The 288358-nt window shown below is 36.7% G+C and overlaps 2 protein-coding genes across 3 annotated transcripts; one reads left to right on the forward strand and one right to left on the reverse strand.

Annotated features, from left to right (window-relative positions):
* Window positions 1-25976: 25976 nt before the first annotated feature.
* POU3F2 (POU class 3 homeobox 2) lies at window positions 25977-28230 on the forward strand. Its single transcript, XM_072642902.1, has one exon. The coding sequence runs from the start codon at window positions 26076-26078 to the stop codon at window positions 27414-27416; it is 1341 nt and encodes a 446-aa protein (XP_072499003.1). The 5' UTR covers window positions 25977-26075; the 3' UTR covers window positions 27417-28230.
* Window positions 28231-66517: 38287 nt separating this feature from the next.
* FBXL4 (F-box and leucine rich repeat protein 4) lies at window positions 66518-205882 on the reverse strand. Of its 2 annotated transcripts, none has more exons than XM_072642903.1 (9): window positions 205574-205882; window positions 174310-174439; window positions 173058-173638; window positions 157483-157828; window positions 153850-154094; window positions 138587-138800; window positions 81071-81142; window positions 72023-72335; window positions 66518-67081 (listed from the first exon to the last, which is right to left on the reverse strand). In XM_072642903.1, exons 3-9 carry the CDS (start codon window positions 173567-173569, stop codon window positions 66918-66920), a joined length of 1866 nt encoding a protein of 621 aa, XP_072499004.1. In that variant the 5' UTR covers window positions 173570-173638; window positions 174310-174439; window positions 205574-205882; the 3' UTR covers window positions 66518-66917. The 2 variants fall into 2 exon arrangements, with proteins under 2 accessions (XP_072499004.1, XP_072499005.1); XM_072642904.1 differs by lacking the exon at window positions 205574-205882 and adding an exon at window positions 205124-205275.
* Between the last annotated feature and the right edge of the window lie 82476 nt (window positions 205883-288358).

The raw sequence follows: 288358 nt of genomic DNA on the forward strand, positions 1-288358 counted from the left end.
TATTAGGAAAACTGGAAAAGAGTCTGGAAGAAAATATATTGACTAACAGCCATATAGTACAAAAAACTGACCTTAATGTAAAATGTCAGATCATTAACAAATTAAAATGGATGAGGGAAGAGTTCTCGGATGAGGGATTTAGAGGATCATGTGCGATAAATCTTAAAATGTTGTTACATAGCATCAACATTATATAATATCAAAAAACTTCAAGGCAATTAAAATTAGTAGTTAGTCAATTGGAGAAAAAGAATTGTAGCTAATTTCTCTGATAAAGTATATACCTAGGACACAAAGGCAATTACTTAAAATATGTAAGAGCAAGAACCGTTTGCCAATAAATTAATAGTCAAAAAATATGATAGGAAGAAACTCAAACTGTCAACAAGCATATTTTAAAAAATACTCCTTATCACATTTTAAAATACTTCCATAATGAAATAATGATAAGAAAAATGTTTGTTAATGTTAATTTTAACATTAACAATTAACATTAAAAATGTTAATAAAAGAGCAAGAAATAGGAGAAGGAGAAGGAAAAGGGAGAGGAGGAGGAGAGAGAGAAAAGGAGGAAAAGGAAGAGAAAAATATGAACAAGAAGAAAAAAATGAAGAAGAAAGAATTGACAGCTTGATATAAAAGAGGCACAAAATTTTACAGAAGAAAATAACTACATCATAATGAGAAAAGGCCATATTGAAGCAAGTGACTTCATGAGACATCAAAAAGTAATAAAAACAAATCTAAAAACAGGAAGAAACAGGAAAAAAATGTAAAATATCTCATAGGAAAAATAACCAAACTATAAAATAGTTTGAGAGATAATTTAAGAATCATTGAACTGCCCAAAGGTCATAAAGAAAAAAAACTTAGACATCATATTTTAATGGCCTGTCAGAGGCCAGAACCAGAAGGCAAAGTAGAAATTGAAAGAATCCACCAGTTATATTCTGAAAGATCTTCCAAAAGGAAAATTCCCAGAAATATTATAGCCAAAATCCATAGCTCCCAGGTCAAGGAAAAAAATACAGTAAGGAGCCAAAAGAAAAAATTCAAATACTTCAGAAATTCAGTCAGAATCATACAGTATTTAGCATCCACCATTATAAAGGAATGGAGAGTTTAGAATATGATATTCCAGAAGGCAAAGGCTTAAAATAGAGAAAAATGAATCCAGTAAAACTGAATATAATCCTGTAGGGGGAAAAGATGTATCTTTAATAAAATATAAGACAGCATTCTTGATGAAAAGATCAGAATTGAATAGACACAGGACTCAAAAAGAAGCATAAAAATGATTGAGAAATCCTAAGGGACTAAATGAGGTTAAATTGCTTACATTCTTATGTGGGGAGATGAACTTTTCAATCATCAGAGATCTTAGAGTGAGTCTTATTAGACAGAGGATCTGCATCTAATTCTTTTGTGTTGAGAAGATCGCAAAAGAAGAATGTAAAGATGGAGAAGAGGAATGCACTGGGGCAGGAGCGGGAGGAAGAAGAAGAATAGGGAAAATTATCTCACATAAATGGATCATACAAGGAAGAGTTTGTGGAACCCAGGCATAGAAGGAGGAAACATGTGAAACTCAAACCTCCCTCTAATCTGTCTTGGTTAAAGGAAGAAAGGAAATATGTACACACACAGAAATTAAACTTACCTAACAAGGAAATTAAGGTAGCTTGGTAGCACAGTAGAGAGAGGACCCATTCTGGAGTCAAGAAGACCTGAGTTCAAATTCAAACCTCAGACACTCACTAGCTGTGTGACCCTGGTCAAGTCATTTAATCCTGTTTGCTTCAGTTCCTCATCTGTAAATAGAGATAAAGAAGGAAATGGCAAACCACTCCAGTATCTTTGTCAAAAAAAAGTCACAAAAAGCCAGAAATGATGAAAATGACTGAACAACAACAAACAGGGAAGTAAGAGGTGAAGAGATTGGGGAGGCCTGAACATAAAAAGAGGGGTAGATTAAGGGTGTCAGTCATCAGGAGCAAAACTGTCTTTTGAAGAGAGGAAAAGAAAAGGATGGGAATACACAATCAAAACTGTGAATGAGAATGGGATGAACTCATCTTTTTTTATTCGAATTTATTTATTTTTAGTTTTCAACATCCATTTCCACAAGATTTTAAGTTCCAAATTTTCTCCTCATCTTTCTCCTCCACCCCAAGATAGCATGCATTCTGATTACTTCTTCCCCCAATCTACCCTCCCTTCTATCACATCCCTCCCTTCTCTTATCCCCATTCCCTCTATTTTCTTGGAGGACAAGATAGATTTCTATACCCCGTTGCCTGTATATCTTATTTCTCAGTTGCATGTAAAAACAATTTTGAACATTCATTTTTAAAACTTTGAGTTCCAACTTCTCTCCCTTCCTCCCTCCCCACCCATCCCTACTGAGAAGGAGAGGAATTTGATATATGTTATACATGTGTAGTTATGCAAAAGATTTCTATAAAAGTCATGTTGTGGAAGACTAACCATATTTCCCTCCATCGTATCATGCCCTCCATTTAGGGGTGAACTCATCTCTAAAATGGGAGAGGTTAGCAGAATAAATTAGAAACCAGAATCTACTAATGGTATTTACAAGAAACACATTTGAAACAGAAAGATACACATAGCGTTAAAATAAGGGGTTGGAACAGAATCTATTGCACTTCAGTTGAAATTTAAAAAAAAAAAAAAGCCAGTGGTAGCAATTGTGATCTCAAAGCAAAGCAAAAACAGGCCCAATTCAATGAGATAAATAGGGTCAATACATTTTGCCAAAAGGTGCAATAGACAATGAACTAATATCAATACTGAATATGTATGCACCAAATTGTATCTAAACTCTTAAAGGAAAAATCAAATGAGTTATTGCAGGGGATGGACAGTCAAATGATAAACTAGAGGAGGACCTCAATTTACCCCTCTCAGACCTAGATAAATCTACCATAAAATAAACAAGAAAGAAGCTAAGGAAATGAATAGAATTTTAGAAAAGTTTGATAAAAATAGACATCTGGAGGATATTTAATGGGAATAGAATAGAGTATATCTATATTTTGGTTTTGCATGACACCTTCTAAAAATTGACCATGTATTTGGGTATAAAAACTCACAAATACAGAAAATCAAAAATATTAGATGCTTTTTCCCAGTTACAGTGCAATAAAAAATTGCATTCAATAAAGGACCTTTGAAGCAAAGATTAAAAACTAATTGGAAAGCAAATAAATCCTAAGAATAGGCAGGACAGCAAGATGGCGGAGTAGAAAGATGCAAATACACATAGCTCTGAACCCACAACCCATAGAACATCTGTTTAAAGTAACTCACGCCAAATTCTGGAGCAGTGAGGCCACAGAACAGTGGAGCGAAGGAAATTTCTGTTCCAGAGGGACCTCCAGACCTCTCACAAAAGGTCCATCATGCTGCAGACGCGGACCCCAGCCCAGACCTGCCGCGGCCGTGGCACCAAGAGGGACAGACCCGAGCAGGCTTCGGGGACGGGATCTCCAGCGGCCACACAAGTCCCTCCACCCACAGGTGACAGGGGTCGGTGAGAGGGTCTCTTTGGCGGGTTGAGAGGGGAGTGGGGTGCCCCCATAGCTCGGGCCCCCTCGGGAGGCAGAAGCTGAGAGGCGGCAGCAGACCAGGGCTCCCCAAGCAGGCAGGAGCCTGGATCCATTGTTGAAGGTCTGTGCATAAACAACCTAAGGGAACTGAGCCTGAGAGGTGGCCCTGCCCCCACCTGAGCACCTGAACTTAATCTCACACTGAATAGCAGCCCCACCCCCTCCAAAAGCCCTGAGGCTGGAAGCAGCATTTGAATCTCAGACCCCAAACACTGGCTGGGAGGATCAGGAGGCGAGGTGGTGTGAGGAGAATATTCAGAGGTCAAGTCACTGGCTGGGAAAATGCCCAGAAAAGGAAAAAGAAATAAGACTATAGAAGGTTACTTTCTTGGTGAACAGGCATTTCCTCCCTTCCTTTCTGATGAGGAAGAACAATGCTTACCATCAGGCAAAGACACAGAAGTCAAGGCTTCTGTGTCCCAGCCCACCTAATGGGCTCAGGCCATGGAAGAGCTCAAAAAGAATTTTGAAAATCAAGTTAGAGAGGTGGAGGAAAAGCTGGGAAGAGAAATGAGAGACATGAAGTCAAAGCATGAACAGCAGGTCAGTACCCTGCTAAAGGAGACCCAAAAAAATGTTGAAGAAAATAACACCTTGAAAAATAGGCTAACTCAATTGGCAAAAGAGGTTCAAAAAGCCAATGAGGAGAAGAATGCTTTCAAAAGCAGAATTAGCCAAATGGAAAAGGAGATTCAAAAGCTCACTGAAGAAAATAGTTCTTTCAAAATTAGAATGGCACAGATGGAGGCTAATGACTTTATGAGAAAGCAAGAAATCACAAAACAAAACCAAAAGAATGGAAAAATGGAAGATAATGTGAAATATCTCACGGGAAAAACAACTGACCTGGAAAATAGATCCAGGAGGGACAATTTAAAAATTATGGGACTACCTGAAAGCCATGATAAAAAAAAGAGCTTAGACATCATCTTTCATGAAATTATCAAGGAAAACTGCCCTGAGATTCTAGAACCAGAGGGCAAAATAAATATTGGAAGAATCCACTGATCACCACCTGAAAGAGATCCAAAAAGAGAAACTCCTAGGAACATTGTGGCCAATTTCCAGAGTTCCCAGGTCAAGGAGAAAATATTGCAAGCAGCTAGAAAGAAACAATTCAAGTATTGTGGAAATACAATCAGGATAACACAAGATCTAGCAGCCTCTACATTAAGGGATCGAAGGGCATGGAATAGGATATTCCAGAAGTCAAAGGAACTAGGACTAAAACCAAGAATCACCTACCCAGCAAAACTGAGTATAATACTTCAGGGGAAAAATTGGTCTTTCAATGAAATAGAGGATTTTCAAGCATTCTTGAGGAAAAGACCAGAGCTGAAAAGAAAATTTGACTTTCAAACACAAGAATGAAGAGAACCAGGAAAAGGTGAACAGCAAAGAGAAGTCATAAGGGACTTACTAAAGTTGAACTGTTTACATTCCTACATGGAAAGACAATATTTCTAACTCTTGAAACTTTTCAGTATCTGGGTACTGGGTGGGATTACACACACACACATGCACATGCACACACACACACACATAGAGACAGAGTGCACAGAGTGAATTGAAGAGGATGGGATCATATCTTAAAAAAAATGAAATCAAGCAGTGAGAGAGAAATATATTGGGAGGAGAAAGGGAGAAATGGAATGGGGCAAATTATCTCTCATAAAAGAGGCAAGCAAAAGACTCATTAGTGGAGGGATAAAGAGGGGAGGTGAGAGAAAAACATGAAGTCTACTCTCATCACATTCCACTAAAGGAAAGAATAAAATGCACACTCATTTTGGTATGAAAACCTATCTCACATACAGGAAAGTGGGGGATAAGGGGATAAGGGTGGGGGGGATGATAGAAGGGAGGGCATGGGGAGGAGAGTGCAATTTGAGGTCGACACTCATGGGGAGGGATAGGATCAAAAGAGAATAGAAGTAATGGGGGACAGGATAGGATGGAGGGAAATATAGTTAGTCCTATACAACACAACTATTATGGAAGTCATTTGCAAAACTACACAGATTTGGCCTATATTGAATTGCTTGCCTTCCAAAGGGAAGGGGTGGAGAGGGAGGGAGGTAAAGAAGTTGGAACTCAAAGTGTTAGGATCAACTGTCGAGTAATGTTCTTGCCACTAGGAAATAAGAAATACAGGTAAAGGGGTATAGAAAGCTATCTGGCCCTACAGGACAAAAGAGAAGACGGAGACAAGGGCAGAGAGGGATGATAGAAGAGAGAGCAGATTGGTCATAGGGGCAATTAGAATGCTTGGTGTTGGGGGGGGGACAAAAGGGGAGAAAATTTGGAACCCAAAATTTTGTCAAAATGAATGTTAAAAGTTAAATAAATAAATTTAAATAGAAAAAAAAAGAATAGGCAGGACAAAGAACAAATAACAAACAAACAATTTCATTAAGGATAATGACAATAATGTGACCACATACCAATATTTGTGGGATTCAGTTCAAGCATTACTGAGGGGAAATTTTCTATTTCTAAATGCTTACATCAATAAAAGAGAAGGAGAACAGGGTATACAATTTAAAAAACTAGAAAACCAACAAATAAGCAACTGGATGATACAGTAGATAAACTGCATTTAGGGTTAGGGTTAGCGTTAGGGTTGAGTTCAAATCTAACCTCTGACACTTATTAACTATGTGACAATGGGCAAGTCCCTTAAACTCAGCCTCAGTTTCATAATCTGTAAAATGGGTATAATAATAATATAAACCTTTCTGGGTTGTTGTGAGGATCAAATGAGATAATAATTACAAAGTGCTTAGCATAGTGCCTGGCACATAATAAGCTCTGTACAAATGTTTGTTTAAAAAAAAATTAGCTCCCCCCCAATTAAATATCAAAATAAATATCCCCAAAAGTCATAAAAGGGAGTAACAAAATTAAAACCTGACAAAAAACCATTGAACTAATGAATAAAATTAGTTGATGTGGGGAGAACAGCATTAAAATAGATGTACTTTCAATTTTTAAAAGAAGAAAACCAATTAAATGTATCAAAAAAGAAAATTGTGAATTCACAACCAATTAAGAAGAAATAAAAACAATTAAGCATTATTTTGATTCAATATGCCATTAAAATTAAAAATCTAAATGAAAGATGAAAACAAGAAATATAAACGGCTCACATTAAAGAACAAGAATTAGAATACTTTAATAATCCTGTCTTAGAAAAAAATGAACAAGCCATAAATGAACTTCCTCCCCTCTCCCCCCACTCACAAAACCAAAATCAGGTGGCTTTATAAATGAATTCTACCAAATATTTTAGTAACAATAATACCAACTTTTATATGGGGCAGGTAGGTGGCACAGTGATGCTGGGCCTATAGTCAGGAAGGCTCCTCTTCCTGAGTTCAAATCTGGCCTTAGACACTTACTAGCTGAGCAAGTCACTTTACCTTGTTTGCCTCTGCTTCATCCTCTCCAATACCTCTGCCAAGAAAACATCAAATGGTGTCCGGAAGAGTCAGACATGACTAAAAAACTACTGAACAACAAACATCTATAGCACTGTGCCAAACATTTTACAATTACTATGTCATTTGATCCTCACAACAACTCTAGGAGGTAGGTTCCATTTTTACAGATGAAGAAACTGCGGTAAAAGAAGGTAAGTGATCTGCCCAGGGTCATATAGCTAGTGTCTGAGGCCAGATTAGAACTTAGTTCTTCCTGACTTCAGGCCCAGAGTGTTACCTAGCTTAATTAATTGTTAAACAACAACTAATTATAATGCCACACGAACTATTTAAAAAAAAAAAAACAGGTAAAGAAGAAATTCTACCAAATTTCTTCTATGACATGAATATACCTTGATATCTAAATTAGATGGTGCCAGAACTGAGAAAGAAATCTGTGGACTAATTTCCTTAATGAATATTGATAGAAAAAAATTTAAATAAAATAGTAGCAAAGTTACTGCAGCAAAATATAACAAGAGATCATACACTATGACCAAATTGGATTGATGTCAGGAATACAGGGCTACTCCAATATTAGGAAAACACTAGGAATAATTGACCATATTAACTAAAGCAACAAAAATCATATGATTATTTCAATAGACACAGAAAAAGCTTTTTGACAAAATACAACACCAATTTCTGATAAAAAAAAAGTGGAAATAAATAGAACCTTCCTTATAAGGGGTTTAAGGTAGAAGTCTATCCAATAAAATCAGAGGAAAAGCAATGATGTCCATTATCATCATAACAATTCAGTATTATACCAGAAATGTGAACTATAGAAACAAGATAAGAAAAATAAATTAAAGGAATAAGCATAGGTAAAGAGGAAACAAAACTGTCACTTTTTTGCAGATGATGTAAGGGTTTGCTTAGTGAAACCCTGAGAGTCAATTTAAAAAATAATCAAAACAATTAACAACTGTAGCAAAGTTGCAGGATATAAAATTATCCTGTACAAATCATCAGCATTTCTATATTTTAGCAACAAAATCTGCCACGAAGGGATAAAAAGGAAAGGTCCATTCAGAATTATTACAGACAGTATAAAATGCTTGGGAATCTACCTCCCAAAACATACATAGGAATTCTGTGAACATAATTACAAATCATTCTTCTCACAAAGAAGTACTGAGCTAAATAATTGTGAAAATGTGAAATATTCATGCGTAGGTCAAGCAAATACATTAAAAATGATGATACAACCTCAAATAATTTACTTATTCAGTGTCATACCAATGAAACTACCCATGAATTACTTTATAAAGCTAGAAAAAATAACAAAATTCATCTGGAGAAAAAAAGTCAAGAATACCAACGGAATGCATTTTTAAAAAAGCTAGAAGGAAGAGATTCTAGTAGTATCGGATTTCACGGTATACTGCAAAGCTTTAATCATCAAAACAATTTGGTACTCAGTAAGGAAAGAGGAGCTTGATCAGTGGAACAGAACAAGTGCACAACATACAGATGCTAATAAGCGTAGTAACTTAGTGTTTCATAAATTCAATGTCCCAACTACTGGGGTTAAGAACTCACCACTGAAAAAAATTGTTGGGAAAATTATAAAGCCATGTGACAGATACCAGGTATAGATCACTACCTTAATATACCAAGATAAGCTCAAAATAAGTACATGATTTAAAGGTTAGAAGAGATAAAATAAGCAAATTAATAGAGTATGAAAAAAGTGGCATGTCAAATCTATGGTTAGGAGAAGAGTTCATTAACAAACAAGAGATAAAGTAGTTTGCAGGAGATAAAACTGATCATTTTCATTACATTAATAAAAAGTTTCTGCACAAATGAAATCAGTGCAGCTCAAATTTGAAGAAAAACAGGAAAGTGTGGGGGAATTTTTTTTATCAAGTTTCTCTGATAAAGGTCTCATTTCTAAAATGTTTAGGGAACTGAATCAAATTTATAAGAAAAAGAGCCATTCCCCAATTGACAAATGATCAAAGGATATGAATAGAAAGTTTTCAAAGGGAAGAATCCAAGTTATCTAAAGTTATATGAAAAAATTCTCTAAATCATTAATAATTAGAGAAAAGCACGTTAAAACAAAACTGAATCATACCAGTTAGATTAGCTAAGATGACAGAAACAAAAAACAATGCCAAAATGCTGGAAGAATGTGGGGAAATACGTATAATAATGCACTATTGTTGAAATTATGAACCAGTCCAAGTGTTTTGGAAAGCAATTTGGAACTTTTTCCCAAAAAGCTCTCAAACTGTGTATACCCTTTGCTCAGTAATAGTGCTACTAGGTCTATGCCCCAAAGAGATCACAGGAAGAAGAAAAGGACCTATATGTATAAAAATATTTAGAGCAACTCTTTTTTTGTGGTAGCAAAGAATTGGGAATTGAAGATATGCCTACTAATTGAGGAATGTCTAAACAAGTTATAGTATATTAATATAATGGAATATTATTTTGCTGTAAGAAATCGTGAAGAGGATGATTTGGGGAAAAACATGGGAACTGGTAGAAAGTGAAGTGAGCAGAACCAGGAGAATTATGCATACAGTAATAGCAATATTATAAAGATATATACTAGGGCTGTATCCCAAAGAGATCATTAAAACGGGAAAAGGAGCCACATGCACAAAAAAAATTTACAACAGCTTTTTTGGTGGTGGCCAAAAACTGGAAATTGAGGGGCTTCCCATCAACTGGGAAATGGCTTAATAAGTTGTAGTACATGAATGCAATAGAATACTGTTGTTCTATAAGAAATGAGAAACAGGGGGACTTCAGAAAAACCTGGACTTACATGAACTGATGCTGAATGAAGTGAGCAGAGGAGAACATTATACATAATAACAGCCACAGTGTGAAAGGACTGTTTTTGATAGACTTAGCCCTTCACAGCAACACAAGGACCTAAAATATTTCCAAAGGATTCATGATGCAAAATGCCATCCGCATGCAGAGAAAGAACTATGGAGTCAGAACACAGAATGACTCACACTATTTTCTTCTTTGTTATGTTTTGTTTTGTTTTTCTCATGGTTTCTCCTATTCATTTTAATTCTTCTATGCAACATGACTAATGTAAATATGTGTTTAATAAGAATGTATATGTAGAACCCATATAAGATCACATGCCATCTCAGGGAGGGAGAAGAGAAGGAAGGGGAGAAAATCTAAGACTTATGGAAGTGATTGTAGAAAACTGAAAACAAATTAATAAGAAAAAAAGAAAATGTATTTAAATAGAAATGTATGCATAGAGTTCATACAACATTACATGCCATCTTGGGGAGGAAGGGGAGAAAATTTGGAACTTATGAAAGTGATTGTTGAAAACCAAAACCAAATTAATAAATTTTGGGGGGAAAATCCTGATCCTCACAGACAAAAAGAATGAGCTGAACTTAATTAAGATAAATTTTAATATGAAGAAACATATAAAGTCTTATACTTGGTTTCCAAAACAAACAGACATACACAAAACCAAAAACCCAAAAGAAGATATATAAAGACATACAGATATAAAGATATACAGTAACAGCAATACTATAAGATAACTTTGAAAATATTAGTTGGTCATCAATGAAATGACCAACCACAATTCTAAAGGATTCGTAAAGATATATGCCACCCACCTCAGACAGACAGCTGATGGACTTGGAGTACAGACTGAAGTGTATTTTCTTCTCTTTTTCTTTCTTTTTCTGTACATGGCTAATTCATGAATTTGCTTTTCATAACTGAACATATTTGTAATGTGTTTTCTTTTTCTTGCCTTTTCGTTGGGTGGAGGAGAAAGAGAAAGGAGAGAATTCAGAACTGAAAAAAATAAAATTGAATTTTAAACAAAATTTTTTAAAGTTTAATAAGAATAGGTATAAAGTATTACACTTAGATTCAAAAGATTAGCTTCACAAATACAAGACTGGGAGGTATGACTAGACAAACAGTTGTTTGTCTGGAAAAAAAATTGTAGACTTCAAGCTCAGTGTAAGTCAACAGTATGTAATATGGCATTCAAGCAGGTTGAGACAATCTTAGACTATATCAAGATAATATCCTATGGGATACCTTATACTCCCTCCTCTCTTTTTTTTGAGAAGTGGGGAGTAAGGTGGGCAGGAGGTGAAAGTCAAAATGTGCTTTGGGACAAGTAGGACCAATCATATTTGTCATCCATGGAAATTCTACCAAGTACCTGGGCCTATTCTATTTAAATTCTATTTAAATTTTCACATTCCATCTATACAACTTACCATTATGAAAAACACCATTTACTCAGTCCCTACTTGTACACAGTATTATTTTTAAAGAATTTAATTTTCTTGGTTCCTTCCCTCTGGGATATTAATATCTAAAGCAGATGATACCAACCTAAATGCACTTGCAAAAAGAAATATCCTTGCACTGGTAACCATTCCAATACTTAAACTTATCTGTAAATAAATTAAAAGAAATTTGAAGTTGCCAATGTGTATTTTATTGAGTGATGGACCAGGTTAGCTTTGAGGAAGCAGGTTGCATTGGCAAATCCCCTGGATTAGAATCAGAGGATATGGGTTCAAATCCCAGATTCTGACACATAAGACCTAAGTAAAATTACTTAGTAAAATCACTAGACCTCCTCAGTTTCCTCATAAAATGAGGTTCATGAACAAGTTTACCTCTAAGGTTATTTCCAAATTTTTACCCATGATTCTAGCAAATTTAAAAGTATATAAAAAATCAGAACAAGACCAGTCACATAAGCCAAAAGAGATTTTATGTATTAAACAAGAAACACAGTCAGATTGCTCTGAGCACTGTTCCCATTCTAAATGGTGCATAGGTTTGGGGCAGGGGGTTGTTAGGCAATAGTGGGAACATCTCAAGGTTCTTAAAATATTCCAAAATTTTTGTGTTTACATTATTTAGCAAATGTTTCAGAAACGTAGTGGTTTTGTAAGAACTCACTTGCCATAGCAAGCAGTTCTTTATTTTAAAGACTCTTCACTGCCCCAAAATGAGATTGGTCTTGTTCTCCCTCTTCAGAGCCACATTTTGTCCAGGATAAGAAAATCACTTATAATTTGGACAAGGACTGCTGGTTCACTGCATCTGAAGGGTCATTTGGTAGTTTAGAACATAAGGATGCTGCAGCTGGAGGCATATGTTCCTGAGGGTAACTGCACCGCCCCAAAAAGGGGAAAGTATTTAAAAGTTTCTTTGAAATGATTAAAGCAGTAAGTCTCCTACTTGGAAAAGATACAATCCATCCTGAGAATGTAAAAAATTATTACAACAGATTAAAAATCTTCACAGTCTAGTCCTTTCTTACCTTTATAGTCATCCTACACTTTTCTCCCCTCTGCTGTCTACAATTCAACCGCACTAGTTCAGTTTCTTGCACACCCATACTCCATTTTCAGATTCTATGCCTTTTTTACTGGTTGTTTCCCCATATCTCTAATGTTCTCCCTTTCTTTCTCTGCCTCCTGATTACCTTCTACATATAATTGATAACCAAGCCTCCTACTTCCTTGAGAATTCCTAGGTTGTTTAATTTGAACTTTTTTTAGCTCCTCTGCTTCATTTGCCTTACCTCCTCTCCTGTTGTCTCTGCGTTCCCCTTGGTCATAGGACTTTTCAATAAATTGACTCTCTCTTTAACTTCTTTTGAACACCTTGCCTTCCATTTCCCTTGTCTGATACCACCATACTCTTTATTTCAGGTGCCATCACTCAATAGTTTTTGGTGAACACATATTAGTGAACAAAATTGAGGAGTACTAAAAAACTCTCATGTCCAAAACCACTTCCCCTGTCACCTCATATACTGACTTAAATTTCACTGTTAGATATTCATTCTTTTGACTCTAAAACTGTAGCCGTCCATATATTCATTAAGCTATCACCAACTATTAATCTCCATACCTTAGGATGAATCACTTGATTGGATTCTCATTTCAGGAAAGTAATTTGCTCCACCTTTCTAGCCATTGATAGAGTAAGGCATTACATATTGAGATCCATAAAAATAAACTGTATATAGCAGAAGCTGTACTTTCATTATAATATAAGAAGTCATTAACTCCCACGTATTACAGGTAGGGTAGTGAAGGAGAATAGAATAAGAAGAATGAAAAAGTGGGTCTGAATTTTACTGACTGTGTTTTTCCCTTTATGGGAATGAAGAAATTTCTTGGCAGTCTAAAATTTGGTGTGAGACTCAGTTATAACCTAGAGAAATTCTGACACAGAAGGAAGAATTTATTCCACCGGCTTAGCTATAGTTTAAATTAAATTTAAGGGGGGAAAGTTCTGCAAGTTTAAACCAAAATGAATAAAAATGAATAATGTTCAATATCTCTTGCTTACATCTTTTGACTAAGAATTCTCTAAAGCTCTTTTCTAAGATTCTTTAAGATACAAGCCCCGCTTGCAACTGTTATGAATATCTTTTCTTTGGTAATAAATGGCTTTTTGAAAAGTGTGAGTTAGAGCTTTTAGGTTAACAGAGCGACTCAGGTAGTACTTCTCAAACTAGAATTTGGAAATAGATGCACCTACGCTACAAATTCGATCAGAAAACTGACAAAAATTGATCTAAAAAGTGGAGGCGAGGGGGAAGCAGGAAAGACGAAAACTTCAGCAGTATGCATCTGGCCAATTACACTATTCGACGTAAATTAAAGAACAATACAGCATAAAGAGATCTACCTTGGGACTCGTAACTGCAGTATAAGCAAAAAAAAAAAATAGTAAAAGTCAGATTCAAAGGGATTTTTCCTCGTCTTTGAATCAACTTAAATTTCTAGTTACAATGGGCATCTGACTAGCTAACAATGAGGTAGTGGCTACCTTAACCCCAGAAAGATGCAGATTCCCCAACCCTGTGCATTCTGTCTCCAGCCTTCCACCCCCACTCCCGCAGCCGCCCATTAATGAATGAACGTATCATTCCAAAGAAGGGGTTAAACTGGTATTGATTCATTGGTTTCAAAGAGGCGCTGCTGTAGCCAGTGAAAGGAAAACTATCAGTTGAAAAGTGAGAGCGTGGGAGGAAGGGAGGAAAAGGAGCCAGTGCCGGTTTCCTTTGTGCTAACGGGGATGAAAAGTTCCCTCCTGAACAGCTGTGGCATACAGAGGACAGAAGCAGCGGGTTGAGTTTGAGAGGTGCTGGATCCTCGGCTGGCTAAAACAGATTTACTGAACTACGAGTTCTCTGGACTTGGCTCTGATTTCGTGGAAACCACTTTCCTTCACCCTTCGTTCCGCCTCTCCCCCTATTTCATCCTTTACCCCCACCTTACCCTCCTGCCAGTTCTCTTCCTCTCAAAACAAAGCAAAGCAAAACTCCCCAGTGCACCCGATCCTAAACTCTGAGCTCCAAAAGGACCTCTGAGTTCCTCTATTGCTTAAATCACAGCATACTTTACAAGTCTTCCCTGCCTCACCCTCATTTCCCCATTCACTGTCAGAGATTACACTGTTCCCCGGATCTGCTTGGTTTTCTTATGCTACATGCCTCTATCTCTTGGGACTGAAGCCTCGGGGTCTCTGAGTTCATCAAGTCACTCAACTTGGTGAGCATCAGCTCGGAAGAACCAAGTGATGCGCCCCCTCCCAGCAGCCTGAGGAAAGAGGAGAATTGTAATTCAGAACTGCGCCTCTGAGCTGTTCTCTCCTCTTTTTCGTCTCCCGTCCTCTCTGGACCCCGGGTCCTCACCCCCAACCCTTCTCTTCTGTCTCTTATTTACATCTCCCTGATGCAGTTCCCGCTTCGATTTTCCCTTCTTTCACCACCTGTCATATCTTTTTGACTCTCACTGTTCAAACCTTTATGCCTTTACCCCCTCTTATTAATGATCAATGACTCCTAGTCGTTAGCAAATTCTTCATTGAGCTTGATCTCCTGAAATTATCATGTTCCTTCCTCATGTCAGGAAATATATGTGTCCCCAAAAGTAACTAGTTAGATAGATAAAGGTGCGCAACCAGGTTCACAAGGTTTTTTTTTAAAAAAAAAAAAAAACTAGAAATAAGAACACGGATGAATGGAAACGCTGACACGTAAAAATTCTATTCTAAGTGATTAAAAACCGGAAGCTTCGAAGTTTTAATCTTGTCTCATTCCTTCTGGCCAAAACATTAAGCAGTGCTCCTAAAGATTCTTGTGCTCCTTGGATTATTTCTTTAAGAAAATCTTGAGGAGTGGGGAAAGAGGGAATTTGGGAATCATAAAAAGAGAGGTGATATTATCTAATCTACAAGTCTAGTTTTTGTTCCCAAAACGTTGCTCTACGAAGTAAAGTGTGTTTTTCCCCCTCAAACTTCACGTCCCAGTTTATTACTGACGCTGAAATGTCAGAAGTGCATCATCATAAAGACTTCTTGTAATCTACGACCGTCTGTCTGTAGGAGGACCAAGAAGCGGTAGCGCGCTTTGCTCAGGGGGCTGCTACCCACCCCCAGGGCCCGCCAACGGCTTTATAAACCGCCTTCCACAAACCTGGTGAAAGTTGTGTGCCTTCCAAATAGCAATTGCTGTGATTTGCAAGTTAACCCTTAATCGACTTTCAGTTTTATAAGAACACAAAAAGTGTTCAGCTGTGGGAATTCTTCAGCTTGGTGATTCGAATCCCTGTGCCCATTACTCTTTTAATGTAGAAAAGCCTAGTATGGAATGCTGAGAAGATGCTCATGGTCAATGCACCTCTGATTAAGGTGGGAGAGAGCTGCTTTTTAAAGAGGAAAAAAAACTGCTTTCATTACTTCCAATCTCACTTAGAACGTCTCATTTGTTACTGCAGATTTTAACTTCGGAGGTAAAAGCCATGAACTGTTAGTTGATAATCAGTTTTGTGCCCTTCTCTCTTTCTGGAACCCTGAACCCTGTTTTCCTTCCCTCAAGTTCTGAAATATTTCAAACTTTGACCTCACAAAGTAATTTCCCAAGTACTTGTGATATCCTGGTTAATTCAGCTTCTCTCCATCTGCCTACTGCTTTGCTCATCAGGCTCCCCTGTTCTCTTTACAAGCAGCTTCACTGGCATCACTTAAGGTCATTCAGATAGGAAAATCCACTTCCCTGCTTGAATTTCTGGTTTTCAAAGAGGTAGCCAGAGCTAAACTAAGGAGCAAAAGCAGAAGGCTGCCTTCACTTCTGGGTCATGAACATAAGACTTTGGCTCCAGATGAAGGGAAAGAAAAAACAACCCACCGCTGGTTATTCCCATACTGCATTTTAATCCTGAAATCTGGAAATGAAAATTGAAATTGTTTGATGTATGAGGAGACGTTATCTAATTAGGGCGTAAGAAATTTAATCTTTCCAGCAGGCAGGTCATATAATTAATGTTAATTTAACGCTCAAATTCTCAGTCATTAATTTTTATTCTCTTAAATGTAGTTTGGCAGGGGCCCCTGGTCCATGGCAATGGAACTGACTAGATGTAAGAGCACACTTGGTCTTCGGAGTAAATGACTGCAGGCCCCCCTGTCCCTATAACAAGCTCACATCATGTATGCATTATTAAGCTGTGTAATTGAATGGTCCATAGTTTGCATATCAGACTATTAAAATAATGTGTTTTGCTTTTCTTTGAACACGTAATGTTGAAGCCTTTGCGAATATTTGGTGATTCTGATAATTATCGCCAGATTACTGCAAATGTTCTCTTCATTAACGTGATTTCTTTCAAGCATTTTTTAAAATGTGCCTACCATTATGAATTAAGTGAGATCTTACAAAGTTGTTTAAACTTATAACAACAAAAAAAGAAAGTCACCTCTGCTACTGGAAAGAAGGGGATAGATTTCATCTCAGGGTGAAGAAAGGAAGCTGCTTCTCATGATTGCTCTTCAAATGGGTGGTTTCTCCAAGCACCAAATTTGGGTTTGTCAGAAGCAGGAGCATAGCATCTGAAGACAGGAGGCTATAGAAAGGGTACAAAAATAATTTAGAATTGGAGGTGTTACCTTAGCACTGTACAGGACAGCAAAGAGGATGAATAAGAAAGCATAGCTTCTCATTCTGGTGCACTTATCTTGTCCCAAGGGGAAAAAAATAAGACCTTAAATTTCTATTATTCAAGTGTCAACTTATGGTACCTTTCATTTCTGGACTCCATTCTCCCATTCACAGACCTCCAGCCCACCCCAGGCCACTATCAAAATCTAATAGGTCACAGTCAAAGTATTTCATCTTCTTGCAATAGTGAGCTAGACAACTAACAAAATCTTAAATATCCTTCATTAGAACCTTCCTTCACCATTACATTTCCAAACTTTTCTATCTAACCAGTAAAATAAAACAAATCACTACTGCAAAATGTGTCTATTTAAATTTAAGATATTTGCATTTGCACTACTTAAAAATAAAGTTTTCCTTTGAATTATTCTTTTGTAAAGCTCTCTTCTTTTCTCAAGCAACTACACTGCTGTGGATTTGTTCTGGGAGAGTCTGCTGTCATCAGCTACACAGAACAGATATCAGGTGCATTTTATAATTCTGAAAAGTCTATCTTTATTAAACAGAATGCTTCCTCTGTGCCCAGGCACGCACTGATTCCATCCACTACCTAAGCACTCCAAGTTTCTGAGATTTGTTTGGTCTTTCTTGAGGATAAGAAAGAGAGGGAGAGGGAGAGGAAAACAGAGAGAAGGAGGAGGAGGAGGGGAGAGGGAGGGAGGAGAGAGAGAGAGAGAGAGAGAGAGAGAGAGAGAGAGAGAGAGAGAGAGAGAGAATCATGTAGCTAATTTTGTAGACGCTATACAGTAAAATTGCTTGACTTTGGTCCTTAAGTTATAGGACATTTTCCCTCATCGCTTCTTCCTTTCCCTTTTCCCCCTCTCCTTGAGCCCCTAACCAGCTCTCAGGGAGGCTGCTGGCAGGCCCTGGGTTGCACTTTTATTTTGGTTGGGAGTGGTGAACGCTGCTCCCAGGGGCTGAGAGAAAGCTGAGGGAGGCGAACTGAGCCCTTCTGTTTGGTTTTTCCTCCTCACTATAGCAACCAAAGGCATCTTGACAAAAATGCACCCTCCCTGGACAATGGCCCAGCCTCCTTGTTTGCTGCACTCTTCTTCTTCCTCCAAATCACAGCCAAGATGGACCACTGGTGCTTTGAAAACATTTAACCATCTCCACCTTCTCCCCTTTCCCAAAGGGGAACCCCAAGGAGCTCATTCTACTCTCTGAAAATAATTTTACACTACAGCGGTCCTTCTCTGGGTACTGCAGTGGAGATCAGGTCAGATCATGAAGGAAACACACACACACACACACACACACACACACACACACACACACACACACTGTAAGGCAAAGCAATAGAAGCTTCCTGCCTGCACTCCTTAAGCCAACACTAGTTAAGTCCTGTGATTGTATGGCTGTTGATGTATATTTGTGTGTATACCAAAAAGTCCTTCTGGTACCCTCCACTATCCTCCTTGGAGGGCAGAAGAACAAAAACAAAAACCAAAATGTAAAGCAAGAGGCAGAGTCTGTTTTCTTTCCCTGAAATAATAATGAGCCCCTAAACCGTGGTTGTGTGATCTCTTATTTTATTTTCTTTTTTCATCCTCACAAGGTTAATTAAGTTCCCTTCAGGAACTGAGCACAGCGGCTATTCATTATACTCTCACTCTGACCTAGGGCATTAATACGATCAGGCCTGTGACTTGGCCGTGTCATGTTTTCATATTTTGCATTTAATGCTCCCTCTGCCTGCCCAAGATTATCATCTAAAACTCCCTGGGAAGTGATGAGAGAGAATGCTCTGTCTCAACCTTCAGAAATCTCTCCTTTACTCATCTCCTTCAGTTTCCCATTCCTTAGTTAAGTCCATTTTTAAAGACATTGTATGTACACTTGTAATACCTATATGCATGTGTACTATTTTTACACATTTGTCTTTGTTAATATTCAACCCTAACTTTCTAATGGCCAAAATCCTTTATCATCGCAAAACATCTGGAAGTGTCTAGAGGTTATGAGGGCTAGGAGGGCACCCAAGGTGTTCCAGGTCTATAGCTAATATTTTGTTTCTCATTCTTTGAGTCCTCAAAGGAAGGCACAGTATTGCTTCGAAGTCTTTTCTCCTGGCTACTCTTCAGGTGTTCCTGGAACATTCTCCACAGAAACATTAAGTACAATCATTTGTTTTTAGAAAGGGGAGGGAGAACTCGGATTAAGGTGTCTTGTATTTTCCTAAGAGAATAGAAAGACATCAAAACTCTGATCTGATCAGGGAGGAAGAATTCTCCTCTACTGCTAGGGAAGCAGAATTAAATACAAAACTTTGGATTTTGTGAGTGGTGTTGACAAGAGAGACGACAGTGGATTTGATGTATATAGAGGAACATAAATGTGAGTATAGAGATACATTATGTAAAACTGATATTAATGGAGGGTTTTCTCATAGAAAACTACTGAATAGTAGCAGAAGATTGAGGATGGGGGGATAGAGGGGGGATTCTGTGGAGGGATGGGATTTAACTCACTACATCTCCAAACATTTTAGTTCTAAGAAAGGTTTCAGTTGAAATCATTTTAATTTATCAAAGAGTTGTCATCCCCTCCTGTCTGCCAGCAATTCACCTGCTTTAAGTCAAGAAGAAACTCCCTTTAAGTTCCATTGTTAGGAGGTCATTTAACAGCAAGTCCTTTAAAAACAAAATTGCATGAAGGCTAAATCTGTACCACCAATCACATCTTGTTCTCTGAGACTTCAATATAAATAGGCTGTATTAACTCCAAGTAGAATTTATCTCACAGACTGATGGAATTTGTCCCTTATGCTCCCACCACCCTAGTCCTCATATTCACCACTCAAAATTTAGTAGTATTCCTTTGATAAATTACTCAAAGTAATCCCTGAAACAGCTAAGTCTGACTGGCTGACGTTGTGTTAGAAGTCTTCAGAGCGGTGTCTGTCTATAAAATATTCACTTGTGGACTACAAAGGGTGGATCAGTTTTAATGACAAGATTCAGAACTAGGAGGATGAAGGGAAAAGATTAATACTCGTGAATTCAAATAATTTCATTTCAAATATGGAACTTAGAGCATTGTATCTCACTAGTTTCAACAGTGATGAAGATAAAATAGGATAGTCATCCTGTGAAAAGTGGACAGAAGAATAGAATTACAAGAAATGTGGAAGATAGGAAAATTACTAGTAACTTTTAGGAAACTTTCAACTAGATAGTGCAGGGTACACAATATGGATACACAGAGGCACTAGACTGTGTAGCATGATGTAGACATAGAAAATCCATATAAAATATCAGTCATCTCAGGAACTGATAAGCTACTGCACTACTATCCTTATTAATTTCCACTCATTTTGTTTATATTTCTCAGTTAAATGTTTTATTATATCATTGAGGAGCAGAAGCAACTTGCAAGTATTGTTTCTCAGTCATCTTATAAATGCATCCCTGAGGCTGCAGCTCTTGGAGCTTGAAGGCAGTTTTCATTAAAGCAACCAGCTGCCTCTTTGTGTAGACTGGGTATTTAAAGCAATCGCTTGTGAAGCCTGGGCCTCAGTTTTGTCCTTCTGTAGGCCCTTAGCATTTAAGTTCCATTCATGCAATGGAGCTCTCCTTCAAATCCAGGGTCGGTGAGTGAGAGCAGGAGAAATGGACAGAAAGGGCAAGACTGAATGGCTCACACAGAAAAAGTTAAAAAGGGAACTGAGATCAAAACAACCCCATTCCACAATGGTTACATTAAACGTGTCCTAACCGAAATCCTTGCATTTCATCTGGAAAGCAGTAGTCAGACTCTCTCCCTTAGGGCCAAACCACTTGTAAAAAAAAAAAAAATTTCTCCCCTTTGCCTTCCAGGAAAATGTTCAGTTTCCTGTTTCTTTTATCCTAAGACCAAGTAAATGTGAAAGAAGTTAGGAGCTGGAGTCAGAGGGTAACTATTTCACCTCAATGTTAGCAGTTGTCTGCTTACCCAGCTCAATATGTGCAAACCATTGACCTTGGTTCCTTTGCTAACCCCATTGTCCTTGCTTTATGTACATGTGTACATATATGTACACACACATATATCCACACAGTAATTATATTTTTACGTACAATGAGAGTGTTGTGCTAGGGCTTCTAGCTAGTTTATAATATATTACGTCATGTATATGTGTGGAGATTGAGTGTGGCTAAGTGTGAACTGACTGTAAAACATTAATCAGCAAGGACTTTCAGACAAACTGCAGCAGAATGAATTGTGGGTGCTGCTCACAATAGAAACGTGTGTGTATGGGTGTTTGTGTTGAATGTGGATGTCTTCTTGGCATAAGTGGGATTTGCCCGATTATTTTCACGTCAATACAGTCCAGAATTGTAGGAATAGGTTCAACCCAACCTCCTTTTAGTTCAGAAAATCAACAGAGTTAAATCCACTAAGCAGAACCAAAGAAAGAGAACTGCAGTCGACAGAGAGCAAGCATAGCCGGAGTCTCTTCCATGCCATTTTCCGTGGACTCAGTCTCTTGACCTCGCCACCCTCGAAGGCAAGTCTGCAACTCCAGGATGTGCTGTCAACCCACCTCCCACCTGGGAGAGAAAGCTGCGTTTAAGACCCGCCTGGATGTATTTTTATATATATAAAAAAAGTTCTTGGATAGCTGTACTGGAATGAAGGAGATATCAAGGAGCCTTGTCAGTTCAAAGCATTTTAGGGTTGTTTGAAAATCCTCTCCACGTCAAAATAAGCAGCCCTAGTATTTGAACAGCTGCTTTGAACAGAGAAAAGGGCTGAGTTGAATCAAAACACTGCAGTGTCTGCCCGAGACACCGCATCACCTTCAACCTGCTTTTATATGGGCAGAGAAAGGAAAGAAAGGCGAATGAAACCTCTAATCCAGTAGGGTCAGCCACCAAAGAAAGGGGACACATGACTGTCTCTTTCACATCCCGGGTTCCCTGGCACTATTAGATCACCCCCCATTTGGGGGCTAAAACTGCAATAAGTACAGGTTAGGAGAACCCCAGAGTGTAGCAACATCAAGAGCCTGACTGCCAGGGGTTCCCTCCGCCGGGGAGGGAGAGAACGAGCAGAATGAAGGATGCTTAAGAAATAGTATTAATGACAAGGCTAACCAGGATGATGATGATGGGGCCAGGAAGGCGGAGCCTGCATCTCTTCGGAATTCACAGTTCGCACGCCGCCCTCAGTGCTCTCAGCCGTACATGGGAACGTAGAGATCGTTAATTTAATTTGGGAGGCTGTGGGGTTTGCCCCGGTCTTTAGTTTGATGATTGCACGATTAATACTGCGGCCCAATATCCTGGTGATTTGTTAGGTGTATTAAAACTGGTAGGATGACTATGGTATTGTCCATTTTTTAACTACTCTTTTTTTTTCCTCCGGCTTGTAAAATGTGCTGCGGGGGGGGGGGGGGGGGGGGAGGAGGGAGGGAGGAGAACGAAAGGAGAGGGGAGAGGAGAGCGAAGGAGAAGCTTGTGAAGTTCCCTTTGCTGCGACTCTCACATCAATAATCGCTAGTTCAGGTTTCCTCATAGGCAAATCTAATTGTTGATATTCAGTCCCCGCCCACGCCCTAAGAGAAGCCCCCACCCCCACTCCCCAGCCTACTCCGAACTGGAAGAGAGGGGAGCGTCATCCGCACGGGTTCAGGCTTTTGGTTAGGAAAAGCCGGCGAACAGAGGACGGAGGGTGGGGAAGGGGGATGGGAGGAACGGACGCCCAGAGGACGAGGAGCCAAGTTGCCTCCTTGGAAGAGCCAACTTTCGCTCTTACTCCGCACCCTGGAGGCTGAGACTACTTAGCCATTTCTCTCGAGGGGATGCCCTAAGCTGCCTGTAAAAAGCTCTCCTTTTCCAAACATCACCCTGCATACTAAAAAAAAAAAAGGAGGGGGGAGTCTTTTTTCTTTCACCTTCTTGTAAAATATGTGAAGAAACGAGAAATTTAATCTAAAGTCAAGGCTGAGGAGGGGTGCTGGCTTGGCCTAGGTTAGGGTTGAAGGGGAGTGAGAGAAAACCTAGGACCTGCCTCTTTCTTACAGCTGTGGTCTTTGGCGCCACTGGACTATGGGTTCAGCCGTCGCGAATTCTTTTCTCGCGGCTGCTGGTGCTGGAGGCTGCAGCTGGACTATAATAGTAGCAGTGGCGGCAGCTGGCATCCTGGAGAGATGAGCGGGTTCAGAGCGTAGATCGAGCTGACTCTCACTGCTCTAAATCCAAGTGGATAGGCAAAAGAGAAGAGGGGTATGTGCAGTGTATGTATGGTGGTGTGGTTGGGTGGGACGGGGATAATCAAAGCAGTAGACAGAGAAGAAGGTAGGGAAGTCACTAACTCGATAGGAGTTGGCCTCCTCTCTTCCAACCTATTTCTTCCGGCTAGGATCAGAAGAGGGCACAAGTACTGGCTAGAGTTTCGCGGTTAAAAAATTATTACCGTTTATGTTAAAGGAAGTCTAGTTAACCAGTGTCTGATCTATTTTCTTGGCAAATCCTAACTTTGCTCGCCCAATTCGAACCCTGGGAAAGAGTTTACCCTGCACAGTCCTTTGTGCGTGAATGTGTTTGCCAGTTCGCGTGTATATGGTATGCCTGGCAGCTGGTCCCTCCCCCAACCCATTTCACACACAAACACACGTACACACACTCAAAAACATAGAACACGTGGAAAAATTTCAGCCACACTGCCTTGCCGGAGTGGTTAACGTAGTAATTTATAAACTCAACCATTCCCAGAAGAACGCTGCCTCTCGTTAGTAATGACAAATTCTCCAGTCCACTCCATTGGGGTACTTCCAAGATGCTTGGAGGCAGAGAACCACTCCCCTGGAGCAGTTTATTGGGCTCCTAACTCAGGGACAAGAGCCACTTCCGGCGCCTTCGCTACTTGTGCGCTGGGGACTAAGATCAGTTTCCTCCTAGGTCTTTATCTCTCCCTTTGGTTTGCAACTTTTATACATGTCTGCCTTCTTTCTCCTTGCCTCCCTGCCTCCCGCCCCCACCCCAGTTGTTCCGAGAACTATGTCCTCTTGGCTCTTAAGTCTCCAGCCATTCTGATGTATAACGGATATTCCTGAGTCTCTCCAGGATGGGAGACTGTAGCAACATTAAATCTAGCTAGATAACTTTCAGGATCGTCAAAATCCCTGCCCACTGTACATTTCCGGACTAGGCTGGCACCTGCTACTGAGTTAAGTCAGGAAATTAACTGTAAGATGCTCTCATTCCCCCTCATCCCCCCCCCAACTCTCCCTCCCTCCCCCCCCCCCCGCCCCCCGCAGGAGCAACAGTGGTTAGGGCAGTACAATGCCTTGCTGTTTGCTCTTTGAATTGGCTGGAGACGGAGCGGGGTTTGGTCAGATATTGACCCGAGTGTTAAACTATGAAACCCAACAAAAGTTTTCAGACAGATTACTTCCTATCTATTCCTTATCCCACACATACACATCTTCCTCTTCAGTTCTATTTCTAAAATATCCAACGAAGTTACAAGGAAAAGCTCCGGAGACGGAAATGATTGGTTAATGTTAAGAATGTGTGGAAATGTCCAGAGCAAAGGGGTTTCTTCCGAGCGATACACATTACCTTTAGAAGAAGACGAAGAATGGTACTTTCTGCCTTTGCCTACCCACTCTTGCAGTTCCACCACCTCCAAGGGAAGGAGTTTTCCCACCCAGTAACTAAAGTTTTCAAACCAGAGGTTGTGCGTGCACTCCAGTGAGTTTCGTGCATGTATATGAATCTGACAGCGTGGGACATTCATTCCAAGTGATACTAACACCAGAACCTCACTGTCTGGCAAAATCTAAGCCCAGGCAGCAATACCATCGGGACTGCTCCACAGTCTTCTGTTTAGCCAGACAGGACTCTCACTCTCTCTTGGTTACTGGCAGTTCCCAGGAGCAGGTGGGAATGAGTGAAAGGCGCGGAAATAAAACTAGATCTGTAACCTTGAAAAGGCATAGTCCATGCGGGAGGGTAGTGTTCGGGGTGCCGGGGTGAGGGGGGTGGGGAGAGAGATACTTTTCTGGAGCAAAGGAATCCATAGGCTCTGGTGCTAGAACCCTCACTGCGCATCCAAATGATGCAATGAGAGTATGCTTCTCGGCCCTTGACCCTGCACTGAGATTATTCCAACAGGAGTCAGACTCCACTTGGTTTTAGGTTTGAAAGTCTAACGGTGTTTGAATGAGATGGGGTGGGGGGGGGGGGTGTCTGCACGCGCGCGCGTGTCCCCTGCAGGAATAAGAATTGGGCTTCCTCCGGTTCAGTACAACCCAGTCTTCGTCCTGTCTCCCCTCCTACCTCACATATTCTACTGGGAAGAAGGCGTGAACCCCATCCTCCCAATTCTTCCATGTGGCCGCAGTTGACTAGAGCGCAGGGTCTGCCCTCCCGCCCCGCTTCTCGGCGCTTTGGAAACAGATGGGGGGCGGGGCCCACCAAAGAGGAGGTAGAGGGGGCGGATGGGGGGGGGGGACAATCAGAATAAGGAGGAGAGAGGGAGAGAGAGAAGACAGGAGGAGGAGAGGCGGGGAAATGGGGGAGGGGGGAAAGCAGGCTGTCCAATCAGCTCCGCCGTCCCGGGCGGTTGCTAACGGTATCCACGTAAATCAAAAGGTGCAGAGCCAATGGAAGGGGGTGATGGGGGAGGGGCCCGGGCGCGTGCCGCTGCGAGCCGGAGCTGCCAAGAGAGCGGGAGAGGGAGAGAGAGAAAGCTAGAGAGAGAGAGGGTAGAGAGCGGAGCGAGCAAGGGAGAGAGAGGGAGGGAGGGAGAGGAGGAGAAAGAGAGAGGGAGGGAGGGAGAAAGGGAGGGAGGGAGGAAAGGAGAGAAGCTGGAGCAGCGGCAGCAGTAGCAGTAGCAGCCCCAGCAGGCGTCGGAGCAGGCGTCGGAGCATCAGGCGGGGGGAGAGAAAAGAGAGAGGGAGAGGGAGCCCGAGGCGAAAAAGTAACTGTCAAATGCGCGGCTCCTTTAACCGGCGCGATCAGTCCGGCTCCGAGAGTCATGGCGACCGCAGCGTCTAACCACTACAGCCTGCTCACCTCCAGCGCCTCCATCGTGCACGCCGAGCCGCCGGGCGGCATGCAGCAAGGCACTGGAGGCTACCGAGAGGCGCAGAGCCTGGTGCAGGGCGACTACGCCGCGCTGCAGAGCAACGGACACCCGCTCAGCCACGCTCACCAGTGGATCACCGCGCTGTCCCACGGCGGCGGCGGCGGGGGCGGCGGGGGCGGAGGCGGCGGCGGGGGCGGGGGTGGCGGCGGGGGCGGCGGAGACGGCTCCCCGTGGTCTACTAGCCCCCTGGGCCAGCCGGACATCAAGCCCTCGGTGGTGGTACAGCAGCCCGGGCGTGGAGATGAGCTTCACGGGCCGGGGTCCCTGCAGCAGCAGCAGCAGCACCAGCAGCAGCAACAGCAGCAGCAGCAGCAACAGCAGCAGCAGCAGCAGCAGCAGCAGCGGCCACCGCATCTGGTCCACCACGCCGCCAATCACCACCCGGGGCCCGGGGCATGGAGGAGCGCGGCTGCAGCGGCTCACCTCCCTCCCAGCATGGGAGCGTCCAACGGGGGCTTGCTCTACTCGCAGCCCAGCTTCACCGTGAACGGCATGTTGGGCGCTGGGGGCCAGCCCACGGGGCTCCACCACCACGGCCTGCGGGACGCCCACGACGAGCAGCACCACGGGGATCACCACCCGCACCCGCACTCCCACCCGCACCAGCAGCCCCCGCCGCCGCCGCCGCCGCCACAGGGCCCGCCAGGTCACCCGGGGCCCCACCACGATCCACACTCGGACGAGGACACGCCGACCTCGGATGACCTGGAGCAGTTCGCCAAGCAGTTCAAGCAGCGGCGGATCAAACTAGGATTTACCCAAGCGGACGTGGGACTGGCGCTGGGCACCTTGTACGGAAACGTGTTTTCGCAGACCACCATCTGTAGGTTCGAGGCCCTGCAGCTGAGCTTCAAGAACATGTGCAAGCTGAAGCCTTTGTTGAACAAGTGGTTGGAGGAGGCGGACTCGTCCTCGGGCAGTCCCACCAGCATAGACAAGATCGCAGCCCAGGGGCGCAAGCGGAAAAAGAGGACCTCCATCGAGGTGAGCGTCAAGGGGGCTCTGGAAAGCCATTTCCTCAAATGTCCCAAGCCCTCGGCCCAGGAGATCACCTCCCTGGCGGACAGCTTACAATTGGAGAAGGAGGTGGTGAGAGTTTGGTTTTGTAACAGGAGACAGAAAGAGAAAAGGATGACTCCTCCGGGAGGGACTCTGCCGGGAGCCGAGGATGTATACGGGGGGAGTAGGGACACGCCACCACACCACGGGGTGCAGACTCCAGTCCAGTGAACTCTTTTGGGGGGAGGGGAAGTACGAAGGGATTGCTCCCCCCCCTTCGCTCCCTCTTCCCCTCCTTTCTTACCCACTCCCCAGTCCCATTGTTCCCGCTTTAACTTCTGATTGTTTTTTTAACACCCCCCCCCAAGGGGAAAAAAAGGCAACGAAATCACTGGACTATCCTTTAAAGGGTAGCAGGTGTAACGATGTGTTTTGACCTTTACAGGCGAGTACCCAGGCAATGGAGTGGAGTGAGTATCTCACACACACAGAGGGGAAAGGGAGAGGGGGGAGGATGAGAGGGGGGGAAGAGGGAGAGATGACAGGCACCGAGATAAATACCTGGCAAAACTAAATTAATTACCAAAAAATATCTGCCAAACCATGATAAACACAATTGCAGTTTCCATCCTGGAATGAAGCTCATAGTTCGCACATGCTGCCGGTGTTTATTTAATGTGGATTCCCAACGGGAGAGAGGACAAAACAATATACAGATTCTTTGATGTCAACAGTATTTAACCGTAGAAATTTGCACTGCAAGAAAATTGAAGTTTACATGAACCAATTCATGAAAATATCCCCTACCCACCCTATTTCCCCCCCCACCCCACAGGTTCACTTTGAAATTGCCTTGTATTTTTTATTCAGCAACGAGAGTTGGCCAGTTTTTGGCAACTCTTCTGAGTATGTTGACCCTTGTTCTCTTTGCTTGTATGTGAATTTTGGTTACCTTCAGCTCCCCTTACATCGGTGTAACGTTTATTTTCTCCTTTTACCAAAGCAAAATGATTGGCTTCATACAAAATAAACAGTTTCCGATTTCAAGAAACGTGCATCGTCTCCCCAATTTATCCGAGCCAAGTTCCGAACCTAGGACAGAAAGTTGAGTCCTCCTTAGGTTGCTACCAACAAAGTAAACTTCATTTTCAGGCAGTGTTGGGGGGGGGTGGGGGAGAGGGAGGAAGGAAGAAAAAGAAAAATCGATACTGAGTGACTGATTGCTTCATTTTAGCAGGCGGGTCCATTGTGAAAGAGCTCCGAGGAAATGTGGAGGTTAAATACATTTCCAGAGTTGTCCAACAGAAAGAGAGTGGCACTTTGAAGAGAACTAGGGAAATATTTGCCCTCAGACACCCCACAGAAAGTTCTCTGCCTTCAGTTTTCATAACGTCATCTCAAGGAAATATTTGTGCTGACGACAGCAATTAAACTTGGGAACTCTAAAAGAGTGTTTTCACTTAAAAGAAAACAATCCGAGAATGTAATGGTGTATGCATTTATTACCATAAAATACATTTGTGCATACATAGGAGTTCTCTCCGATTTGTGCACTGATTTTATCTTGACTAGCTCAGGTTTTATTTTTCAACTCAAAATGTATCATCCCACGCCTTCTCCTTTCATCATTTGTGGCACGAAAGGCCAGTCAGACTTGGGCAGTTTTTTTCTCTCTCACTAAGGGAGCCAAATTAAAGGGGGGCGGGGGGAGAGAATTGCTATCTTCAATCCATCCTTTTCTCCCCTTTGTTAATAGATTTAAGTGCTTTTCTTGACCTTCTCTTCATGGAAAATGGTTAACTTTTCCAAAAGCAAAAGACTACAGGGAAGTCTTAGAGAAAACTTGAAACTATTGAGAAATTAACACCATTAAACTGTGATAAGTTACATTTTAAAAACGTAGTTGGCAAAAGTGGTCACTAAATGGAAAAGACGTTTTTATTGTTTTTAATCTAAAAAGGTTTTTGTTGTCCAGTGTTAGCTTTTTTTTTTTTTTTTACAATGAAACTCACTACCACAAATTCAGGGTTTAGCTTCATACTGCAATTCAGTACTACAATACTGCCAGGTTTGAGTTTTGGTTTGTTTTTATTTTTAAGAGAATATGCTTTTTATTTTATTTTCAGACTCCCGTGACCATCTGAGTTTCAAAGTTTTGCCAGATAAATAGAAATTTATAACAGGCATGTTTATTTGCCTTTATTGCATTTCCCCAACGATGATCACAGTGATAGGGCACAGAACTGCTTTGGGGTGCATCAAGCTACTTATTCTTTCAGTGTTAGGGACTGGCCCTTAGTGAAGTAATTTAGGGCAGGGCAGATATCCAATGGTAAAGGGAGGAAATGAACTTTCAGAGACTTGTTAATTCTTGGGTAAGGTCAGAAGACAGAGTTCAGAGGATATGTCTGTAGATCCTCTAACTCTTAACAGGTTTTCCTAAAAACAAAAGTTACCACTGAACCTTACCACAATGTACATATGTTTAATATTTGTCTTTTGAAATGCAGAAATAGTTTAAATGTTTCTTTGTCTATTTTACTTTTTTTAAAATGCTACCCAGGGAAATATTTTCATATCATTTTTAAGTGGCCTGCCTCAATGTATATTTATTTCTTTTGAAGCAAAAAGGTTCTGGAAACTGATTTTTTTTTCTGTAGCTTTAAATGACTAGGTGAACAAAATCTATATGGGATGTAATTTTTTTTTATTCAGTCTTTAAAAAAATACTTTGTTTTGGTATATTTGGTTGTGCTTGTGGGGAAAAATAAAAACGCAGAGATCCTTATATATTTATGTTAAAGTAATATTTTATTATCTACATAAAACAAATGCACAATACCTTCATAGTTTGTCCTAATTATTGAAAAATCTTTATTTTATTTTTAAAGATAATGCCAATTTGCATAGTTCTTAAATTTTAAAGGGGCAAAAATCTAGTCTTTTTGCTGAGTTATGTGTAAAACACCTCACTTCCTTTTAACTTTATGAAGTTTTGGAATAAATTTTATGCATATACTGGCAGATTTCATGTTTATAACTTCCATAGTCTTTTGGTAGAGCACAAGTTGTGATTTCATTTCCCTTCCAAAATATCAACCCAGCACCTGCCAATCAATTTGTTATTAATATTTCTTCCAAATGGTCAGAGAGTTTGAGCTTTCATTTCCTCACTGTTGATGGTCTTACAGATGGATCTTGTGCTGTATAAATAGATACATACATACATACATACATACATACATACATACATACATATATATGTATACACACACACACACACACACACATATCCTCTTTCCAGGTTAGCATTACCCTGTCAGGCTGAGTACACTCTTCTTTGAAAGCATCTGTGGAACTTGAAGGATGTTAAACTCTGCCCATATCTCTTTATATAATATAAGATCTTTCTTTAAGAAAAGTGGAGCTTATTTAAAAGAGTTATTTATTTTCATTTTTTAAGAGATCAAATATGTTGCAAGGGTATTCCTGAAATCCATGCAATATCATTGTGTTCGCCAAGTGTTTATAGTCGTGTCAAGTGTATTCTCGCGTTAGTTTTACAAAACGAGATGGATTTAGCAATGGTTTACAAGGCAGTGTTTATTTCTCTTCAGGCAATAAGAAGCCATAAAATAGAAAGAAAGAACATAGGAAAGAAGCATCTTGGGGAAGGTCTGAGTACACAATGCCCAGAACAGATATTATTATTATCTTCATCATCATCACTATTATCAACATCAGTTATGTAATTCATGGAGATTCCAAATGAATAGGGAAATATTCTTTAAAGAAATCAGTTTTTAGGCTAGTTAGAAGTCCAAACTGCTATGTGTTATTTAATAGATATGCTGTTTGCTAAATCCCCTTTGCCTTTTGGTTGAATAAGTACAATATCTCTTTTGATGCTAGTTTTGGGGCTTATTAGATCTGATCATCTTTTCTAACTCCTAGTCAATATTACACAGGTCCCCAACAGATACAGCTAAATGATCTTATCAATAGTCTGGCAGAGAAGTGACAGAAAGAAGAAGTGTTTGGTGACTGCAGACACGCTGATAGGTAAAATGTTTAAGCTTAGTATAGATTTGAGTCCTTGGTCAATATTTCACTGAATTTTATACAGAAAACAAGCAACATCTGCCCTCTGCAGGACATTTTAGTGGACTTTGAGAGGAATCATTTTGTTCCAAACGAGGGGCATGCCAACTGGAAAACATCACGTGTCAACTGGACAAGGTTTTTTATTGTTGTTGTTTTTCCTTTCTGATGGGCACCTGCCTTTTTAGACCTGAAAAGGCCACAGCTATTGGACAAACCTTGATCCCAATTTGAGAATCCCTACCAAAATCCAGGCAATGATGCCTACTAACTTGGGTCATGGCTCCTGATTTAAGTATCAGAGTTGTGTTCTCAGAGACCTTGGTATAGCTACAGTAAATAAGCTTTCTTTCCCCTTTCCCCCTCAAGATTCCCAACAGAGGCTGGAAAGATTTTTGAAGAACACTTTATGTTTTCCTAACAAGGGAGTGCCTTTTTTTTTTTTTTTTAAGAAAGGAGAGACAGAAAAGGTGATTATGTGAAAGAGTCCCGGGAAGGTAGGATGGACAGCCAGGCCACATGGAATCCAATCCTTGTGGAATGTCACTTCTGAACAGTCAGCTCTCATAAAGTGACCCTCATTTATATTTCAGATCTCAGCAACAAAAAGCACACCTCTCTTCTCTTCCTTCTCCTCCTACTCATACCAATGGAGGCCAAAGCCTGCTGGGCAGAAGGAGTTTGCTGGTGAAATGGCCAGGATAAAGTCATTTATGTCTTGCTCCTCCTTCCTTCAAGAGTAGCAAATGAAGGAGGTGCTGAAGAAACAATGAAAGGGAGAAAATTATTTTCGAGTACATATATTAGTGCATATGTATGTGTAAGCTGAATTATAATTTGCGAGAGTAGCAAGGCAGCAAGCCTTTTTGCTATGGGACTTGGAGCAAAAGCAGTTGTCATTTTCTTATGACTCGACTTTATGATTTGTCTTTATTGTTTCTTAATCAAACTCCTAATACTGTCCTCTCCCTTTTGCATTCTTAGAAAAGGGATGGAGAGGAAAGACTATTTATACAGAAGGACAATGGGCTGGGAAATTTGAGGAGGGGGAGGCTAGAGAGGGAGGGAAATTTTTTGTATATTTCATGAGCAAGTGTACCTTTCAATAAGCTGAAGAAGACAGAGGAAAGCAATGGATAAGAAAGAAACATTTTGAAGTTTCTGCTTGGCAGTAGACATAAAGGTGTCATATTCATCCAGGTTTTACATATTTTCTCAACTCGGGAGCTTTACTTTAAAAAAATAAAGCAAGAATCAGTGAGATGATGAAATCCCAGAATTATATCTCCCCACCCTGGAATCCCCACCCCTCTCCCCCTTCAAACAATGCAGAAGTAGCTTAGGACCGGCAACTTAAATAGGAAAACATCAGATGTATTGCTTCATGTTTCCTGAATCTATATTATTTTCCTGCCCTCTTATCAAAGGAGAGGTTACGGCATTTCTAGTAAATGTCTTTTTAGATGGGATTGGTTTTTGTTTGTTGTTGTGTGCTTTTGTTTGGTTCTAGGGATAAGCAAATGTTCATTCAGAGAGTATCTTAAGATCATTCATGTGTTTGGTAAAGAGCCAGAATATTTATTCCCCCTCTATTTCTTAAGGCTACTTTTTTTTCCCTATTAGTTGGATCAACTTGATCTTGTACTAATTTCACTTTGTCCGAATAAACAACTCTGCTTGTTGTAACTGCTAAATTCCATCAAAACAGCCCCAGATTCTTTTTTTATTGTTCCTACAATTCTGGTTATTGATAAAATTAAAACATATTATTTGCTTAAGAGATGTCTGAGGGGCTATTTCATACCATTACAAGAATGAACATCTTTCTTAAAGTTTATTCCACCCACGTATTTCAGAGCTTTTATAGCTCTTTGTCTGGGGTTTAAGAAAACCTTATATATTCCATTCTCCTAAGCCTAAGACTATACTCGACAGTGGCTATGGCTGGTGGTAAACAGCTCCAAGTCCTCAGAATGGATAACTGTCATTAAGAAAAGGAAACAAAATACACGCCTCACAAAAGCATACTTTGCCACAGATTTTAAAAGGAAAGGGGAAGCATTAGGTCCCCATCTGAGCAATACGAACGGGCCTTTGATTGTTATAAATTGTGTATGATTAACTCTCTATGTGCCACAGGACTGCGATAAATACATCGGTAGGTTAAACTTGAACTCAGCGTCCTTTTGGATAGGGATCGCATTCTTTCCTCCCACAAGATATTTTTTTCATTTCTTGCTACTGTTGTTTTGTAAAAATAAAAATACAGTAAAATAAATTCAGTTATTTGAGTATAAGTGAGAAAGAAAAGTGGCTTTTAGGTTTCCAACACCAGTTACCAATTGTAAGGCACTCAGCTTTCATTCAAAGAAAAATATGATTTTTCAGCATCATGAGGCTTTTTCCCCTCCCCAATTGGACATTTCGTTCCATCAGAAGAAATTTTGTGTGATCTTTTATGTTCCGTGGCACATGATTCTGAAGGGAATTCTTTACCCTCAGTAACTTATTTTTCTGTTCCTTTAACAAAATATTTCATCACGGTAGTAGTAAAGCCTTTGAATTGGGCAGGCTGGTGAATTTGCTGTAGGGGCACGAATTAGAGATACCGGATCTTCTTATACAGAGAAGCAAATGAGACTCATCTGCATCACACCGCACATTTCACCCTTGCACTAAGCTAACTAGCTAGAGTATGCACGTTGAAAGGAAAGCTTAGAGCTTTGCAGTCTCAAGGCCTAAGAGAAAAATAAGGAGACCTTGATCGAAAGGCTGGTTATTTCCTGTATTTTCACTTCTCCATTTTTTTTTGACATTCTTTAAGTCAGTTTCAATAGTTTTGGACAGATGAATGTTAAAGCTTTGCTACTTGCTTTTCTGTACTCTGGATTCAGAGCCCTTGGGGGAGGTCTGGATTAAGGGGAAGTGAGTGGGACTGTGTGTGTATGTGTGTTAGACCACAAAGTAGACTGCTTTTTGAATAGGCAATTTTTTTTTTTTATTCTGGGCTTAAGTTTAGAGAAATCTGATTTGGTCTGGAGTCTTGGTCCCAATGTTCAACCAAGGTTTAGGGGATGAGATGAAGTGCAAAGGGGTCAGGGAAGAAGGCAGGTAGCCTTGAATTATTTGTCCCACTTCTTGGAAAGTATCTCAGATCTAGGGACTTTGCAAGGATGGGCATTTTTAAGGAAGAATACTTGTTGGACACAGTAACAGTTACAGGTGGGGCTTGCTTACTTACACGACTTGAAGAAGACAAAAAGTAGGTCTGTACAAAAAGCCTTTTTTCCTCTGGATCCGGGTGTATCACCTCTACTACATCCTGCTATGGCACTTTGCTGTTGAATATAAAGAAGGAATCAACTGGCACAGATCGACAAAAGGAAGGGTGTCAGAAAGGCAAAACCCTGGACTGAAGTAATAGAGATATAGAAGGGAAATGATTTCCTTTGAAATGGAACTTAGGGGCCAGGAGAAAGGGCATCACTGTAAAGAGATTTACCATAATTTTGAAAGATGGTAGTATTCTTTCTTAGATGCTAGACAAGTTTTAGAATGAGTTTTTCTAAGCAAAGCAAGTTTTCTGCAAGTATCCGTTTTCTCAGGCTCTTCTGCAAAAAAGTCCAGAGGGACCAAACTAGATGTTGAAAAACAGAGAAAGACCCTAGAAAATCAGCAAGTTTTGACTCCCTGTGAAATTGTTCTTATTCTTAAGCAGGTGAAAAATCACTGTTGTGGGAGGAAGTAAAATTAGCTGAATTCCTCCCTGTCTGACATTCGAAGGACCAGAGTAACATACTACCCAAAAGGTGAAAGGGGGTTAAGTTTGTTGCATAAGTTAACTTGGCTATGGCAAAGAAATATCCTGGGACTCAGAAGAGGATGGTAGGTGCCTTTGAAGCTACTTTTTGGTTTGAACATCTCACTAACTCCTATAGATTAACCAGAGGGCATTGGCTGGTTGAAGAAAATCACACTACTTAGAAAGAACCTGGATCTAGAGAATTCATTAGAGAGATTTGTGTGGACAGTCCCCAAGAACAGAATGGTATTGTCTAAAGAGGCTAAGTTCCTAACTTATTCCTAGGCCCACAAAGTTTATTAAATAAAGCTCAGGCAAGTGTAAGTTTCTAATAGATGTTCACATTTAGGGGTATCAAGTGGTTCAGGAAGCTAGGTTGAATGTCGTCAGCAAGGCAGCCTCTCCCTATACTCCTGGGCAGGTTTGTTTAGTATAAACCTCTTATTTTAAAAGTTTAGGCCGTTTTGGTTTTCCTGCTTCATTCATTAATTCTTTCCTTTCCTTCACTCCTTGATTCATTCATTCACATCTACAGTCATTCATTGCCCAGTGGATGGAGGCGACAGCAGTTCCCTGGTCAGTAGGGGAGACATACACACAAACAAGGATGGTTCTATTTACTCGCCTCTGCCTGTGGATTTCTAAGACATGCAGCAGGCACAATCATTAAACTAATTTGTATTTGATTGTTTGGGCGGACGGAGGTTAGTTTTATTGCACTAAGCATTCAAGCACGCACGCATCACTGATTACCAGTATACATTAAATAAAGTTGTTTGTACACATTGTCTTACCACATATAGGCAGAGGCTTATTATTCTAATTACTCTAATTAGTGCATTGAAATGTTTTCTACTTGATTTGAGGAGACAGTGATTAGTTCTATTACTTCTTTTAACTCGTATTTCATGGAAAACTGTTGATGCATGCTCAAATTACTGTATTTTCCCTGCGAATATAAGGCTGACCAAAATGCGATGAGCGGCATACCGCCCTGGTTGGGCAGCAACTTTGATTCCGGCCCATGCTGGGGAGAATCCCTTCCATGGCTCGTTTATTTTCCTTAGCAAGGTTTTTCTGATGTTGGTAGTGCAGCTTCTTCCAACAGAATAAGTCTACTGCCCTTTTGTCCACCCCGCCCTTCTCTCTTCCTCTAAGTAGAATTTGGTCTTGGTTAGGTGTGCGGGCAATAGCATCCGAATAGGTTCTTGTGCACGGACTCGTTTTTCTGGAGTCCCACAAGGTCTCCCGCAACATTCGCTTTTAAAGATCCTTCCCCTCCCACCACCCCCCCAGCATATTTTCCCTCGAATCTGTTTCATAAGCTTTAATGTTACTATTAATTGATAAGATCAGCTAATCAAACATGTTACTTCGATAGGGAATTGTAATTAAAACCTTAATCCTGTTGGAGACTTTTTTCCTCTAAACTCCTTTTGCTCATAGAAGGGGTTCAAAGTTCACTATAAAAAGTATTATAACAGGGAGATTAATTCATTATCTAAATAACAATCTTGGTTATTGATCCAACGTACTTTTTTTTTCACCTTTTGTGTTGGTCGGCGAGACACTTAAAAAGGAGAATATTGCAAAGCGTGCAATTTGGACCCAGGCTCGTAGCCGCCCATTACTGGAGAAACATGGGGAGCTACTGCGGTCTAAAACAGACGGAAAGGGGGAAAAGGGGAATGGGAGAATAAATATAATCGAGAAAGCTGCTTTTTATCCTTTTTGTCCCTCTGTATCTTTCCAAGGGAAAAAAATGCAAAACCGGCGAAGTCCTTGCAGCCAGTGCGTTCTCACAGCACTTTTCCACCCTTGCAGAGCGAAATATCTGTGTAGTCTCTGGGTAAATATTCGTCCGGTTCTGATTTTACTTTTAATATTTAGACTAGGATTATCCCATTTCTAAGTCTGGTTTCCTAACCTTTTGCGATGGCCTGAACATAATAATAATAAAACAACAACAAGCCCGCGAGGTGCATCTGCGAAAAGTCTCTAAGAGTATTTCACTCGTGACTCCGCTGTTGTGGAAGTCTGGTCCACACTTCCCTAGTTCCAGCCTTCTCCCCCCTTTTAACCCCTTCCCCACTCTGTCCCGACGCGCAGCGCCCTGCAGAGCGCTCTCCGCCTCCGACTCTAGCATCTAAAGATGGGAGGCTCGAATGAAATCAGCCCTACTTGGCAGCTGACGGTTGAGCATCCAGGGCGCTCCCAAGGCTCAGGGAGGTTGCATTCAGCCAAACTCCCTCCCTTTGTAAGGAAAGGATTGAGGAGTCCTCAGGGGTTGTAAATGGGGTCGGGCTAAGCCTGCGGGGGCCTCAAAAGGGAAAAGAAAATTTTAGTTTCCAACAGGAACTGGTCCTCCCGGGTGGGAGGAGAAGGAAACTGGGCTCGGAGTGGGCAGTGTGCAAATGGAAAGCCCCAGGGCGCTTGGCCTCTATATATGGGGAAGAGTGAGCACCTTGGACTCTCTAGGACCCGATTAGGGAGAAGCGCTAATCTGTGTTTCCCCCCTTTAAGATAGATTTTTGGCAACAATTAGGCAGGGAGAGAGTAGAAAACGACCCGGGATTTCCGAAGCAAGAAGCTTAGACTTTCTCCAGGGTCAACCGTGGGACCTTGGTTGAATTTGTGTGTGTACATGTGTGTCCTGAAGTATTTCTCCCCTCCCTCGCTTCTCCTCTAACAAAGTCTCCTTACCCCACGCACAGATATGTTATGTAACAAAGTCTCCCTGGCGAATTTAAGTTAAGAATAAAAGCCCTCCCTACCCCCACCCCCCCAACACACACACTCGCTTACCTCTCTTGTTTCTCTCCATTCCCCCTCCCCTCCCTCCCAAGTGCATCTGTTCTCCCGGATTCCTTTCCCCGAACCCGCTTCGCCAACCAGGTCTGGCCTAGTAGAGCTTTGGCGCCCCACAGTGGCCTCCGTCCAGAACTACGTGTGGCTCTTCGCAGGCTCTGCAAGACGCCTTTTTTTTTTTTTAATACCCAGAACTACTCCGCCCCCTACCCCGCTCCTTTAGCCCGTCTTTACAATCTTAGTTCTTGTCGTTTGCTCCTTCCCCGATACTGATAAAATGGGACTCTGTAAATTAATTCCTTGCTTGAGTTTCTTAAGTCTATCCCCAGTGTGTTGTTGGAATGAGGGAATTCAAAAGTTCCAGTCCAAGAAGACGACTGAGTGTGTACAAGGGAATTCCCTGAACAAAGGTAGTGAATCTTTCCTCCCACCCCGCCCCAAGATCAGCTTCCGCCCTCTTGTTGCCTTTCCTCAGTTTCCCGTTCTCAAGCCTTCACTCTCCCACTTTTAAAGCAATCGACACGACTTTGAATAATCCTCCTCTCACTAAATTCCGCAGACTGAGTATTCGGTGGGTCCAGAGCACCCCGTTTTCATTGGGGTAAAGAGTTGTCATTTGGATCTGGGTAAGACCTCCTTTCTGTGACATCAAGTTTGTTAGGCGATCATCTCCCACATCAGGTTTCTTTAGGCCCTGTCGGGGTCCTAGATTCCAGGTAAACTCAGGTTTATTTCCTTGAGAAAAGGGATCCAGATCCTCCCAGCATTCAGCATACACAGCCCTGCCTCTTTCTTATGTCCAGCGTTACTTGGGGTAACCAGTAAAGCACCCAACCAGCGACTAACGTCCAAGTAGACCGGAAAACCCAAGAAAGAGAAAGCTGTCCCCTGAGTACCAGGCAGAGGCTTCCTCCAAGGTTGCCCTGCACTGATTGACTTTCTCCTTAGGCCCAATTAGACACTCACTGGGCCTTCAAACAAACAGTCAAGGGTGGAAGAGAGCAGCTAGCGACACCTCTTTCCTCCAGGGGTGTGGCCCAATTACTGATTTTCATGATATTTCAATCACTGTTGAAAAGATATTTCTGCTTTTGAAGGACTTTCCTCAGTCCCAGGATCCTAGGCCGGATCTTGGTCTGTATTCGGCTTTCCACTTCATCCTGCCAGTTAATTTGATTCGGGTAAAGTGACTCCCTTCAGTTTCTGCACCCTATCCCAACCCCCGTGTGTTCCCATAGAGCTTCGCGCTCCCACAGGCCTTTCGAGTTCACAGTGATTGTCAACGTTGCTGAGTGGCCACGGGGCTACCACACTTTCAATTCCACCAGTTATACCAACTCAAACTGAAGTGCCCCTCTGTGAAGAAAAGCCAGAACTCATCTGCTGGAGTGTGTAGACTAGGCAGTGTGTACATGTAGGGAATCTGGAGTGGGAAGCTTGGGAGGATGGAATGGTGGTCTCAGCTTTTCCCAGTTTTAGCCCTTGGAGATGGAAAGCACCTAGGTGTTTCCACACATCGCTTGTCTATCCGCTCTCTAGTCACCGGCTGAACCTTCACTTATCCTGGGGCGTACCCGGCAATGCAAAGAAAGGCGAGTTCCCACCGTTCCCCCCACCCCACACACACACCTTTTTCCCCTGGTTATCAGATTTTCTGTACAAGATGTATCTCTCTTTCCCCTAGGGGCCAAGAGGACCCACCTTTTGAGTTTCACTTTTTTCCCTCTTCAGTCTTTGTCTGTGCTACCAAATTCACCTATCAGTCTTTCAAATATTAAAATTTCTAAGCGAGGCGAGATAGGATGCTGAGTTTTTCCACAAGCAGTCCAATTGGCGAATTTTGTGGGCACTAAGTCTCAGACCGGGAAGTCAAGCCATTAAAAAGTGGGGACTCGTAAGAAGGGCAGAGAGGGGGTGCTAGGAGTTACCCCGCACCCGGGCAACAGAAGTTCAGGAGAAATTTTTACTTGTAACCTAGCCCCTCTTTCTCCATCTCCTCCTCCACCTTCACTTCCCATTTCTCCATGCCTCTGCCCCAAACCTAGGCCTTGGTCTCTTCTGCCTTTTCCTTGCATTCTTTTCTTAAAAGCAACTTGGAGCTGACAAATCTGTAAAGTAGAAACGTTTATGGGTAGGATTTTTGCTGGAATTAAGCTCAGATAAAGTAGGTCTGGGGCTAGGGCCAGGGCTGGGGCCGGCCTTGAAATTGGAAGAAAAGATGATGGGAACTCCTAGCCAAGGGCTAGCCTATTTCTATCCTTTCCAGTGATCTCTTCTCAGTCTTCTGACCTCCCTCTCCAGCTTGGCTACAGACGCCACCTCTTACCTCCTCCCCCAAGCCCCAGGGGAGGCACTGATCCCTGGAGTCCAACTGAACTTCTTTCCTTCCTGGTCCCTCTAGAGCAACAGTAACACAGTCTGGGAAAGGGGGAAAAAAAGGGCAAAAAAATAACTTACTCATATGGATGTGCAGTTACATCCCTGATTATACTCCTCCAGACACTGGAAAGAACATTTTTGTTGCTGCTTTTTGAAAAAAGTCACAGATCAATTTAATTTCCTACAGGTGAGGTCCCAGGTGGTGTGCTGTGAAAGCTGCGTGTTCACTAGTAACCACCGTTATGTAGGCAAGGTGGAGCAGGAGCAAACCCCTAGAAGATGCAGGCAACAAACACACAGGGTCCTTCAAGTGTCACCCAAATGGTATTTGCTGGTCTTCTATTTTAGACACAATGGTTCTGCCTTGAGAAAGGAGGTTAGGGATGAACCAACAGAGTACTGTTTCTCAGGCATGACTAACAATTCCAATTCATCCATACCATCATTAAAGGGGGCTGATCAATAAGTGACATTATCCCTGCAAAGAGGAATAATCAGTGAGAAAGTACACAACAAACACTAAATGTCTCCTAAAGAAGCTTAACCCCCGAAGAGACTTACCCTTTGTCTAGGGAAGTTGGGGCAAGCCAGTCATTAGGTTAGAACTCAAAATACACCAAAACTAGCCTCATGAGGGCCCTAGTCCTATGACTCAAGGTGCCTTCCTGCTACATGAGACAAGTTTTCACTCCTTTGTAAAAAAGGTCAACTATTAGCCCAGTCAGCAATACAACATAGTATCACCTCTGTCTGCATTGTAACAGGGTCTGCTTGTCATTCTTTGCCCCATGCCCTGAAGGAGTCTAGATCATTAGCCCAGGAGTAGCTATTTCCCCATGGAATAAAGCCTACAAATATAATCAGAATTATTTGGAAATGGATAGAGAGGTAACCAGACCCAGGAATGTCTCATGGGAATGCTTCATGAAGATGATTGTGCAGCATTTGGAAGGACAGTAGCCCTGAAGTTCTGAGAGAAGTAAGGAAGGCAATGTGGAATTCAGGGTAATGGTACAACAGAGACTGGAAGCAGGAATCTGAAATTCACAAGCAGGTTTTTATGGGTGTAGTAGAGTATATGATGAAATACAATGGAGCAAAGGAATAGAGAAAAGTAAGGGAAGATGGATGAATGTAGAATTAATTGGTGAAGGACCCTTAATGACTCTTAATAGGACTTGAAGGCAACTGAGATCCACAGTAAAGGAGTTAAATCAAAATAATGCTTGAAGAAGATATTTACTGTGTATCAATGAAGAGATAGGATAGAGAGAAGTCTGAGATCAGAAATAGGTAAAGTGGTTAAGGAATACTTGGAGTAATCCTGGCTCAAGATGGTCAAGAATAGGATACTGCCAGCACTAAAGCTGATCTGGGACATGTTAAGGAAAAAGAATTGGCAGGTGTCAGGGGCCAGATATAGTTATGAACCAAAAGAATGAATAAAAATGTAAAAGACTAAGGTTTCATTTGGACAAAGGTGGGAATTTGGAAAAAGGTGAAAAAATTTTGTGGTCATAAGACCATAAAAATAAATTTAGATTTGAAGGGATCCTAGAAGTCCTGTAGTCATTTACAGATGAGAAACTAAAGCCTAGAGAGATTTCATAAGAGCAAAAGTTCCCAATATAGTGATGGAGGGAAGATTTGAACTCAGTTCTTCTAACTATAAAGCCAGTGAGTGATCTATTATAATACACTCATTTTTAGATATTCTTAGTGTTAAGTCTTTATGAGTGGGTAGTATCTGAAGGGTGTTTTGTAGAAGAAAATAAAAAGGCAAATGAAGAAACAAATTACACCACCTGGGGGGGAATGAACCTAAAGGGAGGTTAGAGTGATTATGACAACCTTTCCATGAACTGAGTTAATGAGAGGTGGAGAGAAGCCGGTCAAATCACAGAACTGGCCTTTGAGTTGTAAAAACCATCTATGGAAAATTATATAGTTTAATGGGGCTTCTCCTGCTTCCTTTCTGCATCACCTCATCTCTAGCCACTCTCCTGTTACCCATCCCCCCTCTATCGAAGTTCTATTACAATGTCCCACCAGGCCTTGCCCTTCCTAAGGAATGACTTTTCTCCACAGGTCTTTCTCTCCTCTTTCCACCCTACTCAAATATAAGGACAATTACCTCGTTTTTCTTAGACCCAACTAATCTGTTAATCTAACTTGCACTATTGTTAATAGACTTTATAATATCTTAAGATTTATCTTCACCAGGTAACACGCATGATATTTCCAAAGTCAGTACAGTTTTAAGCCACTAAAGCTTAAAACTGTACTAAGACCTTGGGAGTACCCTGGATTTCTAGAGAAACAGTGCTTCAACTCAAATGAATGCTGAGGAATTATAGGGATTGTAAAAGCCTAGAAAGGGAGGCTTTTTGAAATTCCACAAGGAATTCCAGATTCCATGGGTTACTGTCTTCTCTGCCTATTGGTAGGGCTGACCTTAAGTAGAACCAAAGGAACATGGTATCTCTGAAGCACAAATTAAAGAATATATAAATGAACACCAAAAACTGGAGAAGACTAAAACAAAACTATTGTTTCCAAATGGATTTCCAAATAATTTCAGATAAGGTAGGCAGAATTTTATCTATATCCCTTCTTTTGCTTTTTCATTTTTTTTCCTTTGCAGTTCATAATGCTGACCTTTACTTTCCTTTGGGGAAAGGAGAGAAAAATAGCACATCCCTGAGAAATTTTAGATATTAAGCTCTTTTTAAAACTTATCAAGGTAGCTAAAAATAGGAAGGGTGAAATTTTTAAAAAGGATTCATCTATTTAAGTTTAAAACTAAAATCACTTTTTCATATAATGTACAAAAACTGCCCTTGAAGATTTCCTAATGTTCAAGAGGTAGGAGATGCTATAAAAAATGCCTTAAGGTTGGGTATATTGAAGGAAATTAATGTATTGAACAGTGTAAGTCAGTGGAATAGGTACTTTAGCATACACTTGAATATAATAGGTAATTAGGATTGCCTGTTTAAAGAAAAAAGGATGAAGTTTTGCTTCTAAAAAATAAGAGCAAAGAATTAGAAATCCTGATAATATTGACATGTTTCTATAGAGAATTCAATCTTCACAAAGCTCCATATAGTTCACCTCACTTGGCTTTACTATCCTAGACATATTCTCTGTCCTACAGATGCTTGATAGGTTGATTTTATGTGAATGTACTATATAGAGAAACTTTCATCTTTCATTTCATTTTTAAAATCAATGTATCCATAATTCCTCTATTTCTAAGAATCTTTCCAAATGTTACCCTGAAATATTTTCAACATAAAAAAGTTAGGCCTTTGCTAAAAGCACATTAATATCTATGGCATCAGGAAAAACATCAGTTGTAAGACCTTTCTTATTACACTTGTCTGATGAAAAACAGATTTTGAAAGATGACTAAGATCCAGTCATTTGTTAAAGGAACTAATTTTTTTTAATACACCTAACAATCCCAACCCCCATCCATGTCCACTATAAAATGTACTTTTCTGCATTGGTTCCAATATGCATCTTGCAAATCAAAATTGTATTTTTATAGAAAATATTTACAGGATCATAGAGCAAGAACTTGAATAAAATGGGAGGGACACTGAGCATATTTTCATGAAGCAGTGAAAATATTGAAGAGGTGATGCTAAGCTTTGGCAGAATCTAGATTCTGTTTTCTTTTATTCATACGTACCCTTCCTTGATTTGGGGAAGAGAAAAGGAGCGGTGTAAAGAGATAGTATATATCTGCCTAAGTATGGGAGCTCTATTTTATCCATATAGTCAGACAACTTTGGAAACTAGAGAATGTTTATCCCTGAAAGAATCTTAGATATCATTAAATCAAATGTTATGCTTGTCAGATGATACAATATGAAGCACCTTCCCAGAACAGTAAATCCTCTCACTTTGGACCAAACCATGCTCTTTTTAGGAAAGAATCTGTCATCTTGAATGCAGAAGACAGGCAGATCTGATCAAGAGGTCTGCACTTTTCACAGCCTGGCAGAATGCTACTTAATCAATATCTCAGCTCAAAGGCTATAAAATCCCACCAAACCATAAATGATTCCAAAAAATTCAGAACCCTGCACAACCAAGCTGAAGGCAGAATTGGGCAGTAATTGTAACATTCACCTACTGCCTTTCAAAGCCTCTATAGAGCACACAAACTTGCAGCCTAGTTTTGTATTTAGACCTTAGAAAATAGACTAGCATGTGTGCATATTTATGCATAGCTAGGTCTTTTAGCAGTTGCCACTTTGACTTATTCATTTTGATCCATTTTATGAGCTGCAAAAAACTAGCTCAGGAAAAATGTTCTACCCCTTGCCATTAAGGGAATCTGAAGATGAAGGGGTACAATTCTCTCATAGTCTCCCAATTACAATTAGAAAGAAGACCTACAGGATAATGGGTACAGAACTTCCAGCTAAGGCAAATATAACAGACTAAGACCATTAAAGGAAGACTGACAAGTTCTGGATTATGATAGAATTTAAGAGTTTTAGCAAATATGATATCACATCTTCACTCAATATTTATTTTGAGGATAAGTTTGGGGTGATACTATATGTTTTAAAAATTTTTAAGCTTAAAAAATGCTTTATTCAAAAATGAGTTTGTTGGGTTTTTAACATGCTTTTTGCTTATATTTTAGGCACATCTATTCTAATTAAAGGGCTTAGCAGTGAAGGTCTATTGTGAATTTTTGTAGGCTTTACTATCTTAACACAGCAACTTAAAGACAGGAGTTTAGCAGTATAGAAGTCAAATATATGTGTGTATGTGTGCATAGACATATACATATAACACACACACACATACACACATATATATTCCTCACTCAAGTGAGGAATATAGCTGTTACAACGCTATTTTCTCTATGAAACAACAGGTCTAAGGCCTTTCCCTAAATGGAAAAAAAGATTTCCTCTAAAAATGCAGTTATTTAAAATTCTACAACATTCTTAACCAAAAAATATTATCTGCATAATTACATTAAATGTCTTCTGGAATACATTACACTAATGATGCTAATACAGTTAGTCCAGATGCAAACTATAAAAACATCCATTATCTTTTGTCCTTGAAAGAACTTCAAAAAATTACTTTTTTACTTGTAGAAGGCCTGTTAACGTTGCACTTTAATTCTATTCTTCTCTTTTGTAAACTGTTATAAGGAAAATGGGACTATTTATCTTTCCAGGAACTTCAGTATCTGACTAATGTTACCAAAATAAATAGTAAAAATGTGCCCAAATCCACTGACCAAAACCATGCCTATGTCCCTGCATTTCATCCTTTTTCAGGTGGTCCAATTTCATTTGTGATAAATTTAATGAGTACATTAGATTGGATACTTCTCTGGGAATATTATTTTTATTTTATTTACATTCAGCCAAGGCTCAGGATCATTAGAACAAACAATGAAATCAATCCTACCAAATATGTTAAACACTGAGGGTGAAACAAATAACTTTCCTTGAATATTAGTTCATAAAGATACTTTAAAAAGTGAAAACAATCATTACTAAGGCAGAATAGATAAAAATAAAAAAAGACATTGGTATATCAGATAATATTAATATTAAGTGTCAGTAGTATGGACAGTGTAAGTTAAGAGAATTGAAAAGAAGCCAATACTAAGCAGGATAAAGTGACACAGCATTTGAAAAGCACTTAGCAAAGTGCCTGGCATGTAGGAGACACTTAGTAAATACTTATCTCCTTCCATCAGTTCTTTTTAAACAATTCCTTTTAAGTTAAAAAAAATTCTCATGAACTTTACAGATATGAACATTTTCATATACAAATAACAGAAAAGAAGACTGTGCTAGTTCCAGTGCTATCCTGGGGTTCACTTCTTTGGAGAACAATGACAATAGCAAACTCCCATCTCAAAATACAGGTAAAACAAACAAATTTGATCCAGGAAAAGCATACGAGCAAAAAATAAAGTAGCAACTAGAATAGAACGAGAGAATGGAAATGGAAAATGTCAAATAATAATAAATGGTCAGCCAAATCTTGTCAGGTGAGTAAACCTAAATTTCAAATACACGTTAATGCATGGATATTCTTTGGGTGCCTACAAGGATCATTTGCATTAATACACGAGGAAGATTCAGGATGCAGGTGATTCAGTAGATACTTTGCCATTCTTGTGGGTTGCTAGATTTTTTTGGAGGGGTGGTGATAGTTAACAATCAATAATATCTCTGTTTCTCTGCACAGAGCAGAAGCTTCATAAATGTTTGTAGAACTTAAAGTGAACAAAACTGACAGCTTAAATGCTACAAATCACAGGATCGTATATTTGTAGCTGGGAGGGAGCACAGAAGCCATTTAATCTAACCTTTTCATTTCTTTATTTTTTTTCACAGCAAGATTTTTTTATTTATGCCATTTGTTTTACTGTATATTCATTTTTCAATATGCCCTTCCCTCCCTCCAATGGATAAGACTTCTCTTGTAGCAAAGAAGAGAAAAAAAATCCACAAAGTTTCAGCTAAAGCAATTAACACATGAAAATCAACTGATGAAGACATACACATTATTCCCCAATCCCAAACCCTTCATATAAACACAATTGAAGAAGATATGGGTCTAGATTCCTACTCAGATACTTAATAGGACTGTGACCTTTGGCAAGTCTCTTAACCTCTTCATGACTCAGTTTCCTCATGTGCAAAATGAGACCAACTTTCTCATTTTATTGAAAACTGAGCTTCCAGTCATTTCAGTGACTTGTCTATTTCAGGCTCCCTGTTCTGAATCCCAGTCATGCCCAATCTTCCTTCCCTTTTGCCCAGCTTCTAGCTTCCAAAGGACAGAATGTATAACCTGGGTGGTTGCCCAAAGCCAGCTCAGTCTATGGTATGTAAATCCCATTCTTGATTCAGATGCTGATCACTGCCTAGTTAAATCTGGTGAAGAGAAGACAGCACAGAGAAGAGCTTCTGGAGAGAAAAGTTGAATAAAAGCAATGAGATTAGCAGTTCACTTTGTAAATTTTGATAACTCCAAAGGAGACCTATGTGTGTGATGATTATGTGTACACAAACTGACAGGTCTGAAAGACTGCTCTAACCTCTCAGACTAGCCAAACCACATAATGCAGAATACCTAGAGGAGTTCTGAGTTATGGGAAAAAATTATCCTATCGCAAAAAAGGAAGCTTTAGTCCATGGTATAGATTTAGTCTTCAAATATCTGAATGATCTGAAATTAATACAGTTTCTAGGAGAATTCAGTAGTAATGCTATAAATTGATGAAAAATTATATATTGCAACCTATAAAATTGAATCATTAAATGTATTTATAAAGTTTACCTTAACACACAAATTCCCTAAGTCATAAAAAGCATATTTATAGACACAATGCATATTTTACAATCTTTTCAGAGAATTTTTATAGGGGGTGTGGGTGTGGGTTGGAATGTGAACCAATTCAATTCAATTAACATTTATTAAGCACCTACTTTATGCCAGGCACTGTGCTAGGACATGAGACTCTAGCTTATACAAAGCAAGCAAATTATTACAGTGTTTACTCTTTAGGTATTTAAAATTAATTGTGTCCAGGCAATCCATTACCTATAACCAGATTTGTGCTTCCAAAGTTCACTTGTGGGGCAGCTATTTAGAACTCTGAACACATTTTTCCCCCATAAAAACCACGCCACTGGATTTTCACAATAGTCAATTCATCTAGAATGTCCTTAGACTTTAATTCTAAGTCATGACTACAGGGCAATGATAACATAAACAAACACACATTTGCAGGGCAAATGGACATTTTGTGAGATAGGGACTGGGCCTCTGATTTCATTGGCATAGGGAACTCCTTTGTGAGAAAACACCTACCAATGTAATGACACTTTCTCTCTTTTTTAAACTTAATTTTATTTTTTCCAATTACATGTAAAGCTCAACATTCACTTCATAAAATTTTGTTCCAGATTTTTTCTCCCTCCTCTTCCCTCCCCCTTCCCTAAGATGGAATGAAATCTGATATAGGCTATCCATGTACAATCCTATTAGACATATTTTCACATTAGTCATGTTATGAAGAAAGAATCAGAACAAATGGGAAAAACCATGAAAAAAAGAAAAAAAAACGAGAAAATAGTATGCTTTGATCTGCATTCAGATTTCATGGTTCTTTCTCTGAATGTGGATAGCATTTTCCATCATGAATATCCTCCAAGTTTGCTTTTTACCAGGATACAGTATAGGAGGACTATTACCTTCTTCCTTCTTGATAGGTCACCTTTCAAGATATTGTCTAGGATGATGTTAGCTTTTTGTTCTGTCATTGTCATGCTTTTGACTCATGTTGAGCTTATACTCCATTAAAAGCTTCAAATCTATTTACATCTAGTCATATCTGCCATGTCCTGTGCTTGTGAGGTTGGTTTTTTTGAACCCTAGAGCAGCATTTTACATTTATTACTATTCATTTTTATTTGATGGCTTAGAATGAGTGTAAATAGCAATGGTTTTCTATTCTGGCCAGAAACTCTGAGGGTCTTCTCCTCCCAGACTGATATTTTGTGATGGTAAACTAGGTTATCTTTTGTATCACTTCTTACCTATCCTTTAGTCTCATCACCTCAGACAAACTGAGACACTGGAAAGACCAAGATCACCCACTGCATCCATAGTCAGCCATCTTGACTTTTGTCTTGCCACTGGACTTTGATGACTCTGGAGCAGAGAGTGAGGCTGACAACTTTGCAGCTCTGCCTCACTTAAATCCAATTCACACCTAAGTCAAGACATCTATCTTCTTCCAGAACAAAGTATGAACAACCACAATCTTATTTTGTTAAATCTAACCTGTGGAGGACTTTTTGCATTATGATTCTGTCATCCAATGTGTTAACAATCCCTCCCATCTTCACATCATCTGAAAACTTGACAAACCTTGCTATACGGTGTTAAGGTACATGCAATCCTCTGCCAGAGATTTCACTTATTCATTATTTTGAGGCTCCCTGATTTAAATGGGGTATTTCCTCTACTGAGTCTGCTTTCAAGGAAGGAAATAAGCATTCATTAAGAACCTACTATATGCCAGGCACAGAGTAAGCACTTTACAAATATTATTTCATTTGTTCCTCACAACAACCCTGGGAAGCATTGTTATAATTCTCTCAATTTGACAGGTGAGGAAAGAGAAATAGAAGTTAAGTGATTTGCCCAGGGTCACACAGCTAGTAAGTTTCTTAGGTCAGACTGGATGACAAATCTTCCTGACTCAAGTCTCAGTGGTCTATTCAACTGTGCCACCTAGCTGCTTTTATTCACTATTGTGTTTGTATCTCATGAGCTAAAGGACAAAAAACAAACATAAATTAAAAACAACAACAAAAAACCAAACTTCTTTGGGTAACCAGTCTTATGATAATGGGTTTCTACAAATTTATGTAGTTTTGTCCTAAGGCAACAGTTGTATATATAGCCTGTTGCTTCACAAACTAGTAATTTCACTACTTGATTTTTTTTAGATGTCATGGGTTCAAGAAGGCTAAAGAACAAATTATTTCATTAATTCTGGGAATCAGAGATTTTTCTAGTCACAAGCCAGAAGCCCTGAATATAACTGCCCAATCTCTGAACCATCCTGTGAAGAGATGACTTCAGTTTTATGAGAATGTAAATCTGGCACCTTTCACCAACACTGAATTCAGAGTTGGAGTTTCATATTTCAATTAAGTAATTAAAGCTAGTTGAGTATGAAACACCAAATTTAAATCACTGTAATTCAAAATAAGATGTAGTTCATAATTGAAAAACAAAGTAGAAAAGGAGGGAAAAGATAGACTATGAAAGAGAAGATGATTCAGTAAGTAATAAATTAAAATAGCTTTCATTCTAGCCAACATTTTAAAAGGAAATGAACTTTTGTGAAACATTATCTAGTTTATAAATCCTTGGTTTGAAGAAGCTAGCATTATACTGAAGACAGCCCAAACTATAGATTTCTGACACTTTCCCTTACATAGAGTAGTTTTACATTACACAAAGTATTGCTGAACACTGGCAGTTCTCATCTTAGCTATGTATACTCCTTAAAGTGAAGAATAATCAATCTATCCTACATGCTGTTGTTGTTCTGTCATTTTCCAGTGATATTCAACTCTTTGTGACCTCATCTAGGGTTTTCTTGACAAAGATACTGAAGTGGTTTGGCATTTCCTTCTCCAGCTCATTTTACAGATGAAGAAATGGAGGCAAACAGGGTAAAGTAACTTGCCAGTCTCACACAGCTAGTAAGTATGTGAAGCCAGATTTAAATTCAAGAAGATAAGTCTTCATGACTACAGTCCTGGGACTCTATCCACTGAGCTGTCTAGCCACCCCTAGCCATCGAAATGCCCCTTCATTTTGCAAATGAAGAAACTGAGGCCTAGAGAGATTAAATTCATGCAGTTCAGATGCAAACCACAAAAGCAGCCATTATCTTTGGTCAGTGTCAAAGGTGAGATTTGAGCTAAAGGCCTTGATTCCAGAGCTAATGGTCTTCCTGCTGTACCAGCTAGAATATTATCTAGCTAATGTTGAAATTGATGGTATAACAAATGATATTATGAAGAATTTCCAGAGTGGTATTATCTTCTGCATTGTCTCTTTATACAGAATCGAAATACTTCAGTATTCAACTTACTTAGCTTCTTTGTACCTCTGTTCCCCACATGCAAAAATGATGGAATTGGACTCCATGACCTCTGGGGTAACTCTCTGGGCTCTTTTTCTTGTAGATACTAATAAAAGTTTCTTAGGGGTAGAGCCCTTCTCCTTTGAATTGCATTGTGCTTTTAGCACAATAGATCTAATTAACTGGGGTGGGGAGAAGAGTTGTTTGGCTAAAGAAAACTAACTATACTGTGTCTGGCTTCCACCCTCATATAGGTAGAGTACATCCCAAACATGTCCTATATGATTTCATTTCCTTAGCAGCCTTAGTTCCATGTCTGGATAGTGGAGAATGGATTTCTGTAGGTCTAACTGGGAGAGATAATAGGGGAGGGGAGTTGTCTGAGAGTACTGCTTCAGAACATCTTTGTCCTGTTATATTTACCAAGCCTCCTACCATTAGAATGCCACTGCTGACTCATCTTGTGTTCAGGGGAACTCAGGACAGTCCAGATTCATTTAATCTTTTCTCTGCTTTGGGAAAACTATAATAAAATGTACTAACAAAAATCTCTTTGATTCATCTCAGTCCCCCAACTGGGGAAAAAATCAATGCAAAAAAAAAAATCTCTTTTTGTGTCTCTAAATGACTATAGGCTCCTATTCTGTGACTTCTAACCCCGCCAAGGAGACACACACACACACACACTGAACAAAATCTTAGTGAAACTGGTTTGGTTTCAGAATGCATGACCAACATAAAAAGCAAACAAACTTTTTTTTTTAAAAAGAAATAAAAAATGGAATCTAGCATCTGCATAAGAGCTAGAGCAGAAAAAGGGGTGGTCCTTTGTCATTCATAGTATTTTCCCTGGAACTGACCTTGACGTTGAAGTTATTTGAACATGAAGAATATGACATTGTAGTTGAAGCTTCTTAGCCATAGGAACTGTGAGGGGCTAGAGGCCGATTCCTGCCTACATTCACATCATCAAGGTTGTGATCATCCTTCTCCTTGCAGGGACTCTGAGCTCTCATAACTGAGCACCACTCAGTGAACTTGCATTTTCTGTGACATCATCCCTTCATGGGAGGTGGGGCTCAAAGCTCAGCCTCAGTCTCACTGTTCCCTGAGTCAAAAGTAGATAAGCATTGATAAGGTCACAGTTAATAAATTGTTAAATGAAGGAAGGAAGGAAACTATAATAGGGAAGGTTTTTTTTAAAGAAATCACTTCTCATTTTATTTTTGCAATGTTTTGGTAAGATAGGTAAGAATTTCAATGACATTTGCATACCACTTGGAAACATGTAAAAATTACTTCAGTGTGTGGGAAAATCACAAGCTACTGTGTCACTATATTTTTTCAGTCATGATAAGATGAACGACTTCAAGAAATTAGCTTTCTCATAAATGTTGGTAGTAAAGCTATTCATATGTAACAATTAAGATAAGACTAGCTTGGTTGGATCCCTTTGACAGGATTACATGTATCACACAATTAAGATCGCAACAAATGGTTTACCACGGAGGCCTGAGCATCTTGAGAGCATTGAAGAATGGGCCCTGATACTCTGGAAACAATGTTGCTACTCTCACTTTCTGGTTCCTGTTTCTCTTGCAACGGGGAGTAATGTAGTAGTTCAATTTAGCAAAAGAACATAAAAGTATATGAAGGGCCTAGATATTTTAAAAACAAATTGTGAGAGGGAGAGGATCTATCAATATTAAAGAACAGTCCTCTTGTCTAGATAGATCTGTGCTTTATATGCACTGAAATTCTGGCAATTTAGCATATTTCTGCCCTTGATGGTTTAAGCTGACAATTTATTTTAGGTATTAGTCTATTTTCAAGACTTTTAGACAAGCCAAGGAAAACAAGAAAATTTGATATAAGCCATGTGTAGCATCTCTTGTGGGGCACCTCCTCAACTCAGCACTCACAGGTTTGCAGGTTGCTTCCCAAGGTTACTCTCACAGGTTACAGTGCTCCTTATACCTCCAATTTATGAAACCACCAGTGATTTGTAAGTTACAGCAGTCACCTATTGTTGAGTCATTTTCAGTCTTGTCCAATTCTTTGTGACTCCTTTTGGAGTTTTCTTGGCAAAGATACTGGAGTGGTTTGCTGTTTCCTTCTCCAGCTCATTTTATAGAAGAGGAACTGAGGCAAATATGGTTAAGTGACTTGTCCAGGGTCACACAGCTAATAAATGTCTGAGACCAGAATTGAACTCATGAAGATGAATTTTTCTGATTCCAAACCACCTAACTGCCATTGAAGTCATTGAGTAGAAATAATTAAGTCAAAGCAAAGGCATTTATTAAGATGGTAAAAACAGTAGCTACCAAATATCCCCCTAAAAACCAGAAGTTCACTCCACATATAGACACAGTATCTATGTGAAGAAGACTTAGAAAGCATTGGTAATGAGGTGCACATGTGGGAAATGTGTATGGCTAAGGCAATTGGTGCTGAGGTTTTTTTTCTTCTCATGGTGTCCTCACAATGCCACCCCTTTAATTCAGTGTGTCTTTTGGGCACATCACTCAGCTGGGTTCTACATCTTTCTGAAGCTCAACTCCACTGATATGGCTAGTTGTCACTTGAATCTACTGTTAGACATCTTCTTTGAAGTCAAAATTCATGATCCTCGAAGTGTGTGGTGTCTTCTACCAGACAAGAAGCTCTGCTGCAAGAAGTCATGCTGATAAAGGAAGGAGAGATCTTTCCTCCTATTGCCTTCTGGTAGAGGCTCAGACTATATGTACCACAAAGCTGCTCTTAGCTCAAATGTCCCTAGACTACATCCAGGGTTGGTAGGCTTAGACTTTTAAAGGCCCTATATGAATTGCTAATCTGTTGCCAGTCAATGGATATCTCTCTACTATTTCTATCAGGGATAACTCCTTCACACTTCATAAAGCGGAAACAAAAGCACATCTTTACTTAGTTTAAACATATTAACCCCTCATTATCCCCATTAGCGGCTCTTTTTTTCTCATTCCATCAACTAGATATAGGACCTGGCCCATAGCAGGTGCTTACTAAATGTTCATTGAATTAATTAATTAATTAATATCCATATATGCCTATTAGCAGAGGTGAGATTGAATAGGGCAGAAGTTTAAAAAAAAAAGTCTGAGTTGGGAACCATAGTGTGTTGAGAGTTGTTCATATGGAAATGTCCTGGCTTCATCTGGTATATTTCTTACTTTGAAAATATTTTATTGTAGATATCTGTTTTTATATCAGTCATTTGGCCTTAACAACTCTTCTCTCATCCTATATGAGAATGGAGGTATGTGATTAAAATCAGTTCTCTAGGACTTATTTTTGATTTGAATTCATCAGAATTCACTGTTTTCTAGTGATATCTTTTTTATTTGTGATTCTTTTATTTACTTTTTTACTTTGCATCAGTTCATGGAAGTTCATATTCTTTACATTTATAATTTCTTAAAACACATAATTTCTATTATATTCCTTTACTACAATTTATCTAGCCACTCACCAGTTGGTGGGCACCAATTTTGGTCCAGTTTTTTGATACTACAAAGAGGTTACTGTGACAATGTTGTTGAATATAGGACCTTTCTTTCCCCATTGATTGATCTGTTTGGAGGCATATGCCTGACAGAGGGATTACTGGCTCTTTGGCTGGTTCATTTCAACATGAACACAAAATATGCATGTAGGAAAAACTGGGAGAGTCTATTTTTTTGTTTGAAAACAAAAGTCACCAAAACTAATTAAATCACTTCCATATAATTTACCTAAGAGACTTAGTTACTGATGTGTAAACAAAGAGAATATTTTCTATAAATCTGCACTATCTTTACATGAAAAATATTGGCTTTGAAATTAATTGCCTATTTATCTTTTAGAAAATTTCAGTGAGAGATGCTAGTACCCTCTGGGCAATATTACAACCTTATGCTTTAAGTCCTATATGAATTTAAGGCATTTTTTGTATTAAACATATTTATGGAAAGTAGGTGCTGGTTCAAAGTTCATAAAACTTTTTCTTTCTGTAGCTAACAGATGTTGTTGTGGATCTCAAGGATGGTTGGCTGAAAACTTCTCATTCATCAGGGAAAAAAGGAAGACAAAAATCCTCACAAACATTTCCTATACTTGCCTACTAAACACAGTTGGAAGCAGTGCTTTCTCTTTAATTCCTCCTACTTCTGTCTACCCTTGTCCTTCTCCTAGGTCAGTGAAGAAGAGGAGACTTATTGGTAGCACCAGGGCCCTAGCAGCCATCATCACAAGGTAACACACACCTTGACCATGAAGTGTAGGTTCATTTATATATCCAGAAACAGAAAAGGGGGAAAGGAGACAGAAAAGTCACAGATTCCACTTTACTTTCTGCTCTATGAGTTTATAAGATTATTTTAAAAATACAGAACAAATGGCTCATAAAACATCCTTAGGCAGCATCCTGTTACCAAGCCAGAAGGAGAAACTCCCAACTTATACACTCCATGGGATAAAGAAAACTGCTCAGGCCATTCCCCCTTGTATACTCTCTATGTTATATACACTATAAAATCACATCTAAGTTCAACCATATATTTTACGTGAAGAGAAACAATCAAGATAAAGGTACCTATAGAACATAATCAGAGAGTCAATTGTAAAAGTTTGCTTGGCAAAGAAAACAGGTGGTGAGGAGGGAAGGGAGGGAGTAGGTAAAATAAGTTTGTAGACATTCATTGCAATATCAGCAAATACAACCAGGGTTCATTGTCATGCCGTAGGAGTCCAAGGCCCACCTCAACCCCTACTCAGAGTCCAGAGGTCCATCTACCATCGCCATGTTATGGCTCTCTAGTCATCACTCTGGTCCTCAGCCCTGTCTTTCAGCTGCTACCACTGCTACTAACGCTCTTCCCCACTCCCTCCACCCCCACTTCATGCTGTCCTTCACCCCCTCACTCCATCTCCTGAGCTGACTATCTCTCAAAATGCTTTGCATCATTCATAACACTACCCTCCTAAGACTTTCAGCACTTCTCCCACCTGTAGGGTATTACATATTCAAGTATGATAGTGCTGTTCTGGTACCATGTTCTGGTAGAATTTCTACAACATTTCACGTAATATATCATTATTAATAACTAAAATGAGTTTTGACAAAACATACTATTCTAGAGCAATGAATTAAGAGGTGTGGTGACTCCATATAGAGTAAGAAACTAGTGCAGGAACTCTAGCAGAAACCTTTAGCAATTAAAGCTCATGAAACTAAAAATGAAATAAACTTCCATGCAAAGCAACTTTCCTATTTTATACATAAAATACTTGCATTTGGAAGAGCATCATTCTTGGAATGATACTATAGAAGTCTAGCAATTTGGCTTTTCAGTAAAACAAGGAATTAGAACTACTTTACTCTCAAGAATATTTTTCTTGAGGAAGACTCCAAAACTGTCCTAATGAGACAAATATTGTAGCATGTTTAATTTACGAATCATGAACATTTAGAGCTGAAAGGTAACTGGGAAATTATTTTATTCAAGTCTTTAATTTTATAGGCAGGAGTAGGTTTTATGCAAAAAGTGAAAGTTGACCCTTCATATTTCTAAGATCATTATACCCCTCTCCAATTATATGTGGTTTTAGATATATATTTTCAAGAAATTTTGCATTAGATTGTACAGAATTCTGAAATCAACTACAGTAAGAGCTTCCTGAAATTTGACTTAGTAATTTCAAGTCCTGAGATACATTTTTAACAACACAAATAATACGAAATTGTAGGCTACTTAGATTATGCAAAGCATAATACAAAATAGCTAGAGGTCAATTATCTATTTGTATCATACATATCATGATTATCAGATTTTTAAAAATCTATAAAATGAAAGGATCATCCACAAATAACCAATTTTGTTTATTAGACTAGTTTTCTGGACATTGCTTCACAATTTTTTCCCCTAAATCTCTGTAGCAATAAAATATTACAGATTTGATAAATATATACATATTATTTCAAGAGTAATCGCTATTACCATACTCCATGCACTGATAAAATCATGTCCCCTGAAAATTGGTTTTAATGTAGTTCTACTTTTTCCTAATAAGTAAATATATTGCTTGTGGTTTTTTCACAAAATAAAAGTGAAAATTTATACTTAGAGCCAAAATTACCAAAGAAAGTTTTCTGCTTACTCCGACTTAAATTTAGTGTCAAGAACCAAGCCTTTAAACTGATGTTGTACACTTTCATGAGCTCTGATTAAAAGTATCTTTTTAAAAATTTGTGGTTATTTCTTGCCAACCATCACCTCATTTACTTAATGACATTATCTTGCGATAAGACTAGGCTGTCAGTACAAAGTGATAACTACTAGAGCTTTTTTGGGGGGAGTGGGCAATTACTAGTGTGTTAGTAAGGTCATTGGCGAGATTTTCATAACATTTCATAAATGGGAATATTTATGAAATATCAATAGCAAGTGAATGAAAAGGAAAAGTTATTGTGCAAATAAGTAAAATGTTTGTACTCTACTTTGAATCTGAACCAGTAGTGAGCATCTTTTTAAAATAAAAAAAAACCCAAACCATTCATGTTATTCATTACAGAAAGTGGCAACCAAACATGGTATTTGCTTCCCTGTCCTATTAGTAGTAGTGCACATTCATACATGAGAACTGTTGTCTAAATGTTTTGTCAATTTAGGTATACATGAGAAACAATGTAAAATAAAATTACCTTATAAAGTACTTTTTTTTCTTATTGTCTCCACTACAAAGAGACTCATTAGTTGATCAATCTACAGTCAGAGAGTAGATAGGTCCTCAAAAGGTTGTTTGTCCTTGAGATACAAGCACATTATATTACAAATTTTAGTACTAGAGCAGGTTGAACTCAGCAATCTATTGTTCCTTAATTCTTTTTCTAAACAGGGATCAAGGATTACCTTCTGAATGTTTCCACTCACCATGATTAGCCCCAGATGAAATTATTTCTTTTAGCTGCATGCTGAAATCAACAAACTGATGTCAATGAGGATAATGGACCAATAGGCCATTCTTTGGTGCCTCCTCATGTTTCTTTTCTTAGTAGAGTTTTTCAGGTATAGATGACACACAGAAGAACCACATATTCTAACATCAGAAAACTGTTTGGGATGATATGAAGCCCTTACTTTTAATCTTGATAACCACATAAATCAACATTTTTAAAAGGCTTGATCGCAGAATGAGTCTGTAGAATCAGGGCACAAATAAAATTAGAATTCCTTAGTATGGATGATAAAAAAATGAAACATAGTGTCTTGCACAAAGTAGGTACACGAAGTTTATTGAAATAAATTGAAATAAAAGAGAGAAGAAAATACGTTTGAAGTCTATAAAATCATGAACTACGAGGACAAGGTGAATACTGATTGAGCTGCAGAATGCTAAAATTCTGCAATATGAAGGCACCTCTTGATGATTTGAAGAATTTACTTTAGAACGAACACAAAATTCTACATCACATAGAAGGTAGCAAACTTATGGAACTTTACAACATCACAAAGTGGTGAAATATAAATATGAATATATTTCAAAAGAGATTAGATAAACTAATGAGTAGTAGAGAAATGAAAATGTTTGTGGGTGGCACCTCTAATGTTTGATAATGATATGAAGGATGACAATTATTTCTTTCTACAATATGTACCTTAAGTCTGTATCAGCCAGACAGAATATGAGGCTAGATGAACCTTGGGTCTAACCCACAAATGTAATTCTCATTTTTGTATGTGTTAGTTATCGGGATGATGCTAATTTGCTAATATGTTCCAAATCCTTTATACTACATTTAATAAAGTTAATACTGGATAATAATAATGGATAGATAATAAACATAAATATATATATACATATATGTTTGCTGATTTACATAAACCAGTTTGCAAACCTGACAAACATTTCCTGCTTAAAATGACCTTTTTTATTTTAAAAAAATTTAAAGTTTATTTTAAAATACCTTACAAATATTTATTATTTTCTCCTTCTACCGTTCCCCCCAATAGAACAACTTAAATTGCTAAACAAAACAAATCCTAACAATATACATAACCTAGCAAAACAAATTCCCTCACTGACCATGTCTAAATATGCATGTCTCATTCTGGATTTTAATTCCATCACCTCTCTGGCATGAAAGGGGTGGAGTGATTTATCTATAGTTCTTTTTGTAATTAATTTTAAAAATTCTAGACATTAAGGAATAAATTAACATTTGTATAGTACAAAGAGGAGATATATTTATGGATTGGACACAGCAGCATGATATTATTCCAGTGATAAATACTCCCAGCAAGGAAGTTCAGAAACACTGGGGAAAAACTAACACAAGATGAGTAAATAAAAGCAAGATGGAAGAAAAAATAAACACACATACCAGAGAGAGACAGAGAGACTGAGAGAGACAGAGAAGGGAGGAAAATGGACACAGACCAGGATTTTGCTTTGTAGTTGCATCTGATGTTTGCTGATTTTTTAAAAAAATGTAACCACGTGATGACACTTCTTTACCACTGACCTGACCCTATTCACAAAAAAAACAAAGCATTGTTTAATTCCATGCTCAACCTGGACAACATATATTTTGCTCAAAACTGTAGGGAATTTAGGGGAAGTACTTGGATCTCAATGATTCTTAGATAGCTGATGACTTTCTTATGCCCAGCTGCATATTTTCAGAAGGCTAGGCTTAAGTCTTTAGTCTTTAGTGGAAGGAGGGAAGTTAAGTTTCAGGAAAGACAGTTTTGTTTAGTCCCACCACTTGCTTCCTCTTTCCAGGAATGACTAAAGGAGTTCACACAATAAAACACCATTTACCAACTCATGTCCTCAAGGAGGGTCACATTCTAGGGAGTAAGAAGAGGAAATAGGTTCCTGATACCACTGGGCTTTTTTGGTTACAGAGCTATCACAGAACAGTAACCTCAGATCTTCCTTACAACTGCCTCTTGGCATGCTAATCATTATCTGAGTTATACAGGATTCTGATCAATTCTACCATGTTGCTCATGGCTAGTGTATCAATAGAGTTCAAGGACAATCCACACTTGGAATGACACTCTCTCTTCCCTGGTTACCATATTGCCTTGTGTCCTTCATCTCCTCAGTCTCTCTCCTCAAAGTCTGAGCACTCTTTGAGAACTGCCTCATTTCCAACCAAGTCATTTTTAAATTTTGTTGTCTCCTAGATGGAACCAATCCCAAAATATAGGGTCTCAATTGTTAGATGGGGCATAGATATCTACCTTCCTCTTCCTCCAATCAGAAAACTGCCTTCTCTGAGACTGAAGATGTTTGGAATCACCTGACAAAGCAATATCAGTCAACAGCATCATCACACAATTCCTCTGGTCCACATGATTTATCCTATATGGAAAGATCTGTATTTGCATAGACCATATGTGTCAACCTTGCTGCTGGCTAAATATTGAGAAATATTTGACAAATGAAAAAAAGTATATTAGGTAATGTTACTTTGTGGCTTTTAAGTCAATATGCAGTCCCCAGAAATCTGTTTCTATTTGACTTTAACACCACTGGTGTAGACTATAGGACTTTAAACAAAGGAACTTAGGTGGATTGATATAACATGCCACAAGTTCAAGGTGCCTTACTCTATCTGCTAGGTAGCCGGAATTTTCCAGAGTTGTATGTAAGCAGTACAGACTATCAGATCTTCCATGCAGAGAAAGATAAGGACAAGTGATAAGGTCTTCATCGGTCGAGTAATATTTTATCAGTTTAAGCACATGTCCCAAGGCATCTCTGCTCTCTCCCTAGCCATTGCTTTTCAGTGAATCAGAGGTGATTAGTGATATTTGGTTTAACAAACATCTATGATTTCCATTAACAATTTTTCTATTTTGTTATGTAACTGACAAACATCAAACATGAACTTTTATATACAAAGAAAAAGATGATTGCACATAAAATATGAATCTCTAGTATAGCTTTTAGAAAAAAGTATATTTTAAATTTAACATTATAGTACCAACCTGTTTGTCTATGTCCTCTTTTGAACTTGTGTTCTGTATTGTGTTTTTAAAAATGTATCGCTGATGCTCTTTTCTTTTTTGGATAACCATAACCAGCCCCCAAAACCTGCCTCAATCTTTTCCACCTAAATAAAAGCCCTCTTTTGTAACAAATAAGTATAGGCAAGCAAAATAAATGGGCATATTAATGCTGGAAAGTAACAGTTGTGGACCCTCCCAGGTGTGTCTCCTATTCGGTCAAGGATCTTGGAATCAAAACTGAGCAAGTTACTAGTATAGGTTCATCTTCTCATATAGTGCTGTGGTTTACTCATATTGCAGCTATAGATTGTGCTGAAAAATGTTTATTTTCTTGTCTATTGAAAGCTCATATGATAAGCTACCTACATTCCCCAAGTTTGGGAGGTTATAATTTGAGTAATAGATGCTGAGTGTCTATAGCTTGAGCCTTATACTCATTATATATCTTGGATTCCTCTTTAAGTGTCTCTTTATAGTGCTATGATGTTATAATAAATACCAGATGATTAAAAAAAATAGTGGAAAAAACTGGAGCTCTATTTAAAGAGAGAACTCTAAAAGCTTCTAGAATCCAGAATGTGGCAGTACATGGAAATATGTTGTGACTATTATGGAAATATTTTGTGCATGATTGAACATGTATAACATATCAATTTGTTATCATATTAGAGAAGGGGAAAGGAAGGGAAGAAGAGAATTTGGAACTCAAAATTTAAAAAAAATGTTCAAAATTTTTTTTATATATACTTGGGGGGAAATAATTTTTTAAAAAAGTGAATATATCTAACTCAATCAGATGATACAAGAAAACCACCACAGGACAGACATTTGTCTGTAAAATGGATGCATTAATTTAAACATTTTAAAAAATATTTTAAAGTTATTTCCAGAGAGCAAATGAGATCCATGTACCTAGCTGGAAAAGACATGGTGACACATGTATGTAAACAAGAAACATCTATGTACTCTTCTTTGTATTTGGACCTTACTGAAATCTTGTAAAAATGTTAGAGAAATAATATATATAATTTACTAACATGGCCATTTGTATTTCCATGAAATTTATTATAGCTAGTGATACTAGTATTATGGTTTGGAAGCACTGTTTTCAAATTTGGGGGTTTACAGGCTCATCACTACTTTTAGCCATTCTTTTAATATCAGAATGCCCCTTAATCATTAACTCTATACTCAAGGTCTCTATTCCCCCTCCAAGCTTTAAAATAACCCCTCATATTAAATTTTGGAGTGACAATGCCAACAAAAGGTTGTTGTGAGATATTTTTCCTGTATATAAAAAACTTAAGAGGTCAGCAGAAGATATCTGTGACACTGGACTGAAGACCTATCACATGCAAAGGCTGCAGTAGCAGTAGCAGCAACAGCAGCTTTGGGAGTTCTCAGCCCAGAAATGGTAAGGGGGTCAAGACAACTAGTTACAAAGATTTTAGGGGAACCTTTTCTGGCTCTGGGTACAGCTGGCACTGATACGCAAATCTATTCCCCATATGCAGTTCTGGGTCACAGTTCTAGGGCAGAGAGGAGCTCACAAGGGAGCAGGGGACCTGGTCACAATTCCATGGCAAAGAGAATGCTAGCACTAGTGTTTGCAGCTACAGAAGACCAGGAACCCTTTCTGGGTAAAGATCAGAGAACAGGCCAGGAGAGCAGTGACTTCACATCTCTCAGGATCACACTATCTTAGAAGTAAAACTTGCAGACCTTCAGAACTATCTCTGAAAATAGCAATGTGAAAAAGCCTGAAGCTTGGAACAGAGCCTCTCCACTCCTAGGTGAGCAGAGCCTAATTCTAATATATAGTTCAAAGTCAAGAAATATGCTGGAAAAAGGAGCAAACAACAACAATAAAAAATTTGAGCATAAAAAGCAATTAGAGTGGTTGGGAAAAACCAAGCCACAAACTCAGAAGAAGACAACAATGTGAAAACAGATACCAAAAAGCCGCAGAGAAAAATGCTCACTGGACCAAGGCCAGCAAGAATTCCTAGAAGAGTTAAAGAAAGAGATAAGAATGGTAGAGGAAAAAATGGGAAAAGAAATGAGAGAGATGCAAGAAAATTCTGAAAAGAGAATTAACAGCTTGGTAAAATATGCACAAAAAGTACTGAAGAAAATATCACCTTAAAAAACAGAATTAGGCTACTAACAAAAAAAAAATGGCACAAAAAAATATACTGAAGAAAAGAATTCCTTAAAAAGCAGAATTCACCAAATAGAAAAAAGAGATAAAATAGCTCACTAAATAGAATAATTCCTTAAAAATTAGAATTGTGTAACTGGAAGCTAATGACTCCATGAGACATCAAGAAACAATACAATCAAATCAAAAGAATGAAAAAAGATGAAAGAAAATGTAAGATATCTCACTGGAAAAACAACTGACCTAGAAAACAGATCAAGGAGAGATTATCTGAGAATAATTTAGGCTACCTGAAAACCATGATAAAAAAAAAGAGCCAAGACTTTGTATTTCAAGAAATTATCAAGGAAAGCTGATCTGATATAATAGATCCAGAGGGTAAAAGAGAAATTGAAAGAACCTACCAATCACCTCTTAAAAGAGCTGCCAAAATGAAAATTCCCACGAATATGATAGCCAAATTCCAGAGCTCCCAGGTCAAAGAGAAAATACTTCAAGCAGACAGAAACAATTTAAATATTTATACTTTATTAAATATTAACATTTAGCAGCTTCCCTATTAAAGAAGTAGAGGGCTTGAAAGTTGACATGCTAGAGGGCAAAGGAGCTAGGATCGCAACCATGAATACCCAGAACAACCGAGTATAAATCCTTCAGCAGGGACAAGGGTATTTACTGAAATGAAGACTCTCAAGTGTTCCTGATGAAAAGGCCAGAGCTGAATAGAAAATTTGACATTCAAGAAGAGACTCAATAATAAAGTCAAACTATTTACATTCATATTTGAGAAGATGATACTTGTAACTTCTAAGAGTTTTATCATTAATTGGCAGTTAAAAAGAACTTATGCAGACAAAGGGCATGGACTGAATTGATTATATTGTAATCATCTCAAAAATTGAAGGGGTAAAAAAGAGGGATGCACTGGGAGAAGAGGGAAAGGAGAGGTAGGATAGGGACAAATTTCTCACATAAAAAGGCACACAAGGAAGAGCTTTAACAATGGAGGGAAAAATAGGGGATGGGGTGGAGGGCAATGCTTGAACCACATTCTTGGCAGAATTTATTCAAAAAAGGAAGAATATACATACACGCGCACGTACACACACACACACACACACACACACACACACACACACACACTAAATTGGATATAGAAATGTAACTTATCCAACAGGGAAATAGGACTGAAAGGGGATAAGAGAAAGGCAAGGTGGTGGATAACTTAAAAAAGAGGGCAGTGGTTATCAGGAAAATAGACTTTTTAGGAAGGCCAGGATAAAAAGAGAGTGAAAAAGAAACAGAAGAAAATACGATGGAATAGACAGTAATCGTAACTGTGAATTTGAATAGGATGAGCTCACCTACAAAACAGAAGCAGATAGCAAGAGGGGTTAGAAACTAGGAGCAGACTTTAATGTGGTTCAGCTGAAGCAAAAAAGGTAGGAGTGGCAATAATGATTTCAGATAAAGCAAAAGTAAAAATAGATTTAATTAAAAGATAATCAAGAAAACTTCATTATTATTAAAAGTACTATAGACAATGAAACAATCCCAAAATAACAAATTTCTCTGAAAAAGGCCTCACTTATCAAATATACACTAATAATAGAAGAGACAAATTTATAAAAGAGCCATTCCCCAATTGATAGATGGTCAGAGAATATAAATATGCAATTTTCAGAAGAATCAAAGTTATTTAAAGTCACATAAAAATGCTCTAAATCACAATGGATCAGAGAAAGGCCAATTAAGACAACTCTGAGATACCACCCCATACCTATCAGAAATGACAAATGATAGAGGGGATGAGGGAAAAATAGGTACACTAAATGAACAGCTGGTAGAGTAGTGAACTGGTCCAATCATTGTAGAGAACAATTTAGAACTATGACCTCACGGCTATTTGACCCAACAATATTCCACTACCATGTATATATCTCATAGAGATAAAAACAAAGGTAAAGGACTTATATGTACAAAATATTTATAGCAGATCTTTTTGTGGTAGCAAAGAATTGGAAACAGAAGGGATATTCACCATTTGGGGGATGCCTAAACAAGTTGTGCCATGTATTGTGATGGATTATGCAATAAGAAATGAAGATGGGAGCAGTTTCAGAAAAACATGGCAGGTCTATATGGAACTGATGCAAAGTGAAGTGAGAGGTACTAGGAGATCACTTTGTACAGTAACAACAATGTTGTAATGACTATCAACTGTGAAAGACTTGGCTGTACTAATCAAAGGAAATGATCCAAAAAAATTCCAAAGGACTCATAATGAAAAAATGCTATCCACCTCAAGAGAGAGATTGGATGAAGTTTATTTTTCTTGCTTTTTTGGTGATATAGAAATGTTTTGCATGATTTCACATGTATAACTGATATCATATTGAGTCAGAGGGCATGGCAAGGATGGAGAAAATTTGGAACTCAAATGTAAAAAAGAAGAAAATGTTTAAAATAATCAATTAAAATGCTTTTTAAAAGTTTCATTCAAAGTATAGTTTCCCTCAATAATAAAATATAAATTCATCTACCTATTATTAACTTGGGGAATTCTCATATATCACTTTCAAGTTCTTATTCTATAAAATCATTAAGACTACTGGAAAAATAGCTGGAAAACGAAGTTTAAATTCCCTATTCCTGTTTTTGTTTGTTTACTCTCCTCATATTGTGATATTAGTGTTAACTGTAAACACTGAAATTGCCAAAATAAGGTAACAGAAGGAAAAAGTCCTGAACAGGTATCAAACTGGATACTCAAATTTATGAATGAGAGTTGGATGTGGTCTTGTGCTACACAAAATGAATGTTTTCTCTTTTTTATCAGTCAAGTACTCAATCTGAGGAAGAGTTGCTGATATATTATTGTGGATCATATATTTTTCAGTGTTTCATATGGTAGGCAGATGCAGCACAAGTCAACACAATATAAGGTGACAGGAATTTGAGAAGAAAATTGCTTTGGGGTTCTCTATACATTACCAGTTATGTGACAGTAAGTACTTGACACCAATATTATATATACAGTAGCTAGAATAGGTAATTTTCTTTCCTTTTTGTTTCTGCTACACATTCCCAGAGGGTTCTTTTGTACATGTACTATATCATTAAAGTGTGCTGTAAAATATCATTGTATGTCATCTTTTTAAAAGGGAATATATACCTCCTACCAAACATGTTATAGATTAAAATGGGTAGGTTCAAGTCTATTCTCACCTCACCCCCCCAAAAATTAAGAGGAAGTAAATTTCCTTCAAATTTTCTTTTTCTATGATAAAAGATTACATTCCAGGTCACAAAAGCTTCCTAGTAAAAGCTGATATTAATATTTCATAACTCAGTAAATAAAGGCACTTGATAAATATCATTGCTCTTTGCTAGGTGTGGAAAATTAACTTTATTTTTACATTAAATATCACAGTACTTTATTGCACAAAATGTTCCTTTACATTTGGATTAAAATTTTTACATTGGAAGTAAATTATTTTAGGTTGAATTTGAAACTATTGATTAAAACATGCATTACCAGTGATTAATAAGTAAAACAACAGGTAGATACAGAATAATAAGAATTATTACCAATTCCCCAGCATGTTCATATTGTATTCTTGTATAGGTGCTCCCTCTTTTATGAAAATATGATTTTCTTTTTCCTTGATTTGAGTCATTTCTTATTTTCCTTTTAAAAAGTGTATGTCCATTTCTATCCACCTCCAAAACAAACAAAACTAATCACATGATGTCAAGTTAATTCCATGGCAGGACACAGACTGGTGAGTCACTGAGTGAAACTTTTTTTAATGAACACATTAGGAAAACTGGCATTCAGTTCTAGAACAACCCTATTATCAATCTGTGAACAGAAGGACACATCAAGTAAAGAAAGATTTTTACAAGATTCCAGCAATTTTCTTAAAGATGCAGGGCTTACCATTCTTGTCCCTGTCAAGAAAAAAAAAAGGTTAAGTGAATTGTTTATTTAAAAATATGCTTTTAGGAATAACTTCATTAAGTATTATTATTCCACAGAAAATGAATTGCTCTTTTAAGACTTGATATAAATTTGCATACTTTCGATCACTGAAAATCTCTGAGAAAATTTAATGACTTCCATTTCTAAAAGTTTGGATTTCCTATCCTTTATGAGGTTGGACCCTGAATTTTGGCAACATTTTTTGTGTAATATGAAGAAAAATTCTGGCCATCTGCATTTCTATTTTCTCATTCTAAAATAAGTAATACAGTAATGGAAGTAATTTTGGCCCAACTAGGGCTCCTCAGCAAGTAATGGACTGTGATACATGAGGAAGATTTTTAAGGGACTATAAAGTCATAAGAAAAATCAACTTTGAGGAGTATGTTTAAGCTTCTTACAGATTACTATTTTCTATTAAAAAAACATTTTAAGAAACATGCCATTAGAATTTAGTTTGATTATTGTTAACTTTCATCTATGGCTCACTGGTGTAGTGGAAAAAGTACTGCTTCTGGAATTAGAAAACTTAGATTCAAGTTATCACTCTATTTTTAATTAGCTTATGACATTGCATTAGTTATTGCATATCTAGGTTTCAGTTTTCTCATCTGTGAAATGAGGAGGCTAGACAAGATAATCTTCAACATTCTACCTATTTTTAACATTCTGTAATAGTTGATCATTTTCTCATTAAAACTGCCCTTAACTCCCTTAGTTCTGTTTATTGGCCCTTTGTCATTTTTAACTTCTCACTCTCCACACTCCCAATTCCATCAGTTGCCAAGACTTAATAGATTCTACTTTCACAGTATTGATAATTAACACCATCCAGTCAATTGAGGTTCTTATTATGTCTCACCTGAATAGCAACAGAAATAACAAGTTCTTGTCTCATCTTTCCTCTCTAAAATTCTTCTTTTAAGAGGCAGCCAGGTGGCATAGTAGATGGAGTACTGGGCTTACAGTCAGAAAGAATTGAGTTCAAATTCAGCCTCAGACACTTTCTAGCTATGTATTCTGGGCAAGTCACTTAACCTTTGCTTGCCTCATTTTTCTTAAATGTAACATGGGGATGATATAACACCTACCTCACAAGAATGTTGTGAGGATCAAATGAGATAATATTTGTAAAGCACTTAGCATAGTGCCTGGTAAATAGTAGGCTCTTAATAAATGCTTGTTGCCTTCCCATTTCCATAAAATAATCTTTGTAATGAGTAATCCTGACTCGGTCACTACTGCCCTGTATAAAAAATTTCTGTGGTCCCCACTGACAGTAGGATAAAATGCAAACTATTCAACCTTTTATTCAAGACCAACCAATGTAATTTGGTTCTAAACTACCTTTCCAAATTTATTACATTCTACTCCCTTTTATATACTCTATATTTCAGCCAAACCAAACTTTAGAGCATTCATATGTAAAACTGAAACACTTTCCCCATACCACTGTTGGTTGAAATCTTTCTCTTTCTTTTTAAGATCAGCTCAGAAGTGACTATCTCTATAACATATTCACTGACTTCACAGAATCCCAGAGTTGAAAGAAAACTCAGAGACCATTTCATCCAACTGTATAAGGTATATATAGTTCCTTAAAAAGGGACTATACATGTATGGTTCCAAAATGTTTTCTAGAAAGGCTGGATCAATTCACAGTTCCACTGGCTGTATACAAGGACACTTGTTTTCCTGAAAGTCTGCCAAAAAAGGTCATTTTCAATTTTTGTCATCTTTGACAATCTGATGGGTGTGAGGTTTAACCTTAGAGATGTTTTAATTTGGATCTCTATTATGAATAGCAATCTGAAACATTTTTTATATGATCGTTACAATGGAGTTTGAATTTGATCCTTTAAACACTTCCTGTTCAGATCTTTTAACCATTTGTCTACTGGGAACAGCTCTTGTTCTTATATATTTGAATCATTTCCCTATGTATCTTGGATAGCAGTATTTATCTTATTCATGTCCATGACATGTTATGATTGTTAACTTTCCTCCATCATCTCCTTATAATGCTTTGTCTATTAGAACTTCTCCACCACTTTACAATAAAGTGATAAAAGTTAAAGAAAAAGGTTAACATTAGTGATTTATAACGGAAGCAATCTCCTTTCTGTTTGTCTTATTTAACTGCCTTATTGTTCCTTGAAGACATTAGGTTTTGAAATGACACTCATTTCTCCTCATCTTATTATAACATTAGAACAACCACATCATGCAGGCCCTTCTAACTGCTCAAATACATGTACCTAGGCTTCTCTTGGCTCTTGGATTTGCATTTCAAAGTCTCAACCCAGCATCATCAAGAATGCTTTAAAGCCCTCTATTCTATTAAAGATCCATTTTATTCCCTGAGTATCAAAGTCAATTTTTCAGGGTTAAATTATTCTGAGTTATAAGCCTGTATCTCTTGTCTTTTGGAATGCTGTAGCATGGTGGTGTAGTAGATAGAATGCTGTGCATGGAGTCAGAAAAATTCTAGTTCTTATCTTGCCTCAGACCCTTACTAGTTATGTGACTTTGAAAGTCATTTAATCTTTTATTGCTTCAGTTACTAATAACCCTAATAACACAGGGTTGTTGTGAGGATTAAATGAAATAACATTTATAAAGCACTTAGCAAAAAGTCTAGCATACAGTAGCCACTTAATAAATTTGTTATTAATTATTAGATTTCCTCTCATTTATGGCAGAAGTTGCCAGGTTTTGTGTGATCCTAATTTTGTTTCCTTGGTACTTGAACTCTTTCTTTCTGCTTGCAATATATATTTTTTAATCCGGAAGCTCTGGATTTTGACTATGACATTCCTGAGACATCTCCTTTGGGGTTTTTGGTTTAGTTTTTTTTTTTTTTCCAGAAAGTGACTGGTGAATTCTTTTTATTTTCACTTTATCTTTGGTTCTTATACACCTGTTTCCACTATTATACATAGCCGTTTCTACTTATTATTTCTTGAAATACAGTTTCTAGTCTTTTAAAGAAAGTATACCAAGACTCTTAAATTGTCTCTTTGAGCTGTTTACCTGGTCTGCTGTTTATGATAGCAGGCATTCTACATTCTCCCCCCACCTTTTCAGTCTTTTGGTTTTGTTCTATAATTTCTTACCATTCCATGGAGACACTGATTTCTGTTTTTTCATTATATTTTTCAGGAAATCTGTTACTTGAGTAAGGTGTAACATTTTCTATTCTTAGTTATTTATTCTCTGTCCACTTCTTTCAGAGCTTTTATTTCATTTTTATTTCTTACTTTTTTTCCTCCAGGTATTCATGTAATCCTTGTGGAAAAATCCATCTTTTCCCCTTTGAGTTTCTACTTGAATTTGTTGTAGAGATAATCTTTTTTAGGTTGAATTTCTAGATATCACTGAATATATATAAACATATGTATGTATGTGTGCATATATGTTAGCAGTCAGTATCTTCAGTTTGAGGCAGCTAGATGGCACAGTGGAAGAGTAGAAGACTCATCTTCCTGAGTTCCATCTGGCCTTAGACACTTACTAGCTGTGTGACCCTAGGCAAGTCACTTAACCCTGTTTGCCTCATTTTCCTCATCTGTAAAATGAATTAGAGAAGGAATGGCAAACCACTCTAGTATCTTGCCAAGAAAACTCCAGGGGGGGAGGGAGGTGTTCACAAAGAGTCGGACACAACTGAACAACAACAGCAATCTTCTGTTTACTCCCAACTACAGGTAGATATAATAGGACTCCTAACTACAGGTAGGTGGCACGGTAGTTAGAGTACTGGGCTTGGAGTCAGGAGGACTCATCTTACTCTCATCTGGCCTCAGAGACTCACTAGCTCTGGGTCCCTGTCTCATTTATCCCTGTTGGCCTAGTTCTTCATCTGTAAAATGAGTTGGTGCAGAAAATGGCAGACCATACAATTATCTTTGCCAAGAATACCCCAAATGGAGTCATAAAGATTTGGACATGACTGAAAATGATGAAAAAAAACATAATGAACTCCTAGGTATTTGTAAAGAATGTTTCATATGATGAATGTATGAATCCAAGAATGAGAGAGCAAGAAGGGATTTCAAAATATCTGTATTTAGGCAGGTCTTCAGTTGTTAGGTTTTTAAAGATGTCAACTCCATGATTTCCTGTGAGAACCAATTCACTGTTTAATTTATCTAAGATTGTTCAGATAGATAGATAAATAGATCCCTACCATAGCTTAAGTATACTTCCTAATATTTCTATGCTCACTGAGACTACCTAGCTACTCCTTCATTTATTGGAAAATCACTATCAATTAAATTCAGTTTTCTCACCAGATTAGTACTACAATACTTATAGTCTGATTTGTTTTTGTTCCTGCTGTTGTTTGTTTGCCTCTGGACGCCTGATTTCACTTCTGTAGGGAGATTCTATGAAGAAAGTTCTTCTACTAATACATATATGCAAATGTCTAGCAACTTATCCTGTTAGAGAGCTGTGCGGTTAACTAAGAACTTAAATGATTGCCTACAGCTGGTCAATAAATATTTGTCAGAGGTTAAACTTAAATTCAGGTCTTCCTCACTTGGTCTTATATTTGGTAGAGATGAGACTTGAACTCAGGCGTTCCTGATTTAATATTTTAATCCTTCTAATGAGTATGATCATTTAGTCCTGCAACTGTCTCCTATCTCCTTTTCCAATCATCTTCTAAGATCTCTCAAATGACCAACATTATAGTTATAATTGAGTTTTACAGTGAAGGCATTATTTTAAGGATATATTGAATCCTTTTAAAAAATTACTCTCTATATTCTTTTGCAATTTGTGTGGTACCCAACTCAAAATGCCAAATTTGTACTCAGTCAGGATTTCTTGTCCCCACTCCACAAAAGTTTTTTCCATATCAAAGAAATATGATTTTTAAGATAATTTACAGAACATGTCCTTACCTAATATATCTAGTTGCCGTAAACGAGAGCAGTTATTAGCCAGCTCTTCAATATCTGTGTCACACACAGACCTGTTGGCTGTAAGAAAGAGCTTTTGCAAGTTTGGTAGTTTCCGTGCAAGATTTGCAAAGCATCCAGTGCTGCTCTGTAGGGTAGGGCACCAACCAAGATCAAGTTCCTCCAAAAGTTGACATCCAGAAGCCAGTTCTGCTATACCATTTTCAGTAATATTCTTGCATCTCCAAAGATCCAGGGTACGTAGTTTTTTGCATTTGGCTCCTATCATACTGGCTATCACATCATAGTCTTCGATCTGTGAATATACAAAATCAGTATATTATGTGCTTTTATCCCCAGAAATGTAAACTTTAAAAAAACAGTATTATGGTCTTAATTATCCAATACAATTTGCATGAGTGTGTGTGTGTGTGTGTGTGTGTGTGCATGTATGACAGAGAAGAAGAGAGAGAGAGAGAGAGATTCCTGTTTTTTATCACCCCAAGGGAATACCTGAAGAGTTGCTATAGCCCCAAGGTTCTTAGATGTTGCAGATCTTGCATTGCCATGGCTTGGCATTTTCTTCCCCTTATTCTTCTCTTTCTCTCCTAACCTCCAACTGTTTGGGGCTGATGGTCCCTACCTAGTTCCCTAGGCAAGAGCAGAGTGAGGAAAATGTAAACCCCGAGACTTCTCTTTCATTGGAGCCAGTAGGTCAAACCTCAGGCCTAGTCTGGTCTGATAATGCAGCATATCCACTTCCAGCCCCCACCCAGTAGTTCTGTTCTGTACTCCATCCCATTTTTGTTACAACAAAAATTCTACTATTTTGCACCTATATGACTGTTTCTACAATGTCCAAAAAAAGAGGGAAAATGGGGGAGGGAAAATAGGATGAAGCTTTTAAATTATTGCCTATCCATGAATTAATGTGAACTATCTACTCTCTCCCTCCCCCACCTCTATTCCCAAGGAAAAAAAAGGAGACAAGTCAATACCTGAATATAAGGAAGAAAAGGGGATGGTAGGAACTAGTTGAGGACTTTCTCTAGGGGTTTATATTAAAGGGAGGCACTAACCCTATACTTCCCTGACCACCACCTTCTGGAACTTCCCTCTTGGTCTCTCGTTCAACCTTACTCCCTTTCATGCACCTAATCTCAGGGTCCTTTATTCTTGGTGCCACTTCTCTCAAGTCCCATCCTGTTAGAGACACCACCAGCAGCAGAAGTGCATTCATTTATGGCTATGGGTGGACTTGCCTGGTAAGTGAAGAAAGAGAGTATCTTGTTTCTACCACAAAAAAGTAGGATAAATGGCATCTCAAGTTGGGATTCTGCAAACATTTTCTCCATAGACACAATATTATATAATGATTAACTTCTATAGTAACTTACTTTTATGGATTGTAGGATGACATGGCTGTTTTGAGGAAAATATCTACCACTACTTGGAACATTGTTTCTATGGGAAAATGTTTCAAGTTTCCAACACCAAACCTACATCTGAACTTTTTAAACATGATGCTTTTACAAGCTGGTTATCTGTATATTCACATTCTTATTAATAAAGATCTGCCCACTAATATTTGATCAACCTTGAGCATACCATAAAATGATAAAATAATGTTCACTATTTAACAGAAATTATTTAATGAAATTCTATATATAATGAATTCATGAATTAAAGACAAATTCATTTTAAGGAACCGCATCACCAAGTTTTATAGAAGTGGGGCGTCCTAATACTGCATTTTCTACCTACAACAGGACTTTTGAACTTGAACTTACAGGAAGATTCTCCTACTAGATGTGTTACTGTAAACTTCATGCACCTGCTGTTTACCTAACAAGAATGTTTACTTAGTTAAATTCATTAAACACCATGTATGTATATTAACAGGCCTTAATGAAGAACAGTAGTAATACATTAAACAAACCGTTAGGCTTGGAATTTAATGGATACAACTGGAATAATCTACTACTGTAATCTGTTAGTATTAATAGGCTGATAGACCACTATAAGCCACAAGAACTGGAGTTTGGAAATCCCTAACGGAAGCCTAAACACTTTAGTCCTTAGCTTCTTGTGTGGCCATCCCACTGCTGATGGATACTGAATAAATGTTGCTCACTTGCCTAAAGAAGAAAAAACACAGTAAAGTGATAGAAAAAATATAAACTATGTGCAAAGTTGATCTGTATAAGATGTAATATAAAAGTATTAAAATATTTTGAGACTGGTGAAAAATTCAACAAAATTATTAAAGTTTTAAGTATTGCTATGTTCCTTATGGGAACACTATAAGAGCAACAGTAAAGTGAATGATATACTAAGAGTTTCCCAGACCATCTTATATTTTCACTTTCAGAATATCTATTTCATTATTTATTTTTGAGTATAGAGTACAGGATAGCTGTTAAAATTTAGTACAATAATATTTTGTCAAGTTATTTATTTTAAAATAGGTAATTTTAAAAGTTTTCCTATCTTTGTTATAACTATAGGACAAAATTCTTTCCAGCAGAATATTTCCTTTTTTACAATGGGAATCAAAGAACAAATGGAATCCAGAAAGCACAATGGGATGACATTTGTTCCTTTAAGTGAAGGAACATGCATGTAATAAGCTCTACATTTTACCATTATGCAGTTAAAAGTATTTTTGACATTAATGGAATAGTTTTGATAAGGCGGAACTTGTAATCATTGGATAAATAGCAGGTAGATTGCGTTGCTATCAGAACTATGGGCAGTACTGAATATAGAGGTTTCTATGACTGATGTGACAAGAATGAGACTAGGATTTAGCAACTTTATAGTCAATTGAGAATTTACCATTGATATCTTGCCTCACTTCAATAAAGGTAACCTGCAAGAAATGTTGACAGGATGCAAAACAGGTGTGATCTAAAGAAACTGAAGTCGAATAACAATCAGATCAAACACTTTTAAGTTGTGAAGATATGTGTATGTATTTATGTATGTATGCCCATATACACACATGTACCTCCATTACCAATATAGCACTTCTGAAGAAGTAGGGAAAAATTAGACAGCACCTTTTCTCCTAAAAGTTCAGATCTCTCATATTTATTATCACATTGATTTTCACATACTTATGACTTTCAAAAACAATTTTTATAGGGCCAGGTTTCATTAGTTTATTTTTCAGAAAGAAAAAACATAAAGTACAAAGAGGAAAGAACGTGACCATGGTCACACAATTAGTGGGCATCAAATACAAGAATATAAAGCTAAATCTTCCGATTGCCAGAGTGATAGGAAGTTTCCTTTCTGGTAAAGGGTGTTGCCTGCTCCACAGTAGCAAGAGCTTCTAAGATGGGCACTGATATTCTTCAGAGGCAAAAAAATGAGCTGAATACTACTGTTACTGACGAAATCTTACATAAGAACCAAGTAAAAGAATGGCTATAGACCATCTCTTGATAAATAAGGACTATATTTTTAGGGCTGTCAAAAAAGAGCATATGGCCATCTTTAGTTTATAAAGGGTCTTATTACTGAGTAGGCAATTAAAATTTTCCCTTTACTTTTTTTCTCCTTGTTTTGTCAATGGGCTATTTCACTGCTACTTAGCATATCTGCCAAACAGAAGGCTTTATAGAAACTACTACTGCTAAAAGATACATTAAAAGGTTTGATGGGGAAGAAGGCTAAAACTGGCCACAGTGAAGTGGTACTGCAGTAAAAAGAAAGGCCTAAACTGGGAGGACAGAGTAGGATTGTGGTCCTGGATAAACTAAGTACTATGTGTCCTTAGGTAAGTCAAACTCTAAAAGAATCTTGTAACTAAATTCTCTTTAAGGTTCCTTAAATCTTTAAGGTTCTTTTAAATCTTTTAATCTTTAACACAGAAGGTGTTTTCTGTTTCCCACAACTTTGGGATTTTAGTTATTAATACTGTGATTTTCTAATTACCACAAATAGTACAAAGTAATGTGTACAAAGCACACAGAAAAAGTCTTAAACTAGAAAGAGATGATAAGAATATAATGGAATTTTAGAGTTGGAAGGAAACTCAGAAGTTATTTAATCCAACTCATCACCAGCTTCTCATTAAGGCAGTCCATTTCATTTTTGTAAAACTGTTAGCAAGATTTTCCTTATATTGAATAAAAATGGGTAACCCTGTGACATCTCCCCATTGTCTGAGCTAAGCAGAGGAGTCTGTTCCTTCTTCCATCATTCTTTAATATCTGAAGATGACTATGATATCATGGATCACTGACTCTGGAAGAGGAAGTAACCTTAGAGATCATTTAACCCAACTCCTTTATTTTGAAGATAAGGTAAATGAAGCCCTAAGAGATCACATGACTTGCTCAGGGTTACAAAAGTAATAAACAATAGACCTAGAATTCACACACAGGTTCAAAATCTCCAAATCGAGTGGCTTTCCCCCCCCCACTATGCCATGTGACTTTTCTATGTCTTCTCTTCTCTACAATAACCATCTTCAATTCCTGAACTGCTTTCCCTAGGGCATGGTTTCATGATCCCATGCCATCCTGGTTACTCTACTCTGGAGGTGTTCCATCTTGTTAATGTTACTTCTAAAATGCAGTGCAGAACTAAAAACAATATTCTGCATGAGATTTGAAAAAGTCTGAGTGCAGCAGGACTATTATCTCCTCACTCTGGAAACTACATTTCTATTCATGCACCCTAAGATTGTATTATGCTCTTTTGGTTGCCAAATCACAGTTGATTTATATTGTTTGCAGTTTACTAAAATTTCCAGGCTTTTTTTTCACATGAACTACTTCTCCTCCATCCTGTACTTAGGATTTTTTAAAATCCAAGTGAAAGACTTTACAGTTGGTTTTTATTCCATTATTCCAATCTGTTGAAATTCCAATTCATTTACTCATTATGTAAGTTATCCTTTCCAGCTTTACATCATCTAAAATTTCACAAGTATGTCCTCTATATATTTTCCAAGTCATTGATTAGTGCTGAATGGAAATAGGCCAAGTACAGACACCTAGGGTACTGCAAAAGACAACTCCTTCCCGGCTAACATTGATTCAAGCACTCTTTGGGGTCAGAAAAATCTACAATCTTTTTCAACATATTAAGCACTGAGAATGTTCCAAAGAGTTTCAGTAATAATACAGTCACTGTAAAACAAAGGATTAAAAAAATGACACTGATTAGCTTGATCACTGGCGAAGGCGTGTTTAGAACTCACTTTCATTACAATATTGTCAACTCATCTTCTGGAAATAAAATTAATTTCAGAAAATATTCAAGAATGATATATTAACTATCACATCCACCTGCCCTCTAATCTTGTAGTTGTGATCCTAGATACAAAGAGTAATTTGAATATTTTATGAGGTAAACATTTTGATGGCTTTATTCACCATTCAGTATGGAGCTCATTAAAAGAATGAATTAGGCTGCTCTATACACAACTCAGCTTTCACGTTTCAGGAACCTATATAACAATAAACACCAGCTCTGAGTATATGCAGGTACGACTTTATACTTTGTCTCATGTCTCATGCCTTTGTCTCAGTCCTCATTTTAAAAGTAAAATAATTTTGCAAAGATTTAATCTACATAACATCTTTGAGACTGCAATTTAAGTTATCCTCTAAATACAAAATTCTGCTCCTTATCAGCTGCTCTTTAGAGCCAAGGTCCTAACTCTATCTCAACACTAAAATCTTCTGTGTGTCCAAAAAGGTTTAAGTTCTAACTTTAGACCAATATTCTATTATATAGTGGGTACAATTAAGATATTTAATAGAAGATATGAAAAAAATTTAATCCTTCATAGTTAATACAGTGTGTTAGTCTGAAAATTAACCTGGAGAGAGGTCAAGAACCAGTCTTTACTTGGTAAATGCTACACGTGGTTATAAACATCAGAAAAATAAAATTAACATGACAATACCTTAGTGCTATTTCAGTGCTATATTATGGTGTAAGGGTGACCCAAGGTTCTCAAAAGCAAAGCTAAAAGAGAGGAAGCTCTACTGGACTCTATCACACTGTAATATTATCTGAAAGGCTCATTCCAGATGGGTTATAACAATTCATTACATGGTTCATCTTATGTCATCTGAAGTATGTCAGAAATGAAGAATGCCAACATACCTTCTTGCAAATTAGTATAAAAGAAAGTAAGATTAATGTGGTACAAAGCTACTGGCAGCAAGTGTTCACTGCCTTAACATCTTGGTGAAATTTGGAGACTGTTATGAGACTTCTGGAAATTTTTCCTCAGAATCAGCTTTTAGGTTATACAATAAGACAAGGTCACCAAAAATGTGAATATAATGGGATCAAATAAAGTGGAATGTATATCTCTAGCTCCCTGCCCTGGTCAAACAGATTTAAATTTTGAAAACAAAGACATTTGTTTGGTAAATTGAGATTATAGTGACTGTGGCGAAGAACTGGAGTGTGGTAAGTAATAGCAGCACTTCAAAGACAAACACTCCTTGGAATACTGTCAGGAAACAATCACTTTATAGGTGGTGGTGAAAGTATAATTTTGGCAATTATTTACTGCTTATGTACTAGGAAACAAATCCCAGTAGTAGTAGTATCTAATTTGGGGATAAGCTAGTAGTTCAACCAATGAAAAAATACAAAAGAATCCTTCCAAAGGCAAGAAGATGGAATTGCCAAGATGAAATATAGCTGCTGCCAGATTACTGTCCATTTCAGTATTAGCTACACATAAATAAATACACTGCAGCTGGCCCTTGCAGTCTTACTCAGAAACTATGAAAATGACCACTGGATGTGACTCTTGTCCCTGAGTCTTAGGTAGCAGCAGCATTCACTCATTTGTTCGTATATTCATTTAAGTATCCACTAATGTTGATTAAGCATGTATTATATTCAATGTGCCAGCTGAGGGAGGAAGAGGAAGGATGGAGAGGATGCAAATATAAATAAGTCATGGTTCCTTTCCTTATATGTCAGATCAAGTAAGGACAGGCTAAGTAAGGAATCTAGACAGATACACAGAGTCAGGAAAAGGCCAGAAGTTTCAACATAGATACAAACAGGGCCATGTTATTTTAGGGCAGAAAAAAGTAAATCTCAAACTGTGAAAATAACCAGTTAGTCAATAACAATTTAATAAGTACCTACTATGCGTCAGGTACTGTGCTAAACACTGAGGATATAAGGAAAGGCAAAGACAGTCCGTGCTCTCAAGGAACTCACAGTCAACTGAAGAAAATGACAACTATGCTCAAGCAAGCCATTAACAGAATAAACTGGAGACAAACAATAGAGGGAAGAATTAAGAACTAGAAGGACTGGGAAAGGCTTCTTGTAGAAGTGGGATTTTAGTTGAGACTTGAAGGAAGCCAAGGGACACAGGTGAGGGAGCAAAGGATTTCATGTCGGAAGGAAAGCTAGTGAATATGCTGGGAATTAGGAGACAGGAGTGTCTTACTAGAGAATGAGCAAGGTCAAGGTCACTGAACCACAAGAGTATGTTGGGGTGGGGAAAGGAGAGTGTAAGGTACACAAAGACTGAACAGGTTTTGGGGAGGGACAAGGCAGGTTATGTATGGCTTTGAAAATGAAACAGATAAATTTTATATTTGATCCTGGAAGTGATAGAGAGCCACTGAAGTTTACTAAGTAGGTGGTGACATGCATTTTAGAAAGATCACTTTGATAGTGGAGCACAAGCAATTGTTAGCTAAAGTCTAAAACGAGACCAAAATTCAGGGTGTCAACCTAACCAGAAACAGAGAAGGCTGTTACTAAAGGTACAAAGTATGAACAAACTTTCTTGACACTAGCTGTCATTAGCATTATAGGATAGCAGTCTGGTATCAGATTCAAAGACCTAGACATCTGAAGACTGAGGTACAAGACACAAGACTGGTGCATAAGGTAAGAATTCTCTCCCCAGGGGTCTAGAATACAAGAGAGAAGACCCAGCCACAGAAGAGCTGAGATACCAAGTGGTTTCCAAGGACAGGATCACAGTCAGAACAACATCAAGACTGACTCGCTGCCACCCTCAGGAAGTTACCAGCATATGGGATCTTCATGTTCTTCCCTTCTATTACTAAAGCTGGCCAAAGAGTCTCAGACAGTACTGAACCTCTATATGGTAATTAAGTGTTTGAGGGATAAAGGGCAAGCAGCTTCTTTGTCCTCTATTTCCCACTATTTGGGAGCTCTGAATCTTCTAGAGGCCTTCTACGGATGCGGTTACTGAACAGAGCTGGACTAAATGATTCACAGATGCTACAAGTCACCTGTTCTTGGTCTATACAGATCATCTGGGGATCTCAAGTTTGTGGCACCACTCTGGCTATTGTGAACCTCTAAACTGCCCACTTAGGGGCCTCCTTTAAGAGTTTAAAAACCAAAAAGATCTTTTGAGCATGCCCAACCAATACCAAAATTGTTTGGGGGAGGGGAATCTTTTGATCTTATATTACAATGAAGGATGGGGTTGTCTCATGGTAAGCATGGAATTTTTTGCTATAAAAAAGGTCCTAGTGTACACAATAGAATTTCAATATCCTTTGGGAGGCAATGAATTGATTTCATATCATTTATTCTTCCCTCATAAAACCAGTATGAAAAAGATAGAAAGTCATTAATAGGTTCTTTCACTTAGAATCACAGAATTTTAGAGTTAGAAGAGACTTCAGCTATAATTGATTCCTATTCCCTAATTCTAGAGATGAGGAAACTGAGTCCCAGAGATGACTTGCCTAAAATCTCTGATCACTCGTGGCAGAGCTAAGGTAGACCCCGTTATCAGGCTGACTCTAAGTCCAATAGTCTTTCTAATTTCTATACCATTCTGTCAGTCAAGAAGCATTTATTGAGCACTTATTATGTGCCATCTTGCCTCCCTCTGATGATATCATCAACATTTCAATTTTATATAAACTTTAATTTAAAAGAAATATCTGAAAGAGGGTGAGAAGGAAAATGAAAGAAAATAATATACCATTAATGTGGAGCAGGCTTGGAGGTGGGTAGTACACACAAAAGGGAAAGAGAATGAGAACATTTTCAAATACTTACCATTACACAGCTTCCTAGACTGAGGTGCTGAAGCTCTGAACAGAAGTTCAAAATGCTGAGCAGCGCTGTTTGCTGCCATTGGGGACCACATCAGAGGCAAATATGGAAAGTGAAACAAAGAGAAGAGGTCAATTAGACATTAAAGACTGTCACCACTTTCCCTGAAATATAGCTCAAAACCTAGGTTCCAGAAACCACAAATGCCATTTAATGAGTCCCCAGGTGCTCCAACCATTGATTGGCTTAGAGTCAAGGTAATCATTACAAGCCTCAATGTAAGTCACTTTGGATATGGTTTTGCATGCCCTGAAGATACCCATATTCCCTATGACCTCTCAGCTCATTTCCCAAAGGGAAACTGTTTGAAAGTCTGGTAAGTTTGAACAACAAGTAAGGCTAAGCCAAAAAACACAGAGGGCTGGTGACATCCCTAAAGAACAGCAGCAGCTCTGACATTCACTGATCAGTTGCTGCCTGATGGAACTGCCAATAGAGTCACAATGAATCAGGATTGAGCTGGTGACTTTAATGTCAAAGGATTCTCCTTTGCTGACAAGGATACCAACAACCATTGAGCACCTGTCACTAGGAACATGCTGACTGAAACAAATATAATGTGTACTTTACAGTCATGTTTCCGTCACTTAAGTCCCATCTGTTTTATACACTGAAAAGTGTCTTACCACTAAGGAAACCAAAAGTTACATTACATTGCTTGGGTATAGAATTTTAAATTATCTTTAAATATTAAAAATATAAACTTTGGAACAATTCAAATCACGCTTCAGGTTTTAATCCCCTTTCCATAATATTAATAGTATTTTTAAAATTTATTTAAAGTATTCTGACAGTGTAAAAATTCTTAGCATTTCAAATAAATCAAAGAAAAAAACCACACCTTGCTAACACAGTTATGAAGATATTTTATAACCTTTGCCTAACCAATTCTAAGCCTTTTAGAACTGTGAAAAATAGTGCTTTTTAAAAAAAGAATGTCACTTGGAAAAGTATAGTATAAACACCTAGTCAAAGCCCAGTTAAGATTCTCACTGAAGAGAAATTAATGAGACACTTCAAACAAAATAAGCTTATTTAAAAAAAAAATACAAGCCTTTGAGGAATACTATCAAGATTTTTTTTTTAAATCTACTTTAACACTTTGCTGTTAGGAATTTCTTTGCAATTTTATCTGCTATAGTTATACTTGAGTTCCAACAAACCTTAGTACCAACACAGACTACACCATCAGCTACAGCCTGAAGCATCTGTAAGAATGTTAACGTTGAAGGGAATATATACACTGAAACTTTCCCTAGAGTTGTATTCAAAAGTCTCATCATGGTATGGAGGTAATCTGTGGTGGTCAAAAGCTACTTTACAATGGATACAAACTCACAGGTCCTTCTAAGTTGGAAAGCTTTGCACACATGCCAGATAACAGACTGAAAATGTTGTCCAAGGGCCAGTACAACTAAATTCAAAGAGCATCATTAGCAGGTTGTTCATAGGATAATTAATTTTTCAACCACAGCGACTCATGAAGATTGATTACAGAGGCAGAAAATGAATTGTGATCTGTGTTGACAGAAAGGTCCATATTAACAGTCACAGTCACACATTAGCTGGCACACTGAAGTATGAACACATTTTTTTTGGTGGATTCTAAGTAATCATTAGCCATTTTTCTTATACAAAATGTTTATGCCAGAATTCTTTTTAATGTTTTGTATTACTTCAATGTGAACTTGGAAAGAAAGGCATAAAATTCTGAAACTACCTAAGTTTCATATATTTTGAGACTGAAGAAAACTTTATTCAAAAATATCAATATCAATATACTTGTTTTGCTTGACTCTATGGAGGTAACAAAAGCATTTTCTTTCTTTTTTTTCCTCTTCCTCTTGAATTGTATGTGAGTATGAGTATTGGGGTTGGGAGAGGGAGGTCTGGAGGGAGAGGGAGACTAGAATAGAGCAACAGGAAAAAAAAGAAAGGCAGGTCACCAAAACATTTAAAATACCACAGAACAGAACAGAAAATCACAGACAAGCAGGACAGCTTTGAAAATTATATTAAATTTAAAAATAAAAGCAAACTGTATATAATAGAAACCTGCAGTTTCACACATGACCTTTTTTTGGTTTTTGGGAGGGAAGTTCGGTTGTTCTATGTGTATGAAAGTACCCATTTTATTTGGTGTTTACATTCAACATCTTTTTAAAAAAAAATGCCGCTTATAAATAGGAAAATGTGAGCTAAGGAAATGAACACTTCCTAAAATTAAATATTTAAGTTATATCTGGAAGTAGAGATCATAACCTTTTTTTTAAAAAAAGAAAAATAATATAACAGTAAACTGTACAATACTTATGGATTATACAATTATACTACTCACAAAGTCCTACTCTGATCTCTCATTGTGGCACGTTGTTGTTGTGTTCATCCTTCGTTGCCTAAGAAGACCCTGCCATCAGAGAAATGATGACATGACTTGTACTTGACTTTGTTTTGAGTGAGGGAGGGTTGTGCAGGTCACCAGCCTCATTTCTCCTCTGGAGCCATCTGGATCCAGTGATCTGATATTCATCAGAATGACTACAGATGACCCAGGATGCACTGGGAGCCTGGCCAAGGTTTATTGAGAAACTCACTTAGGGTGAAGTAACGCCTATTCAGTGAACAGGCCTCTTTAAGAAACAGTCAGGGGATGGACCCTTTAATGAGGCATGTTAAAAAAAAAAACCGAACAAAACAGGACATCAGGCTGGGAGGGAAATAGCAACAGTTACTATTGATAATCACTCTTAAGCCAAGAGGGTCCAGAACAGAGCCCTTAGGCAGGAGCCTGGTATCCTCTAATGTCTAATGTCTAGCTTTGGAGTGCAATAGATTTAAGGTTTTGAGAAAGGAAAGGAAGGGAAATGGCATGTGGAGGAGCTTAAGTGCCTACTACATGGCAGACCCTAAAAAGTGCTGAGGATACAAAGAAGGGTGAAAAAGCATTTTTCCTCTCAATGAGAGTCTAATGGACATTAACTACAATTATAATTTCATGCCAACAGCTTAATCAAAGTAAATTAACTGTCACAATATCATATCAATCCCATTTTTTCAGTCTTCTTACACTTTATTCCACTCTACTGGGGAATAAAATTCAATAAAATATCAATAAAAAACACTTTAAAGTTTATGTATAAATTTTAGTAAGCCAGCTCTATGACCCAGTGACATTGGCCTCCCTGCTACTCACTATACAAAAGAAAGTCCATCTCCCGACTGCATTTTCATTGACTATCTCTCATGCCTAGGATACTCCCACTTCTTTCTACCTTAGGGCTTCCCTGGCTGCCATTAAGTCTCAACTACAATCCTACCTTCTTCAAGAAGTCTTTCCTGGTACCCTTCTTTTTAAGAACTATTTTAACCTTTCTTTGTATCCAGTGCTTAGCAAAATGCTTGGCACATAGTAAGTATTTAATAAATGTTGACAAAGTGAAAAAAGCAGAAGCAAGAGAATATTGTATAGAATAACATCAATACAACTCAAAGAGTCACTGTGATTAACTAAGCTATTCTGAAAAATATGATCATTTGAATCAACTACAAAGGACTTGAGAAGGAAAATTCTATCTACCTCCAGAGAAAGAACTGATATATGCAAGTATGTATTGTGTAGTTCCACATATATCTTAGGAGAGAATGAGGGATACAACCCCAAACTCAGAATGTAACAACAATAACAACAAAAAAGAAAATGCTGTTGAATTGATTTGAGAAGGAAACCAAAAGAATCCATGAAGCAGTAAACATTCAACATTTGCCAAATGGAGAGATGGTTACCAAGGGCAATACTGTGCTATAATATAAACTCATCTTAAGATCTTACTTTAAAAAGTATAACGTATGATTGTGAGCACAGTTGTCTCATAAAATAGAGAAATAGTGTAGGGTAAAATCAATTTAAGAACACTTGGCAAGAAAGAACTAAGCAAAGCCATCTCAAGGGCATTCAAGGAAAGAAATGGAAGGATGATTACAAACAACAAAAATGTAAAAGATCTCCAAACAATTTTCTCCATTAAGAACAGTGAAAACATCTCATTTGGACCTTAAAAATCACAGTATTGGAAGTAGTAATGCTACTAAAGAAACCAGAGTTGGGAAAAATCAGCCAGAATGGACAAAGTATAAACAAAGAAGATATGTAGCATAGGTGATACAATTGTGAAGGGTTCCATTGGATGATATACAAGATAACTGAAGGAGGGAAGGTACCAAGGCATGTAAAAATCTCAAACTTTATTAATATAAAAAAGATGAACAAAGGAAAATCAGTAACTACAAATATATGCCTCCTCTACCATCTATACAGGACACCCTTGGTGACAGTGCTAGCAGCTAAAAAGTAGGCATCTTCTGATGATGTTGTATGATTATAATTTATTGAATAACATGATCTTTGAAGTAATAAAGTTACAGATCCTCCAAAGGGCAATGAAAAGGCACCTGGGAGGTATTAGTGGCCTGTAACACATTACCAATTAAATATTAAGAGACACATATGACTAATGTCAAGTGTGATTATATTCAATCATTTCTCAACACGTCAAGAATTTTAGAGATATAATAAATGAAGAAAAATTTACTAAGGCATATCTTTATAATAAAAAGATTTTTATTGACTTCTATTTTGGAAATTTATTAGTACTTAAATTTCTAAAGTGTTTATTCAATGGTTGGTAAGAACTAGGTTACATTGCTAAAGAAAGTTATAATATATTTTTTTCTAAAGTAGGAGTGTGTATGTGTGTGTGTGTGTGTGTGTGTGTGTGTTAAAAAACTATGTATCACCATAAATGACCATGTAGTTAATCTGAGTCTGTCCCTGCCAAAGTCTTCCCTAGGTTTCTATGTGAGTTCTATAGCTGATGGACAGAGAAGAGAATGAACTTTTTCTTTTAAATTTTTTATTGATATCTTTTGTTGTAACAAAAAGTTTTTAAAAACTTCAACAAACTCAACTATCACATTCAAAAAGATTGACCTAATACACAGTGTTCCGCATTTCAGACAACAATCAATAAAATTTTATTAAGCACCTACAATGTTCTGGGCACTGTGCTAAGTGTTAGGTATACAAATTATAAAAAGAAAGACAGTGCTTTTCCTCAAGGAGCTTACAGTCTAATGGGGGAAAACAACACACAAAAGGAAGCTGAAACTCAGTGAGGGACAGGGATATAGAAGAATAATGAAAATGTTCAAAGAAATTCAAAATCAGTGTGGCTGGTAGAAAACGGAAAGAAGACTATGCTGGACCCCTTCATCAAATGAAGCCTCTGGATCAACCCTCCAGTTAGAGGGTCCAATCAGATGGGCAAAAAGTACTGATGTGATATGAATATCCAAGCTGATTCAATCTTGCAGGATAATGAGGTTTTCCAAAGATGTGTTCCTTGGAGCAGTAAGGCACAATCAAGTCAAAAGAAGCCCAAAAGCAACGTAGCTAATGAGAAATGGAGAGACAACAAAGGGAACTCCACAAGACTGAAGGCCTGTTTTTTTTCCCATAATTCTGTTCCCCCTCTCCTCCATATTTCCTAGCCTGCCATAGTCAAAAAATCCATTACTTAGTGCCTTGCATCTCCCTGCTTAACAAGGTTGGTCCTTGGAAACTTGACAATTTGTCACTGGGATTGTATTTAAAACCTTTCCAGAATGGTAAAACCTATTAGAAACTATTATCTGATGGGATGGTCTTTGAGAATTCAAAGTCACCTCCCTCCCAGGGAGGCACTGAAATATCCATTAGGAAGAATGTGTTTTCATGGCACTGAATCTTCAGTTCACGTTAAAAAATTAGCCAGAGTTTAGGCATTCATATATAGCTGTTTTTGGTCAAAGATTTTGTTTCTGGGTTTCTTCTTAGATATTTTGACCTGTGAATTACTGACCCTTTCTGCTGGTAATGTTTTTTGTATTGTCTCCTCTGCTACTCTGTGGTAGCTGACTTGGCAGATATAAGTGGGTAGTTCTTTCTCTTTCTTTTCAAATTTGGTTTTAAAATATATTTTAATATTCCTTTTTAAATGTACTTTTCCATTATCACGAACCAGGATCTTTTAAATCATGCTCCAGAAATCCAAATCCTGTTATCTGATACCATCTTCTTAGGTAGCTATTTATTTCCCAGTTTTCCAAAGTCCTAAGAGGCTTTTTTGTGAAATCCTGCATATGTGTCCTGATAAGCTAGGATAGCTAATTATTGTTGACATCAAGTTGACTTTCTTCCTCAGTACACTTTACACAGTTTCCAGAAACTATTTCTTCTGCTCAAGGAGCAATGGCCCATTAGTGGCACCTCTGTTTGCAGTGCCAGCTAAGGGTTCATGTAATCATTTGTTGCAACCTCTTTCCTCCTCAGAAGATGAAAACTGTCACTTATGTGGGAAAGCCTCCTACTGGTTACAGAGTTATAAACGTTCAATGATCTTTGTTTTTGTTTTCCTTCTCTGTCACATTCTCTCAAATTCATGTATACAGATTAAAGAATCCCCTCATTCTCTTAGGATTAATATTTCTCCTTAATTTTCCTATGTTAGCACTTGTTCCATTCCTTTAAGGAAAACTGCATCCTCTCTGATGACTTGGGAGAACTGAAAGCCATTCCTCTAACACTATATACCTGCTGGAAGTGAGATCTTCACTTCTCTGTCATTCTTGCTGTTAGTTCTTGTGCCCAACTCTCATGTCAAACTACCTTTCTGCTCTGCCTAGCCACTATGCTGGAGGCTCAGTCTCTTGGGCTTATGCATGAGGATTATTTCTATTGCAGGTTTCTCCCTTCCACTCATGATGTAATACTAATTTGTTCAGCTACTTTTGAACCATATTTATCAGATTCCTGCCAAAATCTGAATGAAAAAAGGAGCTACTTTCTTCTGTTGTTGTTTGGAGGAATGGGGGAGGTCTTAAACAATGACTCAACTACTAGCCATTTATTACTTCACTTAACTTCTCTTTTCTGCTTTTACCATTGATCAGTCTTTAGACAACTCCTCTGCTTTCATTATGATGTCGCTATCTCTTACTAAGATTATTTTTTAAACACCTTTTCCCAGAATGGAATTCGAAAATACTTCCAATATATGAACTACATTGATGATAAATGCAGAATAAAATACTGATTCCGTTCTATCAAGGCTAAAAAAGTGCTTTGCAAAGAGTTCTTTATTACTACTTAATACGTCACAGGTCCAAAGCAAATCCAAATCTAATTTCCATGAACTGTTCTTTTTAAAAATTGCTCCCATGGATTTCACTCATTTTTTTTTAAACCACCACTGAAACATCCCTAGAAGAAGACATTCTCATTTATATCTCTTATTTTTTAGGCCACTTTCATATCTAAATAATATCCTTTTCCCTTTCTCTACCCAAATATCTATCCCTTTTAACAAGTAAAAAAAGGGAGGAACGTTGTTTCAAAAATATTAATAATATTTAATGCCATCTCAAATAAATTACCAATTTTTTACTGAATTAGAAAAAAATAACAAAGTTCATTTGGAAAAACCAAAAGTCAAGAATATCAAAGAAAATGAAAATAATTTTAAAAATTAAAAATATAAAAGAAGGAGGTTTAGCAGCACCAGACCTTAAATTATATTATAAAGATAGATTATATCAAAACCATCTGACACTGGTTAAGAAACAGAAAGATAGAACAATGAAATACAGTAGATATATAGTTTACAGCAGCAAATAAACATAATAAGCTTGTTTTTGAAAAGTTTATGATTTTGGGATAAAAATTCATTATTTAGTAAAAATTGTTGGGAAAACTGGAAAGTAGTGTGGTGGAAACTGGGCATAGACCACAGACATGAAGATTTTACAAGAAAATCAGAAGAATATATTACTTATTAGACTTATGGACAGGAGAACAATTTATAAATAAACAAGAGATAGACAGCAAAGTTGGGCATAAAAAGGATCATTTTGATTACATTATATTAAAAAGGTGTTATACAAATAAAACAAATGTAGTCAAGATCAGAAGGAAAGCAGAAAATTGGGGAAATAAATTATAGACAGTTTATCAGATAAAAGTCTTATATCTAAAAAACTCTGTCAAAAACGTAAGAATATGAGTCATTCCCCAACTGATAAATGGCCAAAGGATATGAACATTTCTGGTGAAGAAATCAAAATAATTTATAGACATATGAAAAAAATACCCTAAATCATTACTGCTTAGAGAAATGCAAATTAAAGTAACCTTGAGGTATCATTTTACACTAAATTGGCTAAAATGATTGGATAAAATGATAGAAGGGGGAAAATTTGGACACTAATTCATTGTTGGTAGAACCATGAACTGATCTAGTCATTTTGGAGAGCAATCTGGAATTATGCCCAAAGAGTTATTAAACTACTATCCAGGGGTGGGGAACTTGCAGCCTAGAGGCCACATGTGGCCCTCTAGGTCCTCAAATAAGGCCCATCCAAACTAGATTCAGTTAAAGGGCAGTGCTTGAGGACCTAGAGGGTCACGGATGGTTTTGAGGCCACAGGTGCCCCACCTCTGATATACCCTTTGACCCAGCAACACTACTACTTTGCCAATTTCCTAAGAAAATTAGTGAAAGAGGAAAAGAACGTATATATTCTAAATTGTTTATAGCAGCTCTCTTTGTGGTGGCAAACTACAGGGATATCCATCTATTGGGTAATGGCTGAACAAGTTGTGGCATATGATTGTGATTGATACTACTGCATTATACAAAAATGATGAGCTCAATGACTTTGGAAAAATATGGAAAGACTTACATGAAATAATGAAGAGCAATATGAGCAGAACCAAGAAAACACTGCATACAGTAACAGCAATGTTACTTTAAAAACAACTTTGAGAGGATATTATTTTGATTATTACAAATACCCAAATTAACTATAAAAGACATAAGGAAAAAGTCACTATCTGCATCGAGAGAAAGAAATGATAAACAGATGCAGAGAACAATTTTACATATACATACACACATATATTTACATATATGTATATATGTATACACATATATGCATACATACATATATATCCCTATTTGTGTCTAATGGGGGGGATGGGAAAGAAAAAAAGAAATCTACATGCTAATTTTGTTGTGTATTTGAAAGGAATAGCAAGTTGTGCATAGTAGGTTTACAGTTTCATGTGCAATCATCTTTTTTATTGTACTATGTTATGAAAATGTTAGTTTTATCCTATAAATTAAAAATAAAATAAAAAACAGTAAATAATATATTAACTTTGACATTGTATGTATATATATATATATATATAGTGCTGAATGCCTTATAGTCCCCCACCTCCATAAAGAGGGGAGGGAAACATATTTTCTCATCTCTTCTTTTGGGACAATTTTGATCAACATAAATACACAGCACTCAATTTTTGTGTGTTTTAAGAAAATTTTTCATTTACTCTTCAGTTATTATAATTAGATTTATTGTTCTAAGATGGATGGCTAGAAATATGGTAGGATGTTACTATAACTGGACCCCTTGGAGCATAAGCCTAGAAGTAGGACCTTTGTGTCAAAGACTAAGGGCATTTCATTCATTTTCTTAGCATAATTCCAAACTGCTTCCCACAATGGTTGGTTCACCAGTAGTATATTAATACATGCCTTACTTTCTGCAGCACCCTTCACTCTCCACCCAACACTGATTATACCCATCACTTGTCATCTTTGCCATTATTTTTGGCATAAAGTGAAACCTCAGAATCATTTCGGTTTTCATTTCTCTTGTTATCAGTGATTGGGAACAATCTTTCATTTTATTAATGGCTTGTGCTGTTCTCTCATTCACTACTTGAATTTTTTGACCATCTCTATTGCGGAAGAGTTGCTGGTTTTACATGTATTCATTTCTTACATATTTTGTATATCAGACTCTTATCAGAGACATGTGATACAAAAAAATTTCTCCCTAGTCAAGGGCTTACTTTCTTCTATTGACACTGATTTGGTTTGGGCAAAGGCTTTTCAATCTTATGTAACTGAAATTGTCTATTTTATTTTTTGTGATCTGCCTCTATGTATTGCTAGGTTAAGAAATCTTCTCAGCTACAGCTGAGAAAGGCACTTGATATGCTTTTCTTCTAATTTTTTTCATATTAAGGTCATGCATCTATTTTGAACTTATGATTATATAAGACATAAGATATTGGAACCCAATTTCTACTTAAATATTTGCCAGTTTTCTTAATATTTCTGTGAAACAGAATTCTTTCTCAAATTTGGTTCTTCAGTTTATCGAATACTAGATTATTGAGTCCTGCCCCCCTTTTTTCTTTTCCTTCTATAATATCTTAATGAGCTCACTAGCTCCCATGGGTTCAATTGCCATCTCTTTGTAGGTGACTTCCATATCTATATATCAACCCCTAGCCTTTTTTCTGGGCTTGATCAAGTTCTATATCACCAACTGCCTCTTGAACATTTTGGACAGGGTATCCTGTAAGACTTCTGAAACTCAATATGTCCAAAAAAGAACTCTTCAAATTTACTCCTTTTCTAAGATTCCCTATCGCTGTCAAGGGCGCTACCATCCTTTAAGTTTCCCAGGTTCAGATTCGAAGTGTTATTCTTAACTCTTCACTATCAGTCAAAATATAAAACAATTCTTGTCATTTCAAGTTTCATAATATCCCTAATGCCAAGATAAAGTCCTTGTGAAAATGACATATTGTTAGGACCTAGCTGACAAAAGTGACTCCATGTCTGACTATTCATTTACCCACCTATATATTGGGAAATTCCTATGTACCCAAGAACTAGCTTAGTCAGCTACATTTAGGATTAGCAAATTCAAGTTAGCCAAGGATCAGCCTAGTAAAAATCCATTTAATCTAGGTGTACAAGGTTATCAAACTACTGATAACAGAAGCCTTGTGGCTGATAAAGGAGGGAGGGGTCATAGTTCAGATGACCCCTCAATGATGACTTCTAAATTGCCTCTTCTACTCAATCTCTGTGAATCTTCCTAGCATTAACAATAAGATATAAGAGCAGATCCAGGAGATCTGGGCTCTTATTTGTAGTACACAGATTACTGTATGCCTGAGCCACTACTGTATGCCTGCAGGACTGGAAGGTAAAGGAGTCACACACACATACATATCTCTAAGTAATAAGGTGCTTGTCTCATGATTCTTTGAAAGCTTATATACCTATGAACTCACAGTTCTCTCAAAGTCCTCATTATTTTGGCCTTAAGATTATTACAATTGCCTCTTATTTAGTCTCCCTTTGCCTTGAGCCTCTCCCAACTTCAATCCATCTTCCACATAGGAACTGTCATACATATACAGTCAGCAAACTCTATTAGCCCTTTATTCCCCTTGACTCAAAACTTAAGTTACTGATTGACATTTAAAACTCTTTAAAACTTGTCCCCTTCCTAATTTTCTAGTTTTCTTACACACTACTCCTTTAGCACTTGCAATTCAACCACACTGGTTTACTCTACACACACAATACTCAATTTCCTATCTCTATATCTTTGTAATGAATGTCTCTCATGCTTAGAATGTACTCCCTCCTTTATTATGCCTCCTGGATTCTTGGGTTTCCTTTAAGACAGCTTACCTTCTACATCAGACAATTGCCTCACCCTGGCTGCTAGTTCACTCCCTCCCCAAACTGCCTTGAAGTAATTTTGCCCATATTATGTATGTACTTCTACATGTTCATCCTGTCTTATCTATTAGAATATGAGTTCCTTAGCTGCCTCCATTTTGGGGTGTGTGTGTGTGTGTGTGTGTGTGTGTGTGTGTGTGTGTGTGTGTGTGTGTGTGTGTGTGTAGTACTTAGCAAAGTGTCCAGCATACATTAAGTACTTAATAAATCTTGTTTAATAATTAATACTTTAATTGGTTAATAATTTATATTAATATATAATAAATTAAATAATTAATTGAGTTCAGGGGGTAGAGTCAAGGTGATGGAGTAGAAGCAGGGACATACTTGAGCTTTCCCCTCCAAACCCCCAAAATATCTGTGAAAAATGACTCTAAACAAATTTGAGAGCAGCAGAAGCCACAAAATGACAGAGTGAAACAGATTTCCACCCCAAGACAACCTGGAATGATGACAAGAGGGGTCTATTGCATTAGGCTCAGAGTGGAGGGCAGCCCAGAGGAGGTCATGCTGGCATAGACAGGACTGGAGCAGGCCTCAGTGTGCTGAATCACTAGCAAATGCAACCATTTCCAGATTTTCAACCCACAAACATCAAAGACAGCTTCAAAGGTCAGTGGAAAAGCTCTCTCACCTATGTGAGAGAGGAATGCGGTCCAGCTCTAGTCCCAGAGCCAGCATAGCAGCAGCCACTGCCACAGTGGTGGCAAGTTCTGGAGCTCTTGGCTTGTAGATGGTGGGGGAATTGAGTGGCTGATCCAGGTTGCAGTCCTAGGTGGTGGTCCTCGGATGAGGAGAAGTGCTGGTGGGGCAGAGCTGGTGGTGGCTGTGGAGAGGAAATCCTACTCATAGTTCCAGGGCAGAAAAAAGTGCTTGTGGTTGCTCACAGAGAAGAGAGCAGACCAGAAGAGGAGTAAACACCTCTCCTTTGATCATACCACTTTTGAGGAACTAAGAATTTACAGGTCCCTAGAGATATCTCTGCAAACAGCTGCACAAAACCTCTGAAACTCAGGGCAGTACACCCTCCACTTAACAAAGAGCTCAAAAGTCAAATAGTTGGCTGGGAAAATGAACAAAAAGGGGAAAAACAAGATTACAGAAGATTACTTTCTTGGTGAAAAGTGATTTTCTTGTGACAAAGCATACAACTGGAGGAAGACAGCAAGGCCAAGGCTTTTACATCCAAAGCCTCCAAGAAAAATATGAAATAGTCTCAGGCCATGGAAGAGCTCAAAAAGGATTTTGAAAATCAAGTAAGAGAAATAGAGGAAAAATTGGGAGGAGAAATGAGAGCGATGCAAGAAAATCAAGAAAAACAAGACAATAGCTTGCTAAAGGAGACTCAAAAAAATGCTGAAGAAAATAGCACATTTAAAAATAGACTAACCCAAATGGCAAAAGAGATCCAAAAAGCCAATGATGAGAAGAATACTTTAAAAAGCAGAATTGGTAAGATGGAAAAGGAGGTCCAAAAGCTCACTGAAGAAAATAATTCCTTAAAAACTAGAATGGAGCAAATGGAAATTAATGACTCTATGAGAAATCAAGAAATTATAAAACAAAACCAGAAGAATTAAAAAATAGCAGACAATGTGAAATATCTCATTGGAAAAACAATTGACCTGGAAAATAGATCCAGGAAAGGAAATTTAAAAATTATTGGTCAACCTGAAAACCATGATCAAAAAAACAGCCTAGACATCATCTTTAAAGAAATTATCATGGAAAACTACCCTGATATTCTAGAATCAGAAGGTAAAATATAAATGGAAAGAATCCATTGATCGCCTCCTGAAAGAAATCCCCAAAGGAAAACTCCTAGGAATATTGTAGCCAAAATCCAGAGTTATCAGAACAAGGAAAAAAATATTACAAGTAGCCAGATAGAAACAATTCAAGTACTGTAGAAACACAATCAGGATAACATGGAATTTAGCAGTGTAAGGTATCCAAGGGATCAGAATATGATATTCCAAAGGTTAAAGAAGCTAGGATTAAAACCAAGAATCACCTACCTAACAAAACTGAGTATAAAACTTCAGAGGAAAAAATGGAATTTCAATGAAATAGAGAACTTCCAAGAATTCCTGTTGAAAAGACCAGAGCTGAATAGAAAATCTGACCTTTAGATACAAGAATCAAGAGAAACATGAAAAGGTAAACAGGAAAGAGAAGCCATAAGGGTACTACTAAAGTTGAACTGTTTACATTCCTATATGGATAGATATTTGTAACTCATGAGACTTTTCTCAGTATTAGGATGGAGGGAATATGTACATGTATGTGTAAATATACATATATATGATGTAAATATATATTTATATGTATGTGCATATTGTATGTGTGTGTATATGTGTGTGTATGTGTGTGTGTGTATATATATATATATATATATATATATATATATATATATATATATATATATATATATATATATATATACACACACACACACATACACACACATATAGAGGGCACATGATCTGAATATGGAGGATACCTAAAAAATAAAATTAAGTGTTGAGAGGAATGTACTGGGAGAAACAGAAAGGGAGAAGTAGAATGTATGGAAATCATTTGACATAAAAGAAGCAAGAAAGAGCTTTTATAATGGAGGGGAAGATGGGGGAGCTGAGAAGAAATAAGTGATCCTTACTCCCATCAGATTTGGCTTAACGAGGGAATAACACACATTCAATTGGATATGAAGAATCTATCTTACCCTATAGGAAGGCAGGAGGGAAGGAGATAGGAGAGGGAGGATAATAGAAAGGACAGCAGATTAGGGGAGGGGGTAATGACAGGCAAATACTATTGTGAGGGGACAGGTCAAGGGAGAGAATGGAATAAATGGAGAGTAGGACAGGATAGAGGGAAATGTGGTTAGTTTTTTCTAACATGAGTATTATTGAAGTGTTTTCCATGGCTACACATGTATGACCTATATCGAATTTCTTGCTGTCTCAGTGAGGGAGGGGAGGGAAGGAGGAAGGGAGAGAATGTGGAATTCAAAGCTTTAAAAATGAATGTTAAAAATTGCTTTTGCATGCAACTGGGAAATAAGCTGTACAGGCAATGGGCTACAGAAATCTATCTTGCCCTACAGGAAAACAGAGGGAAGGGGGATGGGAGAAGAGGGGTGATAGAAGGGAGGGCAGAATGAGGAAAAGTGTGGTTGGGGTGCATGCTGTCCTGGGGTTTGGGGAGAGGAGAGATGGGGAGAAAATGTGGAATTCAAAATGTTGTGGAAGTGAATATTGAAAACTGAAAATAAATAAATTATATTTTTAAAATTCCAAAGAAAAAATTGAGTTCAGTGGTTGTAAAAATTCTTCCTTATCTAGTCATTTCTAATGATGTACTTTTGCATTATTTAACCAATGCCAGAAAATCTTGATGTTTACTATTTTATGATAGGATTTGAGGTCTAGAAGTACTACTTTTCTCTTATTTCCTACATATTTTTTTTTATTAATTGAGAATCTAAAACTTTTATTACTCCAAATGATTTTTGCTCTTATTTCACATAGGTCTGTAAAAAAACTCTTGATTGTTTAAATGATTTGTCATTTATTTGTAAATTAATTTATGTAGTACCATTTTTTATATTGGCAGGGACCAGCTATGAGCCTTAACATTTACAATTTGTCATTATTTCTTTAAAGAGTGCTCTATCTTTGTATCTGTTCAAATCTTGAGTATACTTTAGTAGTTTCCCAGATATTTTGCACATTTTGTAATTATTTTGAATGTGGGATTTTCTAATCACATTATGAGAACCATCATGATGTGAGCAAACAGGAACAATTTTATCTCCTCTTTGTCTATTTTTCTGCCTTTAATTTCTTTCTCTGTTTATTGCTAGTGCTAATATTTCTAGAACTATGTCCTTGCTTTACTCTTGTATTATTGGGAAATTCACTTGTTTTTCCACATTGAATACAATACTGGTTTTTTATTTTAGATGGATTATTCATTAAATAAAAAATGGCTTATGACTATACTTTATAAAGTTTTTTTTTTTTTTTTAAAAATGAATCAATGCTGCACTTTACTGAAGGATTTTACTATGTATACTTTTTAAATTATGTGGCTTGGAATTTTTAAGACATGATTATATTCATTATCTCATGTTGAACCATCATAGCATCTATGTTATAGATCTAGCTAAGTTAAAACAAACTTATTTTTGCTATTTCTCTGTAATTTTATTAGACTTTTATTTGAAATTTTTATATTAATATTCATCAGTGAGAGATACTGGTCTACAGCCCATTTATTTTAAGCTTTGATTTTTTTAGGTATTAGAACTACATTTGTTTCATAAAAGAAATTTGGTAGATTGTTTTATTTCTAAATTTTAATTTGGGTTATATAGGTATTAATGTTTTAAAAAATGGACAGAATTTACCTATAAACACACTTGAACCAAAAGCTTTTTCCATTGGTAGTTTATTTACAGTTAATTGAATTTTATTTTTCAAAACTGGTTTGTTTAAAATCTTTATTACATGCTGTTAATTTGGGAATTTTATATTTTTGAAGATAATTATCCATTTCTCTTAAGTTCTCAGTTGTGGTGAAATATAATTGGATATAGTAGATTCTGTTAATTCTTTTTTCTTCTATTTCTTGTGACTGACTTGTCCATTTTCATACTGCTAATTTCTTTTTCTTTCTCTTATTTTGGATCCAGTTAGATAAAAGTTAATTATGAAGGTAGCATTTTCAAAGGACATGCTTTTAATTTTATTTACAAGTTTATAGTATGTTTTTCATTTTATCTATTTCTCCTTTATTTTTCATTATTTCTTCATTTGTGCTTATTTTGTGTTGCTTAATTTTCTGAGGTTTTTAACTGCACAGTTGGATGACTAATCCTCAAGAAGATCAGAGACAGAATACTATGAATGATAAATAGCAAGAAGCCCATTTTGGCTGGACTACAGCAGAGGTGAAGGGAAATTTTTAAAAAAAAGTTTGAGAAGGCAGGTTGAAATGAGGTTGCGAAGGGCTTTAAGAGACAAAACAAATGAGTTTGTTTTTGATCCTAGTGGTAATAAGAACCAGTCAGGAGACTAAAAGGAATAGCACTTTAGTACTGGTATAGTACTATATATTGTACTATAGTATTGGAGAAGGAAGAGTCTTGAGGTAGGGAGACCAACTGGGAGATTATTGTAACAAACCTAGCAAGAGGTAATGAATTTAAACTAACATGATAGCTATTTGAGGGAGCAGAAGGTGATAGATGAGAGATGCCAAAGATTTTGAATTAACAAGAACTTGGCAATCAATTAGATGTGCAGGCTAAGCAATACTGTGGAGACAAATTTGTGAACCTTGGTTTTCACAAAGAGTGGAGCAGACAGGGAGTGGATGCAATGAGGGCAGATACCTTTTTCTAGGAGTTTGGCTGTTAAAAGGAATAATGGTATAAAACCTCAGCTTGAGAGGATGAAAGAGTCAAGTGACTTGGCTTTATTTGTACGCAGAAGGTAAGGAGGTAACTGTTTTTAAGGGAAAGATAAGACTATCAAAATTATCAAGGTCATCATTGTGATAACAATTTGTTGCTTTATAATGTCTATATGTTTTACTTTATAGGATATAATTTTGGTCACTTGAATTTATGTTCATTTTATAGGATCTGGATTAAAAGTTATCATCCGAATTACTTGAAAAATTTATAATTGCTACATCTCATAGAATATTTTGGTAGCATTTGGTTTTTTAATGCTGAGTCTTGCTCAGGAATGTGAATAGTGGTCCAAATGTGATTCACCTAGGGATGATCTGCACTATAATGCAGTTTCTTGTTGTCATTCCAACAAGAATCAAGAACTACTTATATGCATATGTGCAGCATCAACTTTTTAGGGTATGACATATTATAGCCACTCATAGCTCCATATATAAATCAGTCACTTAGGATAAGAATTAGAAGAAAATTAAGTTTTCATAGTCTGAATACTATATACAAGAATATTTTTACTGTACTGAAGGTATTGCATATATATCTTATATATAACATCCTATAAAAAGCACATTTTCCAAATGAAAATTTGAGAATCATATTTAAGTAAATATCAGAAGTATCATTGTAAAAATATCAGAAATACTCACAATCACTCAATTCCATTAATAGTATTTAATTGTCCACTTTATGCAAGGAGAGACAATGTGGTGTGGTGAATGAACAGCCTGCTGTGCAGTCAGAAAAACCTGAGTGCAAGTTCTACCTTCAGAATCATATAGCCTGTGCAACCCCTGGGTAAGTCACTTAGTCACTAAATATCCCAGGCAATTCTCTAAGACTATATTTGAAAAGGTGCTAATCTACATTGGTAGAGGAAGTTTCTCACTTAGAATGCCTTATCCTGAAGTAATCAGTAGATAGAGTAAAACAACCACACAAAACAAAATAAAAAAGAATTTATATAAAAAATTTAAAATTCAAGGGAGCATAAAACACCAACAACTAGGAGATCAGAAAAAAACTTTTTACAGGAGGTCTCTTTTTCTCTAAGGTATGCTAGTTACCTGCTATTTTTATCTCATACCTCCTTACCTCTTTGACCTGGCTTTAGCAAACATCTTTTCTCTTTTTCTTCTGCCTTTTCAATCTTCCCTTTTAATATACACAGGTCTCCCTAGTTCTCTCCACTGTCATAACAATTATGGTCCAAGTTAACAGAATTTAAAGCACACAAGCATAATATATATGTGTGTGTATGTATGTATGTGTGTATATATATATATATATATGAAATACAAGTGCCTTTTTATAGCTTTTATTTTTTTGAAAAAATCTGTGATTGTCAAAATAATAAAAAAATCAGAACCTTAAATGGTTCTCAAAGTACTCCAACTTTTCTAAGTGTTTAGAATTCATTTTACATGAAACTTAAAAAGAATTGAGGACTATATTGATTTTATTTTAAAATTTTTATAAGAATTCAATTACCTAAATACCTAATTAAATAGAAATTTGAACATTTTCCCATTTTTCTTTATTTTTGTTATTTTTATCACCCATACTTCTTAACGTATTCCTCTCCTTTCCACCTTCCAGAGAACAATCCTTTCAAAGAAAATACAAGAAAAGGTAAGAAACAATATTTGAGCACATTAACCAATGTATTGGAAAAAAAATTTGACATTATATGCCAGGTTCCATACCTACAGTTTCCTACCTCAGCAGGGGATAGGAGCATAGGGAAGAACACTTTCTTGTATGTCTTCTTTGGGGCCAGACTCCAAAGTCCCTGGAGTTCAATTGTGCAGTGTTCAATTTTGATTGCTTTATTGCTGTTCTTCCTCTTTCATTCACATTGTTGTAGTCATTTTGTGTGTTTTTGGCTGTTTCTATTCACTTAAATCTTTCCCTGCCTCTTTGTATCCATCACAGTCACTGTTTCTTACGGAACAATAATACACACGCAGGTATGTATGTGGCTGTACACACCCACACACACCCACACACACACCCACATACATATCAATACTATATCTTGTGTGGCCACACTTCAATGAAAGCACATCTACTTTGTTTCTAGCTCACTGTTACTTCAGAAAATGCTATTAGAAACATTTTGGTGTATGTGAAGTTTTTGTTGCTATTGTTGACCACTTTGGGGCACATGCTTAGCAGCAGAATCTCTGGGCCAAAGAGCAAGGACATTTTATTAACTTTCTTTAATTTTTAATTGCTTTCCGGAATGGCTGGATTAATTCATAGCTCCACTAATAATGCATTAGTGTGTTTTACTTTCCAAGCCACTCCCCCCCACCCCAGCATTGAATATTCTCATCTTTTGGTCATGTTTGTCAATTTGCTTAGTGGGAAGTGAAACCTCAGCATTGTTCTTGACTTTCATTTCTCTTATTATTAGTAACAGAGCAATCTTTCCTATGATTATTAACAGTTTCAAGTCTTCTTTGGGGAACTGTTTATTCAGGTCTTTTGACAACTTTAATTGGGGAATGGTATTTAGTTTTGTATATTTGGGCTAGTTCCCAATATATTTTGGATATTAGACCCTTGTAAGAGATATGTGACAAAAAAATTTCCTTCCTGATCAACTATTACACTTCTCATTCATGGAAAATCTCTTTTCAATTTCATCTAATTGAAACAATCTATTTTATCTCTTTATAATAGCTTCTATCTTTCATTTAGTTGGGTTCCTACCTGAAGTAACTAATATGGTTCTTTCCTAATTTTTTTATGCTATGATATTTAATATTAAGGTCTCATACCCATTTTGAGTTTATTGTAGCATATGGTATAATATGTTCATCTAAACCTAATTTCTGCCACACTGCTTTCAGTTTGCCTAGTAATTTAAGATTATGAGTTAAGCTTGTGGTTTTTTCTATTTCCTTAATGATTAAAAAAAAATTATCCTCTTTCTCTTTCCTCTCTTTAGTCAATACTTTGTATTACCAGACTCCCTTTTTTTCACCTCCCCTCACCTATACCCTGCCTACTCTCTTCCTCTATTTCTTTTTTTGATGGGGAGTGCTTACTGTATTGATTTTTTCTTCTTTTAATTATTTATTTCTTCTCTTATTTTTTCTTTTCTTTCTTTTCACAGGTAAGTGGTTAAATAAAAATCTGTCCTGGTCTCTTCTCTTTCAACTGGACCTTTCCACAAGAAGTACTTCTTTTAAAGTTTTATTCTCTAACTGATGAGATATAGATCTTCTTTTCAAAGAATCACAGGACTCTGTAATTCAATGTGTAAAAGAAGGAATGCTGGATAGAAGCAATTCCACACTGTAAAAAAGGGTCACGTATCACAAATAAAGTGGTCCAAACTTATCCCCCTGCCCTCCCTCTGATAGTTTTGCCTTTATCTCCCCTCTAAGATATCTTCTCATGCTCCTAGATGTCAGTTACCCATAGAACCTCACACATCTCTTCACTTTGGTCAGAATTTTGCCCATGGAAGCATAGCACTTTCTCCATGAAGGTGGCCTCCCAATATACTAAACCCCACAGGATTAAACCCACCAAGAAGGTTCTATACACCATCATAGGTATATTTCTTTGGGACTGTTCTTCAGTGCAACTCCATTCCTACTAGTGAATTGAGACCTCTTTTGCCCTTTGCTACCTCCCTTCAGCTGGGTGAGGCAGGTAGGAGGCTCAATGGATAGAGTGCCAGATTTGCAATCAAGAAGAGATGAGTAGACATCTGGCTATAGAAAATTACTTAGCTGTGTAATCTTGGGCAAGTCACTTTTTCACTCTATGGCTGTTTTCTCATTTGTAAAATGGGGATGATAGTAGAAAGACGCACATACACATAGCTCCGAACCCATAACCCATAGAACATCTGTAAAAAGGAACTCATGGCGAATTCTGGAGCAACAGAAGCCACAGAACAGTGGAGCGAAGGAGATTTCTGTTCCAGAGGGACCTGCAAACCTCTCGCAAAAGGTCCTTCGCGCCGCAGACTGGGTGCCGCGGACTGGGAGCCCAGCACAGCCCTGCCACGCCCACGGCACCGACAGCAGATCCGAGCAGGTTTCACAGACGGAATCTCCAGCGGCCGCACGGGTCCCTCCACCCACAGGTGACGGAGGTCGGTGAGAGTGTCTCTTTGGCGGGACGAAAGGGGAGTGGGGTGCCCCCATAACTCAGGCCCCCTCGGGAGGCAGCAGCTGAGGCGGGAGCAGACCAGGGCTCCCCAAGCAGGCAGGAGCCTGGATCCACTGTTGAAGGTCTCTGCATAAACTCCCTGAGGGAACTGAGCCCGTAAGGTGGCTCTGCCCCTACCTGAGCACCTGAACTTAATCTCACACTGAATAGCAGCCCTGCCCCAGCCCAAAGCCCTGAGGCTGGGAAGCAGCATTTGAATCTCAGACCCCAAGCGCTGGCTGGGAGGATCAGGAGGCGAGGTGGGTGTGAGGAGAATATTCAGAGGTCAAGTCACTGGCTGGAAAAATGCCCAGAAAAGGGAAAAGAAATAAGATTATAGAAGGTTACTTTCTTGGGGAACAGGCATTTCCTCCCTTCCTTTCTGATGAGGAAGAACAATGCTTACCATCAGGCAAAGACATAGAAGTCAAGGCTTCTGTATCCCAGCCCACCCAGTGGGCTCAGGCCATGGAAGAGCTCAAAAAGAATTTTGAAAATCAAGTTAGAGAGGTGGAGGAAAAGCTGGGAAGAGCACCCTGCTAAAGGAGACCCAAAAAAATGCTGAAGAAAATAACATCTTGAAAAATAGGCTAACTCAATTGGCAAAAGAGGTTCAAAAAGCCAGTGAGGAGAAGAATGCTTTCAAAAGCAGAATTAGCCAAATGGAAAAGGAGATTCAAAAGCTCACTGAAGAAAATAGTTCTTTCAAAATTAGAATGGAACAGATAGAGGCTAATGACTTTATGAGAAACCAAGAAATCACAAAACAAAACCAAAATAATGAAAAAATAGAAGATCATGTGAAATATCTCACTGGAAAAACAACTGACCTGGAAAATAGATCCAGGAGGGACAATTTAAAAATTATGGGACTACCTGAAAGCCATGATCAAAAAAAGAGCCTAAACATCATCTTTCATGAAATTATCAAGGAAAACTGCCCTGAGATTCTAGAACCAGAGGGCAAAATAAGTATTCAAGAAATCCACAGATCACCGCCTAAAAGAGATCCAAAAAGAGAAACTCCTAGGAACACTGTGGCCAAATTCCAGAGTTCCCTGGTCAAGGAGAAAATATTGCAAGCAGCTAGAAAGAAACAATTCAAGTATTGTGGAAATACAATCAGAATAACACAAGATCTAGCAGCTTCTACATTACGGGATCGAAGGGCATGGAATAGGATATTCCAGAAGTCAAAGGAACTAGGACTAAAACCAAGAATCACCTACCCAGCAAAACTGAGTATAATACTTCAGGGGAAAAATTGGTCTTTCAATGAAATAGAGGATTTTCAAGCATTCTTGATGAAAAGACCAGAGCTGAAAAGAAAATTTGACTTTCAAACACAAGAATGAAGAGAACCAGGAAAAGGTGAACAGCAAAGAGAAGTCATAAGGGACTTACTAAAGTTGAACTGTTTACATTCCTACATGGAAAGACAATATTTGTAACTCTTGAAACTATTCAGTATCTGGGTACTGGGTGGGATTACACACACACACATGCACATGCACACACATACACACACATAGAGACAGAGTGCACAGAGTGAATTGAAGAGGATGGGATCATATCTTAAAAAAATGAAATCAAGCAGTGACAAGAGAAATATATTGGGAGGAGAAAGGGAGAAATGGAATGGGGAAAATTATCTCTCATAAAAGAGGCAAGCAAAAGACTCTTTAGTGGAGGGAAAAAAGAGGGGAGGTGAGAGAAAAACATGAAGTTTACTCTCATCACATTCCACTAAAGGAAGGAATAAAATGCACACTCATTTTGGTATGAAAACCTATCTTACAATACAGGAAAGTGAGGGATAAGGGGATAAGCAGGGTGGGGGGGATGATGGAAGGGAGGGCATGGGGAGGAGGGAGCAATTTGAGGTCAATACTCATGGGGAGGGACAGGATCAAAAGAGAGAACAAAAGTAATGGGGGACAGGATAGGATGGAGGGAAATATAGTTAGTCTTACACAACACAACTATTATGGAAGTCATTTGCAAAACTACACAGATTTGGCCTATATTGAATTGCTTGCCTTCCAAAGGGAAGGGGTGGGGAGGGAGGGAGGAAAAGAAGTTGGAACTCAAAGTTTTAGGAACAACTGTCGAGTACTGTTCTTGCCACTAGGAAATAAGAAATACAGGTAAAGGGGTATAGAAAGTTATTTGGCCCTACAGGACAAAAGAGAAGATGGAGACAAGGGCAGAGAGGGATGATAGAAGAGAGAGTGGATTGGTAATAGGGTGATAGAATGCTCGGTGTTTTGGGGGGGAGGGGAGAAAAGGGGAGAAAATTTGGAACCCAAAATTTTGTGAAAATGAATGTTAAAAGTTAAATAAATTTTAAAAAAAGGTCATGGATAGCAATCATGATCTCACACAAAGCAAAAGTAAAAAGAGAGACAATCAAAGAAACCATGTGTTTCTAAAAGGTACCATAGAGAATGAAGTAATATCAATATCTGAATATAATGTGAATATACACACACATACATGTGAGTGTACACACACACACACACACACCAAATGGCATCTAAATTCTTTAAGAGAAAGTTAAATGAGTTATGGCAGGAAATAGCAAAACTATACTAGTGGGGGAATTTAATTTATCTCCTTTCAGATCTAGATAAATCTAGCCATAAATTAAACAAGAAAAAAAGTTAAGGGGATGAATAGAATTTTAGAAAAGTTAGATATGAAAGACCTCTGAAGAATACTGAATGAGAATAGAAAGGAGTAAATATTTCTCAATTGTACATGTCACCTTCACAAAAACCAAGCATATAATAGGGCATAAAAACCTCACAAACAAATGCAGAAAAGCAGAAATGTTAAATATACCTTTTCCAGATCATAACACAATAAAAATTATATTCAGTAAAGAGTCTTTGAATCACAGGATAAAACAATTAGTTAGAAACTAAATCTAATCCTTAAAAAAAGTAGGTCAAAGAACAAATCCCAGAAACAATAAATAATTTCATTAAAGATAATGACAAAAATGAGACAACATAGCAAAATTTGGGAGATGTACCCAAAGCAGTAACTTGAAGAAAATTTACATCTCAAAACACTTACACCAATTACAGAGAGAAATTGGAGGTAAAAAACTGGACATGCAACTTAAAAAAATAGCAAATTAAAAACCTCCAATTCAATACCAAAATAGAAATCCCAAAAATCATAGTAGACATTAATAACAATGAAAACAAAAAAAATTAGACTAGTAGATAAAATTAAAAGTTGATTTTATGAAAAAATTTTTTAAAATACTAATTTGATTTTTAAAGAGGAAAGAAGAAAATCAAATAACCAGTATCAAAAGTGAAAAGGGGTGAATGCACAATCAATGAAGATGAAATTAAAGCAATTATTAGGATCACCTATTTTTCCCAGTTATATGCCAATAAAATTGACAATCTACATGAAATAGATGAATATTTACAATAATATAAATTACCCATATTAACAAGACAGGATATATAGTACTTATATAATTCTACCTTAGGAAATGAAATGAAACAAGCCATAAATGACCTCCCTAAGGAAAAAATCCCCAGGACCAGATGGATTTACAAATGAATTTTACCAAACCTTTAAAAAACAATTAATTTCAAACACTACAGAAACTGCCTGGAGGAAATAAGTAAAGGAAGATTACTAAATTTCTTTTATGACACAAATATGGTATTAACACCTAAACCAGGGAGAGTAAAAACAGAGAAAGAAAATTACAGATCAATTTCACTAATAAATATTGATGCAGAAACTTTTAAATAAAAGATCAGCAAGAAGCTTATAGCAATATAGCACAAAGATCATACACTATGACCAGGTGGGATTTATACCAGAGATGCAAGGCAAATTCACTATTAGGAAAACTATAAGCATAAATCCCCTATAAGTAATAAAAAAAAATCCAAACCCAAATCATATGACTTTATCAAGAGATGCAGAAAAAGCTTTTCACAAAAGAAACTACCTATTCCTATTAAAAACACTAGAATGCACAGGAACAAAAGGGATTTTTCTTAAAATGATAAGTAATAACCATTTAAAATCAAAAGCAAGCATTATCTATAATGGAGACTAAACTTAAAAGCCTTTCCAATAAGATAAGGGGTGAAATAAGGATATTGATTATCACCATTATTATTCAATATTATTCTAAAAATGTTAACTATAGCAATAAGATGGAAAATAAATTGAAGGAAAAAAACAGGCATTGAGGAAACTCAATAGACAAAACTATCACTTTTTGCATATATTATGATGGCATACTTAGTCCTAGAAAATTAACTTTAAAAAACTAGTCAAAACAATTTAAAACTTCAGCAAAGTTACAGGATATAAAATAAACCCACACAAATCATCACCCGTTCTTTACATAACTAAGAAAGCACAGCAGCAAGACACAGAATGAGAAATCCCACTGAAAACAACTGCAGAAGGGTAGAGCCAAGATGGTGGAGAGAAGCCAGGAAGTTGCCTGAGCTCTCCCCCCAGTTTCTCTCACAAACAATGTTAGATCATGTTTCTACCACAGGATCCCAAAATAGGTGATACCATCCCTTGGGGTGCTGGTACAATCCAGGGTGTTTTACTAGCCTCAAAATTGGGGGGCATTGAATAAAAATAAGGGGGCAGTGGAAGCATAAGGAGAGAAGAAAAGGAAATTTTGAAAAACTGTTCCTACATATTTCATCTGTTGTAGAACAGAGTTAAAGTCTTAGTGATTACACTTTTTTTTCCCAAATAAATATACAAAATAAAAGTTATAATCAATCAGTGGTCAAGTCTGTGGACAGGTCTTATGAAGCAAGTGTTTTGGCAGGTGAGCCTGTCATACATTTGTTGGGAAGTCCAGCATGCATCAGCAGGAATATGTGTGTGTAATGACTTGTTTACAACATGATACTATACAGTTACATGACATAATACTGTATCATCAAAATTTCAATGCAGGAAAATACCCATAAGTTTATAATTATTAAATTTAAGATGTGTTATTTTTCAAAAATATAATTTCTATGAATATACGTTATATTTTTTTTGGAATCATGCAAATTTTAAAAACCATGAATGGGTTAAGGAAAGTATTTCCAGAGGGGCATTGAATATTTTTTTTTTAAAAGAGGGCAATAGGCCAAATAAGTTTGGGAACCTCTGCACTAAACAGATTTTGGAGTGATAGAACCCACAAAAATACAGTGAAACAATTTTCCAGTTTAAGAATAATTGAAAAGGACTGTAGGAAAGGTCTGTCTCACTTGGGAAAATAAATGGGGAATGCAGTCCATCACAGATGGCGTCCAGGCAAGCCAGTGGGAGACTCTTAGCAACCAAGACCCTGTGATTCTGGCTCAGCAGGCTAGTGGCAGAAATGGCCATCTATGAGGCCTCCAGTCTTCGCACAGAAGGCAAACTGCAAGCCCCAAAACCCCAGCACAACAGGTACAAGTACAGTGGACAACCCCAGCACAGTGGACAAATCACAAGCACCTGAAGCCCTGGTGTGGAAAGTCAGTGACCAGGCCCCTGGCCTCCCGCATAAGAAGTCTGGAGTAGTGGCCCCTGTGCTCCAGAAGCAGAGCTCAAATTTAAAAGTCACAAGATAAGCTAAAAATGACTAAGAAAACAGAAAAGACCCCTGACCATAGAAAGCTACTGTGGTGACAGGAAGATCAAAACACAAACTTAGAAGAAGACAATACTGTCAAAATACCCACAGGTAAAGCCTCAAAGGGAAATATGAACTGGTCTGAAGCTCCAAAAATTCTCCTGGAGGAGCTCAAAAAGGATTTTAGTAATCAAGTAAAAGAGATAGAAGAAAAACTTGGAAAAGAAATGAGAGTTATGCAGGAGAATTAGAAAAAAAAAATCAACAGTTTTTGTCAAGCACAAAAATTGACTGAAGAAAACAATTCCTTAAAAAATAGAATTGGTCAAAAGGAAAAAAAAAATCCAGAAGAAAACAACTTCTTTAAAACTAGAAATGGCTGAATGGAAAAGGAGATACAAAAGCCAATTGAAAAAAAATATCTTAAAAATTAGAACTGGGCAAATGGAAACTAAAGACTATGAGATATCAAGAATCAGTTGAACAAAATTAAAAGAATGAAAAGAAATTGAAGAAAATGTTAAAAAAGAAAAAGTGGAAAAACAACTGACCTGGAAAATAGAAGTAGGAGAGATAATTTAAGAATTACTATACTACTTGAAAGCCATGATCAAAAAAGGAGCATGGATAGCATTTTTTAAAGAAATTATGAAGGAAAACTGCCCTGATATCCTAGAACCAGAGGGTAAAATTCAAATTCATTGAAAGAATCCACTGATCGCTTCCTGAAAGAGATCTCAAAGTGAAATATCGTAGGAATATTGTAGCCAAATTCCAGAATTATCAGGTGAAGGAAAAATACTGCACGTAGCCAGAAAAAAACAATTCAAATGTCAAGGAGCCACAGTCAGGATTATACAGGACTTAGCAGCTTTTACACTAAAGGATTAGTGGGTTTGGAATATGATATTCTGGAAGGCAAAGGAGCTTGGATTACAACAGGAATCAATTATCCAGAAAATTCAAGCATAGTATTTCAGAAGAGATGGACATTCAGTGAAACAGGGAACTTTCAAACTTTCCTGATGAATACACCAGAGATGAACAGAAAATTTGATCTTCAAATACAAGATACAAAGAGAAGCTTATAAAGTAAACAGGAAAGGAAAAAAAAAAACATTTTATTCAATAAGACTGAATTGTTTACATTCCTACATGGAAAGATGATACTTGTAATTCTTGAGAACTGTATCTCTATTAAGATGGTGAACAGGAGTATACGTACACAGAGGGTGAAGATATAAGATGACTTTCATGTGATGATATGAAAAAACTTAAGAGGTGAAAAAAGAATTTTACTGGGAGAAGAGGAAAGGGGAAGCAGAATAAGGTAAATTATGTCACATGTAGAGATGCAAAAGACCTATTATAGTAGAAGAAAGAAGGGAGGGGGTGAGCACTGTTTGAACCTTACTCTTATTGTATTTGACTCAATGAAGGAGTGAAATATATACTCAGTTGGATATAGAAATTTATCTTACTCTATAGGAAAGTAGGAGGGGAAAGGAGAAAGAAAGTAGAAAGGGGAGGCTGACAGAAGTGAGAGCAGATTGAGAGCAGGTGGTGATCAGAAGTAAAACACTGGATGAATAGTTACAAAAATATAAATTGCTCAGATCAACACAAGATTAAGTAAAATGCTTAAGTAACCTCATTTTAGAAAAAGAAATTGAACAATCCATCAATGAATTCCCTAAGAAAAATCTCCAGGGCCAGATGGATTTACAAGTGAATTCTATCAAATCTTTAAAGAACATTTAATTACAATACTATATAAACTATTTGGAAAAACAAGCAAAGAAGTCCTACTAGATTCCTTTTATGACACAAATAAAGTGTTGATACCTAAATTAAGAGGAGTCAAGATAGAAAGGAAATTATAGACTGATTTCCCTAATGAACATTGATGCAAAATTTGAAGATAAAATATTACGAAAGATATTACAGCAATTTATTACCAGGATAATATACTATGACCAGCTGGGAATTATACCAGGAATGCAAAGCTGGTTCAATATTAGGAAAACTATCAGCATAACTAACCATATCAATAATAAAAACTAGCAGAAATTATATGATTATCGCCATAGATACAAAAAAAAATTTTTGACAAAATATAGCACCCATTTCTATCAAAAACACTAGAGAGCAAAGTCATACATGGAGTTTTCCTTAAAATGATAAGCAATTTCTATCTAAACCATCAGGAAGCATTATCTGTAATGAGGATAAGCTAGAAGCATCCCCAATAATTTCAGGAGTAAAACAAGGATGCCTATTATCACCATATTGTCCAATATTGTATTAGAAATGTAAGCTATAGCAATTAGAGAAGAAAAAGAAATTGAAGAAATTAAAACAGGCAATGAATAAAAAAACTATCACTCTTTGCAAATGATATGATGGTATACTTAGAGAATCCCAGAGAATCAAATAAAAATTTACTTGTAACAATGAACAACTTTAGCAAAATTACATATATAAAAAAAAATAAATAGATAAATAAATAGATATAAAATAAACCCACATAAGTCATCAGCATTTCTATATAGTACCAACAAAGACCAGCAGCAAGTGACAGAAAGAGAAATTTCATTTAAAATAACTACAGACAATATAAAATATTTGGGAGTCTACCCACGAAGGCAAACCCAGGAACCATACATATGAACACAATTACAAATACTTCACACAAATAAAGTCAGCTCTAAACAACTGGAAAAATATCAATTGCTCATGGGTAGGCAGAACTAATATAGTAAAAATGACAATTTTACCTAAATTAATTTACTTATTCAGTGTCATACAATCAAACTACCAAAAATATTTTATAGAGCTAGAAAAGATAATAACAAAATTCATCTGGAAGTACAAAAGGTCAAGAACATTAAGGGATTTAATGAAAAAAATTGTGAAGAAAGGTAGTGTAGCCATACCAGATCTAAAACTATATTATGAAGAGGCAATCATCGAAACTATTTGATACTGGCTAAGAAACAGAGTGCTGGAATAGGTTAGGTACACAAGATATAGTAATTATATGTACGTGTGTGTGTATACATATATATATGTATACACACACACATACACACACTTACACATATATACTATATATATACACATATATAGTAGTATATACACACACATATAAGCAATACATATAGTATATAGTAAACATGCATGGTAAATAATATATTTTATATATATATATATACACACACATAGTAATCTAATGTTTGATAAACTCAAAGACAAACTTCTGGGATAAGAACTTGCTATTGATGAAAACTGCTGGGGAAATTAGAAAATAGCATGGCAGAAACTATGTGCAGACCAACATCTCACACCCTAGACCAAGATAAAGTCAAAATGGGTACATGATTTAGACATAAAGGGTGATACCATAAGCAAATTAGGAGAGCAAGGAATAATTTACCTGTTAGGTCTATGAAAAAGAGAAGAATTTATGACCAAACGACCTACAGAACATTATCAAATGCAAAATGGATAATTTTGATTAAAGTAAATTTAAAAGTTTTGGATAAACAAAATCAATACAAGCAAGATTAGAAGAAAAGTGGAAAGCTGGGAAACAATTTTTATAGCCAGTGTTTCTGATAAAGGCCTCATTTCTCAAATATATAGAGAACTGAATCAAATTTATAAGAATACAAGTTATTACCCAATTGACAGTCAATGATATGAACAGGCAGGTGAAGAAATTAAAACTATAATGATATCAAAAAAATGCTCTAAATCATTACTGATAAATACAAATCAAAACAATTCTGAGGCAATACATTACACCTATCAGATTAGCTATTATGACAGAAAAGGAAAATGAGAAATGTTGGAGATGTGGGAAAAAAGGAAGACGAATGTATTGTTGGCGGAGTTGTGAAGTGATCCAACCATTCTGGAGAACAATTTATGCCCTAAGGCTCTAAAACTGTGTATACCCTTTGATCTAGCAATACCACTACTAGGTCTATATCCCAAAGAGATCATAAAAATGGGAAGAGGACCAATATGTACAAATATTTATAGCAGCTCTGTTTGTGGTGGCCAAGAATCGGAAATTGAGGGGACGCCCAACAATTGGGGAACAGCTAAACAAGTAGTGGTATATGAATATAATGTAATACTATTGTACTATAAGAAATAACAAGCAGTTGGATTTCAGAAAAACTTAAAAGACCTACATGAACTGATATTGACTGAAGTGAGTAGAATCAGGAGAACATTGTATACAGCAACAACAATGTACAATGATCAACTACGACAGACTTAGCTCTTCTCAGAAATACGATGATCCAAGATAATTCCAAAAGACTTGTGATGGAAAATATTAACTAGAAAAAGAATTAAGGAGTCTGAAAACAGAGAAAATCATACTATTTTTACTTTTTTATTTATTTTTTTCTTTCTTGTGGTTCTTCCTTTTTGCCCTGAGTCATCTTTCACAATATGATTAATGTGGAAATATGTTTAACAAGACTGTACATGTCCTATATCAGACTGTTTGCTGTCTTGGGAAGGAGGAGGAAAAAGAGTAAGGGAAAAAAACTGGAGTTCTAAAATCTTACAAAGAAGAATGTTGAAAACTATCTTTACATATAATTGGAAAAAATACTATTAAATTAAAAAAAAGAAAATAACTGCAGACAGTATAAAATACTTGGGAGTCTACGTACCAAGACATACTCAGGAACAATATGAACCCATTTACAAAATTCTCTTCATACCAAAGAAGACAGATTAAACAACTGGAGAAATATTAATTGCTCATAGGTTGTTGTTATTCACTTGTTTACCATGTTTGACTCTTTGTGATCCCATTTGGGGTTCTCTTAGAAAAGTTACTGGAGTAGATTTCCATTTTCTTCTCCAGTTTATTCTTACAGATGAGGAACTGAGGCAGACAGGGTTAAATGACTTGCCCAGGGTTATACAACTAGGAAGCGTCTGATGCTGGATTTGAACTCATGAAAATGAGTCTTCTTGATTTCCAGCTCCATTGTGCCCTCCAGTTGTTCATGGACAGGCTGAGCCAGTATAATAAAATGATAATATTTCTTAATTAATTTGCTTTATTAGCTCCCATTCCAATCAAAGTACTAAAACATTAAAGCATTATAACAAAATTTATGTGGAAGAAAAAAGGATCAAGAATATCAAGTGAATCAATGAAAAATGTGAAGGGGAAGTCTAGTAGTACCAAATTCTCAAGTTGTACTATAAGAAAGTAATCATCAAACAATTTGGTACTGAATGATTGTAACTGATCAAAGGAATGGATTAGGTACATAATATACAGAAGTAAATAAGCACAGTAACCTAGTGTATGATAAATTCAAACATCCCAGCTCTTGGAGTACAAACTCACTATTTCATAAAAAACTACTGGGAAAATGAAAAATAGTCTGGCAAAAGCTAGGCATATAGACGAACATCTCACACAACATACCAAGACAAGCTCAAAATGCATACAAGTTTTAAACATGAAGGGTGATATCACAAACAAAACAGTGAAGTATAGGAAAAAACTACCTGTTATATCTATTGAGAGGGGAAGAAGAATTCATGACCACCACCAAAAGACAGAGGTAAAATGATTAATTTTGGTTATGTTAATTAAAATGTTTTTGCACAAACAAAACCAATGCAGCCAAAATTAGAATAAAACCAGGAACAAAGAATAAGGATTTATAAGTTTCTCTAATAAAAGACTCATTTTTCAAATATATAGAGAAAATGAGACAAATTTCTAAAAATAAGACATTCTCCAACTGATAAATGGTCAAAGCATATGAACAGGTAAAAGCTATCAACAGAAAATATAAACACTTCTGCCAATACTCTCTCACACTATGCTAATCAAACTTGCCTAGTGGACACTAATTTATTCACAAAAATCTATCTTCTGCAACAGCGTCTTTGCATAGGCTATTGCTCATGACTGCAGTATTTTCCCTCCTCTTTGCCACCATGGAATCTCTAGTTCCATTACTGTAAGTCTTCTAATTCCTCAGCTCAAGTGAAATCTCTTATGAGAGGCTTTTCTGATCCCCCTCAACTGATAACTTCCTATTGGAAATTGCAATGTATATATTTTGTATTTATTTATGTGTGTATATTTTGTTTTTCCTCTGAAGAATGAAAGTTCCTGTTTCCCTGGAGGTAGAATTGTTTTCATGTTTGCCTTGTTCTGGAGTAGGTAGGTGGCACAATAGATATAGTGCTGGCCTAGAGTCAAGAAGACTCATCTCCCTGAGTTCAAATCTGGAATTCAGCCACTTACTAGCTTACAAACTACCAGTTTGCCTTAGTTTCCTCATCTGTTAAATGAGCCATGGAAGGAAATATCAAAGCACTTCAGTATCTTTGCCAAGAAAACCCCAAATGGGATCAAGAGGAGTTGAACATGACTGAAAAATACCTGAACAGCAACACAGGGCCTGGAACACAGTAGCTACTCCATAAATGCTGAGTTATACTGAATTGAAATAAACTCAAGTATTCTGGCTCCAAATCACTGACAATACCATGCTACCCAGGAAATGACAGTGAAACTAATTAAAATTAAATTAAATTAAAATTCTCAACTGATTTGGGAATATTTCTTCAATGTAACTTCCCAGGCAATGCAGGGCATTTAAAATATATATTTAAATATGTATTTAATATATATTTAATTTTATGAGCGCATTTTTGAGTTTGACAAAATTCAAATTAACATCTCCCACTGCAACATACAATGGTCCGCACTGGGGAAACATACATAAAAAGTGAGAGGAAGTCATCGAATTTGGTAATTAAGAGATCATGGATGCCCTTGGAGAAAATGATTGTGAATAGTGGTTGTGAATGGTTGTGAAATGGCAGTGAGCTGAAACAAGATTGCAAAGAGTATATAGCAAGGGAGAAACACTAAGTATAGATTATTCTTGGCAGTGAATAGCTTGAAGTCTTAGAAGGGCCATTATATAATAAGTTTTCTTTTCTATACTACTAATATATAGCCTCCTTGCTGGCAAAGCATGTCACATCTTTAGCCCACAATTCTGTGCTCTGTTGGTACTCAATAACGGGGCAAATGGCACTAACCAGAATAGTTGGAGACTGATTTTATTTTCACATCTGATCCAATAATTACTAGTTTACTGTTATTTTAATCAAGGGATTTTTAATTGCAACCCTGAATATATATCCAAAGTAGTAGAAATGGATTCATGAACCCAATTAAAAGTTTATTTTAGAAAACAACATTTCAGGACTGAAATCCCTAACAAATGTGGTTTAAGTAAATACTTAAGACATTTTTTCTCAGACTACAGATCTTCAGTATTTGAATCTGGACTAACCTATCTAACGATGACAACAGGATAGGAGGAACTGATAGCTGATACAGGGGGTTTAGGTGCAATACAATGGATTAAGGAATGGCTCTAGGATCAGAGGGCCATAACTGATGTTTACTTCTTGTGTGACATTGGGTAAGCCACTTAACTTCTCTAGACTTCTGTTTCCTCATTTGTAAGAAGAAAGGATTAGACAAAGGTCTCTTCCAACTCTAATTCTAAGACATAATTGCCAGGTTTATTGATTCAGGATTGAGAATGACACTATTCCCACTTATTTCTTTTGATTGTAATAGCAAGCTCTGCCCAATGTTTTAAACTGGGGGGTGGTAGAAAAGAAAGATTAAGAAGAAGGATTGAGACAAAGAAGAAGGAAAAGAGAGCATGATCAGGATGGGAAGAAATGAGTACAGGGGAAGAGTGAGAGATGTGACCATGGAAATACCTTAATTGATTGTGTTTATCAGATGAATTAATCACAAGAATCTGAACTTGAAAGTAGGCCTCCCTTGCTTTCACCTTCATAACTTGTGAGTTACTATAAATTTATTAAGGATACAGTATTAGTCTACTCTTGACTCATATCTTTTACCTCCAGACACACAACTGGTCAGAGTCAAAGGAAGACAAGTCAATGAGGGTAAACTGGATGTCTGCCAATGTTAGCCATATTTCACAATACTTAATGAAAGTGCTATTAAGAGTACACACATACATACACATACACACACACACACACACACACACACACACACACACACTTTTTGACACATTGCATTCCTAGAAACCATTCTATAAAATGGACAGTCACACTGATTTTATTTCCCATAGATACAATGTTCTGATTTGGAATTGTGTTCCTGATCAAAAACTTAGGATAAAAAAATGTATATATGATCAATAATATAATGTAAAAGGAAAGATAAAATGATCAACTGCTGTAAACATTAATATTGGTAAAGTTAGGTTCTAAATTTTATTCTAGAAAGTACCTAAAGGATATTTTTCAACTTCATCACAGGTAGCAGGTGAAAACAATTTTGGATGTGGTAATGGGATTTGCTAATAAAAATAAGCACATGAAAAAATACTTAGTATATTGATTTGCCACTAGACTCACAGAATCTGAAACTTCAAGCCTATGAGTGACTACAACATATTTCATTATGGATCAGACATGTTGACCTGCTTCCCTGTTTCTTTCTGCAGATGCCTCCTTCATGCCTTATCTTTGTATGTCCAATATAGCACAGTGCCTGGTATACTGTTATGGTATGCTGTTAATAAAGGAATGGTGGATAAGTGTAAAGATTTACTTGATCATCACTCTTGGCTCATGTTTGTTCATTCACCCTTGGTTCCTGTTATGGACAACATTCTCAGAATTACAGGGGACAGATGGAAAGTGAGAGAAAAATGAAGAGTTATTTATCAAACAAGTTTCGTTCAACAAGGAGATGATCAAGAAGGTAAATGATTATTTCTCCCTTCTACTTCACATACTCCTCAAAAGACAGATAGATCCTTTATTAACTGGCCTGTACCTTTCTAATCATCATGCTGTTTGAATATGGCCTTTGCCAAATAGCTTCACATCATTATAAAGAAAAGAATACACACAGATGTCCAAGATCACAAAGCAACTGGTTGTAGAATCAGGACTAGATTTTCTGACTCCAGGTCTAGTGCTCTTTCCACTCTACCATGCTGTCTCTATTATAAAAGCCTTATATGAAACATAAAATAGATAGATATACACACACATTCAAAATACATTGAGAACTCTTACAGAGTGGCTCTCAATGTCCTATAAAATGCATAGATAATATAAAAACATTCAGTCAGTTCTACTTTGTCATACATTTAAAATAAATATATCAGTTGTATTAACAATAATTTGAGCAGTATTTAGCTCTGTTGACTACCTTTTAGATATTCTCTCCTCCCTGAATTTTTCTGAAACTGTTCTCTCTTGGTTCTCCTTCTCCATAATGTGTCTATCTTCAAGACTATATTCTGGCCTCACTTTTCTTCCTTCTCGACATTCTTGATGATCCTATCAGCTCCCATAGGTTCAATTATTACCTCAATGCAGATGACATTCAAAACTATATATCTAGCCTTTGTTTCTCTTCTGAACTGCAGTTTTTCATGACCAATTGTTTATTAAGGATTTCTAACAGTATTATCATAGGCATTTCACAATCAACATGATGAAAACAGAATTTACCTGAGTTTCCAAGTCTCATGAGCAATAAGATGGTAGGCCAGATATTTTCTTTGATCCTCATGAACTTACAAACCTCTCTAAAATAGAATTAAGTGTCAAAGATTAGCAGATTGAACTATGCCAATGATCTAGGCCATCTAGAATTCAAAAGGTTAAAAAAAAAACCAGAAACTGCTGCTCACTGAACCTGATCTTACTCAGAACTCTTCTCTTACCTCTCATGCTAACAGCAGCAAGGCTATAGTAGGAAAGTCAAGGACACAACACAGGCTTACATCAAAATTATCCCTAAGCCCTGGTTACCCTTCCCTCTTTCCAGTGACCTGGAGACCCTAGCTCTGATTTGCATAAGTTTACTCAGCACTCAGCAGCCAGTTTGTCCATAAGCCTTTGCCTTCCAGGGGCTACAAACCAGAAGTTCTGGGGAAAAAAGTTCTGAACTGCCAGTGCCAGATCAAAGAACTAAGGAAAAGAGGGAATGGGACAGGTCACCAGGACAGGGCATAGGTATAGGGATCTATGTAATACTCTACCAAAACTTAAAGAAAAAACAAAGCACCCAGCTAGGGTAAGTTCTGTCCAGCCAAACAGCATTTGGGCCAGATACTTAGACTGGTGAACCTTAAAATCTTCAGTGTGGGAAGATACTTCGAGATCAAATCCTGAAGAAAACCACAATCAGAAGGGAGGAAGTCAAGAAGAGAGTGTTAAGGAAAATAAGGGGGGAGGGAGAGACTTACCTGCACCAAAGATTTCAGGAAGAAAATAAACTCAAAGACCTTAAACAGAAACAAATAAAGCAACAGGAAAAACTAATAACAAAAGGAAATATAGCCTCTAGATCTAGCAAAAGAATCCAGGCACTTGTAAATAAATACTGCAAAATAAAGGAAAATGATCCAGTACTTGACAAGACAGTGGACACTATGGAATGTGAGACCATATAACCACAACACACTACTTCTGAGTAGTTTTAAAAAGAAATGAGAATTATGAGAGAAAAGTCCAGCAAAATGAACAGAATAGAAAAACCTCAATCTGTGGAATGATAAACTTCATTAAAGAAACAACAGAAAACAATATATTGGGAATGTAAATACACAAAAGTCAAGGACAACCCATATGAGCAAGTATGCTCTAATGTATCCAAGCAAGACACAGCAATCTTGAAGACAAGATGTGTAGAGACAAGCTAAGAATCATAGCTCTCTCAGAACATAATAGTATAAAAATCCTTAACAGCATAATGAAGAAAATAATAGACAAACACTGCCCAGAACTTTTGACCACAGAAAATGAAATTTGTATTTAAAGAATTCACAGATGACCTCTAGAAAAAACCTCTAAGGCTGAAAACTCAAAGACACATAGTAAGTAAATTCAAAAATTCAATTAAAAAATGACAAGTTTACAAGCCATCAGGAAAAAGACCTTCAAATACAAAGGAAAGGGCATTGAATAATAAAAGACTATTCTACACCCACAAAAAAAAGAGGAGGGAATGGAATCATGTGTTCCAAAAAGAAACAGAGTTCAGGAAGAAGCCCAAGATGACCTATCTTGAAAATATGACCTTAACCATAGAACAGAAAAGATGAATGCTCAATGATAAAGAAGAGTTTTAAACATTTAAAAAAAAAGAAAACCAGAACATGAGATTATCTACTTATTGAACACCCAAAACAAAGGAAATGGGAGAGGAGTGAATAAATGCAGTATACAAGGAGTGTTATAGCAACAGTGATAAGAGAAAGACTAGTAAAAGAATCCTTTCCAAAACATACAGAAGGAGACAGAAGTGAAGGCAGAAATCTGGTAGAGCTAAAAGTGAAGAGGCAGCCATGGGACATTATGGACAGAACCTGGTGATACCTTGCATAGAAGTGAATCCTTCTTTTGTGGGATTACATTACTACATGGAAAGGTAGATGAAAAGGAGGTGGGGGTGTGCCAGGGAGTAAATCAAGAGCTACTACTGAAAAGGTTACTTCTGTGGTCTGAGAAGAGCCTCTAAAGAAATGGATGAGGAGGAAGGAAAGATTGAAAAGCGAGGGGAAAATGAAGGAGGCCTTACTTTGGAGATGGGTGGGCATTCTACTGATGAATGTTCCTATGGGTGAAGGGATTTGAGGATATTATAGTAGATGAGGCTGGAGAGATTTAGTGCTTGAAAAATCTACTTGTTTTCACAGCAGGGTAATCGGAACCCCTTGCAGGTAACTGGCAACAGGAGGAAAGAGAGATTATGGGTATAGGGGGGAGATTTCAAAGCAAATGTAGAAAAAAAAATCAACAGGTGAGGGTATTGATCAGTGGGTGGGGGGGAGCCCTACCACGGGACAGTGTCCTCTCTCTCACCTTCAATAACTGGCATTGTTCTGAGAGTAGAGCACAATAGAAAAGGAGACTCTATGGTGTAAGCCATATAAGGAAGTGGCAGAAAGCTCCTGGAATGTATCCTTGGAAGTTGCGATAGTATAAAAAAAAAACAGAGAAAATAGATCACATGACCAATTACTAGGGCACAGAGATATTGCAAACAAATGCAAAAAGGCAAAAATAGTCAATATGTCCTTTACAGATCGTAATGCAATTAAAATAGAAATTGGTTCAGGGACCACAAACAAACAGACCTAAGTGGAGACAACAATGAAATTTTAAATAATGACTGTTAAAGAACAAATTACAGAAACAATTAATAACTATGTAAAAGAAAATTTCAATAAGGAAATATCATATCAAAATTTCTGGGATGCAGTAAAAACAGGAAAATCATATCCTTAGAATCACAGATTAATAGAAATAGAAAAAAAGAGAAGATTAATGAACTGAATATGTATTTCAAAATATTATAAAATCAACAAATAAGCCTAAAACAAGCACAAAAGAGGAGGCATTAAAAATTAGAGGGGTAATACACAAATTGGAAATAAAAAACATATAAATGATACTAAAAGTTGGTTTTTAAAAAAAAGACTAATAAAACTGATAAACCTTTAGTTAATCTAATCAAAACAAAGAGAGTACAAAATCAAATCAATCAGGGTGTAAAGGAACAAGGTGAAATCACAGCAAAACAAGACTGAAAAGAACAATCAGAACCCATTACATGGTTCTACGCTAATAAAACAGATAACCCAAAGAAGAGGAATACCTTTAAAAAATAGAAAATATTCAAGCTATCAGAAGACCAGATAGATAACTTAAATAACCCAAGCTCAGAAAGGTAAACAGAACTATCTGTAAGGGAATTACCAAAGATAGTTGGGGGGTGGGGGAAGGAGAGACTCCTTGAGAAATCTCAAAAGAATTTTATCAAACTTTTAAAGCACAGTACCCATATTTCACAAATTACTCTCAAAAACTGAAAAAGAAAGAAATCTTTTGGTTGTTGTTCAGTTATTTTAGTCACATCCTATTCTTCATGACCCTATTTGGGGTTTTCTTGGCAAAGATACTAAAGTGGTTTGTCATTTCCTTCTCCAACTCCTTTTACAGATAGGAAACTGAGGCAAAGAGGGTTAAAGTGACTTGCCCAGGGTCACACAGCTAGTTCTAAAGTCAGATTTGAACTAAGGAAGATTAGTCTTCCTGATTTCAAACCCAGCATTCTATCCTAGCTGCCCTAAAAGAATCCTGCCAGAATGCTTTTATGAAACAAATATACTCTTAATACCTAAACCAGGGAAAGATAAAACATGGTAAGGAAAATATAGGGAAAGGTCATTAAAGAATATTGATTCAAAAATTTTCAACAAATTACTCTCAGACTACATCAATTTACCCAAGACATCATTTATTATGGTGGAATTTATGCATGCAAAGATAGTTCAACATAATTAAAAACCAAAACATTCAAAACCACATGATCATCTCAACAGACATAGAAATAGCCTTTGAAAAATAGTCTTTTATGCTAAAAATCTTACAAAGTCTAGGCATAGAAGAATTTTGCAAAACTATATCACAAAAATCACCTACCTAAAAACAAAGGCAAGCATGATATGCAATGGGGATAAACCTTTTCTGATACATACAGGAGTGAAGCAAGAATGCTCATTCTCCCCACTATTATTTGATATAGTTCTGGAAATGTTGGCAAATAGTGTTAAGAAAAGAATTAAGAAAAGGAATTAAAGGTCAAGAGGATATAAAACTATTCCTGTTTGCTAATAAAGATGATTTACTTGAAAAAACTCAGAGAATTAGCAAAGATATTAATCAAGACAATAAATGGCTTCAGCAAAGGTGCAGGCTACAAAATAAATCCTCAAAAATAAACAGCATTTCCTTATAATAATAAAAAGCACATGAAGCAATAATAGAAAGGGAAATCCCATTCCAAATAACTTCAAAATGCATTAAAATATCTGGGAATCAACCTTCCAAAGCACACAAACTACCTCTAAAGATGCAGTTAAAATATACTACTTAAACCAAGAACAACCTAAGTATCTGGAAGAATATTCAGTGCACATGGCTAGCACATGGCTAGGTTGTGCCAATATACTAAAAATGACAACAGTATCAAAATTAATTTAAACTTTTAATGCTATATCAATCCAGAGGTTGATAAAATAATAACAAAATTGATCTGCAAAAACAACTGATTTTGAATATCAAAGGAAATGATAAAAAGTAAGGATAAAGGGAAAGCAGCACTTCCAGATCTCAAGGTATATTATAAAATAGCAGTTATCAAAGCCATCTGCTACTGGTTAAAAAATAAAGAGTTAGGTCAATGGAACAGACTAGACAAGGGAGAATCAGAACAGAACTCAGTAACTCAAGGTTTAATAAAGTAGAAAACATAAGTTAACGAGGAAGAAACTTCTTGATAAAAACTACTGGGAATACAGGAAAGAAGTCCAAAGAAATTAGACTTAGACCAACACCTTACCCCACACTCCACAACATATTCTAAATGGAGATGTGGCCTTAGTATTAAAGATCACAGTCCAAGAAAAACAAATCATATACCTCTCATAGCTATGGTTAAGAGATTTTTATTAATCAAAGAGATAGAGGCAATTACAAAGGTAAAATAGGTAACCGATTACTTGAAACTGAAAAACTTCTGCAAACACAATGCATCTAGGATGAGAAGGGAAATGTTAAATGGGGAAAAAAATCTTTGTATCAAATTTGGCTTCCGAGATATATATATATGTACATATGTATGTATATATATATAAACTAATAAATATATATGACAATCATTCTCCAGTAGATAGTCAAAGGATATTAATAAAGTTTTCAAAAGAACTGCAAAGCATTAACAACTAAATAAAAATGCTCCAAATCACTCATCATAAGAGAACTGCATATCAAAACAACACTGAGGTTTTACCTCACACCTTCCAAATTAGAAAAAGTGATAAAAATGGCAACAATTAATGCTGGACAGTTTGTGGAAAAATGGGTACACTAATACATTGTTGGTGGAACTGTGAAGTGGTATAATCATTCTGGAAAGCAACATGGAATTATGCAAATAAAGTAACTAAAATGTTCCCATCCTTTGAATCAGAGACTCCATTACTGGGCTTATACCCCAAGGAAGCTGGTGATTAAAAAAAGTCCCCATTATACTCCAAAATACTGATAGCAGCCCTTTTTGTGACAGCTAAGAATTGGAAACAAAGTAGATGTCCATCAATTAGGGAAATGGCTAAACCAACTTTGATAGATGAATACAATGGAATATGACTGTGCTTTAAGAAATGATGTGTGTAAAGAATACAGAAAAGTAAGGAGACATCTATATGAACTGATGCAGAGTGAAGTATGCAGAGCCAAGAAGACACTATATATAGTAAATATAACAATTTAAGTGGGAAGGACAAAGACACACCAAAAAGTCAAAAGTAAATGTAACATAATTATAAAGATCAAGCGTGACTGAAATTGAAGAGAAAGGAAACACCAGGGTGTATGGAGTGTTCAGGCAGGCCTAGCAGCACCTCTGGTGTGAGGGCTTGTCAAGATCTTTTCAGGGCTGCTCATCCACTTTTGGTGTTCACCTTTCACCCAACTCTCACCTATGGCTCCAAAAAAGCTACAGCATGTGTAACAGCCATACCCTGGTAAAAACCATCCTGGAAGCCGGGTTAAACGAGATTGAGGGTAACCAACAGGCCTCAAACCCACTGCTGACTTAGGGGGACATGTACCCCAAACATGTGAAGATTTGATCACATGGAATGGGTGGATAATAACAATTTGTTCCAGTGGCCATGAACGTAGCTGAAACAGGCACTGTGGAGTGCTTACAGCTTGGTCAGACATCAAAGACACAAACGTTATCTACTGTATCCCAGAAAATTGCCAGGCATCCAGGCAATGGTAAGGGAATTTGAAGATCTTCCCTGCCCCTTAATAGGCCCATGTGACCTGATTTGAGCTTTGGTTCAGTTCACAGCCTGAGTAAGATGGAGCCAATGGTGGGAGAAGCTTGATGAATGGGGGAACAGGAAAGGCAGAGCAGGAAGAGAGAGTGAGGCAGAGCTTGGAAAGTGAGGTGGAGCTGAGAGAGAGAGCAGGCAAAGCAGCTAACATGAGTGAGAGAGAAAGTGATTTTGCCTAAGGGAGCTTGCTTGTGGGGAGGTCTGACAGAATGAAGGCTTGGGTATGGCCATGCTCCCTGCATTGCTACAGCGTGTACATATTGCTTTATTACTATGATGGATTTGGTTTTCTGGTGTTTGGACAAATGTCTTGGTTTCATCTTTGAGGAAGAGAGTTTATATTCTGCGAATCTACTCTGGAAATATGCATGCATATCCACAGTGGCTGTTGTGAGTATTGCATTGGCACTACTCAGGAAGAAAGTGAGGCTGACAATTTCATTTGCAAATCTGCTTCACTTAAATAAAATTCACCCACAAGTCAAGACATCATCCTGTGATGTCAATTGTCCTCTTTGAAAACAAAGGATGAACAAAAACAATGAGGAGGAGACACCCCAAACCTCTCTATTTGCAAAGGTATGAGGCTCACAGGGGTTGCACACTGCACATGTTTTAAGACTTTTACAATGTATGAATTAGTTGTGGTAACTTATTTTTTGTCCTCTCCAAAATGTACTATTTGTTATATAGAATGGTTCTCTGGGAGAGGAAAACTTACTATGGTGATTCAAGAAGCAGAAAATATCAATAAACTAGATTATTAAAAATAGAATTTATTCATATCCAATCAATTGTTAAGTCCAATGGAGTGTATTACCACAGCATATCCTCAATGGATCAGTTCCTCATAACTGTAATACTCTCCTAATTGTTTTCTGAATCTCTATTCTCTGCTTTCCAAAGCCATACTCAATTTTGCAATATTCATAGTATTAACAGAATTGGAAAGATCACACACTGGCCATCCAGTAAAAATATCTCTTTTTATTGATAAGGAAAGTGAGACCCAGAGAAAGTAAATGATTTGTCCAAACATAATGGTAGTAAGTACCAGAAGTGAGATTTGAGCCCAGGTCTTCTGTTTACAGAGTAATGCTATCTCACATTAATTAAATTATACTGTTGACAAATCATCTTCTAGTATAGGTCTGACCAAATCAATTCCTTACTCAGAAAATCTTTAGTGGCCCTTTGTCATCTACAGAATAAATATAAACTCCTTACTTTCAGTATTTAAGAACCTCACACAATTTAGCTTCAATTTATTTTTCTGGTTTTATGTCACAATATTCCATTCTTTCATATCCTTTAAATTCTAGATAAACTAGACTAGTTAAGCACTGATCTCATTCTGTCATCTCACTTCTCTATGTATTTTCACATGCAACGCACTGTTTCTTCACCTCTGCCTTGTTGAAATCTTACTCTTCCTTCAAAACCCAAAAGATTCATGGGTGCTTTGTTTAAATTTCTCCTTTCCTCCCATCATATGATACCTTTATATATATCACCTCTACCCTCAATATTAGAACTAAAAGGAACCTTTAGAATCATCTAGTTCCTCATCTCATTTTATAGATGAGGAAACTGAGACCCAGGGAAGTGAAGTCATCCTCTCTGAGTTTCAAGGTCACACAACTAGAGAGTGTCAGAGCTAGGAATCAAACCCAGGTCTTGACTTTAAGCTTTATCTAATAAACCATACAACCTTGTACTTATTTACAATCACATTATATTCTCAATTGCCTCATTCCCACATATGAACATCAGCTTTTTGAGAGAAGAAACTTATTATTCATCTTTGTATTCCAGTGCCTAGGACAAAATCAGTGTGTAATAAATGAATATTTGGACATATGTGAGCACAAGATTTTTATTTGCCCTCTGAAATAAATAAGTTTTTCTCTCTTCACTCATGGAAGACAGTGTCCACTTGTGGCCCCATTTCAGAAACCACTGAATGTAAAGATAAAGGTGTTGAGAAGTGACATTTGCATGTTTGGCATTCTTTAATTAATAATGAAAGCACTGAAAATCAGAGACTGTGTTTTCCTCTTTTAAAATTTCACCATTTCAATCATTTGCACTGCCTCCATTTTAAAGATATTTAATCATGAATTGATGAAAAATCATGGTATAGACGTTGTATAATTTTAGAAAATATTCTGTTTAAAAATTTTATTTATATATTCACTCAACAGGTGTTACAATATAGTGCACTTTGGGGACATCATGCACTGGAGGGAGAGGATATACAAAGATAAATAATACATTCTACAATAACTTGAAATGAGATAAACAATTCAAGTGAAATAAAGGCAATATAAAGTTTTATACCTATTACACACAATATCTCGGCTCTGATATTTATTGCTTATTATGTATATATTTGTGTATAATAAGTATCGATATACATATTTCTAATAAACACACATGTAATATATCATATTATATCATATCATATCATATCATATCATATCATATCATATCATATCATATCTACTGCTGCTGAGCCATGGAAATGACTCTTTGTAAAAGCAAGCACCCTGACACATCCAGGATGACCTACTATCACAGGTTCTTTGATCTACTGTTCTAAAAGGAAAGCAACTTTTGAGGAGTCAACAATCACTTTAATCAAGCACATGTATCATTCACTTAGCTCAGGGGGAGAAGTCAGCACCCTGAACTTCTGAGAAAATACAAAGAAATAATAATCAGAGCATCCAACTGTCTGACCGTAAGCAATACATATATCATAAATCAACAGACAGATGCAACTGTCTGACCATACATACATAGTTACCAGAGAAAGAAGCACCAACATCTGGGTTTTCAAATGGGCAGGAAGGGGCTCCTTAGCAGCTGTCCAGAGTCTCTTCTGGCCAAACACTTACAATGAGTAAGCCCCAAAGTAAAACCTCATCTTAGAGTATTTATATACTTTTCTGAGCCAGAGAGCATCACAACCCTGGAGAACCAGGGCCTCATTAGAAAATTAACAAAAAGTAATTGAGACCTATTAATGGATGGGCAGAAGAGAATCTAATTAACATTACACTCTTCCTAATCTTTAAAAAAAAACTACTTTGTCTTATGGTACCTACTCATCTATACTCCTTTAATTACCTGAAGTACACTCAACTGTTGACAAAAATTGTAGACTAATAATTTCCTAATGCATTTAGATCATGCTAGCAAATGAAACTTAAAAGCATCCCCACAAAAATGGTTCCCATAAATGACTAAAGTAATATGAATAGAACCTGATAGGGTCTCACTTCACACCCTTTCTCAAAAGAAGTGTAAATAACATTCTTTTTTTTTCTTTATCAAGTCCATCTTTCCCCACTGTAAATATGTACACACATTCCTTATTTTACAATTTTTACATTTATATGATATTTTAAGCAGATTCAAAGAACATTTATTTAGAGTGGGAATGTAACTTAAAGAGCATTTAGTCCAGCTCCTTTATATACTATGAGGAAGTTTTAGCCTTCCTTTAGAATAGCAAAACTTCAGATAGAAGGAAAGAGTTCAGCTAATATTCAGAGTACCAGTCCTTAATGGGGCAAGAATTTCAGTTACCAAATCTCTAGCCAGTAATCATCCATTCTCTGCTTGAAAAGATTTAGAAACAGAAATTTGCTACCTTACTTGCTAACTTACAAAGCTGTTCCTTAGTGCTGTTAAGAATTTTTCATTACATTAAGCCTACATCTTTCTTCTTGCAGCTACGATCCATTCCTCCTAGTTATACCTTCTGGGTCCAAGGAGAACAAAACTAATCAATCATCCACATGATGGTCTTTCAAATACTTAAAGACAGTTATCTAAATTTTTCCTCTTCCAAACTAAACATATCCTGTTTCTTCAACTAATCTTCATATAGCATTGTCTCTAGTTCTTTTATCACTATTGTCACCTTATTCTGGGTTTTCTATGTACTTTCCAAACTGAATAAAATAATTCCAGATATGATCTAAGGCAGAATATATACAGCAGGACTATTAACCACCTTTTTTCTAGACAAAAAGCTCCTGAATGAAGCCTAGGTTTATATTAGCATTTTAAGCTACAATGTCATATTGCTAATTCTTTTTTAAGCTTTTTTAAAAAATCTTTTCCCTAAGAATTGTTGTCTAATCATATTTTACTCATCCTATACTTCTGAACTTGACCTTTGGAACTTAAGCATAGGACTTTTCTTTAACCCCTTTTACATTTCATCTTATTGGATTCAGTAGCTCTTTCAGGCAGTTGAGATCTGGTGGATCCTGACTGGTTTTTCCAAAGACTGACTAGGAATTATCATTTTGGACTTTATCACATCTGCAAGCCTGACGATCACATCATGTATAGTTTCTTCTAAGAAACTGGAAAAAATGTCAAACAGAATAGAGACAAAATTAGATCTATGGAGTAGTAGAGATTTTCCCATTAGTAAGTACTGGCTCATAAACTTTATCTAGTCAACATTATCCTATTTTGTCTATAAGGATAGTATGTGAGATTTTGTCAAATGCTATGCTGAAATCCAAATCTACTAACCTACTTTCCTTAAAAAAAGAAAATGAGGTTATTCTGGTTAGCCATGTTGGCTTGTAGTGATCATCATTTCTCTTTATGCATGCTTACCAATTATCTCTATAAAAATGTTTAGAATGTTGCCAGGAAATAAAGTCAATGCTATAGTTTGTATTTTATATCTTCCCTTTTTCAGAATACCTGTCTTTCACCAGTCTTATGACAGCATTGTACAATCTATGAAAGTTTACCAACAGCAGTCACTCAAATACATCTGCCAGTTCTTCCAGTACCCTAGCATGTAGTTAGCCCAGACCTGGTGACTTGAACTCTTCGAGTAATCTAGGCATTCTTTAACTATTCCTGCACTTATCTTGGGTTTCAGTTTCCTGTTTATTATTTTTGTTATTACTTCCCAAAATAAGCAAAATAAGAACTCAAGACTTCTACTTTCTCTGTCATCTCTTAGCACCACAACATCCTTCTTTGCTCTTCCTCCCATCCTGAACATCAAGAACAGCATCTTCTGGTTGTATTTAACATTCGTTACCAATCCTACATAAGTGAGGTGACTTGCCCAAGTTCATACAGCCAGCTAACAGAAGATGTAGGAACTAAAAGATAAGTGAGAAGTAGAACATTCTAGGTATAGGAGATAATGTAATTAAAGGTGCAGAAGCAAGAAAGAACTGTGTATGAGTCTGGCTAGAGAATAATGCATATGTTGAGCTGGGAGACAAACAAGATAAATTGGGCAACATGGGAAGTACCAGTGGTAGAAAGCCTTCAGGTCAAGATTTAGTAAACAAAAGGAACTAATAAGGTATTTTGAACAAAGAAAGGATATGATCAGATCTGTGCATAAGAAAGATTAATCTGATAATAGTTTAAAGATGGAAGAGATTCAAAGAAATATTAAAAGGAGGAGACTAAAGGTAAGGAGATCAGTTAAGGAAGTCATGGTACTTTATGTAAAGTATTAACAAGGGCTTGAAGCTGGGGAGTAATACTATGAATGGAGAGTAAGGAACAAAAAAGAGATACTGTGAAGTTGTACTCTATAAACTCTGGTAACTGACTGGATGTGAGAACTGAGGGAATGAACAAAAAGATTCTGAGTGTTAGTGGTTGGATTAATGGAAACAGGAGGAAAGCATTTTTTGGAGGAAAAGTTCTGGTGTCCCCAAAATATACAGGAGACGACAGTCGAGGGAAATACAAAACAACAGTTCAAAACTGCCATTTTGTAGAGCATATAGAGAAAAGAAACATGGTTTAAAGGCCAGATAAGTCACTGTGGAATAAACATCAAGAAGTGATCAGAGAGATAGGAAGAGAACCAGGAGAAGATGATGTCTATAAAGCTAAAGGAAGTAAAAATGGCCAATATCACCTCTTTCTGCAGAAAGGTAAAGGAGGTCAAGGACTGGGGGAAAAGCCATTGAACTTTATAAAAGAAAAGGGGAAGGTCAAATATAAACTGCATTTTCCCCATAAAGTTTGGAAGTAAAAGTAAGGATGAACATGGAATGATAATATATTGGTAGAACATAGTCAAAGGAGGGGAGCTTGTATATGTATATGTGTTATTTTAAGGATTGGAGAGACCTGAGCATATTCATAGGCATATGGAAAGAAATAAGAATATACGAATAAACCAATGATGTATGAGAGAGATAGGGTCACTGATGAAGCAAGACTGTAGAAGAGATGGAAAGCAATGATATAAGCAGAATTAATCCTTGGCAAATAGCAGGGTCATCTTTTCCTTTGAAACAGGAAAGAATGAGGAGAGAATGGTAAAATAATTACAGAATGCTTATCAAATATGCAGATGATCCAAAGCTCAGAGGGATAACTAAAACAATGGATGAGAGAATTAGATTTCAGAAAGATACTGATAGGCTAGTATAGTAGTAGCCAAACTTTTTGATCATATATCCTTATTAGTTAAAAAAAAATTGTGTACTCTTTTTCTAGTTTTCTTCAAAACTCAACTCTAGGACCACCTATATTAAGCCTTTCCTGATTCCCCTAGCTACTAGTTCCCTTCTCCAAATTATCAAGAATCTATTTTTTATCTATCATATAAACCTACATATGTATACATTTTCTCCCCTTGACATATTACAAGCTCCTCAATGGCAGAAGTAGTTTCATTTTTGTCCCCAATCACTAGGCACCATATAGAGTAGGGACAGGCAAAAAGACTAGATGCGTTATTTTTGGTATTTGAACTCCCAATGAGGAAATTCCCTCTACCAATATAGAAGAGTTGCCTAGAGTACATGAGATTAGATGACTTGCCTGGGGCCATATAGGCAGTATACGTCAGAAGCAGAACTTGAACATAGGTCTACCTGGCTTTGAAGCCAACTCTACATTTACTATACCATCTTGCCTCTCAAAGTACATAGAGGGCACTTAACTGATATTTACTGTTATCCCTCACCACTAATAGGGCCCAGGACCTTGGTTACTACTGCAGTGTCTGTGCTTCTGCTACACATCTTTGCTTCTATCACCATCACCAATCTATCCAGCTCTTGGAGGAAAGAAGAAACATAGACAGTGGACTACCTTGTTGGGGGTGGTCTTCCACAGCTTCCATCTACTACCCTAGTCCCTCAAACTGGTAAGCTCCACACCAGTTCAGTCCTCTGCCTCTGCTTCAGTTCCCATTCCTGATTACTGTCCCTTCCCCTCTGCCTAGGCTTTTTCATCAGCCTGCATCTGTCTTTTCTGATTACAGCAGAAGCCCAATGCTTGTGTGGGAACTGCAGAATATGCAGTAGTTTTTGCCAGAATATGCTGAGCTTAACTAGGGAACCTCTAGCCCATATTTTCTTTCTGCGTTCCCACCAATCTTCAAACTTCCTACCTTCCATTAGCACCTCTGCTTGATTTGGACTCCATGAAACATGATGGGTGCCCCTGTTGCCACTCCCTTCCTTTTGCATGCTGTCTTTTCCATTAGAATATAAACTCTTTTGAGGGCAAAGATTGGCTTTCTTTTTCTTATTTGTATCCCCAGCACTTAGCATAGAGTTTGGGAAAATAACAGGCACTTAATAAATACTTATTGAATTGATCTGAATAAAATTATTTCCCCTGACAGTCATTACCTCTAATTTGGAGATATCTGAACTATAATACTAGGCCAAATAAAATATAATGAAATTTAATATTAATAAATTCTTACATTGTTTTAAAAATCAACTTATCAAAAAATCATGTACAAATTGGAGGAGAAATGGCTAAAGAGAATTATATCTGGAAAAGATCTAGGGCTTTTAGTGAACTGCAGATTCAATGTGAGTAGGATGACACAGCAAACAAGAAAGCCTATGTGATGTTAAGTTCACTGAGAGCAATGATGTACACCAGTGGTATCAAACTCAAATAGAAAGTGATCCCTATGGGCACCATATTGACTCAGAAAATCTCAAATTAAAATCATCTATGCTGCTTTGTATTTTTATTTATTTTGTTAAACATTTTCCAATTTCATTTTAATCTGGTGTGGAAGTTTCCCAACTTGGATGTTTGACACTTGATGTAAAGAACTAAAAAAAGACTAAGTAAAAATCTCACTATACCTCACCCTGGTTAGATCACAACTAGAATAGTGGAAAGGTGAGAAGGAAATTGACAAACTAGAGTATCCAGAGGAGAAAATGGGATGGTTACTGCCCTCAAGTTCATGCCTTAAGAGGACAGGCTGAAGTAACTAGGGTCAGGCAGCCTGGAAAAGGAAAGACTTGGGTGGGACATGACAGCTGTTTGAAAGAATATACATATGAAAGGTTGTTACGTGGAAACAGCAATTAGACTTCTTCAGTTTAGTTTCAGAAAACAGAATTAAGGACTGCAATGAATAAAAGTTGTAAAGAGGCAGATTTAGACTTGATGGAAATAGATATTTTTCCAATTAGAACTTTGTAAAAGTATATTGGGCCTCAGATGCCCCCTCCAACTCTGAGATTCTGTGATTCTTTGTTTAAAAATCATATGCGTGAGCATATTACAAACAGAATGTTTACAATCAACGGAAATCATGTGAACAAGTTCTTATTACGTGCCCCCAAAGAGCTCACAATCATATAGCAGCACTCAGCACCCTACATGGGTGATGACACCTCTCACTGGATCACACCACCTGGGAAGCACCAAAAATTTACAGACCCCCTAGAAATTGCTTTGAAAACAGCAGCACCAAAAAATGAACAAACAAACAAAAAGAACCCAATCATTAAAAGCTACAATGACGACAAGAAAATGACAAGTCCCTTGCTCCAGCCCTATTATTGTGCTGTTTGAAGCTCAGAATCATAGAACATATAATTCAACTTATACATGAACCAAAATCTCTTCTAAAATATACAGGTGGTCATCTAAACTTTGTTTGAAGACTTCCAAACTCCTGCCACTTTGGGGGTAGTTTAGTTGTTACAAGTGTTTCCTTACTTGCTGCCCAGCTTTTCTTCTTTCAATCTCCCATCCATTCACTTCACCTGTTTCTGCTTCCTGTGGTCAAGCAGATAAAGTCTGATCTCTCTTCCATGTGGATAGTCATTCAAATATTTCATGACAGGTGTCCTGTTTTCCCTAAGTCATCTCTTTTCCAGATCATATATCGCCAGTACCTTCAGTTGATTCTCATATGGCCTGAACTTAAGACCTTTTACCAGCCTGGTTCCCCTCCTCTCAATGATCTCCAAGCTTATCAACATTCTACCTAAAAGAGAACATCCAAAACTGAACACAATACCCCAGATATGGTCTGACTACGTAGGAGAAACTATAGCAGTTCGATCATCTCCCTAATCCTCTCTCTGCAGTTTAAGATCACCTTAGTTCTTTCTGGCTGCCCCATCAAACTGCTGACTCATATCAAATAGAGTTCACTGAAACCCTCACATCACTTTTAGAAAAAATTTCAAGTCATGCCTTATGTACTTATGAAAGTTGTTGTTGCTTCATTCTGTACTTATGAAATTGGGTTTTTTTGAACCAAGGGTTAATATTTTACATTTCTACATAATATATTTCATCTTATTTGCTCTGAATCCTGCTGCTACCTTTATGAACACTTACTCTGCCATTTAGCATGTTAATTATTTCTCCTGGCTTTGTACCATATACAAATATAGTAATAGAATCAAGCAGATTCCTGGGCTACTCCACCTCCTTTCAAATTCATACTGAAATATTAATGACATATTCTAGCCCTTCAACTGATTTCAAGTTCATCTGACTGTACTATTCCTTAGCACGTATTTTGCCATCTTATCAATAATAATTTTGAGAAATTTTGCCAAATTCTTTGCTAAAATCTAAGTAAATTTTATATACAGCATTCATCTAATCTACCAGTTTACTCATTATATAATAAAGGAAAATGAATTTATAGTGGCATGAACTGTTCTTGATGAAGTCAGTTTGGCTCTGTATGGTTACTACTTCCTTTTTTAGATAACCACCAATCAATTGTTTAATAAACCATTTTGGAATTCTCCCATCATTTTGAAATTAAGCTCACTGACATGGAATGTGTTTTATTCATTTGAAATTGTTATAATGTTAACAAATATCCATTAAAATAAATACTTCCATATTCATAAAACAGAAAAGAAGGATTGCACATGAAACTGAAAATTTCTGTTATTTACAACTTTTTTCTTTTAAAGTGCGTAATAAATACAACATATGACTTTCAAAGCTGTCCTGCTTATCTGCATTTTCTTCTGGACTTCTCTGTAATCTTTTCTGTGCATTTTGACATTTTCTTTTATTTTTTGGCAGCCATATCCCTCTCCCTCTCCCTCTCCCTCTCTCTCCCTCTCTCTCTCTCTCTCCCTCTCTCTCTCTCCCTCCCTCCCTCCCTCTTTCCCCCTCTGTCTCTCTGTCTCTGTCTGTCTGTCTGTCTGTCTCTCTCTCTCTCCATCTCAAGCCTACTTTCTCTTCATTTCAACCTTCTCCCAATAAAAACAAAAAGTAAAATAAAACCTTTATGGCAAATGTGCAATGACAAAGCAAAGAGCCTCCCATGCTGGCCATACATGAAAATGTATGCATTATTCTGCCTCCTGAGTCCATCTCTTCTCTGTCAGGAATTCAATGCCATGTTTGCTCACCTGTCCTCTAGAATCATGGTTAACCACTGCTTGGATCAGAGTTCTTAGATCTTTCAAGGTTGTTTGTCTTTAGGTTGTCATTGTTATCGTATAAACCGCTCTCTAGGTTCTGCTACATAATTCTACATCAGTTTCTACAAGTTTTCCCAGGTATCACTGAAACTGTCCCTTTCAAAATTAAAGGGCACAATAATAATCCATTATATTCATATACCTGAATATGTTGGCCACTCTTTAATTGATGGGCAACCTCAGTAGTTTCTAGTTTTTACTATAACGAAAACTGCTGTTAAGTATCCATGTACTTTTCCTTTCTTTGCTCTCTTTAGGATACAACTGACCTATAGCTTGCAAAATCTATTCTCTTCCTATTTTTGGAAATCAAAACGTGCCCTCCTGCAATGCTGCTGTATCTTTCTCATTCTCCATAACCTTTCAGATATCATTAACTGCAGCTCATCATTTACACCTGTCAGTTCAAGGAAGTAGCTTATTTGGGTCTGGTGACAACTCTTCAAAAGTAGTTAGGTCCCTCATATTTATATCTCTCCCAGCTTATCTTGAGAATCAACTTGCTATTAGTCATCTTAATTTCATCTGCAATTCTCCATGGCTAGTCATTCAGTTTAATTTTATTAACATAATTTAATAAACATTTATATTATGCACAGGAGTGGGGGAAGGGGGTCAGGAAGGCAAAAATGACAACAGTCCCTTTCCTCAAGGAGTTTGCATTTTACTAAAGTGAAATAACATGCACACAGATAAAGGCTATCATCTCATAAACCATGAGAAGCAATCATATTCCTTTTATCCTCTTTACTTCCCCAAATGTAAAACTAAAAACTATGTTTTATGTTCTTACCTTTCCTCATTTTCCTCAACTTTAGCTCATCCTCAGTTTTAGCATTCCTAACAAGATTCCTGAAGGACAAAGTCACTGGTTTTGTATTTACTTTGGCTTATTTTTGGTGGAACTATTTCTCTTTGTATTTTCAGATTTTCAACATGCAGGGTTTTCTGTCCTTCATGGGTTAACTCTACACTGTAGAATTTTAGGTTATAGGATCCTACTTATGCTTTCTTTGAATGTTTCTCCCCAATATCTAGGGTGCAAGTCAGACTGTGCCTGGCTTTACTCTACTCTATCACAAATTCTAAACTGGAATGGTCATTTCCCTGACAAACTTCTCATCATTTTCACTGCCCCAACAACCAGTTCTTTCTTGCTGGTGAAAGTCAGGTTTGGAATATAAGTTGCCTTTTTGGTTCCTTCAGTTTTGAAGGATGAAATCCTCATCAAGTTAAGATATTATCAGCTGCTCTCTTTTAGTCAGAGAAAAATATCTAGTAAATTTCTGGACATCTAAAATGTCCAATCATTATTATATGATAATGCGTCTTAATTGTGCTCTTAAACTCCAGTCATCTCTAACTGCCTGCTGGATACCTCAACCTGGACATCCTATTGATATCTTAAGATCAACAACTTACCTGTGTCTATATCATACACTGCCTATAGTCTTTAGTACACTATAAGCTCCTAGAAGGAAAGAGCTATTTAATTTTTCATCTGTGTGTTCCTACTACTTTATTTCCCTGATGTGTGTGTGTGTGTGTGTGTGTGTGTGTGTGTGTGTGTGTAATTTTTCTGAGGAAAATATTGGTGCTCCTTAAATTATGGTGACATAAATACTATTCCTCAAAGACCAGTCCTGGACAATGCCAATTTCAAAGCTAACACCAATGCAGTTAAAATTGGAAGGAAAATAGTTAACTACAACAAAAATCTTTGCAAAGATTTTCTCTGATAAAGACCTCAAAACCAAGATATAAGGAACTAATTGAAATTTATAGGGAGTAATTCTCCAATATAGAAATACAGTAAGGTATAATAGGCAATTTTCAAATGAAAAATCAAGGCAATTAATAAACATATATAAAATGCTCCAAATTGCTAAAAATTAGAGAAATACACATTAAAACAAATTTGAGATTTATAACTCAGATTGATAAAGATGACCAAAAAAAAAAAAAGAAAAGAAAATGACAAATTGTTGGAAGGGCTGTAGGAAAACAAATATATTAATGCACTGTTATTAGTGGATCTGTGAAATGGTCCAATAATGATGGAAAAAATTTAAAACTATGGCCCAAAAGTCATTAAATTGTGCATATCCTTTGACCCAAGTAATATCATTGCCAAACCTATACCCCAAAGAGATGAGAGATTGAAGAAAATTACCCATATGTACAAAAATATTTATAGTGGTTCCTTTTGTTTTAGTAAAGAACTAGAAGCTAAGGTTGGACCCATGAATTGGAGAATAGCTAAATAAATTATGGTACATGAAGGTAATAAAATGTTACCGTGACCTAAGAAATTACGAAAGTGATAATTTCAAAGAAACCTGGGAAAAACTTGTATGAATTGATGCAGAATGAAGTGAGCAGAACAAAGAGAATTTATGCCACAGTGACATCACTAAAGACAAACAGCTTTGAAAGATTTAAGAACTCTCATCTGCAACGACCAACCACAATTCCAGAGGACTGATGAGAAAACATGATGCCTGGGGGGGGAGGGAGGGGAAGAGAGAGAAAGAGACAGAGACACTCAAGATGAAAAATGAGACATATACTTTCAGACATGATTAATATGGGAATTTGTGGCTGGACTATGCATATCTGTTACAAAGGTTTTGTTTTTCTCTTTTCTGAGAAGAGCTTAAAAGGGGGAAGCCCAAAATGAGAAAGAAAAATAAAAGAAGAAAAGAGAGTCACTGAGATATGTTTTTGAAATGCATAGAAGAGAACAGAAGGAAGGCCAGAAGGAAGGACAGCTTTGAAAGTAACATGTTAAATTTATTATATATTTTAAAAGAAAAGCAAGCTGTACATTATACTCATTTTTATGTACAATTCTCTCTTTATACTTTAGTGTCTATAGCGAAGTATTCACTTTAGTTCGATTTATTAAGTTCAGATTTTTTAAAAAATACAAAAAAAAATAAAATTGTGTTTCTTTTAAGAGTATTTACTCTCTTCCCCCAAGCTAATGGACCATTTCATCACCCTGTACCTTCTCATTCGCATACCACAGATGTAGGATGCAAATATGATAAGATCATTACTGATTTTTATAATGTTTAGAGCATAAGAAATTTTAATTTGTTTAAAATTCTTAAAATGAAAATCATGTTAACAGTATAAGTGGTCAACTAACTACTTACTACCTATGCCATATATACACCTCAAACCAAGGAAATTTTAATGTCATTAATACATTATAACCAACTCTCTACCTTAACACTATAAAGTTCTGCTATTGAAGATTTTGCTGTTGGTTTAATCACCAGACCAACCTAATATTCCCTTTCCCCACATCCCACAACTTGGTTCTCTACTCCCATCCCCACTCCCATTGCTAGATTCATCCTCTGCATCAAATTCTCTGTATTTTATCTACTCTCATACCTGAAATTCACTAAACACTCTTCCCCAGCATGGCTTCATTTTATTTGGTACTGTACCCTCCCCAGGTACAAGCCTCTGCCTAAGGTCACTGTTTCTACTAAAATCAACCAGGACCAGAATGTTTCTTGATCCATTAGGTTTAGGCCCAGGTTCTGCCCCATCCCTTTCCCTCCATCGCTACAATTGCCACAGCAGCTCCATCTGAGTATCCACCAAACCCTACCTCAAGAATACATCCCTCATTTATAACATCATTACTATGGAACTAACTGTCCTCTGAACAAATGTTTCATCTCACATCATGTTGTCATGGAACCAACTAACAGCTTTAGTTAAGATAAACTTATAATTTGGTCATGGAAGGTGACAAAAGTAAATGAGTAATTCTTACCTCTACTTTTGTTCGATAAAGAACAAGTCGCTTAAGGCCACACAATTTGGCAATGTGGTTGAAAGCCTGGGGTGGCAGTTTATCACAGGAGGAGAGATTTAATTCCTGAAGATTTGGACACATCTCAGAAATAACCTCCAAACAAGTTTCATTGAGGAAGTGGCCACAAGCCAATTCGAGGCGTACTAATTCAGATCCACAAATTTTCAGGAACCTGTGAAAAATATTTTTCATGTGAATTGAAAAAATTAATTCAATTTTTTTTTGCAGGGCTTTGGAATACTGTCAATTCTACACAGATGCTGTTACAAGTATGCATTTCTATTATGGCAAATTTATAACTTGGAACACTTAAATTCTCTTATATTCATCTGCATACTAAAAATATGCATGGTTAGACTAAAATAAATTAACCTGAGAAAATAAATTAAGTGGCTACACTTCACTGAAAAAACTCAGTGAACACACAGCAGGAAATTAACAGAGCAAAGGACACTTTTTCTCCCACTTAAGTGACATTCACATTTTAGGTGGTAAGCACAACTTAGCTAGATAAATTTCTTTCTTTTCCAGACTTTTTGGAAACTTGGAAGAGATGTTTTCATAACAGTGCCCACTCAATCATGGATGTCACATCATAAATGCCACATCAAAATAGTACTACCACAAACTGAATAAGAAAAACTTTACTACCTGCCTCATTTCTACCTTCACAAACTTCTAGGTTGGTTAAAGTAGATAGTTTAAAATATTCCCTGAAGCTGATATTATTAACTGCTAAGCCACTGTATTTTTGTATCCACTGAAATGACTATATATTCTTGAGGGGCAGCTTCTCATATTACATATTGAAATAATCCAACCTATAGGTCAACAAAGTGTTGTAGTAAGATCCACATCAGCACAGTAATCATAATTTCAAAATTAGATGCAGACGAAAAAAGAACAATTCTACTTACACCAGGTAGTTACTAGCTTAGCCCAAAATTCTAGAAGTGACTTTGGGACCTAAGAGAATTCCAAGTCAAAAGGAATCCTTTCCACAGAGCAAACCTATTACTTTAAACAGTAAGCCAAGTTACTATGTCAAGGTTTCTGTTATCTACTAGCATTGTTTTTATATATTCTGGAAAGAAGGCTGTCCAGCGGATTTAAATACATGCTTCTAACTAACTAGAGACCCTGAACAGGACACAAGATTATTTGTTACACCAAATTAAAATGAAACAGAATAATGACTAGCATTGAGAGGCAGCATGTAGAAATAGGGAAAGAACTGGCCTTAGAGTCATGTAGAGCTGAGTTCATGTCCTACTACTGGCTATGTGACCCTGGGCAAGGCATACTACCTCTCAGTGTCTGAGATAACTCTAGTGCTGAAACATTACATCATACAACACCTTACATTTTCTTCAGTACCTCATTCAAAATGAAGAAGAGGTTGACATAACTTCTGCGGCAGTTTCCCACTATGGCCAGGGGTGATTTCTGACTTCACTTATGGGTGCTCCAGCAAAAAGTACCAGTGACATCAATATAATTTCATATTTTGATAAAGGTGAATTTCAACTCAAGTTTTAATGAGGAGAAACAAATGAGCAATTTTTATGATTGTCTCTCAGAACAATTCTCTTCAACTGTTTTATAATCAGCATTTGAAGAACAGGTTCTGATTTTTTTTCATAAATCACATTGGTGAAATGAAATAAGAATAAAAATAGAAATGAGAAGGCCTGGGTTGTGGTTAACGCCGCTATGAGGAAGCATAACAGGCAGGCCACCACATGCAGGATACTTCTAACACTACAGATGTGCATAAACTGCATGATCTGCACAAGAGATCAACTTAAAAGTAGACTATCAAAGTAAATTGACTATCAGCTAGAAATAATGGAGAACAGTAATCAAAAGCAACTGAAAGGGGGCATAGCCAAGATGGTGGAGTAAAAGCAGGGAGAGCTAAAGCTCTCCCTCCAAAATCAGTCAAATACCTGCAAAAAATGACTCTAAAATTCTGGAGCTGCAGAACTCACAGGGTGAAGCAAATCTCCAGCCCAAGTTGATGGGAAGTGTCTATCACATCAGGGTTGGAAGCTGGGCACAGTTCAGCCTGGGCCACACCAGCACAGATGAGGGGGGACTGAATCATTGGCACCTGTGGTGGTTTCTAGACTTCATGACCCCAAAATGCCAAGGACAAATTGGAAGGTCAGTGGGAAAAACTGTCAAACCTATGTGAGAGAATAGAGTGATCTGGCCCCAGCCCCTGGGTGGCAGAGGGGGTGGAGGAGCCAGGGGCAGCTGCTTTTTCTGGAGTTCTAGGTCCAGAGATTGTGGGGAGGATCAAGCAGCTGACAGTACATCCACCTGCCCCCACTGGAAGCAGAGAACTACCTTGACAAAGAGCTCAAAAGTGAAGTAAATGGTTGGGGAAATGAGCAAAAACTGGAAAAAGGATCATTATGGTGACAAGAAAAATCAAAGTATATAAACCGAAGAAGATAACAAAGTCAAAACTCCTCCATCCAAAGCCTCCAAGAAAAATAAGAATTGGTCTCAGGCCATGGAAGACCTCAAAAAGGATTTTGAAAATCAAGTAAGAGAAGTAGAGGAAAAACTGGGAAGAGAAATGAGAGTAATGCAAGAAAATCATGAAAATGGAGTCAACTGCTTGCTAAAGGGGACCCCCAAAAAATAACACCTTAAAAAATAGACTAACCCAAATGGCAAAAGAGATCCAAAAAGCCAATGAGAAGAAGAATGTCTTAAAAAGCAGAATTGGCCACATGGAAAAGGAGGTCAAAAAGCTCACTGAGGAAAATAATTCCTTAAAGATTAGAATGGAGCAGATGGCAGCTCATGACTTTATGAAAAATCAAGAAATTATAAAACAAAACCAAGAGAATGAAAAAAATAGCAGACAATGTGAAATACCTCACTGGAAAAACAACTGACCTGGAAAATAGATCCAGGAGGGACAATTTAAAAATTATGGCACTACCTGAAAGCCATGATCAAAAAAAAGAGCCTAGACATCATCTTTCAAGAAATTATCAAGGAAAACTGCCCTGATATTCTAGAACCAGAGGGAAAAATAGATATTAAAAAAAAGTAACTGAGAGAATGCTATTCCTCCTCTTCCTCACCCACCTTTAGTTTTTAATGTCTTGCTGACTGCCCAAGTATTCTTGGCATGAGACAAACGGTCTTGACTTCAACAAGCTTTAAAAACTACAGCTAAATGAATGAACTTTGCTCAGTCATATTAAATTTAGCACAAGGGTTTGAGTTTGTATTTCACTTGCTTCTCATGAGTTTACTCCTTATATCTTCAATAGGGTTCTATTAGACTATTAACATAGAATGTGTTTTCAGTTTCATTAATTTGAATAAATTTTATAATTAAATTATTTTATTTGTTTTCATTGTTCTGCAATCACTTCCATTATCTTGGATTTTTTTTTTGCCTCCTTCCTCTCTCCCTCCCCATTCCCTGCTGAGATGGCATACAATCTTATATAAATTCTATACATACGTTCCTACTAAATACATTTTCATCTTACTTATGTTGCATAGAACAATTAAAATGAATGGGGGAAACCATAAAACAAAACAATACAAAAGAAAATGATCTGCTTCAATTTGCAATCCAATTCTATAGTTCCTTCTCTGGATGTGGAAGGCATTTTTCCTCGAGTCCATTGAGTTTTTAAGTCCTTGCAATGCTATGAAGTACTAAGGCTGACAGACAAATTCCTCGCACACTGTGATTGTTGCTGTATACAAAGTTCTCCTGGTTCTGCTCCTTTCACTCAGCATAAGTTCATATAAGTCTTTCCAGGTCTCTCTGAAGTCTTCCTGTTCTTCATTTCTTACAGCACAATAGTATTCCATTACATTCATATACTACAACTTGTTAAGCCATTCCCCAATTGATGGGCATCCCCTTGATTTCCAGTTTTTTGGCCACCACAAAGAGAGCTGCTATAAATATTTTTGCACATGTGGGACCCTTTCGCATTTCTATGATGTCTTTGGGACAGAGTCTCAGAAGGGATATTGCTGGATCAAAGGGCATGCACATTCTTGTAGCCCTTTGGGTATAGTTCCAAATTGCTCTCCAGAATGATTGGATCAGCTCACAGCTCCACCAATAATGTATTAGTATTCCAACTCTCCCACATCTTCTCCAACATTTATCATCTTCCTGTTTTAGCCAATCTGAATTTGAATAAATTTTCACCCTTACTCCTTATCAAGAGTTTTGAAGACTCACAATAAAGTTCTGCCTTAGAACATTTGCTTAAGTTATTGAAGCATATTAATAACTGAACACTAACTACTCTAGCTGACCCAAGGATTTGTTCAACATGGGGTTGCAACAAAACCCAAAGACCCAATAAACAGATGTGCAACAAAATCCAACCACAGACCCTAATCCTCCCTCCTTCATCCAATGTCAAGGAGATCCAGGTTCCAGACAAACAGAAATTTGTTGGGACCATGACAGATAGTGTCATTCCAGCAATGTTCTGTACTATAAAAGCTCTATGCAGGCAAGTTGAGAAACAGAGAGAAAGGGATAGGACGTATGCCTGGGCTTGAAACACAGCTCAACCCCACACCCCATACCATCCTCCTCTCAGAGCCCTGAAGGCTCAAACTACAGAAACCAACTCTGTAACACCAATATTATGGCAGCTCACTAAACTGTTGGTGCTTAGCTATAGAACTAAGGAACAGAGGGAATAGGACAGAACACTAAGACAGGAATATGGGGGAAGGGGCAAGTTGTGGGATACTCTACTAAGCCTGAGGGAAAGAACTCAGCATCCTACTGGATCCAATTCTATCCTCCCAAAAGTCACTTGAGACAGAGATTTAGGCTGGTGAACTTTGACTTGCCCATAGTAGGAGAAGGATGAGACGCTTTGAAATCTAGCTTCCAGGAAAACCACCATCAGAGGGGAGAGAGTCAGAAAATGAGCAATAGGGGAAAATTAAGTTGGGAGTGGGGAAGATTGAAATTGCCAAAGATCTCAAGAAGAAGAAAAATGCAACCATCTTGAAGATAAGGAGATAAATCAATAGGGAAGATTTTAACAGCAGAAAGAAGAAATGGCCTCTAGAGTTAGCAAATGAGCTCAGACATCTATGAATAAATGCAGAAAAAATGACCCAACACTTAATGAGACAAAGGATTCTGGAATTTGAGAAGAGCATGGAAACACAACATGCTGTTCTTGAGTGGCTAAGAAGAGAAATGAAAATTATGAGACCAGAATTTATAGCCAGAACAGCAAAATAATGGGCAGAATAGAAAAATTTGAATCTATAATGAGAAATCTCATCCCCCCCAAAAAAGAAAGAACAATTGAATGGGAATGCAAATACACAGAAGTGAAGGACAATCTATAAAAAGAAAAGCAAAAAATAAGAGCAATAAAAGAAAATATTCTCAGTATCTAGGCAAAACATACTGATCTCAAAGACAGGATGTATGTAATATATGGATCACAGATGTCCTAGAAGAACATGACAAAACAAAATGCATAACATCATGATTCAAGAGAACTAATGAACTTGTGAACATAATACAAGAGAGTTTGCCCAGAAGTTCTCAACACAGAAAATGAAATATCAATTGAAAGAATTCAAAGGTCATCTCCAGAAAAATACCCAAGTTCTGTGAATGACCAGGAGAAAGACTTTCAATTCAAAAGAATGGAAATTTAAATAACATAAGATTCTTCTGTACCAAATGGAAAATGCAGGAGGGAATGGAATAGTGTGTCCCAAAGAGTAATGGAACCAGGATGACCTGCCTTGCTAATCTGAGCTTAACTATAAATGAAAAAGATGGATGTTCAATAATAAGAGGCATTCAAAACTTTCTTAGGAAGAAAACTAGACTCAAAGAGATTATATGCTTCTTGAATTCCCCAAACAACAGAAATGATGTAGCAGCCAAGGGCAGGAAAAGAGTGACAGCAGAGAGAACAGTAAGAGACTTCCTCCTTATATCTGCATGGCAACTGAGATGAATGCAGAAATCAGGTGGCAGCAACAGTGAAGAGATGGGCCTGGGACATTATGGATACAAGCTGGTAACAACCTACCTACAGGTGAATCAATATTTTTTGAGGAACTACATTACATAACAGGAAGGTGAATGAAAGGGGACAGGGAAGCAGGGTGATAAAGGGGAGTATGTGATATGCCTGGGTCAAACTGAGGGCTAACAATGAAGGAAACATGGCCCTTGTGGTCTCAGAAAGAGAAGAGCCAACAGAGGAGTGAAAAAGGAGGAAGAGGGAAAGAGGAATGGGGAGTGAGGTAGAGGGGAGAGTAGTGGGAGGAGGTTTCATTGATGTATTGCTTTGGTAGTGGGAGGAGGTTTCATTGATGAATAGTTATATAGGTAAAGAGAGACTTTCTATAAAGGGAGATAGAGTCAGACCTTGTTCTGGGCATGGTCTTGGGGATCTCGTGCTCAAATAGGTCGCTCCGACTAACTTAGGATAGAATGGGAACTCCTAGGGGCAAGTGGCATCTAGGAAAATGAGATTTTGAGGTGACTAAGGAAAAGAAAATAACGAGCAAGAGAGCATCAGTGGTGGGCTACATAATCAGGGATGCAGTAAGAGAATGGTCTACCATGGGGCAGCATCCTCTCTGTCCTATGGGGGAATTGGCATTGTTCTAGGAGACACTATGGAAAAGGGGAACCCTTAGGGCAAATTCTATAGGACAGTGGCAGAAACTCCCCATAGGAGAGAGCCTAGAATGAATACCTTAGGAGTTGTGATTCTATGAGGAACACAGAGAATAGAGACTAGATAATTAAAGGGTCAGAAAGGAATCAAAATATTGCTTAGGCACATGCCCCAAGGAGGTCAAAGGCAGAAAGGAGGGTTCTCTCCTACACCAAAATTTATGGTGACACTTCTAGTATCAAGGAACTGGAGACGAAGCAGAGGTCATAGACAAGGGAATAGCTAAACAAATTGTGGCATGTGAACATGGTGAACTATTATAAGAAATGATGAACAAAAGCATTCAGAAAAAGATGGGAAGATTTACATGAATGAATACATTTGAAGTAAACAGAACCAGAAAAAAAAAACCATGAAAAATAACTAAAATGAAGTAGACAAAAAAAATAAAAATTGAACACTATAATTATTATGACAAAGTTTAGTCATAAGAGAGACATGCATACACTTCCCTCCCTTCTTTAGAAAGGTGAGAGGATATGGGTATGGAATATGCACATACTAACTTAGCTGACATGTTAAGTTTATGTTATCAAACTGCTTTTCTTCCTCTTTTTTATTCTTTGTTATCAAGGATGGTTCCAGGGAAGGGGATGAAGGTGGAGGACATATAAAGGGAGAGAAATATGAAGAAATAAGAAAAAAACATGTTTAAAAGTTTTGAACCATTCTATTTAACCTCTTTTTTCTTGGGCAATGTATTATTTCAATAATTGTGATTAGAATTTTGTCTGTGAAGAACCCTGCCTCCCTTCTTGAGTTTTTTCCTCTGCTCCAGCCCGTACTATTAAATGTTTGTTTCCCAGCTATGTCAAACCAACAACCAATCTCATACTTTTCTCTTATTAGATGGTTAACTGGAGTAGACTGACATTTGTGTTTAGTAACAAGGCTTTTTTTCAATCAGGGGGTGATCTTGCTATGGCCTCTGAATGTTCAGATCAATGTAATACTGTGAAAGGTGACATGTCTGTAGAGCTAAAGGGTCATTTGGACCCTATCTCAGATCCTTCCCTCCCTCCTTTCCTTCTTCCTTCCTTTCTTTCTTGTCCTCCCTAAAACCTTAGCCCCAATGCTCTCTGAAGTGCATAGATTGAACAACAATGGGCTCCTGCCCAAGCTCCACTACAATGATACTAGGAAAGAATTTATAAACTATCATCAGATTCAGCATCAGAAATCCAAAAGGACAATGGAAAACTTTCATGGTACTTTAAAGAAATAAAAGATAATAGAAATTATACTAAAAATGATGATTTTTGCCTTCCTCTCCCTCCCTCTTTACCCTGATTTCTCTATTGAACAAAAATGTTACAGACACTATAGACAGACTTCTTTACTTAATACAAATCTGCATTAATTTCCTTTTCATTTCATTTACCAAAGTATATACCTCCCAAGAAAAGAAGGATCTAGAGACTGACCTTGAGCCAGCTATTATTTCTATCACCATTCATTAACATATAACAAGCATTTTTATCTTAGCCAACTTTGTTCACCTTGAACAAGCTACTTCTTAGCTCTGAAATAGCTAACTTGTTATAGTATGCTTGTCACCTTGAAATAGCTAGTTTTATGTAAGCTTATAGCTTTTTCATTTTCTGTCTCCTATCTATGTCTGTTGCAATAACCAGAAGAGTGTGATACACTTAGTAGATTCTCACAAAATAATTATCGATGATGGTGATGATGGTATTTTGAATTGACTTATCTTCAAGTAACGAATTCAAAACTGTTTTATGCTATCAAGTAAACAAATCTCTAATGTAGAAATAAATTGCTTATCCTTATGAGATGAATTAATTTTTCCAAAGTAATACATAGTACACAGAAAGAAGTCATTTTCTAAATGATATTTGGTACCCTGGAATAATTAACATCACATGAGTGAACAATTTAATATCAGTTTACTCATCCCAGAATCAGGCACTAATCCTCAGAGCATTCTTCTTTAGTAACAAGGTAGTAGTAGAATCAGGTGAAAGGCTTGGACCTCCTGACTCTTAACTGTGTGTTTATATTATTCATATTGAAATGAATCTTGAAAGAGTTTTAACTCATTGTTATTCTAAATAATGTAATTTTATTCGGCACAATATTTATTCCAGATAAAAAATTATAGATAAAGATTATTAAAACATAGTCATTAAATACTTAGCTACAAACAAGGCATCCCAAGAGTCTTCGTGCAGCTTTTTGTTATTAAAAATTAGTGCTTAAAACTGTACTAAGACTTTCTGAACATCTAGGTGTACCCAGTATCAGGTACCCTATAGTAGAAAGAAAATCTGAAAGAACTGTTTCCTCCAGAAGACAGACATACTAATGCAGACATGGATACACAAAATGAATAGACAAACAAATTAAAACGGTATAACTGTTAATGTATAATAAGCTATTTATATCATCTATCAATCAATAAGCATTTACTAAGAGTCTGCTATGGGCCAAGCACTGTCCTAGGCCCTGAGAACAGAAAGATAAAAATGAGAAAGTCTCAGTGTTGAGGGTCACATATGATGTTGGGGAAAATATAATGTACAAATAAATAAAAATAAATAAACACACACATGAACAGATGCAAAATAAGTGTGGGGGGAGCTACTGTAAAAGCATGGAGAAAGAAGACCAAATGTTGTATGTGAGGAACAGCAAGCAGGACCACAGAGTGGATAAAGGGGAGTGATGCCTGATGCCTAAGTCTTGGAGGCAGCCAGCCATCTGTGAAGGACTTTAAAATGTCAAACAGAGAAATCTGTATTTTGCCCTTGAAACTATAGGGACCATGGCAGTTTTCTGAGGACAGTGATACTTGCTAGGACTTCTAGAAAATTCCATATAGAATAAGGCAATGTATTTTAGAGACTGGGGTAAAAGCAAGGTTATAAGAGAAGACTGAGAAGAATATATTGAAACACCAGTTAAACAAATGAAATAATATAATGCAGAAGAAAAAGAATGTTCTCCTGCCTCAACTCCGCATTCTGCTTTTCTTTACTTTGAGACAGCTCAAATACAATGTTCAGCAGGAAGACTTTCCTACTCTTCCACCCCATCCCCAATCCTTGCACAGCTTATATCTTCCCTTTGAGATTAATTTCCATTTACTGTATATGTTGCATATATAGAGTTATTTGCATGGTTTTTTTCCAGGAACATGTGAATTCTGTGAGTGCAGAAGCAGCTTTTGCCTTTCTTTGTATTTCTAGCACTTAAGGCAATAGTAAGTGATTAATAAATACTTGATACCTAAGTGAAAGTATCAGTAATTGGTTTTAGTCAAATTATGGAGAGTTTAAAAATAGAAAAGGGCAAATCTTGGAGCTGAGTGTGATTATGTTTCAATGTACATACACTGATGTAGAAATAAGAATCTAGGGGTCTAAGAATCTAAAAGTATTTAGGTTATTGTAACTTAAGAATTGGAAAATTATAATAAATTTGATTTTAATAAGAAGTTACATACAGACTGATAAATGTAGGCAATATTTTAAGTTATTAATTTATAGATCTGCATAGACAGACAGGACAGAGTTACCTATCCTGACAAGTTTTAAGTACCATTGTCTTACCTAAATCTACTGAATACTTTAGGGATACAGTTTTCTGAGAATTCAAAAAGAAAAATCATGCTAAATAGTTTCAACTTGCAGAGATACAGTTTTCTATCTATATAAGAATTATCAGCAAGAAGGAGCTACATCAATCTTTTTCCAAAAACTGATCATTTAACACATCCCTACTTTGGAAAAAATCTACTTTTTTCTTAAAATTATTATAAATAAATCTTGTTCACAGTAATGAGCATAAATAGACCATACTTATTCATAGATTATTCATTAATAATCAAGTTATGAATATTTATTGTTTATTCTGGGAATGCTGCCTACAAATCATAATGACTATCAATTCAGTAGTCAAAGTAAAGGGGCCAACAGCAATCAGTCAGAAAAACTTTTAATGCCTCCCCTTGAAAAAACACTTCTCCCTTCCTCCTTTTAACAAATATTCACTTAATATAAACCACGAGGATTAAAAGGATGATATTAAGATTCAGTATCTTTGGTCAGTGTGCCAGTTGCTTTATTCTTTTTTATTACAAGAAAGGATGCTATTTTAGGGGGACAGAAAATGATGGTAAAGTTTTTTACAAAAATTAATAAAACATTTTTAAAAGATCAAATGGTTTACTGTCTAAAATACTATAGTTAAATTTAAAGTACTTATGTTCATTTTTGCATTTTGGTTATTTAAACAAGCTCAAGGAACTAATTTGAGTGAACTGACAATAGAGACTAAATTTCTAGTTTTAAAAAATGAAGTTTTAATCTTGCAAAGAGGAACTCTATCCGTAAAACAACAATCTAAAATTTAGAAAAGTAAATTGCTGTTTCCTTCCTATTTCTTCTTATGTACTAGAATTAGTTATACAAATAAGAAAAAAATGGGGGACTGACCAATGAACCCAACCCTTACAAACATGTGCGGAGTACTCAATTAATGTACTATCTAGACGGACCCTAGGGTATGCACGTTTTGTAACTTTTTCTGGTACAGTAACTACATGGTGAAGAAGAGCCTCTGTAATTGCTTATGGAAACAAAACTGGGGTGCATACCAGAAGTACTAGTCAGCCAAATTCTTTTCTCCTTTTGTCTGCCTTTTTTTTCTCCCTGGAATGGTCAACTAAGGAGGTAAGGACTAAGTCCTTGGTGGGGAGAAAGACCTTAAGCTGGACAATAAGTACATACACCTATTACTTCTGTCAGTGACTAGAGATGGCTATGACTTAGTGAACTTTGAAAGGTTGTATTTGACTTTTCATGACATTACTCTGTCTTTATTTTCCTACCTGAGTGTCCTATTCCTTTTTAATTTCCTTTACTTGCTGATTAACCATATCAAGCCTCCTAACTGTGGGTATTCTCCAGTGATCTACACTGTTCCCTCTTCTTTTTTCTCCCTAAACTTCTCTTGGTGAACTCATAAGTATCAAGGATTTAACTGTCACCTATATAAATTATTATATTATATATTATATTATACATATATATTATATTGTAAATCAATACATCTAGTCTCTCCTTAAGTTTTAGTCCTTCATCACTAACTGCCTGTTGGGTATTTTAAACTGGATGTTCTGGAGACGTGTAAAACTCATCTTGTCCAGCAAAACTCATTATCTTTCCTTGTGACCCCACCTCCTTTCCAAAGTTCCTTATTTCTGTGGAAGGTACCACAATTTTTTCCAGTCTTCCTTCCAAGTTTTTAACTTAAATGTCATCCTTGACTTCTCATTCTTACTCACCTCAGATATTTAATTAGTTGCCAAATTTTGTTATTTCTACATCTACATCTCTTAGATGTGCTGTTCCCTTTTCTCTGTTCATACAGCTACAACCCTAGTTGAGACCCTTGTTACTTTTTGGGTATACTACTATAACAGCCTCTAAATTGAATTCTCTCTCTCTCTGTCTCTCTGTCTCTCTCTCTCTCCCCCCCCTCCTTTTCTTTCTCTCTTTCTTCCTACTCTAGTCAATCTTCCACATAGCTAAGAAAGTACCTTTCCTTAAGCTTTGACCAACTCCTAATCACACTCAGAGGATCTCTACTGCCTCTAGAATAAAACAGAAACTTCTCTGTTTGACTTTTAAACTCCTTTACAACATACACCCAACCCATCTTTCCAACATTATATATTATTCTTTTCCTGCATTCTATAACACCACCAGGGGCAGCTAGGTGGCTCAGTGGATACAGCCCCAGTGCAGGAGTCAGGAGGACCTGAGTTCAAATCTCACCTCAGACACTTGACACTCACTAGCTGTGTGACCTTGGGCAAGTCACTTAACCCCAATTGCCTCATCCTGGGTCATCTCCAGTCATCCTGATGAATATCTGATCACCGGATTTGGATGGCTCCAGAGGAGAAGTGAGGCTGGTGACCTGCACAGCCCTCTCTCACTCAAAATAAAGTCAAGTACAAGTCATGTCATTATTTCTCTGATGGCATGGTCTTCTTCAGCAATGAAGGACAAATACAATATAATACAAGCACTAACAAATTTGTCTTTTTTCTGTTCCTCACATACAACTCTCCACCTCCTGGTTCTGGTTTTTGCACTGGCCATCCATTCCCCTTGCCTGGAATGCACTTTCTCCTTACCTCTATGTAAAAAAATTCCTCTCTTCTTTCAAGATGCAACTTAAACTTCACCTTCTAAACAAAGTCTTTTCTGATTCTTATCCCCACTCCCTTACTGCAAATACTATTCTTCCCTGCTTCCTTACCTTTAACTATCATATATTTAGAAAAGAATGGAAAAGCATTTATTAAGCACTTACTATGTACCAAAATCTGTGTTAGATGCTGAGGATTATTTTATTTTTTTCTCTCTTCATTCCCAATACATAACACAGTGTTTGTGTTATGTGGCACTGTGGCACTGTGGCACTAAGTAAATGTTTTGTGATTGAATGACTGAGTTCCTTCCATATGGAAGGCACTATGTTAGCTACTATGAGTGATGTGAGGTCCCTGCCCTCAGGAAGCTTAACACCTTATATTTGTTACTGATTGTTAGTAGCCCCCATCATTCTCAGGTTGTCTTAATTCTTCACACTCCAAATGTATCTGATTATTACTAGTTCCAGGGCTTTCCAGTCTTACTTGAAGATAGAAGTTCAAGGTAAAGAGGGAGAAATAGGTAAAGTAAATGAATGCCTTCAAATTTCTACAAGTAAAAAGATGCACATAACTTTCAGAAATTAAAAATATAATTTTGCCTTAAAAATATCCCTCATGTAGGCAGTCAGGTTGTACAATGGATAGACCACAGGATCCAGAGTCAGGAAGACCCAAGTTCAAATTCAAGCTCAGAAACTCACTACCTATGTGATTCTGTATAAGTCATTTAACTGTTCTGTGCCTCAGTTTCTTCATCTGTAAAATGGGAATAATAAAAAACCTTCCTCACAGGGTTGTGAAGATCAAATGAGACATCATATATAAAGTGCTTTGCAAACCTTAAAGCTCTACATAAATACTAGTTATTATTACTATTATTATTATAAACTTATAAAATTCATAAAGCAGAAATGGAATTCATACTGTACTTATTCTTATAGTTGTAAAATATTTAGGATCTAATTCGCAGAATCATACAGTTTTCTGTGTATGTATAACTTGTCCATTTATCATATTTAATGGTCTGAAAGTCACGTATATTTAGATGTTAGGCACTGTCAGTCTGCAGTACAACTGAATATGGCCTAACTCCCAGAAAACACAAAGGAAAAAAAGACCACGTTTATAAATGAAGAAAGATAAATCTGGAAGGTGGTAAAAAACCTTGTGGCTTCATGCACATTTTTTAAAAAAAGGTTATCATAAAGTCCAATAGAAAGAAAAGCTAAAAATGCAGCCATGACTGCTTTTGTCTTGTTTCTGTTTTTAAAATACTGTTCACTAATGTTAGCACTTTGGATATTTTGTTAAAAACCAGTTCAAGCATTATTTATTGTTCAAGTATTACACCAAAAAATTATCCATGAAAATGTATCTTTAATTTTACAATAAATTGATGGAATTTATTTAAATTTTCCTTCACATAGGACTTTTCAAAAATAGTGGTGTAGTGAATATGAAAGGAAACCTCCAGTTTGTTTTTAGCTTTTGAATAGGACAAAATATTTTTCATTAAACATAAATTTAATGAAATTCCGAGTTTTTTTCTTTAGTGATTATTTATTAAGTTTAATAAAAATAAGAACATTATTTGCTGAAACATAATGGAAACTGTCATCAACAAGGAACTAAACCCCCCCACAAATTTACAAAATAAGATAAAATGACTAAATTCCTAAATAAATATATAAGTTGGTAAGCTTCCAAAGTTTTATCGGGTGACATTTAATAGTAAGGAAACCAAGTGTCTAAATAGAAGCAAGCAGAAACACCTGGGCAGGTCTGCAAGTGTGGTCGCCTATTTAGCGTGCAATTGCATTTTTCAACATAATTAGTTCAAATGAGCTTCTAAATTTGGATGATGCATTGCACATGTAATTAAGATTTAATTAAAAATGTTCTGTAATAAATTGTTTTCCAATTCTGACAAATCACATTAGAGAGGTAGATTTGATTTTGAAATAGTTTTTTTTAATGTGTTATTCATATAATCTGAAACTATGAGATGAGAAAAGGCTTTTTTTTTAATCTTTCATTGGGCATAAAAATGAAAAAAAGAACTTTTGCTGAAAATTGTTTTCCATAAAATCTATGGTTTCACTAAATAATACAGTTTAATGTGTGTGTTTTTAAGCTGCTTTAAGGATGCTACAAGACATTACTTTTAATAGAAACCAATCCATTGCTATGAAAACTACACTTCTATCTTATTCTCGTAAATATGTACTGCACAGTATTTTGAACCTTTGTTATAAGAACTACCCAGTCTTCTGTGAACTGTTCCATGTACGGACACTAACCTGCCAAATCCTGAAACAGAGATGAAGCCTCTATTTCCAGTCCAAGATAAATTCAGCCATTGGACTAGTGTGCAGCGAGACTGTAGGTACTCCAGAGATGTGTCATTCAGCTTTGCCCAGTAAGGTTGCAAATTGAGGTGGGTATATTGTAGAGGATCACAGCAGTGTTGGTAGAGTAGTTTACAAGTTTGTGCTAATCTACACAGGTCAGGTAGTGTAAGATGACTCAAAATCAACTGGATGAGCTACATAAAAGATAAAAAAAATAGGGAGAGCAAGATAAAAACTAGAGCTATTACTAAAGTCAAGCTGTAAAATTATTAAGAAGTAATCAAAGCAGTACTGTTAATGAGCTAAACACTGCAAAGAATACAGAAAAGAAAGCTACCATTCACATAAAAACACAATAACATGGCATCAGAGATTTTTAAAACTCAAAGTATTTCCACCTCCTTCTCACTACTCTATTTATTTTTTTAAAGTTGCACTTAGGCTCTATGTCTAAAATAAGATTTCTACTAAAATTCAAGGTGAACAATAAAAACTAGCATGTTTCCTAAGTGGTGCAACAGTGAAAAGGTTCTGAATGTTGGTTCAATTCCTCCCCATAACTTACCCATTTATCTTATTTACTGGTCGAAAGTCAACCATATTTAGATGTTTGGCACTAGTCAGTCTGCAGTACTGGCCTAAATTCCAGAAAACACAGAGGGGAAAAAAAGGTCGTGTTTATAAATGAAGGAAGATAAATATGGAAGGGGGTAAAAAAAAAACTCATCTTCTTATGATTGATTTCCTAATAGCAGAGAAAATTGGATGCAATTGTTTTAAATGTAAAAATTTTTTTTACAAATTCTCTGTTCTAAAAATCTTTATTTTTTGGACGTTTTTAAAAAAATAATGAATATACCATATTCTCCAAACTGTTCATTTGTGGTTAGAATCATGCTGCTTTTAAAGAAAGGGTGATTTGAGACATTAAAAAAGAAAGAAGGAAATATCACAATCTTTAAATGTCACAATGACCAAAACTAGAATGTATAAATTTCTAAATGCATAAAGTGGTAACATTTCAAAATTAGTTTTACAAAAGGTGTCATCAAACCATTATAAACAAATTTTATCAATCACCTTGTCATGTTAGTTATATGTTCTAAACTATCTTTATATCTGATTTTAACTGGAAATACTTTTGAGTTTTTAAAGAATGAATAAGTTCAGGTTGACAGAATGACATCTTCAGGTTGATCATTAAGTAACCTATATTATTTATAACACCAGTAAACATTCATTAAGATTATTCCCCAAGGAATTTTTGGTAGAGTTTCAAATACATACTTTTTCATTTGTTTAGTTCCTGACATAGAAAAGTATTCTATGACATTTACTGAGAAAATAACACTAGCTGAAGTAAAAAATAGATATGATAAAATGAAAAGTAAATAAGATTGTGGCATTAAAATATAAGTAAAGAACATTTTACCTATGATTAAACAAAAGATAATAGGTATAAAGACTATGGAGAAATATCTATAAATCATTACCAACATAGACTTTGGAATCGATCAGAATCCTGCTCTTTATCCATTGGTACCCTAGCATAAAGAACAATTTGATACCATAATGAATATATGATATGGTGTGTTCAGAAGGAATCCCCAAATAAAGTTAATTTAATTATTAAAAAAGCATCATTCAATACAATTCCTGCCCTAGTTTTTTTTTTTCCTTTCATCTGTGAAGTATTATGCTTTGTAACATTTTGGTACACAAAGGCAGCACAGTGTGGTAGAAACAACAATGGCCATAAGCATAAGAGAGACATGGCTTGAAACCCTGGCTCTGATATTTATAAGATGTATAATTATGGGCCACTCATATAATTCCTCTGAGCTTCAGTTTCTTTACCTGTAAAATAGGGTTCATCCTATTTGTAGTACTTATTTCACAGGTTAGTTGTGAGGATTAAAAGAAACAATGCATCTAAACCTCTCTGTAAATTTTAAGATGTTTTAGTAGCTGTTCACATGTAATCTTTTCATCCATTAAAAGGGATGAATTGCCTACAAATGAAAAATTCACCTCATTTGGTGGGCTAGCAGTTGCTTTACAATGAGAGGCCTTCTAATAGTCACATGACAATCTTCTAATAGTCACAGTCCTGAAAATAGTGGAATAAACCAGCAATGCTACTGTAATCCATTAAATTCAGTATTAACTGATATAAATTTGAAAGTTTACAGCAGATGCTTTTTCTCAGATGAAGTGTGGAATTTGGGAAGCTTTAAAATAAAGTCTGATCATTCCAAATTCAAAATAACTTTCAGTAGAAGAAAAGGTTTACGATCAGTATAGCTAAAAAAGTGTCAAAATCATGCCACCTAAGATAGCAAATAAAAAAAATTAAGAGAAAAACAATGAGGAAAAATGAGGAAAAGTGTTACTATTTTATATCACCAACTCAATACTCAGAGATAATTCAGGTTATCTTGCTTTGAACAAAAGTAGTAATACATAAAAATCCATAATTAAACAAAAGACAAATTAGATAAAGGATTATTTACTTCACTCAGTGAAAGTATTCACAATGAAATGACTTTTAAAAGCTTGCTCCTTAAATATATTTAAAATACTCAATTTGCAAATTAAGTAAAACAAATGATATATCAAAAACAAATCAATAACGTGCACATAGTTGTCATAGAATATAAATTCAACATAGCACACTGAAATTGTTCATAAAATTTTTAATTCTCAATTTTGGAAGGAAAGGTTAAGAATCAAAAACAAATAGTCTGTTCATCCGACTATGCACTTTGAATCATCTGCCAAATTGTTTGGATGGATGTAATTATATGAAGTCTAATGGCACAGTGTTTTCCAGAAGTCCTTGATGGCACAACTTAGTCCTATTTCTTCCTAATATAAATATTCTTTCTGTCTCTGTCTCTTTCCACTTTCTCTTCTTTTCCTATCCTCCCTCCTTCTCCCTATCCCCTTAACTCACTCTTTCCTACTCCACTTATCCTAAGGGATCTAGTTGGGAAAACAAACAAATAAGCAAACAAAAAATTAGTACTCCTTTAAAGGTGAGGAATGGGATCATCAAGGAGGAATGAAGAAAATGGAGTTAAAGCCCCTCCCCCACTTTTATTTAATTATGGCCCCTTGTCCAATACTGTCCCTTTTATCTGGATTTTCTAATATTGCAAATTCCATGACAGTTGTTACATACAGTCAAACTTCACAAATTCAGTCTAATTTGTAATACATCAAGAATAAAATTTATTAATAATGAAAAACACTTATTGATTAAGAATGCTAATTTGAATCAATAAGAAGTATGAATGGATTTTTTAAAAAATCAATTACCTCACATTATAGTTTAAAATGTGTTTTTCTAAGTAAAAGCCTTTTCCAATCGGCTTCAGTGAATCACAAGGAACTCGGGATTTTAGCAAAATAAATAAAAAAATAAAATATAAATAAAAAAAGACCACTTGAAGAAAGTGTGATCTCTTAAGTGGGGTTAATATTTCTGTGATAACACTATTAATCTGTTTGCACATTTAGGCATTTTACATTTTTATTTGTGAAATATGCTCTATTTTTATTAAGATATTTCTGGCTTACCTCATAAGGTAGTTTATCAAAATAGCCATTGTTTGTCCATTCCCTGAGGGCAGCACTGTTGAACTGTTTACTAAGGGCCTCCATTCCACAGCCATCTTTCTCTTCATAATCCTCTTCATCCAGATCATTCATGTCAATGAGTGAAGTCTTAAGTGAAAGTACAGGTCTGTCCTTCACACCATGTAGCACAACTGCATCTAATTCAGTGTAATAGTCCAGAAGAGTGCTATTTACTTCCAGTCGAATAAGGTTTGAAGGAAAATTTATCTGTTTGATATAAGGTTTAAACTGGCGAGCCTGGGGAGTATTCACCTTTGTAGGTCTCTCTGACCAAAGAATTTCCCATCTGCCAAAGAAAGAAACTTTACCTATGATAAGGTGATAATAATGATGGATTAAGATGTATGTTTACTCAAAGCTAAATTATAAAATTAAACACTTTGTTAGAGTATAAAATGATGGTCTGAGAATTTCTAAGTTCCCTAGTGACTTGCACTTACAGAAAAATAAAAACTAAATATAGCTATGATTCAACAAACTTTGATATTCTGCCACAACTGTATAGAAGTTTTATTTCAGATTCTACCTTACTCAGTTTTAGAGGTAGAAGAATGAAAGGAAGGGAAAGGAAAGTAACCCAAAATAGGAAAGGTTTCCTCACAAAAAAAGGACTTCTGTTGACTAAGAGTACTGACTCTATTACAGAATATTACCTCTCAAAGAGTAATGCCATTTTTCCTATTTTTCCCATTTCTGTCAAAATCATGATGACTCAAAACTTCACAGGTCTAATCTATTTTATTCTTACTTATTCTTCCTTCCCCCCAACCCTGCCACCCATTGCCAAAACCTGCCATTTGTTATACTGAAATGTCTTTTATAGTGAGTTCCTTCTTAGTTCTCACTACTCTCACTCCACAATATCATGCCTCAATTATGTTAAGAAGGTAAAGAATTGATTAGCCTCATATTTCCCTTCTGTCAATCCATCTTTCTTAACATCAACAAATTAATTTTCCCTAAACAGTGATTCCAACACTTCACTTCACTGAAACTCTAGATTTACTCCCCAATATCTGTAAGACTGGCTAAACTTTCCAGCCCACCATTCAACATTTCTCTTTTTTGACCCTTTAATTATGAAGGAATGATTTCTATCGTTTCCTATGTGTAAAAATATTTTTCTATGGAAGCCTAGAGAAAAAGTTCCCTGGATGGAGTTTGGTGCATGTATTTGACTGGAGGGTGAGATGGCTGGGGGAAAGTTAGTGGGACAGAAGCAAATGGAATGTCAGAGAAAAATAACATGAATCAGCAAAGGCACAATCAATTTTTTTACTCAAGTAATCACTGATTTGTAAATAAGCTGAGAATTAGGTGCATCCCTTAAATCTGAAATTAGTAAGAAGTCACCAGTTTTGAATCCAGAAGAGGTAGAAGTCTAATAAATAAGTAAAGTCTACTAAATAATGGAATGAGCTGGCATGATGCAGATAGGCTTCAGAATTGATGGTGCCACCATCAACATCACATGGTTTCTCGACAGTCTAGGCTCAGATACTAGTCTAGAAAGATAAAGATTTGATTCATTGAAAGATAAATCCTTCCAAGATACTAAATTTGATTATAATTCATTAAGAGGCAGCTGGTGGCTCAGTAGAGAGAGCAGTGGGCTTGAAGTAAGGAAGACTTGATTTCAAATCCTGCCTCAGACATTTCCTAACTGTGTGACCCTAGACAAGTCACTTAACCTCTGATTACCTGTCAAAGTGGATCCACTGGAGAAGGAAATGGCAAATCATCCTAGCACCTTTGCCAAAAAAACCCCAAAAGGGATCATGAAGGGTCAGGCATGACTGAAATGACTGAACAACAACAAAAATAATTCATCTCTTAGGTGCCAAATCTAGTGCTGGCAGTGAGAATATAAAGGTAAAAATAAAACAGCTCTTGCTCTTGAGGAGCTCATATTCTACTGAAGGGAAAGAACACATTCAAATAAGTCAATACAGACAAATACAAGGTAATTGGTCAGGGTGGGAGATGGGGAGAGAAAGCACTTTAAACTAGCAGATCAGGGAAGGCTTTAATTTAGAAGGTGGCATTTTGAACTGAGCCTTGAAGAGAACTATGGACTTCAAAAGACAGGTAAGGTGGCAGGATAAAAATTCTGCACTTGGTAAGATTTTTTTGTAATTCCCATTATTACTTTTCTAGCAAAAGTTTCTTTAAAAAAATTCAACTTTGAATTAGATGAAAAAAAGGGAAAATAGGATGTCTATTCCAAGACCACAGAATTCCCTAGATGAAGTAGCTGAATCTAACACTGAAGGAGAGGCAAACCATGTGGTACAGGAAGAAAGCACTAGATTAGAAATCAAAAAAGATGAGTCAAGTACTGGCTCAGCCACTTACTAGTGCTCTTGAAAAAGTAACAACTTCATTGAGACTCAGTTTCTTCAGATAAAGATAATAATATTTACAGGTTCACTGTGAGATAAGTGCTTTGTAAATTATGAAGTGCTACAAAATGTGAATCATGACTCTCACTGTATTTACTATCGATCTTACACTTAATATTTGGCTCTTAATCCTATGGCACTTCAATGTATTCCATTTCTCAAGTGTTTGTCATGTCTCTCCAGCTAGACTACAAGCTCCCTAAGGGCAGGGACCAATATTTACTACTCTTATTCTTCAATGCATGTGGCCCAATTATATATACATATCAGAACACAGGGTAAATGGCAAATATTTGCTTAATGAAAGGATCTCAGGATAATACTTTCACCTATGATCCTGTAGGGTGAAATAAAAGAGGACTGGGATCTATGTATTTCAATATGGGTATGTCTGTTATTCTAGAAAATGGCTCCAAACACAAAATAACTGAGCCATACTAGAGGCAGCATGGCATAGTAGAAAGCCAGCCTTGAAAACCAGGAAGATCTAGGTTCAAGTCCCAGTACTAATATATATTGGTTATGTGACCCTGGGCAATTCACTTAACTCCACAGTGCTCTAGTCAACTCTTTAAGATTATAAATTGTGGAGAAGATGTCAACCTGCATTAGTAGAGAAGGCAATTTTCTTTAGCTCTAAGTTTCCAACACCAATAAAATCATAGGTCTAATCCCTATCTCCTATAAATATTTAAAGAAGAATTAAGATGTACATCATACTGGTTACCCTTTACAAAATTATAAACTCTTAAGGTAAAGTACTAATGCCTTCTGCATCTCACAACACCTAATAGAGTATGGTTACACATATCTTATTAAATACTGTGTTGACTGGTTGATATGGCATGAATATCAACTCTCTCTGGGAATAAAGATTTAAAACAATTACTTTCAACAAAATTTTCCTAAGAACAGGGACACTGTTTCAAAAGACTTCCCCACTGGCTATAAAAAAATGATACAAACTTATGTAAAATAATAGAGCTGATGCTATCAAACTTCAAGGTAAGATATATATATATGTATCTACATAGATACATATATATGTACCCACAAATAAATATAAATAATATCTAATAATGAATGTAATTCCAGAAGTTAAAGGCTAGCATAGTCACTTAATAGTAAGGTACAGAGGGGAAGAAGGAGAGGGTGATGGGAAGTGTAGTTTTTCATAGGTGGATGACTGAATGATCATGGGAGGTCAAAATTGTATAGGACAAGAGAATCCCAGGAACTTTTACTCTCTTCAGAGAAGACAGAGGCCCAGGGTAGATACATAACAGAAGGGAATGGATGACATAGAAGGGTACTGCTAAAAATGAATATGATCATGATTTGTCTGGCTGAATGACCCATATGTCTACACAGAATTTGCTATTTACTTGGATATGTCTGCTTCTTGGGCTACCAGACATGGTGAAGTTATCACCTCTCCAGGATTTTCTCTGCTTCATTGCTACCTGGACAATTCTCGTCATTCATGGGTTTCCTGCTCTATTTAAACTTTACTCATTTGCTATCTATACTTTCGTAAGACATTCTGGCTCCAGATGAAGATAAGATTATTTCTCTTGCATTCTGAGAGTATTTCCTCAAAATCAGTAAACCATGCAAGGGAGGGAAGGTCAAAAGGGACTAATTACCTCAGACTTAACCGTGATCCTGTGTTAAGCTCTCTTACTAACTACACAAAAAGGGGCTTTGCTAGTTTAATTAATGATCACATAAAGACTGGCAAAATCTCCAAAGTTTCATTTATTAAAGACCACTAGTGGCCTGTAATGAAGGCAAAAAAAAATGTTTTTTGTTTGTTTTTCAAAGCAGAATTTGTTAAAGAAACAATTGCATGACTTATTTGAAGTTAAAAAGAGAGAATGAAGAGAGAATAGTTTTTGAGTAAGATAACAATTCCTCCTTGCTATGAATATTAGCTCACATTGTTTTTGTTTGCCTATTTGATTATTAATCAAAAGTGATAAAAGTTGCAACTACTATAAGCTGTCCTTTGAAATACATGGTACTGATCTCAAAGAGCCTTCTTGGTTGTACTCTGCTCAGAGTTTCCTACTTCAGAGAAAGAGACCATTAAAATAATTCCCCTGTGCTTAATAAATGCTTGTTCATTGATTTATTGATATTCAGAGATGAAAGAAAGATAAATAATTTGTTATTGAATTTCAATGACTTCTACATGATGTTTATCAGGTTTGGTTTGATTTTGTTTTGTTTTTTGCAATTGGCCAATACATTTCTGTACCAATAAAATTCTTTTAACTATTTAAATAGTTGGTTTTAGGCATCTCATACTTATAGAAGCAAATTGCATTGGAAAAAGAAAGAGAGCTAAAATGAAACCAAGATGTCACACTGTTCTTCTCTATTGTTGGTTTCCAAGAAAACCAGAGAAAAAGTTAGATAGGATAAACAAAGAAAAATGAAAGAACAGCCCTCAAGCCAACATTCTTAGAGCCTTAAGCAAATGTCCCACGTACTTGACCCAAAAACCATTTACTAAGTACAATGTACAAAACATGGGGCTAGACACTGGAATGAATCTTTCCAACTAACTCAGTGCAACAGCAACAGTTCCTAACCTATAAAACACACAAACTCTAAATTATAAACCCCATCTCTACCACTGAAAAATATGATATGCTTTTTCTTAAAAAAAGATGGTCTGCTTTGTCTGTTTACTTTAGTACAAAGACTAGAGCTGATTTATTTCAGTGTCATGGAGTAGGCAGCAGGAGAACAGAGATAATTAACAAAGACAAAATTGACTTTTATTCCAATGTACTCCCAATGCCATGTGAGCATAGGCAAGTCACTGAAACTCTTAGTGCCATCTCTAAGACTTTAAGTTGCAGAGATGATAAAGAATTGCATGGGTAGAGGTAGTTTCCTCATCTTAAAGTTCTTTATATCAATGAAATTACATGACTAGTCTTGTCCTATATTTCTGATGTTTCACAAATGTATCTGAGAATAATAATTCCTAGTTTTAAAAACTTGAAGAACCTTTAGACAACAGCTTAAAAGATACAGAAACAGGGACAATTCAGGATCCTTTAAAAACAGAACTGGACTTGCTTTATTTTGTTGTGATCCACATAATCAAAGGCTTTAGTGTAGTTAACAAAATAAAAATGGATAGTTTTCTGGAACTCCCTTGCTTTCTCCATAATTCAGCAAATGTTGGCAATTTGGTCTCTAGTTCCTCTGCCTGTTCAAAAACCAGCCTGTTCTTGTGGTAATTCTCACTTCTTATATTGCTAAAGCCTAGACTGCAGAATCTTAAGCATAACCTTGTGGGTATATGGAATGAATACAACTGCTTGGTAATTTGAATATTCCTTGAAAATTCAGAGCATAAACTAATCTTTTCCAATCTAGTGGCCACTGTTGTGTTTTCCAAATTTGCTGACATATTGAGTGCAACACTTTAACAGCGTCATCTTTTAGGGTTTTAAATAGCTCAGCTGGAATTCCATCATCTCTATTGGCCTTATTGTTAGCAATGCTCCAAAAGCTCACTTGACTGCATTTTCTAGGATATCTGGCTCTAGATCAGTAATCAGATTATCAATGTAGTCATTAGTGATATTAAGATCCTTCTTATGTAGTTATTTTGTGTATTCTTGCAACCTCTCCTTAATCTTTTCTTCTTCTATTAAATCCCTACTATTTTTGTCTTTTTATCAGATAGATATAGATATATAGTCCCTTTTCTCAGGAAGGTTAAATTTCTATTGGAGAAAAACAAGTAAAATATATGTGTATATATGTGCGTGTGTGTGTCTATACACACACATATACGTACATATATACACATACATATATGGATATACATACACACATATACAAAATGATTTCAAGTAAACACTATATATTGAGGTGATCAGAAAAGGTCTCATGAAGGAAGTAGCACTGGGTAAATCCTGAAGTGAGTTACAGATTCTAAGAGACAGAAATGAGGAGAGAATACATTCGAGGCATGGTGACAGAAAATGAATGCTATATATGAGGAAGACTGTATATATACAGTCAACAAATACTATGGATAGATTTCACAATATCTCCTCACATTCATTCCTCCTCCTTACCATTCCACTACAAATAACCTAGTTTGGGCCATGATTCCCAATCACCTGCTTTTTGTTAATAGCCTCCTATGCAATCTCCCTATCTCCAATCTCCCCCTGTCAAATAACACTCTCTCTCTCTCTCTCTCTCTCTCTCTCTCTCTCTGTCTCTCTCTCTCTCTCTCTCTCTCTCCCCCTCTCTCTCTCCCCCTGCCTCCCTCCCTCCCTCCCTATCACTTTCCCCGTGTGTGAGTGTATACATACGTTCACACACAGACGTATATGTGTCTGTGCATACATGTATATCGTTGTTTGATTAATCTTTCTAATGATTTTGTACAGTCTCCTTATTGCTCAAAGATCTTTAATAGTTTTCCATTTCCTATTAAAATCCAAACTCTAACCTGGCATATAAGGATCTCTATAGCCTTTACAGCTATATTCCAATTTGGTTAATCTGTCAGCCACTCAACAAGCATTTGGTAAACACCTACTATGAACCAGACACTATTTTCAGCTTTGGGAATATAGACACAAAATAGAAGTCTCACTACCTTTAAAGAGTTTGCATTCTGGTGGGAAATAACATACATATGTAACTACATATGTAGGTGGTATATATAAGATATTGATATAAATCAAATACAAGGCAACCTTCGAAGGGAAGACACAAACAGAAGGGGGGGGAGGGGAGCCAAAAAGGTATTTGGGATTAGATGGTATTTGAGCTGAGTCCTAAAGGAAACCAAGGATTCTAGGAGGAAGAAGCCAGGTGGGAGAGCATTCCATGCATGGAGATAGTCAATACTAAGGAAAGGATAGTCAGAGACAGGAAATGGAGTATTGTGCTTGGGGAACAGCAAGTATGCCACAGCATAGCTATACTACAAAGAGCATAAAAGGGAGCAATACAGAATAAGAGTGGAGAGGCAAGAAGGGATCAGATTTTAAAGAGCTTTAAATGCAAAATAAAAAAGTTTATATTCAATGATAGAGGTAACAATAAGGCCCTGTAATTGGGAGGGGTGGGGGAGTGGGCAGAGTGATATAGTTAGACCTGCATTTTATTCCTAAACTGATCTAATTATTAAATCATTTTGGTGGCCATGCAGATGATGGGCTGAAGTACGGAGATATTTGAGGCAGAGAGATAAAATAGGAGTCTACTGCAATAGTACTGATGAGAGTGGAAGAGGGACTGAACTAGGGTAAGTGGCTACATGACTAGAGAGAAGGGAATATATTCAAGAAATGTTGTGAAGATAAAATGACTAGATTTGTGAACTTACTAGATAGGGTGAGTGAAACTAAGGACACTGAGATGACACCATGATTGCAAATATACTACTGTATCTTACCCTTTCCTACGTTCTAGCCAAATAAAATTATTTACCATCACTATACCTTTGTTCACATCATTCCCTGCTCTACTTGTTGACATCATACTTATCTTTCAAAACATAATACAAATTCTATGCTTTCTGTGATGATTGTCACGACCCTCATTTCTCTAGCTGGCAGTTTTTTTCTGTACTCTTATGGCAACTGGCATCCCCTTCTTATCTGAATTTGTATATATACATATATGTCAGTACTCCTACTATACTGTTAGCAAATTTTATGCTTTATTTATCTTTGTATCTTCCCCTGGGCCTAGGAAAGTACGCTGCACACAGTATTTGGTAATAGTTTACTAAAATGAATATTGGGCCAGAGTGGATAAAGTACCAGGCCTGAAATCAGGAAAATTCTTCTTCCTGAGTTCAAATCTGGGCTCAGACATTTACTAGCTCTGTGACCCTAGGCAAGTCACTTAACTCTATTTGCTTCAGTTCCTCATCTGTAAAATGGGCTAAAGAAGGAAATAGTGAACCACTCCTGTATCTCTGCCAAAAAAACCCCAAAAGAGGTCACAAAGTGATACGTATCTATGAATCAGACACAACTGAAGCAACGGAACAACAGCAAAAATAAAACAAATACTAGAATATCACATGTACAAATGATTCCTCCCAAGGGTATTAAAAGTCAATGCAAACCTCAGCTAAGTAAATATGCAAAAAGTGAGGGTAGCCTTCATAAGAATGTAACAAGTTACAACACAGTTTTCTTTTCATAAAAGACAACAAAATTAATGTAAATGTTAATGTTAGAAATAGAAATCTAAAAGTTAATGCTTAGAACATTGTTTTTAATTATATCTATATATACAGAACATTCAAATTAGTACACTGAAGCTATTTTGTAAAGGCTTTCCTCACATTTTCTGATACTGTTGAAATACATTAGGCTTAATGTTACATTTACATAATTTTTGCATTTGACTTCTATATGGCATGAATACATTTAGATGTGAGCAAATCACAAGTTGTAAATATGACATACTGATTAAAGTACAGTACTATATGAATCTTAACAGATATCTCTAGAAAAAGTAAGGCTTAAAACAAACAAAAATAATCTTAGCACCAGCACATAAAACATTAGTTTGTTTATATTACTTCTCGGGCTATCAAGATGACATAAGAAAGAATATGAAAAACACAGGAAAATTACTTTATAGGTCTATGACTGTGTGAAATTAATTTAGTACCAAACATGAGAATAATATAAATTAATTTTGTGACATCTGCATTAAAATGAATATATTGTTTAAAATTCAGCCTCTAATAGTAATGAAATAGATCTTCATTTACAGAAAAGGTGAATGGTTTCAATTTTGCTTGAGAAATTCATCTATAGAAAAAATGGATTCACAGTAAAAGATCTAAACAGAACCTGAATTTTGGAAAACCATCAAATCTTAAGTAACTTGGGTGCAAGTTTTTTAAGTTGTCACTTACATGACACACTATACAGTATAACAACTTATACAGTAATATTTATTCTCAATAATAGCTTCCTTACTGGCCAAATGTAACACAATTCGAAATATTCTAATGCCAAGCTTCACTTTCTCAAGGTGATTGTGAATGAGATAGTCAGACCCATGCTTTACAACTATCGACTTGGCAACTATGTGATGGTTGAATTGCGGAGGGAGGAGATTAGCTGCAGTGAGGTAACTTAGAAAGTTATTGAAATAGTTTAAGTGCTAATTGGGGTCTGAAGTAGAGGAGTTGTGGTTTGGATAAAAGAAGCAGAAGAGATGAAGATATCCTGAAATAGCACAGTATTGGGGAAAGGGGCCAATAAAGATTAAGAGTCAATAATGGTGCTTAACTGCAAATTTGGGTGGTGAAGAATGGAAATAATATCAATAGAAACATAACTAAGGAACTGAAGAGGAGGGTGAGTGGACAGCTGTGGACATAATGAACTGGAAATATCCAAGAAGAGCTGTCAAGCAGGTTGCTAAATACAAAGAACTAGAGTCCAGCAGAGAGAAGAGGGGTGAATTTAGGAGTCAATTAACATTGCAAAGAAAATTAATTGAAGCCATAGAAGCTGACAAGAGAACCATAAGAGAGAATACAGAGAGCATGAAGAGGAGCTTTTGGGTACACTCACTCAGGCAGAGGGACATGGATGTTGATTTTGCAAAGGAGACTAAAATGAATAGCTAGCTAGGTATTAAGAAAACCACAATAGAACAGTGTTACAGAAACCCATACAGGAGAGAATACCCAAAATGTGATCCAAAAATATCATTCATGTTAGTATCTGTAACAGTGTCTAAAACAATGCCTTGCAAACAAAATGATTAGAGAAAAGCAACTTGCTCTTGTAGTTTCCACTGAATAAGTTTTGGGTTTGTCTTGGATTTGGTCATATTATGCTTCATATCGAATATAATGTTATTTCACGTAACAGTCATAAAGTTCCAGTGGATTAATAGAATCTGTACAGGCACAAATGTGTACTCAGAATACAAGGTGATAACACCACACCCAGTTTTTTTGCATATTCGCCACCATCACTTTCACCAATTCTCAAGCTATTACAACTAGACTAAATGAGAAAATAAAGACAGAAATATATGTAACCTGCTAAGGTTTTGTTTCACCAAATATAGGCCCCACTACCAAATGCCTTGTCTGTCCTGCCCCATTGTATACACTATTTGCATACAGCTGCTGAGATGAGCACAAGTCATATGCTGTGATTAAACAACTGGGCAAGACCTTTGGAATACCCGTACTATGACTTTGGAATATGCATACTGATCACTGATGTTTTTACTTAAAAGAATTTTGGTGGTGAGTTGTGGAATAAAGTAAAAAAAATTGGTAGGCAAATTTTGAGAATAAATTAGTGAATAAATTAATATTAACTTGAATCACAATCAAACCCTGTGCAACTCTCAGCCAGAAACCTAAGAGTGATTTATACTCAAAGTCAGTTATGCAGCCGTCAACTTTTGGAGGTTAAGTGATTGCTGGAAAGATACTATTACACATTCTTCAAGTTTTCAAGTAAAACATAGACAACTTTGTAGCAAACAGATAAAAAAACTCACAAGGGTCCTATGAAAATGGTCTTTTCCACCTCTAACATTCTATAGTTCTATATAACAAATACACAAAGGGATTTTAAACGACTTACTTCCCAATTCCCAAATAAAAACTGCATATTCAATTTTTTCTTATTAATTCATAAATAATAAAAACAGTTTATATTAAATTAGCAAAGTAGTTTGAAAGTAATGAATGAATTAATGAATTATACAGGAAACCTCCAACAGGCTGTCCTCCAAAAGTTCATTATGAAGTTGGTTTCTGGGAATTCAAGACATATTCCCATAGAAAATATAAATAGTATCTAGGTTCCCAAGCTAGTCCAAAAAGGTGCATTTAACCCTGTAATGTACCTAAAATTCAGCACTCTGATATATCAATTGTAATAATGAGTCTAAGGGAAAGTACATTTGGAATCTCAGGAATACGTATTCTCTGATATAGTCCTGGTAATGTACATCAATGGAAGAAGAACTCTGGTCATGGCTCCCTTGGGATGCAGGGATGGCCTGAAGATGGGCAAGAGTCAAAATTATTATTTCTGGGTTGGAGGTTGGGTTGTAGATTATAGAATAACTTAGAACAGCTGAAAAAGGGATGAAGTCTGGGGAGCTGAGTAGAGATGGTAAGAAGTAGCAGTGGACAGATCTCCCCCACTACTCAGGATTTGTATTCTGGAATAGAGGGAAACAGTAATATACCAATTATTTTTCCTCCTCCTTCCCCTTTTTTTCCCTCAGTATTTCTACTAACAAAGCAGACTTTTCTTCTAATGGTTACAGATGCCTGGGATATTAAGAAGCAGAACTGTGAGGATAGGAGATAATAATGGAAAGGGCCCAGGAGTGGGAAACCTGTGGTCTTGGGACCACACATGGCCCTTTAGGTCCTCAAGTCCTCAAATCCTTTAATAAAAGGATTTATTCTCTGAAGTTTGGATTCAAAGGGCCATATTAGAGGACTAAGAAGCAGAGGTGGGGAACCTGCTGCCCTCAAGGTCACATGCTGCCTTCTAAGTCTCTGGGTGTGGTTTTCAAATATCCTAAACATGCTTACAGGAAATATCCATATGAACTCCCAAACTAACTACTAAAGAGACATATATACAATCTAGAAGCTTTGAGAAAGAGTTAAGTATGCATATGGCATCTTTTTTTCTTGTTATATTAAAAAAAAGTTTTTGCTTGTTATCTGCCTCTTCAATGACCATGTCAACCAACCTAGTCAATAAATTTGAGTAGCTCCCTATTATTTTTGGATTAAATATAAAATTCTCTATTTGGCTTTTAAATCTGCTCATAATCTATCCCCATCCTACCTTTCCAGTCCTCTTACACTTTATTCCCCTCCATGTACTCTACCAGTCAGTGAATCTGGCCTTCTGGCTGTTTCTTGCACAAGATATTTCAATTTCTGATTTCATGACTTTTTATAAGCTATCTCCCATATCTAGAATGTTCTTCCTCCTCAGCTCTACTTCTGAACTCTGGTTTCCTCCAGGTCACCTAAAATCTCACTTTGCGCAAGAAGTATTTCCCATTTCCTCTGAATACTAGTGACCTTCCTCTGAAATTACCTGTACATCTGTACGTATCATTTTTACATAGTTGCTGGCATGTTGTTTCCTCCATTAGAAAGTAAAATCACTGAAGCCAGATATTGGTTTAACACTCGTTTGTGCAGTGCCTGACACTTAGTAAATACTTAATAAATATTTACTAACTGATAATACTTTTTATCAAAAAAAAAAAAAGTTGTAGCCTAAGCTATCTAACTCCCTCTTTTCACAGATGAGAAAACTGTGGACCACAGATGTTAAATGACCTCTCCAAAGGTTGAAAAGGAAATAACTGAAAGACTCAGTATTCAACCTTAGGTCTTATGACTTCAAATGCAGTGCTCTTTCCACTGAACCATACTATCCTCCAAAGCAAATACAATGTAAGAGTTTGAACTTGGTACAAAACACATTCTGTTTCTGAGCTGTATTCCTGGTTATTAAGAAAACATTAGCAACTGCTGGCTTGTTTGTATTACTTTCTCATCTCCATAAAATTTTTATGATATGATACTATGCATGTATCAGGAGCATCCTTGATGAATACATGAGATAGAACTATGCAAAGTTTTGTGACAATTTTTATAGCACACCACATCTAAGTCTCCAAACTAACAGGTATAGACAATGAAAACATATTTGTTCTATTTCTTTATTTTGGGGAATATACATACATACATACAAACATACATATGTATACATGTGTATGTGTGTATACATACATACATATACACATAGAATATGCATGTGTGTACTATATATGTATACCAACAGAATATGTGTGTGTTACAGGAGTGCGTGTGTATATTAACAGAACAAGATGCATTTTAAAAGTTCATATTCTTTGTAGATTGTCTTTTCCACATTTGTCAAAATATTAGAAGATTCTACAAGAGATGGGACTATAATCATAATTCTGTTCAACAATCTGCAAAGAATTAACATCAAGTGAGAGAAACAACAGGGGTGGATACATACATACATACATGTGTGTGTGTATACACACATGTATGTATGTATGTATGTGTTTGTGTGTGTATGGACTAGAATGGAAAAACATTTATTAAGCACTTAATACATGTCAAGCACGATGCTAAGAGCTAGGGATACAGATAAAAATGTGAGATAGTCCCTGCTTTCAAGAAGTTTTATACTATAACTGGGGAGAGACAATACATAAAGAAGGGTTCAATTCATGGCAAATGGAAAGGCAAGGGTGTATTTAGGTTCTGGCCAGGAATGGATAAAAGTCAAGGCCTCAAGAAACTTGGGAAGCAATAGCAAGGCAGATGGTCCCTAACTTAGAGGATAGTAGCTCCAAGATTCAGAGTAGAGTTGGGCTCTAAGATATTCTGACAAAGATGAGGGTGAGGGTGGAGGTAAGAGGAGAGGACAGTGTCAGCATCCAATCGAAAATGAGAAATGGCAATTAGACAATAGTTGGCTGGCTTGTGGAAGGGGAAAAAAAATCTGTGATTTCCTCTTCTGACATCCAGGGATGCTGGTCCTGGTGATGAAGCTACTCACTGGATTATCTGGGGTATTTAACAGTATCACAGATGATGTCTTGCTCCAAGTCCAAAGAGAAAAACAATTCTCTAATAATCATGAGAATGTTATCTGCAAATCCTCCTGTTTGTAGATAATATGGTGCTAATTTCATTAAACTCCAGAACACTGCAAAAACTCAATGAAAACTCTATTACAAAAACATCAGTTTAAACATCTATACTGGAAAAACGAAGATGAAAAATGCATATTGCCTTGACTTTGATTTTTAGATTTAGTTCAATCCACTAAACTAGTTCAATTAATATGCATATCTTGCATAAGTGCTGAAGATAAATAATGAACTGGACATCAAAAACTGAGTAGTCTCTGTCTTATTTAGAAAGCTATAATACTTTCACTGATTTTAAGCTACTTGATTCCTTAGAAATTCATCTCTTGAATACAAATATTCTTTCTGCATAGTGTCTGGAATATAGTAGGTGCTTAATAAATGCTTACTGATTGAATGATTATATAAAAGTAAATATCAGAAGACTCAAAACTCTAAGTGACTCAAAGGGCAACAGAAAGATGACTGTTTGTTATAAAAAGGTTATGGAATATTACCAAGGAAGATTTGCATGCAAGAAATAACATAAAAAAACACTACTGAGAATATTTGGGACAAGAAAAAAATGGCATGGCTTAAATATACTAGGTATATGATGCTATTTAGAGCTGAAAATAGGATGAAAAAATGAACAAGGCTTTAAGCACATACAGCTCAAAATATCTAAAGCAACGGTTCTTAACCTTTTTGTATTAAAGACCTTTACGGCAGTCTGGTGTAGTCTATGGATGACCTCTTCTAAAAACATTTTTTAACTCAGTTGAAGGAAATGCTAATTTTTGGTTGGAGATTAGTGAATATAAAGATCTATTTTTTTTCCAATCCAACTTCAAAGATTCCCTGAAATCTACCCACAGATCCCTTGGGGGTCCATGGAGCTCAAGACAACCACCCTTGGTTTGAAGTCAATTTAGCCTAAGAAGCAGCACTGTACACTGGACATGGCACTGAACTTGTCTCAGGAAGACTAAATTAAACAAATGCCTTGAAAAAAATGTATTCCAAATGGCAGATGTGGTTATTACAGGAGTTCAACACAGACTTTAAGCTCTGATGTACCAACACAATGACAAATGCTCTCTCCTAGATTTGTCATAGTCATTTTGCTGCTAGAATCTTAATCTAGAGGGATAAATTTTTATGTTTTAAGCCAGAAGGGAAATGGTATCAGTAAATGCCTCATATGAAGAAGTCATTAAATCTCAAGATTAGTAATTCACATGAATGCTCACTTCTCCTATAAAGAAACTAAAGAAAACCTAAAACAAATTCCTTTAAGCATAACATGGCATATTTCCATAAATAATTACATACATATATTTATAGTCTAAAAGTAAAACTACCACAATTTGGTTTTGGTTATTCTGCTTATGTTGTTGAATGAAATTTTACCTTACTTCAGCTGGTGGATTTGGGGAGTAAGGATTTGCAGAACAAGCCAGAATTCTAATAACTGCCCCAGGATGATAAGTTTCCAGAACATGAACAGCTGTAGGATATACTGGTTCTTCAAAAGCAAGTTCTACATAGTCCTGGCTCTGAAAGTTTTGTGGAGTTCTTCTGAATGGCAAAGAAGCACTAGGACACTGATTCCACCATGTTCCATAAGTCCGAAACACAGCAGCCTGAGTAAAGTCTCCAGAACTTGGGTATACATTTGGTATGCCTGCCAAATTCCACATAGTGTAGGACATACTGTTTTCACTGCCATAATGGGAACTGAAATCCAATACTTCTTTGGCATACTGGACTACTTCTGAATTAATAGGTAAAGTTCGGCTGTTTGATTCAATAGTTCTACGGCTGTTCATCATTTCTCCTCTTGTAGCTGTCCTGGCTCGGCGCCGAAGGCATATATAATAAAACATAGTCAAAACTGTTAACATGGGAAACACTGGTGACATCTAGATATGAATTATGATGGTTCTAAAGGTCAGGTGTCCTCAGTAAGGTGTTTTAACTCTTTGAAGGATCTGAAAAAGAAAAGTGCTAAGTAAAGTACAATGATTTAAACAGGTTTGAAAAGCACATTCAAAAATTACATAAACAGGCTTTCTTTCGATCTGAGTTGTCACAAAACCTAAAACTGTCAAATTAGTCAACACACAGACTAAAGATTTGATAGCTTCAATATATTTCATCAATCTATTATTATTAAATGGAGTTTTAACTTTATTCATTTTTAAGTCTGCACAGATACTATATCTTCAAAATATGTAGATAATAAGTAGATAGACTAGTGTGCTAATAACAAGAAATCATTTTTCTTTATGTGTTATATCTGTAAGCATATTTTAAGAAACACAGTCTTTGAATTTACTACTTAGTTAAAATATGTAATAAATAGTGTGTGTTACATAAGTATTTAATCTAAAACAAAATTGATGTAAAAAGTTGTCTTTGATATAGAAACAATTTCAAATTTTAACAGTCTCTATGACTAGCTACTATTATCTTCCAAATGTATATGGCACAGATTTTACATCAAAGGAATATAGTTTTTTGAAGTTTATATTTCATCAAGACTTAATAAATTAACTCCCTTACAAATTACAGATCACCAGAAAGTTTTAACTTATAATTCTTAGCATTATTTATTAAAGCACTTTATGCTAGGCTGCCAGTTTGTCTAGAAATCACTTACTCCACGTGTGAAAATCACAGGATACCCAAAAGATACTCAGAAGTTGGCACTCATCCATAGGTCCAGAATAGAGGAATATTCTAGATTCTATGCAGATTTCACATGTAGAAGCTGAAATAATTATTTTCATCTGAAAAACAAAAGTTTGGGATTTGTTCATAACAAATAACAGGTATTTTCTATTTCCAACTTATAAAATCAAATGACGTAAGAATTATTAGATTGGTAAATGAATTTTACATGTCCTTATTTCATAACTATCAATTGTATTTTCAGTCACAGATTATCTAAACTCTTCAATAAATGTTCACTTTACTATTAATATATATAGAGAGAGAAACAATGATTATGTACAGTTACAAGATAATGTTTAAAGATGTCTACATGATCCCATTAAGTTGAACTGATTTTCACAAGTAAAGTCTTGACTACTGCTGAACTTAAAAAAGAAAAAGAATTTCTCACTCTAATGTGTCATGCTGGTGTTTCTGACTTGGTCAAAGTAACTTATCTACAGGGGGGATTTTAGTAATCTAAAACAAAAAAAAATTGATAAAATTTGTTTTTAAAAAATGAAGTGCAAGTTGGCTACTCTCCTAGAAGAAGGGGTTTAAGGAATACCTCTCCACACTCCCAGCTGTGAGAGATAACAAAGTATTTGCTAAACAAATAAAATAAGGCAAAACATAAAAAAGAACTTCAGGTTGAAAACAAAAGGAGAAAAAAAGTATCTAAAGAAGCAAAAGATATTTCAGACTTCTGTTAGACTGGGGAGTGGTGGAATGCCATACAAAGTAGAAAGTGATACCAAAAAGATCATAGGACACTTGGAGTTCAGAAACAAACTTAAGGCTTTTCCAGATGAAAAGGAAGTTGTATTTTGCAACAAAGAATGAAATGAATGTCCTTCAAGAAATGAAAAATTAAATGCCCAAGTTAATCCAGTAAGGGTCAGGGGAAAAGATGAGAATAGTACTTGGTGATTTCCTTGTAGAAGGGTATTAAGGTACCTATTTGTTGACCTGATAACAGAGAGGTTTGCTATCTTCCCTGAGGAAAACAATCAAGATGGAACAGAAAGCCTCTCAATATTTATCAAAGTGGGTGACTACTGTCCACTTCTGGTAATTCCCATGGGTACAAATGATATTGCTGGAAGAAACCAAGAAAGCACTGACCCAGAGTGTGGAATTTTTGGCAGAAAATTTAACACCTTAGAGGTACAAGTAGTGTTTTAACCACGCATCAAAGGCAAGGAAAAATTTGGGAAGATTTTGGGAAGTTTTTGTAAAAATTTAAGCCATAGCATGAACATAGGAATGAAAAGCCCCACAGCTAAGGATGAAGAATACCTAACAAGGGCTAGTGAGAACTGTCTAGAGTCTTGGAAATCTAAGATAGCTTTAAACTCAAAAAGATGGGGCAGAGAGAAATGTGCCAATGTATATCCACCAAGGAGAGACTACAATAGTGTTAACTACAATTCAGAAAGTATAGTACTTGAAATATACAGAAGTTAACAGAAAACAAAATGCATAAATAGAGCTAGTAATAAAACCCACAGGTTCAGTTCTCTGTACACAAATGCAGAAAGCATGGCTTAACAGGCATCATGAATTAGAAACCCTAACATAAGAAGGAAAATTTATAATAACAATCACAACAATAATAACAATAGCATTTATATGTGCCAAGCACTGTGTTAAGTGCTTTATAAAGATATACAAGTATTATCTCATTTGATCATCATAACAACCTGTGAGACAGATTTGAGGAAACTGAGGCATCAGAGGTTAAGTAATTTAATCGAGGTCACAAAGCTAGTTTCAGAGACCAGATATGAACTCAGGTCTACCTAACTCCAAGCCCCACTCTCTATCCACTGTGTCACCTAAATTTGACCTCTTAGATATCAATGAGCCTCAGTGAGTCCCATGGAACAGCATACATTATCCAAAAACAACAAGATAAACAGTATAAGTAAAAGGAAGGCAGAGCAGTTTTGAATATTAAAAAGCTCTTGATATGCCCACATAAGTAAATCTAGGAAGGAAGGGGAAAGCATAGTGGAGAATATTTAGATGAAGAACAACAGAGGCAAAAACAAAAGCAATGTTATCACCTGAGTATACTAAAGACCTTCTACCATTCTGAGTATACTAAAGAAAGATAAAGATGTGTAAGATCCCATGGCCTAAAATTCTATTAGACCAGGAGAAATGGAAATATATCAGAAAAAATACTGTGGGGTTTTTTTTACACTCAAGGATGAAATTCTAAAGACACAATAAGAAAAAATATTTAATTAAGGGAAGAATAAAAAGGAAGTTGTCTAAAGAGGTCAAAGAGGATACTTAAGGAAACTTATCAACCAACTCAGATTTTCAAAGATAAATACTGAAGCAAGAATAGGTAGCTAGATAGATGTCTAGTAGAAATGAACTATAAAATGTTGGAGAAGAGGTGGGAGAGTTGGCATATTAATTCATTGCTGGTGGAGCTGTGAGCTGATCCAACCATTCTGGAGAGCAAACTGGAACTATGTCCAAAGGGTTACAAAAATGTGTATACCCTTTGACCCAGCAAAACCGCTTCTAGGACTGTATGCCCAAGAGATCATAAAAGTGGGAAAAGGCCCCACATATATAAAAATATTTATAGTGACCAAAAACTTGAAATCAAGGGGATGCCCATCAATTAGGGAATGGCTGAATAAATTATGGTATGTGAATGTAACAGAATACTATTGGGCTATAAGAAATGATGAACAGGAAGACTTCAGAGAGGCCTGGAAAGACTTACATGATCTGATGCTGAGCAAAAGTAGCAGAACCAGGAGAACTTTGTACACAGCAACAACCACAGTGTATGAAGATTTTTTCCGGCAGACTCAGAACTTCATTGTAATGCAAGGACTTAAAATATTCCCAACCATCTTTTAAGGCAAAATGCCTTCCACATCCAGAAAAAGAACTATGAAATTCAATCACAGACTGTAGCAGATCATTTTCTTTTGTATTACATTTTGGTTTGTTATATGATTTCTCCCACTCATTTTAATTCTTCTATACAACATGACTATGGTGAAAATGTATTTAATAGGAATGTATGTGTAGAACCTATATAAAATTGTATGCCATCTCAAGGAGGGAGGGGGGAAGGGGAAAGGGAGAGGGAGGGAGGGAAAGAAAAAATCTAGGTTGTATGGTAGTGATTGTGGAACACTAAAAATAAATTTAAAAAAGAAATGAATTATAAATCCTCAAATGAAGTGAAGTTTAAAGTACAGAAGACAACTGAGGAAAATATCTGGAGGAAGACAGGATAGTAAGAAATTGTTCTACTGATGAAGCAACAACATATTCGAGTTGTAATAATAATTATTATTACACATAGTAATAATGATAATAGCTAATATATCACTTAATATATGTGCTTAGGCATTATGCTAAGCATTTTTAAATTAATATTTCATTTGATCTTCACAACAATCTTGGAGAAAAGGGAGGTAGGTGTTATTACTACCCTCATTTTATAGAGGAAGAAACTGAAACAAACAGGTTAAGTGACTTGCTCAGGGTTACACACATATTAAGTGTCTGAATCCATATTTGAACACAGATTTTCCTGACTCTAGGAGCAACACTATCCACTGCACCACCCAGTTGCCAAGGCTTCTCTCCAGTATGAATACTCCAATGTCTATAAAAGTCTAGATGAAGACCTTCCCATATCAATTACATTAATAAGATTTCTTTGCAGTAGAAATTCTCTAAAGCAGAATACGAGAGAAGTTCTGGGTGAAGGTTGTACATGTTGGTTACATTTATAAGGCATTTCTAAAGTAGTGCTCTTGTAATAACTAAAAAGATCTGAGCTCAAACTAAAAGGATTTTTCACAATGATTACTCTGAAAACCTTTCACTTAAGTATGCTTTCCATGATGATGAATAAGATTATAAGTGAATTAGACCTTTTGTAAATTAAACAAATCACCCAAACAAACAAATAGATAAATAAAATATTTAAGCCTAGTTTCAAGCATCCTTCATTGACTCTAGCCATTCTATAAAATTAACAGTAATAAAAGAAACTCCCACTTACATAGTACTTTCCTCAGGATAACCGTGTGAAGTAGACAGTGTAAGTATTGTTCCATTTTACAAATGAGGTAACTGAGGCTCATAGAAGTGAAGCAACTTGGTAAATGTAAGACAAAAAAAATTATAGACACAGAATCAATCAGGGTGAAAAGGCACAGAAAAGAGGAAATAAAGTAACCACTAATTTACTCAAAAAAGGAGAGGAAAAAAGGAGGCAGAACATAGTTTTAGAGGAACAGATGGATAGAATTATATTTCTATAGCATCTCTTGTTCTCCCTCTGCTTCTCTCCAATCTCACAGCCACCATGCTGGTTCAGGATCACATCTCTTACTTAGACTACAATTACAGTCTCTTTAGTTGGTTTCCCTGCTTTGGGCCTCTACCATCTGAACTCCACGATTCACACAGTTACCAAAACACAGGTCTAACCCCTATTCAAAATTTTTCAGTTGTTTCCTACCACCTACCAGATAAAACACAAAGTCATTTGCTTAGTATTCAGAAATCTTTAAAATCTGACTCCAATCTACACTTCTAGATTTAAAATATTTCACATTATTCTCCTTCACAATATCTATAGTCTCTAGCCTAACTCAACTATGAAATGTTCCCGGAAATGAACATTACATCTTCCACTTCTTGCCTTCACCTATACCATTTCCTATGAATGAAAGGTAGTCCATCATCATTTCCTGTTAGAATTCTTTTCTTTCAAGGCTCAGCTCAAGTGTCACCTATTCTTTGATGCCTTCCCTACACTCTAAGCAGCCAGTGTTCTCTCACTCGTCAAGTTATTATACTTACATTCCCAAATAACTGTCTGACAGCTCCTCAGTCCTCTTTGCAGTGTCATCATACAAATGCTACCTTCTAATTGTAAGTGTACCTCAAGCTTCTATCCATGGTCCTCTTTTCTTTTTCCTTTTCTTTTCTTCTCTCTCATACCAGTTTGCCTAGGTTATTACTGCTGTTGTTTCTGCTGCTGTTATTGTTACTATTTTGCCAATGATTCCCAGATCTACATGTCCATTCCTAGTCTCTTTCCTGAGTTCCAGATCTGCGTTACCAACTGCAGATTGGCTATTTCTAGTTTGAAGTCTACAGACATTTCAAAATCAACATGTTCAAAACAGTACTTATTATCTTTACCCCAAAATATACTCTTCTTACATATCATTTTATTTAAGTCAAAGGAATCATCACCCCTCCAGTCACTCAGGTCCACAAATATAGGATTATCTTTGCCTCCTCAGGCTCACTCATTCCTATATATCCATGCCAAATACTGACATTTCTATCTCCACAACATCTCTCACATTTATCTATCCCCTTTTTCTACTGGCACAGTAACCAACCTAGTTCAAGTCTTCATCACCTTTCTGCCTGAAACAGTAAATCTCTTAATTGGTTGCCTTGCATCAAGTCTTTCCTTCCTCCAATCCTTCCTCCACACAACCACCTAAGTGATTTTCCTAAAGTGTTGGTCTGATCATGTCACTCTTCAACTCAATAAACATCACTGTTCCCTATTACCTACAGGATAAAACATAAGCTGGTTGGTATTTAAAGCCCTTCACAACCTGGGCCCATCCTATACTCAGTACTATAATACAGTGCTTATTTTCATGCATGCTGTGGTATTTATTTAGCCTTCTTGTTGTTCCTCATATGTGGCACTCCTCTCTCTTTTCCTTGTGTGTTTCCCTACTTTCCTTCAAGATTCAACTCAAGTACCACATTTTTACATGCTTTCCCTAATCTATCCCATTACCTCTAGCTACTAGTGCCCTTCCCCCCAAGTTATCTTGTATCTATTTTGAATGTATCTGTGTGTATGTGTGTGTATATATATATATACACACACACACACATATATATACACACATTTATATACACATACACACACATATATATATGTGTGTATGTATGTATAGGTATAGGCATATTATAGATATATGTATAGGTATATGTTATCTTCCCTACATAGACTGTAAATTCCTTATGGGCAGGCAGGGCCTGTTTCACTTTTGCCTTTGCATCCAAAGAGTATACCACAGCACCTGGTACTTAATGGATACTTAATAAATGTTTGCTGACTGAGGGCAAAAACTGTTAAATTTGTGTCTTTATATCCCCAGAACCTACCATAGTACCTTGCAAGTAACAAGTGTTGAATTAAATCAAATTACTGATATATACCCCAAAACTGTCCATATTATTTCTGGGCTTTTCCTCAGGCAGGCATAGGAACATTTTGTGATGACCAGTTTATGCACACTAAGTGGCAAAATGTAATCTGCAAAGGACATAGTAGTTTGAATAGGAATATCGGAATTAGGAGCGCATCCATTGACAAAGTTACTTATTTATCTAAGGGAATATACACAAGCAGAAATTTGTACCCTGATTTTTGTGAAAGGAGTGATTACAAAATATCACTTTGATACTTTCTAGAGCATTTTCTTCATGTCCTTAAAAAATATATATTTTTATAGTCCTTTAAAATGTGTGCCCAAACTTCCCCTTCAAGGTACTTTTATTATAGTAATAGGATTTTGTCCAATTACTATGGTAATCTAAGTTCACAATATATGGACAAGGTTACAATTGTTTTTATATCCACTTAATAAAGAGTATGGAGATAATTATTTTGTCTGGTCATACAGTAAACTAGAATTAGAATTCAGGTGGCCTTTGTTTCATCACCTGATTAGATTATCACCTTCTTCCAACACTGTTTAAAGGGATGACAAATTCTCTAAAATAAACTGAAGTTTTAAACTAGCAGCCAATGAGTACAAACAAAATCATTTTAATTTGTACCATGAGACTTCTACTCTCCTTGGAAAGCAATTTGTTCTATACTACATGATTCTATTATAATACAACTTTATTTTCAACTGCATCGTTCATATTCTAAAATGCTTTACAAAGTTAAATAATACAATTACAGAGAAAGTAATAGCAGTGGAAAAGAGAAATTAAGAGGTATAGACAAGGGAGAACATATGTTTTCTACAGAGATTTGAAGTGAGATGGAAAGTCGATGAGGCGGAGAGAAGCAGGATGGCAGGAACTAGAGAGGAGTTCTGTGTGTACAGCGGTAACCAGTTTGAAGTACAAGCAGTTTGTATTAGACAAGTAAAAGGAAGGATTAAAAAATGAATGGGGGTCATGGTAAGGGAACGGTTAGGTTAAGTAGTGTCCTGAAATAAATAAGATTTTTAAAATGTGGAAAGAAATTCTTACTGATATAAGAGAATGGAAGAAGAGAAGGGGAGAATGGAAAATAAAGCACAGGAACATTTTGAAGGCCAGTGGTCATACTATTTCTGAAATAGTACAAAAGGAAAAAAAGTCCACATGACAATAAAGCAATGAGGAAATGACAGTATAAAAGAACATTTCAACAGCATTTTTAAAAATTTGAACTTTAAAAAGAATTTCTACAGCATTTTAGGAATACATATATACATGGATTTATATCATATGTACATAAGTCAGTAAAAGAAATATTTATAGTTCTGAATATTACCCAAGTGTTCAGGATTGTATCACATTGAGAAAATATTTCTGGCTTAAAAACAATGTAATGGGGAATAGAAGAAAATAGAACATATGACTCAAGAAAGGGACTGAAATTAGTTATGCATATTGATCCACTTTCCCAGAAAAAGAAATTCTACTCTATATATCTAAGGGAAGACAGGCAACATAGATAGCTTAAGAAAAAAAACTTTTAAAGTGTTTAGTTTAAATTTGAAATGACACTAAAATTGTACATACACTTTGACTCAGTGGTGCCACTAATAGATATTTACCCCTAAGGAGGTAAAAAAAAAAAACAATAAAATAACCCTTATATACAAAAATATTTATGAGCAACATTTTTTGTAATAATTAAAACCGGGAAACAAAATGGGTATGCATTAACTGGGAAATGGTTGAAAAACTGTTGTAAAATAAATGTAAAGGGCTATAATTGAGCTGTAAGAACTGATGACTATGAAGAACTCAAAGAAACTTGAAGGAAGGCTTGTATGAGTTGGTACACGATAAAATAAGTAGAATAAAGAAAACAATTTACACACTGATAAGAATAATACAAAGAAAAGGAACAATGAAAGATTTTAGAAAACTGACGATTCAGTGCACAATCTTGACCTCCAATGAACTGATGGCAAAGCATGCCTCCTGCCTTTCAGCAGAGAGGTGGTAGAGTAGACAGAGGCACACAATTTCAGACACGGCCAATGTTTTGATCTGTTTTGCTAAACATTATTTACTGAAACTCTACTGGGAGAAAGGAAGTCATCAGATATGACAATGAGAAAGGAAGGAAGGAAGGAAGGAAGGAAGGAAGGAAGGAAGGAAGGAAGGAAGGAAGGAAGGAAGGAAGGAAGGAAGGAAGGAAGGAAGGAAGGAAGGAAGGAAGGAAGGAAGGAAGGAAGGAAGGAAGGAAAAGAGGAAAGAAGGAAAAGAGGAAGGAAGGAAAAGAGGAAGGGAGGAGAGAGAGGGAGAGAAAGAACAGCCAATAAAGCTTATTTTAGAAAGGTATGTTTAAATGACATTAAAGAATAAAGGAAGAAAATTGACCAAGAAAAGGCACACTGAAGCCAAAAAAGTCACAGAAAGAACTACAAGAAATTGAAGGATTCCATAAATTGATATAAAGGAAAAAGGGGGGCTAACAAAAAAATGAAACACAATGGGCAAGAATCAGACATATGAATAGCTATGAAGATATCCAGAAAGAGGACAGAATGATACATATTGAAAATTCACTGGATCAAGGAGAATGAGGGAAAAAGAAATACTTCTATTAGTACAAAAGGAGGCCTGAATATATAAAAGATTTTTCTGTACTACTGCCACAAAGAAACTCTGATGGAAATTAAAGAAGGATGCATGAAAGAAGTGATTGGAGACATAAAAGGAAGCTATTTCCTAGAATACTGATTTTTTTCCATTGAAAGTTTTAAAATATAAGTCTATGTAAAAGTCCCATTACTGACTTATAGATAACTAGAAAAAGTATTACAGGGAAAGGAATTTATTAATGGAGGAGATGGTTGGTTGTTGTCCTTGATTCTCGAAGAGGACCAAAATGACATCACCATGATAAAGTGAATTTTCAATATGTACGACTGTGGTTGATCAGACCAATACAAGCTCAGAATGCTCTACCACAGATTGAGCACAGATAGTCCATGTGAACATATGTGGTGGCTACTCCAAATTTGTGCATCCTACATTTCCTTTGTGCTGTTCCAATTCTACTTTACTCATAGAGCACAGCACCTTTTTTGATGTGGGCACGCCATGCTGAGTGGTCCTGTGCCAGTGCCTCCCATGTCCTACAATCAAATCCAAAGCTCTTGAGAGAAACCTTGAGAGTGTCCTTGTATCACTTCTTCTGACCATCATGTGATTGCCTGGTCCATGTGAGTTCTCCATAAAATAGTCTTTTGGGCACACATACATTGTGCATTCAAACAACGTGGCCAGTCCATCAGAGTTGCACTCTCTGAAGCATAGTTTGAATGCTTGGCAGTTTAGTTTGAGCAAGGACCTCAGTGTCTGGTACATTATCCTCCCAGGTGATCTTCACAACCTTCCTAAGACAGTTCAAATGGAAGCAATTCAGTTTCCTGGCATGGCGCTGGTAGACTGTCCATGTTTCAGAAGCATATAACAATGACATCAGCACAACAGCTCTGTAGACTTTCATTTTGGTAGTCAGTCCAATACCTCTTCTCTCCCAAACACTGAGCTAGCTCTGGCAATGTGTATGTCAACCTCATTGTCAAAGCGTACATCCCTGGAAAGTACACTACAAGATAAGTGAACAGCATTCAAAACTTCTTCATTTGTTGTAACCAACAAATGCTGGTTACATTTGTAGTGTGATGGTGGCTGATGAAGTACCTGTGTTTTCTTGGTGTTGATTATTAGGCCAAAATTAGGACAGGCAGCAAAAAACTGATCCATACTCAGCTGCATCTCAGCTTTGAAGGCTGCATTGAGTGCACAATCATCTGCAAACAGAAAATCACACACCAAGACTCCCTCTACTTTGATCTTAGCTTGTAGCCTTTTCAAATTAGAGAACTTACCATCAGTATGGTAGTTGACCTTGATGCCTTGTTCATCCTCATTGAAAGCATTTGATGACATGGCTGAAAACATCATGCTAAAAGCATGGGAGCAAGCACACAGCCCTGTTTCACTCCATTGGTGACTGGAAAGGCATAAGAGCATGGTCCACTATTCAGAACCCGGGCAAACATGCCATCATGAAACTGACATACAATACTGATAAACTTCTCTGGGCAACCATAAGTCCTCACAGCTAACAGTGTCAAAGGCCTTGGTCAGTTCTACAAATGTTGTGTACAGACCCCTGTTCCACTCCTGGCATTTCTCCTGGAGTTGTCAGGCAACAAATACCATAGTCGCTGTTCCTCGGTTCTTTCTGAAGCCACACTGGCTCTCAGGTATATGACCATCTTCCAGGTGAAGGATCAGCCTATCAAGGAGGACTCTAACAAGAATTTTGCCTGCAGTGACTGAGAGACCTCCTTGTGATTGTCACAGGACAATCTATTCCCTTTATAGAGATGGACAATGGAGGCATCCTTGAACTCCTGGAGGATAACTTTGTCTTGCCATATAACCTGGAATGTTTCAGTCAGCTTTTGTATGAGCAATGGTCTCCCTACCTTGTAAATCTCAGCTGGCATAAAATCAGCACCAGGTGCTTTGCCACATGAAAGGAGCTTAATGGCACTCAAAACCTCTTCTTCAGTTGTAAATTTAGCTGAGGAGGGATTGACTTCAACCTGAGGTAAATGGTCAATGACCTCAGCATTGATGATGGTCTGTTGAGAACACTATGGATCATGTCCATATTATCACTAATCAATGTGGCTCCATTAGCACTGAGTAGTTTTGATGCACCATAGGGTTTTTTTTTTGGTCCATAAATAGCTTTCCAGGAATCATAAAATCTCTTTGGATTGTTACTATCAGCATAAAACTGAATTTCATCTTCCTTCTTACTGAGCCAGGAATCCTGCACCTCTCTAAGCTTTGCTTGTACTTTACTTTTGATGGAATTAAATGCTGCCTTCTTAGAGATGAACTATCCTGCTGGTAAATCCTATGGAGTTCTCATTTTTCACTTAGCAGCTTCCGGATTTCCCCATCATTTGCATCAAACCAGTCTTAGTGTTCTGAGGCAACTGAGCAAATGCAGTGCTGTACACCAAATCTCTGAAAACTGCCCACTCCTTTTCTGCTCCACTGTTGCCAACTGACTCAACTTTCCCTCCAAGCTAATAACAAACTGTTCACACTCAGAAAAGAGCTCTAATTTGTTGACATAATTCTTCTGGTAGTCATTTTGCCTTGGGGGTGGCACTTTTGATGAATGTGAACATTTAGCTTGGATCAGTCCAGTACCTTTGGTGCGACCACTCTTTTGGGGGCTCTTGAGGAGTTAATCAGCAACAGTACAGGGACAAGTCAATATTGTCCCTTAACATTAAACATCCAATCACCCATCACTGACTTCCTACTAAATATCTTCTGGATATCTTACCAACTTCTCACACTGAATTTATGTCCAAACCAGAATTTACTGCTTACCCCCACCCCACCCTACCCCCAAGCCATTCTGCCTACTAACTTTCTTATTTCTGTTAAGGATCTCACCACTCTCAAAATCATCCTTCTTCCCTGTCCACCATTCAGTATATCTAATTAGTTGCCAAGTCTTCTTGATTGTACTGATTTCTCTTATATGCTCTCTTCTTTAGTCATAGGGCAGTAGCCTTATTTCAAATATTTATCAACTCACATCTGCACTGCTATAATAACTTCCTAACTGGTCTTCCAGTTTTAAGTCTTTCCCCACTCCAATCTATCTTCCATGTAGCTTCCAAGGTACAGGTCTGATTATGCCATTATATTGCTTTAAAGCCTTCTGTGGTTCTCTATTGACAGGACAAACCCCTTAGCTTAGCGTTTAAGACCCTCCACAATCTCGTTCCCATCTACCCACCTGACTTTATTTCATAAAATTCTCCTTCATAACTCTACATTTAAGTACAACTGGATTACTAACAATTCTCTGAACTTTTACTCTGTCTCTCACACCTATGCATTTGCACAAGCTGTTCCCTTTGCTCACTCTACATCTATGCTTTTTAGTATCATTGTTTTCCTTCAAAACTCAACTAGAAACTATCTCTTACATGAAGCCTTTCCTAGATCACCCCAATTATTAGTGCTCTCTCATTCCTCAATTTTCTTTTTTACTATGACTATCTGTATACGTTATATCCACACAGTGGAATATAAAACTCTGTAAGTACAAGCACTGTAATAAATAAATACTTATTGAATTTTTTTTTTAAATCACTGTACTTCCATGAGAAAGCTTGTGGAAGAAGAAGCAGGAGAAGGAAAAAAAAGATAAGAAAAAAATCTTACATTTGACTTGGAGGAATTTTGAATAATGAAATAGGTCAGAAGTTAAACTTGGGAAGAGAAGATAAGTAAAATATAAAGGAGACAAAGGCCTAGATCCTGGTCCAAACTCTTACTTTTAGGATGTAAAATAAATAGAATCAAGGATAATTAAAGAGGACATAAAATGAAGGATACCGATAAAGTAGTTGACAAGAAAAGGCAACTTAAGTTAGATAATAAAAGGAAACAATTGGAGGGCTAAGCAATTGATTAGTGGAAAAATACAATTGTACAATTACAGTTTAAAAAACAACTTAGTGAGACCAGCAAAGAAATGAGAGTAGGAGGAAGCAGTAACTCTCCCCCACAACTACTCCAACAAAGATCTAGAAACAGCACCGGACAAAGTGCTCATAAGAGATCCAAGAAGAAATCACAGTGAACCATTTTTCCAGTCCAAGTCAGCAGAGGGAAATAGCCAAGGACCATACACCAGAAAAAGGAGTAGTTATGGATCCAGCAAGAACTGGGCCTGACACTGTCTATACAGGGAGCAAAACAGGAGCAGCCAGCAACTGTTGTTCTGATACTAGAACTGAGACTAAGACCAGCAACTAAGCATGGAGCTGATGTGCAGTTGCAGTCCAGAGCAAAAGGTGGGTTAGGTTGTGGATACAAGTCAGACTTTGCCTGAGGCCATGTACTGGCCAAAAATCCAAAACATAAAAAAGCAGCAAACGTGGTACTGGCACTCAGTACTCAAAGAAAGCAACAAATGGATCCCAGAGTATCCAAAGCAGAAGCAAATAAAGCTACAATATACCCTCCAGCAGTTCATAGACCCTGGCTCTATACAAAGTCCCAATTTATGAAGTAAGGCTTGAAGGATGATCAAACAGCAAAAGATGCCAACAGTAAAGAGCAAGGGTGGAAAAAGGGACACCCAAGGCACAAAACCAGAAGGAGAGGATAACTACAACATATATGCAAGCAAAATTCCAAAAAAAACCCCACAATTTGGCCACAAAGTCAACTAGAATTCCAAAGAAATGAAGCAAGAGTTAGAATAAAAAAAGTTAAAATGATATTATAATGAAAGGAGGGCTCTAGTGGAAAGAATCAGAAAACAAATGAGGGTTACAGAGGAAAGACATAAAAGGAGAATTAACAGATTAACAGAAGTTCAAAACCTTAACCAAGGAACAGATTCCTTGACAATTAGAATGGACCATATCAAGCATATCTTCATATCAAAAACAACTTACCTGGAAAACATATGAAGGAGAGAACACTGAAGAATCATTACACTACCTGAAAACAATCACCACAAAAAGAACCTGGATACTATATTTCAAGAAATCATAAAACAAAGTGGTACAGACCTATCAGAACCAGAGGGCAAAGTGAAAATAAAGAATCCACTAGTCAACTCACTAAAAATGAAAACTCACTACAATGTCATAGGTAAAATTTACAGCTTCTAGGTCAAAGGAGTAATATTACAAGGTTCCAGAAAGAGTTCAAGTATCAATGAGTAAGTCAGGGTCACATAAAACCTGGCAGTTACCACTCTAAAGCAGATTAGAATTGTAAAACAGTATATTCCAGAAGACAAAAGATAAGGATTACAAACAAAAATAACAAAGATGGGATCAGAACCTTATCCAAGGTCACAGCAGGAATAAATAAAGCAGAAGTCATGAGAAAATTCTGTTATACTTTAATGATCTTAGGAGAAAAAAGAAAAGGAAAACTGAAAGGATTATATTAAGGAAGAAAGATGAAAGGGTCAAAGTTCTCTCATGTCATGAGTGTATACGAGAAAACCATACAAATGTGGACAAAGAGGTAGAGGAAGTAGTCTAAATACGAACTTTCCTCTGCACCAAACCAAGGAGGACTGAACACACACACACACACACACACACATATATATATTTTGGTGTAGAAATACATTATACTAAACAGGGAATCCAGCAAGTACCAGGAGAGGAGAAAAGAGAGAAGGGGATTAAGAAAGATGGTAGCTTAAAAGTAAGCTGAGCAGAACCAAGAGAACATTGCATACAGTAACCATACCATTTTAAGAACAACTTTGAGTGACTAACTCATTTTTACTATTATAAACACTCAAATTAACTACCAAGGATATATAAAGGAAGACACTATCTGAATCCAGAGAAAGAACTGATAAATAGAAGTATGTATAGAATGGTTTTACAGATAGACAAAATAGATAGACATAGATAGATAGATTTGCAGTTTCATGTAAAATCATTTTTTTTTTCTGTTTGATGTCATGGAATTCTTTAATTTGTATTCCATTTTCTGTGTTTTTAAGTTCTTGGAAGTTCTCTGTTATTATTTCCTGCATTATGATGCTAAGGCTTTTTTTGTTTTTGTGTTTTTTTGGGTTTTTTTTGTCCTGTTACATACTTCTGGGAGATCAATGATCCTGAAATTGTCTCCGTATCTGGTCTTTAAGATCAGTATGTTTTGCTTGCAAATTAAGTATGCTTTCTACTAATGTTACTGTTTTTCACTTATTTTCTTCTAGATTGTCCTTTACTTCTATTTGCTTTCTCATTCTATATTCTGTTTTCCTTTTTCTTAGATAAGAATTTTTCTTTTCTGTCCATTACTTTTACTTGGCAGGCCACACATTTACTCTTAGAAACGGGTGTATTGTGGTCTCCTGTTCTCTTCACCTTCAACAGGTCCTTCACCTCATCGAATGTTATGTCACTTTTCTTTATTTTGCAGCATTTATGCATATATCCTTAATCTCATTTACTAGATCTGAATGTCATACAGCTTTCTGTTAACATTTTTAAAAATTAGAAAACTTACAAATAAACAAACCTAAAATGAGTACAAAAAAAGGGAGAAATAAATTGTAAACAAAAAATAGAAATTATAAATAAAACTAAAATTTAGTTCTTTGAAAAGACCAATAAAATTTATAAACCCTTAGCTAATATGGTTAAAAAGAAGAGAACAAAAAATCACATCAATAAAATAACAAATTAACAATATAAAATCACAGCAAAACCAGAAGAAATAAAAACAATAACCAAAGCATATTACACACAGTTATATTCTAACAAAAGGGAAAATACTTCAAAAGAAATAGAGGAATATCTTCAAAAATATAAAATACCCATTGTATCAGAAGGCTGGTTATAAATCTTAAATAATTCAATCTTAAAAAAGAAAACAGACCTAGCTATTTGAAAAAAAAAATACCTCCTGATTCAGCTGTATTCCCCTAAGGATTCTATCAATTTTTTAAAGAACAGTTAGTATTCCTACTTCAAAAGTTATTCTCAAAAACTGCAAAAGAAAGCACCTTATCAGGATCTTTTTATGAGATATTGTCCTAATACTTAAACCAGAGACAGATAAAACAGGGAAAGAAAATATTATAAATAAAGCAGAAGTCATTATTAATGAACATGGACTCAAAAAGTTAAACAAAATACCATCCAACAGCCTACAGCAACTTTTCCAAGAGGACACTGATTATGATCATGTGGGATTCATATCAAGGATGCAAGGATGATTCAACATTAGGAAAACAATCAACATAACTAAAAACCAAAATATCCAAAACAGGATGATCATCTCAATAGATACAGAAAAAGCCTTTGACAAAGTGCAACATTTTTTTCTGCTAAAAGCCCTACAAAGAAAAAAATAAAAAATTTTTAAATGCCCTACAAAGTATAGGCACAGAAGGACTTTCATACATATACATATATTTGTACATATATGCATATATAAATTATCTATCTAAAATTAAAGCAAGCATCTTATGCAACGGGGATATACTAGAACTTTTCCCAATAACTATAGGAATAAAACAAGGATCCCCACTATTATATAATACAACTAGAAACATCAATAAGACAAGAAAAGAAATCAAAGGAATAAAGATAAGTAAGGAAAAAATAAAATTATCTCTGTTGGGTGATGATATAATGACTTTTCAGAAAATCCTAGGAAATCCATAGGGACAAAGGGAGAAAAGCACTTCCAGCTCAAATTATGTTAAAAAGGAGCAGCAGTCACAACTCTCTGACACTGGTTAAAAAATAGAGAGACATCAATGGAACAGACTTGACAGAAGAGAAGTAGAAATAATAAACTCAATAACCCAGCGTTTGATAAAGTGTAAAACATAAACCACCTAGCAAAAAACTAATTTCATAAAAACTTCTAGAAAAACTGAAAGTAGTCTTGCAGAAATTAGGCTTAGATCAACACTTTACCCTACATTCCACAATACATTCTAAATAGATAATGCAACCTCAATATTAAAGACCACATTATAAAAAAATTAGAAGAGAAACAGATAATAAATCTCTCAAAGCCAGAGGTAAATGTATTCTTAGCCAAACAAGAAATAGAGGCAATTACAAAAGATAAAACAGATAACTTTTGACTCTTGAAACTGAAAGCTTCTGACAGACAAAATTAATGCACCAAATAGAAAAAGGAAAGCGGTCAAACGTGGAGGGTGGGGATCTTTGTGTCAAATTTCTCTGATAAAAGTTTTGGTTTCATATTCAAGAAATAGAAACAATAAATAAATGTACATGTGTGTATATAGGTAGTATATTTATATAAAACTAATATCCATTCCCCAATAGATAAATGGTCAAAGAACAGATAGTTCTCAAAAGCAATGCAAAGAATTCACAGCCAGATGAAATCCAAATCACTCTAAATAACCAACAAAAGAAATTAAAATAAAAATAGCTGAAATTTCACCTCACACCCTGAAAAAATGGCAAAAATGACAAAATATGGCTATAGTATACATTGGAGATGTTGTTACATGATAGGCATGCTAATGTATTGTGAAAGAGCAGAACCATTTTGGAAAGCAATTTGGAATTTTCCAAATGAAGTGACAAAAATGTCCATATCCTTTGTATCAGAGATTCCACCACTGGGCTCATATATCAAGGAAAACATCAATAAGAAGAAAATCCCTATATACACGAAAATATTTATAGCAGCACATTTTGTGATAGCTAAAAATTAGAAACACAGTAGATGCCCATCAATTGGGAAATGGCTAAACAAATTATGGCAAATTAATGTAATGAATGTACTGTGCTATATGAAATTATGTGATGAACAAGAAGCATGGAAAGATCTACATGAAGTGATGCAGCATGAAGTAAGAAGAGTCCAGAAAACGATATACAGAGGAACTAGAACAATGTAAATGGAAAGAATGTTATAACAAAAAAATCAAAAGAAAATCTAACAAAATTAATGAAGATCAAGCGGGACTCAATTGAAGAGATAGGAGAGGATATCCCCAATCCATTCCTTCATGATTGTGAAAGATCTACAGGTGATGTACATTGCACACATTTTTCTGGACTTTCACAATGTTTAATCAATTGTACTGGCTTTTTTTCTTCATTTAAAACACTATTTGTTATATGGGGTGGCTCTCAGGTATATCTCAGGTAGGGGGAGGTATATTTAGGATAATTATGATGTAAGACATAGGAGATACCAATAAAAATGTATTTAAAAAAGGAAAAAAATTATTAGCTGTACTGCTTTTGACAAAGAGAGGGAGAAGGAGGAAGGGGAGAGTAATGAAGTAGCTTTACTCCTTACCAAGGCTAAACCTTCTACTTGTTCAAGTGATTTCATTCTATCCCATCTCCTCCCCCTCTGTCATCCCCACTCTTTCATTTATTTTCAGCCTATTTACTGGTTCATTCCTTATTTCCTACAAACATGCCCATGTCTCTTTCATCCTCAAAAAACCTTCACTTGACACTTCCATTCCTGCTATCACCCTATACGTATACATATACATATATACATATATATACGTACACGTATATATATATGTGTGTATATATATATATATCTTCTCTTACCACTAAGCTCCTTGAAAAAGTCATCTCCAACAGGAGCCTCCACTTTATCTCCTCCTACACTTCTTAATCCCTTAAAATAGAATCTCCTACTTTATCATTTCACCTAAACCACTCTCCAAAGTTACTAATGATATTCTAGCTGCCAAATCCAAGAGCTCTTTTTCTGTCCTCATTCTCTTTGACCTCTGCAGTCTTGGACATTGTTGGTTAATCTCTCCTCCTTGATACTCTCTTTTCTCTAGGTTTTCAGGAAATTATCTCCTGGTTTTCATCCTACATATCTGAACACTCCACTGTCTCCTTTCCTGGATCCTCTTCCAAATTATGCCCTCTCATAACAGACACCTTTCAGGGTTCTGTCTTAGACTGTCTTCTTTTTTCCCTCTAAACTACTTCACTTAGTGATCTCAGCAGCTCCCATGAATTTAATTACCACCTCTATACTGATGCCTCTCAGATCTACCTATCCTGCTCCAAATTCTCTGCTTGCCTCCAATTTCACATCTCCAAATACCTTTGGGATGACCAGGAGACATTTTAAAGTCAACATGTCCAAAACTGAACTCATTATCTTTCTTCCTAAACCTCCTCTCCACACATATACCCTCCCTATTAACTGCAAGAGAGTAATTATCCTCCTCTCAGTCTCTCAGACTCACAACCTAGGAGTCATTCTGGATTCCTCATTCTCTCTCACCACCATATCTAACTTGCTGTCAATGCCTATAGATTTCACCTTTGCTACATCTCTCCAAAACATTCTCTTCTCTCCTCTAGCACTGCCACTCTAGTGCAGGCCCTCATCATCTCTATTGTAATACTAATTATTACAATAACCTGCTTGTGAGTCTGGCTGCCTCAAGTCTCTCCCCATTCTAATTCATTCTTCATTCAGCCACTATGATTTTCCTTAAAAATGTAGATTCAAACATGTGACTCCCTTATTCAGTAATCTCCTGTGACACCTTAATACCTCCAAGATCAAATACAAAATGCCCAGTTTGGCATTCAAAGCCTTTCATAGCTGTAAGGGCAAGCAAAGTAGGATCTTCTGCTGTTTTTGTTGTAGTATAATCAAGAAGTATAATGACTCTGTTTGTTCCAGGATCCATGGACATTTAAGTTATAAGGCCAAGAATACTTGAAGGGTGGAGTGTGATGGCAAGCAAATTTGCTGGTTTTGTTTTAATATAATCAAATGCCTCTGACTGAATCTTGCCTTTATCAATAAAGAGTCTTTACTAGGAATAAAGTACAGAAACAAGAGTTTCTTTAACTAGAAACAGTATATGTATTTGTATTTTTAATTATTCTAATGTGATTAAAGATCTTCCCCACCCATTAATAGGCCTGCCCATTAAAGGGAGTCTGATTAGGGAAGATTGTGGGAAGACCCAAGCCTTTTGTTAATGAAGCACTGGTATTCAAGGGTTGTGGTGCCCTCTGGCTCTAAAAAAGCTATAAATACTCTGAGTTGAGGGTTTACTTTGGGGCTTACTGGAAGTGTTTGTTTGGCCAGACAAAGACTCTGGGAAGTCACTAAGGCCCCCCCACCCCCAGCTTTGAAAACCCAGATATCAGTGCTTCCCTCTCTGGTAACTATGATCAGATACCTGTCTGCTGATGCTCAGGCAGAGGAAACCATGTCTGTTGACTTTTGATTTCTCTATATTTTCTTTGAAATTCAGTGTGCTGACTCCTCTGAACTAGGTGAATAATATATGTGCTTGGTTAAAGGAATGATGCATGTGCTTGATTAAAGTGATTATTAACCCCTTGAAAGCTGCTTTCCTTTTATGAATGGAGATCTAAGAACCTGTGATAGTAGCCCCCCTGTGTATATTGAGGTGCTTACTGATACAATGGTCAAGCTTCCCCTCCCCAACTTTTCAGTCTTCTTACACCTTAGTCCCCAACACAAACTCTTCAATCCAATTTCATCAGGGATCTAGATGTTCCACAAACAAGACACTTCATCTTTCAGCTCCAGGCATCTTTTTTTTTGGCTGTACTTCCAGATTAGAATGCTCCTGCTTACTTACCTACCTGACTTCCTTTAGGTCCCAACTAAAATCCTTTCTTTTAGTGAGGACCTTCTCCAAACCCTCTTAATTCTAGTGCCTTCTCTCAATTTTTCCCTAGTTTTCCTGTATGTAGCTGGCTTTGTATGTATTTTCTTACATGTTGTTTCTCATATTAGACTGTAAACTCCTTGAGGGCAAAGACTGTCTTTTACCTCTTTTTGTATCCCCAGCATTTAGCACAGTGCCAGGCACAAATGTTTAATGTCTGTGGGTTGACTGACAGAGAAGGAGGGGTAAAAGGAGAAAAAGTGCTCCAGTTTATTTTCAAATAACTGAAATTCCCTGCTGGTATTATATCATGCCTCTCTTTGCCAATTTGAAAGCTGTTTACTGAATTCACCTATTTCACGGGATTTTCTTTTTGTGCAAGTGATCTGTACTCCAATGACAACATCACTCTTGTTTTTGCATTCTCTGGTATTAACCCAAAGATTCTCCACCATGCTTCTACTTTCTGGTTCCTGAGACTGAGATGATGATTTCCAATTCACTCTAGGTTCCTAATCCCTATATACAGAACACCACATACTTTGAGACTGCTGAAAGGAAAATGAGGCTTTCACTCTGAGAGAAGCAGTTTAATTTTCTTTTCCTTTTTGCTTTCTTTATTGCCTATGGGAGATGGTTTTGAACACCAAGACTGTTCCTTGTTAAGCGCTAAACAGGCACAACCTCTGATAAATATTATAAAATGTTGTCTGGTGAAGCTGTAAAATTGTATTTGGGCAATTACATTTTCCACATATAAATCTGGAATCATATAAGATTGGTCCCACCTGGACTTTTTCTATGAATCTTTAGCCCAAGGAATTGGGGAAAGCATTCAAAAATGTTTAAGCCTCCTTGTTCTAGATTGGGTACATAAATATAAATTCAAAAGGCACTCCAGTCAATTTGCTGAAGAATATAAATGTTAAAGAGGGGTGAAGGTTGGGAAGATAATGTACATGGGAGATTGGACAATGAAGATTCAAACCATGAAACTACACTGATATTCCCCGTCCAGTCTCAGTCTAAGAGACCATGTGGAAATGAGAAAACCAAGTTTTGGCCATGATGACTCATGATAAAAAGGAGGTACTACATTATACAAGCATATACAATGTGTGTATATACATATATATATGTATATACACACATTATATATGTACATACACACACACACACACACACACACACACACACACCTTTTACCTATCTTCTTCCTTTCGAAAAAGGTATATCTTCCTAAAGTCATATTACAATTAGGTATTCTTCCTTCTTTTGACTAGTTCAGATGAATGAGGTCCCCTCCACTTTCCCCTCTTTGTGTGTATAAATGTCTATTTGTATACCCCAAATACAAGAGACAATTTTCCCTAATGTTCCATCCCCTCCCCTTTCCTTTTCCCCTTCTCTTTCCTTTCTTTTCTTAAGATCATCAAAGTGCAATACAACCACTCCCAGGTCTTGTCTAATTAGACTCCTTCTATGAACCCTAATGATGACAGTGTTCAGAAGAAAAAAGCATTATGTTATATTTTATCATAAATAGTTTATCTTTGTTTGGTATATTGTCATTGTTCAGTTGTATTTACCTTTTTCTATTTCTCTTCATTTCTATATTTGAACTTTAAACTTTCTATGAATCTGTGGTCTTTTCATGAGAAATGCTTAGAAATCTTGAATTTTATTTTTCCCCATACCATTATACTCAGGTTTTGTTAGACAAGTTATTGGCTGTGAGCTAATATCCTTTGCCTTCTGGAATAGTGTATTCCAAGTTCTCCACTCCTTTATACTGGTGGCTGCTAATCAGATTACAACTAAATCAAACTGTGGCTCCTTTGTACTTGAATTCTTTCTTTCTGGCTTCTTGCAGTATTTTTTTTCTCTGACCTAGAAGCTCTAGACTTTGGCTATGATTTTCCTGGGAGTTTTCATTTTAGAGTTTTGTAGGGTTTTGTTTTGTTTTATCTTATCAGATAGTACCCAATACATTTTTTTTATTTGTTCTTTGTCCTCTAATTCTAAGAGATCTGGGCAATTTTCTTTTAAGATTTCTTGAACATAGACTCTTTATTTTGTTCATGGTATTAAAATAGTCCAGTGATTCTTAAATTTTTTTCCTCCTTGATCTGCTAAGTTAGTTGTTTTTCCTATAAAATGCCTTACATTTTCTTTCATTTTTTTCTATCGTTTGACTTTGTTTTAGTGTTTCTTGTTGCCTCGTGGAATCACTGGCTCCTATTGATCCATTCTAAGCTTTAGGGAGTTTGTTGCTTGGGCAACAATTTGTTCCTTTTGTGCTAAAATGTTAATTAACTTTACAATTCTTTTTTTCATAGCTCTCATTTTTTTCCAGTTTTTTTCCTTGAACACTCTCATTCATCTATGAAAACATTTTAAACTGTTTTTCTTTAACTTTTCTCTCATCTCTTCTAGGAATTCTAGGTAAGTTTATGTCCAAGCTGTGGTTTTCTCTGAAACACTGCTTGCAGAAGCTTTAGTGTCATTTTCTTCTACTGCATTTATGTCTTAAGCATCCTTGCCACTGTTCTTTTTCTGTCTATTCGCTCTTCCAATCCACTTCCCGATTTTGGACGTAATGTTAAGGCTGAGTTATGCCTCACTGCTGGAGAAAAAGGTCTAGGCTTGTCCTGTTTCTGCTTTCTTGGGGTATTTAAGTGCTATGCTACTCTAGGATCTCAGAGACAGGCTACAGACCTGCAAGCTTTCCATACTTCCAAAGCAGTTTAATTCAGGGTAAAATGTGATCATCTTCCCCTTGGTCTAAGCTTGGCATGATTCTGGCCTAAGTCTGGGTCTGTGCAAGAGTAGGTCAGTGCTGCAACCAGCCACTCTCAATTAGCTGAAAAGTTGTGTTGGTTCAGAAGGGTCAAATTTTTTGTCTAGGATTTGGTGTTGGTTGTTCCTCTGCAGGTTAGACTAGATGCTTCAAGTGAAACATTGCTCTGTGCCTGCGCTCTTAGCCACACCATTGCTGCTGCTATTGCTGGCTTCTGAACTTCCTCATTTCTCCACACACAGCCCAAGACTGCTTAGAATAGATCCACTTTTCAGTTACCCTTGGATCTATGATCTAGAACTAGGCAGTCTTAGCAGTCTAAGCTGCTGATAGGCACCTGTCTTCACTGAAGTAATCTAGTATGGATCTGGAACCTCTTCTTACCCTGGTACACAAACTCTCTCTGGGCAATGAAATACTAAAGAGAATGACATGTTCCTGGTTGACCTTTTCCTCCAGTGTTTTCAGAACTCCATCTCATTATGCCTACCTGGGCTAGACAAATGACCCACTGGGATTTTTTCTGGATTTCCCCATCAGAATTTGGTCTGGTACATATTCTAGATTTGTTTGCAGCAGTTTGTAGAGTAGAACTCACTGCTTTTCACCATCTTGGCTCTACTTCTTAGTAATGTGTTCCACTATAGCAAATCTCTGTAATACCTATAATGTTGAATTGACTCCCTTGATAGAAACTCATACTTCATACATCTGTGTATAGATTTGTGAGGCCATGGGTTTTTACAGCTAGTTTCCATCTTGGACTTCTGTCTCTAGTGAATTTCTAGAAGTTTACATTACTGTTTTTCTACTTACATTGTACCTACCACAGATATTGTCTATAATATTTACTCTGATGGATACATGCCAGCAGTTTTCTTCCAATTCTTTTCTTTTCCATTTAAAGTTTTTTTGATTAGTTTTGCAAGTTTCCAGGTAAGTATATTTCTTACTAGACCTTGTTAGATATAATCCATCACTAGCCAGGAGCCTATCATTCTCATATTTTAAGCCTGGGTTCACAAATCTAAATGCCATTCTCAGGTACCTTTCACAGAGCTGTTCATTTCTCAAATTCACCTTTCTCTCTCTTCTGTTGCATTACCTCCTCTCATGAGACCCATACTGTATTTATAAGTATAATAATCCAGGTTAAAATATATACTTTTAAGTAATAAAGACATTTAATTAACATGTGAATCTTTACATTTTGTAGTTCTCAATCTTTGGTCATAAATATATTTGACTACATGGATATTCAAAAGATTAGGCTTATATAAGAAATTTGAAATATATGTGAAATCTAATTTCACTCAAGAAATATAGCCAAAATTAAGAGTATACTTAAGATGGATGACCAGAACAAAGAAACCAAAATGGACTCTGGAAAACAAAAAGTCCTTATCTGGACCAAGGAGAGTAAAATGACAATGGCTAGAATTGGATTTCTTTAAGTTGGGATATAAAAAAGTACTCTAGCAAAAGTCAAAAGAGGCTTCTGCAAAGTCAGTGCAGCACAGTCTAAAATGAAAGTTATAAACTTGAACCCTGGAGGGAAAGTTCCTTTTTCTCTAAGGCCAAAAACCAGAGAAGACACCAACAGGAGATAGTGACAGGTACATGTACATGATTACAGTACAATATGGAGCCTAAAGGGAAAACTGAGGTTCCCAAGTGGAGAAAACATGTTTCCAGAAGACAGATGAGTAACTTCTAGGAATTAGCTCTGCCAGACTCTGAAGATGATAAAGGAAAAATTTTTAAGAATCTGACAAACTCAGGAGGGAAGATATCCTATTCAAAATAATCCTCAATGTTTTGTTTACTACATACCAAAAAAAATAATAATAATAAAGTATGGAATAATGTTTAGAATGTCCAAACAAAAGAGGAACAGGGAACTCTCTGACATGGAATAAACAAGATCTATGCAGAGAAAGGAATCTAGAATATGAGGAAGAAGAGGTAAGATTTAGAACCAACTGAAACTAGGAATCCTAAAAATGTGAAATTGTGTAGCTCTGAAAAATTCCTCTTAGTTCACTTAGTCCTAAATTTTTCTTAGTAAATCTCTCTAAAATTCAATAGAGTTAATGCGCAGCAGGAAAACAAGAGAAAAGAGAGAAATAGGAGAGGAAATAGCATATTCTAATATGACCAATTCCAGGGGAGGGCTTGAAGTTCTGAGCTCCTAAGATTCCCAGAAGGGTGACTTTCTAAGCATGGCCATAACCAGGAAGGAACAAGCATAGGAATCAAAAGCATGTAGAAGTGTCTCCTCTTTACAGAGAGTGACTGGAAATGTACAGGTGTAAAAAAAAAGTTACTCATAATATTTTACAAGGAATTATGGTGATAAAAGCCACAAAAGTAGCTAGATTTTACTAATAAGGCAAAAAAAATAGTACCCTATCTTATTTACTCTTCATGTCTATTAAACAAATGTTACAGCATAACTACTGGGATAAGAAGTATACGTGAATTTAGAATAATACTAAATTGGTTAAATTATTTAGGAATAACTGGCATATTAAAAATTGGGCATAATTGTTATAATGATTTTTGATGGACTCTTTGAAGAAAGAAATGATATTTCCCTCTGGCTATTAAGAATAAACTAATTCTGTGAATTAACTTAATCTAAATGTTAGATACACATTTGTGACAGCTATTAAAAGACAAAGGACAGGTTAACCTAATAAAAGAATTCTAAAATTCATATTTAGTTTTCTTAATAAGGACATTTAAAGTATAATACTATGTAATTTACTGTGAGACATCCAAGTTTAAGAAGCAATTAAATGAAATGTTAAATGATCATTTCAAACCGATCATGAAACTACAAATAACCACAGTATTCAATTTAACAAACATAAATTATTGTTTATTACCTGTAAGACCATGCTGGAAGTTTTGGGAATTCAAAGATAAAAAAGACCTTGAGAAACTTACATTCTAAGTTTATCTACAAATGTAAACATAATACAAAATAAGGAGGGATAGAAGCAATGGAAAGATCCAAAGATTAACTCTAAGAAAATTTTAGGAGGGATAGAAAGAACACTCTCAGCTGAAAGGATCAGGATGGTCTTCACTGAGGAAGTAGAACCTGAAACCAATCTTTCAAGGAAAATAAGGCTATAGAAAGGCAGCAATGAGGAGGCAAGATATCCTAATTTAATTCAATAATCATTTAAGCACTCACTATGTGCAAATGACCATTTTCTGGGCAAAGTGGATAAAGGAAAGAAACAGAGATAACATTTCACATTTAGAGAGAAGCTAGAACTAAGTAATCAGGAATTCAGAAGTAATTCTCTCTTCTATGCTCCTTTGTTGAGGAAAATTAGCTACATGACTTTTCAACTTTACAATAAGTTACCTGAACATAATGAAATTATTCATTTGATTCAGTCAACAAAGACAGAAATTAGACTCTGATCACTAGAGATTACAGTCTAAAACCAAGTGAAAGACTCATAAACAATCAGCTCACCAGCTAGCCCTCCTACCCAAGAAAATTTAGGAAGGGTACCATAGCTACTCAAGACAATAACAGTCCTCCCAGCTATAGTGTTGAACCTGGTAGTCAGGAACCCCTGAGTTTAAGTCCTACCAGACATTTACTGGTTGCAAGACCCTAGACAAATCATTTTAACTTCTCAGTCTCAATTTCTTCATCTGTAAAATAAGGATAAAATAAAACAAGGATAGATATTGCACATGAATAATAAACTAGGTCCAGAATTGATTAGGAGAGGAATAGCCATGCATTTGGGAAACTTCACAGTGCTTTTAACAAACCTAAGCTTTCCCCTAGAACAAAGGTGCGTCTTTTTTTTAACATCAACATTTTTCTAATATTACTATATAATGAAAAGTAATGGACCAAAGCCACTGAAAGATTAAAGCTGAAAGGTCATTCAAAGAGCAGTGGTGAAGTTTATGATAGAAGAGATAAGGTTGTAGTACTTGTGCAAGGATATAATCATAGAGAAATGACTAAAAAAGAATCTGGGCTGGTCATGTTGCAAGATTCAGGGAGAGTGAAAGATCCTGAAAAATTCATACATATCTACACAATGCCAAGAGAAATGGAAAAAGGTCCCCAGGAGAGTGGGTAGAAGCACACTGAAGGATTTATGGGAAGATACGTATATAAGTCGAACAAGATGAGAGGGCATGAATGGCAGATAAATTATATATTCATCTTATTAAAACTTCCTATATTTAATGACACTGGCTTAAAACAATTATACCTAAGCTATAAGACATAAGCATAACATATTCTGAACTATGTTTAAATGATTAAGTAAATTAAACTTCACACCAATTCTGTTCTGTAATTCTTGTACATTTAAATTTAAGTCAAAAACTTTATGGCTACGGCATAAGAGCAATGTCAGCACACAAGTAATATAAAAGCAGGAAATTGTTCCTTGTACAGCTGATTAAATATATCAAGCAATGTTTTACACCAACCTTCCATTTGGAACTGTAAATAATTATATCAGTACTCATTCTAGAGAACCTGAACTTGAATCATAAACAAAATCACCAAAGGTGGAAAACACAGATCTCAGATTGCAGACAGTGCTGTGAAAAAGAGTAAAGGATGGGGAGTCAAAGGTTTTTGATCTGAATCCCAACTACTTATTTACTCATGTGACTTTGAAGTTCTCAACTTTCTCACCTATAAAATGAGGAGGGTGGGCTAGTCCTTTCCAGCTCCAACCTTTAAACCTTAAGTAGATATTTATCTAAAGAAAACAAAAAGTCTATATCCTCTAAGCATGAGGGAAGGAATTTGCTGAAATTGTGGGAAAAGAAAGTTATTCTCACAGGAGCATAAAGGACACGGAGCCAAGAAGACCCAGGTTCAACGTGACCTTTGGCAAATTATTTACCCTTGTACCTCAGTTTCCCCATTTGCAATAGGAAGTTGGACTCAGTGGACCATAAGGCTCCTCTCAGCTTTAAAGCCATGAGCTTATGACTAACTTCAGGGAAATAGTTCTGGGAGCAGATAAAATGTGTTTTGCTATGATTGTTAAAAAAAATTGCTATGGCTATTAATAAGAGCATAATTTTCAAGGATAATAGGTCAGTGTATGTGGGAAATTGTCTTTTTTAAGAGTTAAGTGTAATATCAAGATTCCTATGTAATCTAGGCCTCGATTATATTAATGTAGTCATGAAGATAATAAAAGGAGTTACCATCTGATACCTAGCAGACCTGTCTGTATCTGAAGTCACTAGCAGAGGAGAGTAAAGCAGAGCAGAGAGTAGGGCAAAACAGAAATTTAAGGTAGTGGTCATGGAAACTCAGAAGTACACACACAAAAGTTTAACTCTGCAAGGAAAATTACTGCAGGGGCACTGATGAACCCAAAAAACTCTCTTCTGCCAAGTGAAGAGTGATGGTATATAGAATACTAAGCTAAAAACATGAAGGAAGGGTAAATTAAAAAGTATTCACTTGCCTATTTTCAAGATAGTTAGGTTTTAGACAAACCAAAAATATTTAAGAGAATCTCATTTTTTCTTAGGCATGCTCAAAGAAGTTGAGATTGTAATTCTCTCATTTACATTTTAAAATATTTGAGTACCTTCCTTAACCTAAATCTAGCAAGGTATAAAGTAAATTTTTTTTTATGCTAGTGTAACTATATGAACAAAATATTTATATATTTTTGGAATTTTAATTATTTGTACATTTTAATTATGTTAATGCATCCTGAGGCTTTGTAGCAAAGAAAGCACTTGAAAACATTCTAATAAAAAAAATCTATTAATACCACATTGAATACATCCTATCACACTATTCCAATGGATGACAATAATCACATTTTATGTAAACATTGGCCAGGAACAGAGTAACAAGTCAACAACTAATCATTACAGCAATAATATGGGAGAAAGGGAAAAAGTTAATGATTGGGGTGGGGTGGAGGAGGTCCAAGGGAAATTAAAAGTCACCTACTACAATTCCCTCATTTTGTACTTCCCCAAAACAGAGAAGTAACTTGTCCAAAGGCTGGCAGGATTTGAATCTAGGTCCATTAACTCCAAATCTAGCACTGAATCAATCAACTACAATGTTACTAAGCATATACGAAGTGTCAGGCACTGTACTAAGCTACAAAGATTTTTTTTTTTTTTAAGGATAAAAAAGAAAAGAAACAGTCCCTGTCCTCAAGTATGTTACATGTGATCTGGACAAATAATATATATGTCCCAAAAGTAATAGTGCAGTTTAGCTAGTAAACTGAAAATGCACTAAGACTTTTGACACACCCTGGATAAATAAATACAAAAAATCAACAGTGCACCAAAGTAATTGAGAAACAAGCGTCACAGTAGGAAAGGGAGCTCAACAGAGGGTAGTGTATTCCAAGGGCAAAGGGGAGGGCAGCCTGAAGACTTGGCAGTCTGGTGATGCCTGTGGACCCCTTCTCATAATGTTTTTTAATAGGCATACTCTCCTTAGCCATTCCCCCCCTCCTGGCTTCCTTAGCTTCTTTCAAGTCTCAGCTAAAACCCCACCTTCTATGAGAAGTCTTTTCTGATCCCCCTTAATGATAATGCTTTCCTCATTACCTCCAATTTATCCTGTGTGTGTACATGTATGCATATGCATGCATGTGTATATGTGTATGTGTGTGTGCATTTATAGTTTGAATGTTGTCTCTCCCATTTGACTGAGCTCCTGGAGAGCAGGGACTGTCTTTTGCCTTTGTTTGGATTCTGGGAGCTTAGCACAGTGTCTGGCACATAGCAAATGTTAATAAATGCTTACTGCCTAACATTAAATTACAAAGGAAATCATACGGAGATAGTTATCTATATAATACATATTATAGATAGGTAGGTATATAGAATAAGTCCACCTGGGGTCTAATGCTCACATATGCATATATTCTTTAGATTGTAAGCTCCTTCATTAGGTTGTAAACTTTTTGAAGGCAAGAATTGTCTTTGTTTTTACAGTGTATTTGTATTTCTATCTCCAGGGTTTAGCACAGTGCCTGGATGTAATAGAGGCATAAGGTTTACTTACTATTATTGAGTACTTCTTGACATATAGACATACACGCATATATATGGGGTCTATGGACTTTTAATTATATCTGTATTTAAATATATGCAAATAATCAAATAAGTGTCTGTATATACAAATACTTTAACGTATACACATAAAGTTCACATATAAAATAAATATATGTATTTAAGTGTATCATATATATGTGTACATATACATATGTATGTATTTGAAAGTTCACAGACCCCAGACTAAGAATCCCTGGACGAGAAAGACCAGGAAAGTCAAGCCGCCCAACTGCGGTTGTGGAGCTCAGCACTTGGTAGCGCTCCCTAGAGGCGGTAAGCGGTATTGCCTGCAGGGCAGCGCCGGGCTCTGCTCACCCACTTCGCTAGCCTGGATCCTACCTCGTGCTAAAAGCATGGATGTACTGCGAGACACACAGAGCCACAGCCCAGAGTTTGCGACGGAGGACGCAGATCTCATCCAATCGCACACCGCTTCCACAACACCCCGTTCCCTCCTAAATAAAGTGCAGAGGGACACGAAGCACGGTAGGTGAAGAGAAGAGTGGAGCTGGGGAAGGGGAAGGGGGAGGGGAAGGGGGAGGGGAAGGAGGAGGGGGAGGGGGAGGGGAAGGAGGAGGGGGAGGGGGAGGGGAAGGAGGAGGGGGAGGGGGAGGGGAAGGCGTCTCTCTGCGCGCGCGCAATTACACGCAGGAGGGAGGGGGGACCTCAGCGAGCGGCTGCCTCTGCGGGGGGGCGGCGAGCGCGGACGGGGAGCTCCGCCCCGGCCCCGGTCCCGGCCCCGCCCCCGCGCCGCGGAAGGAGGAGGAAGAAGTAAATAAAGGACGGTACCGGGCTGAAGTGGCTCGGCTCCTTCTCCGTGGACCTTCACCGGCGACGCAGCCCGGCCCAGTGGTGCAGGGAGGAGCCGGCTCCCATGGAGTGAAGGTTGGGGTGGAGCAAAGGGTGAGCGGGCCCCGAGCTTTAAGGTGACAGCAGCTGCGGAAGGGCCGGATGAAGAGCGACTCCAACCCGCAAAGAAGAGGCCGAGGCCACGGCCACAGCCCCTGCGCCAAGACGGCCGCGGGGGAGGGGAGAGGAGCCTATGGGGGCGGGGCGGTGGGAGCGCGCGCGCGCACAGAGCCCTCGCGGGACGAGGGAGGAGAGGAGCGCGCACACGCGTACGGAGGTGCCCAGGACGAGTCGCAGGCGTGGCGTGACGCAATGCGTCGCTTTCTCTTTCCTCTGGGCTAGTGACCGGGGTGGGGGGAGGCGGGATCAGTGCGGGAAGAGCGTCCGTCGCCTGCTTTATCAGCTAACTTTTGTTGGCTTTACCCTCGGTGGGGTATTGTCCCAGTAAACCTCGGGTCCATGAACTTGGCTGGAAAAGAATTACATCTTTATTTCAATAAAACCAGTTTTTCTTGTAACCCTATGTATTTTATGCCTTTGAAACATTTGGTTAGAAGGCGTCCGGACGGTAAACATTTATTGTGGATACTGTAATAATCCCTGGGCGGGGGTGGGGGGGCGGCAAAGAAAACCACAATACAATTCCTGCTTTAGAATAACCACAGTCTGTGGAAGGAGCAGACATTCTTGCAACATTGTATAAAAAAGATCTGTGCAGAGTAAATGGTGACGCTTTCATCACACTGCCACAGAGATCTCTTATGGAAAAAAAGTTACGAATTCTTGCAATAAATTACTACGCTACTGAGGTTGCACCATGTGCCGAACCAAACTGCTCAACTGACTCACCCTTTAATTTTTGTCCTTCCCACCAACTTCTTTACATGAAACTGTGAATGTCTGGCCCAAAAAGTAGTTGGGTTAGAGCCCATGGGATCCTGACTATAGTCTAAGGTCTCTTTGAAGGAAAGTGCATTCCAACAAGTTGGCAGACTGACTAGCCACTAATTAAAATCACTCAAAATTCACTAGCTTTTTTCCTGAAGGTCCTTTGCAATCTGAAGCCAAGGACTTTATTACAAATGACAATGATACTTTTGTATGGTTACTGTGTTAATTAAAAGTAGATATTAAATATCATCCTTTCCTTAATTTCAAACATATTTGTCTGGTCCTAAAACCTCCTGTAAAGAGTGTGTGTGTGTGTGTGTGTGTGTGTGTGATTTTTAAAGTAGGTGTTGATCTAGAAATCTGGGTTCTAGTCCCAGCTCTTCCACTAGCTAACTGTCCAACCTCCAGATAATCCATCTAAACTCCCTAGATGACAGTTCCCCCATGTAAAATGTGGTTGTCCTAGGTGATCCCTTCCCAGTTACATTTTGTATAGGCCACTTGTGTGTTTAATAAAGATGACCTGACCTTAAGCGGTATGGTATTACAGTGTCTTTCTCACATGCTTTCAGTAGCTTTCTTCCCTCTGGGTAGTCCTAATAACCCTCAAACAACACAATGCCCTAGGCTCCCAACCCTTGATAACCTCCTTTCCTAATGGAATTTCTTTAGCAGTCAAATTTTTAATACTAACAATAATTCCTTTGTCTTTTCTTTACAACAGTCCTGGGAAGAAGGAAAATATTAGCTGTTGCTAAGTCCTGTCAATTTTACATTTGTAACACTTTTGTATGCTTGTAACTAGACTGTGGAAGAGCAAGGACTGTCTTTTTGCCTTTCTTTGTATCTCCAGTGCTTAGCACATAGCCTGGAACATAAGTAATGCTTAATAGGTCCTTACTGACTTGATTTTTAAAAGAAGGAAGCTGAGGTTTAGAGAAGTTAAATAATTTGCCTAAAGTCTTGAATAATCAGAATTCAAATCTAGGCCTTTTGAGCCCAACTCTTTTCCCCATAATAACAAATGATAAAGTGGTTCCTCTTTGGATCTATTGGCCTAACAAGTATCTTTGGAAGGTACATCAGTTAATTTAAAATCTTGTTTCTTATCTGTAAAAGAGGCATGACAAATTCAAAGGGCAGGATGTGCTCTTGTAAGGATGTGAGGATGATAATAATAGCACTAAGAAGAACTTAGATTTATGTAGCACTTTATAGTTACAAAATATCTCATTTGATGTTAACAACCTTACAAAATAGCGCAGATATTCCTATTTTATAGATGAAGAAACAGTCTTAGAGAGATGTTAGGTGACTTAGTATCACACAGTCACCTGGTAGTGATTCAAATTCAAACCTCGATTCAAGCTCAGTGCTCTTTATAAGATCATATTAGCATTTTATATAATATATATTTTATATATATTATATAGCATATATTATAAGTTGCATTATTTTCTTTGTTCCTTTCATAAAAATATACACAGAAAGAATGCATGCTTGTTAATAATAAACTATAAAGCTGAACTACACAATAGCATGTTATTGCCATCAAGCCAACCTCACTCCTACATTTACAGAATTTGTGTAGTATCTGAAAAATGATGAATATTAACAAATACTATGCTACTCTAGCAAGGAGAGACACGGGAGTTGGAGCACTCTCTGCTTCCCTGTTCTGTACACAGCTACTAGAGTTTGTGAACCTTATTCAATCCAGGGAAAGCCTGACTTCTGCTTGGTGGATCAGGATCTCCATTTTCACATGTATTACTCAAACCTGCATCTCAGGAATGAAACCAAAGATCAGGAAAGAAAAAAGAGACAGAGGTAGCCAAGCACTCACATACAAATGGTAGGCTGGGTGACATGTATAGACTATTACCTCTTTCCCCACTTGGCTCTCAGGACACAGCTTAAACCAGTTAGCAAGCTTCTAACCCAGGAAAGAAGAGAACAAGGAAGGGACAAATGGTCCCTTTTGTACATTGACTAGCTCAAAAGCACCTCCAATTCTGCAGCAAATTAGAAGACTCTTTGACAACTTCCACTGAAAGTCCCTTAGTGTTGTCAATCCCTAAAGATCTCACAGGGTTGAATGGAAACAGACCAAGAAAACATGTGCATGCCATCTATGTCTCACTAGAATTGTAAAACTTTTTAACCATGACTTAATAGGCTGGTCTTAAAAGATAATAAAAGATCACATTAATGGTGAAAAAAAAATCAAAGTTTAAAAATCTCAAGACATAAATAAAACTTTTAGAAAGAAACTATAAAACTATTCCTTGATGCTACCTGCAAAACTTTGGATTTGATTGTGCAACATGGGAGACATTGTCACAGGACCATTCAGCCTGGCATGTGCACATCAGAAAAGATGCTGTGCTGTATGAGCAAAGCAGAACTGAAACACCACAGAGGAAACACAAATGCACAAATTTGGAGTAACTACTTCACATGGACTATCTGTGCTCAGTCTGTGGTAGAGAATTCTGAGCTCATATTGGTCTAATCAGCCACAATCATACACACTGAAACTTCACTTTATCATGGTGATGTCATTTTGGTCCTCTTCAAGAACAAAGGACAGCTACCAGCATCTGCAACATGGAATGTCTTATCAAAATTGGTATCAAGAGTAACATTAAGATGATAAGAAATGCCCAAAATGTGGCATTCTTGTGTGCAATAGAAGGAGCAAAGTGCCCTAATGAATATTTTTTATTCTAACCTTAAATACCAAATAAAATCAACATTGCAGAGCAGGAAAGGAGTATATGAAATTGCTGATGTCTTACGTAGATTTTACTTTTCTTTTCAAGCACATGATAGATTCAGCATATAACTTTCAAAACCATTCTTATTTGTCTATGACTCCTTCTAGCTTTCCTTCTGTTTTCATTTCTGATGCGTTGTTGTTGTTGTTGTTGTTGGGGTGGGGGGAAAGGAGACCTCTTTTTGAATCCATCTACTTCCCCCATTGAAAACAGAAGAAAAAGCTGTTGTAACAAATATAGCTATGCAAAACAAATTCTCACATTCATTGAGTCCATGTTTCATCTTGAGTCCATCAGTTCTCTTTGAGGAAGTGGGTAGCATGTTTTATCATCAGTCCTCTTGAATTGTGGTAGACAATTATATCGATCAGAGTGCTTAAGTATTTTAAGTTGTTTGTCTTTATAGTGTTGTTCTTATATAAATGGTTCCACTGATTCTACTTACTTTATTCTGCATAAGTTCATAGACATTTTTTCATTTCATATTTTTTATATGTTTGATATTTCATTACATTTATGTGTCATAATTTGTTGAACCGTTCTTCCTTGACTAGATTCTGGGATCAAAAAGACTAGAGGATTCTGAATATGCCCTCTTCTACACAAAAGATTGGGATTTAGGAAGCCATACCTTTAAATATCCCTTTCATACCACATCCACGTACATGATGATGATGGCCATATGCTTCTGCTGTATGATGTCACTGTCAATGGTGGGGAAGGAGAGTAGAGAGCAAAATCCCCTCCTTTATGCTCTCAAGCATGAGGGTTAATTGTGTTCCTAAGAGCTGAGAACTCCCTCAAAAGTTATATCTTTCCTCCAGAGCTGATGCATGAACTGAATGACTCACAGTGCGAACAACTTGTTTTTTAAAGGGCCCCCAGGGACGTAACAGATCCTCAGCCAGATAAGTCACTAGGTGTTCTCTATATTCCATCAAATACCTTCATCCAGTGGCCAATGCCTTCTAATATACCAGGTTGGTGTGTGTGTGTGTGTGTGTGTGTGTGTGTGTGTGTGTGTGTGTGTGTGTATGTGTGTGTGTTTGGTTAGTTGGCTTGTTGTTTGATTAGTTGGATTTTTGTTTGTTTGTTTTTAGCAAACTCCCAAACTCTGTTATGAGGTTGTTTAGAAAAAGTCCCCAATTTGATTAGGGACTACTCTGATCTACTTCTTTTATAGAAAAAAATAAAAACACCATTTTTTTTTTTGTAAAAAAGCTTTCTCCTCAGTCTGGGTCAGACTGAATTTTGCATTTGCACAAGTAAAAGTTTTTGCTTTTTAAAAAAGCTGTAGCAGAAAAAGCACCAAGACTTTTTTTCTAAAAGAGCGTGGCAGCCCCTACTCTTTGTCCTATGAAAAAAAGAAAATATTTTAGTGAGGATTACTGCCACCAGAAGCAAGATGTTCTACAACCTCATGCTCAGTAGACTTAGCTGGCAACAACCAGCAGTGACAACAGCACCAGTGGAGCCAAACTGAAAAGAATCCACATGATACCAGCAGGGTAGAGTATGCATCCAGCAGAGAGTATACGTATAGCAATGACAATAAGATTTATCATACCTGCATGGAATAGCCTTGGAAGGGGCTGCCTGAATACTTTAGTGGCTCTATAGTATAGGAAGTATAAGTTGTCACCTCCAAAATATGTCATGTTACCTATGTGTATGCCCCTCCATACATGTACCTGACCACTTCTGTGTGGTTCCTGTTTATGCCTCTCCATACATACATACATACATACATACATACATACATACATACATATATATATATATATATATATATATATATATATATATATATATATATATATATATATATATATATATATATATATATATATGTTTCCTCCATGTGTCCATTCTTTCTACTGATGGTGTTTGTATTTGTAGAAAAGTGTGCCTTGGATTTATAGAGGAAAATATTTTATTGCTAAATTTCTTATTTAACTATTGTATTAAATATCTTTGCTTTGAACAAGTCTTCTGTCCAACAACCAATGATAATGAAAACAAAAACTGTTGAGGGTTCATGAGCTATGGTTTTGAATGGGTGTGGACTCCTGGAGTACCTTGAACTTGGAGTAGCCCTGTCTGGGGGATCCACATGCAACATGGAGGTGCCCTCAATTACATTTATTCTGCTTAGGGAAAGCCTTGAAAGGAAAGTAATAGAATACTCAAATTCTAACATAGGTCAATTTCCTAAGAATATCAAGGTTGAAATAGTATAAACAATACTCCATATACTATTTGAAAAGTATATTTGTTTATATTTAAGAAGAGAGGAGATTTTTAGCTAGTAGTTTTGCTGATGTGACTAGGCTATATGACAATGATGATTGTTCAAACTTCCCTCCCTCTTTCTCATTTAAAGAACCACTTCATACTCATGCTTTGTAAGCTGAATAGAAGAGCCAAATTGCAGAACAGAAAGGAAGAGGAAAATGGCGATGCTTATCAGTTAATGACACCACAGACATAACTGGAAAGCTAATCCCTAGTCATCAACTGGAATGTTGTTTGGAACTGAATATCATCCTACGCTGAAACAGTGATATTACAAATGAAGAGGATTCTAACAAGGCTTGATTGTACATAAAGCCACAAGCTCAGCAAGCTAGTCGTTCCACATTCTATATTAGCTTCAAAAGTTATAATGTTCTAGCCAAACAGAGAGGTGGGGGGGGGGGGGGGGAAGAAGAAGCAGGTCAGAATACACCCCTTTGTCCCTAATTCTAAAAGCAATGTGAATTTATCAGCTGGAGTCTATGCTATCCTAAAGGAACTTAATCCTTCCCCAATTTTTTGTTGTTTATCTCAAAATAGAGTGATAAGTAATCATACAAATTTGGAACTATACACACATATATCAAGAAGCAGTATCACACAGCGGAAAACTTTGGAGTGAGGAAGATGAAAGTTCAAGTTCTGATACTTTGTAAATGTGTGACAGTGGGAAACTTTTCAGTGCACCCAGACAACTTTCCAACTCTACAATTTACAGATGAGTTTCTCTTTGGATCTGTAGAAGCAGTTTTCACACTGAGATTTCCCTTCATTAATGAAATAATAGAACCAAACCATCTCTTCCCCACCCCACCCCTCACCAACACCATTACCACTTTAATATATAATAACAGGTCATTTTGTGAGAATCATAAGTGTGGCTTTTACCCAAGGACAGCATAGAGAGTTAAAAATATTCTAACTATATCAACTGATTTTCTCTCCTCAGTTTTTAAGCAAGGTCAGTTTATAAGATGAGGTGGTGCAGTGTGTAGAATGCTGGGCCTGGAGTCAGGAAGACCTGAGTTCAAAGGCATCCTCCAATACCTAGTATCTATGTGACCCTAGGCAATTCACTTAACGTCTGTCTGCCTCAGTTTCCTCAACTATACAGTAGCACTCACCTCCCAGGGTTGTTTTAAGGATCAAATGAAATAATATTTGTAAAGCAACTAACACTTCCTGGCACGTAATAAGTGCTTAATAAATGCTTGTTCCCTTTCCTTTCCCTAAGTGTTCCCATGAATCCATGAATATATTTGCATCTCCTCAATCTAAAAAGGAATCTTTTCATTCTCCTTTAATCTAGACAATGAAAGCGTTGTCTATAATTAGTGCCTCAAGTTTCTCACTATGTTCTATCTCCTCAATTCTATCTGAATTACTCTTCTGAAACTACTCTCTTTAAGGTTACCAATGACTATTTTTAATTACCAAATTCAATAGCTTTTCAGTCCTTATTTTCCTTGACCTCTCTGCAAGATATGATACTTGATCAAACATTTAAACCAGGTTTGATTCTTCCTTCCTTGTCTTTGGAAACACTACTGGTTCTTTGACCTCTCTAATCATTCTTTCCCTGCCTTCTTTGTGAGCTCCTCATTTTCTTTCTAACTCCTTTAGGTAGATTGTTTACTAAAGTTTAAGTTGTTGGTTTTCATCTCTTTTCTTTTTCTTTTTCTGGCAATTTCAGTTGCCTAGGAGTTCAAAGGTCACCCTCAGACAGATGACTCTCATATCTGTGTCTCTTCTTTTCTGCCCTACTGTCATGAATTCCCAGCTGCCTATGGCATATTTCCATCTGTCAGACAATAAACATTTATCAAGTACCCACTATGTACTAAGCGATGTGCTAAACACTGGGGATACAAAAAGAGGCAAAAGACAGTGTCTAGATAGGAGTGGCAAAGATCGCAGAGTAAAAGCAGGGACTTTCCTGAGCTCTCCCCCAAAGTTCTCCAAATAACTGTAAAAAATGACTATAAACAAATTCTAGAACTATAGAACCCTCAAGATGATAGAATGGAACAAATCTCCAGTCCAAGACAACCTGGAAAGTCGACAGGAAGTGTCTTTTGTACCAGGCAGGGAGTGGAGCAGAGCGCAGTTGGGCCTAGCCCCAGGGTGGTAGGGGTGGAGGTGGCAGTGGAGTGGTAGCAGCAGCAGATGCTGCTTCCAGAGCTCTGTGCCCAGAGATAGTGAGGGATCAAGTGACTGATACAGAATCACTGAAAACTGGGACAGTACACCCACCTCCACTGCTACCTCCACTGGAAGCAGAGTCCTTCCTACCTTGATAAAGAGTTAGAAAGTCAAGTGTTTGGCTGGGAAGATGAGTAAACATTGTAAAAGAGCTCAGACTGCAGAATTTTACTTTGTTGACAAGGAAGAAAGGGCATACAACCAGAGGAGGACACCTGAATAAAAGCTCCATCAAAAGCCTCCAAGAGGCATATGAACTAGTGGCAGACCATGGTGGAGCTCAAAAAGGATTCTGAAAATCAAGTAAGAGAAGCAGAGGAAAAATTGTGAAGGGAAATTAGAGTGATGCAAGAAAATCATAAAAATCAAATCAACACCTTGATAAAGGAAACCCCTCCAAAATACTGAAGAAAATAACACCTCAAAAAATAAACTAACGCAAGTGGCAAAAGAAGTCCAAAAAGTCAATGATAAGAAGAAAGCCTTAAAAAGCAGAATTGGCCAAATGGAAAAGGAGGTCCAAAATTTCACTGAAGAAAAGACAGTCTCTATCCTCAAGGAGCTCACAATGTAACATAGATACTTCAAATGTAATTATATGTTTTAAATTGAACTAGTATAGAGTTTTACTGTTTCCAATCTTCTCCCTCTCTAATACATCTTGTTATAAACCCACCTTCATTGACACTTGGACACTGGATCTGGATTTGCTTCTTCCCCCTCCCAAAATTTGGTGCTCGTTTTTCCCTTGAGGAAACTTCTCTAAACTCAAGATTGTGCTATTAAGACATAATGTATCTGACAGAGTTTTGTTAGCATTGTCCTCAGAACTGGAATTGCTCTGTTGGGATGGCCCAAGGGGATGGCCCAAGGGGACACAATATAGATACATTCCTTGTTTCTACATGAGGTCATTTCCCCCAGTTTTTTCATACTCTCACAAATCAAGGCTAACTTTAGAGGTAAACACAAGTAGAGAGCCACACATGTACATTCCCACAAACTACTAAGAGCTGTCTTTGATGCTTATCATCTGTGTGACTGTGGGCAAGTCATTTAACCTTCTGGGCCTCAGTTGCTTCATCTCTAAAATGAAAGGGTTGTATTAGATCATTTCTGAGATCCTTTTCATCTCTAGATCTGCGATCCTGGGACTCATAGATTCTGCACTGTCATTAAACAATCAATCAGCAATTATGTGCTAGATACTAGGTGCTGGAGATACAAAAATGAACAAATAATCCCTCTTTCAAAGAACTTTTATTTAGGTAGATAAAAATATATAGATGTATATACAGAATAATTACACATAAAGTCATACAAACTAAATACACAGTAGTTAAGATATTTAGTAAGGGGGGCATTAGCAATTGGGGGGAATCAGAAATAGTATATAGTATAGAAGGCAGTTTTTAAGCTGTTTTAAGCCATGTCATTAAGCAAATGAAGGCATCTGTAAGGAGAAAGAGGAAGAGGAGGGGAAGGGAGAGGAGATGAGAAAGTAATAAATTCCAAGGAAAAGCACTTTGTGAAGGACAGAGAGAAGGCCAGTTTGACCGGATAATAGAGTACATACACACAAACACACACCTTCTCAAGATAGTTTCTACCCCTCTTCTTCTCCACAAGCAATCAATAGTTACTTCAAATCCACATTTGAAGACTGGTTTCTTAGACACACTTCCTCCATCAATTATCAGCATCAGGGAAATGTCAATAATAATTATGATACTAATAATAGTAATGATGATGATGGTAATGATGATGATGATAAATAAGAACTGCATTTATATAGCACCTACTATGTTAAGTATTGTATTAAATGCTTTCAAATATTGTATCATTTAATCCTCACAACAACTCTGGGAAATAGGTACTATTATTAGCCCCATATTACAGACAATGAAAGTGAAGCCAGTGAATATTAAATGACTTGCCTAAGGTTACACAACTGGTAGACATCTGAGGGGGATTTAAATCCAGGTCTTCCTGACTCCAGGTCCACTGCTCCATTAAGTACCAATAAACCACCCACCTGTTTAAGTATTCCCTTTTTGACCAGAAGAACTATAGGTTGCTTTAAAGCCCCTGGGATTTTATTTAACAGTTTTTCCTAGCGTCTATTGCATACTTAATTCCTCTGGCAGACTAATTTTTGCAGAGATTTGGTTCATGCCCTCTCTTAACTCAAAAAATCTTCAATGACCATTATTCTTGTTGAAAAAAATCAAAATTTCACAAATTAGAGCTAGAAGGGACATCAGAGGTCAAGTCCAAACACCTAAATTTAGAGATGAAAAAATTCAGATCACAGAAGTTACCTAAAGATAATATGAAAGTAATAAGGGGCAGAATTAGGACTTGAAAGATTTTAGAGTCTTGTGACTCTAAAGCAAGGGCCCTTACACAGTATGTACCATTTGAAATCCCAGAATATTCAGAATATTTCGCAACCTAAGCCTAGTACCTCCCTCCCTTTCCAGGTTTATCTTATATCACTCTCCATCATTCTCTTCCATACATAAAGTATAGATAGATAGATAGATAGATAGATAGATAGATAGATAGATAGATAGATAGATGATAGATAGATATAAATATAGATAAATAGATATATACATATAGATATCTATATATACATATAGATATCTATATATACAGACAGACAGACAGACAGATAGACAGATAGATAGATAGATAGATAGATTAGATAGATAGATAGATAGATAGATAGATAGATAGATAGATAGATAGATAGATAGATAGATATAGTATACTCTAGCCAAACTATAGTACTCACTGTCAAATTCACTCAGTCTTTGTTCTTGCCAATTCTTACTCCTGGTGTGGTCACTCTCCCTTTTGTCACTTAGTGAATTGGTATCCATTATCTAAAGCCCAGTTCAAATGTTACCTCTTCCAGGAACCTTTCCCTCAGACCCTCCAGTTTATAGTGACTCCATTTTTGTACCCCTGGTCCTCATAAAGCACATTGTTTTGAACTTCTCTAATGTGCTTATCATATAATATTGTATATTACATGTATCAGTCTATGTATTGTATCTTCCCACTACCAAGAATAGGAAACCTGTGGCCTGAAAGCCACATGTGGCCTTAAAAGTTCTTGGGTGTGGCCTTTTGAATGGGTCCAAGTTTTACAAAACATAATCCTTTAATTAAGGGGATTTGTTCTATGAAGTTTGGATTAAATCAAAGGGTCACACTTGAGGACCTAAAAGACCACATGTGACCTCTATGCCACAGGTTGCCTGCCTGATAGACTATAAGCTCTATAAGGATAAGGCCAGATTTGTCATGGATTCTTTTGGCAGTTTATAGCGGTGGTGTCAGATACAAATAGAAGTGGCAGCCACTAATCCATATATAAGGATCTCTGCAGGCCACATATTGACTTAATTTTAAAATCTAATATTATCTATGTTTTATTGCGTTTTGAAGTTTGTTTGTTAAATATTTCCAAATTACATCTTAATTTGATTTGGAGTGCATTTCAGAGTGTTGTAGGCTACATGTAACCTATAAGCAGCGTGTTTAACACCTCTGGTTTAGAGAAACCTTTGGATCCCTTCCCAGAATAACATTTTGAAATGCATAAAATAAAATAGAGAAGTTTAAAAAGAAATCAATTATATTTAACTGTATTTTATCAAGATATTTTTAGAAATCAAATTCATGGATCCCAGGTTAAAAACCCTGATCTAAATGTTATATCTTCCCTCCTTCCCCAGAACCTAACAATACACTGTTAGGAAATTAAAGCTGGATAAGTTGAACATATGTTTTTAAATTCAATAAATTAATCTGAATTCTTTTTGGAATTTCTCAAAACCAAAAATACATTGACTTGTTGATTCCTACATTTATCACTTGAACCAATGATTAAAATGGCTTTTCTAAATATCTCAAAATGTTTTAGAAAAACATTGAAATTCTGAACCTAAAAGGTCTCATTGAATTACATTGTATTTTACAAAAAAAAAAAAATTCATTATTAATAAGGGAATAGAATGATTCAGTTGGGCGTTTTACCTGAAACAGGATATGCATGTATGTGTGGACTTGAGTGAATTCAGTTCAATTCAATAAAGATTCACTAACCTCCTACTATGTGCAAAGGATTGTGATAAATACTGGGGCTACAAAAACAATAAAACAGTCCCTGTCATCAAGGAGCTAACATTCTATTACATGACTTCCTGAGGTAGTCACTATATATTTTATTTTAAATAAAGTATATAACAGTGCAACTAAACCATATGCCCAAAAACCTATAAACCTGTAATACTCTTCTTTCCTCCTTTATTTTTCATAGGTATCTGAATTATATCATATTATATCATATTGTGCTAGGCAGCTAGGTGACTCAGTGTTGGTCCTGGAACCAAGATTTGAGTTAAAATCTTGCCTCAGATACTTAATAGTTGTGTGAGCCTGCACAAATCACTTAACCTATGTTTGCCTCAGTTTCCTCATCTGTAAAATGGGAATAATAGTAGCACTTTCTTCCCAAGGTTTTTATGAGGCAATGTTGAGAAAATATTTGTGAAACAGTTAGCACAGTTCCTGGCGTATAATAAATTTATATAAATCCTAGCTATAAATGTTATTATTTTTATTGGGTTCCAGAGTATATGAATTAAATAGATACCTATATTCTCTTTACTGAGTGACTAAGAGCAACATTAAAAAAAGTCTCCATATAATATATATAATTTATATATGTATATATATAATTTGCCTTCTTCTACACTGAAAAAAATAGCAGACTGAGTGATTAAATTATTGTTAACAGTGGACCTAAATAATTTAAGCCCTTTATTCCCTTCTCCTCAAATTACTTTGTCCTCATTGGCAGCCTTGAGAGTTTAAATTTTCTCGAATGATTTTAAAAAATTTTTAAATTAGAAAATAAATTTTCTATTTTTGTACTCATTTAAAATTTGTCCTTCCCACACCCCTCCCCATTGAATAACAAGCAATAAACAAAATCCTCAAATAATCATGCATAGCTCAATAAAAGAAATCACCACATTGACCATGTCCCAAAACGTTGTGTTTCTCTCTGAATTTTAAGTTCATCACCTCTGAAAGACATGATTGGCATACTTCAGCTACATTTTTTTGGACTAATGGTTTACCGTTTCTTTAATCAGAGCTCTAAAGTTCTTAAAAGTTGTTTTATTTGATAATGTTGTCATTGCATAAGTTGTTCTCTTACTTCTTCTCACCTCATTCTTCATAGACTGTCCATTTTGTAATTTCTTATGTCAAAATAATATTCCATTTGACATTTATATGCCATAATTTGTTTAGCCATTCCTGAATACCTCCTTAGTTTCCAGTTTGGGGCAACCATCAAAAGACCTGCTGTAAATATTTTTGTATATGCATTTTTCCCTCTTTCTTTGTAGGTATAATAGTGATACCACTATGTCAAAGGATAACATAATTTTAGTGACTTTCTGGTTACAATTATATGATTTTCCAGAGCAGCTGGACAAATTGATAGCCACATTAATAGTCTACTAGTGTGCCTGTTTTCCCACAGTTCCTCTAACATTTGTCATTTTCATCTTTTGTCATCTTTGCCAGTCTAATGGGATTGAGGTGGAATTAGAAGGTTACTTTAATTTACATTGCTCTGATTATTAGTGATTGAGAATATTGTGTCATGTCTGTTGGCAACTACCTGTTAAAACTACCTGTTCATCTTCTAAGTTCATTTATCAGTTGAATAGCTTTAAATTTGAATCAGTTCCTGTTTTTGAGAAAGGATTGATTTCCCTCCTTTGAATTTTCTGAAATTGTTATCACATGTAATGTTTCTTATCCTGTTTTAACTCCATATCTTTACATTAAAATTATTACTTTATTCTGTTCTTCTTATTGCTTCAGCTTTCTGTGAAGATATACTTAAGTGCATTAGAGCATTTTCCTGAGAAGCCTTTTCTTGAGGAGAAGCTATTTTTTTAAATTTCCCTATAGTCTTAACGTTAGGTGGGAAGGTGGGTGGGAAGAGAGTTTAGAAAAGGGGACTGACTTTAAACAGCACAAGTCAGGAAGTGAAATGTATATATAACTGTGCAACATTCCCTAATAATAATTCTCTAATAGTAATAATAGTAATCTTCACATGTAATTTACGGATATGATGGCAGGAAAGTAATAAGCCATATGTAGACAAACCAGGCTTCAAGGTAAACTGGTCAATTACAGTCAGGGCTTCATGGTAGACTGATCAGTTAGAGTCAGCCTCCTGGAGAGAACTTCATTGGTAAAAAGTATCATTTTATTTCCACTAGCCAAACTGTGCCTCCTCCACTTGGCCAAAATCCCCACATCTGCCCCAAAGGAACCTTGGACTATACCTTTGGAAAGCATTCTAGGCTTTGATAGCCAGCTTTACCTTGTCTGGAACCAGGCCTCCACTTTACATCCTTACTCCCAGCACCAAGCCATGCTGCTGCACTTAAAGTCCACCCACCCCACCTCTTTCCAGGTATCCTTTATGTTTTGTCTTCCCCCATTATAATGTAAGCTCCTTGAAGAGAGGGACTATCTTGCTCACTAAGCACAGTGCCTAAAACTTTGAATGTCAGAAAAGGTGCCAATCCAATCTGCATTAGTAGAAGAAGTCTTTTACCAGGAGCTCCCAACACCAATGAAACAACAGGTCCATTTATTTTTTTAAGTCTACTCTAGTTTCTCATTGCGGCATGGAAGTGACACTGAGTTCTTCAAAGTTATGCCAGCGGAATTCAAGTAGATCCTAGTAGGCTGTTCTCGTAATGTATTATATTTATATAGTTTAAGAACCAGCCTGGTTAAGTTTGTAAAGGCCCATCACTGTTTTATTTCAACCACAATGACGTTTCGAACCACTATTCCTTTAAGTATTAAAATAAGAAGATTTTCTACCAGGAAAAACATTAGAATTAGAGTCAAGACTTGAGTTCAAACCCTGGCTTTGCTGCTTTTCCTGGAAGGAAGAAAACAAGCATTGATTTAGCACCAGCTGAGGGCCAGACACTGTGCTAGGCACTTTACAAATATCTCATTTGGTCCTCACAACAGCCCTGGAAGGTAAGTGCTATTACTATCTCTGTTTGAGGCCAGTGAGGCAAGCAGTGGATAAGTGACTTGCCTAGGGACGCAGGTGGGATGTGTCTGAGACTAGGTTTGAAGTCAGGACTTCCTGCTTCTGGTCCTAGCATTCTGTCTACTCTATTACTTAGCTGCAAGTCACTTCACTAAAGCAGAGCTTAAACTGTGGGTCACAACCCTTTATGGGGTTACCAAAAAAATTGGCAACAGTAAAAGGTTTCAGAACGTGCAACAAACAAACATTAATTCAAAATGGAAACGGTAATGAATCTGTGGTGTTTCCGGCAGGGCTTGCACATGTTGCATCACACAACTTCCCTGTAGCCTTGATTCTGAACACAAAGCATACACACTTTACACTGTGCATGCTGTCAGGTCATGCAACACCAGTGAACACTGCCAAAAATATGAAAAGGGGTTGCCAGTGGAAAAAGTTTAAGAAACTCTTAACTAAAGGAATTGGACTATCAGATGATCCCCAACTTTCGGAACCTATGAATTTCTGCTAACAAATTATGTCAGTATTTGCTATGAATGGTGTATGAAATAGTCTGTACAGACTATTTCAAGGTCAGCTTAAGTTCCAAAGCCTCCACAAAGCCTTCCTGACTACCTTAGCCTATTCCAGCCTTTTCCCTATTTATGATTTCCAATTGTACCACCTATTTCACTCATTCAAACAATCGTATACTTGCCTTAGAGCAGTTTGAAATTATTTCATATATATATATATATATGTAAGAAGCATAGTAGTATGACATAATGGACAGATAGCTGATTTTTAAGTCAATGAGATTGGGATTCAGTTTCTGCTTCCAGTGTAAACTCACTGTATGACCATGGACAAGTTACTTAGCCTCTCATTTGGGCAACTCACATTAGGAAACTTTCTGAAATTACAAGTTGCTGAGATGATACCAACCTGAATTGTTGAAAGAATTTCTTTATCTAGGACTATCCTATACCAAAGAAATCACAGGTTCAGTCCCCATCCCTATGTTTTCATGTATGTTTGTATACAAATATATGACCTATCTTTTGAGTACTGAATTAATCATTTTTCTTATCTTTGGTACAGGTAGAAATAGTACCTGAAAGTAATTTTTCATCCCTTTCTGAAAATTTGTAAGCTTGTTGGGGGAGGGGATTTTTTTCTTTTAAAAGCAATCACAATGTCATTGTGTTATTTTGGTTTTTGTTTTTTAGTGGTATAATGGGAATTCAAGTCCACTTACACAGAGCTTAGAGTGCTCCCTGCAAATTGTATTTTGATGTATAACCTCTATTCCAATTTTTTTTTTCTTGTGCTTACTTTAAACTCTAGATATTTTTATGAATCTAAGCAGACAGGTTCTTATAGGGAGAAGGACTGATAAATACCATTTTCAGAGAAAACATTAAAAATCCTTTAGGCCATTTCACTTGCAGAATCTTGTCTCTGAAAGATGAAGACTTAACATGAACAGAGTACTGATGTTACAAAGCAATATGTGACAGATGAAGAGGATCGTGTTAAGCATTTGTGTTGACACTGTAGAGAGTTTTAGAATTCCCTTGAAATGTGGGGGTTGGGATGGAAATCTATATAGCATTTTTGTTTTACTGAAAAGACTGGGGCAGAATAGAAACCTATGAAGTTACAGTACAAGTGAGACATTCCCACAAACCTTAGAATACTTATTATAAATGGCCTGGCTTGGTAGCTAAATGAACAGTGCACATATCAATGTTATAAGAACTTTCCAACTCCAATTCTGGTATAATGCCAACAACTCAGGAGCTAGACTATGGACTAACCTTCAAAATGTCAGATTTCTAAATGTAAGTGTGCTATGGCTGTATGTGCTATTCAGATCCAGCTTGTCTCTGCTTTCAGCCACTAAAAGCACAGGAGAGTGCCATCTGAATGTTGGCACAGGGAAGACGTTCGATTTGTAATTCACAGCAACAGCTCTAAGCCGAGACAGCTACAAAGTAAATCTGAACAAGGGCTTACTGTGACTTTGCGACCTAAGACTTAATGTTCTCATATAATTAGTCAGCTTCAGCATGGCATTAAACCTGTGATATTGACTAACTACCAGTAATTGCTGATTTATGGCAAAGTTTTCCCATTCTTGTTTACCTCATGCCTCTAATATACCTTCATCTTCTTCTGGAAACACATTGAATCAGTCATTTCACGTTCTGAATGAGTTTTGCTGTTTACAAATCTATATAGAGGGCATCTGGTTCTTCTACTGAATGCCTGTGGGTTGACCTTGTAATATTTTACTCATGGCTTGAAGCATCTATTTTTAAATGCAGAAAGATTTTAACTATTAAGTGGTTCAAGAACCACATTTATATGTGTACAGGAGAGGTCAGGAAAGGAAGAAGAATATTTTATAAATAAAATTTATTATCCTCTTGCTTTCAATTCACATTACAGATTTCTAAAGTCATTTCATTTAACTACTAACACTACAAACTTGTTATGGTTAAGTGGCAATTTATAAGCCATTTGTGCCCATCAGAGCTGTCACATCAATGTGTGGCCCTTTTTAGAAGCTAGAGAAGGAAATGAAGTACAGTAATTGAGAGTGCTGGCTCTGGAGTACCTAGGTTCAAATCTCACCTCTAACATTTATTAGGTATATATCCAAGGACAAGTTACATAAATGCTGTTGGTCTTAGTTTCTTCATCTCTAAAATGTAGTTAATGATACCTATAATACCTGCTTCATAAGGTTGTTATTATCAAAAATGAAACAATGTAAAGAACTTTAGAAATTTTAGTTATTTTTATTAGGACTGAAAACCACTGTCTAGTACTTATCACCATCATATCCCATTCTTCTCTCCCAACTTGTTACCACTTATAGAGCTACTGGGGAAACGTTGGTGGTTGTCACAAGTCTGGAATGCTGAAAAAATTTGGAAGTACCAAAATGTGGACAAGCAGTTGTGCAATACAATCCTGGTGGCTTGCAAGCTATTTTCTGTGTGACTTTGGTTGGACTATTTAGCTATCTTTTAGTTTTCTTGCATGTAAAATGGGAGGAAATGGCATCAGTTCTCTACCTAACTTATGAAATATTTGGATGATTAATCAGAAGAGATATGCAAAAATACTTGGAGCTTCTCACCCGAAAAGCTCTATAAAAACACAAGATATTATTAAGATACTGATATTTTCAGGCTAAGTTAAGTATGATTGAATTTTGCACCATTAAATGTGCATGTTCAGTGATTTTGTTATTGGTGGGCTGATTCTTGGTATGTTAATGAAGACCTATGTATAGTTTTCTTGATTAACTCATGGCTCAGGACTTGTTACTTCAAGCACCAAACACGATTTAGCTTTTTGAGGTGTTGCATCCAATATATCAATTATTCATCTTAGGAATTAATGTACAATTAGCATGGATCCCTGTTCATATGGAAATAGATGGTTATGTTAATTAGGGTGCAGAAGCTGGAAAAAGCCTTGCATAATAAAAGGATTGATATTAATATCTTTGAATGGAAGATGTATATCATGTTATTATGAAAGAAATAATTCATTCATATATACCTTTTATTTCCAGAGATTCTTCTATTTAGTACAACTATTTTCTCCATTAGAAGTAGCTTAACATGCCAAGAAAGATTTTTGCCGTAGAAAACCTGACATATTTGATATCTAGTTCACTAGCATATCATACTTTCTATCAGATAAAACTATAATTCATCACTTGCCATGATTGAATAGTGAGTTCACCTTAAAATCGGAGACAGAGTCAAGGAATATTTATCTCCTGCCATTTTTATTCACTTCTGTATATATCATGCTACAACATTCTCTTTCCTTAAATTTGGAGATAGAAAAGCTATTTTGAAAAGGAGTCTCCCTTTTAGTTTCCTTTTAGGATATACAATAATATTTTAAAGGTTTAGTTTTATTGTATTAATCTCAAGAACTGTTGTCATCTCTTTTTAAAAATAAATTTTATTGATTTTTTCATTTTTTACATCAATAAAATTTCTCCCTTCATAGTCCTCTCCCTTGCCCCTGACCAGAGCCATCTCATCTGACAAATAATATTTTTAAAGAAAAAAGAGATAAAAATCAGCAACAAAACTAAAAACACATGCAATTTTCTTTAACCTACCTCTACAAAAGATGTATCATATATTTTTTTCTGAAGCAATGAATGTTCTTTAAAATTTTGCAACATTCTCTTTTGATTGTGCTGTGGTTGTTCTTTCCATATTCATTGTTGTAGTTATTGGGTATAATGTTTTCTCGGCTTTGCTTACTTCACCCTGAATCAGTCTGTATACATTTCACACACTTCCCTGAATTCATCATATTCATTTATTACAGCATATAACATTCATGGAACAAAAGTTGTTTAGCAATTTTCATATTGTTGGGCATCTACTTTGTTCCTAATTCTTTGCAATTACAAGAAGTGTTGCTATAAAATGTTTTGGCACATGTGGAGACTTTCTTCTTATCAATCATCTCCGTGGGGTTTAAGTCTAGCAGTGGAATCACTGGGTCAAAGCATTTGTTGTCTTCATCTCTTAAAAGAATTGGACATAAAATTAGGGATGGGGAGTGGAAGAGAGCTACCACATTTCCTCCTGAGGTTGAGTACTAGCAAAAAAAATTATCCTAAAGTAGGTTTTTAGATAACACATTAGTGTGGTAACAGTTCTTCCTTATATTTATATAAAACTTTATGGCTTGAAGGGTAGAATAAACATGATAGACTAGCAAGAAGTACAGCCTTGCTCTACACCATGACTCCTCCAAACAAATCTATAAAACACAATGAACCAACTCCTAATTCCAAAATCCGAGAAAACAATCCCAGTGTATCATTTGTTTTCCAGCCTACATCACCATAAAAAAATAGAAAGATGTCAGTAGAATAACAAGGTAAGAATCTCAGACCAAGGAGAAACCTGTAGTTTTGTCTCCTGTAGAATTTTCCAAATTGTTTACAGAAGCAATCTACTAAAATTTCAACTAGGGGCAAGTGAAAATTTGTGTTTTTCAACCCAAAGCCACATCAGCAACTTGAATAGATTAGACCAGGACAGCAGTACTGCACTGAACCTGGAGCTGAAAATTTTGGGAACATTTAAAACTGGTAGGTCTGTAGATTGTCTCTGAGACTTAGGGAAAACATAGCACTCACTTGCCCAAAAAAGCATCAGCAGGAATCTAGAGTACACAAGGTCAACCCAGACATTTTCTTCCAAAAAATCCTTCTTAAAATAAATCTGAAGTCAGGCAGTAGGCTGGAAGAATGAGTGAGCAAGAATCACACCATAAAAATATATTATGCTGGCAGGTGTGCCCAAGACATAAACCTAGAAAAAAGAATGATTCCAAAATATCCATAAGTAAAGCCTCAATGAAAAACAGAGCTCAGGCATAAGTTAAACTAGAATTCCTGATGAGGTGAATCAAGAGGTTTGGTTTTAGGGATTTTTTAATAGTTTAGAACATTTTTATAAATTAAATAAGAATGCTAGAGGAAAAATTGGAAAAGAAATAAGGGGGAAAGAATTAGAAACAGAATTAGCAACTTGGTATAAGAGGTACAAAGCCTTGATTAAGCAATAAACTCCATAAATATAAGAAAATACCAAATAGGAGCTAATGATTTCATGTGATTACAAAAACGGTTTAAATAAAATCAAAATCTAGAAAAATAAGTAGAACATGTAAAGTAGCTCATAGTAAAAACTGACCTGGAAAACAGATCAAAGAGAGATCATTTCAGAATCACTGATCTTACTGAAAGCCATTACACCACATGCACACACACATACACACACACACACAGACACACACACACACACACACAAACACACACATCAAGAAATCATGAAAGAGAATTGTCTAGATCTTTTAGAACAGAATGCAAGTAGAAATTGAAAAAATCTACTAATCATCTCCTGAAAGAAACCTCAAAATGAAAATTCGCAAGGAATATTATAACCAAAATCCTGAGCATTCAGGTCTAAGAAAAAATGTTGCAAGGAACCAGAAAGAAAGAATTCAAATAATGAGGAGCCACAGTTAGGATCACACATGATTTTGCAGTCATCACTACAAAAGAACAGCAAACTTGGAATATGATATTCCATAAGGCAACAGATATAGGATCACAATCAAGAATAACTTCCCCACAAAATCTGAATATGATACTAGAGAGGAAAAAAATAAACCTTTAATGAAATATAATACTTCTAAGTATTCCTGATGATAAAACCAGATCTACATAGAAACTTTGAAGTGCAAATACAAGAGTTAAAAGAAGGATAAACTTGAATAAACAACTACAAGGAATAAACTGCTTACATTCTAATAGAGAGAGATGAAAAATGTGTTCCCTCAGAAACCTATCATGATCAGGTGTCACAAAGAGAGTCTAAATAGGCAGAATGCCTAGGAAAAGTTCTGTTATGTCTTGATGACCTTAAAAGAAGAGTGGAAGTAGAGAGGAAGAAAAATGCACTGGCAGATGGAGAGAGAGAGAAAAGAAGATGGAGAAATGTAAACCAGTTGGGGGGTGGGAAGTAAGTGACACTTGAACCTCATTGTCATCTGACTTGGTGAAAGGAAAGAATATATGTGTGTATATGGAAATAAATATATATATATATACACACACATACATATATGCATGTACATGTATATATTATGTCTATATGTATTACATATATATTATATATGTATGTATACATATATATACATACAAATACAAAAATGCATTTTATTCAACAGGGAAATGGGAGACAGAGGGGAAAAATAAAGGGGAGGGAAGATAAAGGGAGGGGCTAGTCCTAAGCAAAACAAATTCCAAGGATGTATAAAATATTTATAGTTGCTCATTTTGTAATGTCAAAGAATAAGAAACTGAGAGGGTGCCTATTAATTGGGAAATTGCTGAACAATTTATGAAATGTAAATGTGATGAATAATATTGTACTATAAGATGTGATGTGGAAGGAAAAACACAGGGAATGATTTAATGAAAGAAGAAAAGGGAGTGGTATCTGGAGACAGATATGGCTGCACACAGAACTTTCTGATAAGTTTAGATTTTAAAAGGATCTATGAAAAGTTAGACTATGTCATTGAGGACAAATGTAAACTAGTGGAACAGTATTGTAACTATAATATCAGGAGTGCTAAAGTTTTCAATGTCCTGAAGAATTCAGTGAAAAATAAGGACAATGGTATGTGAATGTAATGGAATACTGTTGTACTAAAAGAAATGATGAGCAGGCAGATTTTAGGAAAACCTGGAAAGACTTACATAAAGTGATGCTGAGTGAAATGAGCAGAGAACATAATACACATTAATAGCAACATTGTGCAATGATGAACTTTGATAGATTTAGCTCTTTTCAACAGTACAATGATCTAAGACAATTCCAAAGGACTCATGATAGGAAATGCTATCTACATCCAGAGAAAGAGCTCTGGAGTCTGAATGCATAATTTTTCAAATATTTTATTAAATTTATTTATTTATTTTAAGTTTTCAACATTCGTTTCCACAAAATTTTGAGTTCCAAATTTTCTCCCCATCTCTCCCTTCCCCATCCCAAAACACCGAGCATTCTAATTACCCCCACCACTAATCTGCCCTCCCTTCTAACATCTCTCCCTTCCCTTATCCCATCTTCTCTTTTGTCCTGTAGAGCAAAATAAATTTCTATACCCCCTTACCTGTATTTCTTATTTCCCAGTTGTATGCAAGAACTAAATACTCAACAACTCAACAGTTGTTCCTAAAACTTTGACTTTCAACTTCTCTTCCTTCCTCCCTCCCCACCCATCCACATTGGGAAGGCATATATATATATATATATATATATATATGTGTGTGTGTGTGTGTGTGTGTGTGTGTGTGTGTGTGTGTGTGCGTGTGTGTGTGTGTGTGTGTGTGTAGTTTTGCAACATAATAGTCATGTTGTGTAAGACTAACTGTATTTCCCTCCATCCTATCCTGCCCCCCATTTCTTCTATTCTCTCTTTAGACCTTGTCCCTCCCCAAGAGTATTGACTTCTAATTGTTCCATCCTCCCATTGCTCTCCCTTCCATCATCCCCCCAACCCTGCTTATTTCCTTCTCCCCCACTTTCCTGTATTGTAAGATAGGTTTTCATACCAAAATGAGTGTGCATTTTATTCCTTCCTTAAGTCAAATGTGATCAGAGTAAGCTTCACATTTTCCCTCTCACCTCCCCCCTTTTCTCCTCCATTGAGAAGTCTTTTTCTTGCCTCTTTTATGAGAGATAATTTGCCCCATTCCATTTCTCCCTTTCTCCTCCCAATATATTCCTCTCTCATCCCTTAATTTTGTTTTTGTAGATGTGATTCCTTCCTATTCAGCTTGCCCTGTGCTCTCTCTCTCTCTCCATATGTGTGTGTGTGTGTGTGTGTGTGTGTGTGTGTGTGTGTAATCCCAGCAACTACCCAGATACAGAAAAAAAGTTTCAAGAGTTACAAATACTGTCTTTCCATGTAGGAATATAAACAGTTCAACTTTAGTAAGTCCCTTATGATTTTTCTTTCCTGTTTACCTTTTCATAATTCTCTTGATTCTTATGTTTGAAAGTCAAATTTTCTTTTCAGCTCTGCTCTTTTCATCAAGAATGCTTGAAAGTCCTCTATTCCATTGAAAGACCATTTTTTCCCCTGAAGTATTATACTCAGTTTTGCTGGGTAGGTGATTCTTGGTTTTAGTCCTAGTTCCTTTGACTTCTGGAATATCCTGTTCCAAGCCCTTTGATCCCTTAATGTAGAAGCTGCTAGATCTTGTGCTATCCTGATTGTATTTCCACAATACTGGAATTGGTTCTTTCTAGCTGCTTGCAATATTTTCTCCTTGACCTGGGAACTCTGGAATTTGGCTACAATGTTCCTAGGAGTTTCTCTTTTTGGATCTCTTTCAGGGGTGATTGGTGGGTTCTTTCAATATTTATTTTGCCCTCTGGTTCTAAAATATCAGGAAAGTTTTCCTTGATAATTTCATGAAAGATGATGTTTAGGCTATTTTTTTGGTCATGGCTTTCAGGTAGTCCCATAATTTTTAAATTATCTCTCCTGGATCTATTTTCCAGGTCAGTTTCCAGGTCATATCCAATGAAATATTTCATATTATCTTCCATTTTTTCATTCTTTTGGTTTTGTTTTGTGATTTCTTGGTTTCTCATAAAGTCATTAGCCTCTATCTGTTCCATTCTAATTAATTCTGCTTTTTAAAGCATTCTTTTCCTCATTGGCTTTTTGAACCTCTTTTGCCAATTGAGTTAGCCTGGGTTTATAGCTGTTATTTTCTTCAGCATTTTTGGGTTTCCTTTAGCAAGATGTTGACTTGCTTTTCATGATTTTCTTACATCTCTCTCATTTCTCTTCCCAATTTTTCCTCCACCTCTCTTATTTGATATTCAAAATCCTTTTTGAGCTCTTCCATGTACTGAGACCATTGAATATTTATTTTAGATGTTTGGGATGCAGAAGTCTTGCCTTTTATGTCTTTCCCTGATGGTAAGCATTGTTCTTCCTCATCCAAAAGGATGGGAGAAGATATCTGTTCACCAAGAAAGTACCCTTCTATAGTCTTATTTTTTTCCCCTTTTCTGGGCATTTTCCCAACCAGTTACTTGACTTTTGAGTCCTTTATCAAGAGTAGAGTATACTCTGGGGATCTGTAAGATCTTAGTTCCTCCAAGGTAGCAAAATCAAGCATGTATACTGATCTGGGAGCAACCAGAAACTTTTGTGCCCTGAATTTGGGAGTATTAGTTTCCTCTCCACAACCACCTGGCCTCCAGTTCCACCAAGCCAGCACTGGGGGCTGAGATTCAGATAAGCTGCTTAATTGCCCCAGGGGCTTTAGGCAGGAGCAGGGCTGCCATTCAGTGTGAGATAAAGATCAGCTGCTCACTTCCTCCAGGAGTATCAGGTGGGGGCAGTGCTCCCACACAGGGCTGAGGTAGGGGTCAGATGCTCAATTCCCTCAGGGGTTTTACTATCCAACAATGGATGCCACCTGATGCAGCCTCTGCCACCTCCACCTGAGGTCAGAGCTATGGAAGACCCTGCTGTCTTCTTGGACAGGTGAAAAAAATCTTCTCACTGACCTTTGGCACCTATGGGTTGAGGGATCTGCAAACCATTGTTACTGCTGCTGTGGATTCTGCCCCCAAGGCTTGCTCAGGTCCTCCTCACTGCATAGTGCCTCATGGCCAAGGCTGGGCTGGGCTCTGCTCCACAGTTGGTATGACAGACCTTTCCTCTCAGCCTTTCAGGTCACCCTGGGCTGGAAATCTCCTCCACTCCATCATCCTGTGGCTTCTGCTGCTCTAGAATTTGTTGAGAGTCTTTCTTTACAGGTATTTCATGGGCTGTGGGGGAAGAGCTAGAGTATGTGCATCTTTCTACTGCACCATCTTGACTCTGCCTGAATCTGAATGCATATTGAAGCACATTATTTTCTCTTTTTTTATTGATTTTTTTCTTTCTTGTGTTTTTTCCTTTTGTTCTGAATCTTCTTTCACAACATGGCTAATGTGGAAATGTATTTAATATGATTTGCAAGTGTATAGCCTGTTTCAGATTGCTTACTGTCTTGGGGAGAGAAGGGAGAAAGGGAGAGAAAAATTGGAACTCAAAATCTGATTAAAATGAATGTTGAAAACTATCTTTAAATGTAATTGGGAAAAGGGCAATATTATTAAATGAGAAAAAAAGAACAGGCCCACTGTTCATTATAATATTCAACCTCTCATTAATTGTTAACCAATTAAAGTTGATTGTCACCTGCCAGGAATACCCACTCTTCCAAGGGTATATAGGCATCAAGAGGCTTCCATGAAGGTTCTTTGTTTTATGAGAGAAAAGCAAGTGACCCTCCTTTTCTTAACTGTTCACTAGCCATCCAAAAATGTGAAAAAGGACAATGAAAAAGGCTTTTTCTTGTTATTATATTTGGGGCAAAATCAACAGTGGTTTAGGGACCACTGATTAGTGCAGAAAGGATGAGGATAAGAGATGATGGAGAGAAGGTGGTACCAAACACTTATTTTCCTTCTGTTTTAGCTACCAATGAGAATGCAGCTAAGTGTCATAACAGATAGGGCACTGGAGTTGGATTTAAGAAAATTTTATTCAGATTCTGTCCCAGGCACATGCAAGTTGTGTGACAGTGAACAAGTCAATCTTAAGGTGCTTCAGCTTCCTCATTTGTAAAGTGCGGAGATTGAACTCAATGGTCGCTAATGTCCTTTCCATCTTTAAGTCTAGGTTCTTATGAACTTCAAATTATAATGAGTAGAATAAAAATGGTTTAAATTTCTTCTAAATTATCTTATGTTAACTTTTTCTTGAAAAGGTAACCCTATGTAACAGAAATGCCTTTATTCTCTCAGACTTGTGATTTCATTAGTGTAGGGCAGTAGTTCTTAAAGTACTCAGATCCTATGGGGTATCCCAAAGACCCTTTCAGGGCATCTATGAGGTCAAGACTATTTTCATCATAATGCTAAAATGTTATTTGCCTATTAAAATGCACCTCATTTTCCAATTGCATATCTGCATTAGGCTAGATTTTCTTTATATGCTTCAACCAAAAGAGTATATAGCAACAGATTGAATACAGAAACAGATATGAGAATCCAACCATCTTCTGTTAATCCAGACATTAGAGATTTGCAAAAATACATAAAATAATGACATTTTCCTCATTAATTTTTTTTTTGCTTTAGAAAGGTTTTTCATAAAAAGTGTTATTTATGTAAATATCTAATAGGTTTATTATTATTTTAAAGGGAATAAGCAAATATCTTAATCTTTAATAATGTAAATATTGATAGATGTAACTACGTAAAAGTGAAAAGGGTCCTGAGACCAAAACGTTTAAGAGTCACTACTGTAGGGAAAATGGGCAGCTAGATGATACAATGTACATATTCACAGGTCTGGAACAGGGAAGACTCATATTCCTGAATTCATCTGGCCTCAGACACCTACTTGGTTGTGTGACCCTGGGCAGGTCACTTAACCCTATTTACCTCAGTGTCTTCATCTGTAAAATGAGCTGGAGAAGGAAATGACCACTCCAGTATCTTTGCCAAGAAAACCCCCAAAGCAAAGGGTTAGATGAAACTAAATAACACTGTAGGAAACTCGCAGTGAAGAAACTCCCTCTACCAAAATAGATTTGCAATTGATGTACAAATTCCCATCTTAGATTTGCCTGGGGTTATTGAGTGGTTAACTGACTTGCTCAGGGTTACACAGTGAATATGTGTAAATTGACTTAGTTCTTCCTGATTCTGAGAAACTACTCCTATATTCACTTCAGCATACTGCTGTTCACAAGGGGAGAATGTAACTGATCTAAATGAACTTGTCTATTCTCATCTTTCTTCTGTCCCATATTGATATTGTCTCCTTTGACAATCTCATTCACTCCCAAATTTTTAACTCCCACTTCTACTAAAGTAATTGTATATTATGCTTCCATACCACCCCGCTTTGTCTTGGTCTCTCTCCTTTTCCCTCTCTCTCTTTCACCCTTCACAACCACAACCCTAATTGCCTATAGGATCACAGATTTAGAGGTCTTGTTCAGTCATTTCAGTCACGTCTGACTCTTTATGACCCCATTTCGGGCATTCTTGGCAAAGGTACTGGAGTGGTTTGCCATTCTCTAGCTCATTTTGCAGATGAGGAAACTGAAGCAAACAGGGTTAAGTGATTTGCCCATGATCACATAGTTAGTAAGTGTCAGAGACCAGATCTGAAATCAGAAAGATGAGTCTTCTTGACGCTAAGCTTGGTGCTCTATCCACTGTGCCACCTAGCTACCCCTAACATGTCTTAAACCAAGTTTATTCTGTTTCTCCATAATCTTCTCCCTCTTTCAGACTTCACTATTTTTATCTGTGGCATCATCATTTGCCCTGCATCCCATGTTTGTAACTTTGGGGTAACCTTTGACTTTTTCTTCCTTCTCATGGGCAAGTCACTTAATGTTAAAATTTGCCTTGTAGCCTTCTGAGACCTTTTAGAGATTGCTGGTTTGCACTGAGTGAAAGTAGACTAGCAATTCTCTAGGTCCTCAGTTTTGTTAGAAAAGATCTCAGGAAGAACTCTGAGATAAAAATCACAAATCTGGACCTGAAATAAAGTTCCAAGTCCCTTTTTGGTTTTCAATGCCCTCTACAATCTGGTACCTGTCAATCTTTCCAGGAATGTATCACATTTCTCTCCTCCTCACTTAATGCTTCAGCAACCTGAAGTATTCTGTGTCCTTCTTTGCTTGCCCTTCACCCAATACATACTGTGATTCCACACCTCCGTCTTTGTTCAAATGTTCCCCTGGAATTCACTCTCTGAGTCTCTGATCGCTGTTAGGCAGCATGCTACAGCAGAAAGAGGCAATAGCTTTGGAATCAGTCTGGGTTCATAACTTCCCTTTGATGTTTATTATTTCCAGAACTTTGGTTAAATCACAACCACCATGGACATCTTAGCTATAAAGTGAGGGAGTTGAACTACATGACCTCTTAGGTAATCTAGAGCTATACATGCCATCTATCTTTTAAAAATCAAGTCAAACACCACGTTCTTGAAGCTTTCTCTAATCTGCCCATATTAAAGGAGCCTCCTACTTCAAAATGAATGCACCATTTTGTTTTATATCTCTCTAATACACCAAGCGTAAAGTATTGTACATCATAGTTCTTCATGTTAGTGTCTTCCCCCTCTACAGCACTGTAAGCAACATGAGAATAGGCACATAGTCTTATCTAAACTTTGTACCTGCCCAGTCCCTAACACAATCCAATACCCATTATAGTCATTTAATAAATATTTATTTGTCAATTAAGTAAAAGAATTCTATCCAAGGGTACTGAAAGAGTGGGCTATTTTAACCACCAAACCTCTGTCAGTGATTTTTGAGGAATGGCAAGAAAAAGGAACATTGCACCTAGACTGGAGACTGTTCCTTCTGGGAAGCATAAGGTCACTTTCACTGACTGGTGGATGGAGTAGGCCAGGGGCAGGAAACCTGTAGCCTCAAAGACACATGTGGCCCTCTAGGTCCTCAAGTGCGGCCCTTTGATTGGATCCAAACTTCACCGAACAAATCCCCCAACCCTGGGGTAGGTCATTATCAATTCTAATCATGATTTTTTGCTAGAAATCAAGTAGGAGTGAAAGAGGATCAATACAAAAGTGCTCAGGAAGAGAGAATTAAAGGTGTTCAACTGTTTCTGTTCACTATCTTTTGTTAATAAATCAGTCTCTAATAACATGGGAAGGGTGCCACCTATGAGAAGTTTTGATAAAGGAGCAGAATAGGTCTATTCACTAATTAGGTAAATGGAGATCCAGGGACACGGGGAATTCAGCAAGGTAGGGATAGGTTTCTGGGGAGATTTTAAGAAGTGAAGAGACTTTTTGCTTAGGATTTCCTATGAGCTATATGTTTTTTAAGTCTGTTCAGCGGTCACAGCTCACTAATGAGTGTGAGCAGATGCTGAAAGACATAAACCAAAGTTATCCTAATTTTAAAAAGAAGGAAGAAGGTATATACTTTAAACTTTAGGCTTGTCAGGCTTGATGCTGATTTACTTTAGTCGCATTAATTAACTTGATTTTGACTCCTTGTAAAAACTCTAAATCAAATTATTAGAGAGATGGATTATGAGTACAACGAAAATGAGGAGGTGATCAAAATGAACTAGAATGGGCACATCAAGAAAATAAATCATGCCATTCTAAACATATTTACTTTGGCAGAAGTCAGCAATATTAAACTCCTTCCATCTCTCTCTCTCTCTCTCTCTCTCTCTCTCTCTCTCTCTCTCTCTCTCTCTCTCTCTCTCTCTCTCTCTCTCTTTCTCTCCCTTTCTCCCTTTTCACAATCACAACGCTGATTGCCTACAGGATCACAGATCTAGAGGTTTTGTTGTTGTTTAGTCATTTCAGTCATGTCTGACTCTTCATTGGGGTATTCTTGGCAAAGGTACAGGAGTGGTTTGCCATTCTCCAGCTCATTTTACAGATGAAGAAACTGAAGTAAACAAAGGTAAGTGATTTGCCCATAATCACATAGCTAGTAAGTGTCTGAGGCCAGATTTGAAATCAGGAAGATGAATCTTCCACTCTTCCACTGTGCCACCTAGCTGTCTCACCTAACTACCTTAAACTGAAGATATTGATTGCTAACATACATACATAAAATATACATATATACACACATATATTCATATGTCTATGTATATTCAGTGATACACAAAAATTCAGCCTAAAAAAGATTATCTCTACAGCAAATTCAAGTAGAAATTCAAAGGGGAAAAGATTGATTCTTCCACAAGAATTACATGAATACCTGGAGAAAATAAAGTAAGAAATAAAAATGAAATAAAATCTCTGAAAAAAAAGAAATAGACAGAGAATAAATAACTAAGAACAGACAATGTTACACAGAATGAGGAAAAAGTATCTAGAAAGTGGCTCATGGGAAGAAAAAAGCTCTAAAATTCTTATTGAACTACAAGCTCAATATGAGTTAAATTTATAAAAGTTTTACATAATATAGATTTATATAATATTTAAATATATAATATTATATCTAAACAAATATATAATTTGAAGTATTTAAGACTGTACTATTAGTATTATAGTGTCCAGAGTGAGGTCATAGTCCCTCTGCATTCTATCTTGGTCTAACTACATCTAGAGTACAAGCTCTATTGTTGAGGGATATAGATAAGCTAGAGTACCTCCAGAGAAGGCTGCCCAAGATGGCGAAGGAACTAAAGAACATTCCATATGAGGATCAGCTGAGGAATCTGGGGATGCTTGTCTTGGAGAAGAGAAGAATTATGGGAGTAGGGGAGACACATGATGTCTTTCTTCAAATATTTGAAGAGTTAAGAGAAGTTAAATATGTTCATCATAGATCCCTAGAGGGCGGTAAGAGGAGCAATGGATAAAAGCTTCAGAAAGGTAGATTTCAGTTGAATGTAGTCTTCCTGAGAACACTGGAAGTCATCTATAACAGTGGTGTCAAATTCAAATAGAAACAGGAGCCACTAAGCTGTACATAAGGATTACCGAAGTCCACATGTTTACTTGGAAAACTACATTTTAACATTATTTGTGTTCTATTTTATTTTAATTTATTTTGCTAAATATTTCTCAATTGCATTTTAATCTGGTTGAGGCACACTGGGGCAGCTGAACACTCTAGATCTATTAGACACTGGGTAGGCACTGATTAGGGATATTGTGGCAAAGATTCATGTTTTGAATAAAGGGCTGAACTAAGTGACCGCGATAGTTTTGTCAACTTAGTGAATATTATGACTTTTCCTGTTCTTATGGCTCCAGAAGAAGAGCATTACACCTCTAAAATTATTGAAGAGAGATAGTTCTTTTGTCCTTTCTTCAGTAGGGAAAATGAAAACCAGACGTATTGCAAATTTCTCACTGCCACTTTGGTGTTCATTTTTTGAACGGTTTTCTTCTATGTGTAGCCCCAGTTATGATCCATAGATTTGTAGAAAACCAGACTGATTACATTATAATGATTCCAATTAATGCTGAGGCTAAATATAAACATTATAATATACAAATAAAAATTTAAATACAGACAGAACAGAGCTCTGAGATGGAAAAGACAAGACCTTGAAAGTTAGACCTTGAAATTATACAAACCTGTTTGGCAAAACAAAATACCCCTTCCCCCCAAAAAAGTTTTGCCTAGATGCCTAATTCATTTTCTTAAGTGATGATATAGACCTGTTCATAAACTGGTGCCTCATATAATTCAGATGTTTTACTTAAACGACACAGTATTTTGGAAAATAAAAATGGAAAAGAAATAACCAACCAGATGAACCAAAGTTAGATAATAAAGATAAGGCTTTATCCATTGAATATGGTTATAATTCTAAAGAATAAAACTGAAGTGGTTAAATGCATTTTTAAAAAGACATGCCTATGTTATCAAAATCAAGGACCTGTGATTTTACAGGAATAGGAATGCCCTCCTCCAGCAGATGGCAAGCCATTTATAATTTGTAGTCTTAAAGAGTTTTCTGAGACTTAGAGGAGCTAAATGACTTGCCATGGTCAAGTCAAATCAAAAAGAACTTACTAAGCACTTACTATGTACCTAACATTCTGATAACCACTGAGGATAAAAAGAAAGGTAAAAGTAGTACTTGTGCCTAAAAAAAACTTACATTCTAATGGGAGAGACACCATAGAAAGAACTATCAGCAAATGAGATATGTGCAGGGTAAAGGAGGAGATGATTTAAGAGGGAGACTGTAGCTGAGACTTGAAGAAAACCAAGGAATGCAGGTGGCAGAGACAAGGAAGGTGAGCATCTCAGGCATGAATGACGGTGAGTGAGAAAGGTACTGAGCTGGGAGATGGGGTGTGTTGTGCAAGGAACAAAACAGAGATCAGTGTCACTGAATTTTTGAGTGTACAAAGAGGAGTAAAGTATAAGAAGGATGGAAAGTTAGGAAGGGTTATGAAACGTTTTACAAGCCAAAGAGGAGATGTAGTATTTAATACTTGAAGTAATAGGGAGCCACTACAGTTTATTGATTAGTGAGGGTAACATAGCAATAGTAAAAGGCAAGGTTTGAACCCAGTTTTTCCGTACTACAACTCTAATATTCTAGCCAGTTTGTCTACCTTATGTCAATACTGTCATGCAAATTGTACTATGGGGTAACATTTCTATCCATGTTGAGGATACTTCCAAGGTATGACAAGTGAACTTTGTTGTCAGAAGTTTTATTAGGTGAGATGTGACTAATGGAAGAGGAGCAGCAACAGTGCTGTCCAGGACAGCAAAAAAAATGTGAAATTTGGATATGAAAACATCACAAAATACTAAGTAAATGTTAAATGTACTAGAAATCAAATAAATATCTGAGAATCTTGGAGTAGAACATGAAGCCACTTAAGTTTACAGACAAAGAAAGAATAATAGGGTCATAGATTAAGAGCTAGAAGAGCCCTTCAAGGCCACCTAATCCAAAACCTTCAGTTTATAGATGAGGGAACTGAGGCCAAGACTATTGAAGTTATTCATCCTGGAGAAATTAGTGATATTCCGAAAAAGTTTAAGAGGCAAGATATTTTCCCATATTTATTACGGCACCTGGGAGAGTGGGTTGGGCAGCTCCATGAAGGTTGGGAAGGGGGTAAGGAGTAGAATATAGAAATGAAGCCTGAAGACCAAACTTGAACTGTTTTTGGCTCAATGACCCCATAGTTTGTCTGTGATCAGTCCTATCATTAACTATGCACATTCAAATAAAAGCCATGCAAGAAGGTATTTTTGTCCTGTGTGCCTCTGCACATATTGAAATTAGTAGTAAATTTTCATACTGTAAAAGAGCTAAATGAAAGCTTGAAAGGACCAGCTATTTAGGCTAATTCAATCAAGCATTTGTTAGACACCCAGGTACAATTTTAAGTGGGCAGCTAGGTGGCACAGTGGACAGTGTGCAAAACCTGGGGTAGGAAAGACCAGAGTTCAATACTAGCTTCATGCACTTCTAGTTGTGTAATCCTGGGCAAATCACTTAATCCTGTTTGCCTCAGTTTCTTCATCTATAAAAGGAGCTGGAGAAGAAAATGCAAACCACTACAGTGCCTCTGCCAAGAAAACCCTAAAAGTGGTCAGGAAGAGTAAGACATGACTTGAGCAACAAAATAACAATACAGTTTTGAGCCCTGGTATTACAAAAGCCAAATGAAATAATCCCTCTCCTTGAGGACCTTACATTCTAGAGGTAGAGACAACATGGACACCTGTAAATATGTGTACACATACATATACATATGTATATCTACATATGCATGTATCTATGCATATTGTGTGTGTATTACATAAGTATATACATAATATTGACAAAATGAATACAAAATGATTTTGAGAAGGAAAGAACTAATTAAGGGAATCAAGGAAGACTACACATAGAAGGAAGGTAGCATTTGAGCAAAGTCATGAAGGAAATGAGAGATTCTGAGAGACACATGAAGAGAAAGTACATTCCAGGTCTGAGAAGTAGCAAGTGCAAAGACACAGAGAAAGGAGGGAGGATGTCTAAATAAAGATACGAAAGCAGTGGTAAATGCAGCCAGCAAGATCCCCAGGGGAAACTTTAGGAACAAACTAATGGAGGATTTCTTAGAAGACTTGGAAGAGAAGATTTTTAAAGATGTAGAATTTCATAAAGGGATGGGCCATAAATGGAGGGCTCTGGGCTATGGGGCCAGAGTAAAGAACCCTTGAGCTGTATTTTCCTAAGTACCAGAGGTTTATACCTGAAGCCATTAGGCTTTTTGTGTTAGATATTGGAATAGGGAAAGACAAGATTTAATCAGCCAGGGAAGAGTTCCAACTGCAACTTCACACAGACAGCAAGTAAATAGCAGTGCAAACTGTCCAGAGCCTACTTTCCACAGTTTGGCAAGAAAACTACTATTGAGTCATATGTTCCCTGCCAATATGACTTCCCTTGATTTATGAATTGTTTTTTTTTTTGTCCTTAATTTAGCTCATGTCATTATAAAGGAGCTCTATTCCTAGAGGATGTGTTAACTGAGGCATCAGTTGGTGGTGATATCATTACTAATAAGTACAAAAACTAAGACAGTAATTGGATTTTTTCTTTCCATGTTAGTCATGTTGTGAAGAAGAATCAGAACAAAAGGGAAAAACCACAAGAAAGAAAAAACAAAAAACAGCAAAAGAAAGAGAAAATAGTATGCTTCAATCTGCATTCAGACTCCACAGTTCTATTTCTGGATGCAGATAGCATTTTCCATCATGAGTCTTTTGAACTTAGATCATTGCCTTGCTCAGAAGAGCTAAGTCTAACAAAGTCAGCCATAAGATAATGTTACTGTTCCTGTGTACAGTGTTCTCCTAGTTCTGCTCACTTCACTCAGCATCAGTTAATACAAGCCTGTACCTGCACCATTGTTATTATTCTAATACCATTCCTTATGGAACAATTACATTCATTTACCCCAACTTGTTCAGTCACTCCCCAATTGATGGGTATTCCCTCAATTGCCAGTTCTTTGCCATCACAAACAGAGCTATTATAAATATTTCTGTATGTGTGAGTCCTTCTCCCTTTTTAATGATCTCTTTGGGATTCAGACCTAGTATTTCTGAATGAAAGGATATGCATGGTTTTATAGCCATTTGGGCATAGTTGAAAATTGTTCCCCCAAATGGTTGGTTCAGTTCACAGCTCTCCCAACAATTCATTAGTGTTCCAATTTTCCCACATCTCCAACATTTATTATTTTCCTGTTTTGTCAAGTTAGCCAATCTGATAGGTGTGATGTGGTACCTCAGAGTTGTTTTGATTTTCATTTCTCTAATTGATAGTGATTTGGAGCATTTTTTCATTTGACTATAGATAGCTTTAATTTCTTCCTCTGAAAACTGCCTGTTCATGACCTTTGACCATTTATCAATTAGGGAATGACTTGTATTTTTATAGATTTGACTCAGTTCTTTATATATTTTAGAAATGAGGCCTTTATCAGAGACTTTAGCTAGAAAAGTTGTTTCCCAGCTTTCTTATTCCCTTCTAATCTTGGTTTCATTGACTTGGTTTGTGCAAAAACTTTTAAATTTAATATAATCAAAATTATCCATTTTTCATTTGATAATGTTCTCTGTCTCTTATTTGGTCATAAATTATTCCCTTCTCCATAGATCTGACAGGTAAATTATTCCTTGTTCTCCTAATTTGCTGTTAGTTTCACCATTTATTTCTAAATCGTACCTATTTTGACTTTAACTTGGTATAGGATGTAAGACGTTGTCCATGCCTAGTTTCTACCATACTGTTTTTCAGTTTTCCCAGCAGTTTTTGTCAGCTAGTGACTTTTTATGCCAGAAGGTTGAGTAAGACAGTAACTGTTGAAAGAAATTCCTGCTTCAAAGGATTATAGTATTAAAACAAGAGGGACCTTTGAGGACACCCTCCTTTTACAGATGATGAAACTAAGGCCCAAAGAAGTTAAAGACTTGCCCAAGATCACATAGTCAGTAAATACTAGAGCCAGAATTCAAATTCTGATACCATAATTTACAGTTCAACACTTCTTTATTAATTTATTTTTAGTTTTCAACATTCATTTCCACAAGTTTTTGAGTTCCAAATTTTCTCCCCATCCCTCCCCTCCCCCACCCAAGACAGCATGCATTCTGATTAGCCCTTCCTCCATTCTGCCCTTCCTTCTATCACCACCACCTTCTCTTATCCCCTTCCCTTCTCTTTTCCTGTAGGACAAGATAGATTTCTATACTTCATTGTCTGTATATCTTATTTCCCAGTTGCAGGTGAAAAGAATTTTTAGCATTCTTTTTAAAACTTTGAGTACCACATTCTGTCTCTTCCTCCCTCCCCACTGTATTGAGAAGGCAAGCAATTCAATATAGGTTATATATATATATATATATATATATATATATATATATATATATATATATATATATATATATATATACCAATATAGGTTACACAATATAGGTCACACATATTCAATATAGTTATATACATATATATACAACATATGTAGTCATGCAAAACATTTCCATAACAGTCATGTTGTAAAAGACTAACTATACTTTCCTCCATCTTATTTCACCCCTTATTCTGTTTCACCCCTTATTCTGTTTTCTCCTTTGTCCCTGTCCTTCCTCAAAAATGTTTGCTTCTGATAACCCCATATGTATGTGTATGTATATATGTATGTACATACATGTGTGTGCACATATATATGCATGTATGTATGCATATGTGTGTTTGTATTCCTTCCAACTGAGAAAGATCTCATAAGTTACAAATATCTTTCCATGTAGGAAAGCAAACAGTTCAACTTTGATGAGTCCCATATGATTTCTCTTTCCTGTTTACCTTTTCAGGCTTCTTTTGTCTCATATTTTAAAATCAAATTTTCTATTCAGCTCTAATCTTTTCATGAAGAATGCTTGAAAGTCTTCTATTTCATTTAATGACCATTTCCCCCTGAAGTACTATACTCACTTTTGCTGGGTAGATAATTCTTGGTTTTGGGGGAGGAGCCAAGATGGAGGAGTAGAAAGATACAAATATGCTAGCTCCGAACCCACAGCCCATAAAATACCTGTAAAAAAGAACTCTCAACAAATTCTGGAGCAGCAGAAACCACACAACAACAGAGTGGAGGAGATTTCTGTTCCAGAGAGACCTCAAAAACTGACACGAAAGGTCCATTGCTCACTGGACCCAGAGCAGCGCCCAGCCCTGTCTTGGCCGAGGCACCTAGAGGAGCACATCCCAGCAGGCTTCAGGGATGGAATCTCCAGCAGCCACGCAGGTCCCTCCACCCACAGGCACCAAAGGTCAGTGAGAGGGGCTTTTTGGCTCACGGAGCAGGGTGTCCTCATAACTCAGGCCCCCTTGGGAGGCATCAGCAGAGGCAGCAGCAGACAAGGGCTCCCAAAGCAGGCAGGAGCTCAGATCCATTGTTGAAGGTCTCCTCATAAACCCCCTGAGGGAACCTTGCCCCCACCTGAGCACCTGAACTTAATCTCACACTGAATAACAGCCCCTCCCCAGCCCAAAGCCCTGAGGCTGGGAAGCAGCATTTGAATCTCAGACCCCAAGCCCTGGCTGGGCAGATCTGGAGGCCAGATGGGTGTGCAGGAGACACTCAGAAGTCAAGTAACTGGCTGGGAAAATGTCCAGAAAAGGGGGAAAAAAAATAAGACCATAGAAGGTTACTTTCTTGGTGAACAGATATCTCCTCCCTTCCTTTCTGATGAGGAAGAACAATGCTTACCATCAGGGAAAGACATAGAAATCAAGGCTTCTGTATCCCAAACATCCAAAATAAATATTCCATGGGCTCAGGCCATGGAAGAGCTCAAAAAGGATTTTGAAAATCAAGTTAGAGACATGGAGGAAAAACCGGGAAGAGAAATGAGAGAGATGCAAGAAAAGCATGAAAAGCAGGTCAACACCTTGCTAAAGGAGACCCAAAAAAATGCTGAAGAAAATAGCACCTTGAAAAATAGGCTAACTCAATTGGCAAAAGAGGGTCAAAAAGCCAATGAGGAGAAGAAGGCTTTCAAAAGCAGAATTAGCCAAATGGAAAAGGAGGTTCAAAAGCTCACTGAAGAAAATAGTTCTTTCAAAATTAGAATGCAACAGATGGAGGCTAATGACTTTATGAGAAACCAAGAAATCACAAAACAAAACCAAAAGAATGAAAAATGGAAGAGAATGTGAAATATCTCACTGGAAAAACAACTGACCTGGAAAATAGATCTAAGAGAGACAATTTAAAAATTATGAGACTACCTGAAACCCATGATCAAAAAAAGAGCCTAGACATCATCTTTCATGACATTATCAAGGAAAACTGCCCTGAGATTCTAGAACCAGAGGGCAAAATAAATATTAAAAGAATCCATAGATCACCTCCTGAAAGAGATCCAAAAAGAGAAACTCCTAGGAACATTGTGGCCAAATTCCAGAGTTCCCTGGTCAAAGAGAAAATATTGCAAGCAGCTAGAAAGAAACAATTCCAGTACTGTGGAAATACAATCAGGATACCACAAGATCTAGCAGCTTCTACATTAAGGGATCGAAGGGCATGGAATAGGATATTCCAGAAGTCAAAGGAACTAGGACTAAAACCAAGAATCACCTACCCAGCAAAACTGAGTATAATACTTCAGGGGAAAAATGGTCTTTCAATGAAATCAAGGACTTTCAAGCATTCTTGATGGAAAGACGAGAGCTGAAAAGAAAATTTGACTTTCAAACACAAGAATGAAGAGAAACATGAAAAGGTAAACAGCAAAGAGAAGTCATAAGGGACTTACTAAAGTTGAACTGTTTACATTCCTACATGGAAAGACAATATTTGTAACTCTTGAAACTTTTCAGTATCTGGCTAGTGGGTGGGCTCACACACACACACACACACACACACACACACACACACACACATACACACATACGCATACACAGAGCACAGAGTGAATTGAATAGGATGGGATCATATCTTTAAAAAATGAAATTAAAGGGTGATAGAGAAATATATTGGGAGGAGAAAGGAAGAAACGGAATGGGGGAAATTATCTCTCATAAAAGAGGCAAGCAAAAGACTCTTTAGTGGAGGGAAAAAGAGGGGAGGTGAGAGAAAAACATGAAGTTTACTCTTATCACATTCGACTAAAGGAAAGAATAAAATTCACACTGATTTTGGTATGAAAACCTATCTTATAATACAGGAAAGTGGGGGACAAGGGGATAAGCAGGGTGACGGGATGATGGAAGGGAGGGAAATGGGAGGAGGAAGTAATTTGAAGTCAGCACTCTTGGGGAGGGACAGGATCCAAAGAGAGAATAGAAGCAATGGGGGGCAGGATAGGATGGAGGGAAATATAGTTAAGTCTTACACAACACGACTATTATGGAAGTCATTTGCAAAACTACACAGATATGGCCTATATTGAATTGCTTGCCTTCCAAAGGGAATGGGTAGGGAGGGAGGAATGAACAGAAGTTGGAACTCAAAGTTCTAGGAACAACTGTCGAGTTCTGTTCTTGCTACTAGGAAATAAGAAATACAGGTAAAGGGGTATAGAAAGTTATCTGGCCCTACAGGACAAAAGAGAAGATGGGGACAAGGGAAGGGGGAGGGATGATAGAAGAGAGAGTGGATTGGTGATAGGGGCAGTTAGAATGCTCGGTGTTTTGGGGGGGAGGGGAGAAAAGGGGAGAAAATTTGGAACCCAAAATTTTGTGAAAATGAATGTAAAAGTTAAAGAAAAAAAAGAAAAAAATGATAATTCTTGGTTTTAATCCTATCCCCTTTGGTCTCCAGAATATTGTATTCCAAGTCCTCCAGTCCCTTGATGTAGATGCTACTAAGTCTTCTGTTATCCCGGTTGTATTTCCACAATACTTGATTTTCTTCTTTCAGGCTGTTTGCAACACTGACCTGGGAACTGTAGAATTTGGCTACAATGTTCCTAGGAGTTTTCCTTTGGGGATGGAGGTGATTGGTGTATTCTTTCAGTTTTTTATTTTCCCCTCTGGTTCTAGAATATTATGGCAGTTTTCCTTGATAACTTCTTGAAAGATAATGTCTAGGCTCTGTTTTTGATCATGACTTTCAGGTAGTCTAACAATTTTTAAATTGTCTCTCTTGGATCTATTTTCCAAGTCAATTGTTTTTCCAATGAGATATTTCATATTGTCTTCTATTTTTTTTCATTATTTTGCTTTTGTTTTATTATTTCTTGATTTCTCATTAGCTTCTATTTCCTCCATTATAATTTTTAAGGAATTATTTTCTTCAGTGAGCTTTTGGGTCTCCTTTTCCCATTTGGCCAGTTCTGCTTTTTAAGGCATTTTTCTTCCCATTGACTTTTTGGACCTCTTTTGCATTTGGGTTAGTCTATTTTTAAGGAACTGTAAAGAGGATTCCCTTTCCACTTCTACCACAAGCTCTACCATGCCACCACTCCTCCTTGCTCCAGGACTGTCACCCAGGACTGTGACCCAGATTCAAGCATAAGCAAAGTAAGAGAGTTCTGCCTCAGTGACATAAAAGAGATCCTTGCAATCCCCCTCTGATGAACCATTTGATCCCCCCACCATCTGTGGGCCTAGAACTCCAGAGCTGCTGCCACTGCCCTGGGGTTGGGGCCAGACCATGCTACTCTCTCACCCAGGTCCAAACATCTTTCCTAGTGACCTTCTAAGTTGTCTTTGGTGTTTGTGCATTGAGAAGTCTGGAAGTCACCACAGCTTGCCAGTGATTCAGTCCCCTCTGTACTGCTCCAGGTTTGCTGGGGAAGCAGGCGGGGGCGGGGACTGGTTTGTGCTGGTGTGGTCACCGTTGGTCTGTGCTTCTCTGCCTGATGCTATAAACCTTTCCTGTCAACCTTCTTGGTTGTCTTGGGCTGATAATTTGCTTCACTCTGTCATTTTGTGTGTTCTGCTGCTCTAGAATTTGTTTAGAGTCTTTTTTTACAGGTACTTGGAGGGGTTTAGGGGAGAGTTCAAGCAAGTCTCTGCTTTTACTCCTCCATCTTGCCTCTTCACACCTCAAAATTTTTATGTTAAGCACTCTCTTCAGTGCACCACAGCTTTGAAAAGTGTGCAATATATTTTTAGCAGTTCAGTTATGGATTATTCAACAATAATTTGCCTTTCATATTAAAGGCATTTTTGTAAACCCATTTTTGCTAGTCATGTTCCTTTCTTCAATACCTTCTGTTCACCAACATCAGAAAAATCTTCTTTAAACACTACTTTCATAATGCCACTCCACCCTCTTTACCCCCAGAAGAAATCCCTGAGAATTCACTAAAAAGCCCTTTAGTAACACCCTGATGCCTATAGCATTAAATCTAGACTTCTCTTATTAGGGATTCAAGATTGCATGATGTGGTCTTCATCCAAACTTATCTCGCACTGCCTCCCAACAAGATCCCTCAACTACACTTTGACAGATGTCAGGATTTCTCCAATATGCCAACCTCACTTCTGCCTTTGTATCTTTGTTGTCAGATTTCTTATTTTCCTATATACTTCCTTCCTTCTTTTTGTCTAATCAGATCAGATTGATATTCAAAGTCCCAGTTAAAGAATCATTTTAATTAATTAAATTTAGCAAACATTATATTGTAAGATCCTTGAGGGCAAAAGCTATCTTTTTCCTCTTTTTGTATCCCCAGAGCTTAGCACAGGATGTACCTGGGTACATAGCAGGCACTTAATAAATGTTTATTGAATGATTACTTTTTCTAAATCAATAGCTACTTTTTAAACAGCACAGTGTTGGGTATTAGGAGCACAAATATTAAATAAATCAGTTATTACTTGCAAAGATCTTGCATTCTACTGGAGAGTAAGGACTTTTGGGTGGGATACACTGACTACACCAATGAGTAAAATACAAGATAATATGAAGAAAGTGAAAACAATAACAGCCAGAAGGAAGAAACTGTTCAGAAAAGTATTCTGATATGGTCTCTGAGCTGAACCTTGACAAAGAAATTAGGGTACAGAAGGATTAAGATACCAAGGGATTGTAATGCAAAGATGAAGAAATGAGAGATGAAACACTGAATTTGAGGAATACTGAATAGGCCAGTTTGGCTAAAACACAGTGCATAAAGAGGAATAACATAAAATAAGCCCAGAAAGATAAATGGGAACCAAATTTTGAAAGTCTTTGAATGCCAGGTTGAGAAATTAATATTTTATCTGAGAGGCAAAAGGAATCACTGAATGTGTTTGAGCAGCAGAGTGGTTAGCTCTGTGTCAGCTTTTGGGAGGATGAATTGGAGAGAGGAGTGACTTGAGGCAGGGAGACCAATTAGGAAGTTATCAAAATAGCCTACGTAAGAAATTAGGGTTTAGACTAGCGTAGTAACTGTGTGAGTAAAGTGATGGGGATAAATAAGTGTAAGTGCTATTGTGCTAGTAGGACTAACAAAATTTGGTAACTGAACAAATTTGGGAGGTGAGGAAGAAGGATAAATTATGGGTGACTGTGAGATTGTGAACCTGGATGTCTAGAAGGATGGCGATGCCCTCAGCAGAAATAAGGAAATTTAGAAGAGAGTTGATTATGGGAGAGAGGAGAAAATAATGACCTCTGTTTGGGATATTTTGAATTTGCAATGCCTATGGGATATCTGGGGGAAGATTTCCAATGAGGTAGTTGTTGAGAAAGGCCTAGAACATAGCAGAATGTTGAGGACAAAAAATGTGGGTTTGAGAAATAAGTTTGAGTTCATGCTGTGGAGGGGAAATAGCATGGTGTAAATCCTTGAGTCTGTATCATACAAGGATCAATTACCTAGTCATCCAAGTGGGTGCTGCATGCTGTCAGAAGTTTGGGGACCACTTCAATCTTTCTCATCACTCCATTGGATGCTCCCCTACCACTTCCCAAAGATGACAGAGATGTAATCCTCAGATACAAAATTATGTCCACTTTCGTACCACATTCACACAGTAATGGTGTCAAACCCAGAACCTAAAAAGACCCACAAATTTTACAAATTAAGATCTAAAAATATTTTAATTACCTTTTTGCAATTCAATTCCATTGAGTGGGTTTGTTAGTTTATTTGTTTGTTTTGCTATATTCTTAGTACTATGTGAGCAAGGGTGATACACAGGAAAAATATTGAATATTATAGAATATCCAAACTTCCAAAAAGATCTAGGTTTGAATTCAGACTCTGTCAGTTACTACTTATATGACTTAAGACAAATCACTTTTTTACTAAAGGGTTTTTAAATTTAATTTTATTTCATTTTGAGATCTACTTTCTCTTCCTCTCCTCTTCTCCCATCCCCAATGAGAAAACAAGAAAAACAAAACCTGCTACAAATATATATAGCCACGCAAAACAAATTCTCACATATATGTAACATATATGATATATATGTATAGATGTGTGTATACATACACACATATTATGAATCCATAACCTATCAAGAGGTGATAGCATGTTTCATCATGGGTCCTCTAAAATAGTGTTTGGTCATGGTGTTGATCAAAATTGTTTAAGATTAAATGTTAAATGACTACCTCAGTTTACTCATCTGTAAAACTGGTATTGGATTGGATGAACTCTAAGGGCCCTTCTAATTCTAAATTCCTATGAATAAAAGAAGTAAAGCATATGTTCTCTGCTTTCAAGGAGTTTACAATCTATTTTAGGAGACGACATGTATGTGAGACAGTTAAATACAAAGACTGATTAAGTGCTAAAATGAATAGTACAGACAATAAGTGCAATAGAAACTGGAGAAGTCACTGTGGACTACAGTGGTAATTGTGGTAGATATGGGATCTGAGAAGAATTCTAAAAGGAGAGGATTTAAATAGGGAAAGAGCATTTTATGATTTTGAACTGTCAACTGAATAGAACTGGCCTCTAACCTGTGGGTGACTAAAGCTGAACAGAGTCGGCTGCAGACATGAGAGTCAGTAATCAAATAGAAGTTTAATTTCAAAGAAAGGGAAAGGACTTGCAAGCACAGAAGTGATCTGGACACATGTGCTACACCCCATCACATGCCAGTGGGGGAACCGGCTCTAGCACAGCCAAACCTTGATTTTATATACTTGTGCCTAGACAAAGAGTCAAAAAATGTAGTGTAGCAACAGTAGGGAGGCATACTGTTGTCGTGTTTGTCCTTTGTTCTTGAAGAGGACCATGACATCAGGGAGATGATGACAAGACTTGCAATTGACTTTGATTTGAGGGAGGAAGGGCTGTGCACGGTCACCATCCTCACTTTCTCCTCCAAAACCATCTGGGTCCAGTGGCCAGATATTCATCAGGGTGACCCAGGATGCAATGGGAGACCATGGCCCTTTTAGGCTAAGGCCTTTTCAGATTCTCACTTTGAGTGAGGTTAACACCCATCACCCATTCAGTGGATAGGAGGGAGGCATAACAGCAGCAGTGAGGCAAGGTTGTCTGGTAACAAAAAGTCTTGTCATAGCAGGGCTTCGTGTCTAGTCCTATTGTTGCTTGCCTGAGTTCAGGGACTATCAGTTCTATGATTTAGTTGTAGCAATGTTCATCCAGATGGTGAGCACAAAGGATTATTGTTATGCCAACCTCAGGTCACAGCTTTTTTGCTGTGCCTTAGCTCTGGAAAACAGGGTTTGTCCTAATAGTATCTTGACATAACAAAATGGTACAAGACACATAAGCAAGAATAAACATGGAGTGTTGGGGGTAGATGAGTGGGGAGGATGAGGAAGCTAGATCATAAGATTTATGTTGGAAAATAGTAAGAGATAAGAATGGGTATGACATTTGGTGCAAGATAGTGGGAGACCTTTCAAAGACTGAACTTTTCTCTGTAGTCAATGGAAATACATTAAAAGATACTGAGCAGTGATATGTTGTGAATGATTAGGAAGACAATTTTAGAAAACAATCCTTAGAAGGGACTGGAAGAGGAAGAGAATAGAGGCCAGTTAATCTGCACTAGAATGTTAATAGTGTGAAAGAATAGACAAATATAAAAGGTATTTCAGAGGAAAAATCAACAGGACTTGGTGATGTAAGTGAATCAAGAAGGATACCCACATAATATCTCTTAACTTCTAGTTAGACTATCCTAAAACCATCATCTGCAAGTCCATGGGATGAGAGTAGTGTAAAGACAAATATATTGTCTAGGAATCAGGAGACATGAATTTTAATTCTAGCCCAATAACTAACTAGTTGTGTGACTTACAGCAAGTCACCTAGTCTCTCTGGGGCTCTTTAATAATTCACAAATAAATCAGTTGGACTAGAAAGCCTTGAAGGCCCCTTTATGCCCTAAAATTCTATGAAATAATATTTCCCATTTTAATGAGTTATTACAATTTGAGGTCTACTTGAGTTTTATCCTGGATAAAACATACGTGGTTTCTTTTCCCACAGAGATTCAAGTTCTCACATTCATCTGAAGATTTGGATTTGAGTGTCGTTTTCCTCATTGGAATCTGAAGTGTTCTGTGAACCATAGATTGCTAACAGTTTAGTATTTTTCTCAATGAGATTTAAGTGCACAGAGTTTCTCAGAAATAGTGGCACTGGCTCCCTGATGGTGAATTAGATAAATAAACTGTTGTAATTAATTTATATATTGATTTTAAAGCTTCAGTTTTAATTTCTCTTCAAAAAGTTTGTACTCTTGCCCAGATTTAAATATTTGAAAACATCTCAAAACTTTTGTTGGAATATCGAATTTAAGCTACTAATGTTTTTGACCTTCTAGTTATATGAAAGCATGAAGAGTTTCTTTAAACTAGCATCAAAAGTTCAAAACTAGCATCATTGAGTAAAGTATTTGTCTATGCTCTGACAAACATCACTTTGAAATCATTGGCTCACCATCCTTCTTTCTCTGTTTTGTCTTTACTAGGAATGATATGCAAGAGATTGGAATAATAAAACCTTGCACAGAATAGGCTTCAAGAATGTTTGCTTACTTTCAGAATGATCCGGATCTTAAGCACAAAGGCTAAAACATTGTTATTCCTAACATTGGCTGCTAAAGCATTTACTTCATTTGTGAATCTCATCTTTAGTTTCTTCTTAATCAAGAAAATTAAGAAGATAATTTTAGTTATTCTGCTTGTCATAAGGGTACTTATATGCACATGACCCTCCCACATCATGGAACCCCTCAAAAAGTGAGTTCAAGGTACTCTGTGGTTTTTACTCACTCAAAGCCAGAGTTCATGAGCCTCCACCAATATCTTTATTTTTTCTAGACAGTGAGAGTATAGAATTTGTTCAAAACAAAGACATTTAGTGAAATAGCATAGTAAAAAAAATGCAGCAATAGAATATTATTCTCACCAACCTAGGGTATACACTCACTCAAAAAGAAACAACAGTGAAAAGATTGAACATGCCTGAAGCCTATGCCCAGGGATATGATTAGACCTTGGAATTGTGTTTGGTCATGGTGCTGATCAGTTACTATATCTTTCAAAACTGATTACTTTTACAATGTTACTGTTACAATATGAATTGCTCTTCTGCTTCTGTTCACTTCACTCTTCATCAGTTCATACAAGTTTCCCCAGGTTTTTCAATAACTATCAAAGGGCTTTTCTTTCAACAAATCACTGAGTGATATCTGTGTTTGAGGTCTTTTGGTTTTCTAAATCATAAGATTAATTTTCTATCTTCTATGCAAATGAAAGGGGTCAGGAAATTAAAGAAAAGGAAAAACCTCTGGTGGAGTTAAGTAGAGGTATTGCCTTCCACCTTTATTCTCTGCAAAGAAAAAAAAAAAAAAATTCCTGCCTTTATTGTGTCTACATGGCCAGCCATAAACCTCCCAAATTTTAAGCAACTCTACCTACATAATTCTTTGATACACTGAATGATGTGTCATTTCATCAAACTGAATATTCCATTTGACCCAGAGAAAAACCCTTCCTAATCTCTTTTAGATTTTTATAGCCAAAAAATTTCTTCATCTAATGGCAAGAAAACACATATTTGAGTGCCTACTATATGCCAGGTAATGTGCTAAGAGCTTTACAAATATTTCATTTACAAATTTCATTTACAAATATTTCATTCATACCTCACAACTCTGGGAGGTAGGTGCTGTGATCCCCATTTTACAGTTAAGGAATCTGAGGCAGTCAGTGGTTAAATGACTTCCCCAGAGTCATATAGCTACTAAGTGTCTGAAGGTAGATTTGAACTCAAGTCCTCCTGATTCAAGATCAGTATTCTATCTACTATGCCACCTAACTGCTTCTAAAGAGAATACTTTCCTAGATAAGTAGGAGTTCTCAGATGACAGACACAATCAATACTCTAACACAAAATCAAAGTCTTTCTAATTTAGTAGGAGTTATCAGAGTTAGTCCTCTGATAACCAAGATCCAGGTTTACCTTTAAAAGGCATTAGAGTTGAACAAGGCCCATAAAAGGTATTTAAAAATGCTTGTTGATTGGTTCAAATTCTCCTAAAATTATACACTTCTCTATATTATCCTCTAATTGTTTCATAGTGTATTTGCCTTGTCTACCCTACTAGTTTGCAAGTCCAGTGAGGATAGGAACCAGGTCTTATATTTCATCACTCTCTTTAGTACCTAGTGTTATGCTGAGCACATATCAAGTACTTAAAAATAGTTGTTGATAAATAGATATTTCATACCCCTATGCAAAGCTCACCATTGCTATTATTTTCATACCATCCTGTGCATTCTACATTTTCATAGCCTCTAAAAGACTTACGAACCTAATATTACTTGTCTGACTTTCTATTATGCTCTCATATGTCTTTGAATTAGAAAAAATTTACATGGATGATGAAGTTCTGTGACATTTGGATTCACTCAAAGGCCCACACTTGAAGACCTGAGGGCCACATGTGGCCTAGAGACAGCAGGTTCTCCATCCTGGTCTAAACCCTCACAAGTAAATGACCACCTGGGATTTGAACCAGGTCCTTTGGTTCTAAACCAGTACTCTTTCCATTACCTTGTACTACCAAGATATCCTACTTTGAAAGAATGTCTTCTTTTCCCTTTAAATATACCAAATATGAATGAAACCATTTAATTTAAACTTTTACAATATTGGAATACTGCAATATGCCTTAGCCTAGCCTGAAATAGATTGGAATGTAACTGGGGAAAAATTAACAAAACAAATAAAAAATACAATAAAGCATAGATAAGAAGCCATTTTCTAAGTCAATATGCAGGCACAGGGATCTTTGTGTACGGCTTAGTGGCCCCTTCTTCCACTGACAGAGTGGATAGAGTCAAGAATCAGGAAGACTGAGGTTCAAGTTCAAATCCTGGTCCTGGCAGATAGGTGTGATCCTGGGCAAGTCCAGTGCCCAAAACCACCTCTAAGACTGAGTTTCAGGGCAATAGTCTCTCTTTCTGCATTTGTAGAAGTTGTCTCATTGAGTGTTCCTATACCAATGAAAGCTCAGGTCCAAAATACTCAAAGTAAGGTCGAAAATAGGTGATGTTTATAGGACCATCATAGCTAGAAAGACTTTAGGGATCATCTAGTTTGATCCTCTCTCCCCATTTTACATATGAGGAAACTGAGGCCTAGAGACCCCTCCCCCTAAAAAAGACATAGATGAGTTTTCATAGATGGTAAGTAGCAGAAGAATTTGCTTCTCAATTTTTGAATTTGAGTTCAAGCCCTGACCCCAAATACAATGCTTTTTCAATCATAGCACTCTAGTGTGTCTATCTTTATTAGATGTATTTTAACACATTCACTCAATGACCTAAAAGAAAAATAACAAGGATAGCTTAACAGTACTGCTTGCTACCAGCATACCCTCTCTCTTATCTTCTATCAAGGTAACATGCATCTGTATTTGATTTCACAGACCTTTTCTTAAGATTTTTGTGAAAGTTACTAGATTCTTGAAATTAGCATCCTGATGGAGAAGATGAGAGGAGAAAATGGTGACTTTCAAAAACTGAGCAGAGACAACAGATTAAAATGCAAGCCTGAGGAATGGAGAGAGGAATCTAGTTGCCAAAACATGTTCATAAAAGCTCATAAAGCCAATGGCCCTGTGTTGTGTACAGCAAATCATGCCCCTGGTTTATAAATCCAAATTCTGTTATTTCCTGCCTGTGTGACATGAGGCACACTCGTAAATAAACATCTGGACTGAAACTATGTTTGAAAAGTTTAATTCTGAGGGAAAAAAGGAAGAAAAAGTTTTGAACACAAGGAAACAAGAGGTTATAAGGGAACCATGATCTTCTCTGAGAATGCTTCAACCCCAAGCATCTAGTACCACTGTAGTGACATTTAAACACAGTTACATCAGACAATTCAGGTTTTGCTGTGACATATGCTGTATAAATCCTTTAATGTTTTGCTTATCTTGCACTAAGCAGCAGAAAAAATACTTAGTAAGTGCAAGTAGGTCAACATCCATTTAATTTGCATTATCAGTTCAGAAGAACATTTTACAGTATATGTGTTGTGATAAAACATTGTGTCATTTCTGTCACCCAATGCAGGATATTTTTAGGTCTTTGTGCATTATGTGCAGAGGTATCTGGTATTACCTTTAATGTAATTTGCCATCTGTGTTCTAGCTTCCCAGCTCTTGAAGACAAGAGCTAGTGGCCATGGGCAATCTTTAAAGGGTTAAGTTTTTTGCTAACAAATATGGACTATTTGATATGAAAACCTTCATTGTTTGATATGTCAAATAAAACATTTGTCAATCACCAGGCTTTAAGCACTGGGCTAGGTGACATTTACTCTTTTATAAACCAACTAAGTCCCTGGTGGCATGCCTTTTTTCCTCTCATTTAAATAGTGGTAGGAGAACAAATCACACTTCAGGGCAAGTTGATAACTGCCAGTCACGATTCCTGCCTTGTTTACTATAATGAGGAGGGTAATAAATGCATCTGACCATTTCAGCTGGCATTTGCATAGATGAATGATTTGTCCAGTCAGTTGCTCTCCAGTGATTTGGGCCTTTTTGTCAGCACAAAGAGCATTCAGTCTCTCTGGAATTTCCAGCCGCCAAGCTCTCATTAGCAAACATCCTTTACCATGAATGATTCAAATAATTACCACTGAAATAATAAACTGTTTCACAAAAACATTTTATTTGATGGCTCCAAACATCAACTTTTCTGAATTGTTGACATTCAAATCAGCCGGAGCGCTTCATTGTGAAGGAACAATGGTGCTCTTGTAAAAGAGTGGGCATTGTTTTACCTCCAGAAGACCTTTCAACTTGGCCAGCTCGCAAAAGTGTCCCTCAAACAGCCAGCCAACATTCTGAGTAATCAGAGGGCAGATACCAGATGGGAGACTCTACAACTTTATGGATTCAAACGCCAAGAAATTTTCTTTAAACTTACTTCTGATGTTTACAAGAAAGGAAAATGTCGAACTCCAGATAAATTAGCAAACACAACTTTGTCTCTGTTTGCACCTACAGAAGCAGCATATTAAATGTCTTTGCTTCTACTGAGCTATTCAAATGTGAGTTCCCTCCCGTAATGGTATTCTATGCGTATAATTAAGTGTTATTTGATATAGTTTTGGAGTTCAAACAAATGAGCAAGCAACAATTATATTTTATTATGATCTTCTCTAGTGCATAGCCATAGGGTTGATGTCAGTGAATTACCAAATTCATAGCACCAGGCAGGCAGCAGTTCCTGTTATCAACTTTTTTTCACCCCCTGTGCCATGCATAATTTAGAGAGTTTTATTAATTTTGAACTAGTTTAATGTATGCACATGTTCTAGAGATCTAGGTGGATGGTAGGGCTAAGTTTACCTTTCATAGCGCTATTGTTTATGCATGTATATGTATGAAAAAAATTCGCTCAAATTTCCAAAGCTATGGTTTCATTTGAATACATTAAATTGCACCTTATACTTCCTTCCTTACCTAGAAGGAAAAGTTCAGGAAGGGAAAGAGAGAACTATATATCTGTACTTTGCAAATTTCTTCATTATCTTGCTTTCACTTTCAAATTTAGCAGTGTTGTATATGGCAAGAATGGAAAACTGTCAAAAATATTGAAATGCCTTGATGTTCACACAAGACCTCGGTATGGTAACAGGAGCAAAGGGGTTATTGACAAATACACTTTAAAAAATGCTAAATTTGCTGATTTTCTCAAGGGGATCAATAACAGTGTAGGGGTATTAAAGGAATTGCATTAGAACTTATAACCAGGCTGGCATAAAAATGCAAGCACACACAAATTACTCCCCAAGACTTTACTGGTGTGAGTAGACTCTTAAAAATACAACTAACCTCAGATTTTTAATTCCACCTTATAAAGGTGGATGCAAATATGAGACCTAGCTTTTCTTGTTTGTTTCTTGTGTTCAATCTCTAAAGCTTCCCCATTGCTATTAACTAAGAGTATTCAACTACCTCAATCCCAAATGATGTTTTCTTCCCCTCCCCTCCTCATCCAGCCTGCAATAGTTTGTAATCATGGTCAAGACTGCATAGTCCATTTTTCACTTTGTTCTTTGGCTTGTCAAACCAAAGGTCAGGAGAAGATGAAGAAGCCCTAAAATAGCCTGGGATTGGCAGCTTTTTTTTTCAAACTTTCTAAGTGAATTTGGTGCTTATGAAAGTGAAAGAATAAAGAACTGGCTATAGCCATAAATCATGCAGGCAAGAGCTTTCCAAGTTTTCCATGGGCTCACTGTCTTGTGCCCAGAGGCCTCAAAAGGAAAAGCAGTACTCCTACCATTAATAGTTGCCATCCTCCTAGATCTTTTTCTGAGGGCATAGAAGGACAGATTTCTGACACTGGCTCATCATTTATGATTTGACTTGTTGACAAAAAGTGAGCATTGCCTTAACTCCTTTGCCATGACCCCTTATAGATAGAGCATAATTTACTGTGGAGACCATACACATAGCACCCTTGATCAAGAGCCTTCCTTCTCATTCTTAATGTACACATCCACATGCTGACTATATGAATAAGTCCCTTTGTATTCATAAATACAGTAGCTAGGGGATATTACTTTCTGTCAACAAGATTGATGATTGAGGCCTTTTTAGCAGTGATATAATGAGTTGCATGGGCAAGAGTATGCATATCCTACTATAAGGTCTAGTGAGGTAGCCAAAAGGTAGATTGCCTAATGATATGCAAATAGGGTAAATCTCTGATGTGATGGCTTCATTTAGGTAGCTCCTTATTGAAGTGAGTGTTCCAGATGCCCACTACCTCTGATTAGGTGTTCTCTGCTGACCAGTTAATGAAGCCTCAGAGTTATATGGTAGCCATTGGTAGACCTAATCAGTTTTTAGTCATGGATCTTTTTTTTTTTTTTATTTTATTTTTACCATTGTCACCTATCTCAATTGGGAGGTAGGATGATATAGTAGATAGGTGCTTATTTGTATTGGTAGAGGTCACTCACTGGGCATTACTTACACTAGAGGTATCAAACTCAAATAGAGTCACTAAACCATACATAAGGATCTCTGTAGGCCACCAAATTTAGAAACCATTTATTAACATTATCTTTGTTCTGCCCACCAGTGGTATGACACTTCTTACGGACGCCATTGAAATCACAGTTCCAGACTTCATCTTCCTCCTCATCATCATTATCATCACCATCACCATCTTCACTATCATGGCCATCATAACCATCATCATTGTAGTAATAGCAGGAACATTTGGAGGCACATCATGGCTCAGTGGAAAGAGCAATGAATTTGGAGTTAGAAGTCCTAGGTAGATATTTTTCTTCCACAACTTGGACAAATCACATACACTCTCTAGGTTTTAGATTCTTCCCTATAAAATAAGAGGGTTAGAAAATATGGCTCCTAAGGCACTTTCTACCTCTAAATCTATGATCTTAAGATCTTACATAATGCTAATGTAATAGAGATCTTGTGAGTTTCAAATGAGATAATGCATATAAAGTATTTCATGAATTTTGAAGTGCTAAATCAGTCAATTATTATTATTGATCTCAAAGGATAGAATGTTGTTTTCAGATCCCTAGATCCACTAGAAGAAGAAAGAGAAATCATTTTGGCTTCTGCTGAAGTCAATCCTATAAAAATCTTCCATAGTCACTCCCAAACATGGACAGTTTTCACTGTTCCTGACAGTTTAGCAAATTTAGGTGACTCAAAAGCAACTTCATTATAGATTTACAGAAAACTTCTCTGTGGAAAGATTTATAATCAGACGATATAAGTTTGAATCCAAGTTCTGTTTTTATTGTCTATGTAACCTGGGGCAGGTCACTTAACCACAATCAGGGGGTTGGAATTGAAGACTTCTATGTTCTCTTCCAACTTAGGATCTTATTTTCCCATTAAAAGACAGAGATATTACTTTAAGATTATCCCTCCAGTAGCTATTACAAACCCACTAGGTTTTACCAACTGAAATTGTCCTGAAAGCTCTCCTGAATGACTCTATGGTGCATATTTTTCATCCTGACAAAGGGCAGGATTTGAATACAAGTTGTTTAAATGCAAGAAGTAAAATGGCCTCAGATTCTTGGACTGGCTTTGAAATGCCATGGCAAATATGGGAATACAACTCTTCCATTAATTTAATATTTTTCTTCTATTGTAAATAATAATCAACATAACAGAAAAAGTCATTTCCTATGTAGAAAAAAATACATTCTTTTGGTATGTAAAATAACTGAGTCCTTCCCCTCTCCCCACCACAATAGAGCCACTAAGCTTTAATCATCACTGTAAACTTTATTTATGCAAGGAAATAACATGTTATTCACGCAGCTCATTTTATTCACCATTGTCTTCTGATTTTTTCACACTACTTAATTTAGCGCATCAAGGTGAAGAGATTAGTTATTCTCACCTTGACATGGATACAGTCCATGGGGGAAAAATGTATATGACTTTCCTTAAGGAGGTTTCCCCCATTATATTAGAATATTTTCTGAATCACTTACCATTGACTTGTGTAATTGGTACATGTAAAACTGTAAGGTGAAAATAAGCCAGGTCAATGAAGACCTCAGAGAAAATGCCATCTCTAAGGACCAACCACTATACCTTGATAAGGAGTTGTTTTAGATCAACATCTGCTGTTACTCTTCATGACAGCAAGAAAAGCCCAATTAACACCCTGATACATAAAAAGATGCAACTTTTTATTTAGCCAAGGTTTTACTGCTAAAAACCTTGCCAGATTTAAAATTCTAAAGGCAACAGCTTTTTGTAAATGTGTTTTCCTTGCAGTTATACTATCTGTAGTGAAATCAGTACATTTAAAATAGAGTTGTAAACTACCCTCAAACTGCCTTGTTTGAAGCTATGTTTTTTAAAAGAAAAAAAAACACAAATATTTAATGAACATTCTTCTCATTCTATCAGAACAGTATGGGGATGACTGCCCATTTGTAACAATCATGTCTCAGAATCTGAAATCAATTTCTTTTTTTGAGAGAGTGGTAAGGGCTCTGTTATATCATAGGCTATAAATGAATCAATCACCTGGTCCAGCACTACCCAGCCAGTATAGTATTCTCAATTTTCAACTTCTAGAGGGTGGCTTCTTGAATGGATCTGAGAACAAACGTTCAGCACCATGTGGTCAGGGAAAAGAAGTGCCAGGGATACCTCTTCAAGCTCAGAAATGAACTTTTCAGGACACTCCAGTTGCAATACTGCACCTTTATTTTGGGATGTGAGCAGGTTAGATTTTGCACTTCTGAATTGGATGAGTTCTCAAGACCTTTATAGAAAAAAAAATGTCACCTAGACCTGGCATCTCCCCTCACACAAGACACCTTTAAGTGATTTTTTTATATTCCTTTTTTATAAGTATCTGAACAGAGCCTCCACACGGCTTGGCATTGTGGTTTCTAAAAGGAGAACTTTTAGAAAGTTAGTATCAGCATGGTAGAATCATGGTAGAGACTATTAGCACTAAAAAAGACCACCTATACCATACTAATCAAACTACTAATTATTTTCTAGAGCTAGAAAAAAGTATATCAAAATTCATCTGGGAGAACAAAAGATCCAGAATATCAAGGGAGCTAATGAAAAGAAATGCTAGGGAAGGTGGTATGACTTTACCAGATCTCAAATTGTATTATCAAGCAGCAATTATCAAAACCACTTGGTACTGGCTAAGAAACAGAGGGGTAGACAAGTGGAATATGTTAGGTACTCAAGATACAGTAGTCAATAAATATGGCAACCTACTGTTTGATAAATCCAAGGACCCCAGCTTCTGGGATAAAAACTCACTGTTAGACAAAAATTGCTGGTAAAATTGGATAACAGTGTTTAGAAGCTGGTCATAGACCAATACCTGACATCGTACACAAGAATAAAGTCCAGATGGGTACATGATCTAGGTATAAAGATTGATACTACATACAAATTAGTGGATCAAGGAATAGTGTATTTATCAGATTTATGAAGAACGGAAAAATTTTTCATTAAACAAGAGATTACATTAAATTGAAAGGTTTTTGCACAGCCAAACCCAGTACAACCAAAATTAGGAGGAAAGCAGAAAACTGGGAAAGAATTCTTGCAACTAGTGTCTGTGACAAAGACCTCATTTCTAAAATATATAGAGAACTGAGTCAAATGTACAAGAATACAAGTCACTCCCCAATTGATAAATGGTCAAAGATATGAACAGGCAGTTTTCAGAGGAAGAAATTAAAGATGTCTATAGTCATGTGAAAGAATGCTCTCAATCACTATTGATTAGGGAGATGCAAATCAAAACAACTCTGAGATACCACATCATACCTATTAGATTGGCTAACATGACAAAACAGGAAGATGATAAATGTTGGAGAAGATGTGGGAGAGTTGGAACACTAATTCATTGTTGATGGAGCTGTGAGCTGATCCAACCATTCTAGAGAGCAATTTGGAACTATGCCCAAAGGGCTACAAAAATGTGTATACCCTTTGACCCAGCAATACCATTTCTAGGACTGTATCCCCAAGTGATCATAAAAATGGGAAAGGGCCCCACATGTACAAAAATATTTATAGCAACTCTCTTGGTGGTGGCCAAAAACTGGAAATCAAGGGGATGCCCATCAACTGGGGAATGGCTGAACAAATTGTGGTACATGGATGTAGTGAAATACTATTGTGCTACAAGAAATGATGAACAGGAAGACTTCAGAGAGGCCTGGAAAGACTTATATGAACTGATGCTGAGTGAAAGGAGCAGAACCAGGAGAACTCTGTACATGGCCACAACCACAATGTGCGAGGAATTTTTCTGTAGACTTAGTACTTCATTGCAATGCAAGGACTTAAAAAATTCTCAGTAGTCTCTTGAGGCAAAATGCCTTCCACATCCAGAGAAAGAACTATGGAATTCGATCACAGAATGAAGCAGATTATTTTCTTTTGTATTATATTTTGGTTTGTTTTATGATTTCTCCAATTCATTTGAATTCTTCTATGCAACATGATTAAGTTTAAAATGTATTTAATAGGAATGTATGTGTAGAACCTATGTAAGATTGTATACTGTTTCAAGGAGGGAGTGGAGAGGTAGGGGGCTAGGAGGGGGAGGGAGGGGAAAAAATCTAAGATAATATGGAAGTGATTGTAGAACACTGAAAACAAAATAAATAAAGAAATACAAATAAAATAGCAAAAAAATAAAATAAAATAAAAAAGACAACCTAGTCTAATACCTTCATTTTATTGATAGGGAAACTGAGATTCAGGCAGAGTTAGGACTAGAACCCAAGACTCTTGAACCTATTCCAATATACTGTGGATTTAGTGGAAAGGAAATGAAAGTCAAGAAACATGTTCCTACATTCTAAGAAAGTAAGTTACTTTGGGTATGCCATAGACTCTCTAAAGTCTTCATTGCCTTACCAATCAAGAGTTGATCTGCACCATTCCAGTGAGGTACATGGTTCATCAGCAAGAGAGCCAAGGCATATGTCCAACTCCTTGGAAAGGGCCTTTGTTTTCTTAACAAAAATTCATACACTGTAATCTCATTAAGTGGATTAAAGATTCAGTTAATCAGATGTTTTCTTTGATCACCACTCTCTATATAAACCTGCCAAAGGAGACCCAAAATCTCAACTCCTCCTCTCCTGTCTGCCTCCCCCTCCCCTTCCTTCTTTTCTCCAAAAGAAGGTAAATTTGGATGGTCAAAAGATGCCCAGTTGACTTGGGTTTTACTTTCCTCTCCTTTCCTCTCCCCTCTTTTCCCCTCCCCTCCCCTCCTCTCCTCTCCTTTCCCTGCCCTGTCTTCTCCCAAAATATTAAACCGACAGCACTCTGAAGCTGGGACACCAATGGGCCCCTACTTAAGGGTTCCTCTGGACCCTCCTAGCTTTAGAGTGATTATCAATAGTAACTGTTGCTGTTTCTCACCCAGCCTGATGTCTTTCTTTTTCTTGGCCTCATTAAAGGGACCATGCCCTGACTACTGCTTAAACAGGACTATTCAATGTATGGGTGTTGCCTCACCCTAAGTGAGTACCTGCAAAGGCCTTGGCCTAAAGGGCCCAAGGTCTCTCGGTGCATCCTGGGTCATCTCCAGTCACCCTGCTGAACATGTGGTCACTGGATTCAGATGGCTCTGGAGGAGAAGTGAGGCTGGTGACCTTGCACAGTCCTCCCTCACTCAAAACAAAGTCAAGTGCAAGTTATGTCATCGTTTCTCTGATGGCATGGTCTTTGGTAATGAAGGATGAATACAGTCTTTTGTATCTTGTCTTCCCTTGATAAAATGTGAGCTCCACAGGGGCAAGGATTGTCTTTTTGGTTTGTTTGTCTTTGTATTCTTATCACTTAGCAGTGTCTAACACATATTAAGAGCTTTAAAAATGCTTATTGACTGACTGACTGACAGCCAGGTACTGAGGATATCCCATAACTTAGGGACATATATCCTTAAAGAAGGAGAAGTTCTACCCTGACAATGTGACCCAATCTTATTTTTAAATTCTTGAATTCTTGAGCTTCCTCCTCTTGGGTACTTAAGCCTTCTTTTCATAATCTCTGGTTCAAGATTTTTTCTTTTGAACATTCATAGCCTTTTTACAACTCTTGGGCATTTTTTCATATTTCTAATTTGAATTAATAGTTATTTTCTACATGTTTCATTTTCTCTACTAGTTTTTACGTTTCTTGAGATTAAAGACTATCTTATTTATCTTTGTCTATCTCTCAGCACCTCAGCACAGTGAGTTGTACACCATATATACTCAATAAATGTTAGTTAAATTAATATTTAGTCAATGATTGGGTGTATTAGTCTGTGATCTGAACTCCCAGTTCATTGCCAAATGAAGATCTGTATTGACTTGTTTTTTTAATGATTATCTCTTATCAATTGTCAGGGGCAGAAACTTAGAAAAGGATTCATGAGAAGCTTAGTAGTTGTGCCTAAAAATGGGAATAGCTAATTTGAAAAGCTTTTAGGAATCCTTAAATCAGGGACTGAAAAAATGGAGCAACTGTCAAAGTTTTTATGGTAAATGACATAGTTTCATGAACGTCTCTCTGAACTGAGTGGACCTCTTTTGCTTTCCTCCTCAACCACCTAGGGCTTTAATTGTATACTCTTCTTACCTTTTACAAAAGATAGATCCAAGTTATGTAGTAGCTGTCTTTGTAGGAGACCTACAAATTAAGGAAATCACATGGTGTCTGATTACACTCTGGGCAACTTTAATTTGATATCCCTACTTTCATTGCCCCTTTTCACCCCTTTCCCCTCAATTTTGGCCTATTCTTAAATTCTGTCATGAACAGTTTGGTCCCTCCTTCTCCAAAGTCTCTTAAGAGGCCCATATCCTGGAAAGTATTAATTGATTAAAGGTTCAAAGAGCTGCTCTTCTGACTAATTCAATGACTAAATCGCTTGGATTTAGGAAGTGGGAAAATAAGGAGAAAGGAAATTCTGGGAAAAAACTACTACAAGTCAGGTTGAGAGGGAATGACATTTAAACTTCTCTTGTTCTTTTGTTTAAACAGAAATGGCCAGAAGAACACTTGCAGGGCTTAAGTCACAAGAAATTCATTGCTTATTTCTTCCCCTGGTCCCTCTTTTTTTCTGACTGAGCCTAACCTTGATCTATTCTCCTCTTTGCACTCCCAGTGACAACATCCATTTTTATGAAGGTATGTTTTTTAGTTTCTATTTGTGAGCAGGACATTCTCGATAGGTCAGAGCCATTTTGAGAGTTAGAAAAGAGTTAAAAGAAGTTTTCTTCAAAAAGAGCTGTACAAAAGGGTATTACTCCTACATGTACTAGGCTTTCAAATGCCTCACATATTTTCATGAATGAAAGCCCTTTTGGTTATTTTTTATTATTGGAAAAATTCTTTTATGAAAAATTCAAACCAACAAAGAAAGTACAGATTGCAGTTCTAACATTTTTCAAAAGAGTTGACCAAACATGAGTTCTAAATTGACGTATTATAGTGCACAATAAATAAGGTTTCAAAGACAGGCTAATGTTGCAAAGCCTTTTGAAACAGATCACTGCTTTATTTATCTGTCATTGATGGAGTTCAATGGATCATCAGATGACATGGAAATTGATGTCCTTGTCTACACTAGCAACAATGCTATTGAAGGCTGTGTAGCAGGGTTTGACTCTACGTCCTATGGAATAATTGTCCAGGGGAGAACTGCCCCTATTACAAGTGCTTGATTGTGAGCCTTCTCATAATGATATCTGTGTATAAGGCCTGTAACCTTGCTGTGAGTTGTCTATTTCTAATGAATAAACAGAGACCCATTAGAAGTGACCTAATGGGTTAGTCCCAGGTTGTGATAGCTTAATGGCAAATCCAAAGTGCCCAGGACAAGAGGCAGAAGACAGAAAAAGAGAAAAGGCTTCTAATTTAGTAGAAGCTAGGGGCCAGAAGAAATTCATTTAGCAGGGAGCCAAGGGAATCTAGTTCAATTTGGACTAGCGATTCCATTAGTAATGGAATATTGGCCTCTGAGAACTTAAAGTAAGTATTAAATGCCCACTATGCGCTAAGTACCGATGATACAAAGGCAAAAATGAAAACAATTCCTACACTCAAGGAGCTAAAATTCTGTTGTACAATATGATTATGTGTATGTGTATACGCATGTGTACATACATATATAGTGTGGATATTACATAAAAGTATATAAGAGAAAGAAGCCAAGATAGAGTAGCAGGAAGTCAGCCCAACTCTCTCCCACAACTCTTTAACAAAGATTTTTAAAAATATACCAAACCAAATCTTGACTGGTAAATCCAAGATAAATTCACAATGGGTCATTTTTTCTAGCCCATGTCAGCATAGAGAGACAGAGAAATATGTGGATATTGGGGAGAGGATTTAGCTGAGAACAGCAGTGCAGAGCATTCCAGTGCTGAGACTGAAAGAGGGCTAACACTGTGCATCATGGAAATAAGAGGTCACAAATCTAACACAGGAGAGCCTAAACTTGCACAGATCTAAAACAGAGGGGTCTAAATGTGTGATGGTTGCATGAACATGAGCCAACTGGAAATTTTGTTGCTTACTGTTCTGGGTCATAATGCCAAGGTTGACTGAAAGTCCAGGCTTAGGGGTGGTATTCCAGGGTGAGTAGAGTGAAAAATTGGAAAACAAATTAAAACTATGGAAGAAATAATTAGAAACAGAATTACCAGTTTGGCACAAGAGGTAGAAAACCTTTTGTGGGAGCTAGGTGAGAAAAAGAGAATAGGGAACACAGAGCAGAAACAGATTGCCCCAAACCTAGAGAACTGGTGCTGGGCATACTCTTTCTCTCTCACCACCCTCTTCTTCTTCACAAAGACGATTTAAAAAACAAGGAGAAGGAAAAGCATGTAAGTATAGAATGGAGGAAAACACACAATTATTTATCATTACCTTGAATGTGAATGGGATGAAATCACTTATAAAATGGATTAGATAGCAGAATATATTAAAAAGCAAAATCCAAAAAATACATTGTTTACAAGAGATACACCTGAAACATAAAGATTCATACAGCATTTTAATAGAGAATTGAGCAAAATCTATTTTGCTTTCCTTGAAGTGAAGAATTAAGTACTCTGAATAATTTAATGGTCGATCAGAATTCCAGAGATACAACTATTAAACATGCTATCTATTTCCTAACAGAGAGGTATTGATACATATAATTTCGGAAATGGGAAGTATGAGTTTGTTTTGTTTGACTATGCATACATTTTAAAAGAGTTTTCATTTTTCTCAATGGTGGAGAAGTATAAATAAGAGAATGTCAATGCTTGTTTATGGAGAAAAAGTAAAATCAAATGAAAGGCATATTTTTAAAAGGTTATTATAAAATAATTTAAGTTAATTTTCATGATACTGACATCTACAGTAATTAGGAAAGGTTTTGTGTAGAAGATAGTCTTTGACCTAATACCTGAAGAAAATCAGCAATTCTAAGATTTAGAAGAGACAAACTAAGCACTTTCTGGGCATGGGGAGGGAATTTGTGCAAGGGTGATTGGAATCAGAAGTTATTGAATAGTGGAACTTATTAGCATAATTCAGTAAAATATCTCCCCAGGTAGTTAAAACTAGGCTCCTCTCTATAATTGTAATTGTCTCCAATATGTGGTTTTTACCCTCATTTGTCTTCTTACCTGGATAGTAGCATTTGTTTCCCTGAAGAGGACTTTGCAGAAGTCCTGTTCTTGATAACTTGCTCTGAGAGAGATACGGGTGATGCTGAAGAGTATCATTCTGAGTCTGAGTCATTTGAAACTCAGCTGGTGATGATAAAGGCAAAGAAACTGACATGGCATCATGTGATCATCATTTTATAGTTGCATTTTAGAAGCAAAAAGCCTGATTTGGTTATTAGCCATTCCCCTGTTAGGGAGTTAGGAACTGGTTTAATTAACATCTCAGTTTATATTATTGTCAGTCAGCTACAACTGATGAATGATCCCTTAAATAAATAAGAAAAAAACTCAACAAAACTTATGTGATCTCAAAACCAAGATTTCATATCCTCTGTTATACAATGCAAATCTGTCAGTGAAAAAACAAAGCATTCAATCAACTATTTGTTTTTTCTACAGAACAATCAGAACAATAACTCACATTTCTATAGAACTTAATGGTTCATATAGCATTTCCCTCATAAAACCTTAGGATCAATCAATCAATTGACAATAATTTGTTAACCAATTGAAATTTCCTGGCACTCTGATATATATGCATGAACACAAATATACTTATATGAATATACAGACACATATATATGTGAATATTACTGTCCCTGTGCTATAGATAATGATATTAAAGCACAGAGACAATGTGACATGCTTATGATCACACATTCAGTAAGAACTATACCTAGTAATCAGATCCAGAGGTCTTGACCACAGAACTAGGACTCTTTCGTACTGCCTCCAACTTTAACTGATTTATTTGACTAAATGGACTGGTGATTTTGGCATTGTGTGGACACAGCCACAATAGAAGATTTCCTCTTCCCAGTATTCAGTCCACATCTCAATGATGTACTTTGTGGAATATTAATATTTAAGGAGCTTCAGCAAAATGCAGAAATCAATAGTTGGACAATATTCCAGGGAAGGGTTGCCAGAATGAATGAGTCTTCAGGAGAAAGCTGAAGGAAAATAGTAAGGTTGCTTGCAAGATATTTAGGCTAAGGTTATTCAAGGCAAGTGGAGTGGAACATTAGTGGTCAAAGGAAAGAAAGATAAAGAAGGCAAATAGCAGATACATTGTTCAGAACCTAGGGAACTAATAAGGGAAAACATGAGTTCAGGAAAGATGTTCATAGATATAATTGAGGACATTAAGATAATCAAAGATGTGTAGAATCTGAAAATGAGAGACATTAGACTTGTTTTGAAAAGCAATGAGAGTCAGGTTTGAAGAGGTTAGAGATTCTGTTGGAATGTTTTTAATAAGAAAGCTTCTTACCCATAGGATATTGAGCTCACAAGGTAAAAGAACAAAGAGAAAGGAAAGAAAAGGTTGCAATAATTCCAAAAAGAAATGCCAGCCTGTGAATGAGGCTTTTAATGGTAGGCATAACAAGAAATTTTAGTGGTTTCTGGGTGAAGAAACTGGTAGAATTTCATGAAATATTAAAGTAAAAGAAGTTAAATATGACTCCAACAATGTGCTTGTGAGAAAGAATAAAATAAATAATGTTCATGATGGGAGGAAAAAGTAAAGAGAAAGGGGAAAAGAGGAAACTAGAAGTGAGAATGAGTTTTCTTTGGACAACATTGAATTTCAGCAAGAAATCTAGCAAGAGGTACTTGAGAAACAAATAAAAATATACTTAAAAGAAAAAAATTGATTTTAATTTTGCCAAATTTTATAATGAAGACTAAAATATTGGTTTAGTTTGTAATGGGAGCTCTCCACAGGTAACTAATAGCCTGGAATTACACCCACTATGAACCAGGGAGAAGTCTAGCTGATCAGATCCCTTTCTGACCTGGAAGAATCCATTACTCTCCTCTATAAGAGAAAGACAAGAAAGGTTGATTAGTAAAGTTGGGTGTCAATGTTCACTTAACTGTTATGAAAATCACAGGAAGGAAAGAAAGAAAGGAAGAAAGAAAGGAAGGAAGGAAGGAAGAAGGAAGGAAGAAGGAAGGAAGGAAGGAAAGAAGGAAGGAAGGAAGGAAGGAAGGAAGGAAGGAAGGAAGGAAGGAAGGAAGGAAGGAAGGAAGGAAGGAAGGGAGGAAGGAAGGAAGGAAGGAAGGAAGGAAGGAAGGAAGGAAGGAAGGAAAGGAAGGAAAGGAAGGAAAGGAAGGAAGGAAAGGAAGGAAGGAAAGGAAGGAAGGAAAGAGATGGAAAGAAGGAAGGAGAAAGAAGTAAAGAAGAAAAAGAAAGAAAGGAAGGAAGAAAAGAAGGAAGAAATGGCCAATTAAAAAAAACACAAGCAACTAAGACTCTAAGTCAATTAAAGCTTCCATAATTTTTTATATCTAGGTTGTACCCTACCCTGATGGGAAAAGGTTCATAGATTCAGAATTCAAGGTCATCTAGTCCAAGTGGTTCTTGTGATGCTCGGGTTCCTTATGACAATAAAAGAATAGAGATTAACCTAGTCAAAGTGGAACATATTTATAACTAATTCTCTTCTTTTCATCATAAGCAAAAGTGTAACAGCTCCCTTGAAGAAGGCAAACTCAGGGGTGGAGGGAAAGGAGCATGTCTGTGTTGTCCTAGTCTGGAAGAAGCAATGAACATGGGCATTTTCTTTCAAATCATGTGGACTGTAAGCTCTATCAGAGAAAAGGAATTCTGTCAGAAAGCTTAAAATTATTTGTTATTTAAATAGTGTAACCTCCTTCACTCTCTCCCCCCCCAAAAATTCTTCTACAGGATAGTCTTCTATAAGTGTTGCTCCTTTAAGCTTTGGAGTCTCTTTGGATTCTCTTGTCTGTTATTTTTTGAAGTTATCCATACCTTTGTTTAATATATGTGTGTATGCATGTATTTCTCACTTGGCAAAAAAAATCTATCTTTTACTCCCCCTCCCCTCCCACTGAGACAGAAAGAACAAGACTAGCCAAAATCTGTATTTTCTTCCTACTCCTCAAATTGAAAAAGAAAAACAAGACTCCTATTACAAATATGTATGATCAAGCAAAACAAATTTCTGCATTGACATGACCAAAAATAGTTTGTTATGATGCCAGAGTGATCTTCAAAGATGTGCTCTGACCAAACTCTATATCCAGTGTCTATAGACCTCTGTCTGCCTCCCTGTGGTGACCTGGGCTTGAAAATTGACTCACTTTAATTTTTTTTTTCCCTTAGATGTCATGATAAGGGTTTGGATGGGTGCATTTCCTAGATCTGTTTGGAGGAGTGTTTGGGGTAAGGGTATAGCTTTCTGTATTTCTTCTTGTTATTCCACCATCTTGGCTCTACCTCCTGATATGATTTGCTAATATATAGTTACAGAGTCCATAACTAAAGCTATTGTCTAGTAATGAAAATCTGGTTAATATTTATTACAATGAGGGGATTATTTCATGACATCTTCCTTTTAAAGCTCTAGTTTTCCATTATACATCATTGTGTATGTGTTACAGACTAATGTTTCACTTTGTGCATCTTAGCACATAATTTTCTTAATGAAGTATATTTTAAACATTAAAAAATACCAACCACATTGTGGTTGGTATAGACCCTTTTGAATCATGCCTATAACATAGTCAAGTTGAAAAGAAAATATTTAGTCTACTCAATATAAATGTAGCACATGTCGATATCTGAATTTTTCAATGTCCATTTGGATGTTGGGCATCATATGGACCAATGATTTTAATCTAGGTGCTGCAGATAACTGGGTGGGAAATCAAGAAGTTATTGTAGGTTTCTAGCTCATGGGATCAGCTCCCTCATTTTATAGATGAGGAAACTGAAGAATGTTGTGGTTTGCCCAGCTCATTCAACCAGCATTTGCAGGATTTACTCACTGACAGGATTTGACTTCAGATCTTCCTGATCCAACTCTGGGACCTAATGCATTACACAATACTCCATCTAGGGGATACCCTGCTTGAAGGAGTTTTTCAAATTCATATGTACACTAGTAGATCTGTTGCACTGAAATCAAAATACCAAGTAACAAAATGGTTCATGATATGAAAGTGGTTCAGACAATAACTGAATATCATATGTTAGTGTGATGGAATATAACTTTACCAAGAATGATGAGTATGAGGAATTCAGAGACCATGCTAAGACTTAAATGAAAGCAACACTGAATTTTTTAAAAAAGAAAATCTAAATACAAAAAAAAGCTTGATATAGAACTGCATCCAAGGATGAATCTTCTATCATTTCAACTAGAATTTTAATCTCAGAAAGATGCAAAGCAGCATACTTGCCTGCTATAAACTGAATAAACGCCTTTCATGTATATGCATTCCTACTTTAAATGCATGTAGATGCTATTATGATTAGTAAAATACAAATGAGGCATTACTGAATTTATAGAAGTCTTTTGTAATCATATCTTTTATCAAGCAATGAGCTCAACAGCAATTCTTTGGAAATTTGTGAATTTTTCTGATGTTAAAAAAAGAATCTTCATATTCAAAATTTTAAGAACTACCATTATAGATACAGCTTAAAGCTAGATTCTGAGGCCATAGACAACAAATGCAGGTTAAGGGAATGTATCAAAGGATATTTATAGGAATAAAATAGTGACAAGGATGCTGGACTGGAAGTTAGAAACTCTGGATTCATATCCATGATGTAAGATATACAACATATGAAACTGTAGGTAAATAATTTTGCCTTGAAGATAGATGATGGATAGATAGATAGATGATGTAATTTTATGTACATATCTAATTTTACATGTACCACTTGCTACATATATATTTGTTAGGGTTAAAATCCTCATAAAAGGAAGCTAACAATAAATGTGCCACTTGCTTAACAAATATTAATGGTAAAGATGATGGTGGTAATCATAACAGAGATAATATCTTTTATATTTTGCTTATAATGTTCCAGATACTAGGCTAAGTACTTTTATAATTATTTTCTCATAATACCGATAATACTACTGACTCAATCCCAGGTTTTTTAATTAAAAACTTTTGTTTTTAAATCATAGTCATTTCCAACTGTACTCCCACTCACACAATGAACCTTTCTTATAATAAAGAAAAACAATTCAGGAAAACCAATCAGCAATAACCAAGATCATCACTCTGTGTGACGTTCTCTGTCTACAGTCCTTCATCTCTTCAGAAGTATGGGGGAGAAAGCCAAATGATTTTATTAGGACATATGAAACATTCCTCTTTTAAAGTCCTACATCATCATGGTATGGTCCTGAATTGGATCTTTTTTTAATTCAAGAAACATTTAATTTTATTCAAGAAATATGCATTAAGTTCCTAATATATGAAAGAATATGTGCTAAGTACTGGGGACAAAATGATAAAGTGATACATCCTCTACCCTAAATGAACTTACATTCCAGTGAGACAGTAATATCACTGGCCTAGATACTCCCTTTATACAGGTCACTGACCTTCAGTGATTTAGTATTTGATCTTTAAGCACCATTGGACTTGACTTTTTTTTAAAAAATTCATTGAAGATGTAGTCATTACAGTATTCTAATTTTAATTCATTTGATATTGACTTCTTTTAAACTGGTAACTATTATTCTTGATCTCCCCAGTCTAAAATCCTGTCCTGAAGATGCATAGGTGAAGTTTCATATTGGTCACATAATTCCCAACACACATTACAACATTATTTGTTAGACATGTTAAAAAGGAAGGTTTTTCTTTCTTGTCATGTTATTCTTTACTTAATTTGTTCTATTGAAAAGTCCACAGTGGAGGGTAGGGGAACTTCCATAGCATTTGGAAGTATGCAATTAAATTAATTAATCTAGAATCAAAATGGAGTTAAAAGACTCTTTTTTAAAAAAATGAGAAAATAGTCCCAAGGAGGTTGTGATTTACCTGAGGTTGCTCAAGTAGTAAGTAACAGAATCAGGATTTGAAAGCAGATATTCTGATTCCTGAGCCAATGTTCTTTCTACTACTTTCTACAAGATGGAACCAGGAAAGGGGCAGACAGCTGCGGGAGAAGTGGGAGAGAGTGGGAGGAGGGTTCTACACTGGGACCAGTGGAGATTATACATGTTGTGTGAAACCATGAAAGTTAGCACCAGGCAGGAGAGAGGGTTCATCCATGGTAGCCCAAGCTCAAAAAGATGAAAAGTAAGTGGTGGGTTGTACAGTAGAAGAGATCAAAGACCACACTGACAGATACAGAGCCCATTCAGGGCCAACAGCCATAAAGGTATAACGGTATACTATGGAATTTCAATGGAACTGAGGGAACAGGAAGAAATAGCATTTCAAGATTAAAAAGAGGGTCAGTCAAACTGAAATGATCAAGTCAAAAGAAGGTCCTGAGCTTGACTAGAGCAGTCTCACAATTTGTCACTCTCAGTGAGATGGGCCTATGTTGGTGTACCCTATGCAACTTCACTTTTTTCCCTCTCTCTCTAAGCTTCCTTATATTTTTAAATATTTTTCTGGTACAGTGGATAGTCAACCTCCAACTTAGGAAGTATTGCTTTTAGAAATAATGAACAAAACAAGTATTAAGTTTCCACCATGTGCCAGGAACCGTGTTAAGGTAGGGCAGAAATTTTCATGGGGGATGTTGGTATTCAGTGAAAGAATGCCAGTGGCAAATTGTGACTTATTGATCAGATGGGCCAATAGACTGCAGATCAGGGATGGGGAAGTGATAGGACTATAGGTAGTGGCCCTCAAAGGTCTTGGTGATGGAGCAGGAGTTGTCATGCAATTAAAACTGTTGCAAGAAACTGATAGAGGGAGGGAGGAGCCAAGATGGCGGAGTAGAAAGACACACATATGCTAGCTCCAAACCCACAGCCTATAAATTACTGTAAAGAAGAACTCCCAACAAATTCTGGGGCACCAGAAGCCACAGAACAACAGAGTGGAGGAGATTACTGTTCCAGAGAGCTCTGAAAAACTGACCTGTAAGGTCTGTCACGCACTGTACCTGGAGCAGAGCCCAGCCCTGCCTTGGCTGCATGGCATCTAGAGGAGCACATCCAAGCAGGCTTCAGGGACAGAATCTCCAGTGGCCATGCAGGTCCCTCCACCCACAGGTGCCAAAGGTCAGTGAGAAGGTCTTTTTGGCTGGCCGAGAGGGAAGCAGGGTGTCCTCGTAACTCAGGTCCCCTCAGGAGACAGCAGCAGAGGCAGCAGCAGACAGGGACTCCCAAAGCAGGCAGGAGCTCAGATCCATTGTTGAAGGTCTCCTCATAAACTCCCTGAGGAAACCCTGCCCCCACCTGAGCACCTGAACTTAATCTCACACTGAATAACAGCCCCTCCCCAGCCCAAAGCCCTGAGGCTGGGAGGCAGCATTTGAATCTCAGACCCTAATTGCTGGCTGGGCAGATCTGGAGGCCAGATGGGTGTGGAAAGGACACTCAGAAGTCAAGTAACTGGCTGAGAAAATGCCCAGAAAAGGGGGAAAAAATAAAACCATAGAAGGTTACTTTCTTGGTGAACAGATATCTCCTCCCTTCCTTTCTGATGATGAAGAACAATGCTTACCATCAGGGAAAGACATAGAAATCAAGGCTTCTGTATCCCAAACATCCAAAATAAATATTCAATGGGCTTAGGCCATGGAAGAGCTCAAAAAGGATTTTGAAAATCAAGTTAGACAGGTGGAGGAAAAACTGGGAAGAGAAATGAGAGAGATGCAAGAAAAGCAGGAAAAGCAGGTCAACACCTTGCTAAAGGAGACCCAAAAAAGTGCTGAAGAAAATAACACCTTGAAAAATAGGCTAACTCAATTGGCAAAAGAGGTTCAAGAAGCCAATGAGGAGAAGAATGCTTTCAAAAGCAGAATTAGCCAAATAAAAAAGGACGTTCAAAAGCTCACTGAAGAAAATAGTTCTTTCAAAATTAGAATGGAACAGATGGAGGCTAACGACTTTATGAGAAACCAAGAAATCACAAAACAAAACCAAAAGAATGAAAAAATGGAAGAGAATGTGAAATATCTCATTGGAAAAAACAACTGACCTGGAAAATCAATCCAGGAGAGACAATTTAAAAATTATGGGCCTACCTGAAAGCCATGATCAAAAAAAGAGCCTAGACATCATCTTTCATGAAATTATCAAGGAAAACTGCCCTGAGATTCTAGAACCAGAGGGCAAAATAAGAATTCAAGGAATCCACCAATCACCACCTGAAAAAGATCCAAAAAGAGAAACTCTTAGGAACATCGTGACCAGATTCCAGAGTTCCCTGGTCAAGGAGAAAATATTGCAAGCAGCTAGAAAGAAACAATTCAAGTACTCTGGGAATACAATCAGGATAACACAAGATCTAGCAGCTTCTACATTACGGGATCGAAGGGCGTGGAATAGGATATTCCAGAAGTCAAAGGAACTAGGACTAAAACCAAGAATCACTTACCCAGCAAAACTGAGTATAATACTTCAGGGGAAAAACGGTCTTTCAACGAAATTGAGGACTTTCAAGCATTCTTGATGAAAAGACCAGAGCTGAAAAGAAAATTTGACTTTCAAACACAAGAATGAAGAGAAGCATGAAAAGGTAAACAGCAAAGAGAAGTCCTAAGGGACTTACTAAAGTTGAACTCTTTATATTCCTACATGGAAAGACAATATTTGTAATTCTTGAAACTTTTCAGTATCTGGGTAGTAGGTGGGATTACACACACACACACACACACACACACACACACACACACATACACACATACGCATACACAGAGCACAGAGTGAATTGAATAGGATGGGATCATATCTTAAAAAAATGAAATTACGTGGAGAGAGAAATATATTGGGAGGGGAAAGGGAGAAATGGAATGGGGCAAATTATCTCTCATAAAAGAGGTAAGCATAAGACTTTTTAGTGGAGGGAAAAAGAGGGGAGGTGAGAGAAAAACATGAAGTTTACTCTCATCACATTCGACTAAAGGAAGGAATAAAATGCACACTCATTTTGGTGTGAAAACCTATCTTACAATACAGGAAAGTGGGGGAGAAAGGGATAAGTAGGGTGGGGGGGATGAGGGAAGGGAGGGCAATGGGAGGAGGGAGCAATTTGAAGTCAACACTCTTGGGGAGGGACAGGATCAAAGGAGAGAATAGAAGCAATGCAGGGCAGGATAGGATGGAGGGAAATATAGTTAGTCTTACACAACACTACTATTATGGAAGTTATTTGCAAAACTACACAGATATGGCCTATATTGAATTGCCTGCCTTCCAAAGGGAATGGGTGGGGAGGGAGGGATGAAGAGAAGTTGGAACTCAAAGTTATAGGAACAAATGTTGAGTATTGTTCTTGCATACAACTAGGAAATAAGAAATACAGGCAATGGGGTATAGAAAGTTATCTGGCCCTACAGGACAAAAGAGAGGATGGGGACAAGGGAAGGGAGGGATGATAGAAGAGAGGGCAGATTGGTGATAGGGGCAATTAGAATGCTTGGTGTTCTGGGGTGGGGGGAGGGGACAAATGGGGAGAAAATTTGGAACCCAAAATTTTGTGAAAATGAATGTTAAAAGGTAAATAAATTAATTAATAAAAAAGAAAGAAAGAAAGAAACTGATAGAGGACAAGAAGTTTTAGGACTGGTGAATTGAAAGACCATAGAGGAAAGAGTACTACTCAAATATTAGCATAGTCTTATTTTTCTAACTTTTGAAGCAGTACAAGGATTTTCAGCACCCCTCTAATTTTTGGAGCCTTGGGGTCAAGCTCCAGTTATCTTACTATAGTTCTATCTCTGGTCAAGAGTGCTAAATACATCCTATTTCACTTGACTACTCACCAGCAGCCTTCTTCTGAGTGGTTTCCTTCCTTTATTTTATATTCTATGACTACAAATAGTGATACTTATCTACTTTAAATATGTTTATGTTATTTGAAAATACTGTATAAATTATAATCAAAATATTCAGCTTCAGTTTTATGAACATTTTGTGTATTTCTGAGTGGTTACTTAAATGTCTGTCAAGTACTTTGGACATGAAAATTTGTTTTTATTTTAAAGTGCTTCAAGAGGAAAAGAAAATAGAAAGCATGGGAAACTTCATGACAAAAAGATCTGATTTTTAGTCTCAACTCTGTTACTAATTAGCTAGTATGCCCTTGGGTAAGCTACTTAATGTCTCTAAGTCTTAGTTTCTTCATCTAGGAAAGAACCACAGTAACACTTGTGTTACCTACTTCATATGAATCATTTTGAGGAAAAGGCTTTGTAAATTTTGAGGAATCATATGAGAAAAAATTATTACACAATAAAGTCACTAAATTAATGAAAAATAATTTTTCTATAATTATTTGCTATTTCAGATTGCTCTGTATTTGTTTCTGGAATATTTGTTTTTTCTCAACACCTCTCTTATGAACTCCATGAAGGTAAGGATTACTTTTTATTTTTATATTTATTTTTTATTTTGTGTCTTACACACAGTAGATATTTTATATATATACACACATGTGTTTATATGTATATATATTTATATATAATGATATACTTGTTTAATTGAATTGAGTGTGTCTTTCTGTTGCCCTTTGAAATGTATTCAAGTTCAGATTTTTGAAGACAATGGAGAGTGTAAAGTTACCAAAACATTTTATTTCAACCATAGATAGAGCTTCTTTTGAAATCAAGGATTCTAGAGTTGTCATACAAATATAAGATGAAAAGGTATTTATTGATGGCACGTTTCCTTTTATTACTACCTCTGTGAAGTATTCTATGGGAAAGAATGACACAGTGCCATCAATTATACAGAGCAATGCATTTTATAGGGGAAGGAACTAAAATACAAAGAGGTTAAATAACTCTGTAAAAGCCATAAAGAAAACCAGCTTCTTGCACAAATCTAGTTTCAAGTGGAGAAAAATAATTTGAAAAATGATCAAATAAGAATCATGGTCTAAGACCTAGAGCAGCACAAATAATAAAAATTCATTAAAAGAGAAATGAGGCAGTCAGGATTTTGATATAGCTTCTCAATGCAAAGGGTAGAGTAATGATGATGATGATGATGAAATTAGCAATGACTACTAACATTTAAATAGTAGTCATTATGTGCCAGGCACTGTGCCATAAAGAATAACCATTTTATGGAGGCTGTCTCTACATTTTTAAAAGCACTTTCCAACTCTAAGAACTTTTAAAAATTTTGCAATCTGTCTTTTCTGAAATGTTTTGATTTACATATGAATTATATCACTATTACAGAAAAATTGTAGTATAAAGAAAAATATCCATTCTGAGATGGATGTTCTCCAGTTCATTGGAGGATCTATCCTCTCTCCCCCTTTATTATTATTAGCCCCTTTGAGGGTGAAAGGAAAGTTGGGTAATGGATCCTAGAATCCACTAGTTAATGTAAATGCCCTGAAATTTTTATTCACCTCTTCTCCATGCTCGAAGTAGGAAAAAGCATATTCTGCAAATCAAGTTGGTTGAAATTCCAGTGCAAAATGTGGACTTGACTGACTGCAAGTGGAACTGTCAGCTTGTACAGGCTTCACTGTCAAAGGTCTGTGTCATCTGTCAGTGTCTGTTCCAGCTCACTGTTCCACATAGAGGGAATGCACTGTTGCCTCCCAATTGATAACACGCTGCCAGAAGCATGTTACTTTCTCATCCGTCTTCTTGTAGCTGTCAAAAATGGAATCCATTAATTAGTTTGTTCTTGCGAATTTTAGTTGTTCTGAAGACATGTAAATTTCAAAGTAAGACAAATAAAAAAAATCCCAGCCCAAACCATGATGCCAATAAAGGCAAAAATTGAGAAGTGGTGGTTATTACTGTCAGTGGCATAAGCTGGCTAGTTGGGCTCTGCCTTAAGTGAATGTAATGATGTGGCTAGTTTTGCCTTAATGAGTTTCCCAAGGCAGCAGAGGAAACAGGAGAAATGAAAAGAGAAAGGAGAAAGGGAGGGGAGAACGATTGCCTCCACCCTCCCCTGAAAGTCTGTGCACTAACTAGTCAGGTCAACTTGATGTAAGTTATGGAGTTGGCTTGTGGTCGTTGCTGCTGCTGCTGGAATTATTCTCTTAGTGTTTTATTCCCCTCTAATGGATTTCCTAAAGTTTTATTGGGTTTTGCTTTCCTTATTTGGGATTCCACAAAAGGGAAGGTGGTTTGGTGAGCCATGCACAATTCTAAAAACTCCATCTACTTTTGACAGGATGGTCTCAAGTGTAATTCGCCCCTGCCTTCCAATATGCAGTTTGTCTGGGAACTGAAAAATTATTCTAGGTGGAGCTGGGAGGAAAGACATACATTGTGTGAGGTATGTGTATCTGCTGTTGCCTCTTTGCAAAAGTCTATGTTTCAACATAACCTGATTTGTTTTGTTTCTCTTTATTTTGCACCTTTTCAAAGTTAATAATAGCAAATTGTGTTAACACTAAGTTATTTCATTTCCACACACTGCACAGTTGAACAAAACTAATGATGCAAGAGTCTCAGTTTCCACAAGCACCAGAAGGTTTACATGCACAAACTATCTAAAAGCTCTGTGTCAAGAACATAAGATTAGAATTAAAGAAGAAATGTGTTTCTTGTGAATTTTCCACAATTTCTTTGAAATAACCACATGCGTAGCAAGGAAGGCTATTTTTGTGCGATATTTCTTGGTCTTCATTTCTCAATTAGAGTCTCAAATGGATTTGAGTAACTTGAAATCAAGACCTTTTTAAAAAATCTGTTAAAGAAGACTGGACAGTGTTTATACAAGTTATCTAACAGAATTATGTTTATTATTGATATGAAGACTAAATGAGAAAACACAAAAAGTGCTTTTGAGATGGTAGAACAGTACAGGTGAACTGTTGTTGCCACATCCTTTGGTTAAATCCTTTTCAAGTGGAGCCTTCAGAGCAGCTCCATCACCCAAGATTCAGTCATATCAGACACTATGGAGAAAGACTACTTGATTGGTTTCACCCTAAGCTACACTGACAACCTTCTTCAGATTCATTCTACCATTGTAAACATAGAACCTAAGTCATAACCAAATACTTTGTTGTTTAATTCTTGTTTCCATAAAAGAGAATGATATAGAAACTGAGTTAAAATATCTTCAGCTAAAGGGAATGAAAAAAGATGTGAATGAATAGCATAAGATTTTTTCAGTCCAAAAATGGAAAAAATGTCATATTTCTTGATATAGATGAGTGACCAAAAGGCTATTCTCAGGATAAATAGAAGAGGAGATTCAGTAACTCAGTCTCATTCACTACATCACTGCAATCAATCACTACAGATTACTTACTTCAGTTTTAGTACTCAATGGATCTGTGATTTCATCATCAATGTAGATATTTCCCCTATTGGTGCAGACTACTGCCCATCCATAGCTTTTCATTATATATGACCCTTGTCCTTATCTTCTTACAAATTCTTCACTGGGGCTCCACCCAACTTCCTGGGTGCTATTTTCTGTGTCTCTTGACGTTGCAACAATATTAATGGAGCACATGAGTTGTCTATCAATCTTTGTGCACACACAAACACACACAGAATGATTGGCCCACCTTCTTTTCTGATCATATATATTTCATATAATATACTTTGCACAGATTATTTTGTGCATTTTTTCACTGGTGACATGGGTCAACCTTTTGCAGATCACAATCTAAATGATTCAAGAGTGTATGTGTGTACATATATACATAAATACATATGTATAGATATATATCTGTATATATGGCATCAATTTTTGCTTCAATTTTTGCTATCTTCATAGTTAAACTGATAAGATAACTATATGTAACCTGTGGCCTAGCACCATAGGCTATAGGCTTCCACGAACCAGGTACAATCTTGATATAATTCCCCCAAATAATGTCTCTTTAGCTTATTTTTCCTCACTCATAATTTCCTTTGGGATATTTTTGAATGTTCTTTGAATGAAACTCACATCCAGATTTTCACAGATGTAGGTCAAAGTGTACCCAGTTCCTATACAAGCTTTCAAGATAATGTATGTTAGGTATAAGATAGCTTTGATTTCACTCCATAAAAAAAGCAGAAAACACAGGAAGAACTCAAAGTAGCTTGTAAACATTGATATAAATCTTTCTTCTTTCCATTGACTCCCATCATTACTCTAGGATCCTACATAGTCCTCTAGGTTTCATAGCTCAATCCCACTATGGTTTAAATTCTCCTTGAAAGGGAAATCAACTTAAGAGTTCGTAGATAGTCTCACTTTTGACATTCCAGCAAATTGTTCTATCACCGTACTGTCACTACCTGAAAGTACTTCCCTAAAGGTTTGAGTTCTTCTCACTCCCAGAAGAAAACAAAATTGGAGCTATTAGAGGGATAAGTTTCTTACCATAAAATATGTAACTTCCAAAAAGCTGAAAATAATGGTAAAAGTCAAAATCCAGGTATTTTGGTCTTTCATGTCATGACTTATTCCCTGGATGTTCTTATACAGGTGGAGTCATATACCCATTTCTCTCTTCTCAAGAAATTGACATTGTCCAACATTTCTTCCTTTTCCCTCTAGACTTGTTTTCAGAATGTACAAGCAGGATTCCTAGAGAGCCAATGCTGAAGTTCATACTCTGTATACTCCTTTATTTTTCTGAAGGCTAGACCCTAGGATCATCTTTTTCTCCAAGAAATATGTCTCAGAATCACCTACTCTTTCTTCCTCTAGGTGGCTGGGGTCCAAAAATATCCATTATTTTGCCATGTGATTACCCTCTCACAGGGCCACATGGTTTAAAACATATACAAATAAATTGTTACTCAGAATTCAGAAATTGATGGTTCGGGAAATATCACTATATCTAATTGTCTGGACTGAAGCTATCTCTAGGAATAAAAGGCTGCCATTCCTGGGGTTAAGATTGGAGGTAAGGTGAAAAGCGATCCCTGGAAGACTGTGCTAAAGTGTTGGTGCCCATCAAGAACCAAAGGTTCTCAGATCTTTGGTCTCTGTCCTGAATTCAGCTGTCTCAAAATCACTCTAGGAAGGAGAAAGTGACTGATTCTTCCACGTCCTTTTATAGATACCATACAAAGTGCTGACTCTAATTCACAACAGTCTGAGCCATTCATTTCACCTCAATCACTGAGACCCAATCATTCTTGTTCAGCAAGGTATGAATGGAATGACAATAAGAATCCATATCCTCTTGGGAACATGCAAAGTCCCAAACAAAGGCTTCATACGAGCTCATCTAGTTAACTAACCCTGATCAGTCTGTGTGTGTGTGTAAAATATGACCTCTGCTTTGAGCTATACAGAATAAGTCTTTCTAATATTATTTTTAGTTCTACCATCCAATGGAAGTAAAAGAATTAATCTATTAGTTCATAAATAGGCATAGTGTGGTTTAAGTAACAACTATTTAGGGAAATATTTTGATTGAGACAATATGAAAAATACAAAAATGGTTACTGCCTTTAAGAAAATCAGGGGATGACCAATTCCATTCTAGGTCCCTTGCAAGAACACCAAAACATGACATAAATTGGGCACACTACCTGAAGAAAGAAGCAATGAAAATTATCTCTTTAGAATCTATTTTGAGGACACTGCTTCAGAGTGGAGGGTGTGTCTCTAGATGTGGAGATACATGGAAATTACCCCTAGGAAACCATCTATGTCCTGAGTCTGGTTAATTAATCCATAAGTGATTGAGCTATTATCAAGTTGGACAGCCCAAAGAGAACATGCCTGTGTTTCTGTAAGACTTTTATGAGCAATGACTCCTTAATTGCTAATCACTGGCTGAATTCTAATCCTTGAAAACTCCTAGGAATACCTATCAATTGATCAATAAACATGCACTTTTTAAGCATCTACTGTGTACCAGGCACTGTGCTTGGGTCTGGTTATGCAAATATAATACATAAAATAATAACTTCTCCTAATACTAAGTAGTCTTGTTGGAGGACTGTACATATTATAGTCAGCCTTGGAGACTTTCACTAAACAGCAAGGCTCCAGATAAGATGACTGTGAAGTGAATTTAGTAGCATGAATCCAGGATCCTATAACTTATCTAGCTGTGGCCCCTTGAGGGAAAAATAAGACAAGAGAAAGGGAGGAAGAAAGATCATAACTATTAGGGGCATGACCTTTTGAGAAAAAAACATATTTTCTTGATTGGAGGAAGGAGAAAGTGATTCAAGTGGTGGTGAAATAGCTATAAATCTTTCGGGGGGAGCTATTCTGGGTGCTCATTGGTATACTTACTAAAGGTGAGCAAATCCAGGAGTAGAAGTCCTGCCCCTTAAAGGGCTAGTCTAAGGAACCATAGTGAATCAGGCAAATCAACTTATTCACTGACTTCAATCATCAAGAGTTCAGATTTACCAAGCAGGAAATCTTTTGAAGGATATACCATTAGATATTGGCCATATGTTTAAAAAAAAAAAAACAATAAGGGAAATACCTTGGAATCATTTGGTCATTTTATTTAATACATATAGATGCATATATATGTGTATATGTGTGTGTAACATACATATGTATATACACATATATACATATAAATATATATATACATATATATGCCATTAACTATGATTCCCTCCATAAAAAGAGACTGAGATTTACTGAATCCTCCATCAATGATTTTACACAATCTGTAAACTTAATTTTCATCTGTACATCCAACATCTAAAAATCATTTGCCTCTTTTAATTGAATGCTTTTCTCTTTAAAGCCAGCTCCTTGTGACCTTTAAATTCAGTTAGAAAAGTTAATCCTTTGGTTAATCTGGACCAATTGGTTTCTGTTACACAATTCAGTGACAAACCATTATTTCTAGCCTAGCTTTTAATTGGTTGGAATGTTCTTGCCAGGGAGATCCAGTAGCTGTCAAATTTGCCTGCTAGCCAGTGCATGCTTCCTGGACAGATTCCAAATCATTAAAGCAACATCTCCTGTTCAAGCTGGGGATATTTATCATGAACCCAAATCCTGATGTCCTGTCCTGTTCTTATTTAATTAAGGCCTAAGGAATGTTAGAGGGAGCCTGACTACAGATCATGGACAACTAGACTCCTGAAAAAGAAAAAAAATATGTTCAGCCTTCTATGTTCCATGCTATTTTTTTAATCATTAGGTGAAATTGCCAAACAAATCACAGCTTATTAGTGATGCTAAAAATGTTTCCCTTAGATATTTTATTTTTCCCCTGGATTTGAATTTCACCAACTCATAGAACCAAACAGCCCCAAAGCCCCAATTATACCATCAAGTTACAGTAATAGTGTATTAAGTCAAACTCAGAGAAAACTCATTGCAATTATTTGGCTTCTATACTGGAAATTTTTATCTTTTCTTCAAAATTGTTGTGCTAGCATCTCAGAAGCCATAACCAATCACAGATGATAATTTCAATCATTCCTCATTTAAATAATTACACCATATCCAAAATGATCATCTACATATTTGTCTAAACAGTGACATTATAGGGGTATAACCTGGGGCACAGGTTTACCTATGAGAATATTAGAAACCAGTTCTATAGTGCTTTTTCCTATCCTTCATTCCAACTCAGCTTTTCTCACTGGGTCCCTTGATCTCTTTCCTATTTTGTCCCAGAGTGAGAGGATATGAGGACAGCAGTGGTTGCTGCTGGGATATCAATGTTAGAATGTGATGACTCTTTCTACTGTTGTCAATTGCAACCCAGATTACACATAGCCCAAAGCTTCTTCCAAAAAGCTTATATCAGCAAATCACAGAATCTTAGATTTGAAAGAAGATGCAGAAGTTTTCTAGTCCATTTTGGACCTGAACAAAAATTTTCTTTGACATCCCTCATAAGTGGGCCAGGCAATGCTTGAAACTGTATAGGAGTCCATGATCCCCCATAGTATTCCTTTCCTGAATAGTTTTAATTGTTAAAAAGTTTTTTTTCCCCTTGCATTGAGCCTGAAGTTCCCTACAACTTCCACCTACTGCTTCTAGATATCATCTCTGGGGACAAGCAGAGGAAGGTCAATGCCTCTTTTTCATTACAGCTCTTCAAATATTTGAAGATAGCTCTCACATTCCCAGTAAGTCTTCTCTTGTCCTGGAAAAATATCCCTAAATATCCTAAACTTATCCAGGCAACATGCTGGTCACCTTCCTTTGGTCAAGCTCCAGCTAGTCAATTCTAAAATACTCAACTATTAAAGTGGATCTCTGGTTATATTGATTTAGGAAATCCTGTCAATAGGATAGCTCTCAACCCATTCATGCTTTCTTGTCTTGTGAGACTTTTATTCATACCCTCCCATAAGTTCACCATATAGTGCTAACTCAATGTACTGGAGGCCTCCCTCACATTCTTCAAGCACTGTATCTACTTCTGATCCCTCATCATCACTCTATTACCAGCCTATTCTCTATTTCTATCACATATTTCTTTGATGGTATTTTAAATAATACTGTGCTAATCCTGTTCTTTGAAGTTCCTCAACTGTGTTGCAACCCAATCCCACCTAATATATCCTTTAGCATTGCTGCTTGCATTTTAATTCTTCAGAGGGTTATATTTGTGTCTTGATGCCAAATAACAGAATGAGTAGAATGTTAGCTTGCCAACATCTTCCCTAAAACATGGGACCCAGAGTTGAACACAATACTGCAGATGTAATGAGACAGGGCAAAGTATAGTAGGAGAAGAAAATGTCACACTGGGATGCTATGCTTTTGTTAGTCCTGGTTTTGATCTCCTTATCTTTCTTGGCCCCTGTGATGCTTTTGACTTTTATTGAGCTTGCCGTACATTATTCCAAGATCTTTTTCACAAGCAATGTTGTCTAGCCACCTTTTCTATAACATGTACTTTTTCAGTGTTTTAATTCCAAAGTGGAGCTTTACATTTATCACTATAAAAATTCATCTAATCATGTTTGTCTTGTCATTGTAATATGTTAAGAACTTTTTGAATTAATGAGCATTCATTAAGTACTTACTGTATGTCAAGCATTATAATAAGTACTAGTAATACAAATGTAAAAGTATCTTAAAGAAGCTCACATTCTAATTGAAGACCCAATACATGTAGGGGAATACTGGCCATGGAAGGATATTTTCCTAGAAGAGGTAGAAGTTAAAGAATTGGTGCGTGGAACCATAGGAGAATCTATCTACTCACTCTTACAAAGATCAATGGCAGAGTTGATTTGATTTTGTCTCCAGAATTAAAGGTGGGATATGTATGTTTTGGTATGATGGCTGGTTAGTGAAATGGACTGTATTGATAGATAAAACTAAAGATAGTGGGTGACTCAGGCAACCATTAATGAGTAGAGTGGCAATTCAGAACAGGGGTTTTGTGGATGAAAGGGTTAAATCCGCCAGGGCATAGATTCTAGTCTTGGTGATGTAGTGCAGTGATACAACATGATAATCTGACAAACATGACACCTATAATTTCATCCACATCACTGATTTTTAAAATATTGAACAGGGTCAGGACCAAGGACAGATACCAGGATATTTCTCCACCCCACCAAAGAGGAATCCCTAAAAATTGCCCTTGATCTGTTAATTTATTCTTTCAATAATTTATTTCTTTCAATCCAATTATTCAAATAATTCCCAACCCCCCCATCCTCAACTTTCAACAAAAATAGCATGAGTTTGTCAAATTATTTGCTGAAATTTAAGCGAAAATGCTTAAGAAGTGCTCTTTATTCATTATCCATTTCCCTATAAAATTTCTTTCTCTCATATCTTTCATAGGATTGTGGGATCTTATCTGTAGAGCTGGATGAATCAATAGAAACCATATAGTCTGATGCCTCTCATTTGAAATCTCTCTTAATATTTTTTTGCTGACAGATTCAAAAATGTAGTGGTCACTTCCCCTAAAGCTTCCTATTATTTATCCCTCAGCAATCAGATGCTCCTTGTTGGAGAATCAAGTCTAGAATAATCATTCCTTTTGTTGCTTTCTCCATCTTTCAAAAAATGAAATTATCATCAAGAAAAGTAAAACATTTATCAGCTGCTCTGCTTTTGGTGTAGAGAGAGCTCCCACTGATGTCTGAATCATAGAAGTCCCATCACTACTGCATCATAGCTCTAAGTCAGATTACGTACAAGCCTCTTGTCTGCTTCCTTTTTAAATCCATGTGCTCTGTACTGGTATATTTTCATGAAAATATTATTCCGTTCTCCATTTACACTGAATCAAAAGTCCTCCAACATGCTTTCACCTTGATAGCCCCTGAATTTCCTCATAAGCTTATCTTCTTAACATACAATACTACTTTGCCACCCATTTTGAATTAAGCAATCTTTTGGAATTGGGCAAACAATCCCACAGCCACAGATCCATCAGGAGTCCTAGTCCCCAAAGTCTTAGCGATGGCTATGAAGTTTTATTTGTCTAATTACAATAAAATTTCTAACTTGCCTTATGTACTGCTTATACAGTCTACATTTGTGTGTAGGTATCTGAAGCCAAGGGTTTTGTTGCTCTGTTTTATCTGCTTGGCTACTCTCTCCTGTGAATGCATATTCTCTCTGCTAACATTCTTCTTTCCACACTGCACCCACTATTATGTGTAATACCTGGCTTGGTATAAATGTGTTGGCACTTTTCTCCTTTCCCCTCTATCTTCAGTTTAAATCCTTCTTGATCAGATTCATAAGACTCTCTCTAGGCAAATATATATTCTACCAGCCTTCTTAAGATACATTGCATTTTTGCCTGAGAACCCATCATTTTTATATATTTACTTG

This window comes from Notamacropus eugenii, chromosome 2 (genome assembly GCF_028372415.1).
Source record: "Notamacropus eugenii isolate mMacEug1 chromosome 2, mMacEug1.pri_v2, whole genome shotgun sequence".
NCBI lineage: Eukaryota > Metazoa > Chordata > Mammalia > Diprotodontia > Macropodidae > Notamacropus > Notamacropus eugenii.

Excerpts from the sequence above, each read along its gene's own strand:
- POU3F2 (XM_072642902.1), top strand. The coding sequence starts at position 26,076 with ATGGCGACCGCAGCGTCTAACCACTACAGCCTGCTCACCTCCAGCGCC.
- FBXL4 (XM_072642903.1), bottom strand. The coding sequence starts at position 173,569 with ATGTCACCAGTGTTTCCCATGTTAACAGTTTTGACTATGTTTTATTAT. Across the intron at positions 81,143-138,586 it reads TTTATCGAACAAAAGTAGAG|CAAACAGCGCTGCTCAGCAT; the intron begins GTAAGAATTACT and ends CCCCAATGGCAG. Across the intron at positions 67,082-72,022 it reads ACGGCAACTAGATATATTAG|GGACAAGAATGGTAAGCCCT; the intron begins GTAAGGACATGT and ends TTTTCTTGACAG.